The sequence below is a fragment of the Sarcophilus harrisii genome, chromosome 2, assembly GCF_902635505.1.
Source record: "Sarcophilus harrisii chromosome 2, mSarHar1.11, whole genome shotgun sequence".
Taxonomy (NCBI): Eukaryota; Metazoa; Chordata; class Mammalia; order Dasyuromorphia; family Dasyuridae; genus Sarcophilus; species Sarcophilus harrisii.
In genome coordinates this window covers 384,215,561-384,503,918 of record NC_045427.1, presented here as the reverse complement: position 1 = coordinate 384,503,918, position 288,358 = coordinate 384,215,561, and the positions used below count along the sequence as shown (strand labels likewise).

The window sequence follows — 288,358 nt, the reverse complement described above, 5'->3', positions numbered from 1 at the left end:
CCCAGGTTTTACCTTCATTGCACCACCAGTCACTTCCATGAGAGTCCATGATCTCCCAGTTGGATGCAGTTTACCTATAGAAGGGAAACTTAGTCCCTTTGGCTCAACCAATGAATATTGATTTGTGAAATCCCAGGAAGAAGCAAACAGGGTGTACCTGTAGGAAAAGACCTAGCTACAGTAGCCTCCCTCAACCTCCAAAGGCCCAGACAAAGGAGAGATGGGGTTGTGACCCATTTAGGAGTGGGTGGAAGACTAAGACTTGGGCAGAGCAACAAAAGAAATGTTGCCCTTCTATGTTTGTGTCATTTCACAGCAGTAATAATACCTTCCTCCTCTCTGTACCTCATTTTTCCTCCACATGCAAAAAAGGGGGTCTGGAATAAAGAGCTATTTTGATATAAAATTGACTCATCTCCTATGAAATTGTGCTGCAGAGGCCTTCTGAGCCCATGGATTAAGCTGTCTGAAACAGAGCAGGAAAATAGTAACGACGTTGACTCTGAGGCTCCATCCCAAGAATAACCACTTGTAGTCTTTCCCCTGGAGAGCTTCATGTTCTTGGCAAACAGCCTCTTTGTTTCCACAGCCCTTCTGCCCAAGGGACAAGTCACTGAGAATGTGAGCTGCAGCTGTGTCCAGGGTCCCATGGAATGAGGCAGCTGATCATGGTTTCCCTGCTCCAGGAGGGGGGGGTTGGGGAGAGACAGGCTGTCTCTAGACCTAACTCTGTCCTCCTCTTTGGATTATTTCAATATGGCCACCCCTGCTGAGAACTCAGGGTTTGGGAATACTGGAGAAATCTATACTCCCCTTGGGAAAACCTAGGCTAAGAGAAAATACAACTGATGGACAGAGAGCTTTTCAGACAATTTGGCTGGGACCTTGCTGATTCAAAAGACACAATGAACACAATTCTCTCTCCTGTAGGTCATGCCAAGCCTCTGGGGAGAAGCCCTCCTTGGGCTTACACATGGGCAGAGAAGTCTTGGGCCTCCTCTGTGGGAGGAGAGTGACCCGAGGCAGGCCCCGTGGTCCCAGGTAGCTCAGGGTTAGGCTGATTTCCAGGCATTGTCCCAGACATCCAGCAGGGAGTAACCTGTGTACCTCCCCAGGGTTGTAGATGGCTAGAGTGGAAAGGGAATCTAAAACTAGACTGTTAAAATATAGGATATCATTTAGTTTGCAATCCTTTATTTCTCCATCTCACTACCCCTCATAAGGCAGTCATTTATTTCTTTTACCACAAAAAGAATTGCTTAAAATACAAAAGATTCATAAGTGAATCTTAACAAAATTTTAAAACTATTATCACAATAATCCATCATCATCATCTCCCTGAAATGTAAAAACTTGGTGGGGTTTCTGAATAGATATTTTGCTTTCACTTTAGATCCATACTGTGGGAGCAACTCACTAGGCTTCCATCTCCTGCCAGCCTGAACATGGCTTTGGTTGTTTTACTCCATTAAATTGTGAGCTTTGGGTTCATATATAGTAGGTAGCATATTAACCCCTTCATTTTCCTGGGGAAAATTAAGACTCAGGTTATTCCTTTTGTCTAAGGTCACACATAGCCCTTTCCCTAGGGAATTGCCCTTTTAGTTGACTATATCAACTCACACACTGCACAATTGAACAATTAAAAATATATATATTAGAATATATGCAAATACATGGAAAGATAATTTCAGCCTTCACCTTTGCAAAACCTTATGTTCCAAATTTTTCTCCTCCCCCACCCAAGATAGCAAGCTATCCAATATTCAGTATCCATGTGCAATTCTAAACATATTTCTATATTTGTCATTTTGTGCAAGAAAAATCAAATAAAAGGGGGAAAAACACTTAAAAAACCCAAGCAAACAAACAACTAGAAGGGGGAAATGCCATGCTTTGATCCACATTTCATCACATCTATTGGAATTATGTTGAATCACTTCATTGTTGAAAAGAGCCATGTCTGTCACTGTTGATCATCAGTAATCTTGTTATTGCTTTGTACAATATTCTCTTGGTTCTGCTCACTTCACTTAGCGTGAGTTCATTTAAGTCCAGGCTTTCTTGAAATCAGCCTGTTTATTATTTCTTACAGAACAATAATATTCCATCACATTCATATACCATCACTTATTCAGCCACTCTCTAACTGATCAGCATCTACTCAATTTCCAGTTTCTGGCCACTACAAAGAGGGCTAATATAAACCTTTTTGTACATGTGGGTCCTTTCCCCTCTTTTAAGATGTCTTTGGGATATGGGCCCAGTAGAGACACTGGATCAAAGGATATGCACATTTTGATAGTCCTTTGGGCATAGTTCCAAATTGCTCTCCAGAATGGTGGGAGCATTTCACAACTCCATCAACAATGCCTTAATGTCCCAGGTTTCCCACATCCCCTCCAACATTTGTCATTATCTTTTCCTGTCATCTTAGACAATCTGAGAGAGGTGTAGTGGTGTCTCAGAGCTGTCTTCATTTGCATTTCCCTAATCAATAGTGAGTTAGAGTATTTTTTCATATGATTCTGAAGAACAATTTTAAAAATTATTTAATCAACCCTATATTGGGTGGCTCAGGTCTTTTGGACCATAAGAGTTCAGAAGAAGAAAGCTACAGTAATCAGAGTTGGCTTCCTCATAAAGCAGGAACTTCCTTCCCCCAGCAGAGATATAAAGAAAATAAAGCCTTTGTCCTGAGCCCTCCAGTAAGTGAGTCTGCATTTGGGCTATATCCTGTGCTAGTTGCTTTCAAATTAAAAAAAAAAAAAAAAAAAAAAAAAAAACACCTCTAGGAGATCATAGTACAAATGTTTTTGTTTTAAATTTTATGTATTTATTGGGAGGGAATGGGGTTAAATAACTTGCCCAGAGTCACACAGATTTGAACTCAGTCCCTCCTGACTCCAGAACCAGTGCTCTATCTACTGTGCCACCTGGCTGCCCCAAATATTTGGATAGATCAATTGATTGATCCATCAATATCTATATCTTTATAACTAACAGCAATATAGCTTGCAAGGTTTACCAAACACTTTATCTACCTTCTGTCATATGATCCTTATAAATAACTCAGTAAAGTAGATACTACAAGTATTATCTTATTTAACTTCACCACCACCACAGCAAAGCCTAAAGATGAACCTTGGTCTTTTTTCCCTTCCTTTCCTTCCTCTCTCTATCCTTCCTTGCTTTCTTCTTTCCCTCTCTCCCTTCCTCCTTCTGTCTCTCTTTCTCTTCCTGTCTCTCTCTCTCTCCCCCCCCCCCCCCCCCCCGCCACTGTCTGTCTCTGTTTCTCTCTCTTTCTCTCCCTCTCTCTCTCTTTTCTTTTTTCTTTCTTTCTCCTTCCTTCCACACTACCGCTCCCCTCACACCCACACACCCAAACCATCCTTTTTAACAAAGAACAAAAAAGAAAGAAAAAAGCAATTCAGAAAACTAACCAGCACATCAGAGTCTAGCAGTGTGCTTAATATGCCACACCCATCATTGAGCTAGATTTCCAAGGCCGCTTCCAACTGTAACATTGGAGGATTTTGTGATTGTACCTCTAACTCAGTTAGAGGCCTAAGGAGAGGGGCAGGTTGGGACTAGGCTGTTGCCTTGGGGAAAGGACAGGGTGTGTCTCACAGGGGAATGGGATGGGTCTTTGAGCAACTTTAGGCTTGTTTCTTTTCAAACTCTGCCCTCAGGATCCAAACTTTGGGTGCTTTTAAGCAGTTAACATCCCGGGTTGGTTAGCTACTGGGAGTTCTATTCAACCAGTCTCCATGTAGAATGATTCAGGAATCAGATTCTATATGGTCAGAGTCTGTGACCTGAAAAGAGGCATATGAACAGTGGATCTCAACCTGGGATTAAGTAAATGAAGCAAATCAGAAATATTCCTTCTGAAGCTTTGCAATGGGTAGCCAGAGGCAGAGGTCACAGACCATAGAGCAAACTTTTACCTAAAACAATAAAGCTGGAAAGAGGAACCTTAGAACACAAAATATTGCTTCTAAAGGGAACATTGGAACCTAAGACATAAAATGTTAAAGTTGGAAGGGTCTTACACAGACTGTTAGAACAGGAAGAGAATTTAGAATTGAGTAAACAACAATGTAGGGTTGCACTAGGCCTAGGTTCAAAACCACCTCTCCTCCTGATCTTGGACAAGTAATTTCCTCTCTCCAGGGCTCGGTTACCTCATCTGGAAAATGAAGGATTGCGGTTCCATCTCTAACATTCGGACCTGTGGTCTGCTGTGCCAGTACCAACAAAGAGCTGTTTAGGGGTTCATTTCCCTGGTCTTCTTTGCAGTCCCTCACCTCTCCCCCCATGATCCTTTTGAGCATCTTGGCTCTTGCTTTAAGGAACTGTGGAAGGCTGGTTCTATGGAGAGATCTCTTCTCCAAGATTGAGGAAGTCCAGGCTGACTATTTCATCTTGGTGATTTTAATTAGGTGAACAGGTGAAAAATCCTTCCCATCTCTTCCCTCCCCACCCCCTCATCCCCACTTGGGGTCACTCAAATGACAAGCAAGTGAAAAGACTTGGTCAGTACTGTGGGATGGGGGAAGAGTCCTAATAAGGAAGAAGAATTGGGGTGCTTAGCCAGAATTAGGCATCCTTCAAGGATCAATTCTCAACGTTCTCCAAGAAGCCTCCCTATTCCTCCACCTTCCACTCATTCCAGCCCACATAAATCCTTCCTCTGGAAGCCATCGGCACTCGTTTTGCTTTATATATATATATATATATATATATATATATATATTGTTTTATTTAATCTTTCAGTCTTGCCCAATTAATGAGAGTCTTAACTTCTTAAGAGTGGAAGCAACTGTCTTATTCCCAAGTGGTGAAGCAAAAAGGCCAGTAGACAAAGAGAAAAGACTCAGGTTTACATTCTAACTCCAGTACTTTTACTAACTTAATCTCTTTTTAAGCCTCAGTTTCTTCATCTGTAAAGTGGGGGTAATACTAATAATAATTACACTACCTACCACAGAGCTTCTTAATCTTTTTCCACTCGTTTCGCCTTTTCACCTGAGAAATTTTTATATGACTCTGGGTATATAAGTATGTAAAATAGATATACAAATCAAACATTTGTTGATCACAAATCATAATTTTGGAACTCCCACATTCAGTTACAAGATCCCATATGGGGTCAGAACCCGCGGTTTAAGAAACTTGGACCTACCACAGAGAGTTATTGTGAGGGACTAGCCTTGTAAAGCTTTTTGAAAATGCTATACGAATGTGAGTTAGTGTTTTCTACTTCAAAGGTACACTTATCTATGTATCTCCCACAAAGTCTTGCATAGAAAAAGAAAATGTTGAATTGATTGATTCTGTACTTTGATAAAGATAAACACTGGTCTCTTAAGGAAATAAATAATCCTTGAGGGAATTGGTTCCTTGGATGAATTAGGAAGAAGGTCCAAATCTATCCTCCTACCCAAGTCATGGGTCTCTTCTTGATCTTCTCCAGACCAGCTGAATCAAGACAGCTGTTGAAATGAAAACTATTTCCTAAGAACTTGTGAACATTATGCCTTTCCCTCTTAAAAAGCAAAACACAATACACAAGTGTCTTAGAGAGAAACATGTGATTTATTAGAGAGTGATCACTGGAAATTGGGAGACCAGGCTTTGTCCTTGACTGTGTCATCTTAAGAAAAATCACCCCTTCTCTCTCAGTCTTATTTTCATCCACCATTAAATGAAATTGTTGAACAATATGATCAATAAGGTCTATTCCACTTCTAATATTGTTCTTCTCCCATCTTCCTATTTGCATCTTTATTCGAAGATCATATTGTTCTGTGTGCTAAAGTTTTTTTTTTCCAGCTATAACTTGCTGTGTTCTGAGGTCCCTGCTACCTCTGAAGTGTTCTGAGGCAGCTAGGTGGTACAATGTTTAGAGCATTAGATTTAGAGTTGAGAAGTCATGCATTCAAATCTGCCCTCAGTTACATACTAGTTATGTGCAAGCTATAGGTGGGTCATTTAACCTCTCTGTGCCTCAGTTTTCTCATCTGTAAAATGGAGATAATACTTATTTCTCAAGTTTGTTGTTACAACAAAAGGAGATATTTGTAAAATTTGCAAATTATAAAGTGCTAGCTATAATGACCATTAGCTATATTTATTATACGTGTCAAATGCTGTTCCAAACAGCATAGTAACTTTAAACCCTGAGTGATTCTAAGAAATCCTTTATGGGGCTAGAACCCACAATTTAAGAAACTGGGTCCTACTATATAGGGTTGTTGTGAGAGAATAGCCTTGTAAACCTTTTTTGAAAGTGCTATATGAATGTGAGTTGATGTTTTCTACTTCAAAGTGCACTTATCTTTGATTGTGGGTCCTAGATTTAGCTAGAGCCAGAATCTGTTCAGTGCTTGGTGGAAAGAGGAGTAGTTTTTTTTAGCAAGGATTCTTAATTTTTTCTGTGCCATGGACCCCTTTGGCAACCTTTATGTCCATTTTTGGAATAATATTACATTTAAATGCGCAAAATGAAATACATAGGGCTACCAAGTAAAACAGTTATATTGAAATACAGTTATCAAAGATAAAAATGTTCACAGATTCCTGGCTAAAGACCTCTGCTTTTAGTACCTGTTGGTTCTTGGGAGGGTCAAGTGGACCTGATTCAAGGGATAAACTTTAGCTTCCCAGAAGTTCACTGCCCAAGAGGATGCCTGAATAGTGGGTCTCTCTAAGCCAGCAGGATCAGTCAAGTTGATGAACTCTAGGGAGAAGCCTGCCTCCCCCAGTGGAATGTGGACAGAGGGTTTAGAAATGCCAGGCATGGCTAAGAGGCCTTAGGAAGCTTCTCCCTCCCTTTTCTGGCGTCTTGACACCTTCCTGGCTTTTCCAGGTTGCCAGAATCCAATCAGACTCCCCCATCTTCCTGCACCCCCAACTTTTTTTTTATCCCATTACCTATACTCTCCTGTCTTACTGTGTTTACCATAATCTCTCTGTTTCTATCTCTCTGTCTATTCTCCTTACTTCCCTATGGCCTTGACTTTCCTCTCTAGATTATTCTTGAACATTTAAAAGGAAAAATCATAAAGACCTACAGTGCTTTGCTGAGATGAGCCAGAGGTATAGGAGACGTGGCAGAGGCAGGGAGGGACGGGGGAGGGCCTGATACAGCAAGATCCCAGCTTAAGCTGGTTTAGCCGGGGGTGATTTCATCCCACAAAAATGTCTGATTCAGGAAAATGAGACTGCTTCAGATGGAGCTGAGACGTGGCCAATTAGAATAGTTTGGATTCAGGGCTTAGGGAAGACAAAGGGAAAAGAGGGCAGAGGTAGGAGAGCCCCAGCTGTCTTGAACCATCCCAGGGAGAATGAAGGGTAGGGAGTCCAAACAAGAGGGGACCCCTACTCTGAGCTTTAAGACAAAAGTGATTCATCCAGTAGGCAGGGAAGAGAGGTCTCAGATTCTCAACAGCTGAAGAAAGGAATTCAGAGAGGTGGGAGTGGGATTGGGAAACAGCTCCAGTCTTCTCAGAATTATCAAGTCTCTTGGGGCTGACAAAATACCTGTGAAAAGAATAAAAGGAAGAAAGAGTCAGAAAATATTACTGAAAGGACTTTTAGAGATTATTTAGTCCCTCACCTCCCCACCCCCCACTTTAGACTTTGAGAGAGGAAGGAATATGCCTAAAATCATAAAGTGAATCAGTAACCCAGCTGGGAATATAACCTAGGTTCCCTGACGACTCCCAGGCCACAACTGTTTCTTCCACTCTGGGTACCTTTTTGATTCCGCCACAACTGCCACAGTCTGAAGATAACAAAGTTTCTTGCCCCAACCCGTTATGGACAAACCTTTCTTTATCCTCATCCTTCTGACCCCCAAAAAACCTCAGGTTCCTATGACCTCTACTTTTGCATGTGTCTCATATAGCCCAGGAGCACATTTGTCATCTAGATTACCTCTTCTACGGATTTGCTTCCTCTTACCCCTTTATAAGTTATAGGTTCAGCACTAGAAGGGACCTTTTCTTCTCTAACTCCCTCATTTTACAGATGAGAAACCTGAGGCCTAGGGAATCTGGGTGACTTGTTCAGAGTCTCCTAGTTTATAACTAAGAGGTGAGGTTAGAACCTTGCACCTCTGACCCCAGAACCATCTTTAATCCAGAGCCCTGCCTTTTCTCAAACTAGCTCCTTCTCAGTCTGTCTTCACTAACCAGCTCACACATCCATCCACAGCCTTTTCATGTCCCGCAACCTTGGTCCCTTCAGTTAGATTAGGACATACCTGTGTATTTATAGATCTCTTTAGCTCACTCTCACACAGAACTTCCCCTGACACAGCCGCCCTCCTCATTCTTGTCCTGCCAGGCCTTTAGAACTTTTCCTTGTTCCTCCTGGAAAGGGGAAGGGAAAAAGAGAAAATTCAATTCAGTCTGACTAATAATTAATAAGCACCTATTGTATGTGATGTCCTGTGCTAGATTCAGGGGATAGGACAAAATGAAATAGTTCCTGACTTTAAGTAGCTTAACATTTTATTTCAACAAGTACATAACAAGTTAACTTCAAGAGGAAAAGAGTCCTAACAGATGGGGAAGGTTTGCTGTACACATGAACATGAGAGCCTTGAGAAAAGGAGAATATGAGACAAATGTGAGGAGGTAATGAATTCCAGGGAGGGAGAGGGAGAAAGTCTGGGTGGGCTTGGAGATAGGAGAAGGAATGTGGAGTTCGGGAAACACCTAATTGTCCAGTTGGGCTAGAACATTGACTGCATGAAGGGGAGTGTTGGGAAATACATTTGGAGAGGTAGGTGAGAAACTGTGTCGGACTTTAAATGCCAGGCAAGGGAGTTAATATAGAGGCAATAAGGAGCCACCAAAGATTTTCAATGAGAGAATATGCTTTAGGTAGGTGATTTTGGCAGTGTGAGATGGATTGCAGAGAGGATCAATCAAGGGATTATTATTATAGTCCAAGTGAGAAGTGATGAGGGCCTGAATTTGGGTGGCAGGCATCTGAGTAGAGAAAAGAGAATGAATATAAGAGATGTCGTAAAGATCAAATTAACAAGATTGGCTACTAATTTGATGTCAGGGGTGAGAGAGATGAAAGAGTTAAGGATGGCTCCAAGGTTTGTATATCTGGGTATAACTGGAAGGATGATGCATTCCTCAATAGAAACAAGGACATTTGAAAGAAGGGTTGCTTGGGGAAGAAGATGATGAATGACTGGCACATAGTAGGCACTTGATAAATGCTTGTTGCTTGGCAGTCAGAAAGTTTGGTTCCTCATCTCAGTTCTTTTACTTACTACCTGTGTTATTCATGGTTTTTAAACCCCTCTGGATTGTGCTTTTCTTATCTGTGAAATGATAAGGTTGGACTAGATGACCTCCAAAGTCCCTTTCAACTCTTCCATCAGTGATCCTATGAATCTTCTCTTGTTCATGCTGAGTATTTTAGGGTCAATTGTACCTTTATGTGAAGAGGTCCAGTCAAATAGCTAGTGATGGAGCTGGGAACCAGAATTTGGGAGGTTCAAATTGGATATGTAAATTTGGGACTTATCAGCAAAAGGATGATGGAAACTATGGGAGTTAATGATATCACCAAGGAAGAGAGTTGAGAAAGGAGAATAAAGAGAACAAGACCCCTGACACAATCTCAAAGGACCCCTCCAGTTAGAAGGCAGGGCATCAATGCTATTCTAGCAAACATGTTCCAGAAGCAGTCAAATTGACATGAGATACAGGAGAAAGCATTATCATGGAAACTAAGGAAAATGTCCCAAAGGAAGGGGGAGTTAGTAATATCAAAAGCTATGCTGAGGTCAAGTAGGATGAAGACCAGGAAAGCCACTGGAATTATTAGTAACCTTGGAGAAAGCAGTTTCATTTGAGTAATAGAGTAGGAAGCCATATTCTAAGGGATTCACATTTGAACAGGAGGTGAAGAAATAGAATTGGCAAATGTAGCCAATATTTTTCTAGGAGTTTTGCTGTGAAAAAGAGAAGATTTTAGAATGACTCGGTAGTTTCTGACTGTGAAGTTTAAAGAAAGGATGAAGACCTGGGCATGTTTGTAGAGGAAATGCCATACAGAAAGACATGAGAGAGAGGGTGAGATAAGAGAAAGATAAATAAGAGAGAGAGATAAGAGAGAAAAGAGAGAGGGATGAAAAATAATAGAAAGAGCTGAAAGGTAAATAAGAGAGAGGGGTAAGAGATAAGAGAAAGTATGTATATGTGCATGCATATGTGTATATGCACATACATGCATGTATAAGTGTGCAAGAGAGAAGAGTGATCAAAGCATTAAAAATCCCTGAGAAATTGAAATCAAGGACACAAGTAAAGGAGTTGCCTTGACTAGGAGAAAGGCCAATTCTTTTTGGAAACTAGAGCAAAGGGAGAGGGAAGGGGGTGGAGGGAAGAGAGCATTAAAGAAGAGTTGTGAGGGGTAGAGTGAGAGAAAAGGGAGGTCACAGTCTAAATATTCCCAGCAAAGTAGGTGAGGCTCTGTGTTGAGAGGGAAGGAGAGGGGGTGGAGTAGGGTGCTTAAGAAGATTTGGAACAGCTGCTCCAAGAAATATGATAGACAGGGTGTGGTGGCCTAGGCTTGTGGTCCTTCTTACCATCGAGGCTGGGGCTGGTAGATCACTGAAAACTGGGGAGTTCTGCAGCAGAATGTCCACACTTGGTAACTCCCTCCCAGGATAAGGAGGTCACCAGACTGCCTAAGGAAGGGCCAACCAACTCAATCATAAGAGGTAACAGTTTAGCTCTCCCTGACCAGTTAATAAGGTTATAGGAGATGATTGAGCACTTTGCTTCCAGGTTGAGAAAGATGGGAGGCCCAATATCTATTAAAAATATAAGATTTGATCAAGGAAGAATAAAAAGAAAGGGAAAAGAGTGGGGGAAGAGGAGACTACAAGAGGAGAAGGAGAAATGGAGAGAAGAGAGATCGGAATAGAAGAAGGGAAAGGAGATCAGAGAAAAGAAGAAATGGAGGAGAGGAAAAAACAGAAGGGAAGGGGAAGCCTATGAGTTCCTGACTGGTCTGCTGCATGTTACAGAGTCCAGAAAAGAGTAATCACAGCAAGTCCCTCCTGCACCAGCTGGGTAGTTAGAAAAGGGAGATTTACTACCCTGTGGGTCAGGGCAACAGCGGGTCAGATAGGTTCCTAACGCAGATGAATTCCAGCTGCTGGGCTGCAATCTCCAAGGCTGTTTGTGAAAGCAGCAAAGCTCCTTTTTGGCATCCTTCTCCCTCACTTTCCCCTTTCAGGGCCCCAGTTCTGGTGCGTATCCTGTGTTTTATCCATTAGGCCTCCATTTCCACTAGCTGTCATAATCTGCAGTAAGGCTTTAGTTGCTGATAATCATAATAATAACTTCTCTATAGCAGTTAATATAGCATTTCCCTCACAACAACCTGCAGATGAGGAGTCTGGCTTATCAAGAGAGGTAACTTGTCTATGATCAGAGTCAGAGGAGGAGCCCACACCTAGGGCTTTGGCTGCAGGTCATCACCCATTGCTAATAGACAGAAGGATTAAGTTCATCGGTTGGCACATGTCAATAGCTGATGCCAACGGGATTCCCAGGATATAATTTGTCCAGCCTTCCTCCTTTCGCCATTTGATGGCTTCCCTATTAGTAACATCCCTCAACCCACTTCATGAACTGACCCCTTTTCTCATGGACCACTTCAAAGAAAACCCTTCTCTCTCCTCCTCCCCCTTCACCTGGATAATTATAATTTAACAGTGACCGACTATGGGCATTTCACTTCTCCCTGAGCCCAGATTTCCTCTTCTTTTAAACAAGGCAGATTCAATCATATCTAAAATCTTTTTCACTGGTGTTCTGTGTACTAAGACCTTCCAGGTCTAACCTTCTGTGTTCTGAGGTTTCTTTTGATTCTGACATTCTACATTTTGTGAACGGAAACCTGTAGCCTTCTGCCCTAAAGAAAAAGGGATGCCCAAAAAGGAGAGTCTGAGATAGGAGTTTGAAGGCAAAAAGAGAATCTTTCTTCCCTTCTCAGTCTTGCAAGGGGTCAGTCCTGATTCACAGAGCTGTTTTCTTTCCCCAGTGGGGGAAGGAAGGAGACAAAGAAGGTGATGGGGAAAAGGAAAAGCTGGTTTATTTCCCTCCTGAGGGCCACTCTGAGAGAGAGGTTCCAGCTCCAGCTCCAAGGAGAGCATCCCTCCAAATGCAGCCGATTCCCTTCCATGTGGTGCTTGCTGAGTCACCAGTGAGTCTGCCACGTTGGTGGAGATGGTGGCAGTAATGACCCGACTCCCAGCTGCTGTGCTTTGGAAAGATATTTGGCTTTCAGGCCACATCAGGGAACACGTAAGAGCTGCCACGTTGTCAGAAATAGGTTTTCAGTTTCTCTCCCTCCACAACTCCCTTTGGTTAAAAAAATTTTTCCAGATGTGTGGAGTTTGAGGGGAAAAAAATTGGTGTCTATTCACAGGATGAGTACCAACAGCTGCAATAATTCAGACTTAGGGGGCTCCGGCAGGAGGCAAAGCCAATCCACCCCAGAGTTTGTTCAATCCAGGCCGAGATGAGGGAGGTCTGGTGGAGGAGAGTATTCTAAGAGGCATCCAAGGCCCACCTGGAATCATAGACTTTCAGAGCTGGAAGGGGCTTTAGAGGAGTCTCTCTCTGTACAAGGGAGGAAAATAAGGTCCACAAACTAAGGAGAATGTCTTTGGGTCACAAAGCTCATCAGTAAAAGAGCAAAAACTAGGCCCTTGGTCTCCTGGTACTCAAGCCAGGGGCCTCTACCTTCATTCTACCATGATCTTTACAACAGCCCGAGTAGGGCAGGGATGATTTCATTCCCATTTTACAAATGGGGCAATTGAGGTCCACAGAAGGGAAGATCACACTGATAATATGTATCAGGGACTAGAAATCCATCTTTGACTAAAGACAAAATATATTGGGAAGGCCAGCTTTGATCAAGTGTACTTCATATAGTTGAATCTGGGGACTCATGAAAAATGTCTTGAATGAATGAATGATAAATCATTAAGTTCTTCCTATTTGCTAAACACTGGCAATACAAATAGAAAAAACCAAGACAGTCACTGCTTTCAAGGATTTCACACTTTCTTTGAGGGAAATAACATATTTTAAAGAAGTCACCTATAAGGTCCTCCAATTTCGTGTGCAACTCTGAATTCCTATTATGATAGTCATTCTAGAAAGCCCCTCTGGATGTACAAGTGTGTCACATAAAAGAATTATACACTGACCTTATTAATTGTTTAATGATGAACAAGAGAGGCTGGGGGAATGGAGCACAGGAGAGTGAATTCTTGATGAAAGCAGGACACAAGAAACTCATCCCCATGGGCTCATCTGGGTGGCAGAAAGTTCCTGAGCACTTGAAGGTGAAGTTGTTGAAAGTTGTATAAGAAGTGGTGCAGGGAGATATTCTCCTGTAGTTGTACAAAAAGCATCACACTTGGGATACTTGGATTCCACTTGTTCCTAGTTGTGTGACTTTAAACAAAGAACTTCGTGTCTCTGGCTTCAAGCTTTAATATAAGAACAATAATCCTTGCCCTGCCCATTTTCAAGGGTTCTTTTAAGGGATCAAAAAAAATAGTGGAGGTAAAGTGCTTTTTAATCATCAAGTACTGTAGAAATGTGAGCCACTATTATAAAGAAAGGCACCAAAGTCAAACTTCACCTGCTTCATAATTTGGTGCTGGCCCACCTGCTCCTTTAAGAGCAATGGATAAAGTGGCCTTTATGAACAATGAGGTCTTTGTGAGTTTTGGCAGGAATAAAGATGCTGCATCATGGGAAGGGCTGGGTAATTTGAGAATACTCAGACCCTCTCTGGTCCCATGTGTCCCTTCTCCTGTTCCCTCCCTATCCTGGAGCTCTGGTCTCAGTGAGTAGCTCTAAAAGCACAGTCCATTTGGCAGGCATTTAAATATAGCCATTCTAAGGAAGACCCTCTTAGGACCCATAGCAGAGGTTCAAGATCAGCCTAGGAGAGACCTTAGAGATTAATGAATTAGGTTCATTATAAAGACAAGGACACTGTGGACCTCATAAAGACAAGAAAACTAAAGCCCTCATAAAGGTTGAACGACCAGTCCAAGATCACACACCTTATTAGTGGCAGCTTTGGTACTTGTAGGGCCAAAAGTAGAATCCAAGTTGTTATACTTTCCTGAGAAAATGGAATGGCTTCATTCAAAAGGTAATGAACTCCCCCAGCCCTACAAGTGATCAAACAAGCTATATGAACATTGTAAGGAACGATATAGAAGTATTCCCATATTAGTCAGGAGGCTGAACTAGGTAACACCTGAGGTCCCTTCCAGGACTGACCAGCCTGGAATGTGTATTGGCCATCCTGAGATCCCTTCTAAGTCTGATAGGCTGTGTTCTAGAATGAAAGGCATTATGTACAAATATATTAAGTACTAATTTTACTGCAACATACCACTCAAATCAAATGTCCAAAAAATAGTTATCAAACACTTGCTATGTTCCAGACACTGTGATAAATGTTGGAGATGCAAAGATAAAAAGAAAACCAAATCTGCCCTCAAGGGACTTACATTCTCTGGGAGGATAAAACATATACATTAACAAGGTGTCTCAAAAGTCTGACTTTTAAGTCTGACCTTATTTAAGTATATACAAAATAATTACATAAATATAAGATAATTTTGGGAAGAAGGTACTTATAGTTTAGGGAATAAGAAAAGACCTTATGTAGAAGGTGATGCTTTACATGAGCTTTGCAGAAAAGTAGGGATCTAAAATGCAAAGGTAAAGAAGAACTGTATATCCTTGATAGGGAAGGAATATCCAATACAAAGGCATGGAGATGGTAATATATACTAAATTTATAATGGAACTGTTATGGGCCAGAACTCTGAAACAAGGATTCTTACAAGATGTTAATTAAGTCAGTGGAATTGATGAGACAATGGTTATCTAGTTTACCGTGGTGATTAATAATTCTCTAAGTTCAGTATGATTGATTTAATCTTATAACAAATAATGGTTTCCTAGTGATATAATGATTGGTTTATACTTAGTGTAGAGCATATAGACTGGGTGCCTCAGCCAGATTCATTGAGAGCTAGGGAAGACAAGCGGACTGGAGGCTGAAGCACAAGCTCTTGGACTCAGATTCATTCACTCCGTCTCACACCCTATGGTGGCAGGCCTGGCCTCCTGCATTTTCTCCACTGAAACCAAGACTCCAGAAGGCTTTTAAGAAAGCTAACCGGGTCCCAGGAAAGGAGACAAGACTTTGAAAGAGTTAATAAAGGATTTGGACTTTAACCCCTGGCTACTCTCGTGGTTATTACTGAAAAGAAGGCTGCCCCAAAGACCTCCAAGAAAACCAAACCACCGAGAACACCACAGGAACCAAGTTCTAAAGACTTTTAGGTGTCAAACAGAATTTTCATTTGGTGCTAGAAGTGAAAAGGAACCACTGGAGTTTATTGGGCAGGCAAGTGAGATGGTCACACTACTGCTTTAGGAAAATCACTTTGGCAGCTGTGTGAATGGATTTGAGAGAGGAGAGACTTGGGAGACCAGTGAGGTTATTATAATAGTCCAGTTGAGGTGACAAGGACCTTGGTGGCTGTGTGAGGAGAAGGGAAAAGACCTAAGAGGGATGTGGGTACAAATGATAAGACTTGTAACTGATTGGACAGGTTAGGTACGAAAGAGTAAAACTGATGTCTTCCCAGAGGGTCTCATAGCTTCAGGTAGGGAACCACTCTGTCACCCAGGACTATATCAAACCCTAATCCTAGCCATAGAAAGACATTAAACTCTGGTTCCAGATTGAACCCTGCCTCCAATCTCAGAATTCAAGTCACAAACAAAACTCTATCTCTGATCTCAGACAATAGCTGAATCACAGACCATCAGAGCTGTTCAGACCTTAGAAAGTACCCTTCATTGTGCAGATAAATAAACTGAGGTTCAGAAAAAGGAAGTGACTTGCCTAGTACCATATATCAAATTGCTATTAGACCTAGGGCGACAGTACAGATTTCCTGACTCCTACTTCTTCTGAGGAAATGAATTTAATAGGAGACTTCTGAAGACGAAGAATGAAGTTATAATTTATAGGGAGGGGCATTTCCTGTCTTAAAGTGATGCTCTGAGGCAAGAGATGCTACTGGGGTCCCCAAGTGATTTGACAATACTGCCATATATAGGCAGTTGTCTACTTAGCCTGTAGAAACTGCCCCCAAAAGCCATGTGCCCCCCACAATTCCCATTTGGCCTTCGTTTTGTCTAACTTTGCTTTGAGTCCAGCAGGCTCAGAATAGATCAGGGAGGAAGGGAGGGAGAAAGGGCGGAGTTGGGGGAGACTAGTTAGGACAGCCCACCACAGAGAGAAAGAATTGAGAGGCAGAGGCAGATTTGGGGAGGGGGGAGGGGGAGCGGGAGAGAGGAGGAGGGAGTAAGACAGACCCAGCCCAGCGCCGCAAGTGGTTTCCTGTTGCTTACTTCTAAACCCTCCAGATTCTTCCAGACCTTCAGACTGTCCGAAGCTCTCTGCTGACTGCACTGCTTGCTGCCCAGTCACTGAGGTATGCCCCCTGTTTCCCTATTCCTTTCTCTGTGGGAACATTATTGAATTTATGCTCCCTCCTCAGGATATGGGTGATACTTCCCAGCTCACCTCCTCCTGCCAGAGCCATGAGTCCTTTACTTTTGGGGGAGACGGGGATCACCATGGTCTTTCTTGCACCCCTTTCTTGCATAGGTCACTTTGGGGCGTGGGCAGTCTGGTGAATTTCAGTTCACCTAGATCCACACAGAATGTCCTCATCTCCCCTCCCACTAATCTGTACTAGTTTCCCTTTATGAAGTTGGGAACAGGAGGTATCTGAAGATCCCATTCTCCAGATTTGCAACTTGGGGCATTTTCCCATTAATTTATGAATTGCCTTCATTTCCCTCGCCCCTCCCCTGCAAATGCGGAATCATTGATCAGAGCTTGCAAGAATAGGCTTTTAAAGAATCTAGTGCGTTTTCCTCTTATTATAGGTTTGTAAACTGAGCTCACAGAGGAAGAGACTTATCCTGAATCAGAGGGAATGAGTGAGTGACAAACTAGGTACCATACATTCTACCTCTTGCTGTGAACTGAGAGCCATCTGGGCAAATGTTCAGAGGCCTCAGAGCTGATGATCTAAATGGATTCAGCTGCCTGTGCCAGAAGAGAGAAGCTGGGTAGGGGCAGGTTTCTGTTAATAGCTCAGTTTCAGAAAAAAAAAAAAAAAAAGGGCGGGGAGGGGAAAGGGAAGATTTTACTAAATGAAAAAAACTTGGTGAAATATAATTAGAAGGGCTCTGAAAGGACACCCCCCCCCAAAATAATTATGTATGTATAGATGTGTATATGTATGTATACACACACATACAAATACATGTATATTTGTATCTGTAGCTCCCTGTGCATGAACCTCTATTAGATCCATTCCTCTGAGTTAAATATTGGCTACCAGCCAGCTCCTTCCTTCTCTTCAAATGCAGTTGCTTCCCTTCTCCTCCACCCCCCATCCAGGTAACACATTAAATCACCAACCCCAAGGTCTGAAAGAGCTTTTTCCCTTTCAGAAGAGTGTGCAGACTGAGGAGGGGGAAGGGAGCACAGTGTCTTTGGGGGTCCTAAGGGGAAGGAAGCTGCCTAGGACAGACTTGGCTCCCTTGGCTTCAATGCCCACTTAGTTGTTCCAAAGACTGGCCCTGAACAGGGTTGTTTCTCAGGACTGTTCTCCCTAGTAAACCCCACATCATCACCCTGTGAATTCCCTTTAGATCCAATACCTGCCACTTTGCAGCTGCAGTTTCTTCCTGAAGGAGCTTGAGGACAAAATGGTGGGCTTGGGGCAGGGAGAGGAGAGGCACTGTGATGTACAAAGTTCTTTGGCTAGGGAGCCGGCAGACTTCTGAGTTTGGGGTTTGAGCCTTGGTTCAGATGCTCTGGGACCCTGGGTACAACAGTTCTCTCTGAGCCTCAGTGTCCGTATCTTCAAGATGAAGAGAAAGAGAGAGTTTTGTGGCCCCAGCCTTCCAGAATTGCAGTGAGGAAAGCCCTTTGGTAAACTGTAAAGAAATATGAAATGTTGCTGTTCTTATCTAAAACTGCATCTGTGATTTCACAGGCCAAAGGGAGCCGGTGAGGCCAAAACTACCATGTGTGAGGGAAAGAACTTGTTTACACAAACACTGCCCTGGGGCAATGACATGGCAGTGGAAGAGATTCTTTTTTCCCCCCACCTGGTGCTCTCTCGTGGAAGGGTGGCAGATTCTGGAGCTGGCTTTTCTCTCAGTCCTGGGAGTATCTGAGTAAAGGCCCTGCCAGTTCTTCCTTTTCCTCGAAGGGGAGGGAGGAAGGGACCGCTAGAGGGCCAAGGAGCTTGGGGTGGAAGTGAACGCTCACGGTGGAAAGAGTTAACCCCCGCCATTGTCTGCCACATCGACAGAGGCTGGGAGGTTGGAGGGGAGGGGGGGAGTTGCCTGTGGTTGGGGGGAGGCCACCAGGGGATGAGGGAATCTACTTTTGAAACTTTTTCCACCCACTGAAAAATCTCTCCTCTGCCATGACTCAGGCACAGAGGAATGTGTGTTGCCATGGTAACCTTTTTTTCAGGGTCTCTTGGGCTAGGGGAGGTGTAAGGCAGACCTCCCGGGGAAGCGGAGGTGGGGAACACTTTGTGAGGGCCTCCCCCTTCTTTTCCAGAACACCCCAAAGCTCCCCGGGGCTTGTTCCTCTGGCCAGCCTCCAGTCCTCAGCCCTTTCTGGTCCCTTCTCCTCCTCTGTCTCAATCCTCCCACCTCCATCCCTAAGTTCCACGGACCCACTTTGTTTGGGAGAGCTAGTCTAGATTAAACATGGGTGGGTCTGGAGATGAATAAGGAGCCTGGTAGTTAGAGGCTTTATTTGTGAGGGGGAGCAATTCTCCTAGTGGGGACTGTTTGTCCTGAAAAAAAACTCTGGATAAATGGGAGTTGGAGAACAGGAAAAAAGGTCTGGAGGTCTCTTTGGAAGAGTCTTAGATACATGCGTACATAAATATAAAGGCTACCCATAAAAATACAGAAGACACAGCTGCAACCATATACATGGAGATGCATATATATATATATATATATATATATATATATATATATATATGCATATGGAGACATCTGTACACACAGAAACAAATCATAAAAACAAAAACTTAAAGATCACCCTTACATATCATTAAATAGAAAACTGATCCCCAATAAAGAGGGTGAGTAGGTTCTTTTCCCCAATTGTAGAGACTCTTCTCTCCTGTGGCCAGGACTTGAGTCCCCTCCCTGTATAAAATCTATAGAAATCTCAGCAGGGCAGACTCAGAGTTTGCTTTTTGATTCAATTGCTGTTTCCTGAGAACTGAGGTTTCCTGCAGTCTTTGCTTTAATGGGGCTATAAAAGAAACCAGTTTGTGGAAATCCAAGCCCCAAGATTTAGCCTTTACCTCAAGAAGATGGGATTACCGCCCAAGGAAACATGGTTCTCCCTCAGCAAGCATGCCCCTTTGGGACAAGGGGACTGTGTGGATTCATGTTAGTGTATCTCGTAGTCATATATTCTTGAAAGAGTTCCTTGAAGCAAGATGGGCAGATTCTTACACCGACAAGCTCTATTCACTTAAATCACAGAAGTCATAAAATATTAGAATTGGCAAGCTTCTTAGGATATAGAATATCAGAGCCGAAAGGAGCTTTAGAAATCTAACATATTAGAGCTAGAAGAGACCTTGAAACACTGAACATAAAATATAAAATATAAGAGCTGGAATAGATAGAATGTCTGCGCAAGGGTAGATATGACCTTAGAGATTATATAGACTAAGCCCCTTATCTATCAACTATCCAACATCCATTTATTAAATCACCTACTACATGGAAGGCTTTATAAGACAACATTAGAAAGACTCATCTTCCTGAGTTCAACTATGTCCTCAGACACTTACTAGCTAGTATGACCCTGGATAAGTCACTTAATTGTGTTTTGCCTCAGTTTTCTCATCTGTAAAATGAACTGAAGGAGGAAATGGCAAATCACTTCAGTATCTTTGTCAAGAAAACCTCAAATAGGATCACGTAGAGTTGGACATGAATGAAATGACTGGACAACAACAAAATAAAACAAAATGAAAACAAGTGGGAAGACTCAGGCCCAGGGGATGTAAGAGACTTGTGCAGGGATACAAATTAATGTCAGAATGGAACCTAAGTAATCATACTCACTATGATTTCTGGCCTGCCACTTCTTTTACTCCTTTGCTCCCCAGAAAAAAATGTAGTTACCTATCCCCCAATTATTTGGGGATTTGCCTTCAGAGGGAACAGTATTCCTCCTGTACCTTGTCATCTTGGTCATCTGAAGTACCTTTCTGTAACTAGTAGGGATGATAATTGTAACAGCTATCATTTAACACTTTATTTAATTTGATCCTTGCAACCATATGCTCATGAGGAAGGCAGTGCTAAAATTAGACTCATTTTGCTTATAAGGAAATCGAGGCTTAGGAGGGGAGTGTGCTTTCTAAGTCATAGAGGAGCAGGATTCATTTTTGGACTGCATGACTTTGGGCAGTAGTTTGGGAGGACAGTGAATATCATAGATTCGGGGAAGATCACAGAGCTGGAAGGAACTTAATGCAGCCTCTTCATTTTATAGATAAAGAGACTGGGACTCAAAGAGAAAAAGGTAACTTGTCAGAAATCACATAGATAAGAACCAGGATTTGAACCACAACTCTCCATCTCTATATATAGCACTCTTTTCCACTATACCCTTTTGTCTCCCAATAACTCATCTTTTCTTTTGAAGCACAGAAGAAGTTGGAAGGAGAAAATGAAGAAACTTCACTGTCTAACAGCTGGCTTAGAAGGGCCACTGAACTCATGCCCCAGGTCAAGCTATGACCTAAATGAAATTAGTTAGAAAAACAGTGTTCTCAACTCCCTAAGGGAAGACAGGCTGGACAGGAAAATCTACTGTTCATTTACAGATGTCAACATCTGGACTGAGCTTGGTCCCCCTTCTATACAAACAACCTGGCAACCAGGAGAGCCTTGCTAGCGAGTTTGACTTGGTTCAGGAATGGAAATAAACAACCACATCAAGGCTTGTTTGCTTGTATTGTGGTCTTGCTGGGGCTGGGGCTGGAGCTGGCTTGCTTAGGGGCGTCTTATCCATAGTAGCCTCCCAATTGGCTCTGGCAAGCCCAAGCCATCTTTGGGACCTTTCTTCTCAGAATAACCTAGAGTTCCCGAGCTGAGCCCTTGGAGGTCCTCTCCTAGTCTCACTTGATGGGGAGGCTTCAGGATGGGGGTGAGGGGAGAGAGAGAATAGTGTTAAATGATTTTCTCAGAACCTTAGTTTTCTGGTGACTTTGATTGTTGACCCAAGGCTGCTGTTTTTTCCACTCCTCAGCCTTCCCCTCCCCATTTCTATTCAGCTCTAGCCTGGAACACACATAAAAGTCTTATTTGGAAAATAAACATTTGGTAGATTTTTCCAAGCAATAGTTTTTGAGTTAGAAAGGACTTTCCAGCTCATCTAATACAAACCCTCTCTTTACAAAAAGGACAAAGACCCACAGAGCAGAAGTGATTTGGTCCCGTCACAGTACATTAATGATAGAACTGGAACCAGGACTTGGGTTTCCTGATTCTTCATATAGGCTTTTGGGGCTGACCTTGTGTCTGGCTTCCTGGCATGGCGCAGGGAGCTCTGGGTCTGGAGTTCTCTGTGTTCCTGGTAAGCCATGACTTCTCCAAGCCTCATTTTCTGTCATTGTGGGGAAATCTCTGTAAACTTTTAGGAATCATTACTATTAAGCGATTCCTAGCCCATTACTGCCTGACAGCATCTTCCCCTCCCTGATTCCTTTAGGTAAGCTACACAAATTGGAAACCTTCTTTTGTGGAGGGGGAGAAGGACATGGGGGTGAGAGGACAGGAACAGGAAGGCAACAGAGAGGGAGTCCTAGAACAATCCTATAGTGCAGATGGGCCACTGGGAAAAGCATGAAATTGAAAGGCAGGAGACCTGCTTCAAATACTTCTGGTTTATTTGGGGAAGGTCATGTAAATTCTCTGGGGCTCAGTTTTCTCCTTTGTAAAATGATGGGGCTGAAGAAAATGATCTCAGTCCCTTCCAGCTCCAAACCCTGTGAAGCCTAGGATGGCTATCCCAAGCCTGGCCTCCAGAGGGAGGCAGAGAATAACGATGGGCCCCTCCCTTGTGCTCCCCCATTACTAACGTGGCATTTGGCGTGGGGGGACTTACGTAACCCTCCAGCTCTGCGGTTCGGTGCCCCTTTCATCTGGGGAGCTGACCCTCCTCTTCCCAAGAGCCGCTGTCCCTGCGCTTCAAGGTCACAGGCTTCTGCCTAGTCCCTGGTTCCCCCAAGAGTTCTGCCCCCATGGAGAATCTCGCTGAGACATGGCTCTGCCAAGATGCTGGCCCAGACCCAAGCCAAGTCAGAGAAAGGAAGGCTCAGCATCTTCGTAGTGCCAGCGAGAGACACCGAGCCTCGTTTTTCTAGGGGAGATGCAAAATCTACTTGCTTCTCAGAAATAGGGTACCCCCCAAGCCAAATTATGAGAAATTACCCCCCTGATGTAGCAGAACAGGCTAGAGGCCTTCCAAGAGTTCTGGGCTGATTTATACTTAATTGCAACTCCATACTGATCAAAGCTCTCTTATATCTGCTGTCTCATCAGTCTCTCCTAGCAACTATAAAAGGGCAAGTTTTATTCTTTTTGACACTGGGGAAATTGGGGCCCAGGGAGGGGTTAGCCTAAAGTCATATAGCCAAGTTGGGGTAAAACAGGCTCAGGTCCCCTGCTTTCCAATATGGAATTTTTTAAGGTATCCTGCTGCCTTAGATACCTATAAGGACACTACAGGGACAGCTTAGGACAGGATAGTCTCAATGGAGCCCCTATTTTATGAGACTAGAGATGGTCTCCTTCCAGGGCCTGATATTTTTGTTAGTGGTAGTGTTGACCCTTTGGGTTTATTTTCCCATTTCCGTGAGGTAAAATTTGTTTATTGGGTGGAATTATTTGAATTTTCGGTCTCCCTCCAAACCTCACAACTGAAGGCTATAGACTTGACCTTGAGTAAGGAGCCCAGACCTCATCCTTTGAGACTGCATTTATTGTGCTGAAGAGATAGGCGGTGGCGGCCTCCATCACCTCCTCCATAGCCAGAGGAACAGGGTATTCTTTCTGTCTTGGTGCTAAGGGCCAGCCAGATGACCAGTCCTCCCCTTCTTTTCTCCCAGGAGCTGATCCGTGTCCTGTCCAAGTGTCTGGGGAGAGCCCTTGCTTATGAAGAGGGGAAGGTGGAAAGAGTAGAAAGACCCAACTAATTTAGCTGTTCTTTTCCATCCCTGAGGCCAGTCCTGAGAAGATGGAGTGATCTCAGTTTCCAGTGTTGTTGGCAGAAAGGAAGGCCTTTCAGAAGCGTCTAGAATAAACAAAAGACAGAAGGAGGGACTTGGTGTTGGGAACAGGAAGGGAAGAGAGTGGGGGCTCTGGCTTTAAGGACTGTCTGCTTTCTGCAGCCACCAAGCCAAGGGAAATGCCTGGCAGTGGTGTGTCAGCACATGTCTCCCTTCTGTCAGCTTCTAACCTGCGTCAGGCTCCTCAGTTCAATTCAGTTTAAACTCGATTTAATCTAATCCAATTCACTGAGCCATTCTTAAACATCTGCTATATTAAAAGTGCTGTTTCAGCCAGGGGATGCTGTGACAAAATCCAAGTCCCTTCCCTTAAGGATCTTAGACCCATAGGTAGAAGAGACCCAGAAAGGAAGGGTCACACAAGGTGAATCAGTGACAGAGATGTGAAGGTGGTTCAGGGGAGAGCTATGGGATGTGTAACCTAGAAAAGACAGGCAGATAATTCTTATCTTCAGATATCTGAAGGGAGAAGGGATCAGACTTGTTTTTCTTGGCCTTGGAAGACAGAACTGGGTCCAGTGGAGTAATGGTTTCAGGGAAGCAATTTCAGCTCCATATTAGGAAAAGCTTTCTAACAATTAGGCTGTCCAAAAGTGGAATGGTATTACTTTCAAAGTAGTGGTTTTCCCATCACTGGAGCTATTTAAGTAAAATGTTGATCACTATCAAGGATGCTAACAAGAATTCATGTTCAGGTACAGGTTGAACTGAGTGGTTTCTGAGATCTCTTCTAGTTTGGAAGTTCTTTGATGGTTTTTTGTTAGCATAAAGACAACATCTAGTTCTACTGGGAAGCACAAGACCTAGGTTCTAGGTCTAACTTAACCATGTAATCCTACAAAGTGATAAGCCCTTTCTGACCTTCCATTTCCATATCTTTAAAATAGAAACAATAATCCCTTTTTTCACAGGATTTGAGGAACAAATAAGATGTTGAAGATATATGTTGAAAAGTATAAAGAGCTTTAAAAATATGAGAAGGATAATTTAATAAAGTTGGGCACAACTGGTAAGTCAGGTTTGACCCTTTGTCTTTTAAAAATTTTTCAATTAACAAGAATTTATTTTCTCACTTTCCCACTTCCCTACCTCATTCTTTTCCCTGTCCTATTGGGAAAAAAGAAAAGAAAAAAAACGGAACTCTTAAAGCAAATATACAAAATAAATTCCCACATTGGACACCTCCCAGAAATGAAGACCATCTATTTTAAGAGAAGCTAAAAGGCCTTGGGTGGGGAAAAGTGTGTGAGTCAGATCTCTGTGTCCAGATTCTAGAAGTGCCATCATTACCGTTCATCTCCCATTTTCTCTCTGAGATATTGCAGGAGTCTAAGGACACCGTGGCCTTTTTGGAGCTGTCTCAAGAGGGTTTCCTAAGCATCTGTAAGAGTTCTTCAGTGAGAAGGTGTGGGAAGAGGGAAGGAGGAGAAAGGGGTTATATATAGCTAGGCACCTAGGAGAATACTTTGTGAACCAGTGTTGGCTTTGCTTTCTGATGGCAGTTGTGAAAGCAATCCACTTGATGGAAAAGGCATGCCGTGGGTAACTTCTCAGAGTTTGCTTGTCTTACAAGGATAGCTTGTCTCATAAGTTTCCTTCTTACCATCCCTGGTTTTGTTTATTCTACTTGGCCAGCAACAGAAAGAAGTAAGTTAACATTTGCATTGGTGCAGACTACCCTTCCACGTGTATTGACACTTGGGTTGGTTTTGAAAGGTCCTTTCATAGTTTCTTACTTTTGGGCAAGGACCATTTGCAGAACTGTGTACTTTTCTATGAATGGGCAGAGATCAACATTTGGGCTATAACAAGACACAAAAATGCTTCACCCAACCCACTAACGAATTTAGGTGGCTACCTTGGATGACATCCCAAAGACATCTCTATTTTACATTTAGAGGGCTTATCTGGATGGAAGTTTCTGTCCAGAGAGAGGAAGGGATTTGTTCAAGGTCACGCAGTGTCCTTGCAGGCTTCAGACTGTGGTCGTTAAACTCCATGCTTTATACTACCCCGTATTGTTTCTCTTTCAACCATTTTTATTTCTTTCTTAGAGATAGGGCCAGCTATCTAATCCAGGACCCAAGATTCAAAAATTTATTTCCAAGGGAAATAAAGGCTACCTTCCAGATAGGATGGCAGGAAGATGTGGAGACAGAACCTCTTGGCTGACAGATAAATCCTTTCAGTGGCCTGAGAGGTACATAAGATCTCTGCCCAGAAAGAGACTCAGGAAATATTTACTCTGCCCAACTCCCAGACCTGTAACCTATTACTGGTACTTCCTCCCAACCTCACCTCCTACTTCTGGCTCCCACCTATAATCTGTTATTTTTCAGTGTATAGCCATCTATTTATTTATTTTACTTTTCAAAGAGATCTCATTTTAGACATGCAGCCTCTGTCTAATGGTGGCCCTTATTCAAACCAGTATGGTAAATTTCCAGTCAGGCTGGGATCCATCTTGATGACACAATTGACTCTCCTGGAGGCACAGGGGTGATTTTTTCCAGCTGCAAGTCTGGCTTCTGATTGATTGCCATCAAACAAACTTAGACAACTCTTTCATTGATAGAGTTTCACTGGTTCATTCACTTAAAGCCACATGCCAAATAGCAGGAGGAAGGGAAGTTTTCCATCTTGAGTCCTGATCAGACAAGCCCTGAACTGTATGAGAGGGAAAGAAGGCTCCAGAAATGCCAAGTTATCATCAGGGCCCAGACAATGGCAGGGTTAGGGTATCCCTTAGCTCCTAAATCCGTGTGCAAAAATAGGAAATGTGGCAGGTCATGAACACAGAGACTGGAAAACCAACACAAGTCAGTGGCAAGCTTGGGTTTGAGCCCCTGTTCTGATACCAATTGTGTGATGCTAGATCAGAAGTAGCACAGTGTGGTGCAGAGACCACCAGCCCTAGATTCAGCAGAATCAAAGAAGCAAATCTTACTTCTTTAACTTAATAAGGATTTTTCATCCTTAATAGCTTAGGGAAGTCACTTCATACCTCTCTGCTTCAAATTTCCTTATCAATAAAATTCATTCAACCAATGTTTATTAAATGCCTACTATATACAAAACACGGTGCTAGGGATAAGATAAGGCACAGTTCCTGCCCTCAAAGAGTTTGGACCAGGTGATTCCTAAGATGCTTTCCTATTCTAAATTCTCTAAGTTACTTCTCTGGGGCTCATTTTTTGCTTCTGTAATATGGGGATGATAATGCTCTAATTCTCTTGTATACCATAAGAAAATTACGTTGCAAACTGTGAATCATAAAGGACTGTAACAAAGCCCTGAGTTATGAAGGGCTAATGAATATCTCACTCTGTATTCTAAGTTGACTGTAATCTCCCTCATTCTGCTAGATTCTATGGTCAGAAAGTCCAGTAAGAGGTACATTTTTCAAGAATCCAGGATTGCAGAGAATAGTTTTTACACGGTCAGAAGGAACGGGCTTTGTAAAAACCTTCAAAAGACACATAATATGAGCTTTCACAATTATCATGGGGGCCAAGGACATTCTAGATCTCAAATGGCAACAGTTGCTTCATTTTTCTGGGGGGAATAAAAAGAAGATTAAATGCAGGCATGATATGTCACATGACAGTCTCTGTGGAAGTTCAAGAACATTTCCCTTTTGTAAGAAAGTTTAGGTCATTTTTCAGAAACGCAGTGTTCATTGTTTTGGGGTCTGGATTTCATTTTCTCTGATTAAAACAACCTCCTGGGAAGAGATGGGCCAACCCAGGATTTAATGCAGATCACCATCTTGTGATGGAAGTGAGCGAGTGATGAGGACTCTGTGTGTGGGAGGGTGTGTGTGGGAAAGTCACAGACCCTGAAGAGAGGAAAAGGGGGGAATGAACTGTGTATTGTCAAAGATGATGGGTGTATAAGAAAAGAGTTAAGGGGATTAAGGGAGGACTGTAGGGATTGATTGAAGAGAGAAAAGAGATGGGAACATTTTAGAGTTTGTGTGAAGGGGAAAGAATGAATCATAAATGTATGGAGATGTGTAGGATAAGCATGTGAGAATGGAGACGAAATCTTGTATGTGTGTGAGAAGGAGAGTGTAAGAAAACTAAAGTCCATGTGCATTTAAGAAATGGGCATAAGAGGGATACTGGTGCAGGAAAAGAAGACTTGATAGAAAGAGAAATTTGAATCGTATGTGGGGGAGGTAGTAAGAAGAGAAGTTTAGTTCTTGTTTTGTGACAAGGGAGTCAGAAAAAAGAAAAAGGAAAGATAAAAGGAAAAGAGGAGAGAAGGAAGACAGGGAGGAGAGAAAAGAATGATTTGTACAATCTAAGCTGAGGACAACTTCAGACGTCATAGAATCTGCTTCCCCTTCTGTGTTTCCCACACGGTATTATTGAGTTAAAGTGAATTTTCCAAAACTTCTGAAAGCTCCTAGATGATTCCTTCCACTGTGTGATGATTGGGAGGCAGGGGGTGGAGTGAGTGCTCCCTGGAGATTCATTAATGAGGAAGACTCCCACCCACCATCCAAGGCTTCCCAATGACTCAACTTTTGTTTCCTTTCTTCCACACAGGGTTGCTAGCATCATGAGGGCTTGGATCTTCTTCCTCCTTTGCCTGGCAGGCAGGGCACTAGCAGCACCTGTAAGTATTAGACCTCCTTAGACATAACTATTTTCTTTGTCACTGCCTTTAAGGGCTTGCAATCCCAATCCCCTTTACTCTCCTTCCATAAGATCCCTGGAAAAAAGGAACCCATCACCTTCTTGTACCAGATGCACAATCTCATTTTACAGATGAAGAAACTAAGGCACAAAAATTTTAGTTATTTTGACAAAGGTGACACAGGTAGAAAGTAGCAGAGGCAGAGTTTTACATCCAGATTAGATTCCAAATCCACTAGAAATAGAAGCAACTCTTCAGTAAACTGATTTCATCATTCTGAGTACTCCTTGTGCTGAGTGTAGCTCCTTGAAGACTTTGAAAGTTGTGGCCAAAACATTCATTACATTATTCCAATCTGTTGATGATCCTTTCTGAACTCAGAATGTGTGACAGACAGACAGCTCTTCACTTAGCCCACACTTTGAAGCCTTTCTATCTTGGTAAAATCTAACAGACTTTGTACTCCTTGAGTACAGCCTTGGAGAACCCTGGGTCACCTCCTTACAATGATGAGGCATCAAGGTATTATTTTACTGAAGGATAATGAGGTCAGAGGCCATAAATTCAACTTTCTCAATTTACAAATGAGGAAACTGATGCACAGAAAGGTTAAGTGACTTGGCCAGTATAATGTCTGTCTGTCTGTCTCTCTCTTTCTATCTCTTTCATTGAGATGTAATGGAAGAAGTCCTAGAGTAAGAGAACATAAGTTCTGGTCTCAGCTCTGTCACTAGTAGTCACTAGTAGTAGACCTTTTATATTTTGGGTTCTTTTTAAATATTATAAATTGCTTTTGCACACTGCTGAAGCCTATGGAAATCCTCTCAGAATAGTCTTTTTAAATGTATAAAAAATAGAATTTCAAAGAAAACCAATTATATTGTAAAACAGTTTTCAGATATTTAAACTAAAACAACTTCATGCTTAAGAACCAACCCCTGGCTCAGATCAGTCACTTGAACCTTTTGGGGCCCAAGTTTCCTCATCTGTTTAATGGCACAAATGCCCTTACCGGTGTGATTGAGCCCTCCCCAAGCAGGGGCTGCAGCTGGAGCTAAGGAGCAGCCTGATGACTGTTTATTTCCTCAAGCTTGGAGTCTTAAGTGGCCTCTGTGGAATTGATTTTTTTTCTGGCGTGCCTGTTTGAGAATGATTCTCCATCTGCACATGAGTCTCCAAGGCCTCTCTTTCCCACCCACCAGTCCTCTTCTGAGTAAGGCAGATAAACCAGATTTCCGCTCCATAACCCAGGCACAAGACTTCACATATCAGTAATGAGAAATGAGGGGAAGGGGAGTAGTGCTCACAAGCTAAATGGGGAATGGGCGGGGTAAGAGAGGCCATTTGGAAATATCACTAGATTTGGAGCAAACCAACTGAATCGAATCCTGGCTCTACTTTTCCCTAGCTATGTGCCCTTGGATACATCCATTCCCTTTGGACCTCAGTTTCCTTATCTATAAACTGAAAATAACAATACTTGTGCTATCTTACTAAGTTGTTGTAAGGAAAATTCTTTGTAAAACTTAAATTATATATTATAAAAATTATTACAAATATTATAGAAGAACTCATGAGGCTGGGGTCCTGGTCCCCTAGTGCTTGGCAATTCCAGTTGTGAATCTGAATGTTGATGGGCTCCGTTTCTCTGATTTTTGTTCCTTTGCAGCAGCAGCAGGAAGCGCTTCCTGATGAGGCTGAAGTGGTGGAGGAACCAGTTCCCGAAGTAACCGAGGTATGAATTCAGTTACCCAGTTGCACACAGGCTTTAGCCCTACTTTCTGTCTGGCTGCCTCCATGGAGGTATCCAGACTATGAGTTCTCTTCTTCAAAGAAGAGACGGTGCGATCCAAATGCCTGTCCTTTCCCCTGTTGTTGACACATGTGTTTAAAGCCCTTGTTCCCTTAAAGAAAAACATACGAGATCCAGGTACATGTCTGTACATATAGCACACAACACAAAGATACTCATCACAGACACCATTGAAACCTGCAGTTCCTAACTTCCCAGAGGAATCAAGTCTAGACTTCTTAACTGAGTATTCAAGTTACCCACCTGACTTTTCAGTCTTATCTCTGCCCACTCCCCTTCACTTTCTCTACTGCTTTTTCTAATGCTTCTCTCATTGTTCTTTGAATAAACCATATGTGGTTTTTTTGGTTATATATGGTGCCCTCTACCTTGAATGACATATTCTTTCTTTTCTCCACCTGTCTATTTGAACCTAACTCAGCTCTGGGAAGCTTCCCTAATTTTCCTTCCCTCTCCTATTATCTGTCCCTTCCCCACCTCCCTTCTTTGTGTACTGTTAGTACTTACTGGTTCCCCCAGTCACTGGGCACTTAGCTAATCCTGCTTTTCCTCATGTACACAGTTTCCCTGACTAGATTGCAAGATCCTTAGGGAGGAATGGGTTTTATTCATCCCTCTATGATCTAAATTAATTCCAGCAGATGCCTATCAACTCTTTTTTTAAAATACATTTTAGCTTAATTAGCCAAAAATATTATTTAGCATTTGTTTGTTTTTTTTAATTGCTAGTTCCAGTTCTCTATTCCCTCTTTTTTTCCTCTCTCTTCCTTGACACAGTAAGCATATATGTTTGATACAGTTTATACATGTCAATAACTGATGATGTTCACGCAGATTCATATGTATCTCTGCCAGTCTTGACAGGAAGAAAAGTATTGTTGGTTGCTTTGGGTGATCTCTATACTGTACTAACAAAAAGGGGATGGGAAGTTAAAAAGATTTGGGTTTCATAATGTGCTAACTCTAAATTTCCTTACTTATGGTCTCCCCTAGTCCCCTTCATGATATTATCTATACCTACTTAAAGGGTTCCCTCTCTCCTCTTTTCTCTTTCACTTTTCCATTATTTCCAGTTTTCTTTTTTCCAATCAATTCTTTTCCTCCATTCTCATCCCTCCTCCAACACATATTGTTGTTTTCTCCTGCTTCCTTCCTTTCCTTCCTATCCTCCTTTTTCCATTCCTCTCTTTCTCTTTTTTACTATCCCTTTCCTTTTTTCCTTCTCTAACCTCCTTCTTTCCCTCACCTTCCTCCCGTTCCCATTCCTTCTTTCCCTTTTGTCCTTCCTCCCCCCTTTTTCCATATATTTTCTCTTCTTCAATCTTCTTACAGTCTTATTTCCCTCCCTTCTCCTACTTCTTTTTCTCCCTCTATTTTTCTTTTCTTTCCCATCTCTCCTCTCCCTATTTTCTCTATTTTATTACTCTCTTCTCCCTCTATGCTTATCCCAAACCCTGCCCTGATTGATGGATGACAGAGCCTTTCTTTCTTCCTGCCAGGGGCCTGTGGGTGCCAACCCCGTCCAGGTTGAGGTTGGAGAGTTTGATGAAACTGTAGATGAAGCTGAGGAGGTTGTAGCTGAAAGTAAGTAATGGGAGACCCTGGCAGACTACTTAACTTTCCCTGACTGAGGGATGGGAATGGAGAGAGGTTAAGCACTTGTGAAATCCTTTCCCATTGGAAATTTTGACAAAAGTCCTTGGGGAGCTAGAGACCCCAGTGAACAGCTGGAGAAAGATAAAAAGAAAGGCCCTTGCCTTAGCATCTACAAAAAGGGGGCTGGGAATGAGCACTAACCCTCAGTGGCCTGGACATTCTGTAGGGCCTGGGAGGATCTATTTATAATCAGAGGCACTCATCATTTCTGTGAGTGAGCAGGAAGGAAAAGTTCACAGTAGGAAATGACATTGTCTCTGAAATCCCCTGGAGTTCTCGCTCTGTTCCACCTTTAGGCCTGGGCCACATAATATATTTATATTTAGTTTTCCCTTACTCTCTTCCTTCCTCTGTTTCCCTGCCACGAACTGAGCCCCAGTCTGGACTCTAAGACAGAGCCCTAACCCTGGTTACATTTGAGCCTTGCCCCAGCTCCAGACTTAGTCCTATCACCAAGCCATTTCACAGGGAGTTCTGGGTGAGGGAATGTATATGCTTAATGTAATGAAATCACAGCCTTTATTCAGTGGGTGGTGTGTCCAAAGGTCCTGATGTATGTACTTGCCCCTCTGCAGATCCCTGCCAAAACCACCACTGCAAACATGGCAAGGTCTGCGAGCTTGACGAGAACAACACTCCCATGTGCGTGTGCCAGGACCCTACCAGCTGCCCTGCCCCCGTAGGAGAGTTTGAGAAGGTAAGGGGCCCAGAGATCATGGGAAAGAGGGAAAACGATGGGACTGGGATATAAAGCATTCTAGATTTTCTGCTGGTATGGGTTGGGGCAGCTAGAGAGTGCAATGGAGAAAGTGTTGTTCCTGGAGTCAGGAAGACTCTTCATTTTCTTGAGTTCAACTCTGGCCTCAAATATTTATTATCCAGGCAAGTCACTTAACCCCATTTACCTTCATTTTTCTCAACTAAATGAGTTGAAGAAGGAAATGGCAAACCCCTCCAGTATCTTTACCAAGATAACCCCAAATAGAGTCACAAAGGGCGGGACACAACTGAAAGAACACAAAAATTTATGGCTTAGGTTTTGCCAAACCCTTCTCTGAGCCTGGGCACCAGACAGGACCCTGGCCCTAAAGGGTAGATCTGGGGACAGTGAGTGGAAATTTCAAGGAGGCACACTGGATTCAATAAAAGGAAGAACTCTGAAGGAGCTAGACTCTTATCAAATCATTCAGGATTCGTGTATCCATTTACTCCATCAGTCACAGGTCAACAACCATTTCTTAAATGCCTAATATGAGCCCTACTTTTAATTTGTATTAAGCACTGATTACAGATAAGGTTGAAAAAAGTCATTTGGAGTCTGTGGAGGATATTGAATACCAAGTGAGGAGTTTGGTCTCAAAGAATTATCAAGACTTTATCAAATAAATATTCCTTTTCTTACCTTGGGTGGATGAATGTGAATCTCTTCAAGGGACTAGGGGTGGGAAAGTTGAGAATAAGAACCTATGATTCTTTAAAGTAGGTGGAGGAGGGTATTAAAACATTGATGTCCATACCCTAGACCAGGGGTCCTCAAACTACGCCCGCCGGCCAGATGCGGCAGCTGAGGACGTTTATCCCCCTCACCCAGGGCTATGAAGTTTCTTTATTTAAAGGCCCACAAAACAAAGTTTTTGTTTTGAACTGACCCCCTATTTTAAAAGTTTGAGGACCCCTGCCCTAGATAATGGGAGTTGTCTAGCGAGGGCAATGAGAAAACCAACTTTGGACAGGAGCCAGCAAGAGGCTCTGGAGAACAGATCCCAGGGCTCCGTAACTGTAGCTAGCCTGTTCTCTGGGTAGTTCTTGGCTTTTTCCCTCTTCTTTCTTTGAATAAAATCGTTTGGAAACCCCACCCTTTGTACTGTTGACTAAGAGAAAGGAAGGGGACTTCCGTACAGATCTTTAGCATCAGGGGAGAGCCTGAATCGGCTTCCTTTTAACTCCTGGGCAAGAAGTAGTGTTCCAACAAAGCTGAGACGAGGAAGAATGCCCCAGGTGGAGTTGGGATACAGCTGAGACGAGGAAGAATGCCCCAGGTGGAGTTGGGATACAGCTGGAATAGTCATCTTGCTCCTAGACAAAGTCCATTTATATACAAAAGAACCATTTTCCTCCCTCACCTGCACGTCTGTGAGGACTTACACAGGAAATGGTCATAAAATAGAGGGTCCAGGGATAAAATCTAGGTACTGGCGTAGCAGAGCCTTCTATAAAGCTCCCTGGCCTTGGGATGGGGCGTCCTGCATTCAAGGCCTTGCCTTTTCGTGGGTAGAACCCTAGGTTTATCTGTCTAAGAATGGAATGGATTGCATCAGGAGGCAATAAATTCTCCAGCCTTGGAGGTATTAAAATATAGGTTGTTGAATGTTGTAGATAGAATTTCTTTTGCAAGTAGAGTTTGGTCCAAGTGCTTTCCCAGCTTCCTTCCAACCCTAAGAAGCTTTGATTAAATACAGCTTTGAGCCTTAGCTTTCTCATCTGTAAAATGGAGAGAATGTAATGCTTTTGTTCATTTGGTTCAGACCAATGATGAGGGCCAGATGAAAAAGGAGGAAAGGAAATGCTAAGAAATCCAATTGCTCAAGTTCTTATCTGCCCAATAGGTTTGTAGCAATGACAACAAGACTTTTGACTCCTCCTGCCACTTCTTTGCCACCAAATGCACCCTAGAGGGAACCAAGAAGGGGCACAAACTCCACCTGGACTACATTGGACCCTGCAAATGTAAGTATCTCTAGTTTTTAATAAAATAGGAAAGGGCATTGAGGGAGAGGATCTTGGTGAATTGGAAGCTCATTATAAGTCAACAGTGTCACCTGAAAGCTAAAAAAAAAAAAAAAAAAACTTTAAAACTAACTTAGACTAATTGATTAATCAAAGCTCTGCTGTTCTCTGCCTAGGGTCAGGCTATTGCTGGAGTACTAGGTTCACTTCTGGGCATCACATTTAAGGAAGACTATTGACTATTTAAAAAAATACCCTCAGGTAGTGAGGGTAAGGAAATTATGCTCCATGAGGATCATTTGAAGGAAGTGGGGAAATTTTGCCTGGAAAAAATCAGTTAGGGTGAACATCCTAGCATCTTCAAGTATTCAAAAGGCTGTTATATGGAATAAGATAGAGATGTGTTCTAGGCCCCAGAGGAATGGATGGATAGGAAAATAGGAGAAAAGGTTTAAAGTATAGTGAGGGAGTAGCTAGGTGATTCAGGGGATAGAAATTCAGCCCAGGAGTTAGGAGAACCTAAGTTCAAATCTGGCCTCGGCTACTTGTTAGCTAAGTCATTTAACCTCCATTGCTATTAAAAATTGCTTTAAAAAGTACAATTTGAGCTGCCTTGGCTAGTTGTGAGCTTTTTATTTCTGAGGGACCTCAAGGAGAGGTTGATGACCTCTTGTCAAAAACATGATCAAAGAGATTCATGCTTTAGGTTCAGCCTAAATTAACTGAACTCTAAGGTTCCTTCTGATTGTTAGGCAATGTCTGCTGCTCAGATAGTGGCAGGTTCCAGGGAGAAGAAACACCTGGATTTCATACTCAAAGGCCTCCTTAATGTTTAAGATAACATAAGTAATCTCAGCTTCATGAAATCCTGCTGGCTCAGCTCTTCAGGCCCAGGCAGGCTGCCCCTTCATCTTCTGAAACGCTCAAGTTCCAACCTGCTTCCCCTACACCCTCCCCTTCACCGCTTGTGATAATAGCCTCATTGTAGGCCTTAGGCATCTTGGTGCTAGGTGGCACCTGACCACCTCACCTGTTTCAGGTGTGTCTGGTGTTAGAGTTGTGTCACGAAAAACAAGACCATTCTTCTTCCCTGCATCTAGCTATAGGAGTGCAGAATGTGAAACTAAACCTGGGATGAGAGATAAGAGAAAGCATCTGCTATAAGTAAGAGCTGCAGTAAGGGAGCTTCCCCGAGGGCCAACTCCCTGGTCTAGGGCTTCTTAGCTAGGAGTCCATGAACTTCTTGGGATTTTTCCTTGATATTTTGATCATTGCATTTCACTATAATTTATGTAATCCTATATATTTAATTTTTAAAATTATTGTTACAAGGGGATCATGACTTCCTGATCATTAAAGGGGTCTCTGACCCAAAAAACATGAAGAATTGCTCTTCTCGTCCATGGCAAGGAATAAAAGAGAAAATTTAAATTCCACCCAACCTGGCACAAATGTGCAGGATAGGGAAGCTTGCCTAGGGTCTTGTGAAAAAGCCCAAGAAGTTTTAGTGACTGCAGGTTCCCTCTAAATCAGCAGCGTGACTTGGTAGCCAAAAAAAAAAAAAAAAAGTCAGGCTAACAAGTTGTTAGGAAATGCTCATAGCAATGGAGTGCTCAGGGCAGAGGAATTGGATTAGGTGACTTATAAAGTCCTTTCTAGCCCTGGGATGTGGGGGTCTGTGATTTTGTGGCCACCGGGCCAATACCTGCAGTCTGGAACTAAGCCCAAAGGCCAATTGCAGCAGGACATTGGGTTCTTTATGCCAGAAGTCAAGAGGGTGCCCGGTACTTCTGATCCCACTGATGAACGATGTTCCTACATCCCCCAGTTCTCTGTTTCACATATAGAGGTCCCTGGCTCTCCAGCTGGCGAACTGTAACCTCCTTTTTCAGGGCATACACAGCGTGCAGAAAAGCTAGGGCATAATGATTATACAGACGACATGTAGAGACCTACCATTCTCCCCAGGAGGTTCCTTTAAAAGAAGACAATTTGATGGGACTTTGGGGGCTTTTAAAAGTAATTTTACCTTGGGATCCTGTGAGTTAGAACAAATTGGATACAGGAGGAAACTAAGGAAACTGCTTGCTCAAGGCGTTTAGGGCCACTTAGTGGTGGAAGAGGGCAGTAGGGGCCATCAGGACCCCCGGCTTTAGGCTGACGACCCTGTTTCTGGACTGCAGACATTGCCCCCTGCCTGGACTCTGAGCTGAGCGAGTTTCCCCTGCGCATGCGTGACTGGCTGAAGAACGTGTTGGTCACCCTCTACGAGCGTGATGAGGACAACAACCTGCTGACCGAGAAGCAGAAGCTCAAAGTGAGTGAGCCTCCAGGGAGGGGGTGTGGGGAGGCCTCCCAGGGGCTCCCTGCCAGCAGTGACCACGTGTACCACTGCCCATCCCCACCCCCCAGCATGAACTCCCTCCTTTGGGGAGGAAACAGCATCAGGAAAAGAGCTGCCCCACGCTGAGCTCCACTCGCTTCCACAGGTCAAGAAGATCCACGAGAACGAGAAGCGCCTGGAAGCTGGGGACCACCCAGTGGAGCTGCTGGCCCGCGACTTCGAGAAGAACTACCAGATGTACATCTTCCCCGTGCACTGGCAGTTTGGCCAGCTGGACCAGCACCCCATTGATGGGTAGGTTGCCTCCAGGGATGGCCCCCTTGCCAGCAGATCTGAGACAGTCTATTTCAGTGGAAAGGACCCTGGATTTGGAATTAGAAATCATGATTTTCCTTGATCTCTGGGCTTCAGGTTCCTCCTTTGTAAAATCAAGGGATTCATTAAAAGGTCCTTCCAGTTCTGGGATCCTTTGTTTTCAGTTCTTAGGTCCCTTCCCCTTTGGGCTTCCTAGAATTCATTTCTTTGTTTGGCTGGTTCAGTGCCTTCTAGTTATCCCCAAATCCCATTGCCCAAAGCTGAGGAACTGTTGGCTAAAGTGAGATGGATGAACCCTCTGTGGAGTTCAGTTATCTGTATCTTCCAAGGGAGCAGAGCTGGGTAACTGGGGTCTACAGGCTGGGAGATTGGGAGTAAAACCTAGTGATGCGATTCAAGAGAAGGGAAATAAACGATTCACCTCCTCACTGAAACTACTACTCATCCCCTTTCAGGGGGTAAAGGACCTCACCAGCTGATTCTTCTCTCCTTTCCATCCCTCCTAGGTACCTGTCCCACACCGAACTGGCCCCTCTTCGGGCTCCCCTCATTCCCATGGAGCATTGTACCACTCGCTTCTTCGAAGCCTGTGACCTGGACAATGACAAGTACATTGCCCTGGATGAATGGGCTGGCTGTTTCGGCATCAAGGATCGTGAGTGTCTCTGGGCCACCAGCCCCTTCCCCCCACACCCATCCTAGAGGCTGCCTTGGGACCACACTAGATTTCACCTAGGTTTCCCCAGCTCACTTTACACTCCTTGGGAAACCTAGGATGAAAGAGTAGCTACATCTAATACTCCTTGAAAACCTGCCTCGAGGCAGAAATGCTTTAAGGGAAAAAACTGATTTGAAGGTCAGGAGACCTTTGTTTTATTCCTGTCTTTGCCCTTAACGCTGTATGATCTTGAGGAAGCTGCTTTCCTTACTGAACTTCAATTTCCTCATTTTTTAAAGGAAGGAGCTGAACTAGATGAACAGCCCTCTTTCTACATTAAAATTTCCTGCACTATAACAGCCTTTTAGGGTGGGTGGAAGGACATAGAAGCTTTCCCAAGTACCAAGTGGCCCAGTAATGAATATGGCTATTGTTGTGCTCAAGCACAAGAACCCCTTAAAGCCTTCAGAACTCTGTTCTATAGGATTTGCCATTATTTTTTGGCTCCAAAGAACCAGAAACTCATCATGGGAATGTTTATTAGGCATTGATGAAACTTTTTAAGAAATCATTCAAAACACTTCAAATTCTGAACCTTCCTCCTGAATCTCAACTGTGAGATAGCAGGCCAGGGGTTCCCATGGTGTTCCAAAGCTTTTGTGTCTGCACTCCTCCTTGTCTCCCATTGTAAATGTAGGCTGATCACTAAAACTCTCTTGGACTTTGTCTTCCAATTTGAAATACTGGGATGATAAATTGATTTAGTTCTGGAATGGACCTTAGGGATTGTCTAGTCCCTTCTGTGATGCAGATAAAGAAAGTGAGTCCCTAAAAAGACAGGCATTTCTCCTGAGATCCCACAGGTAGTGAAGAACAGAACTGAAATAGGAACCCAGATCCCTAACTTCAAATTCTGTGCATCTGAATGACTCTTTCAGGTTACCAAGCTCAGCTGCTTAACAGAGAACATGTTCTTGGGAAGAAGGCCACATTCATGCCAGGTTCTGTACATAACTCTGTCCCTCTTTTTTTCTCCCTTTGCAGAGGATATCGACAAGGATCTGGTGATCTAAGCCAGAAGCCTCCTTCCTGGTGGCCCAAGTTTCCTTTCCTTACCTCCTGACTTCCTATTTTCTTTTATAATTAATGTGTGTGGTTGGTTTGTTCTTTCTCCCTGGGGATGAGGTGCTAATATAGGTCTAAGATGTGTGTATTAACGGTGCTAAAAACCAAACGGAAAATGAAGCCGTGACTTTCTGGCTGTCTAACCTACCCTACCTGAGGGCCGCTCACTCACTCAATTACTTCTGCTACTCTTCTTCCTCTTTTTCTTCTTCTTTCTCCTGCAGCAATGCTTACTGATTCCATGGTATATGGGGAGCAACTCCAATCCACTTTCACGCATACTACACAGCGGCCCTCCTTTTTGGTTCAGATCCACACTCTCGTTTTTAAAATCGAATAACTCACAGTCAGGTTCTGCAGCTCTTTTAAGTCCAGGGCATCAGCTCCTGGCCCATGGGCGAGGGAGAGGAAGGGGATGAGCAAAGGATGTTGGGAATGATGGTGAACTTAAGAAAGTAGTGGAATGGTCCTGGGTGAAGATTTCCTGGGGTCTTCCCCAGAGAAGGGGAAGCCAGTGTAAAGGAAAAAAAACAAAACAAAAATCCAGAAGTACTTCAATTGAGAAATAATTTGTCAAAACAAAAGAAGAGAAAAAGACAAAGAAAAGCAGAGACTGTAAATTCAGAAACCATCACACACACCCAGGCCCTCCCTCCCCTTCACCCCACAAAAGTAAACTGAAGCAAATGCTCCCCACTGTTACTTCTGTCACATTACTCTAACATTGGGCTGTTTCTTCTGCTTCTGCTTGCTAGGACCCCCGCTAATTCCCTTAAGGCAAACTTACCCCCTTGCTCTAGAAGCTTATTTCTGCTCTCTTTTCTCTCATCTTTACTTTCTTGCCCCCTCGAGGAAGCCCCAAATTTATATTCTGTTTCGGATAAAGGACCAAAAAAACACCAGATGCCAAGTGGAGTTTGCTGTTCCACTGGTGTGGCTCATCCCTCGAGGGGCTTTTCTAGCTTCTGTCTGTTCTTAGTGTGGGTATGTGCGTGTGTGCGTGTGTGAGGGTGTGTGTGTGGTTTTTTTTTGTTTGTTTTTAATGAAGATAAGATCTTCACTGTGAAAGGGATGTCAACTCTCTTCGGAGATTGAGGACCCTTTCGCCTCCAGTGTTCCATGTGCTGCTGCTTCTTATTAATCGTATACAGTCTTGCCACGGTGTGAGCAATTTGACAAGTTTCAGAATAAAAAGTAATTACTTGGAAACCCTGCAGACTCAACTAGCCTGTGCCTCTTTTCTTCCAGTCTCCTTTATTGAACAGCATCTCATATCAGCTATTAGCTCTAGAATGGCGAAGCTGAAAGGGACCTGATTTCAGTCAATGCCTCTAGCCTTTATTAAATGCCTTTCAGTCATGTCTGATTTTTCATGACCCCTTTGGGGGTTTTCTTGGCAAGGATACCAAACTGCTTTGCTATTTTCTTCTTCAGCTCATTTTAAGCAATAAAGAAACCAAAATAAACAGAGTTAAGTGACTTGTCTAGGGTCACACAGTATCTAAGACCAAATTTGAACATATCTTCCTCACTCCAGGCCAAGTACTCTGTCCATTGAGCCATGTAGCTGCCTTATTAAAATGATTAAGTGCCTACCATAATAATAACCGTATCACATTGAGAATTTTTTTCATCAGTATGGTTTTTAAAATTACAAATATATTTTAAAACAATTTTCAACATTTGTTTTTTGGGAAATTTTTTTGAGTTCCAAATTTTCTCACTCTTTCCTTCCTTTCTGCTCTCTTCAAGATGGCAAGCAATCTAATATAGATTATATATATATCACATCAAGTTTTGCAAAGGATTGAGGATTAAGGGATAGCTATGTGGAAGAAGTAGATGGAATGAGGTCTTCAACAAGGGGAGACATGTCACAATGGATAAAGCACTAGGCCTGGACTCAGAAAGACCTGAGTTTGTATCCAGCTTCAGGCATTTACTAGCTATGTGACTGTGTATAAGTAATTTAACTGCTATTTGCCTCAGTTTCCTCATCTGTAAATTGGGAGTAATATTAACACCTATTCCCCAGGTTTGTTGTGAGGATCACATATGAAATAATAATTGTAAAGTGCTTAGCCCAGTGCCTAGCATATAATATGCATTTTAGCTTATTATTTTATCTATCACTAATTTTATCTGCCATTATTATTATTTATTGATGGGCAGGTAAGTAGCACAATGAATACAGTGCCAGGCCTGAAATCAGGAAGATTCATCTTCCCAAGTTTATATCCAACCTCAGATACTTACTAATTATATGAGCCTGAGCAAGTTACTTAACCCTGTTTGCCTCAGTTTCCTTATCTATAAAATAAACTGGAGAAGGAAATGGTAAACCACCTGGTAACTGCTAAGAAAACCCCAAATGGGATCATTAAGAAGAAATAAACGATTAATGGATTTTTATTTATTTATGAATGGGTAGTGAGAGAAAGAGAAGAATCAGACATGATCCTGAGGTTTTGAAACTTTGAACCTGAGAGAATGATGGTACCATCATTGGCAACAGGAAAGGAAGGAAGTCAGGTTTAGGGCAATGGTAATGAATACAGCTTTGGACCTGTTAAGTTTGAGTTGTCAACAGGACAATTCAGAGATATTCAAGGGGCAGTTGGAGTTGCAGAAATGGAGCTGAGAGGTGACATGGAGCTTGAGGATAGTACATAAGTCAGAGCTAGAAGGGAACAATATTAGAATTGGAGGAAGACCTAGCATTAAAAAAAAGGAGTGCTAGGACTAGCATGGAGCTTCACATATACAATTTTGGTGTCATCTACATGAAATGTCCTTTCTCCTCTTCCCCACTCCAAATCTGCCCATATTTCAAAGTAGAGCTCAAAAATCCCACTGCTTCCAGAAGGAATTCTAAAAACTACATTAGCCCACATTGGTCTTTCCCAAATTAAACATTTGATTCTATACTGACTAGTATTATTTAGCAAGTTTTCCATGAATGTGAGATTTCCTCCACAAAAGTTCTACAACAAGACTTTGTTGTGGCTCAGAGGTTTCTTGAAGGAAATGCCAGAAAAGCAAGCTCCAGCATGTTCTTCTACTAAACTGAAAAGGCTTTGAATGTGGGTCTGGTGAGAAGTTTTGTTTTCTCTAAGCCCCAAACTACTAAACTAAAGAAGCTGGTGACCAGAAATTTCGTCACTGTGTGGTGATTTACTAGAAAGTAGATGAAAGTATATAAGCCAGAATCACCTCACCTCTGGATCTGAAAGAATACTGAGATGAGGGTCAGAGATAATGGATGATGTGTGCCTCACTTGGTCAAACTTTCCTCTCAGCTTCACTGGGGGATTGCTAAGGTCCTCCAAACTCAGTTTTCATCAAGCTAGCCAATCAAGCAAATAACTTGCATTTCAAAAACAAAACATTTAATCTAATTAAAACAATTGACAAGGAAAAGGGAAAACAATCTTGATACATACTCTCCAAGGATTAGTGTCTTATCCCTAAATAATTTAGAGAAACAATGTGCTGTTGGTTTCAAGTTTCCTAAATGAAGACTATTTGTCTCTCTCCCTTTCTCCTTCCCTTTATCTCTTTGTGTCTGTTTGTTTCTTTCTGTATGTCTCTCCCCTGCCTTTCTCCTTTTCTCTCTATTTGTCTCTTTCTGTCAATGTCTCTCTGTCTGTCTCTGTCTCTGTCTTTTTGTCTCTTCTCCCTTTTGTCTCTCCCCTGCTACTTCTCCCTAGCTTTCTTTTTTCTTTGTCTTTCTCTCTCTCTATCTTTCTGTCTCTTCTCCCCTTTGTCTCTCCCCTGTCTCTTCTCCCTGTCTCTCGTCTCTTTCTGTCAATGTCTCTCTGTTTTTATCTTTCTGTCTCTGTATTTCTGTATGTCTCTTCTCCCTTGTTGTCTCTCCCCTGCCATTTCTCCGTTTTTCTTTTTGCCTTTGTCTCTATCTCTTTCTGTCATTGTTTCTCTGTCTCTGTCTCTCTGTCTCTGTATTTCTGAATGTCTCTTCTCCACTTTTGTCTCTCCTCTGTCTCTTCTCCCTATCTCTCGTCTCTTTCTGTCAATGTCTCTCTGTCTCTTTCTGTCTCTCTTTTTGAATGTCTCTTCTCCCTTGTTGTCTCTCCCCTGCCACTTCTCCGTTTTTCTTTTTGCCTTTGTCTCTATCTCTTTCTGTCATTGTTTCTCTGTTTCTATCTCTCTGTCTCTGTATTTCTGAATGTCTCTTCTCCCCTTTTGTCTCTCCTCTGTCTCTTCTCCCTATCTCTCGTCTCTTTCTGTCAATGTCTCTCTGTCTCTTTCTGTCTCTCTTTTTGAATGTCTCTTCTCCCTTGTTGTCTCTCCCCTGCCACTTCTCCATTTTTCTTTTTGCCTTTGTCTCTGTCTCTTTCTGTCATTGTTTCTCTGTCTCTGTATTTCTGAATGTCTCTTCTCCCCTTTTGTCTCTCCCCTGTCTCTTCTCCTTGTCTCTTTTTTTGCCTCTCTCTCCATCTCTGTGTCTCTCTTTCTGTTAATGTCTCTCTGTCTCTCTCTGTCTCTTTCAGTATGTCTCTCTCCACCCTTTCTATCTCTCCTCCCACTCTCTTCAGTCTATGTCCTCTCGGTATGTCTCTTCTCTTTTGTCTCTGCCCTGCCTCTTCTGTCTGTCTGTCTTTCAGCCTCTCTGTCTGTCTGTATCTCTCTCTGTCTTTATCTCCCTCCCTCCTTCTCTCCCTCTCCCTACATTTCCCTTTCTCCTCCTTTCCCTCCCCCGCACCCAAGACACACACACTAAAAAAGTCTGACACAGGTTTCAGTGCAGACATCCTTGCTTGAAATACATTGGAACACATCAGGCTTGCCCCTATGCCCTTGGCAACTGTCCCTCCTTATTGGGTGGTATCTCAGCAGTGAGCTCATGAGGGCTATCATTGCTGTCTCAGAAGGCTCTTTGACCCTAATCTGAGTCTGTGCCTGAAGGAGAAATTGCCTTTTGTCACAGGTTCACATAAAATGGATTCCTGAGAATCTTTTCCAATGAGCCGCTGCTTTCTGGGAAATGTAGTTCCTGATCAAATGGACTTGGGTTTGCTGAATGGCACACTGGGAAATGTAGGATTGCCCCGGTCAGACCCCTGTAAGAAGTATAAAATGTCCTCCTGCTCTAGATGGGCCCCTCTTGTCTCTGTCGAAGTCGGAGGAGAAAGCTCGCTGGGGATCACAGGAATAAGGATACCCACAAAAGTTAATTTAACAGTCTGTGCGGTTAATGAATAATCTTTGTCCAAAGACACACAAGGCTAGAGGAACTGAACTATAACCAAAAGAACAAATGCACTATAAAATAAAACTAGAAAACATCAGGAAATTACCATCAAATAGAAGAATGGCTCACAAATTCTCCATGGGGTGCCAGATAAAGGAATGAGCAGAGTTAGCTTGATCATGCACCCCCTTCATAGAGGGGTCATCCCTTTTGCCCTGTACTATCAGAAGTAAAAACACCATAAAGCGAATTGCTGTCTAATTAGCAATTGTTGCTCAGTTATTTTTTCAATTCATGATCACATTGGAGGTTTTCTTAGCAGTTATACCCAGTCGTTTGCCAGCCATTTCCTTCTCCAGCTCATTTTACAGATGAGGAAACTGAGGCAAATAGGGTTAAGTGACTTGTTCAGGCTCACTTATCTAGTAAAGTTTGAGAAGCTGGATTTGAGTCTTTTTCACTCCAGTCCTGGTACTCTACCCACCTCCCTAGCTGCCTCCTGATCAGCAATATCTATTGCAAATAGTGAAATGGAGAAATTCTATGAAGAACATGCCTGGATCCTCCAGATTAATTTCACATAAACTTGATAGCTGGTGTCTTGAACATAAAGGCAGAGGGAGCACAGAGAAGTGAAAACTATGTTGTTAGATATGGTTTGAGATCAAAGAATAAAAGTGGTAAGGGCTTATAGACTGTGTGAAAACACACACTTGTCCATCTTAAAGACTTTTAATCAAAGACTCAGAAGGTATTGAGTACCAAACAATATGACAAAAAAATAAAGCCTACCAGATCCTAATAGACGGGGAAATGACTGGTAAAATATTTTAGACTCAGCTGTCCCTGTGCAGTCAGATCACAATACTAGTTAAAAATCAATCCAAATTAAAAGAAAGAATAAATGAGTTTTCTATTAATCTCAATCCAACATGTCTAAATGAGCTTTCAGGAAAGATACATGGTAGATCTAAATAGACTTCAGTTTATTAGTCAATAAATGTTGATTAAGCATCTATTTTGTGCCAGGCACTAGGCTAAGTGTGGGGGATATAAATATGCAGTTTTGTTTTTTTTAAAGGAGAGACAGTTCTTGCCTCCAAGGAGTTTATAATCTAAAGAGGGAAAACTACACACTAAAAGAAGCTGAAAAAGTGGGAGGAAGGGAAAGTGTCCAAAGGGGTATGAGCAGCATAGGAAGTGGAAAATGAAGAGGTGACTGTCCTGGGTCCTCTCCTTCCACAGAAGTTCTGGAAAGATTTCTCCTGTTCATTCTTCATTCAGAGGGTTTCCAGGGGCAGAGAGTACTGATGTGGTATGAGTAACAAGGCTGATTTGATCTTGCAGGATAATGAGGTTTCTACGGGGCATGATGAGAAGTGACATTAAGGACACAATGACTGACAAAAGAGGGGGGCTATTTTTGAGGTGAGACAAAGGGTTAACAGACTGACCAAATGCTTCACTGAGATTTGAGGAACCAAATAAGGAGTTGGTTGGATTTTCCAAAGTGATGAAAAGATAGGGACAAGAGTCAAAACAAGATGAAAAAGCATGAATTTGAATCAGTACTGGTAGAAGGGACCACCCAGATAGCAAAATAAAGAATCTATTTAAGTGTCTAAATTTGAGTTTTATCTACCCAACTAGACAGGGAACTTTCCAAAGCAGACAATTGAGTAGAAACTAGACCACGGGAGGGGGAAAGTGAAGGAAAAGGCAGGAAGAATTCAGTACAATCCACATATTATATATATATTTTTATTCCATCATAAACATAATAATAGGATGAACATAGAGCAGCTGCTCAACCTGTGGGACTGATTAATTGAAGCTAAAACTAAGGTCCGAAGGGGTCTTGGTAGGAATCCAGAGTCGTACAGAGAGAGCTGGAAGTAGCCCAGGCTTGCAAGGGTTAACCATAACCTGGGGGTGCCCAGGTTGGAGATGCCCCCCATTTCCCTTAACTGAGCCCGAAGAGTGGAGTGGGGGAAGGGGATAAGGCATCATTGCAACCTGTTTCCCAGTTGTTCTCTGTCAGCCAGAAACTCTGGCCAGAGCCGGACATTCTTTCCAGCTGAGCTATTGCTCCAGGCTGTGCATTGGCACCTAAGCCAAAGAAACTAGGGCTTGTATCTGAAGTTGAGGGAGGCCCCTGCCTCCAGGCCCCAGAAACCTGAGGGAGAAATAGACAGAGGGCCTCGGAGCTCCTCCTGGTGGCCTTGTTGAGAATAGTGGATGAAAAGTACATCCCGGGAACTTGGAGGTGGGAGGTTGGGGCGAATGTGAGAGCTTAAAGAACAAAGATCCTCATCGTTGGGATAGCTAATATTTATCTAGGACCTACTATGTGCCAGGAGCCATGATTTTCAAATATGGCATCTCTATTCCTCACACACTGAATATCTCAGCCAGAGTGGGTTTGAGAATGGATAACATTTTAGACTTTCAGAGCCAGAAGGGACTTTAGAACACAGACTCTCAGAGCTGGAAGGGACTGTCAGGGCAGAAATATAGTCTTTACAATATAGAAGCCAGAAGGTATTTGTGAAGACCAGAATATTATTCCATATTTCTTGGAAAGGGCTTTGAGATACTCAATCAAGAGGTGAAGGAGAAACAAAATAAAAGGAGGACTTTGATGAGAGTGGAGGAAAAGAAATGTAAGAATTGGTTGGCCATCTTCATCAGCATCTCTAGCCTAATTGACAAGTATTTCCTCATAGCAAGGCACTGAGAGTGCACGGATGATTGTATCCCTGCCCTCAGGGAGCTTATAGTGTACGTGGGGAAACAGCTACATAAGGCAATCAGAAAATCCAGGAGGTACAGAGGATGGATTAGATAAAAGGAGAAAATAAGGGTAGGGTGAGGTCCCATACCACCTGTCCTGCTTTATAACCATTTTCCAGGGTACCAACTCCTGCAGAGAATCGGCTGCCAACAAAGGCCATTTACAAGACTGATGGGCCAGCATAGCCAATTTATTGAGATACCGACAGGACCCTGAACCCAAGAGCTTCTGGGGCAGCATTATTTCTAGCCCAGGTTCCATAGCCATTTTCCCGGGAAGCAAACCTATGGGGATATAGCTAGGCTACAACTGCAGCTGATCCTGAAAAGAAAGTTCTTGTCACCAAAGTTCTTGGCATTGTCAGATGATCCAACATCAGAAAAAGATTTTATTTTCTCAGTGGAAAATGTTGTTAAAGAAAAACCATTATTGTCTGCTTTGCCCCTATACCCTAAGAACCACAGGATCTTTTATCTTATTTGTGACAGAAACCTTCCATACATGTCTCCTCCATTAGAATGGCAGCTCTTGAAGAGCAGAAATGGTCTTAGTTTTCTATTGCATTCCTAGAATATAGCACAGGGCTTTGCACATAATAGATGCTTAATAAATATTCATTTTTCTATATAGATAAAACTATTTCTACCTTTGGGTAGAAATTTCTATTCTCCTGTAAATCCTTCACTGGCAATGGCAATTTTATATCTATCACAGGATATCCACCCAACATCCTGGTAGCTGTTCTCTAGATTTCTTGACATTACCTAAAAAATACATGACATATCCTTCAGTTATCCTTCATTCTTACTATATGACATCCATAATTTTTCAGTTATGTATCTCTTTAATGACATCCTTAACTTTGTTTCTCATATAATTTTTGCTGTTGCTATGTAATATATAACAAATTTAATAAAACAATAAATTTTATATATAATAAATTCAACATATAACTTTCAACATTATCTTGTTTTTCCATGTTTCTTTCTGATCTTCCTTATTAAAAATGCTTCAGTGATTCTCTTTTCTTTTTTTATAGCTTCATTGATAGCCCCATCCCCATCCGACCTTTCCCCCAGAAAAATTAAAAAGAAAGACAAAAACTTATACAGCACATCTAGCTAGCTATCTACCTATCTTTCTAGTCAGAACAAATTCACACATTAGCCATATTAGAAAATGTATGTCCCTTTCTGAACCTTGAATCCATCACCTTTTTCTCAAGAGGGAGATGCCATGTTACTGTTGAGGTTAGAAGAGACCCCAAAAGTTTGGAGTCACAGACTGGCGTCATAATGTGTCTCAGAAGAATTTGCAGGCTTGAACACATAGCCAAGTCAAGCGGCAAAGTTTACTGTAATTGTAACACCAATTGAAGCGGACTAAGTTCCAAAAAAGAACTTTTAGCAAAGAACCTGGACCAAGGAGACATATTTAGAGTTCTTCATGTTATTGATATGCTAATTTTATGGCTTAGAGGTAGAACTGAGGGGTGGTCTCAGGAATTTGGTTATCACTGATCAGCAGTCCTAGGTCTGCTAGTCTGACCTAGGACTATCCTAAAGTCTGCTTTGGAATCATTAACAGAAAAAATTGTCAGAACAATAGAATTCTAAGTATTCTCAGGATCACTAATATATATTCCCTAAAGTCTAAGGAAAGAAATATTATTATATTCCAAGATCAGAAAACTTTTACAATCATTGACAGACAGATTGCCTGAACAACAGTACTCCAAGGTTGGAAGAGGACTCTCCCTAGGGCTGTCTCCCCTAGAAGCTATATTCCATTTCCCCTCTCAAGCAGTTTGAACTCCCAAATTCATTTGGGACAAAGGGATGGAGATCTCATCTTCTGAACTGCTTCATGCTGATGAGGGATGTGGAGCTGTCCCTGTCTAGTGGGGTCCAGACTGAGGAGGGGAGGCACTTGAAGATGGTGGCAGCATTCAGAGGAGGTGTTGAGGGCTAGAATCAGTTATCCAGGGGTATGCAGGCTGAACAAATAGTTGGAAGTTCATAGCTTGGAGTCTGGAGGAAACAAATCTACCAATAGGATTGTAGTTCTCAGGAGGTTATGAAGAATCTTCAAGGAAAGTGGTGGAGAAGCATTATGAGTGAGCTTGTCAGAATAATTTTGGAATGGATGTCCCACAATTATTTCTAGGTATGGCCCATAGTTATAGGGCCCACTAGTCATAGGTACAGTGAGCCCTTGACCCACCTGTACGGCTAGCACCCCAGGTTACTGAGATGAAATTGCAGCAGCTACGAGAAGGTTTGCAACCTTCTCCAACAGTATTAGTGGTACAAATCAATGTCCCACCATCTAGGATGTAAACATGGCCATTATGGGTCAAAGTGACAGTTTCTCTACCTGTGATATAAGTGTTGAGATATGTGGTAAGAGATCTTTTCCAGCAAAAAAACAGGCGATAGTCAGGTTAAAGTTATTCGCTGAGGGGGAACTAGTACAAAAGGGGTGACCTCCAGGGTGGAGATGGTGACATTGGAAATGGGGCCTTTACAAAAAATGTGTCAGATAACATATGTGGGCTGCCTTGAGGATACTGATGGCCCACCCAAAAATCCTGAATGTCCCCACTGCCCACGGATTGCCCTAGCCTGACTAAGGAGTTGGTCAGGGGGCCCACAGAGCGATACCAGAGGAGCTGGAGAGAAAATACTAGGAGCAAAGCTCTCATCCTCAGAGTGTTGTTAAAGATACATCTGGAAAAAGTAGAAAATAACAAAAGAGAAGGAAAACTAAAGCAAGGGAGAAAAGGACACAGGCAATTTCACTCTTCTCTATCCAGTATGTTTCCAGTGTTTCCAGGAGTCCTGCAGAAGAGAAGTTTCAAGTCCTCTAGGGGTTCACAGGAATATTCAGGAATGTCTGAGGGAGAAGAAGTTAACAGAAGCAGCACTTTTAATTCTAGAAACAAGAGTCCAACTGGGGAAACCTTTGAGTTTGACTGAAGTTGGAGCAGTCAGAATGACTTTAATGGTCCTTCCTAGTGAGAGATTCTTCACCCAATTCCAAGCCTAGTTTAGTAAGGACTCATTTGAAAGTGTGATTCATTTTCCCCACCCTCCCAGAAGACTGAGGACGCCAGACAGAGTGGAGATAAGTAATCTTAAGTGGCTCAGCCACCTTTTGAGTTATTTGAGAAGTGAAGGCTGAGCCATTGTTGCTCTGTAAAGAGCTGGGCAGGCCAGAAAGAAGGGCCCACTGGCTTGCCTCTGGGAGCTGGCCTGAGAGTGTTTGAACCTCCCCAGAAGGAGAAATAAGGGCTTGTTTCTGTTTGCTACATGAAGGGGTATAAGAGTCAGGGAGCTGACTATTTGCTCTGATTATAGATATTTGCTATAAGAGGAAAAAGCAGGGACATGATTATAATAGCATCAAAACATGTCCTTCAGTCTGAGAACACATACATGACAAGATAAAGCATCCTTAGATCTGTTTGACAACCGATAATGCAGTAATAATTCCACCTCATAGCCAGACTCAGGAAAAAGCAGGTGTGAAACAAAGAAACAGAACTGGGAAACTGAGTCAGAAGGAACTGACTTTGAACAGAGGCCAAGGTTGTCCTCCCACCTCTTGCCCAGATAAGACATCCTTCTATAACAGTTCAGGAAGGCATCCTTCTGAGTAACTTATGACATTTCTCTTGAATGTTATGGCTTAATGATCAGGCAATCAAATTCAAAACTTAAAAGAATATTAATTACAGTCCCAAGAGATTTTATCTCTAATAGCAAATTCTACTAATCTCAGCTTAGGGCTACATACTTACACACATAGGAGATTTTATTTAACATGTTTTATATGTTTAAACTTATCCTGATGCAAAGGATCAGTCATTATACAAGCTTATAGATTCTTAGTAAACACATTTTTTTTTAAAACTATAAATCCTAAACAGGCTTATTTCTCAGGGCTGTTGACCTTGTTTACCCTAATGGTTTCAAGAAAACTGGCAAGCTTACAAATTAAGGGGAGTTGACAGAGACGGGAGAGAACAGGCTGAGCTTGCTGTTGCCCACCCCAACTATTCTTAATGTTTTATGGGTTGTACTGTTTGATACCTCTCCCTACTCATACTTGGAGGTGAACTGATAAAAGTCTTTCACCTTATCCCTCTTGTTCCACACACAGTAAGTACTAATTTTAGGTTTAACATGATGACAATAACTCCAAATAACTTAGTTAACAATTTTAGAATTTTCCTAATAGTCAAATAGTCTATTCCCTTAAGTAAGTTTTCCTTTTGCTTTAAACAGAAAATAAGTTTTCCTTTTGTTTTAGACAGAAAACAAGACAATTCTTAAAATTGAGATAGAACAGATTTTAAAATTTACTTAATTATATAGTTAATGAGATTTCTTAAATTCTGATTATATATTCTAGATAAACTGAATTGCTATTTGGTTATTTTCCAATTCACACAAATCATTTCTCTTTAATGAGCTAGAAAAAGGGTTAAGGTACCAGTTTTTACAGACAGAGCCCTCAGAAGGCTGATTCTAGATAATTCAAAAGCAGGCTGTTTGTTGCCAGAGTTTTAAAAATAGTACAAACTGTTTTTCTGTTTTCCTAAAGTTCCCAAATTCTTAAATATTCTGTTAACACTGTCAGTGCAAATAGATTACAATTTACATATCCCTTTAGTGAACTTTCATTAGAGCTCCTTTAAAACTACTTTTATTATCATCTCTCAAGTAACAATTTTCACTGAACTGAATGTATTTTCAGGGAAGGAGGGAAGAGGAAAGAAAGAGGAAAACTCTCTTTCCTCTATGCACTATCTTCCTAATCCTGGAAAAGTTTTAATTTAGTTGAATTTGCTTCCAAATCATTTATCTCAGTATTGTCATTGTATATTGGACACATCTAAAAACCCATGAAGTTATCAAATATGAAGCAATTATATCCAATAAGGCAGTTAACATTCATATAGCATGTTTTATGCTAAGCCCTTTTGCAATGATGTGGTCTTCACAACAAGAATTATTATTTCTCTTTACAAATAAGAAAACTGAGCAGAAATAAAATAATTTGCCATAAATTACATAGCTAATAAAGATCCACAATTGAAACAGAGAATGGTGGTTTTACTGAATATAGGGGCTGACTGGCTTTCTCACTTCACACTGCCATGCTGGGTGGTACCAGGAATACCCAGATTCTTCCCAGGCAGTTGCTGGACAGAATCTGCCGAAGGGTGGGGAGACTGGTGTCAGAATTTGACCCCTACTCCATCCCCATTCCCTTAAGCTGGTTGGGGAGGTTTGGGGGCAAGGTTGCGTATGGTCCCATAGCTACTTCTCCTATTTCTACAGTCAAGGAAAACTTGCTGAGTGTGGAGCTCACAATGACCCAGACAAGCCTTCTCCCAGTGACTTAGGTGTCCCAGCCAGAACAATGACATTCCAAGGTTGGGGGAGAGGGCCCTTGGGATCACAGATTTCAAAGCCAGAAGACTTTAAAATCATTGAAAGATTGCTAGAACAGAATTCCCCCCAAGATCATGGGGACCTCCCTAGTGCTGTCTCCCCTAGAAGCTATACACCTTCAAAAGCACCCTAAGTTCAGGGAACCTCCTCATTGCTATGTTTCCCTAGAAGCTTTACTCCATCAATATTATATTACATTCAAATGTTACAATTTTTAAAATTATACTCCCATTAATAAACACCCTCTTATTTCTAGTCATTGATATTCCATATTCTAGTTGTGACGCTTCAGGGAGTTTTCATTTGGGGGTTTCTATTAGGAGGTGACTGATGGATTCTTTCTCTTTTCACTTTGCCCTCTTGTTCCCAAAAAGTTGTGACTCAAAAATGGGCTGCCTGAGACCTACTTTGGGCACTAATCTGTCCCCATCTCCTGTTGTGAATTTAGTCAGCCTATATGTTTTACTTGCAATCAATCCTGACATCTTTATTCAGAGTTTCTTTATGTTTCTAGAAGTCTTCTGATGTAGCAGAGGCTGGACAGAGCAGCTCATAGACTTTTCTTATTGTTTTTCTCCATGATTATTGATTCCAGAGCATTTTTTAAATTTTGTAGGAGTGCTTGTGAGAGGTTCAAGATTTTCCTATATCCTAACATATTAGTCAGAAGTCTACTGATTCTCACAAATTTAATTCTTTAGAGACTATGGCTTTGGAGAATATTCTATGGTTTGTAATAATATGGTTTTTACAACAAAAACAAAACATTGATATTAAAAAGATGGATTCTTGTATTGAAAAGAAGCTTGAAGTTACCAGAAACTACTATGCAATAACTGAAAGGCAATTAAACCTGTTCTCCTCCTATTCAAATCTGGATCTAGTTCTTTGGTCACATAAAGGTATTTGTCTAAGATACGTGTATTGATCATTGAAGTCTATAGGTCGTCCATCACATTCAATCAGTCAGCTGAAATCTTGTATTCTCTATATTTGAGTCAATTATAAATCATAAAGATGTGATCTCCTGAGAAACATAATTTGTGAAAGCATATCTTCCCATACTTTCATTAAAAAGACCCTCAATTATGCCCATGTCAGATTTTACAATTATTAAATACCGACTATGTGCCACATAGCTACCTTTCCTCTCCCATACTTTGCTTCAGAGCTTCCCAAACACTAAAGCAGCTCTGGCAACGAGTGTTTCAACCTCATTTTCAATGCGGACATCCCTGGAAACTGCTGCGGTAAGTGAGCTTACCCAGAGCATTCAAAACTTCTCCATTGCCTGTAACCGATGATTCCATGTAAGAATGATGTATTGGCCAATGGATTATCTATGTTTTCTTGGCTGTCCACCTTGTCCAAATGTCAAATGTACACTTGCTTACATAGGGCAAGCACTTTTATGGGTAGTCAGAAAGAGTGATACAAAGACACTCTCTAAGTTTCGCTTTAGAACTTTAGAATTGTCCTTTTCCCTCCTCCACCTTTCAGTCTCCTCTCTCTATCCCCTTCTTCTCTTTCCCTCTCCCCTCTCTTTCCCCTTCCCTTCCCTTTCCTTCTTCTCTCCCATCCCCATCCTTCCCTCCATCCTCTCTTCTTTCTCCATCCCCGACCTAGTCAATGCATCGGAGGAGACTGTTGAGGATGCCAGGGACCCCCACCCCAGGCAGATGTCATGGGGCTGTGCCAGTATCTGTTCTCCAAGTTGACCATGTACCTGATCAATGAGTTGACAGCCACCTTGAAGACTATAAGCTTCTGGAAAATATGAACAAACTGACCAGCTTGAATATCTAGAAATAAAAGATATTTCATTAAATATAAATAGAAACCTAAGGGACCTAAACCAGAAATATGCTGTATTTCAGCCTTAACTTATCACTTTAACTGAGGAGCAAGTATCCGTTCTTGAGCTAGCAGCCTACAAGTGGGATACATATTCAAAGAATTAGCATCCAAGTATAAGAAGTTAGAGAGGCAATGAAAATTCTTTAGTCCAAAGACTTTAGCTCCATGAATGTTTCCTAAGAGCTGAAATGGGTGAGATAGAACTTACAAACTTCTTTCAGTTTCAGTTCCATCAAAGGCAGTGGTGCTGCAGGTCCAAGCAGGGCCGCAGCCCTACCTTTGGTTGAATGTGTAACTTTAGCCACCCCTTGATGTTTTCCTAAAACTGTACCCCATGGAACTCCATCTTATCATGTGCCCTGGATCAAGGTTTAGAAATCCGAATCAACCTCTGCCAGAGCAGTCACAAATGAGCCACTCTGGTCTTCTTGTCTTCTTCCCTTCCCCTCCATCTCTGACTATTCTGAATGTGCCCCCACTCTCTAATCTCCTGTTCTTGAACTTAAATAATAAAAGCTGGTTTATGGGGAAGAATTTTAGAACTGATTGAATGAGATGGGAGACACTCCCAGCCATGTCATGCCCTCATCACTGAAGGAGCTGTGCTCTAGGAGCAAAACAGAATTGCAGTAGCTAGGAAGAAACACGAGATGCAGAGCATCCACCCCAAATGTTCATATGGACTATTTGTGCCCGACCTCTCGCACAGCATTCTGAGATGGAATGGGTCTGATCAGCCACAGTAGAGCACACTGTAACTTGACTCTAACATAGTGATGTCATTTTGGGCACTTAACCTCTCTAAAAGAAGTCACAAACTCTAATCATCTCAATTTCCTCAGCTGTAAAATAGGGATAATAATAGCATTTACCTCCCAGGGTTGTTGTGAAGATCAAATGAGACTCTATTTGTGAAGTGAAATGGGGTTCTGAAGGATCAGACAAGACTGAAAAATAAATTATTATTATTTTCATCATCCACATTATCTTCACAGGGATCTTTTTGCAAATGCTTATTATGAACAATGTGATCCAAATTGACCACATCTCATGAAATGAGTTTCTTGTTGTGTTCAGAGGCTTGATAAAATTGACTTTGCTGTCTCCTTTAGAAGATAATTCTCTCTAAGGAAAATCTGTGAGTTGATTTACCATTTAGTCACAACTTCCTTTTGTCTTCTGGATAAATTTGTTTTAAGTACTATTGTTGAGTTGTTTCAGTCACATCCAATTCTTCATGATCCCATTTGGGATGTTTTTGGGCAGAAATAATGTAGTGATTTGCCATTTTCTTCTCCAGCTCATTTACAGATGAGGAAACTAAGGTAAACAAGATTAAGTGACTTGCTCACAGTCATACAATTTAGTAAATGTCTGAGGCCAGATTTTAAACTCAGGTCCTTTTAACTTCAGGACTGGTTCTCCATGTACCTCAACATCTAGTTGCACATTTCATTAAATGAAGTTAAATTTAGCCTAGGGTGCGCAGCAAATAAATATGGGTGGAGAAATTCAAACTTGGGTCTCTTCTGGCTTTCAGGTCAGTACTCTTTCCAATACACTATGCTATTTCTCTTTATTCACCACTTGGTATAGAGCCCTGTGAAATAGTAGTAAATCAGCTTAAGTCTGTTTATCCTCATTCATTGCTGCTCCAAGGACACTTTTTCCTCTCTCAGTTTGTCTTTTGTCTCATTCTTCAATAAGATCTGGTTTCCTCAGGGGTTTCTTGGGGTCAGAGTCCCTTGAAAAAATGCAGTTAGCCGATTAGTGTACATTATTTTATCTAAATGATGCTTAAGATTAAGCTTCATTGTAAACAAACAAGAGGAGGAATAATGCCTTATCTATTTTTCTGCTTAATTTATGTCCTTGAAAACTCCTCTGTGTGTACCCATTGACACCTGAGATTCCCCAGGCCTATTCCAACAATAAAATTCATATTAATCTTTGAGACTCCAGATCCTAATTCTTCTATCACAAAAAAACTTTGAGTGCTCTTATTGTGTTCCAACAGTTATATCCACTGTCCAGTAAACCATTTGAAATGTAGGCACGAGGTCATATGCAGAATCCCACAAAAAAAGATGACATCTCACATATTTTTTTGAGGACCAAGGGTCATCATAATTCTGTAGTATTCACTTTCTATTACTGTATTATTCTCTCTTCTCTTTATGTTGTTATAGTTATTATACATATAATATATTACGTGCTTATTATAATATCATGCATATTATTTTCCTGGGTTTGATTACTAAGCATCAGTTCATGTAAGTTCTCCCCATGCTTCTCTGAATTCCTCTTTATTCACTGTTTCTTATAATACAATAATATTCCATTGCATATATCAATCACAATTTGTTCAGCCATTTCCCAGTTGATGAGAATTGATCTATTGTTTCCATTTCTTTGTTATCAAAAAAAAAAAAAGTGCCCCTGTAAATAATTTGGAATTTATGAGACTTTTTCCTTTTATCACTGAAGTCTTACCCTTTTAATTATGTCTTCTTCTCTCAATATTCTCTGAGACAGCTTTATATGTAGTAAGTGCTTATTAAATGCTCATCCTGGGAAAAAGAATGACAATACAGATGTTAAGGTAGTTTATGGACTCTCATGACATTCCCCATAGGGATTAGACTGATGCACTAGAAACAGGCTAACGGAAGAACAGTGTGAAAATCAATTGTGTTATAATGAGGATTGTGGAAAATAAGCAGCATATGAATATATAAAAAGTATAAAGGAGAGATCCTCTTATACAGGGGTCCTCAAACTTGTTAAATAGGGGACAGTTCACTTGGAGGGCCGGACTATAGTAAAAAAAAAAAAATTTGTTTTGTGGGCCTTTAAATAAAGAAACTTCATAGCCCTGGGTGAGGAGGATAATTGTCCTCAGCTGCCGCATCTGGCCCGCAGGCCGTAGTTTGAGGACCCCTGGAGTAGATTAGACTACTTGAGAAGGCTTGAGGGACAGAGAGAATTTGGCTAGATAGGGAATGGAATGACCCAAAGTAGAGCCTAACTCACCATATGATTTGATCTTTGCTATTGTTCAGTTATGAGTTCACCAGCTTTGAATTCAGGAAGAGGAGTCTTAGTAACTTCAGGCACCACACACTGTCCACTCTGCCAATGAGCTGCCTTAAGATTTGGTCTTAGATGAGACAAATAGAGGCGTTTGTGTACTGGAGAGTTCACCTACCTACAAGGCTTGGGTAGGGCCTGTTGGGAAGCAAGAAAAGGGATTCCGTGTAGAGTGATGACTTTCAGTGTTGTCTTCCAGACAGGTGAGTGTGTTCATTCCTCCCAGGATTATTGGATGCTATCCCTAGTGCAGCCAGCAGAGGCCAATGTGAAGCAGGAATTGAGAACAAGGACTTTAGGTGCTCAGAGACTCAAGAAAACCTAAGTCTGTGATGTCAAGAGTTAAGGTCTCTTCCAGCACTGAGATTCTATGCCCTATATTCCAGGGTCCTTTCCAGCTCTGATGTACTACTGTGATAACATATGCTTTTATATAGCATGTGAAGGCTCAGCACTTTCTTTATAGCAACTATGATGGAAGAAGGTGCAAGTAATTTTCCTGCCCCATTTTATAGTTAAAGAAACTGAATTGTCTGTGGTTATAATGTATGTGTTTGTGTATGTTTGTGTGCATATATATATATATATGTATATATATATACACACACATATATAAAAATTATATATATATAATTTAATTCTGTGTAAATTATAGAATTTTTATATAATATAGAATTTTATATATACATATAAATATATAATTTTATGTAAAAATAGGAGCCAGAACTCAAATTCAAATATTCAGAATCAAGAATTTCTTAACATTTTCCGTTAGTCTAATGACATTCATTAAGTGCCTACTATATGCCAGGCACTGGGGTTTCAAAGAAAGACGGTTTGAGGGGATAGATAATATGCAAACTATGTTTAAAAAGCTAGATACAGGCTAAATTGGAAATAATCAACAGGGAAAAAGATACTACATTGAGAGAGATCAGAAATACCTCTGTTCTTTATCCTTAGATCCCCTTTGTTTCTGATATTCTATGATATTGTGACCCTAAACTCATTGATTTTTAAGAGGGAAGATAGAAATAAGAACCAATCCTCTAGTCCACAGAATGGGAAAGGGAGAGGGAAGATAGAAAGATAGAGGAAGACAATGACAGAGAAAAAGCAATGCAGATATAAGGAATAGAAAAAAACATAACAGAGAAATAAAGACAGAGGGAAAGAGAAAGTAAGACATAGGGAGAGAAAGAAAGGGGACATAGTAGGAGAGAAAGCCAGAGATATTGGGAGCAAAAGAGTTAGTCAGAGATTCATAATGAGAGTTATATAAGGAAGAAGAGGCAAACAAAAAAAGGCAGATTGATAGATACATACATACACATGGAGAGAAACGTAAGGAAAGAGAAACAGAGAGAATGAGGGAAAGAGACATAGTGAGAGACAAATATTGGGAGAGAGAGATAAAGAAAGTTAGGGGGAGAGATGTTGGGAGAAAGAGAAACAGAGGTAAAGAGAGAGAGAGAGAGAGAGAGAGAGAGAGAGAGAGAGAGAGAGAGAGAGAGACCTCAGGAATACAGGGAGAATCAGACCTTAATCCCTGGGGCAGAGGAAGAAAGGCTTGGGCTTCTCCTTGGGCATAGCATCTGTTAGCCAGGCTTCCCCCAGTGGCTGTGCAGATACCCGAATTTCATTCCACAGGCCCAGCCACATTCTTGTGGGAACAAGGAAAGAAAGCCTGCCTAATATTTCCCTGCCTGCCTCGTGCCCTGGCCTGTGCCTGCCTGTTCCCAGTTGAAGGATGGTTGTGTCATAGCCAAGGAAGTGGAGGAAAAAACTCTCTATAGCTGTCTCAGCCCGCCACCCAGGCCATAAAACTCCTGTTTGCTCATGGGCTTCTTGTAATTTGCTCTCATTAACTGGCCTGCTAAAGGTGAAGGGAAGGTGGTAAATGACAGGCCGGGTCATGTCCCGCTAGGTTCTCCTGGTCTGTGCTCGCTCCGGGGCTCAGGACTCGGTTTTTTGAAGTTCACGGAGATCCAGGCTTTCTGAAATGAGACCAATTTAGTGTCTTCAGACTCGGGCTAAAGGAGGAGGGACCATCATGAGAGAATGTCATTACCCTGGCAATGGAAGCAAAGTGGAACAGACGGTGATCTGAAGGTAAGTCATCTAGAGTCACAATAGCTCACAGTCACCTGGAAAGGGAAGCAGCGTCAGATTTGTGATGCTTGATTGTTAAAAAGGAAGAAACTGAGGCTTTCTGATAGGAAACTCTCATGTCTAGTGCCTCTTCTTTTGTGCTGGTTTTTGACGGCACAGATCTGTGGTTTCAACACTATAAGGAACACTTAGTGAGGATCATCTCTTTACCAAGGAATTAAGATATTAGTGACTTGCCAAGGGTCCTATCATGTGTCCGAGGCAGGATTCGAATCCAGTCCTCGTGCCTTCAAGGCAGTTTCTTTATCTGCATTTCCACGTGCTTTTCCCGAGGTTGTCACCCCATATTGATTCTCAATAGAAGGTCCCATTACTGTCCTTTTCCGAACAACTTAGAGTCACGTATAATATTTAGGGGGTACAAATATTATCTACATTTCACAGATAAGGAATCTGAGATTCTGGGGAATGAGGCATTTACCCAGAGGGACATGGCCAGCAAGTGGCACCTAGCTGGGACCCCAATTCAAATTAGTCCTAATCCATAAATTAGCTATGGGAAAGGAATGCTCTGTCCCCAGAGAGACTGAAACACACACTTGTTAATGCAAATGGTGGGTGATAATAGCATCAAGATAGCTTCAGTGATCCAATAATGAATAATCCAGTATTGTTAGTGCAGTTAGGTGGCACAGTGGGCAGACCACGGGGCTTGAAGGACTCCTCTTGGTCAGTTAAAATCCAGCCTCTCATACTTATTAACAGTGTGACTGGGTAGGTCATTTAATCTGTTTGCCTCAGTTTCTCATTTATAAAATGGGCTTGGAGAAAGGAAATGACAAACCACTCCAGAATTTTTGCCAAGAAAACTTCAAATAGGATTATGAAGAGTCGGGCATGACATTATGCGGAAAAAGCCAAAACCACTGCAGCCCCACAGAAACCTTTGGTAAAGAGACTATGAGGCTTACCTAATATTTAAATGCCCAAAGAAGACTCTTCCCTACTCCTATGGAGCACTGATTCTTTTTTGAATTAATTTTGAATCTTCTCTATTACTTTTAGTGTATTCTCTGTGTCTATAAAAGTGACAGATATTTCTTGAACTATTTATGATGAGCACATTTTTCTTATTTGATGAGCACATTTTTTTTTTTTTTTTTTTTTAGGAATAATGCCAAAAAAGTTTTTTTGCATGAGTTACTAGGAAGGAAAGAAACATGCATTTATTAAGTGACTATTATGTGCCCAGGCACTGTGCTAAGCACTTTACAAGTATCTCATTAGATTTTCACAACAACCCTGGCAGGTGCTATTGTAATTCCCATTTTACAGTGGAAGAAAGTGAGGTACACAGTTAAATGTCTTGCCCAGGGCTTATCACACAGCTAAGAAGTGTCTGAGGTCATATTTGTCCTAGGGTCTTCCTCAGGCCAGGTTTAGCACTCTAGCCACTTATCTATGTGCTTCCTACCTGCTAAGAGGTACTAAATAAAAGAACCTTGAAGTTAGATTCAAAAATCTGCATTTGAGTCTTCATTCTGGCTGCCACAGGATCCAGGGGCCAATCACAGAATCAATCAGTTGGTCAATAAATATTATTAAATGCCAGTGTTAAGAGCTGTGGATATACATATGAAAAAGGAAGACAGTCTCTACCCTCAAAGAGCTTATGATCTAATGAATCACAGAAACTCAGAGCTAAAAGGGCTGTCAGGAACCAACTTCCTCAATGCCAATTCCAACAAGTCATCATCCAACCTCTGCTTGGATAATTCTAAATATGGCTCACTCTCTACCTATTGATTCAGAATATTTCTCTTATATAGATTTTACAGTCTGATCATGGCTTCCACTGTAGCTGGAGTTTTGCAAGTTTTGCAACTGCTTTCAATCCAAAGCATTAATGTTCTGACCTGACTGAATAGTTTGTGTAGACTATTCAGCCTTCCTTTTTAGACTAAACCACCTCAAATCTTTCTTGTCCTCCAGCTCTGACATTCAGTGTTCTAAGGGCCCTTTTAACTCTGCTACTGCAAAGACACAGATTTAAGTTCACTCTAAGGGAAAATGTCTAAAGATTTGGGCTATTCAAAGCTTGCCTTGGGAGGTGGTCTGGTCACCTCATCACTGCATCTTTAAAAAATGTCATAAAAGAAATTCCTGTTCAGGTTGGGATCAAATTAGATAGCCTCTGGGGTACCTTTCATCTCTATGATGTCTGTAGCTCCATCGAGGTTGTATAATCTGTTTTAAATTTCCCTTTTCTATGTCTCCCCGAATCCAGCTCTTATATTTTATTTCCCAAGGTCCCTTCTAGTTTTAATATTCTATGATTCTATAGAAGGGACAGCCTTCTATCCCAACATTAAGCCTGATGTCCCCTTCCCCTGCCTCAAAGTTCCTCAAAATCTTCCTCCTCTTCTTCTTCTCCACTATTACCCTCCCCCCTTTTCATTCTCTTCCCCCTCCCCCACTCCAAACATGTGAGAGCAAAGCTGTGGTATAATTACTGGCTTTCTGATTGTTTACTCTTCATTAACCACTGTCTTTTCTCACTTAATTGAGCCCAAAGCTTGGGCATGAGTAACTGTGCAGTGATTTGGCAGAGGGTTAGTAGGCAGTAACTCCCCACAATTATTTTGTAAGTAAGATATCCCTGCTCCCTTGCCTTGATATTAAAATGTGTACTGTTGTTAGACAGATGAGGTAGACCTGATCAATATTTGCATGGTATGCCTTGATATTGTTCATGGTGTCCCAGCAAATACTCCACTTTGGTAAGTGTCAGTTCGGTATCAAGGATTCAAAACTTTCTTTGGAGGAGGTATTTAGAAACACCATAGTACACAGAGGACTCTTCCCTTTTTCTTCCTTCTCTACCATCCTGCAGATGCACAGGCATTTATGGAATGCATAGATTTGAAGTTACTCCTCTACTTAAGAAGTTTTACTCACAGAAAAGGACGCACATGTGCAAAAAGGTTTAAGGCAGTTCTTTTTAGAGTGGCAAAGAATAGGAAATTGAGTGTCTGCCTATCAAATGGGGAGTGGCTGAATAAGTTATAACACATGAATGTAATGGAATATTATTGTTCTGTAAGAAATGATAAGCAGGCTGATTTCAGAAAAGCCTAGAAAGACTTACATAAACTGATGTCCAGTAAAGTGAACAGAACCAGGAGAACATTGTACACAGTTACAGAAAGATTATGTGATGATCAACTTGATGGAAGTGGCTCTTCTCAGCAATATGGTGATCCAAGACAATTCCATAAACTTGGTTTGGAAAATGCCATCCCTATCCACAGAACTATGAAGACTAAATGTGGATTGAAAAAAATAGTATTTTCATTTTTTGGTTGTTGGTTTACTTGCTTTTTCTTTGTTTTTTTTTTTCTCCTTTGATCTGATTTTTCTTGTACAATAAGACAAATATGGGAAAATCTATTCAAAAAGATTGTACATGTTTTACCCATATCAGATTGCTTGTTATCTTGGGGAGGGGTGAGGTAATGGAGATGGGAGAAAAAATTTGTAACACAAATTCTCTCTCTCTCTCTCTCTCTCTCTCTCTCTCTCTCTCTCTCTCTTTTTTGGCTGAGGTTATTGGGGTTAAGTGACTTGCCCAGGGTCATACAGCCAGGAACTGTTAAGTGCCTGAGGTCAAATTTGAACTCAAGTCCTCCTGATTTTAGGGCTAGTGCTCTATCCACTGTGCCATCTAGTTGTTCTGGAACACAAATTCTTTATAAATGAATGTTAAAAAAAAAACTATCTTTACTCGTGTTTGGAAAAATAAAATGCTATTGAGAAAAAAGAAAGATTTCATCAAAATCTAATTGGTAGATATAGTATAAAACTAGAATATTGTATGGCACAGTACAAATGAATAAAAGGAATCAAGGAAATAAAATCAGAAAAAAAGAACTTTTACTCCCTGCTCATTATCTATAGAATGAAGTCCAAACCTTTCACTCTGGCCTTCATGCCGTCTATCCTCTGATAGAGCCTGAGTTTCCTATTGAATGCATATTCCTGCTTGTGTGTTGTCATAACTCATCTTCTCTTGGAATCCCCTTAACCCTGTAAGGGGCCTTAAAGCATAGAATGTTAGAATTAGAAACAACTTCAGATCACAGAATGTTAGGGCCAGAAAAGAAGGCTTGGAATATAGAACATGACACATTAGAACTGGAGGAAAGAATAGGGAGCATCTGTTCCCATCCTCTTAATTTAGAGATAAGGGAAATAGAACAAGAGAGTTAGAAGTAACTTGTCCAAAGCCATATAGGCTGTTAGTGGTGGTTGTTAGGACTAATGCACAGATAGCTCTTCAGTCTCTTAGACCAGTTCTTTTTCCACACTAGGAAGTATCCTAAAGGTCTCTAAGTGCCTGAGGTACTAAGGAGAGACTTGGAGGGGGGAGGGAGGAAGAAATTCTCTCTCTGGTCTCCCTGTGATCTTTGGTCCATGGGATCTTTGGCCTTCCTCTTACGAAAGCAGAGTGCAAAGGCATATGGTTTTGCTTGCCAAGTTTAACGGCAGGTTTGATCCCGCAATTTTGAAGGAATTAGCTGCACATTAAAGTAATGAATTTGTTAGCAGGCTGAGACAGAATGCAAGGGGTTTGGGTTGGAGGCTAGGATTTGGGGAACCCAGGCCCCAGCCTCTTGAAGGCAAGTTATTAGCTGTTGCAGAGCTAGGCTCCCCCTGGGATAAATAGATTTGGATGTGGGGTTGCTGAAGTTACATTTGAAAGATCAGGAATAAGGTTAGTGGTGTTTTTCCCAGAAGCCTTTGTTTCCAAGATGTCCAAACCCTTTCCTTAATGTCCTCCCCCATAAACATCTTCCACAGGATCTCCATTCTTTCCTAGCATGGATTCTGCTCTGTCTGTCTCTTTCTCTCTCTAACTCTGTCTCTGTGTCTCTGTCTGTCTCTTTCTCTGTTTCTCTGTCTCTGGATGTAGATTCCTAGACAAGCAAGAAAGAATTTCCCTTTCCCTATAACTATGTCAGCATTCTTTGACTACAGCCCCCACCCCTCAGTGGCTTCTCCTGTGTTTGGTTCCCAGGGCTGTTCACCGCCTGCTCAGGTTAGGTGAGCCTTTCCTTTCTTTGTGTGGAAAGAGCTAAACTGTAGCAACATGCCCCAGCTCTTCCCTAGGGCAAGAAACCTGAAGCTGCCACACTTGGGAAGGATGGGGGAATGGGGGGGAGAGGGAAAGGAGGGTGGGCCGGCATCCTCAAACCATAGAGTTTAGAACTGGGAAGCAGCTGAGAACAGCAGACTGTTAGAAAATGGAATGTCCGAACACAGAAATATGAATCCAAAGGTCTCTGCCCCTCCCTCTCTCCAGCAGATGAGAATCTGGGCTGGATCCACGTACAAGATCAACTCCTCTGGTCGACGGTCTAGGAGAGCTGTCTGTGATGAATAGGATTATGAGGGTAATTCCCCAGGAAAACCCATCCCCCCATTGCTCTCTGTGTTCTCCAAACCTGGGGTGGAGGTAGGGCCATGCCCAGGGAACCTCACTTTAACTTTTATTGGAGAGTCTGTGTTGGGGGAAAAGGAGGAAGCAGCAGTCCCTGAGCTGTGGTGTTGTGAGGATTAACCTCATGAATTCCAGCCTTCTGAAGCAGGGCTGCCTGGTGACCGGGCTAATCCTGCTCCACTCCTCCTCTTTCAAAAAGCTCCACTGTTTTTTCATCAGCACACACATACACACACATAGACACTGAGGTGTATTCTGTACATGTACATGTCAATATACACAAATAAGGTCACTAACATGCATAAATGAGGATACATGTGTCTATATACATACATGTGCACACATGAGTTCTACACATGCTACATCTACACAAACAGAAATGTGTTCTGTCAGAGGATCGAGTAGTGTTCTTTGTGGAGAAATCTTCCCTTCTTCCACGCAACTCCCACTACCCAATTCCTACCATACAGCGAATGACCCATTCTAATTAGATGCTAAAACATCATGCCCATTCTTAGGGGGCCAAGCCGGAGCCAGCTCCATTCTTATTTTGGGGACCCACCACCCCCCTTTCAAAAGCAGGTTGGAGACATGGCCTCTCACACAACTTGGATGAGCAGAAAGTCACCCCCTACAATCCTTCTGGTAAGACTGTGGACAATTATCTATCTTGTCTCTACACCCTAAGGACTAGCAGACCTTTTTAACTGCTCTGGGTCAGTTACAGCTACCCTGTTATATATGTTTTCTCTCCTAATTATCTCTCCTAATTAGAATATGAGCTCCTTTCCAGTAAGAATTATCTCAACTTGCTATTTATATTCCCAGTTCTTAGCACATAGTAAGTGCTTAATAAGTGCTTTTTTTTTTTTTACTAATTTATTCTCATGCACATGAATATGCATGCTTATGTCCAAAATTCATATTCAGGCCTGCAAATGAACTCATACTTTCTCCCTCCTTCCCTTCTTTCTTCCCTCCCTCTTTCCCTCACTCTCCTCTGTCTCTCTGTCTCTCTGAATCTCTCTGTCTCCCCCTTCTCTCTTGCTCCCCCTCTCCCTTTTCCTCTTCCTCTCCCTCTCTCTTTCTCTCCCTCTCCTTCCCTTCCTCTTTCCTCACTCTTCTCTGTCTCTCTTTCTCTCTGTCTCTCTGAATCTCTCTCTCTCTGTCTCCCCCTTCTCTCTTGCTCTCCCTCCCCCTCTCCCTCTCCCTTTCCCTCTCTCTCCCTCTCCTTCCCTTCCTCTTTCCCTCACTCTTCTCTGTCTCTCTTTCTCTTTGTCTCTCTGAATCCCTCTCTCTCTGTCTCCCCCTTCTCTCTTGCTCTCCTTCCCCCTCTCCCTCTCCCTTTCCCTCTCTCTCCCTCTCCTTCCCTTCCTTTCCCTCACTCTTCTCTGTCTCTCTTTCTCTTTGTCTCTCTGAATCCCTCTCTCTCTGTCTCCCCCTTCTCTCTTGCTCTCCTTCCCCCTCTCCCTCTCCCTCTCTCTCTCTCTCTCTCCTTCCCTTCCTTTCCCTCACTCTCCTCTGTCTCTCTTTCTCTCTGTCTCTCTGAATCTCTCTCTCTCTGTCTCCCCCTTCTCTCTTGCTCTCCCTCCCCCTCTCCCTCTCCCTTTCCCTCTTCTCTCTGCCTACCCCTTTCTCTCTTGCTCCCCCTCTCCCTTTCTCTTCCTCTTCCTTTCTCTCCCTCCATACACACAAACACACATATTACACACACACATACACACACACACTCATGTTTAGTTGTTGTCCTTCACTCTCAAAGAACAAAATGACACTGTTAGAGTCAAGGTACAGTGTGTCTGCCTGATTGATCAGGTCTGTTTGGGCTTGGATGTCTCTACCACAGGTCAGACACAAATAGTCCATATGAACTTTTGGATGGAGATGTCTCTAAATTTGCAATATCACATTTCTTTGAGCTACTAGGATTCTGCTTTGCTCATAGAGCACAGGACCTTCTTTCATGTGGGCATCGATGCTGGGCAGTCCTTTACCAGTGTCTCCCATGATACATAATTGATTACAAAGTTCTTCAGAGAGTCCTTAGGGATGTCTTCATATCACTTCTTCTGACCTCAATGTGATCTCTTGGCTAGTGTGAATTCTCTGTAAAAATAGTTGTTTAGGCAAACATACATTTGCCATTCCAACAACATGACCAGCCCATTGGAATTGGGCTCTTTGCAGTAGAGTTTGAATACTTGGCAATTTAACTCAAGAAAGAATTTCAGCTTCTGGTACCTTATCTTACCAGTGACCTTCAGCATCTTTCTAAGACAATTCAGATGGAAGGGATTCCGTTTCCATCATGGCGCTGGTAGATTGACCAGGTTTCACAGGTGTATAACAAGGAGGTCAGCACAATGGATATTTGAATCTTTGGTTTGGTAGGCAGCCTTTGTCTTTTCTCCCACACTTTCAGAGCCTCCCAAACACTGTGATAGCTCTGGCAATGCTCCCATCAACCTTATCAGTTATATGTTCATACCTGGAAAATATCCTGCCAAAGTAAGTGAACTTATCCATAGAGATGAGAATTTCTCCTTTTCCTGTGACCTGTTGTTCCATGTATGGATGGCATAGTTCTGGCTGGTGTAGAACCTATGACTTTCTTGGTGTTGTTAGACCAAAATTAGCATGAGCATCAGAGAATCTATCCATACTTTATTGCATCTCAGGTTCAGATACAGCTTTAAGTGCCTAATCATCTGTGAACAAAGCACCATGTACCTTCTTCCACTTTGGTCTTGGCTTGTAGCCTTTTCAAATTTATTGCATTTAGATTTGCAACAGATAGTGTTGGTGATGAGGAGGTCATGAGATGCCCATCTTCAGTAGTGACATTTGCTGTTTCTGTTTCCAGCTCCATTCCTCTTAAGAATTCCCTGGAATGTCTGGTAGTCTTCCTACTCTAGCATTAAAGTTACCCAGAATTATTAACTTGTCCTCTTTCAGCACATTGATAATAAGGGTCTCCAGGTTTTTCTTTGATTATCATGATGGGAGCATATGAACTGATGATGGTGGTATAGTGCTTTCCTGCAAGTGGCAATCCCATTGTCATGAGCCTGTCATTCACTCCTTTTGGTAGGCATACAAGCTTGTTGACTAGAATAGTCTTGATTGCAAAGCTTAGGCCAGCTTCACAATGCTCCCTTTTACTGCAGCTACCCTAGAAAAATGTGTCTCCAGCTCTGACTTCAGGAAGCTGGACTTCATTTGCCAGCTCTGTTTCACTCAAGGCTGCTATTTGGATGCTGTACATGCTGAGTTCTCTCATAACAAGAGCTGTTTGTCTTTCAAGTCCCCTGAATTTCATGTCATCCAGAAGCATGCACATGGGAAGTAGAATCATCTCTGCAAAAGTTTTTGTACATTTTTGTGTGTTTTGACCATAATGTGGGATCCCTGCCTGCTAGGTCAGCAGGTCCAAGTTGGGTGAAGCAGATAATTTTTAGGGCACCTTGTTTAGTTAGCAGTGTAGTCCTTTGAAAATGCTGCACAGCTTTTATGGAAATATTTTGCATAACTTCACATGTGCCTTTTTTGGGGGGATAGGAGTGGAGGAAGAGAGAGAATCTGGAACTCAACGGTTTAAAAAAAACAAATATGAAAAATTGTTTTATATGTCACTTTGGGGAAATAAAAATAAAAAATAAAGGAAAAAAAATGTTGCTTAGATATCTAGGGAGCTTCTGAATTCTACTGCTGCTTCAGTCCCGTGAGAAGATGACCCTATGATTTAGGATATCTGGATGCAGGGTTGTGGCTACAGTTCCCAGTGTATAAGCACCTGCTGCTTCATCTGTCACTGCAGGACTTTGAGGTAAGTAGAAATGATAAAATTGTATGGGTAATATCTTTTGACATTCATTTAAATTGTATTTAAGTGAGGCAGAGTTGTGTGAAGTCATCAGCCTCATTCTTTCTTCCAGTCATCAAAGAACAGTGGCGAGACAAAAGTCAAGTTGACTGGTGATGGTTCAAGGTGCAGTGGATGACCTTGGTATCTTTGATGTCTGACCAAGCTCTAAGTGCTCCACAGCACTTGTTTCAGCTGTCTTCATGGCCTTTGTAACAAACTGTTTTCATCTACTCATTATACTGGGGGAAATTTTCACATGTTTGGGGTAGATATCCCCCAACTTACCAATGTGTTTAAGACCCATTGGGCATCCTCAACCTGATCCAACCCTTCTGCCAAAATAGTTTGCCAATATGTGGTTTCTTGGCAGGCTACAGCTTTCTGGAGTCGCAGATGAGATTTGAATGAATTAGATGGACAACAACGGTGAATGAGAAGCTCTGAAAAGGGCTCAGCTGCCCTTATACCAAATGTGCTAGACTTCCCTAAACATATCCTACACCCCTACATATAATTTATACATAGATGCATCCATATACACCTATATATAGATATAAAGATATGTAGATGTATAAATACAAAGATTATATATAGATAGACAGACATAGATATATAATATAATACCATTAGCTAATATATACATGCTTCTGCATTCACAGTGCACACACATAGACATGTATCATTCTAAATGAAGGTGTCACTTACCATAAGCAAATGCTATTCTTGAGGAAATGAGAGATACGTTCTGTTGTTGTTTAGTCATTTCAGTCATGTCAGACCTTATAATTCCAGGTTTTCTTGGCAAGGATACTGGGATGGTTTGTTTGCCTTTTCCAAGGCAAACAGGGTGAAGTAATTTGCCCAATGTCCCACAGTTAGTGTCAGAAGCTGGATTTGATTAGATCTTCCTGACTCCAGGCCTAGCACTCTGTCTATTGTGCTACCTTAAACATGGCTATTTTCATTGGAATAGGAATTAGGCTGGAGATTTCTTAGTCTCCAGCATAGATAGGCCAACTGATAGATGGAAAAAGCTTTTCTGGACAGCTTCAGGTGGACCTCAGTCCCTCTCCAAGGTTCCAAACTCCTTTCTTGATTCTATAAAAAAGGGAATTGGATTGCAGCAGGAATTCTGAGGTCTGAATTTAGTCTATGGTGATCTGAAGCAGCACAGGGATGGACTCTCACAAACTGGAACATAAGAATTAGGAAAAATAACTAATTCAAGCTGAAAGTCCAGGGAAAAAAAGTGGGGGAATTAGGAGCTGATGGGAGTCTGGTAATTTGGGCCAATAGCTCAGGTAGAGTACCAAGCAGCTAGTAGAGAAAAGGTCAAAAGATGAAAAAGAAAGCAGTAACTTGAGTCTGAGCAAAAATGTAATACTCTCAATTTAGGAGCTTCTATCCCAAAGCTGAAGGACTCAGATTACAAAACTGTGTTTTCTGGGCTTGGATTAATAGAAAGAGGCCTGAATTTGGGATGAGAATATTTAAATTCAGGTTTTACTTTTCACTTACTAGTTGTGTGACCTTGAAAAAGTATCTTCCTACCTTCCTCAGTTTCTTCACCTATAAAATGCACTACTAACCTCACAGGGATGTCTGGAAATTCAAATGACTTAATGAAGTGTTATAACAACTGTGAGTGATTATTGTTGAAGTTCAAGATGTGAAATAGTGAACTGAAGTAGATAGGAAGGCAGCCTATTGTAGCAGAAAGAACACAGGGAAGTGCCAGCACACTTGCACTCTGTTCCCTTCTTCACTACCAGCCAGTCATTGTTGTTTATCCTTCATTCTACTAGAGGACCAATGACATCAGGGAGGTGATGGCATGACATATAAATGAATTGGATTTAAGTGAGGGAGAGCTGTGCAAAGTCACCTGCCTCACTTTCTCTTCTAGAGCCATCTGGATCCAGTGCCAGATAGAGATCAGGGTGACTGGAGATGTCCTTGGTTACAGTAGGAACCCTTGGCCTTTTAAAGCTAAGATCTTTCCCAGGTCTGTTTGACTGAGGCTGTTAAGTGATTAAGGGTAGGTAAGCACTAACCAGTTGTATGAATGTAGAGAAATCCTTGTCTTGGGACCAGAAATATAGTTTCCTTCTATAAAATTAGGAACTTGGAGTGTATGGTTTCTAAAGTCCCATCCAGCTTTGGAATTCTGGATTGAAATACTGGCTCTCCCACTTATAATTTGAAGGGATTTAGGCAAGTCACTGTTACCTCTCTGTGCCTCAGTTTCCTTATCTGTAGGAGGGGGATAATAATAGCTTCACTGGGGTTTTGAGGGCACTCCATTGAGATTGTACAAAAGTACTTTGTAAATATGAATATAATATTTAAAAGTGGAGTCTGGTTATCCTTCTCCAATATAGCTCTGAAATTCTTTGTTCAGGACTCATAGGTCCTTTCAAGGATCTCAGAACTGTCTGAGTCTTTAAAGTGATTAAGCAATGTAGTCCCCATGCCAGTGAAACTCTGATTGATATTCCAAACTCTGCCTCAAATGCAGATTGATATCTGCAGACATTACAGGCCTGAGCTCAGGATAGCCGGTGGGAAGAGACACAGGCCTCTATACCTTTCTTTTTACCCAGAATGATCTTCCTGTGGCAGCAGCTACAGAAACACACACCTCCAGTTTGACAGTATGAGAACCTACCTATTCCCAATTCTTCCCAGATTCTTTTGGTTCCCTTTAACCTGAACTAGCTCTCCATCCAGTTCAAGTTTCATATTCTCTAGGAAGCCTTCAGTAATGCAAAGGCCACTAAAATCCCTTCAATAATATTTTATACACACATACATATTTCCATAATATTATTCAATACAGGTTGGGCTATATAAAACCATCTCATCCCTAATCCTTTCTCTTAGTTTATTAGAGACTGATTGGAGAGGGGAGACCAGTGGTCACCCAGGAGGCAGAAAAAATCAAGGGGAGTATAAGGGAAAGGACATAGCCATTCTTCTACCATATTTCCCATCAAACCTTGGGGGGAAAAAGGAAAAGTGCTTCCCAAAACTCAAGCCGGCTGCCAGGTCAAGTCTCAGTTTGGGAGCATCTAGATGCCCCAGGCATCTCAGTCTGAGATCATCTGTCCTAATAAATACTTCTTAACCTCCACCTAAGTCTGTCTCCCTAACTGACCTAGAATTTCTTATCTGACAAGTCATGCAGGTGCGCAGAACCTACTTGTGGAAAAATGTGCTCCAATCACCTGGAATTCAAGCTTTGGGCTCAGGGGTGAGGTAGGAGCTGGGACTTGCCAAGTGTTCCTGGGAAGGTTGAATACAGAGCAAGAGCTTTAGAGAAGAGTCTGTACCAAAGAGCTGGGCCCAGGCTATACAGGCCTATGGAAGACTGAATTGGGGGTCTTTGCATCAGGGAGCCAAACTTTAAATGCAAATTAGAAAGTCATAAACTAAGTGAAATCCAAAGTGGGGAAGTCATTAATAACTAAGGGGATTTATCAAGGCTTCACAAAGGAGTGGCATTTGAGTTGGGTAGGAATTCAGCACATCAAGAGGAAGAAGAAAGGACATTCACAGTAAATAATATATACCAAGACTCAAAGGCAAGGGAGCAGAGTACTTTCTGAAGGCAGAGAAATGTTTAGTTTGGTTGGAGCTGAGAATATAGAAAGGAAAATAACAGGAGATAAGGCTAGAAAGTTGGATGGCATGAGATTACAGAAGGCCTCAAATGCCAATATAAAGAGTGAGGTTTAGGGATAGCTATAATAAAGTAAAAGTCAGGTGTTTGTTTCTATGGGTTTTTTTGTTTGTTTTTGTTTTTGTTTTTTTCTGAGCATTGGGGAAGAATATGGGTCAGGAGGCCAATGACCTTCCCTTTTTTGCTTAGCTTTTGCTTTAGCTCAAATTAATTTTTATGTCAATCAGAAAGGCTCACAGGAATGAGGAGAGCTCAGAGCCCTTAACCTCTCTACACAGCTCCGGGGGTTGACAAGAGGGTTGAATCCTCAAAATAGGTTTTACAGGAGCTCCATCAGGGCTTAAATGGGCCTTTCTAACTCTAAAACATAAAGTTGTCTAGGACCAGACACTTTAAATCAGTTCCAGGAATGAACACTTAAAAAAAAAAAAAAAAACACCAAACAAAAACAAAAGACAATCTTGATCTGGGGTATTGTAGTTGTCTTTTTTTGGTGGGGGTTCTTAGCCAGATGTGGTAATCCACAATCTGAGCTGTAAATTAAAAAAAAAAACTATTAGCTACCCTTTTTCAGAGAGGGGCTCTCTAATATTGCAGTTTAGCTGATGATAAAGAAAAGAAGTTTCATGATCACAGCATCTATGGAGATGGCCATTCACTTTTTTTAAGGAAAAGAATAAAGTTTTATTGATATTTTTATATTGTTGGCACTTCTCAATGACCTTTTTTATTGAATTGTATAGTTAAATAAACAGTAGGCAGAATATAGCACCCATAATTTGCCTTCTCCCTTCAGAAAGGGCTCAGATATTCATTGTCGGTCTTCTGAAGTCCATGTTGGCCAGAGTTCTGATGACTTTTACTCAAATATCTCCCTTTACTCTTTATTCAACCACGATGCCTATTTTCTTTTTTTTCTTTTTAAAGCTTTTTATTTTCAAAACATATGCACAGGTAATTTTTTCAACATTGACCTTGCATGGCCTTGTGTTTCAGATTTTCCCCTTCTTCTTCTTCCCATCCCCTCCCTAGATGGCCACAATCCACTATATGTTATATATATATATATATATATATGTTAAATCCAATATGTGTAACCATATTTATACAATTCTCTTGCTGCACAAGAAAAATCAGATCAAAAAAGAAAGTAAATGAGTAAGAAAACAAAATGCAATGAACATCAACAAAAAGAGTGAGAATGTTATGTTGTGATCCACACTCAGTTCCCACAGTCCTCTCTCTGGGTGCAGATGGCTCTTTTCATCACAAGATCATTGGAACTGGTATCAATCATCTCATTGTTGGAAAGAGTCACATTCATTAGAATTGATTGTCATATAATATTGATGTTGCCACATACAATGATCTCCTGGTTCTGCTCATTTCACTTAGCATCAATTCATGTAAGTCTCTCCAAGCCTCTCTGAAATCATTCTGCTGGTTGTTTCTTACAGAACAAGAGTATTCCATAACATTCATATATCATAATTTATTTAGCCATTCTCCAATTAATGGGCATCCACTCAGTTTCCAGTTTCTTGCCCCTACAAAAAAGTCTGTCACAAACATTTTTGCACATATGGGGTCCCTTTCCCTCCTTTAAGATCTCTTTGGGATATAGGCCCAGTAGAAACACTACTGAATCAAAGAGTGTGTACAGTTTGATAATTTTCTGAACATAGCTCCAAATTGATCTCCAGAATGGCTGGATCCATTTATAGTTCCACCAACAATGTATTCATGTCCCAGTTTTTCCACATCCTCTCCAATATTTGTCATTATCTTTTCCTGTAATTTTAGTCAATCTAAAAAGTGTGTAGTGGTATCTTAGACTTGTCTTAATTTGCATTTCTCTGATCAATACTGATTTAAAGCACCTTTTCATATAATTAGAAATAGTTTCAATTTCTTCATCTAAAAATTGTTCATATCCTTTGACAATTTATCGATTGGAGAATGGCTTGAATTCTTATAAATTTGAGTCAATTCTCTATATATTTTAGAAAGTAGGTCTTTGTCAGAACCCTTAAATGTAAAAATGTTTTCCCAATTTATTACTTCCCTTCTGATTTTGTCTGCATTAGTTTTGTTTGTACAAAAAACTTTTTAACTTAATATAATCAGAATTATCTATTTGATATATAATTGTGAGTTGCAGTTCTTCTTTGGCCACAAATTCCTTCCTTTTCCACAGACCTGAGAGATAAACTATCCTATGTTCTTCTAATTTGCTTATAATATCAATTTTTATATCTAAATCATGAACCCATTTTGACCTTATCTTGATATGTGGTGTTAGGTGTGGGAGAATGCCTAGTTTCTTACATACTAGTTTCCAATTTTCCCAGCAGTTTTTGTCAAATAGTGAGTTCTTATCCCCAAAGCTGGCATCTTTGGGTTTGTCAAATACTAGCTTGTTATAATTATGTACTATTTTGTTCTGTAATCCTAACCTATTCCACTAGTCAACTACTCTATTTCTTAGCCAGTACCAAATGGTTTTGATGAATACTGCTTTATAATATAGTTTTAGGTCTGGCACAGCTAGACCACTTTCATTGGCATTTTTTTCATCAATTCCCTTGAAATTCTTGACCTTTTGTTCTTCCAAATGAACTTTGTTATTATTTTTTCTAAGTCTGTAAATAATTTCTTGGGAGTCTTATTGGTATGGCACTAAATAGATTAATTTAGGCAGTAGTCACTTTTATTATATTCACTATGCCTACCCATGAGCACCTGATATTTTTCCAATTGATTAGGTCTGATTTTATTTGTGCGGAAAGTGTTTTGTTGCTGAGTTTATATAGTTATTGACTTTCCCTTGGCAGATAGATTCCCAAATATTTTATATTATCAACAGTTATTTTGAATGAAATTTCTTTTTGTATCTCTTCTGCTGGACTTTGTTGGTAATATACAAAATGCTGATGATTTATGTGGATTTATTTTGTATCCTGCAACTTTGCTAAAATTGTGAATTGTTTCTAATAGTTTTTTAATTGATTCTCTAGAGTTCTCTAAGCATATCATTATTTCATCAGCAAAGAGTGATAATTTGATTTCCTCATTACCTACTCTATTTCCTTTAATCTCTTTTTCTTCTCTTATTGACAAAGCTAACATTTCCAATACAATATTGAATAGTAATGATGATAGTGGGCAACCTTGTTTCAGTCTTAATCTTACTGAGAATGGTTCTAACTTGTCCACATTGCATATGATGTCCACATTACATATGATGTCCACATTAAATAGATGCTACTGATCATTTTAAGGAAAAAGTCCATTTATTCCTATACTCTCTAGTAGTTTTAATAGGAATAGATGTTGGATTTTGTCAAATGCTTTTTCTGCATCTATTGAGATAATCATATGATTTTTTGGTTAGTTTTTGGTAGTTTGATTATTGATATAGTCAATTAAGCTAATAGTTTTCCTAATATAGAACCTGCCCTGCATTCATGGTGTAAATCCTACTTGGTCATAGTGTATTATCCTGGAGATGATCTCATTGCTAATATTTTATTTAAGATTTTTTCATGATGCCTATGTCCAACCCATTCTGTTGTCACTCCTCTGCTCAGAAATCTTTATCAACTCCCCAGATCAAATTTAAAAACCCAAGAGATGCTCAAAAACACACTGAATGAACAAAACACAAATATCTGCCCAGTATGCTCTATAACAAGTATATACTTATAAAGTATCATTGATTTAAAAAACACTGCACATAAAGATTTACACACACACATATACAAACCAAATATTTATTATGAGAATTAATAATTAAGACATTAAATCATAAAATATTCCACAATAGTCTGCAGAAGCACTTCAAGAGTTGAATGTATTCTTTTCTTTCAATAATTTAAGTACTTTTGGAAATAGGTTAACATACCATAGACTTCTACCATCTTTTTTTTTCAAGATGGTAAAAAATCTTGAATCTGACTCCCTTTGAAACTTATGAGGGTCATCAATTATTGCCTTGGCCAAAGAAAATCATGTGTTACTCCAAAATGGCCTATAATATTAAAGGTGCTGACATTTCCTTTTCTCTCAGTGTTTGTTAGAGGCATTTACTTTGCCAGTAAAAAAGACAAAAACGAACAAACAAAAACTTTACAAGTTGGTCTTCCTTCAAGTTTTCCAAAGGAAAATCTTTAGTAGATGTTTAAAAAGTTGTCATAGATGTTGTCTGTTCCTTAGTTACAAACAGAAAACAACAAAAATTCATTCTTCATCCTTAATCTTAAAATTGACACTTATTTACATTCAGCTATAAGCTAAGTATTGGACAAGTAAGTTGCTCAATAGATAAACCTCCAGACCTGGTGACAAGAAGAATGACTTTAGACACTTATTAGCTGGATCATCCTGGACAATTCACTTTACTCTCTTTGCATCAGTTTCCACATCTGTAAAATAAGCTAGAGAAGGAAATGGATGCCCATTCACTTTCAAGAGCAGAAACTAACATTTAGGAGAGTAGCTGAGAGGATTAGCTCTGAAGCAATTGAGGTATGAATTGTCTTTCCTTTGTGAGTCCCACATATGTGTCCTCCAGGCCTAAGTCCTAGGTGAATATTTTCTTATATATGCCTCTTCTTCATGTTCCTTGATCATACATGTTACTAATATGTGTCTTGCATGTATGTTCCATGATCACAAGTATTTATTATTATTATCCTGAACTATTTAATGGATATAATCATAGGCACTCTAAAACAATAGGAGATTATAACTGGAATTATTACATGTAGGTTGCTTTTCTTTTTAAGCATATGATAAATTCAAAACACAAAAAACTACAAAGATGTATTACTTCATTCCTCATGGTCTCCCTTTTGTTCTTTTCTCTTTTTCTCACTATCCCCAGCTAAGCCATATTTCTGCTTTACTCCATCCCAGTGAAAAGACAAAAGAAAAAAATTGTAACAAATATTCATAGTTAAGCAAAACAAATTCCTTCCTTGGCCCTATCCAAAAAAAAAATATGACATCTTCTGCATCTTGTGTTTCCTTATCAAGCAGGCTTCCTCTGGAACCATGGCTGGTCACTGCATTGATGAGAGTTTTTCACTCTTTCATAGTATCACAATTGTTTTCTATGTGTCCTCCATTGCTGGTATGATAATTTTAAGAGAAAATCTTCTCCTAGTATGAGTATGCATATAGGGAAGAAGAAGAAATTAGGAACCTGTCACCTTATTTTCCATGTTGTTTGATTAAATGAAGATTATTTTGAAACATGTAATGAGATATTTTGTAAAAATAAACACACCATTAGGGATTTGGGGCAATGTTTTTTCATGACTGTCTTGAACCTGGCAGAGCTTCTCTGGAAGCTCACGAGAGGATTGCTTCAGGTGCTACTTTGGGTAGAGGAATCTGAGGTTTATTAGGTAGACAATATGTAGAAAAATAGGTCAGTCCCATCTCCTCTTCCTCAAGGACCCTGTTCCTGATAGCTGGGATCAAGGCTTGTGGGGTCTGCTACTGGGAATTGTTTTTCTTCAGTGCCTCAGGAGATCATACTGATGCCAGAACACCCAGCCTCTCGTTTCCCTCCCCCATATTTATCCCTATCAGACTTAGAGATAATCCTTTAATGAATTAAATGGAACAATTAGAGGCAAGTTATGGAGATTTTGTTATATTCTTTTTAAACAACTTGGCATAGATGTGTAGTCTTCATACTTAACTGACAATTGTATGCTTAGCCTGAAGCCCCCTTTCAAAATCCTCCCCATGCACTTCACTGTCACTGATATGATACTTTGTTAGTCTTTCTTGCTCTAAGTATGATAGTAGGTTGGGTCAGGAGGAAATCAGTCAGCCAGTGAGTATTTATTAAATACTTGTGTATGCCAGGAACTGGGGATAAATAGAAAGGCATCCCTTACCTGTAAGGAGCTTACATTCAAATGAGTGAAACATATAAATGATTAAATTCATACAAGATATATGCAGAGGAGAATTCAAAGGAAAGGCACTAGAAGTTGGGGATGGGGGGGGGGATGGACCTAGGAAAGGCAGAACAGTTTAGGAAGATGAGCAGAAGGGAAACCAGGAGACCAAGATGTCTTAATCTTAGCCCTGCCATCAACTTGTTCTACAATGCCCTCTGGCTTCAGTTTTTTCATGCCTCAAATAAAAAGAAGGGCAGGTAGGTGGTGTGGTGAATACAGTGCTGGAGCAGGGTGGCAGAAAGACTCCTCTTCCCAAGTTCAAATTTAGCCTCAGATACTCACTAGCTGTGTGACTCTAGATAAATCACTTAATTCTGTTTGCCACAGTTTCCTCCTCTATAAAATGAGTTGGAGAAGGAAATGCAAACCACTTTAGTATCTTTACCAAGAAAGATTCAAATGATACACAAGACATAGTAGTAAATGACCATAGCAACTTAATGTTTGATAAACCCCATCTCCCCAGTCTTTGGGATAAGACCTTATTCCTTGACAAAAACTGCGAGGAAAACTGGGATTGTGTAAAAAGTTTTTGGAGCAAAAAGGGATTGCAAGTGGAAAATTTTAAGAAGCACTGATATAAAACAAGATCTCACACTATATACTAAGTTAAGGTCAAAATGAGTACATGATTTAGACATAAAGTCTTACCATAAGCAAATTAGAAAAGCAAGGAATAGTATCTCTGCCAGATCTGTAGAGAAGGAAAGAATTCATTACATAATGAAAAATAGATAGTTTTGATTATATTAAATTAAAAAACTTTTACACAAACAAAACCAATGTAATCAAGATAGAAGGAAAACAATGCTGGGAAGAAATCTTTGCAGCAATTGTCTCTGATAAAGGCCTCATTTCTCATATATGTATAAAGAACTGAGTCAAATTTATAAGAATACAAGTCATTGCCCAATTGAGAAATAATAAAGGACATGAACAGGCAGTTTTGTTTTGTTTTGGGTTTTTTTGGTCATTAAAAAAATTTTTTTATTATAGCTTTTTATTTACAAGTTATATGCATGGGTAATTTTACAGCATTGACAATTGCCAAACCTTTTGTTCCAATTTTTCCCCTCCTTACCCCCATCTCCTCCCCTAGATGGCAGATTGACCAATATAGAACAGGCAGTTTTCAGATGAAATCAAAGCTATCCATAGGCATATGAAGAAGTGCTCTGAATTGGATTGGAGAAATGCAAATTAAACAACTCTGAGGTACTCCCTCACACTTATCAGTTTGGCTAACATGACAAAAAAGGAAAATGATAAATATTGGAGAGGATGTGGGGGAAATGCATTGTTGGTAGAGTTGTGAATTGATCCAATCCTTCTGGAGAGCAATTTGGAACTGTGCCCAAAGGGTAACAAAACTATACATATCTTTTGATGTAGCAGTGCCTCTACTAGATCTATATCCTACAGAGATCATAAAAAAAGGACCTAAATATGCAAAAAAATTTATAGCAGCCCTTTCATGGTGGTAAAATATTGGGAATTGAGGAGATGCTCATCAACTGGAGAATGGCTGATCAAACTAGTATGTAAGTGTAATGCAACACTATTGTGCAATAAGAAATGATGAATAGGTTCAGAAAAACTTGGAAAGATCTACACAAACTGATGTAAAGTGAAATGAACAGAATTAGGAAAACATACAAAGTGTCAGCAAGTTGTGTGATGATCAACTATGAATAATTCAGCTATTCTCAGAAGCACGATGATACAAATGCTGTCATATCCAGATAAAGAACTGATGAACTCAATGAAGACTGAAGTATGATTTTTAAAATTACTTTATTCTTTTTTCATTTTTTCCTTTTAATTCTTTTGGTTCCTTTTCTTCTTTCACAACTGGGATTAAGATGGAAATATCTTTTACATGATAGTACATATATAATCTATATCAAATTGCTTAGCATTTTAGGAAGAGAAAATTTTGGAAGTCAAAATTTTGTTTGAAAAAATGTAAAAATTGCCTTGACATATAATTGGGAAAAAATAAAAAGTATTTAAAAATAAAATAAAAATTATCACTTAAAAAGAAGAAAATCCTAAATGGGGATCACAAAGAGTCAGACATGACACAATAGCAGCAGCAACAGCAATAACAACAATAATGACCTACTTCAGAGGGTTTGGGGAAAAGTGCTTTGTAAACCTTAAAGTACTTCATAAATTTTTGCTATTCATGTAGTAAAATGAGGGAGAGTAGATTATAAAATCTCTAGATCTCTCCCAGCTTTAAGATGCTATGCCTAAGGTTCTTTTAAATAAGTGCTACAATAATATTAATATTTAATGTTCTTTGTCCCTTCCAACTCTAAGATTTTATGTTCTAAGGAATATATCTCATTTGATTCTAACAGCAACTTTAAATATATGTTTGTTTTTAACATTAATTTAGAAAATTTGGGGTTCCAAATTCCCACTCTCCGTCCCTCTAGCTCATCTCTTACTCATTGAGAAGACAACATAATATTCATTATGCATATGAAGTTTCATAAAACTCATTTCTATATTCATAACAGCAACTTTTGAGATAGATTGAGTAGAAGTTGCTATCACCATTTTACAGATGAAAAAACTGGGATGTAGAAAAATGAAATGACTTGTGGGAGATTATATAAGGTATTAGATAGTAGAGTGGGGGTGTGTGAGGTTTAAATCCTGATCACCTTACTCCAAAGCCAATGCTTTCCATTCTCAACTGATCAGTTAATCAATCAACACACATTTGATAAATGCTTCTTCAGCACTGTTATATGCTGGTGATACAAAGACAAAAATGAAACAGTTGCTAACCATAAAAGAGATTATATTCTGTTAGAGAAGATAATATGTATACATATAAGTATGTTGTATATAAAATGTATACTAGAAAAGGTAATTTTGAATGGATTTACTAGCAGCGCGTAGAATACTATTTTTTATAAGAAATGACAAGTGATCATTTCAGAAAAACCTGGGAAGACTTGTATAATCTTTTTTTTCACTTTTTTACTATTTTCTTTTTTAAATAGTCTTTTATTTTCAAAATACATGCAAAAATAACATTTTTTCCAACATTTGCTCTTGCAATACCTTGTGTTCTAAATTTTTCTCTCTCCCTTCTCCTCAACCTTCTCCTCTAGATAACAAATAATCCAATATATGTTAAACATGTGCAGTTCTCTGTATATTCCCATATTTATCATGCTGCACAAGAAAAATCAGATCAAACGGAAAAAATGAGAAAGAAAAGCAAGCAAACACCAAAAAAAAAAAAAGGTGAAAATACTATGTTATGATCCACATTCAGTCCCTACAATCCTCTTTCGGGATGCAGATGGCTCTCTTCATACAAGACTTGTGTAACATTGAGGGGGTGAGCAGAACAAGAAGAACGATTTATATGGTACAATATTGTAAAAAAAACAATTTTGAAAGACTGGGGAACTCTCATCAACACAGTAATAAATCATGATTTTGGAGGATGAATGCTGAAAAATGCTACTCATGAGAGAAATAATTGACTCAGAGGGCAGAAATATATATATTTGGACATAGCCAATCTGGAAATTTGTTTTGCTTGATTATATATTTTAAAATTTGGGACATTTACATTTCTTGCCTTTGGGGGGTGGAAATGGGAAAAGGCGGTAGGAAGGAAAGAAGATAGATTTTCCTTTGAAAATAAAACAGCATTTAACTTAAAAGAAAGCCATGGGTAGTTTTAAGACAAATAAAAGAAAGAGCCACACCTGATTGCTGTGGTGGAACTATGACTACAATCATGTAATGAAAACAACATTAAAAGCTATCAGAATGCAGATTATCTTGGTTTTAAAGATTTGATGATGAAACATACTTTTGTAAAGTAATGCAAGGGATTTTAAGTAATTATCAAAGTCTCTTTGGCTTTATCTTTCTAGCCCCAGTGTCTAGCATATAGTAGGTACCTAATAAATGCTTGCTAATTGAAAGGGTGGAAAATGTGAATATATATTTGACAAGACTTGGCAACTAATACTAGAGACAGGTAGGTGGTAGGGAGGATAGAGTGTTGAATCTGAAGTCAGAAAGACCTGAGTTCAAATATGACTTCATTGCTGTGTAATCCTGGGTAACTTTTTTTCCTCGAATTTCCTTAATTGTAAAATGTATCTACCTCCTAGCATGATTGTGAAAATCTTATTTTAAGATGCTTAGCACAATGCCCGGCACTCTTTTGTATTTGATCATTTTCAGTCATGTCTAATTCTTTGTGAACTCTTTCGGGATTATTTTGATAAAGATACTAGAATGATATGCTGAAGAAGAGCTTCAGCTCATTTTGTAGATGAGGAAACTGAGACAAACAGGATTAAGTGACTTGCCCATGGTCATACAGCTACTAAATGTATGAGGCCAGATTTGAACTTAAGTTTAAAACTTTAAAACAGGGATAGTTGTATTTCTTGCCTTCTGGGGGTGAGGGTGGGAATGGCAAAGGGAGGTAGAAAGGAAAGAAGGTAGACTTTCCTTTGAAAATAAAATAAAATTTAACTTGAAAGTCACAGATAGTTTTAAGATAAATAAAAAAAAAAAGAGCCACACCTAATTGCTGTGGTGAAACTATGACTACAATAAAGTCCAGCATATTATTTACTGAGACACCTGCTGCCCATCTGGAACATAGTAAGTGATTAGTAAATGCTTATTTCTTTCCTGATTATTCATTTTCCTAATTAGATACAAGGGAGAGTGAGGAATCAAGAATGACTCTGAGGCTGAGAATTTGGGTAATTGGGTATTGCCCTTCACATTGATAGGGAAGCTCAAAAAAGGGATTAAATTTGGTAGAAAAGGAAAGTTATGTTTTAGACACATAGAACACCCAATTTAAAATGTACAATAAGGAAGTGATGATACAGTAATGAAGCTCAGGAGAGAACCTAGACGGGTTAGATGTATAGATCTGGGAGTCATCTACAGATGTCTCTATTGGATCTCTATCCCAAAGAGATCATAAAAGAAGGAAAAGGACCCACATATGCAAAAATGTTATGACAAGGAACTGGAAACTTAGTGAATGCTCATCATTTGGGGAATGGCTGAATAAGTTATGATATATGAATGTTATGGAATATTATTTTTCTATAAGAAATGACAAGCAGGCTGATTTCAGAAAGACCTGGAAAGACTTGCATAAACTGATGCTAGGTGAAGTGAGCAGAACCAAGAGAATATTGTGCACAGTAACAAGAAGATAATGTGATGATTAACTAGAATGGACTTAGCTTTTTCAACAGTGAAGTGATTAAAAGCAATCCCAATAGTCTTGTGAAGGAAAGAACTATCTGAGAGAAAACTATGGAGACTGAAGGTGGATCAAAGCATAGTATTTTAAGCTTGTTCTTGTTGATCATTTCCTTGTGTTTTATTTTTTCTCATGTTTCCTCCCCCCATTTTCATTTGATTTTTCTTGCACAGTATGATGAATATGGAAATATGTTTAGAAGAATTGTATATGTTTAACCTATATCAAATTGCTATCTAAGGGAGGGGGGAAGGAGGGAGAGAGGAAGAAAAATTTGGAACATGAGGTTTTGCAAAGATGAATCATGAATCTTTTCATGTATTTGGAAAAATTAAATACTATTTAAAAATGAGGGAGTCATCTGCAGAAAGACTGATAATTAAATAACTGGTATTTATGAAGTATTCAAGAAAGAAAACAACGTCTAGGATAAAGCCTTAAGACATGCATTCAGTTAGGGAGGAGGATATGAATGATGATATAGCAAAAGAAACTGAGAAGGAATAGTCAGAGACACAGGAGGAAAACAGAGATGGAAACACAGGAAGAAGAAATGATATCTAGGAGAGGAGAGTGGTCAACAATGTCAAAAATTGTAGAAAGGTCAAGAAGAATGAAAGACCACTGTGGAAAAGCAGTGGGATAAGGCAACGAAAAGATCACTGTAGTTTTGGAGAGAATAGTTTCATTTGAGCAATGAGGATGGAAGTCAGATCAAAAGGATTTGAGAATCAAGGGGAGAAAAATGGAGGTAAGGATAATTGATAGCTTTTCTTAGAATTTTAACCATCTTAAAATGATGGTGGGATGTAGTGAGGTATGTTGTTTTTAAGGATGGAGGAGGATCCAGTATGCTTATAAGCAACAAAGAATGAATCAATAGATAGAGGAAGATTACATATTAGAGAGTGGAAGGATACTTGTGAAGGCAAACTGCTGATGGATTTGCTTTGTAAAAGAGAAGGGGCATGACTTCATAGAAACTAAAGAAGAGAATGTAGAAAGATACCAAAGCATTTTGAGGTACAGTAGGGAAGAAGAAGGATATCATGATAAATTCCATCCTTTTCAGAAAATATGAGATGATGTCCTCTTCTGAGAGTGTGGGGAAGACTTGAGGAGAGATGAGAAGGTTTGGAACAGGACCTGTGGCCAGTGTGATCTAGTCCAATCCATACACATAAGATGTCAGTTTGGACCCATACAGCCTAAGGTTTCAGATATCAGAAAATAATAATAAGGAGGAAATTAGGGACAATGATCCCCTAAGGCAGGCCTTAAAATGACCTTGTTCCTTTTTCTTCTCCTGAGAATACTCTCAACCTTAATTTTCTCACCACCCACCTTGGTTTGGCTCAGTTCCCAATTCCCTCAGTTTAGATCATTTGTAGGCTTATAATCAGCACCACAGCCCTAACTGATGGAGAAGCCACCCTCATTTCTGAGTAGACCCTGTGTGCGCCTATGTGACCCCTAATCTAAATTTTAACCAATCTTATTTTATAGGCTCTAGAGCTTGTTGGGACCTTAGAGATCACTTACTGGAAACTTCATTTTACAGATAAGGATAATGAAATCTAAAGAGGTCATGCCCAAGGCCACAGAAGGAAGAGCCATAATTTAAATCCAGATCCTCTGTCTCCACATCCAGTGTCTTTTCCATGAAAAGTGGTTAATAGGCAGTTGCTTCAAAACCAAAATTATGACAAACAATACCTGGCACCAATTTCACTTCTCAAGTTCATAAAGGAACTCCACTTCTTCATAGGGATTATCATTATCATCACTTTAATAATTAGGAAGATCTGTGTGGCTCATCTGTGTGAGGGCTCTGCTCATCACTGTAGATCTGGCTTTCCATTTCTTAGCAGACTATTTTGATGAGTTTCTGTGGTGGAAAACAATTCATCACACTGTCTGTGGTCAACTTTCTATAAATTTTTCCCAACTTAATTTGACTGACTCTCTAATGACAGATAGACAGTCATTTGAAGTGTTTTCATTTTAGCACAGGACTTCACTGATAAAGGCTTTGAGAACTCAGAGTTACCACACCATCATAGGGGGACAATCAGAAGTGACAATGGAGGCAGCTAAGTGTCATTGTACATAGAGTAATAGTCTTTACAGTCAGAAAGACTACTCATCAGGTACTTACTACCTATGTGACCCTGGGCAAGTCACTTAATCCCTGCTTGCCTCAGGATCTTCATCTATAAAATGGGGATAATAGCATTTACTTCGTAGGGTTACAATAAGGATCAAAAATAATTTGTATAGTTGCTTTGCAAACCTGAACATGTCATATCAATGTTAAGTATTATTATTATTGGAAGATAACTTTATGGAAAATCATTATCATCATCATGACTTTTATTCTATCCTATTTGCCCTGGGATGCAAAAATGGTCAGGATGGAAGTAGCATGGTAATTTCTTTCAACTCAGTATGAAGAAAAATTTCCCAATAATGCAAGTGTTCAAATTTGGAATGACTTCTTTGAATTTTCATATCATTAGAGGGCCTTTAGTGAAGGGAGGATGGTCACTTATTGGGGCATTCATGGAGGAGATTTTTGCTCAGGTAGGGCTTGTATCCTTGAAGTCTTTTCTTATTCCAATAATCTGATTTAAAGGGTTTCCTTGCTGGTCCAACTGCTCTGTATGGACTAGCCCCATAACTTCATGGGAAAGGCTTTATCCATCAGCACAAGGGAACCCAGGTTTAGAAACTTTTTGCAGCTGGTTTGAAAGAAATAAAATAGCTTCCAGGGAGGTGGGGAAAACAATCTCCCCAAAGCACCCCATTTTTTGTGTAGGAATTATAAGCCCTGGGAGCCCTCCAGGATTTGCTACCTCTGGCTAGATGTCAGTAACAGAGCTTCTATCATTTGGGTCCAGGGCCAACTCTATAGAAGAATGAAAATCTTATTAGACATAAATGATAGCCTAATTCTGAAAGAATCTCTTAACCAGCCTTATATAAGCCACATGGCTTAGCCTGAAATCCCCAGGCAATTTGGAATTCTTGCTTAGGAATTTTCCACCTAATTCAATTGAACACAGTAAGTACCTACTAAGTACCTACTGTGTGCAGGGAGGAGAAGAAAAAAAACAGAACTGAATTCTAGGACTAGAAATAGTCTCGTGGTGCATGAGGTAAATTCCAGCATTCTCCTGCATCTGGGCAGAGAGTTTGTAGTCAGGAGACCCGAGTTCTAGTTCCAGTTCTGCCACTAATATGCTATGTGAATTAGAATAACTCTACCTCTCTGGGCCTCAGTATCCTCTTCTGGAAAATAAGTTGTACTAGACAGTTTCTAACATCTCTTGTTGCCCTAACTTTCTGTGTTCTATTTTAAAACATTCTACATTTTAAGGGCTCTTCCAGCTCTGTATAATGTATGTTCAGTGGTCATGATACTCCAGCCCACCCTAAACTCTCTTCCCTAATTCCTACAGTACTTATCCTGAATTGTGTAATTTCAACTTCAGCTTCACTCTATCTGGTTCTCTAATTGTACCAGTTCCATGAGTTCTCTTTCCCTACCAGTCAGTGAGTTTCCTTTGGGTAGGGACCTCAATTTTTCTTTTGTTCCCACCAGCCAGTGAGCTTCTGGTATGGTGCTAGGTTTGTAGAATCATCAACTCATGCAGTGTCAGAGCAAGAGGGTCTCTTTAGAACATTTAATCTGATAACTTGATTTTACCAATGAGTTGTAGAAAGGGAGAAGGGACTGTTCAGTTACAAAAAGCAAGTTAACATTTTTTTCCCATAACCATATTCCTATTTTTTTATTATGACCCATACCCTCCCAAACCTCTGTAGATCATACTTATTCTCATTTTCCCTTCTCTATTCCTGTAGTTCCCTAATTTGTTCCTCCCTTTCCTTTCTTTCCCTTTCTTCTGGAATATCCTCCATGATTTTCTCTGCTTATCCAAATCTTACTTAACCTTTAAGGTTCACCTTCTATTTCACAGAACACAGTGTACTCCTAAGAGTACCTGTATAAGTGCATTAAGATCTTAAAATAGGAAGAGTTGCCTAAATTCAAGGACTCACCAGTTAGACCAACCAAGCTCCATTTTGAGCCTGGGGGAACTCACCTTCCCAGGAGCCAGGGAAGCTAGTTAGTGAGTCAGTCCTCTCCTGAATGACATCAGACTAACCAGTTAACTGCTGGGACTGAGGTAGGGAGTGGCCCCAGAGTTATTAATTGTGGGAGCAGTGAGGAGAAGAGGGCCATCCAATTCTCAGAGAGTACTTAGACCAGGAAAAACCACTTAGACCAGCACTCAGACTTCACCTAGTATGGTGAAGGCACAGGCCCGGCTGCCAAATACTGACCAGAACAGGAGTTAAATTCATAGAATCACAAAACCTCAAAGCTGGAAGTGATTTTAGTGGTTATACAAGCTAAACAATTCATGAACAGGAATATTCTCTACTATTCCCTGGATTGGTGGTCATCTCATTTCCTTTTCTAGTAATGGGGAATTCACTATGTCAGGAGTTAACTGGTCTAGGTTTTCCTATAGGAAATATATTTTATTGGATGCTCAGCCTAGACAAGGGTCCAAAACCCAGCAGAAAGAAAAAGTTGGAGAAATTTAAAGAAAAGTAAAATGGTAACAAAGTCCTTGAGAAAGCATATTGCCTCCAATTCCATCATTAGTTGTTTATTTTTTTGAATCAAAATGTTTTCCCTAGTTAAAGTACAAATAACCAGGGGTTAATTGTGCTCTCATTAATATGGGAAAGTAAAATGTAGAAATGTTAAAAGTGCAAGTGAGCTTAGAAGATAAAACATGTCAGATTTAGAGGGAATTCTAGAATGTCCCATTCATAGAATGATTGGGACAAAACAATGTCACAGCTGGGAAGGGACTTAGAGAATACAAATGATTAAAGCTGGAAAACTTTGGAGAATTTGTTTTTAATTTTTAAAAAAGAATTGTTATATTTAAAAACAAGCATTTTGAGCAGAACCAGGATATCATTATATACTTCAACAACAATACTATATGATGATCAATTCTGATGGACGTGACTCTCTTCAATAATGAGATGAACCAAATCAGTTCCAAAGTGCAGTAATGAATAGAACCAGCTACACCCAGTGAAAGAACTCTGGGAAATGAGTGTGAACCACTTCATAGAATTCCCAATCCCTCTGCATTTTTTATTTCCTTCAAAGGTTAGTTGTACATTATTTCAAAGTCCGATCCTTCTTGTGCAGCAAAATAACTGTATAGACAATATACATATATTGTATTTAACATATACTTTAGCATATTTAACATGTATTGATGTCTACCTGACATCTGGGGGAGGGGATGGGGGAAAGGAGAGGAAAAATTGGAATAAAAGGTTTTGCAATTGTCAATGCTGAAAAATTACCCATGCATATATCTTGTTAATAAAAAGCTATAATAAAAAAATAAATTTAAAAACAAGCATTTTATATTATGATACCACAAAACAAATACTATCAATTGTGAGAAAGGTTCCTAAAGTCTTGCCTTAGAGCATCACAAGATCCACTACCTTGGTTGGACCAACTGGGACTCTTCATGTATAATGTGTACTTATTACCACTGATCTGGATAGATTTGATATTGCACATGGCCATCACTATAGTATTGTGGTCTGTGAATATTTGGAGTTCCTCACCCTGAAGTAGAGGCCAGTAAGGAAGAGCCCTAAGTCATTTGATTGTGTCAGCAAAGGCCATGGTCACCACATACCACTCTCTTTGCTTTAGATCCTGTCCCATGCATTCAATATCTGCTTGGTGGTCACCATACTGCTGTTTCAGACTCAGTCCACTTTCTTTGGGGCACAGGAGACAAAGGTTGGAGAGCTGGAAAGAGTTGGTCCATAAGAGATAGGAAAATGGAGCTATTGGATTGGTCAAAAGTGAGCTCACTGGAGAATCAAGCCAGTGGATACTGGGTTCCTGGGCCCGGCCTTGCTCCTTCTGGCACATGACAGCCTGTCCTGTCAGATCTGCCAGTTGGGGGTCCGGATGAGATGGAAGGATGGGAGGTGCCCAGATGTCCACAGCCAGCAGGTCCGCTGAGTGGTTGATTGCATTCCTGGCCTCCCCCCGGGGCCTTGCCTTCCCCTCCCCTGCAGGCCTTCTGTCAACCTGAGTGCTGACATCCCCCTTCTCTGGCCCCTGCTGCCCACCTTCTGTTCACCCACATTTTGATTCAGCCAGATGGCCTCAAGCCTCAATTACTTCATCTCCCTTAAAGGCATACCATCTCTCTAGCAGCCATTCTAAGGTCTTCAAGGATTTGCTCTACCAGGAAATTTTATTCCTTGGGGCATTGCGGCTCAAACCAGGGATGCCCACTTCCAAAGTTACCTTGCAAACAGTCACTAGCCTATTCACTTAAGATGACCACTCAGAATTACATTTTCTTCCAGCCTGTGTTTGAAGTTCTGCTCTAGATTATACTATTTACATCAAAAGATTTCTCTTTATCCTAGATCACCCTTTCAGATGGAGAAAATCCCCTTTGATCCCAAATGTCTCTTTGTTCTCCCTCTGGATTCTTCCCTCTAGAGGTATTGAACTCTAAAGATATTGAACTTTACATAGTGGACTTAACAACAAACTCAAATTCATCAGAAACTGAATGTCTTTTTCTAATATGTGTGTAGCTCTGTGCCAGACATTGTGGAAGTGACAAGAGAAAAAGACGCAGTGCCTGCCCTCGAGAAGGTCACTGGCTAGTTGGGGTAACAGGACCCAAATATGAAAGAGTTAGTTAAGCAAAAATACTAAGCAGATCTTAATCAGTGTCAAAGAAGGAGACAGACGGTGATAGAAACACAGATTATGAAACCTAGAAGAGGACAGAGAAACCGGACACAGAATATTAGAGTTGGAAGGGAGCTCAGAACATGTTAGAATGTTAGAGCCAGTGAAGAATATTTTTAAAAAGATAATCTTTCTAATCATTCCCACAACAGAACAATATTTAACAGGAGGTAGTGGGCTCCTTGTCACTGAAAGTTTTCAAGTTCAGTTTGAATGACCCACTGTCAGGATTGTGCTTGCAACAGGTTTACTTGTTTTAGCTAGGACCCCCGAAGTTCTTCTAAATCCTTGATATTCTATGGCTTAAGCACTAGGGAATCTCTTAAATCCTTTCCAGTTGGAATATTTTGAAATTCTATAAAGTACTCCCTAACTCGATTAACCATCTCTAAACCACGTTCAGTGAACACCTCCAGGGGAGCAGACAGTCTTCAGGTACTATTATACTAGAATCAGACAAGGGCAAGCCCAGAAGGAAAATCACCTCAGGTCTGCACATGAATAGTCAAAGGCCCAGTGGGTTTGCTCCATGACACTCGGGGCATGCAGGTTAATCATTCATCAGACCATAACTCCGGGACTTCAGTAGGTGGACTCAATGGAGCAGGTAATTGGCTGTGTATAGCAACTTCATTAGCTGCTGCATACTAGCGGCTGCATCCCCATTGGCTCTTGGCCAGGTTATTCCTGGGTCTCAGCCTGGGACCACTATCTGACTCTCCTGCCCTTGTCCCTTTTGGCAAATTTGATCAGCTCTCTAGCTTTGGGAATACCCAGCTTCCCCTGGACACCAGCTTCTCTCCTTCCTCTCTAGATGGCAATGCTAGTCCAGCTCTCATAAATATGCTTTGGCATCTTGGGCAAGTCATTTGGCCTTATTGAGCCTCACTCTTCTATAAAAGAACGACAATAATATCTGCCCTATAAATTTCACAGGGTTGATGAATAATGCTTGGAATGCATCCCCTCCTCACCTCTCTGCTCCATAGAGTCTCTCTCTTCCTTTAAGATTTATTCAAGCACTAACTTCATGAAGTCTTTCTTGACCTCCCCAGTTACTAGTGCTCTCCTTTCCAAGCTACTCTGTATTAACTACTTGCATTTGTGTTTATCTGTTTGTATTTCTTCTGTGTGTGTAGGTATATATATAACTACTTGCATTCCTTTTGGGATTTTTTCTGTGCATGCATGTGTGTGTACATGCATGTGCACATATGTATATACTTACATGTATGTGTATATATTTGTATGTATCATCATCAGATGAATAAAAGTATGTGAAGTTAAATATAATCATTTAAGTCCTCCAATGACCCCTCTGAGCTCCAGTTCAACATTTCCAATTGTATGTTTTTATGTCTTCACAGTGATACCCCTAAAAACAACTCAAACTCAGCATACTCCACCAAATGCTGAATTCATCATTTTCCTCCCCAAACTGCTCTTTCTCCCAATTTCCCTACTTCTGTTTGTGGCATCACCATTCTTGGCACCACCAGTTGGCGAGGCTGGAAACCTCAGAATCATCTTTGGCTCTTCTCTCTCCCTCATCCTCTACATTTAATCAGTTGCCAAGTCGTACTGATCACACTTCCACAGAATCTCTCTTACCTGTCCCCTTTTCTCCACTCACTCTGTAATCTTAGTTCAGTTCTTCTTCATATCTAATCTGAACTGTTAAAGTAACCTGGTCTCCTGTCTATCCTTCTTTATACAATTAGCTCATGTTTATGAAGTATTTTAAGTTTGCAAAACATTTCACATACACAATCTCATTTATTCCTCACAACAATCCTGTGAGCCAGCTATCTTTCTTTTACAGATGAAAAAGTTGAAGTTTGGAGACATTAAGTGATTTGGTCACAGTTTCACAGCTAATAAGTAAATTATGTGAGCCTTGAACCTGAGGGTTAGAATTCTAAATCCAGCACTTTATTCTCTACACCAGGGTTTCCTAAACTTTTTTCTACTTACAACCTCTTTTCTTACAAGAAATTTTTACAAAAGCCCTGGGTCTATAGGTATATAAAATAGGTATGCAAGTCAAACATTTACTGATGATAAATCCTTAAGAAATTTATTTTTAAAACATTTCTTTGATATTTACTATTTATTAAAGATTAAATCAAATGTGCATATTAATGAAATGAATATATTTCTTCATTTTTAAAGAAAGAATTAAATCTTGGCAGAATATTTGATATCTTTTACTGTTGCCAATTTTTTTGCAATCCCCCACATACCAGTTGTCCCAACCCATAATTTAAGAAGCTCTGCTCTATACTCTTATCTCCATCTCTCTCTCCCTCTTCGTCTTCCCCCTCTCCCTCTCCCTCCATTTTTCTCCTTCTCCCTCTCCCTCCTTCTCTCCCTCTCTCCTCCCTCTCTGTGTCTCTCTCTGTGTCTCTCCTTCCCTTCTTCTCTTTCCCTCCCTTTCTCCTCTCTCCTTCATTCCCTACCCACCTCTTTCTTTTTTTCTTCTTCTCTCCCCTTCAAAACAATCTTCCAAATGCTCTGTTTTTATATTATTTATCTGCTCAAAACCTGTTACTGCCTTCCTATTGCTAACTGATAATATAACATCATTATAACATTGGAAGTCCTCCACAGTATGGCTTCAACCTATTTCAGTCTATCTGGGTTTTTGTTGTTGTTTTTGCTTTTTTGAGAAGCAATTGGGGTTAAGTGACTTGCTTAGGGTCATAGACCTAGTAAGTATTAAGTGTCTGAGGTAGATTTGAATTCAGGTCTTCTTGAGTCCAGGGCCAGTGCTCTATCCACTTTGCCCTCTAGCTGTCCCTCCTTATTTTAATCTATGTCCTTTTATTTCCTCTAGGATAAAATGTTATCTTTCTATTTGACATTTATAAGCACAATTCCTGGTACATAATAGGCACTTAATAAATGCTCATTGATTTATCTTTACAATTTGGTTCCAACTTATCCATATTTCCAGCCTCATTTTATTCTACTCTTCTTCCCCGCTCTGTGATTTGGCCAAACTGGCTTTCTTTCTGTTCTTCACTCGTGCACTCATCTTCCATCTCTTTGCCTTTGCATTGACTGTTTCCCATTAGTAGAATGTGCTCCTTCTTCATCCCTGCCTTATCAAATCTCTCTCTTCCTTTAAGATGAAGTTCAAGAACTGCCCTTTCATGATCTCCCCAGCTGCAAGTGCTCTCCTCTCCAAGCTACTTTGTATTTAATTGTGGTTTTTCTCTTTGTATTTGTTTTGTTTATGTATGTCTATATGTGTTTTTATGTGTACATAAAAGTGTATATGTACTTGCTTCCTTTTTAAAAAGGGAATTTTAACTGTGTAAGATCTCTTGCTCTTTCATGCTTTGTATTTGAAAGATACCTAGCTGGTATCACAATACTGGGTGTGGAATCAGGAATCTCTGAGTTCAAAGTTGATTTCAGACACTTACCAGTTATGTGACCTTGGGCCAAGATTTAATTCTTTATGTAAAAATAAAGAAGCACATTCATCTCATTAGTATACAAATTTGCTTTAATCTTTAATAAATGGTAAAATTATATATATATACCAAAAAACTTTTAAAATAAATTTCTTTAAGATAAAATAAATTTTAAAAAATTTCAGAAACTAAATACTGATTTATTATCAGTAAATGTTTGAACTGTATACCTATTTGCCTAAGTTTCTTCAACTACAAAATGAGGATTATAATAGTACCCAAGGGGCTGTTATGAGGACCAAATAAGATAATAATTATAAATAGCATTTAGCACAAAATCTAGCACATAGTAGGCACAATATAAAGGCTTATTCCCTTCCCCTTTGCATCCTTAGTGCCTAGCACATTCTAGGTGCTTAATAAATGCTTGTTGACTGATTTAAAAACTTTGGGTGAACTGGACTAATAGTTACCTTTAACTCCTTCCTAACTCAGTGGAGTTACACAGATCACTCCCCATGTCTGGAATGGTCTCCCAATTTTCCGCTTCCTTTGGTAATCTCTTTCTTTTCTTCCTTCAAAGTCTAAGGTCCCTCAATGATCCTAACCCCTCAGTGAGCTTTTACTGATTTCTCCCAGCTGAAAATGACCTCTAAATTCTCAAATTTTCTTCTGGTGGTTTGTCTGAACCACTTCTCAATAAGTATTCTTCTGTCTACATATGCTGGAGCAGTCAGTCCCTGCTATCTCTCCCACTATGTTTTTTGTGAAGTACCTCCACATTTTTACCCTCTCTTCAATAGACTTGTTTTGCTGTAGTTGGACGTTTCACTGCAAGTGAAACTTTTGAGTGTGGCATTGGGTAGTGCTAGACCTGGACTCAAAAGCAACTGTGTTCCAATTCAGCGTCAGACATATTGGCTGTGTGGCTCTGAGAAAGTCAGTTAACACCTATCTTAATTTCCTAATCTGTAAAAATGGGATAATAACAGCACCTCATAAATTTGTTGTGAGAATAAAATGAGGTAATTTATCAAATGAGGTAATTTAAAAACGTTAAAGTGCCATAGAAATGCTAGGTATTCTTTCCTCTCTGATGAGTACTGAACTCAAACCATTTTCTTCTCTCCAAATCTCCGTCAAAAATAACCCTGGGCAAATGCCCCTTGCAGTGTCTCTCAATTTCATATAGCTAAGTTCTTCCTAGTGTCTAACTTAACACCAGCACTTATCATCACAGCAAAATATCCTTCAAAAACGAAGGGTTCAAAAAGTAGAGGATGGGGCTTTGTCGGTAAGATTTTGTGGAGCAGTAGAAAGAATATTAGATTCGGAATTGGGACTCAGATCCTGATTGCTACTTGCTGTGTGCTCTTGGGGTCTTTTTCATTCTCGGGGCCTCATTTTCCTCATCTGTAAAATGAGAAGGCGAGGATTGCTATATGACGCTAAAGCTCTGTCCAGCTCTGACGGTCGGAGAATCTGTTTGGACATCTGTCCAGCCCTGGCAAGTGTAGGCCATCCAGGTTGGGGACCCATCCATTTGCGGGGCTTTCCACCAAGCTCACCACCCTCAGACCCAAGGGCACGCTTCCAGGACCCTTCTTCCCAGAGCAAGTTCCCTGCTCACTCTCAATTTTACACCCCCCCCCCCAGTCCCGGGCTGGGGCGTGGGGGTGGAAAACTCGGAGTAGCGGGGGAGGGAACGGCGTTGGGGACCCCAGCGGGCGACAAACCGGTTCGCCTCTCCCGAGAGTCGAGGCGGGGAGCCGGGAACAGCTCTGTCTCCTCCTCTTCACCCTCTCCCTTCCTCTCTTTCCTCCGCCTTCTCCCTGGCGGGGACACACCTCCTCCAACTTTCTCAGCCTGTACTTGCTTCTCCCCGCGCTGGCAGCCACTGTCTGCGCCTCCTCACCCTCAGAGCCCCCCACCCCTATTCCGCTTGCCCCTCTGCTCTCGTCTCCCTCTACCCCCATGGAGGCGACCCAGCCCGCCTTGCCACTCCGGGTCTGAAAGGTCCTTACAGAACTGCTTCGAAGAGACTCCTTCCTCACGTTGGGCACTCGCCGGTAGGTAAGTCCGGCATACCTGCGCCATCGAGATGTGTGCGCGTGCGGGGTCGGGGCTGGGGGTGGGAGGCGGCGAAGGTGGCAAACGGGGCTGGAGGGTGTAACAGAAGCAAGAGGAGTTAGGCACTCCTACAGGAATGGGGCAGTGCAGTGGAAAGAGCTAGTTTCAGGGGGGTGTCAGAAAAAGGAGTTCTGGTTCTGGTCCTGGTTCTGTTGCTAACTAGCTCTGTAAACCATCGCTCCCATTCCCCGCCTCAGTTTCCTCATCTTTAAAATGAAGGAACTGGACTGCATGGGCTCTAAGTTCTACTCTACTTCTGAGCTAAAGGCTCTTCCAAGGCTCGATATGCGGTTCTGTAGATCATTTAAGATTTGACATTCTAGGATTCTATCTTTGATATGAGGGTGGGATGTGATAGAAGTTTCAAAGATCTTTTTATCTTTTGGAAACTGAAAACTTCGCAGGGCAGTTGTTCTCTTTGTAGTATAGAGCCCTAGATTTTTTTTTTTTTTTTTTTTTTTTTTTTTTGTGGGGGAGGAGATACTATAGAATACTGGATTCAAAGTTAGGAAGACCTAGGTTCAAATCTTGCCTCAGATACTAATCATGTGACCCCGGAAAAGTAATTTCTCTCAGCCTCATCTGTGAAATGAAAATGCTGGCGTTGGCCCTTCCAGATGTAAATGTATGGTCCCTGTCAGATAAATTGGGGGGAGATTAGGAGAAAAGAGAAAATGTAGGCTCCGTTAGGAACATGAGGTTGTGGTTGGCATCAGAAAGGGTTCAACGTCCTGGGTGCTGTTTCTCTGGATTTTGGTGTTTTCTTTTTTCCTTTTCTTCCCACTGCTGAGGATTGCCTTCTTGGTAGAAAAGAAGCTGGAATCTTAGCAGATGTGAGCTCCTTAAGGGCTAGAGATTTTTGAGGAGGTTTTTGTGTGTATATATTCAAATGGATTTACAAAATATAATGCAAGTAATAGGTTCTTTATTTAGAATAGAGACTGAATCTTTGCTTTTATTGATACAGGAAATTCCCTTGAGGAAACTCCTACTAATGCAGGTCAGCAGCACCTTGTCAGCAATTTATATTCTTACAGAGTTGCCTAGAGCACCATGAAATTGGGTGTCTTCTCAGGAGCACATTTATATATACATATATATATATATACATAGACACATATATACACATACATGTACATACATACATATATTATACAATAATATGTATCTTTATCTTTATATATGTATATAGCTATGTATATATACATAGACACATATATACACATACATGTACATACATACATATATTATACAATAATATGTATCTTTATCTTTATATATGTATATAGCTATGTATATATATACATAGCTATATACATATACACGTATATATAGAAGTACACACATATTTATATATATATATATTAAACACACACACATGTATTTATGTATATTTCAGAGGTCAGACTTGGATCCAAGTCTTTCTAACTTTAAAGCCAGCTTTATCTACTACAACACACTGTTGATATTTTAAATAGGCACTCTTTTTGGATTAAAATTAGGCTTTGGATACCTGATGGGGAAAAGGGAAATTTTAATATCAGTATTGGAACAGAATTTGGAACACAGAGTATCAGAGCTTGAGGAATATTTGAACATAGAATGTTAAATTTAGAAGGGACTTTAGAACACAGAACATAGACTATTAGACCTGGAAAGAACCTGGAAACTTCTAATGCTAGATCTGGGTTTGAACATGCATGAATATACTTGTCTCAACTCAGTATTTCAGGGCTAGCAGTCAGGGTGGGGCTCTGGTGGTGGTGGTGGGGGGAGAACATTGCCAACTTGTGTCCTCAGAGGGTTATCCGCAATAAGTGTGACTAGGGGAAGTGTCCAGGGGATGTGAGTCAGTAGAGAAAGGTGCATCATGTCTAAGTGCTGATACATAGGTGGGGGTCATATTGGAAACTACTGAGACTTATGATGCCAATAAATCCAACCAATATGTGTTTAGTGCCTACTATGTGCAAGACACTATCTGCTTGGTTTGTGGGGGAGGGGAGAGAATGCAGAAAGTATACCTGCACTTGTGATTCTAGGTAGAGCTGCTTGCCTTGTCCAACTAGACCAAGGTTGATTTTGGCTATTGAGCAATGATGTGTATCTCCTATATATGTCTGATGGGGGGGGGGGGCGCGGGGCAGATCAGTTTCTTACCAAGGTGTGAGAATTCAGGGAATACTGAATTATTGGATAGGACTTAGTCAGTCCTGCTATATCTGGGCTAGTTGTCTGGGCTAGTTAGTGTCTTAGGCTGTCCAGAAGAGACACACCCACTGGATATACTCAGATGGTCTTTAATCTGTCCTGAGCTATTGGATTTAGCTTATGTTCAGTCCCTTGAAATATGAGTTGGGATAGGGGCTGATTGGATTATCAGGGTTAGAAAGACCTAAGAGGTCATCTAATTCACTCATTCAGCCTCTTTTACAGAAGAAGAAACTGAGGCCCAGAAAGGTCTCACAGTCATAAGGAATATAAAATATTACTACTGTTGTTACTGTGGGATCACATCTCCCATATTTTCTGATGTGTTCATGGCTATCCTTCTCAAGCTTTCCTCTCAGATGTTCTCAGAGTAAGTTTAAGACCTAGTATGCATTAAGAAGCTTGGGCTTCCTTCAGTTACTTCCTGTCTTGCTTACCTTCCTCAAGACTTTCCCGTATTTTATGGCTTGGATCAGCCTGGAAGCAGGGACAAATCAGTTTCTCCTCTCTCTCTTCCCAATAGAGCCCCTTAGAGCTCCTTGAGATAATTTGGGCATAGTAGGTACCCATTCTACAGCTTTGATTGCAACTAATCATTAGCCTGGGACTTAGAGAAAGAAGCCTGTTTTTAGCCTCAGGCAACTGTAGCCATAGCTATGTTGGTCTCTGGTTCGGTTCTCTGACTCTTCTCATTAAGGATTAATTGTGTCACAATTGACTCTCAAGGCTGAGTTTGGGGTAAGAGCAAGGAAAATTGTTGGAAGGGGAAGCACAAGACTTTCAGAAATGAACCAGAGAAGAAATGTCAAGATTCTAACTGGGATGCTCCCACTTTAATAAAAGTGGGAGACGGGAGACCTCAGTCTGGATCCAGGTCCAGCTAATGACTTATTTTATAATCATTTGGAAACTGGTTCCCCTCTCTGAGCCTTGATTTATTTCTTCCTTGGTAAAATGAGATTAATAATACTTGCCATTACCTTCCTGAGATAATTGTATAGCTTAAAAGATAGTGGGTGTGAAATCAAGGTGGAAAGAATTGTCTTATGTCTTACAGCTATTGTCATTGCAGTCTTGCTTTTCCCATGCTTCTTGCTGAACTCATGGCCACTCTTACTGAATACTCCCCTAAGATGTTCTCAAAGTGAGCTTAAGATTTGGTGTGCACCAAGATACTGGGGTTGTCTTTAACCACCTTCTTTTTAACCCAGCTCCCTCAACACTTGCCCATTTCTTAAATGGGCTTGGTTCATCCTGGAGGTGAGTCACTCCACTGTCACCCCACTGTAGCTGGAGAACAGCTTCATCTCTGATGCCTCTGACTATTGTTTGCTGAGGTCAGGAACTATGTGGAATTACTTCCTTTTGCAACAAATACTCATCATTATTATTTCACAAAGTTTTGAACTAGACATCTTTCCCAGTCCAAGATGATTTGATTCCATTATTTGGTACTGAAATTCCTCACTAAGTCTCTACAGATTTCTTTAGAAATGCATGTTCTTCTTTTACCTTTCCTATTTTTGTCAGGGGCATTCCTGTTCCCATTGTTCAGGTTCAAAACTTTGGAGACATCCTTAACTTTCCTCTCTCCATGCTCCACCCTGCCCCCCTACTCCATTTCTAATTGATCTCCAATTATATCAATTCTAACTCGTCTTGAATCCATCTACTGGATTCATGCTGACAGTGAGTTAATCCATTTGTATTTAGTTTGGTCAGGATTTATGATCTGACTCCTAAGTGCAAGGTGTGATGCTAGGTGCTAGACACACACAGAAAAAAAGAAAATCACTCTTTGCCCTCAAAGTACTTACATTTTATTGGGGATGGAGGTACAGTCTGTACAACATAAAAATAAGTAAATACAAGATATTTTGAGAGAGGAGAGTACCCTAATAATAAGTTAATCATTGTTTCAATAATTCAGTGTCACCAAATACATTGTTCTCCTGGTTCTCCTTTCTTCACTTTGCAGCAATTCATGAGTCTTTCCAAGTTTTTCCAAAAGTATCCTGCTCATTGTTTCTTATAACACAATAGTATCCTATCACAACCACATACCACAACTTCTGCAACTATTCCCCAATGGGCATCCCCTCAATTTCCCATTCTTTACAAACACATGAAGAGCTGCTATGCATATTTTTGTAGGCATAGGTCCTTTTTTCTTTTCCTTTGATTTTTTTTTTGGAGGTACAGACTTAGTAGGGATATTGTTGAATCAAACGGCATGCGCAGTTTTATATATCTTGGACATTCACTGTAGATCTCCTAACTAGTCTCCATGCATTCATACTGCCCACTTCGAATTCATTCTGTATATATTATTAAAATAATTCTCCTAACGAAAATTTCTTGTTCAGACACCATCACTTCTACATAGTACATTCAGGGCTCTACATAGTTTGGCTTGAAACTACCTTTCTAGGTTTATTTCATATTATTTTCCTTTGCATACTCTACATAGTTAAACTGGACTGTTTACCATTTCTTGGGTTCATTCTGTTTTCTCCTACATCCACGAATTTGTGTATTTCATTCTCTAACCCTAGCCAGGGGTCCTCAAACTTTTTTAATAAGGGGCCAGTTCACTGTCCCTCAGACTTCTGGAAGGCTGGACTATAGTAAAAACAAAAACTTTGTTTTGTGGGCCTTTAAATAAAGAAACTTCATAGCCCTGGGTGAGGGGGTTAAACATTCTCAGCTGCCACATCTGGCCCGTGGGCCATAGTTTGAGGACCCCTGCCCTAGACCATACCCACCCTACATCTCTATTTGTTGATTTCCTTCTCTTCCTTTGTAGCCCAATCAGATGCTAGTTCCTTCATGGGACTATGCTTGATCCCAGTTCCTATCCCTCAGTTCAAAGTGATCCTTACTCAATCTTTCCACCCTCTCTGCCCCCTCCTATTCATTTATCCCATTCTATCATGTGTTGTTTATCTACATGTCTTTTCTCCAATTATTATTATTATTAATAGTAGTAATGACAATAATTGTAGCTGACATTTACATAATGTTTTAAAGTTTACAACATCCTCATTATAACCTTGTGAGGAAGGTAATACAAACATCATTATCTCCATTTTATAAATGAGATTATTGAGGCTTGGAGAAGTTAAGTGACTTGTCTAGGGTCACATAACTAGTAAATGGTGAAACTAGGATTCTGAACCAGGTCTTTGGACTTCATTTCTGGGGCCTGCCGGTAGCATAGTGCCTAACACATAGCTGGCATTTAATAAATTATTGTTGACTTGCCTGGGTACTGGGTGATTTTTCATCTTTGTCTGCTTAGTCCTGTTCACTAGGGAATTCCAAAAATCATTCTAACCCCCTCATTTTACATATGAAGAAACTGAGGCCCAGAGCGTGAGGTGTAGGAGCTTACAGAATTAGAGAGGCCATATGGCTAATTCCTTAGCTAAAGGTCCAGGAACAGCTGTGTGTGTGTGTGTGTGTGTGTGTGTGTGTGTGTGGTGGGGGAAAGAACTCCCAGCAAAGGGTTCATTGGAATTCCCATTAGGCTTCGAGGTCCACGCTGTTGGCTTCCATGCCTGTAGAACTGGACTGTTCCTGCCACTTGTGTGATGATGTTAACTTGTGCACATGGGCTTGTATGTCCATTGGGTATCCAAGCAGTTGGATTCCCCTCTAGTCCCTCCTAATCATCTGATGAACCAACAAGTCATCCAGGTCTTTTAGAAAGCCAGTTCACTCTAATTCAGCCTTGGGATCCTAGAGTGAAAGAGGTAACTGCCAAGGTAGTAGTTAGGAGTCCTAGAATCACAGTATCTCAGAGGTATAAGGTTCATAAGGTTCATAAACTCAAGGTTAAACTTGAGTTTAACATATACCTGAGAAGGGATCTATTTTTCATCATTCCCTAGTGACTATTTAGCTTCTTGGATACTTCACTTTTAAGACATCCCATTCCACTTTGAAACAGGTTGAATTATTCAGATATTTCCCCCTTTTTTGTTATCATTCAGTAGTTTTAGTCTCTTTGCGACTCCATTTGGGTTTCCTCGGCAAAGATACTGGAGTGGTTTTGCCATTTCCTCTGCCAACTCATTTTACAAATGAGGAAACTGAGGCAAACAGGGTTAAGTTACTTGCCAGGGTCACATAGCTATAAATGACTGAATTATCATTTGATCTCAGGTCTTGCTGTTCGTACTCAGCACTCTATCCACTGCCCCATCCAGCAGCTTTACTTTTCCCTTTGCTAAACTCAAATCTTCCTCCTTACAATTTTCATTCACTGAATTTAGTTTTCCCTTCTGGGGCCACCAGAACAGCTCTAATCTTTCTTCCATGGGCCAGATCTTTAAAGCTTGGATCATCTTCCCTTTTCTGGTATTTTGTTCTGGTTTGGTATGGGTCTGAAATTTTTTGATTCCTGAAACTAAAACGTTTGTTCTTCCTGGTCTTGGGAGCAATAGAGTTGTGATCAGAACTATGTTGTTATAACTCTGGGATGTTGATTTCTTGATAGGTGGAAAATTTAAATTTTAAGGACTGTGAGTGGGATGGATATGGTCATGACATCCAAGCCATGGAAAAAGATAGGGATCTGCTGGTTGGGATGGAGATGCTGAAGAATAGAAAGAACACATATATAAGTGAAATACCTCGTGAATATTAAAAGAGGAAAGATCCCCAATGATGTATGGTAGTTTGGAAAGAACCCTGTGGGTTAGGGTTGTGACCCTGGCTCAACCATTCACTTGCTGTGTAACATCAAGCCACTGCTTTAGTATTCCATGATATGTTGGGTTTGTGGTTTTATCTCTCCCACTGGGTTACAAGTTTTCTGAAGTCATGGGACTTCAAGTATATTTTTAAACATTTCCTTTTTCTACTCCTCCTCCACTTCTCCCCAGTTCTGTCTCTGCATGACTAGTGTTGGGATCCCGAACAGAAGGACCTATTGATTATTGTTGCAAACAGGGCATCTCCTCCCAGACTGTAAACTCCATGAGGGCAAGAACTGCATTTTATCCAAAAATTTTCTTTCCCCATTATCTACTGATGGCTTTCTCATGCTATAATATACACTTACTAAATGTCTGAGGAATAGTTGAATGAATGAATGAATGAATGGGGCTATAAACAATGGCACCTGTTTCTATAATGTTCCACAGTGTATGTACAGAATATTTTGCCACAGAATCCTCATCACGTAGATAGATAGTACAAGTATTGTTATCTTCATTTCAGAGATGAGAAAATATTAGCTAAAGTGGTTTAAGATTATGATACTTAAAGCTGGAAGGTATTATAGAGATCATAAAAAGTCCAACCCTCTCATTTTGCAGATAAGGAAATCTAGGCCCAGACAAGGAAAATTAATTTGTCTAGACAGGCTAACTTCATATGTTTTGAAGCCAAGATTTGAACTCATGTCTTTTGTTAGCTGGCTGGGGCAGTGTGTAGAGCATTGAGTCTGGAGTCAGGAATATCTGAATTCAAATCCAACATCAAACATAAATTAGCTGTGTGAGTCAGTTAATACTGCTTGCCTCACTTTCCTCATTTGTAAAATGACTGGAGAAGGAAATGGCAACTCATTCCAGTATTTGCCAAGAAAACCCCAAATGGGATCATAAAGAGTCAGACATGATTGAAAAATGATTGAACAACAATTTCTGACTATAGTTGTATGTTCATTCTATAATGTCTGACTTTTGAAGGAAGGAACTTTTTTGAAGTTTTGGAATTACTAGGATGAGGGGGAGCATGAGGTTTCTGGTTTTGATAAGTTTTTGAGAATATTAAGTCAACAAGAATAAACATTTATTATTCATAACAGCAATAGTAATAGTTAGCATTTATATAGCCCCCAATGTGCCAAACACTATACAAATTCTGTCTCACTTGATCCTTGTAACAACCTTAGGTACTATTAGCATCCCCATTCTACAGTTGGGGAAACTGAGGCAGGCAAAAGTGAGGTGACTTGTTCAAGTTCACATAGCTAGTAACTACCTGAGGTGAGATTTGACTTCAAGACTTCCTCACTTCCAGCCCAATACTCTATCTACTGGGCCACTCAGATTCCCCACTTACTAGGTACTGTGCTAAGGACTAGGAATACAAAGAAAGGCAAAAACATGGACTATGCCCTCAAGGAGCTCAGATTCTACTAGGGGAGACGATGAGTAACAACTAGATAAATTTAAGATTTATACAGTGGAAGTGGGAATTACTCTAGGAAGGGAATGGTCTATTTGAACTGAGTCTTAAAGGAAGCCAGGGGAAAGAAAAAATGGAAATGGAAAGCTAGAATATTCCAGGCATGGGGGGCAGCTTTCACAAGGTATGGAGACAGGAGATGGTGTGGCAGTTAGAAGTAGGTTAGCATTGCTGGAATATAGAGTTTGTGGAAGAGAAGAAAAGTTAAGGAACCTGGAAAGATAGGAAGGGGGGGCATTAAAAGCTTTAAATGCCAAAGAGAGGAGTTTATGTTTGATTCTGCAGGTAATAGGGAATCACTAAGTTCATGGAATAGAGAGAGAGGGAGATAGGTCATTTTTATAGAAAAATCACTGTGGTAGTTGAGCAAAAGTTAGTAAGTGTCAAGTGTCTGAAATCAGATTTGAATTCTGGTCCTCCTGACTCGATCCACCTAGCTGCCTGAACAAAGGGATTGATTAGGGAGTAAATTTAAGAGAAGAGGCAAGGAGAACCAGTTGGGAGCCTCTTGTTACAGCCCAAGCAAGAGGGGTTAAAGGCCTGAAGTAAGGCTGTGACTGAGTTGAGGGAAAGGAACATATCAGAGAGATATGAAAATACAAATGATCTGCTTAATTTCTGGTTGTGCTTAATTCCTAGATACAAATCCTAGAAAATGTTTCAAAGAAGAGCAATCACTGTGAACTCTCTGGTTAAAAAAGGGCTGTCACGAGAAAGTGGGATGTGAGATAGCTCTTGTGTAGGATTTGTATAGGCAGTAAGAGGGATTGGGGAAGGGCATTCCTAAGGCCAGTATTGAGAGGGGTTTTACTACTCCTCCCTCTTCACATGGATGGAGCTGGGAATCTAACCTAGGACTGCTTGATTGGAAAGCTGTTCCAGCATGCCTCAACCTGTTGTTTGCCTCAGGTTTGCCCTAAGCTGTCCCAACTCTGCTACATCCTGGCAAAGGGGAGCCTACAGGCAGAACTGGAGAAAGCCAAAGGGGGAAGGTGGGAAAGGAAGGAAAACTGGTTGAGGGGCCAAGGGATTCCACTTATACCTTCCTCCTCCTCTTCCCTTCTTTCATATCTCCCTTTCTGAGAACTGAGGTACAGTGTGGGGGAGGGAGAGGTAGCAGGAAGCCCAAAGCTATAGAACTATCTAGTGAAACTAGGCTTATGCTGGGAGTCAGGAACTGAAAAAGCTGAGACCATGAATCAAGAGATCTGAGTTACAGTCCCTAACTTTCACTTACCCTTCTGTTCCTCAGTTTCTTCCATTGAAAAGAGAGAAGTGATTAGTTTAAGGTCAGTCAGACACTGTCAGTGTCAGAACATGGACTAGGACTTCGTTCTTGACTCACGATCTAGATTGTTTTCTGTTATACCAGGCTGCCTTCTCCCCAGGAACTTTCATGGTCACTGAGAGAACATTTTAAAAATGACTCATGAATGTTCATACCGAGCTCTGGATCTGCTTCTTCCCTTCTCTGTCACTGCCACATGCTTCCTACTGCTGCCAGAATAATCTTCATATATTTGGCCATGTCACTTCTCCTTAAAAAGCTTCAGCAATTCCCTGATGAAATTCGATCTCATTTGCCTGATATTCAAGGATCTCCATAATCTGACACAAACCTCATTTTCTAATCTTATTTCATTTATTCCCCTTAGTGTAAGGTAGAGACATAAGGTAGAGACACTAGGTGCCCCAGTGGATGGAGCACTGAACTTGGAGTCAGCAAATTCTGGGTTCAAACCCAGCCTCAGATGCAAGCTACCTGGGTGACTCTGGACTTAACTTCTGTCTATCTCTGTTTCTTCTTTTGTAAAATGGAGTAATAATAACAGCTACCTCCCAGGATGGCTGTGAGAATCAAATGAGATAATATTTGTGAAGTGCTCTGCAAACCTTAAAATTTTTCTATAAATGCTAGTGTTTTATAAATGAAAATTTCAAACTGGAAAACTTTGACTGCTCTTGAATGCTTTTGTCCCTCTTTTTCAGATTGTTCTTTATGCTTGAAATTTCCACCTACCTGATCTTTATTTGTTAAACTCTTATCCATCCCTTAAAATTCAATTCCAGTGTCACCTCCTGCAAGATTCTCCATTTGATTCCCCCAAGTAGAAACAAACTTGCCCCATACACCTCAGCACATTGTTTTGTGACTATCTTATGCTAATTCTGAGTTTACTAATAAAAATTATCAATCACTCTGTACCATCCAATATCTCTGCTTGATGAAACTTTGATTCCCTTTTGAGAATCTGCTACTATATTATCTCCTGTGGGAAACTGTTTCATCTCTATCAAGTACAGTAGTATACACAAAAGATAATGATTTCTAGGCTATCCTTAGCTCTTAATATCCTATTTTCATTTTCTAAGGACTTTAGTTATTCAGTATCCTAAAGGTAATTGGCACAGGCAACCAGGTGGTACAATGGAAAAAGCTCTGGCCCTGGAGTCAGGAAGACTCATCTTCCTGAGTTCAAATCTGGCCAGCTGTATGACTCTGAGCAAGTCACTTAACCCTGTTTGCCTTATATTCATCCATAAAATGAATTGGAGAAAGAAATGGACAACCACTCTATTATCTTTGCCAAGAAACCCCCAAAATGGAGTCATGAAGAATTGGACGTGACTGAAATGACTGGATAACACAAAACTGATTGACAGCTCTGACATTCTATTGTTCTATACTACTGAAGAATGTGTGTGGGGATAAGATCCTGCTAGATTAGCTTTATCTCTAGGGAAGGCAGGTGCAGTGGATCCCTAACTATTCAAGTAGCAGTGAGTAGCAAACCTAGAATAATGTTCTTACCTTCCTACCTTTCGGCCGCGTTTAGTTGTCTTCTAGACTCTTTTGGGTCAGGTGGAACTCCACCCCCTCCTCCCACCCTCATAACATCAGCCTGCTAGTGTGCTATTGTTATGATGCTCAGCTATGATTTTGGCTTGGGATGATGCATGAGATGGTAGCAGCCTATAGAACCAGCTGAGAGGCAGCTTACCCCTCTCAATCCCTGCTGGAGCTGATTAGTTCATATTTGACTCAGAGAATAGACTTCCTTGATCCACTTATTAAAGTGGTGCTGGTGGCCAGGGAAGTTCATGGATAATAGATAGAGCTCAAAGGAAACTTGGAAGCTAATAGTCCAACTACTTCATTTTAGAGTTATCAGGAGGAAAACCTAGAAAGTTGAGTGAGTTATCTAAGTTCACACAGATAAGAAAGGGAAGAGTCAGGATTCCTTGTCTAAAAATTTGTTGTAATTTCCACTGAAGTTGCTGTGGAGATAGCCTGGGATAGTGGTTAGAGCTTTATATTGGAAGTCAAGACACTTGGATTCTAGTCCATGCTTTGCCAATAATAAGGTGAGTGACCTAGTATAATGTAAACTTTGGAGTCAGAGGACCCAGGTAAAATTTGACCTTAGGAGGATCAAGCAATCTCTCAGGTCCTCAGTTTTCTCATCTGTGAAATGGTTAGTTGTTGTCTTTAATTCTTGAAAAGAACCAGAATGACATCACTATGTTAAAGTTGAGTTACAGTGTGTCTGACTGTGGCTAATCAGACCCATAGGAGCACAAATGCTCTGCCACAGATCGGACACAAATAGTCCCTATGAACACTGAGGGTGGCTATTCTAATTTTGCACATCTTAAGTTTCTTGTGAGCTAATTAAAATCTGCTTTGCTCATAGAGCCCAACACCTTCTCCAGTAAGGGCATGCCATGCTTGGGTGGTCCTGTGCCAGTGTTTCCTATGTGATACAATTTATTCTAAAATTCTTGAGATACCTTAAAAGAATACTTTTAAAAGAATGTCCTAATATCACTTTTCTGACCACCAACGTTTATTAAACATATTCTGTTCCAGGCATTGTGTTAAGCACTGTAAGATCCCTCAAGGATCTTACAATCTAATGGAGAAGACACCATGTAAACAAATATTTAAAAAGCAAGATAATAGAGGATAAGTAATAAATAATTAACAGAGGGAAGTCACCAGAATTAAGGCGGGAAAAGCTCCCTGTAGGAGGTGGGAATTTTAGTTGGGATTTAAAAGAAATTAGGGAGGTCTGTAGTCATTGATGAAAAGGGAGAGTATTAAAGATATGGAGGAGAGCTGGAGTTCAGAGACAGAATGTCTAGTTCATGCAACAGCCAGGAGATCAATGTCACTTGATCAAAAAGTATGTGTCAGGGAATAAGATAGAAGAAGATTGTAAAGGCAGCAGGCGGCATAGTTATGAAGGGCTTTGAATACAAAACAGAGAATTTTGTATTTGTTCTTAGAGACAATAGGAAACCACTGGAATTTATAGTGTGTGTGTGTGTGTGTGTGTGTGAGAGAGAGAGAGAGAGAGAGAGAGAGAGAGAGAGAGAGAGAGAGGGAGAGGGAGAGGGAGAGGGAGAGAGAGAGGGAGAGGGGGAGGGAGAGGGAGAAGGGGAAGGGGAGGGGGAGAGGGAGAGGGAGAAGGAAGGAAGCAGGGAGGGAGAGAGATGATTAGAATTTTAAGAAAATTTACTTTATTCAAGGTAATTCCAATAGACTTGTGATGAAAGCTTTGTTCACATCCAGAGAGAACTATGGATACTGAATGTGGATCAAAGCATACCATTTTCACCTTTGTTATTGTTTGTTTAGCATTTTTCCCTTTTTTCCTTTTGATCTGATTTTCCTTGGGCAGCATGATGAACACGGAAATATGTTTAAAAGAATTGCACATGAGTAACTTATATCAGATTGCTTGCTGTTTTAGGGAAGGAGGAGGGAGAGAGAGAAAAAATTGTAATAAGATTTTGCAAAAGTGAATATTGAAAACTCTTTGCATAAATTTAGATAAGTAAAGTATTATTAAAAAATAAAAAGAAAATATTTTTAATGCCTCAATAGAGGATTTATTGAAGTGGGGAGAGACTTGAGGCAGGCAGACCCACCAGCAGCTACTGCAATAGTCAGGAGTTAGATGAGGGTCTATAGCAGAGTAGTGGCAGTGTCAGAGGCAATATTCAAAAGTTATTGCAAAGGTGATATCAACGACTTGTACAAAACTTATAGAGTAACCTGAGGTATTGAGAAGTTAAATGATGTTTATGGCCATTCTGTTCTTATATGTCAAAAGTAAGACTGAACCCAGGCCTTCCCAGTTCTGGTGCTTGCTTTTTATCAGATATACTGCCTTTCATGTAAATATTATTCTTTTTTTTTTCCTGAGGCAATTGGGGTTAAGTGACTTGCCTAGGGTCACACAGTCAGGAAGTATTAAGTGTCTGAGGTCAAATTTGAACCCAGCTCCTCCTGACTTCAGGGCTGGTGCTCTATTTACTACACTAAATACTATTCTACCAGTTTTATTGAAAAGAAAACTGAGCCTGAGGAGGTGAAAAAAGGTGAAGAATTAAAGGTAAGAACTAGTAATGTGAGCTTATTGCTGGCTCAAGAAGAAGGAATTTTTTTTTTTCTTTTCAGTGACATTTCCCATTATTACCAGGCCAATATTTGAACTGATTAGGGGGGCAGAGTTCTATCCCATTGACTTAGGTGCCATTCCATTCTCTGAGTGTTTTTCACCCCTTCCTTGAGGTGTGAATGAGATCATGTCTGTTACCTTTCTGAACCCATTTGAAAGGAAAGAGTGAGATGAATAGAAATTATTCTCATAATTTTAATATCGTCTCAAGTCACAGCATGAGTTTTGCCTTTGATAATTGTGTGGAAGCAAGAGCAGAAAAGGAAATGTTGCCTGGACTTCTAGGTGTTTGGGGCTCGGGAAGCGGAGTAAGCCTGGGGAGAGTCTAGGAAGAGGAACATTTTATGTTGTGTGTTCTAAGGACAATTCCTACTCTGACACTGTGTTGGAAGGTACCTTTCTGCTGCGTTCTAAGATCCTTTCCAACTCTTTAATATCCTATGATCTGAAAGAGCATAATATAATTCTCATTGAGAATGTGGTTTGGTTAGTGATCATTAATCCCCATTTTTCTTGAGTTTTGCTATACAGTTTCCCTCCTCTATGCTCAACTCAAATTTCCCTTTTGTGACTAATTTTGCTCTTCAAGACTGTCATTCTGGCCGAATAAATTGTGGTATGTGATTGTAATGGAATATTAATGAGCTATAAGAAATGATGAAAAGGATGCTCTCAGAAAACCTGGAAAGACTGTCATGATCTGATGCAAAGTTACATGTACTATGTACAAAATCACAGTAATAAAAACAGATGATCAGCTGTGAATGATTTGTTATTTTCAGCAATATGGTGATTCAAGAAAACTAAGAAAAAAAAGACTGTCATTTTAATATTATTTCATCAGGGTAAAAGTTATTTGTGTGTGTGTGTGTGTGTGTGTGTGTGTGTGTGTGTGTGTGTTTGTAGGGAAGTATTATAAAGAAGAAAGGACAGCACATGTGTTTATCTCTAGTATGAGCCTTCCCTCATGATATCTGGATGGCTCTTAGCAATCTGATTGTTTCATGCTCAGGATCATCTAGCACACCTGGGATATCACTGTCACTGCCAGAGTGAATCCTCCATTTCCCTGAGAGCCTCTGGCTCAAAACATATTCCACCTTCATCTGAAAGACTAGAGAGGACTTCTCTTTTTGCTATACCCCCTCTGCTTTCAGACCCTTGCCATAGGTAACCCTAATAAAAACAGACCTTATCTTTGGCAACTTGAGAAAAGAAGTTTTCTAGCTTTCCTCTTCTGCCTCTGAAAACCTAAAACAATCAACTAGGGCAGGATTATGAGTCTGAGATGGGAGAAGAGCTTCCTAGAGTTCAAAAGATAAAAGAATATGTGGGTAGAACTGAATCACAATATTCTTGAATACAAAATGGAGAAATGTAAGCTAGACACATATTTAGTGAGTATAGAACTAACTAAAAAGTCAAATTGGAACATTATTAATTAATGGATGGATGTCAACCTGGGAGAGAGAATAACAACCACAGGACTCTCTGTACTTGGCTCAGTGTTGGTCAACATTTTCATCAATGCCTTAGATGAAGGCATAGATAGGTACTTCTCAGATCTCCAGTGACAAGAAGCTCAGTGAGTTAGCTAAAGCCTTGAATGATGGGATTAGGATCCTCAAAGGCCTCAAAGGATTTGTAACAATGAGCCAATTATAAGAACATGAAATTTAATTAAGGATAAATTCTAAGTACTTGGGTCCCTAAAATTAATTGTACAAGATAGAAGAGGCATACTTACAAAGAAGTTCACATAAAAGAGACATGGGAGTTTTATTGGCTGCAATCTTAAAATGAGTCAGTAGTGAGAAATGGCAGCCAAAAAGGGTGGTAAGGATCTTAGGCTGCATTAGTAAAAATTTCATATCTGGTGTGAGACAAATTGATAGCCCCACTGACCTCTGCCCTTGATTCAATCTCAGTACAGTGTTTAGTTTTGGATATCATATTTTCATTGACAAGCCGCAGTAAAAGAGTGTGATGTTCAGAATGATGAGAGGACTAAAACTTCTCAAGAGAATACAAGTATTTTTCATTATTAGTTCTATTGGAATTGCTTTGAATCACTATATTATTAAGAGAAGCCAAGACCATCACAGTTGTTCATCACATAATCTTGTTAGTATAAACATTGTTCTCTTGGTTCTGCTTGCTTCTTCACTCAGCATCAGTTCTGAAATCAACCTGCTCATCATTTCTTTTAGAACAATACTATTCCATTGCATCCATATACCATAACTTATTCAGCCATCCTCCCACTGGTGGGCATCTATTCAGTTTTCAGTTCCTTGCCATTACAAAAAGAACTGCTACAAATATTTTTATACATGGTTCCTTTTTCTTCTTTTGTGATCTCTTTGGGATATAGACCTAATACTGACACTGGTAAATCAAAGGTTATGCAGATTTTTGTAGTCCTTTGGGCATAGTTCCAAATTGCTCTCCAGAATAGTTGGATCATTTCACAACTCCACCAACAATGCATGTGTCCCAGTTTTCTCACATCGCTCTAACATTTAGCATTATCTTTTCCTGTCATCTTAGCCAATCTGAGAGGTGTGAAGTGGTACCTCAGAGTTGCTTTGGAATGATTTTCTTTCTAATATCATTTATATTCATTTTGTTTATGCAAAAACTTGTTTATTTAATTTATTCAGAATCATTTTCATCTATTTTATTTTCTATGAGTCTCTCTAATTCTTGTCTGAACATGAATTCTACCTCTATCCATAAATCTGAATGTAATTTCTTCCTTGTTCCTCTAATATGCTTATGATTATATAATGCTTTACATATGGAATGGTGTTTGAGTTTCACAATACATTGCCCCTGTTACTATCCCAATTTTGCAAATGAGGAAATTGAGTGAAGCTTAGAGAAGTCCAAGGTTACTTAGTTTGTAAATATCTGAGACAAGAGTAAAATCCTGACTTTAGGTCCAATACTACTTGTGATCACATAATCATTCAATCTAACTTATGGGTTTGAGAATTCTCTCTACATTTGATGCTATAATTCCAATAAACTTGTGATGGAGAGAACCATCTGCATTCAGAGAGAGGTCTATGGGGACTGAATGTGGATCACAACATAGTATTTTCATTTTTTGTTGTTGTCGTTTGCTTGCTTTTTTTTATCCTTTTGATCTGATATTTCTTATGCAACATAACGAATATGGAAATATGTTTAGAAGAATTGAACACGTTTAACCTATATTGGAAGGAAGAGGTGGGGAGGAAAAGAGGAAAATTTGAAACATGGTTTTGCAGGGGTGAATGTTGAAAACTCTTTGCATGTATTTTGAAAAAATAAAAAGCTATTATTACATTTGATGCTATACTGCACTTTGTGAACTTTGTCTTACTGTTTATTTGCTGGAAACAAACAAACCCCAAAACAAATGTATTAATTAGATGATGATGGTATTATATAGTTCTAAGTCAGAAAAAGTCAAAAAAATTTGGTTTCAGTTTGGGCTCAGACACTTATCAGCTGCAAAATCTCGGGCAAATCCTTAACTTTTTTGAAGTTCAGTTTCTTATTTAAAATGGCACATAGTAAACACTATATAAATTTTAGTTATTATTATTATTATACTGAATGACATATGCATTCTTGAAACTTCCCACAGTCATTTCTGATTCTCTTGTCTGGCAGAATAAGTCAAATCCCTTTTCACATGTGATCATAGTAGTATTGTACTTGAAGCCAGGAATATTTTAATTTGTCTTATCTCAGATATTTACAAATTAGGTAACCTTGGACTTCTCTGAGTTTACGCAATCTCCTCATTTTAATATTTGTACTCCTCACCTCATGGGAGTTGTGCGACTCTAGGAGGAGAGAGAAGCTGATGACTTTGTGTTGTTCTCTCTTACTTAAATCCAATTTACTTGAAAGTCAGAAGGTCACCCTTATGAGATCATTGGTCCTCTAAAAGAGTGAAGGACAGTCACAACAATTCCCTTATCCTGTGAGAAAGCTCTAAAATATTCTATAAATGTAAGGTATTATTGTGATTCAGTCTTTCATTCTAGTTAAAATGCATACTCATTTCTCCTACTTCTGTTAGAAACTATTCCTAGTTATCCACACCTCAATGTGATTGACTTTAGGATCTTTTTTTTTTTTTTTTTTTTTGGAAAATAGTGTTTGTTGGATAAAAGAGAGGGCATAGCAGACTATAACATTTTTACTATTGAGGCAACTGAGTGGAGGCAACTTCCACCAAAGAGGGGAAGGACTTCTTTGGGGCAACTTCTAAATTTCATATAAAGGGGAAAGAGCTACAGAAAGGATGCTAAGAACATCAAAGAAGAGCCTTACTTCTCTTAAGACTTTGTTAGATATAGTCTAATATTAAGAATATCTTCCAATCTTTTGGTCAGAATAGAAGACCTGTCTAATATAAGCAAAGAACTCAAGAGCTGTCAATAGTTCCATTCTTTTTTTTTAATTTATTTTTTATTTTTAAAATTATTATTATAGCTTTTTATTTACAAGATATATGCATGGGTAATTTTTCAGCATTGACAGTTGCAAATCCTTTTGTTCCAACTTTTTCCCTTCTTCCCTCCATCCCTTCCCCCAGATGTCAGGTTGACCAATACATGTTAAATATGTTAAAGTATAAGTTAAATACAATATATGTATACATGTCCAAACAGTTATTTTGCTGTATAAAAAGAGTCAGACTTTGAAATAGTGTACAATTAGCCTGTGAAGGAAATAAAAAATGCAGGTGGACAAAAATAGAGGGATTGGTAATTCTATGTAGTGGTTCATAGTCATCTCCTAGAGTTCTGTCCCTGGGTGTAGCTGGTTTAGTTCATTACTGCTCTATTGGAACTGATTTGGTTCATTTCTTTGTTGAAGAAGTAATTCCATTCTTAAGAATCATAGTTGATTTCCCTCCTTAGGTGTTTCCCCAGAATCATTGTACTCCCTTTCTCCAACATTCTGTCTTAGGAAAATGTGGCCTTCAGTTTCAATGGTCTTGTGATGGAGAGAACCACCTGTACCTAGAGAGAGGTTTGTGGAGACTGAGTGTAGATCACAACATGGTATTCTCACTTTTTTGTTGTTGTTTGCTTGTATTTTGTTTTCTTTCTCATTTTTTCCCTTTTTGATCTGATTTTTCTTGTGTAGAATGATAATTGTGGAAACGTGTATAGAAAAATTGCAGATGTTTAACATACATTGGATTGCTTTTGTCTAGGGAAGGGGGTGGAGGGAAGGGAGGGAGAAAAAATTGGAACAGGGTTTTGCAAGCATGAGTGTTGAAAATCATCCATACATATGTTTTGAAAATAAAAGACTTTAAAAAAAAAATAAAAAAAAAATAAAGGAAATCCAAGTACGACATGAAGGAAGGGATTTCATCCAGTGGAGGAACAATGTATATCCTCAGTCTAACTATAAAAAATAGCTATTGATCCTGAGTGTCTGAGGCAATGTATCGATTCTCTTCTCCATATTTAGAAGGCCTCTGTAGTGGACCCACATAACCAGGTTCAATTTTGGAGCCTGACATATTAAACCCCTACTCCATTGTCTTAGGGATTTAAAGCTTAGGTTTCAGCTCATGTCTACATTGGGGGTGGTATATGTAAGATAGAATAAAATGATACTTAATGTACAATTTGAATCAGATATGGGACAGATATTTATTTCCTACATACCAAGACATGCTAAAAGATACAAAAGACATCACACGTTGACAGAATGACTTAAAATTGGATTTAGTAACTTGACATAACTACTTTTATAATCTACTTAAAGGCTATTTAATCTCATTTAAACATAAAGCAGTTTGAAGTACTGCTGACTAGGCAGTTTACATTTCACATCGCCATTCTGTGTTCTTTCTCCTTCAAAGTCCATGTCTTTGGCTAAGGTAGACCAAAGGATTGGCCTCTTCCTCTTGTTGGCAATTGTTTTTTCTGATGCAGAAACTTACCTTGTTACTAGTGAGCTCAACTCATTGGACCCACAATCTCTGGACATCTGGAACTCATAAGGTCACCAGCGTCATGCATGGGACAAGGGAAGATGAGGTGACCTCTCAGATTTTCAGCACTATGCCAAAATGACAAGTCTGTTTAGTGCTAGACCACCAGATGGCCAGAAGCAGCCAAGAAGTTTGTCCTCAGGCAGTTGAACCCCAAAGAACTCAAGGGCCAAGTCACACATGTGTTCAGCAGAAAATAGTTGGAATATGCTCCATACAGCCCACATTATATGACTTTGTGGATTACGTGAGCAATGGCTAAGAGATGGAAGAGGAAGAATGGGATGATGAGCAACCCAATTTTATTAGAGCATAAAGTTTCTATGTTGTTAATTCATATTTCCATAACTTTCAAGTTAACAACATTCTTTTCAATAATCTTGTGAGGCTTTGAGTAGTGTAAACATGATTTTTTTTCCCCTGGAGCAATGTCCTTTGACTTTACAGATAAAGAAACTGAAGCTCAGAGAGAAAAACTGATTTACTCCTGGTGATACAAATAACAACAGATTTGGAGTTTACATTCAAGTCTTTGCACTCCAAGTCCAGTAGTATTTCTAATATACCATATTTGGATCTTTTTTAAGGGAAAAGGAGATGATAGGAACAGGAGATTGGAGACACATTATAGAGTTTTGAATGTCAGGAAGAGGTCACTTATTAAGCCATTATCTGTCAGTGATATTTCAGTGTGAATGAATTTATCAACTTTTTTCCTAAAGCAAGATTCATTAGTGGCTGGGTGGGAGAGAGTGTAGGAAACATCTGGACCTTTGGGTTAGCACGAATGAGAGAAGAGGCCACAGAAATGGAAATCTAAGGTTGTCGAAGGCTCCTTCACCCTGACTGAAGGAGGGGAAGTATACCTTTTCCTGGCCTATCCAGTTGGGGAGCAAGGCCAGTATTGCATTTTTTTGTACTTCAGCTACTTTCATGACAGTGTCACCGAGCCTCAAATATCTTATCTCGTTGATACTATAGCCTGGGAAACTTGGAGGAACCCAGGTTTCAGGAACCCCTAAGTGTCTGATCTTAGTGACTGTATGGGTGGCCTTGGGCAAGCCATCAGAATCATAGTTTCCTTATCTGTGAAATGGGCAAAGAAGGTCAGATGTTTCCCAGAGGTATTGTGTGGGTTAGTAATTAATGCCTGAGAATTAGGAATCTCTGAGTAGAGAGGAAAGGCTGTTATTACTGATGAATCTGAGAATGACCTAGCTGTTCCTTGGCATTTATGTGAGTGATGGATAAAAATGTCTTTGTTCAGACCAATATTCATTTTCTAAAACATTTGATCAGAACATTGTATTTGGAGTCTTCTGACTGGTTTCAAATCCTGGCTCCACCTTTTACTGCTTGTGACCTTAAAAAGTTATTCAATTAATTTGGGCCTCCATTTCTTTCTCTGTAGAGTAAGAGACTGGATCAGATATTTTTAAGGTCCCTTCTAGTGCTAGCTCACTTCTATCATCCTATATCCCTTCTAACAGACTTAACAGGCCTAGTGTTCTGACAGGGACTGAAGGATGTGCAGTGGAGAATATTGTAGGACAGTTTATGTATATATCTGTCTATGTTTACTGCCTGAGAATTACCATGAGAAACAAACACATTCAACTAAATTTTTTTTAATTGATTGAGATGCTATATTCAATCAAACATTTATTTGCTAAACAAATAGAGGCCAAAAAGGATCTTTTGAAGACAAAGAGAAGCTGCAGTAGAAAGCATCAGAAATTGGGACATTGGGACTTGAGTACTGACTCTGTCACTTAAGGTCACTCTGGTCACTAAAGTCCATCTATAAAATAGGGGGGTTAGATTAGTGTTTTTCAATCTCCAAATCTAGAATTCTTTGAATATACTTCCACATACTTACATGTGAATATTTTTAAAGCCTACAGCTACACGTTTTTATATAGATGTACATTGACATATATGCATATGGTCATATAAAACACCTCCACACATGTGCATACACAAATACTTACAAACCTACATAAAGGTAAACGTGTTAATCTACGCTCATCTTTCTTTTGGGGTCTAAAAAGCAAACTGAGCCTTAGGCACAACCTTGACAAGCTTTTTCGTGTTGCTATGCCAGGCAGGCTTTGCCTCCCTGTGTTGTTAGTGGCTGTGGTGGCCATTTGCCAACTTCATTTCTGGCCATAGGGCACTAGTCTGGCTCCATCCCTTGCCCAAGGGTCAGATAAGCCTAGAGCTCCCTTAGGCTTCCTGCTCTGATACCTTCTAATCATGGAGGACTAGTGGGCCCATGTGTTATAGAGTCAGAGGTATACCCCTTTGCCTACTAACAATGGCCCTAGACATAGTTATTAAAGGGGAGTACATAAATATTCACAGATGCAGGCTTATATGTACACTAAGCTCTGCAGTCCCAAGCACTGGGTCTTGCCCCCTCCCATCTTCTACTGAGCCCTTCACATTGTCCCCGCCTTTCTACATCCCCATCCTGGTAAGAACTGCTCAGAAAAGCGGTTTGCTGCAGCAGCAACTGGAAGGCTGAGCCTGTTGGAGCCTGCCCCATACGGCTGCTGACCTGGGTGAGTGGGAAGATTTCCTGCATACCAAGGAGGTAAAGAACTCTAGAAGCAGCTGAACGTGGCTCAAGTTCCATCCTGAGCTGGGGACCGTGTGCCTAAGACTTTGAGGAGCAGAGGGATGGTGCCCAAAGGCTGAGGACCTCATTCCCCCAAACCTGATGAATGGAAAAGCATCTCCTGCCATCATTCCATGAGATGTAGTGGTAACTCCAATTGGGAGGCTTCTCCTGCCCTGGTACCTAGAGATTAGCCACTGCTGCTGTGAGTTGAGTTTGGGCCATGCAGGAGGTGTAATGATATAGACTTTGTCCCTTTGTGGGTTTTCAGAGGAGTTAATATGGGGTGGCAGTGGTGGTACGTAGTTGAGGGGCAGGGGAAGATTCATATAAGACATACAGCTATGCCACAGGCTCTAGAGCTTCTTTGAAGGCCTCTCTCTATCCTGACGCCCACCCCTATTCTCTATGTATGTTCTTGGGGAGATGGTCACTGTCAGCAGCCTCCTGGAACTGAGGCTCCCTAGTGTCTCTGCCCTGAAAGTTTAACTCTTCCTGATCTCTGAAGACAAGAGGCACCTGGAGAAACAAGTCCTTCCTGTTTTACCCAGGAATGCATTTAACACCTGGAAGGCCACTCTGTGCCAACCTGGATAAATGTCAGACCGTACTCAGAAGCAGCACCCACTCTGGGATTCCCATTGAAAATGCCCCGGGAGAAGCTGCCCCAGGCATATTTAGCCCTATTCTCACACTCATTGCCAAGGACTGGAGACCTAGATCCTAATCTTGGTTCTGTCACTTACTGGTTGTGTGACCTTGGCCAGATAATAACAATGGCACCTTATACTGGGATACTTTGTCAAAATAATTTTGTTATCACATTTGATTCTCACAGCAACTCTGCAAGGTTGGTGGGGCAGATATTTTTATTTCCTTTTTACAGATGAGGCCTTAGGTACTCAGACTGTGATTTATCACAGATTTCAGAGAGGAATCAACAGATCCAGGACTAGAATTCCTGGTCGGATGCTCCTTACAATTATAATGAAGGAAAGAATCTCAGAGATTTAGATGTGGGGGACATATAAGTAAGATAGAGTCTCTGTCCCTGAATGCTTTTCAACCCAGGATTAGATGTAGTGTTGCCTGGGGACAGGAGCAGGATAGCTTCCAAATTTCCCAGCCCCAGAATTATGCCTTGTTCATGTGTGCCAGGTTTCCCTTAAGACTTTGATTTTATTTGGGGAATAGATTTAAGTGGCATTGTTCAGGAATTTAGTTCCACAGATATTAATTAAATGCTCACCATATGCCAAGCCTCTTCTAGACAGCAGGAGATCCAAAGGGTTTGTTTTATTTTGTTTTTAAAGCTCAACTACTACCTAGTTGCTTCCTGTATTTTTTTTCCTTTTAAAATTAAATTTAATTTTTTAGGTTATACATGTACATTCATTTTTTACATGTTTCCATATGAATCAGGTCAAGAAAAAAAATCAGAACAAAAGGGGAAAAGAAATTAAAAATGAGAAAAAAGCGAAGGAAAAAAAAAAAGGTGAAAATAGTATGCATTGATCCACATCTCAACCTGGCCTCTCTTTGGATACAGATGGCATTTTTCCAGTTGATTGGGATTGTCTTGGAACATTAAATTGAGAAGAATCTATCATAGTTGATCATCATAAAATCTTGTTGTTGCTGTGTACAATGTTTCTCTGATTCTGTTTTTTTCCCTGAGGCAATTGAGGTTAAATGATTTGCCCAGGATCACACAGTTAGGAAGGGTTAAGTGTCTAAAACAAGATTTGAACTCAGGTCCTCCTGATTTCAAAGCTGGTGCCACCTAGCTAATCCTGGTTCTGTTTATTTTACTCAACAGTTCATGTAAATCTTTGCAGGCTTTTCTAAAATCAGCCTATTCCTAGTTTTTGTTTTTTTTAATAGAACACCAATATTCCATTACTTTCATATACCATAACTTAATCAGAGGTTTCTCAGTTGATGGACATCTCCTCATTTTCCAATTCTTTGCCACAGTTGCTTATTAGATTATACAGGAGAAATGTTATCTTCACAAATAAATATAATACCAAGTAGAAAGTGACGGGAGGGAAAAAAGAAGGATTCAGATAAAGGGTGTTTAGATGATCTGAGGAAGAGGAGAACACTTTTAATTGGGGTGATCAGGGAAAGTTTCCTGGAGGAAGTGGCACTTTGAGTTGAACCTTGGAGGAAAAGATTAATTTCAGCAGTTGAAGATGAAGGCAGGCAATTTAAGCATCTTCATGCTTTAAGTATATCCACACAGAAGCATATGAGAGTATATGCACAGGATTGTAGCCTCAGGTTGAAAGGAGTTCGGAAGACTTTAATTCAACTCCTTCATTTTACAAAGATGGGGAAACACACTCAGAGAAGCAGGGACACTTGCCCAAAATCATATAATGATTAAGTGACAGAATCCTTACTCAAATTCAGGTCTCTTCAATCCTGTTTCTTTCCTGTGTTTTTTCCCTTTCATGCATCCTTACTAGCCTCTGATAATGTAGCATCCAGCTTCTTAAACCATAGTCTAGACCCCAGATGAGGTCTTATAACCGAATATAGGGATAAGAAAATTGTGAATTGTTGTCAGTAAATGTTTGATTTGTATGCTTGTTTTATATACCATTTCTTAGGTATGTAAATTTCTTGGGCAAAAAGGGATCCAGTGGAAAAACTTTAAGAAGCCCCTAGTTAGCAAATAAATGTTTGCTTGAATGTAACATCTCAACTCATTAAAAACTGAGATGTTGTTGTTGTTGAATACAGTTGTTTCTCATGGTTATTCTTCTCTACAAAGTCAAAGAAGCAGGATATTGCAGGACAAGACTAAGAAACACCTGGTAGTGCACTTGAGCAGAGAATAAGTTCATGAAGAGTACTTGGGAGATAAATTTGAACAGGTGGATGAAAAGTAGATTGTGGAGGGTTTTGAATGGTAAACCGTAGATTTTATATTTTATTCGGTAGACAGCAGAGCCAAATTGTTCACAAGGAATTTGTAGTGACAGATATTGTCTATAACATTTTTCTTTCTCTTGATTGCCCTTAATTTCATGCTAATTCTTTTTCCCATTGGGGCTCTTTCCCATTGACTTATATCTATTTCTGTTTCCACTCAGGTGATATCTCACAATGGCCATCATAGTGTTGGCTTTTGTACTTCTCCTACTTCACTGCTTGTCCTGTGAGAGGCTCCAGGAAAGTCCCAGTCTATCATCCATTCATTTCACCCAGCCCATATACAATGGCACCATCTATGAGAATTCAGCTCCCAAGACCTATGTGGAGACTCTTGGCAAGATGGGTATCTACTTGGCAGAACCCCAGATGGTGGTGAGATACCGCATTGTCTCAGGAGATCTGGCTAATGTATTTAAAACAGAGGAGCATGTAGTGGGCAGTTTCTGCTTTCTGAGGATAAGGACCAAAAGTGGCAACACAGCAATTCTGAACCGGGAGGTATGTGACAGCTACACACTTGTTATCCAAGCCACAGAACAGACTTTGGGGTATGAAGCTTCAACTCAAGTGCTGGTCCACATCTTAGATCAAAATGACTTAAAGCCATTGTTCTCTCCCCCATCTTATAAAGTTGCCATCCCTGAAGACACTCCTCTCAAAAGTGCCATCTGCATGGTAAGCGCCACTGATGCTGACCTTGGCCAGAATGCTGACTTCTATTATGCCTTCAATGCCCGGTCAGAGCTGTTCACAGTCCATCCCACCAGTGGTGTAGTGACTGTGACTCGAAAACTCAATGCTACCTGGAAGGGGAGACATGAGCTTCAGGTACTGGCTGTGGACCGCATGCGGAAAATCTCTGAGGGCAATGGCTTTGGCAACCTGGCCTCTCTGGTCATCCAGGTGGATCCCTCTCCCAAGAAGCCCCCAGCTATTTCTTCAGTCGTGGTGACAACACAGGATGAGACTGGGGACAATGCTTATGCTACACTCACGGTGGATGCGAATGGCTCAGAGGCTGGAGTTGAGGTGGTGAACATTGTAGATGGAGATCCAGGGAAACATTTCAAAGTAATCAAATCATATGGTGGGAGCAACAAGTTTACATTAGTAGCCATCAAAGATATTGATTGGTTGGAATATCGCCATGGATTCAATCTTAGTCTTCAGGCCAAAGGTGGAGGGAAACCACCTTTGTATTCCCAAATCAGAGGCATCCACTTACCTCCTTCCAAAATAGCCTCAGCCAGGTTTGAGAAGGCCACTTACAGAGTCCAGCTCAGTGAAATTTCTCCTCCAGGAACTTATGTTGTGGTAGTTAAAGTCACTCCAACCTTCCCAAGTTTGCAATACATTCTGAAGTCTACCTCAGAGAGCTCAGGGTTTAAGATTAATTCTCGAACTGGGTTGATAACCACTACAAGGTTGATGGATTACCATGATCGAGCCAGATACCAGCTTCATGTTGGAACTACTTTGGGCCAGACTTCCACTATTGTGGTCATTGACATCATTGACTGTAACAATCATGCTCCTGTCTTTTCTCAATCTTCTTACCATGGTACATTTGATGAAAATCTTCCCCCTGGGACCAGTGTCCTAACTGTTACTGCCACAGATCAAGACCATGGGGAGAATGGCTTTGTCACTTATTCTATCACTAGCCCAAGAATTGTCCCTTTCACCATAGATCCTTATTTGGGGGTCATCTCCACTTCCAAGCTGATGGACTATGAGCTCATGCAGAGACTTTATACTTTCCGGGTCTGGGCAACAGACTGGGGATCTCCATTCCGCCGGGAGAGTGAAGTATCCATTTCACTCATGCTCAACAATCTAAATGACAACCAACCAATGTTTGAGAATGCCAACTGTAATGGTACTGTCCCTTGGGACTTACGGGTGGGGGAGACAGTTGTGACCCTCTCAGCAATAGACATGGATGAACTTATGAATTTGAGGTATGAGATTGTATCTGGCAATGAGTTGGAGTATTTTGACCTGAACCATTTTTCTGGAGTGGTTTCTATCAAACGTTCCTTTAAAAACCTTCCTCCCGGTCAGCATTATTCTTTGGAAATCACTGCCTCAGATGGGGATAACTACGCCTTACCTACATCTTTGAATGTTACTGTCGTGGCCTCCGGCTCTTCAGTCCATGTGCAATGTGAAGAAACAGGTGTGCTGAAGCATCTCACGGAGACCATCATCCACTCTGTTGGGTCTCAGATCCAGGAACCTAGTTCTGAGGAGTTTACTTCCTTAAGCACATATCACATCAACCACTACACTCCTCAGTTTGAGGACCACTTCCCTCAGTCCATTGACATCTTGGAGGGAGTTCCCATCAATACTACTGTTGCACATCTGGCTGCTTTTGACCTTGACGCTGGCTTCAATGGAAAACTGGTTTATGTCCTTGCAGGGGGCAACGAAGAGAGTCGTTTTGATGTTGAATTGGAGACAGGACTGCTCAAGGTGGCTGCTCCCTTGGATCACGAGGCCACCAGTTTCTATATCCTCAATGTGACTGTTTATGACCTTGGCACTCCACAGAAATCATCCTGGAAACAGCTGGCAGTGAATGTTGGGGATGAGAATGATAACACTCCAAAATTCCCCGCTGGTGGATATCAGGTAGAAATCCGAGAGGATACTGAAATGGGGACCACAATTGCACAGCTAAAAGCAGAAGATGCTGACAAGGATGACAATGGGAGAGTCTGCTACACCCTGTTGAACCCCACAGATCAGTTTTCCCTTCATGCTCTCACTGGTGAGGTGGTGGTCACAGGACCTTTGGATAGGGAGTCACAGCCTCAATATGTGCTCAAGATAGAGGCACGAGACCAGGCAAACGTGGGTCCTCAGCTCTTTTCTGTCACAAACTTAGTGGTGACGCTAAGTGATGTCAATGACAATACTCCCCAATGTATCCCAGAACTGAGTCAAGTGAAGATCCCTGAGGATTTGCCCCTGGGGACTGTCCTAACCTTTCTGGAGGCCTTTGACCCAGACCTGGGCCCTGGGGGAGAAGTGAAGTATACATTGATGGATGATGCTCAGGGAACTTTTGGGCTGGATCCACTAACAGGAGCATTGAGCCTGGAACGGGAGCTGGACTTTGAAAAGAGAACCTGGTATAATTTGAGTCTGTGGGCTAGTGATGGTGGAAAACCCATAGCCCGTGGGGCATCTTGCCATGTACAAGTAACAGTTCTGGATGTGAATGAAAACTTGCATCCTCCTCACTTCGCCTCCTTTGTATACCAGGGCCAGGTGGAGGAGAACAGCCTCCCGGGGACACTAGTGCTGTCAGTAACTGCCCAGGATGTTGACCTTGGTCAGGATGGAGTCATCCAGTACTTCTTGCGTGATGGTACTGACCTTGCCACTTTCAGCATTGATCGGGACACAGGTAGGCATCACAATATAGTAGAAAAAACTCTGAATTGGAAGTTCTGGCATTGTCAGGTTACTTCCCCACGATTGTTGTGTGATCAAAAGTCCCTCCCACACTCTAATATTTTATGTTCTATATTTTAAGTTCCCTTTCAGCTCTGACATTGTCACATAAAGACTCTCCCAGATTCTTTGTTCCAATTCAAAGGTGCCTTTTAATCCTGACATTTTTTAAGTCTAAGGTTCCTTCCTAGCTTTGTGATTCCATGACAGCTAATGCAAGTCTAGGTCTCTAGTTGAAGGCTTTCACTTATTTCCTAGGAATGATCCAGACCATAATGCCTCTGGACCGAGAGTTCATTCCACACTACTGGCTGACGGTATTGGCTGTGGATCAGGGGTCTGTGCCCCTCTCCTCTGTAACTGAAGTTTATATTGAAGTCATGGATACTAATGACAATCCACCCCAGATGTCAAGGCCTGTCTACTACCCTTCAGTCAAAGAAGATGCTCCTATGAATACTTCTGTCCTTCAACTGGATGCCTGGGATCCAGACACTGTCTCCAAAGGGAAGCTGACATTCCATATCATCAGTGGAAATAATTTAGGATTCTTTGTCATTAACTCTTTGACAGGTAAGAATTCTAGGAATTTAGCCTTACATCTGCCAGCCTAGCTAAAATCTTTGGGATCCTCAGGATGGGCGTCCTCCCTGGAGCGGGTGAGATGATACGTTGCCTTGTTCTCCTTGGGAATTAAGAAAAATTAAATAACTTGCCTAAATTTAAATGGAAGTAAGGGACCAAACCCAGTGAATCAGACCGACCCTTCAGACTGACCCTTGCTTCAGACTGACCATGACCTTTTTCCTAGCCTGAGCTTAGGCCTTAGACCCAGACTAAGTCATAAAGTGTCCTTATACTGAATTGAAGATTGAGCCCTATCTCTTATCTCAGAATAAATCCTAATCCTTGATTCAGACTGAGCTCTAAACGCAGCCAAAGACTACCTCTCAGGCCTGGCCATTGGTAGTGCTCACATATGTTCTTAGTATGTTTTTATTATTCAGATTTGTCCAGTTCTTTGTGACCTCATGAACCATATTATACCAGGCCCTTCTATCCTCCACTATCTCTTGAAGCCTGTTCAAATTCATGTTTGTTGTTTTCATCACATTCTCTCCATTTCATTTTCTGCTATCCCCTTTTCATTTTGCCTTCCATCTTTCTCAGCATCAAAGTTCTTTACAGTGAGTACTGTCTTCTCATTACATGACCAAAGTATTTAAGTTTCCATTTCAGTCTTTGACATTCCATTGAAGAGCCTAAATTAGTTTCTTTAAGTATTGACTAATTTGATCTCTTTACTGTCTAAGGGGCTCAAAAGTCTTCTCCAGCACCAAAATTCAAAAACATTGATTGTGTTAAATTCTCACAGCCATAAATTACTACTGGAAATACCATGTTATCTCTGCTTGTTAGTATGCTGCCCAGATTTGCCATCACTTTCCTTCCAAGAAGCAAGCATCTTTTAATTTCATGGCAGCAATCACCATTTGCTATGTTCTTTGAGCCCAAAAATATAAAATCTGACATTGCTTCTATTTTTTTCCCTTTATTTGTCAGGGACTGATGTGACCAGTTGCCAAGATCTTATTTTTTTGATGTTAAGCTTCATGCCAGCTTTTACATGATCCCTTTTATCCTCAACAAGAGGCTTCTTAATTCTTAAGTTTCTGCCATCATAATGGTATCATCTGCATATGTGGGGCTATTAATATTTTTCCTGGCAAACTTAATTCCAGCTTTTGCTTCATTCAGCATGGTTTTTCATATGATATGTTCTGCATAGAAAGTGATATTGTTAGTACAGAATTAGATGAAAGAGTACAGATGGCTTAGTGTAACCTATCCTTGGTGTTAGAGACAACTCAGAACTTTGTGAGGTTGGTCATCATAGCAAGGATAGCAATGTGTATGGTTTTCTTCATTATCATGATCACCATCATCACTCATAAGTAATTCTTCAGCACTTTACAAAGTCCCCTTTCCCCAAAAAGTTCTATACAGGAAGGGTCAAAAATTTTATCCTTCATTTACAGATGAAGAAACTGAGGCTTATTGAAATGTGACCTGTCCAATTTTACTTGGTCAATAAGGGGCAAATCAGAAGATTATACCATAAGAGCATAAATTTACAGAAGGCAGGGAAGAGGTCACTCTATTCAATCTTCTCATTTCAAAGATGAGGAAACCAAAGCACATTGAGATTATTTTCCCTACCCATGAGTACACAGATAGTAAGTGACAGAGTCAAGATTTTTCTCTTATGTCATGCTACCTCTTAAAGGGAAGCACAACTTAGAAGTACTCCCTTCATTTTTTTCTAGTCACTCAGCTATTTCAGGGATCAAATTAATTTCCTTCTTTATGTCTTCCTCTAGAGCAAAGATGGGAAATCTTTTTTCTTCCAAGCACCATTTGAATATCTGTAACTAAATTTATATTAAGGACCATGCAAAATTATCAATTTAAAAATTCAAGCAGTGGAAGGCTGTTATGCCTAACTTTCAACTCAACATCTCCAGAGGCTGATTATACAAATAATATTGTTCCTTACCCCTGCTCTAGAGGAATCTGAGTAATATGAAAAGACTGATAGAAAGTGAGTAACCAATCTTTTTATCCTGGCAAAAAATATTTTAATTTTACTCAACTGGCAAAAGGAAGCCACTGGCAATTTGTAAGCAGAATAGTCATGTGAGTATGTGTGAGACAGATTACTCTAGCAGTCGTTTAAAAGATGAATTGAAAAGAGGTTGGTGGGAGAAAACCTTGAGAAAACAAGATCTATAAATGAGTTATTGCAATAGTTAAGGCAGATGTCAAAAAGGTCCCATGCCAGAATGATCGCTGGATCAATACAGGGGAGATCAGTGTTGAAGGTAACTTTAAAAATAGAAATACTATGATTAGTGACTACCTGTATATTAGATCTTTAAAAGAAGAAAGGATAACAAAAAACAGGTTTTGAACATGGGAGACCTGGTAAATAGTGCCACCATGAATAGAAATGAGAAAATTTGATAGGTGAGTTTTGGAAAGAAAAAATAATCAACTTATTTTGAGTCAAGCCCTTTGGGGTCTGCCAGGTATCTTGCCAATCTTGGACTATACCTCTTCTTGCTCTTGGGGGGAAGATTTCTCTTACCTGTGGAAATGGAGACAGTTCATCATTCTGCTTAGCTCCCTCCAGGGCCAGGTTCTATTTATTGTCAACAGTTCCTTGACAGGGATATTTGGCACAGCTCCCTGCAGGATAAAGGTGTTCCTGGTCTTCCTCTTTCTACCCAACTAAAGTGAGAAGAGGTATGTGTTTAAAAATGCAATAGAATCAGCCAGGTACAAAAAAACCCAACATACCACCAAAGAATAGAATTGTAAGATTCGTTGCCTACCCCTAGGGATAACATAAAGGAAAGTGTTCCCATCCATCTTTCCTATCATAGTAATGATTCAAAATCCTTTATTGACTATCCATCAAGCTTATGTCAAATACATACCATGTATAAGCTCTGTCCTCAGTTGTAAGGGGAATGTGAAGATCAGTTGGATATGGTTTCTTCCCTTGAGAAGCTCATGATCTAGGACAGGAGATCTTTACTTTTTTTTTTTTTACATTATGGATGTTTTTGTCAGTATGATGAAACCTATTCAGACCCTTCCTATAATGTTTTGTGTAAAATAAAATACGTATTACAAAGCATACTAATTATAATGTAGTGTATATATATATATATATATATATATATATATATATATATATATAAATTCACGGATCCCATGTTAAAAGAAACTTTGGTCTAGAAGGGAAGATACACTGTATAGAAAATAACCAAAATATAAGACAGTGAGCTAGAACATTTAGGCAGAGGAGATGAAGGGATAGAGAGTAGGAAAAAGGGAAAGAGAAAGGTGGGAAATGAAGGAGAGAAGAAAGGAGGACAGAGACATAGGTGACCACCCTGTGAAGCTGGGCTATAATTGTGGAGTTTCCATGATGCCTCTATCAGCTTCCCTGGCTTCCTCTTGTCTCTTCTCCCTGTGCTCAGAGATGGGCTGGGCTGGTTAGGATAGTGAGAACAATGGGTCTGATCTGTTTCAACTTGATAATTTTTTTTCCCCTTTTCCTTACTCCTTCCTCCTCCTCTAACAGTGACCCCAAGGCCATGGGCTGGCAGGGAACCAGGACTTTTCCTCTCCCACTGCTTCCTTTATTTAGGACCCAAATATGGAGAGAACAAGCTCCTCAAAACTGGAAAACTGGTGGGCTCTATCAGCCTTAAGGACAGAAAGAATGAGAGGATTCTCATATTAAAATATAAAGTTCAGCCTCAACACTTAGCCTCCAAGATCTGGCACTGAGCTTCTTCTCTTTTATTGAACTTAATATTGCTTAATATTGCTACATAGATTAGAGCTATTATTATTTTTCACTGAGTCTCCTTTCTTTCGCTGAGTACATATACCCCTGTTATCATCATTGTCCATCCAGGAGAATTCTCCTCTGTTTTTAGCTTGTAATCCTTTCATCCTTGATACTTCCCTGCCCACTCTCAGTACTCTGGACTCTGCAAAAAAAAATTGTGTAGTTGAACAATTGGCATCAGAGGAGCAAGGGCAGCCTCCTGCTCTTCTTAGCTTCCTGCTCTCTTCTCCCTCCTTAGCCATAGGGTCATTGATTATCCTCACCATTCTTAGGTGCATGGACCACTTTTGTTCAGCAGGGAAGTTAAGGTCAGTTGTAAAACATAAAAAAAAATTGGGTATGAGTGGATGGTTTTCCTCCCATGATTTCTATTATATCTGTGTTGGGAAATAATATCAACTCTGGTTGGGATGAAAGGAACTGCTTATGTCCCAGAATTTTTCAAATATAGACTCTCAGAATTGGAACAGAAATCAGGAATAACTAGTTCCAAGCCCTATACAAAACAGACATTTTTTAGTTATGTCAAAGGCCTCTCTGAGGATAGACAGCCTCTATTGCCCAGAAATATCTTAAAATTTCCCCTTTTCTTCACTGACCAAGATAACATTTCCCAAGTTCAACACTTTTATAGGTTTACCTTGCTGCTCTGAGGGCATTTGAATGGGGTTGCAAATTGCCTGGGCTGGTTGTATTGAAAACAGGCCAAGATTGGAAGCGCTGAGCCAACCTCCCTGGGGCCTTTACCCTGGGTGCCTGATGCTGCCTGAGCGAGTACATGCATGCACTAACATTCACACTCACAGTTATATACACCCAGGCACACAAAGCACGCTTGGAGACAGGGGTGAAGAAGCGGGACAGTCTGTGCCACTGTTCTGTTGGAGAAATAAGGAAATAAGCTCATTTATTCAGAGTCAGCACTTTCAAGCTGGAGGTAACAGAGGGCATCCCACCCCATCTTTTTTCCCTCAATACAAAAAAGATTAGACATACTTAATGAACTCTATTTGTCCATGTGTACACGAAATCTATACATAGAACTCATCCAAACTCTATGATGTTAAGATCATTAGAAGCTAAATGACAGTGAATAGAGTGGAAGATAATGGAGTTACGAACACCTCAAGTTGAAATCTCCTCTCAGATAGATGTCTAGCTATGGGACTTTGGGACATCACCCCTCTCAGCCTCAGTTTCCTTATTTATAAAATAAAAAGGTTTGACAAGATGGTCTCTTGGGTCCCTTCTAGTTTTAAATCTATGATCTGAAGTTATATATATACACATATATACTATCTCCCTATATACATGCATATTTACTAAAATTAAATAGGATTTTTAGGTATTAAGATAAAACACTTTATATATATTATTTTACAATTCTCACAACAATTTTATGAAAGGTATATGCTATTTTTAAAAAATTTACAAATAAGGAAACTGAGTTAGACAGCAATTAAATTATTTGCCTAGGGTCACACAACTAGTTTCTAAGGCTGGATTTGAACTCAGGCTTTCCTGACTCTCTGTTCAGTACTCAATCCATTATGTCACCTAGTTGCTTTGTTCATGTACAATATACACATGTACATATATGTGAAACTAACATTGAACTTACTACTTTATAGTCACATCTTGTAAAGACATACATCCACAGAAATACCCATGTATGTATGTAAAAAGATAGATTCATGTGATATGCTTATGCATCCTCCTATATACACAATGTATGAGTACATAGACACGTACTAGTACACAGTACATTTATGCACTGATAAAGGAGTATTATGCAAACGTACTAGGACACATTTAAGGAGATTAAGTTAGGAGGAAATGTCTGGACCTGCTTACAGAAGAAATCTGTGTTGGAGACAATAAACTTTAAAGATACTTAGATATTTGAAAACTCTCAAAGAAGGAAGATTCTCAACTAATGGAAAAATCATAACTGGTGCTTTTAATAAATTACAAAACAATATTCCACCAAGATTACAAAGACCAAACAACTTAAATATAGTCAGTATTAAAAGGCAACAATATTCTAATTGAATAGCATGGTTAATATAGTAGCATATTATTGAAGTCAAAGGACATATCTCTTCTTTATCATTTGGGGAATAGATTGGGGAGGGGCAGAGATTTGTTTGAATGCTTGTTGGGGATTTTCTGCTATATCAAAGCAAAATATATCAATAAATTTGTAAAAGAAGGAAGGCATAGAAACAGCTCCCTATTCACAGGCCTGTTTCTCATCAATATAAAATGTTTAAGAGTAGAATGACCTCCAAGTACTTGTAGGCCTTCACAAGTGATTTTCTATGACCACATCCTTTAGGCCATAGAACAAACTGAGAGGTTGTAAGAATGGGACTATCTTTCTTTTGTGAACTTTGGGAAGTTAACTGGGTTAGATTGCACTATTTTGATTTTGAGGTCATGGGAAATAGCTTTGAAAATGATTTTATCATTTGCATTTCCTCCTTTGTCCCTTGGTATGGCAGCTGCAGTCAGATTTCTAGTTAGATAAGGGTTTGCTTAGAAATCTGGGGTGGATCTACACACCCTTCTTGAGTGGCTAAGCATCAGCCTTCTTTGAAAGAATTAGTCATTGGACTAATGACTTGAGGTTCTGAGAGCCTAGGTGAATAAATCTTAATTTTATTTTAAAAGAGAAAATATATCTGTCACCGTGGCTTAATCCTGGCCTAGAGGAAATCAAGATTTCTTGGCTAAGCCTAGGAAAACTTTAACAGAAGATCATTAGAAAGTTTGGGGTTGCATGATCTGAAATTAAGGAGAATTTTTAATATATGTATTTCTAATGACCTCCTAGTGTGTTCATTCTGAACTTATGCATTCTCTTTCTTCATGTGACTAAAACCTAGAGAATTCACTCCTCTGGCTTTGAGTGAATGGAAATTAAGAATTCTTGAGTATTAGGAAAGGAAACTTAGAGTGAGGACAATGGAAGAAGAAGAATGCCATTATGGTTAGATGTAACAGGTCCCTTAATCAGAGAACCAAGTTGACTTTGGGAATCAAGAAAGGCCTTCTGAGAGCCTTAGAATCTCTAGTTGGATTGCAAAGAGCAGTGGAATGCAAAGAGAGGGAGCCATGACTATGAAGGCAGGCCCTTTGGATGGGCTTTGAGAAGAACTGGTACCACTGAGTCACTCCAGGAGAAACTAGAGTTCTTAGGAAATGGGAGGAAGAAATAATACCCTAGGAGACACCAATGCCATCTCTGACTGGAAATGGAGCAAGAATGCAGAGATGAACAGTTCATGTTGTGAGAGACAGCACATTGACAACCAAGTGCTGAACTAGTAATCCTGGGTCATTAAAACACCAAGATGAAGAAATACTTCCATCTTCTTAGAAGGAGCCTCTGTGGAGCATATTCAGGAAAACAACAAAAATAGTGAGGTAGAATGAGATAGTATGAAGAGATTGCAATCTGTATCAGTGGGAGAGATGTCTCGAACTAAGGAAATTTGGTATCTTTTTTTAAACATATAGTTTTTAAAAATTATTTTTGGTTCAGAATTCTTTCCTTCTTCCCTCTCCCGCTCCCACCCATTGCAAAGTCAGGAAAAACAAAACACAATACAAATATTTATATTTATCAGAACAAATTTTGGGGAGCTTTCAAAGCATATGCATCTGTGCATATAGATACACACACATACTGAAATATATACATGAAATATATATAGGTTCACACCCATATCCATAATTTCAGGTCTCTTCATTCTTTCTCTGCTGATGAAAGTCCCCTCACCAGAGGGGTATGGCCAAAGAGGTATAGTATCTCTTTCTTCTGCACCCTATAGTTCATGAGGTATTTTCGCCTCTCACTATCTGGTTCAGAATCCACAATCTCTACAATTTGCCTTCCTTTTAGTGTATTGTTTAGGGAAGGAAAGTAGAGATTTTTTAATGTATGCTCCTGGGCATTATCAGGACTCCTTGGTGAGTTTCCTCTTTCCCCCTTTTCCTTCTTTTTTTTTCTCCACCCCTGCCAACACTGGCATACCAGTAGATTTGCACATTAGAGCTTGGTCTGGTCCCTCAGCAGTACCTCTATAAAGATCCCTGGGGAGCCCCAGTACTCACAAGATTATTCTCTTTTCCCATCTTTTCCCCAGGTCTCCTCTCCACAGCTCGGCAGCTGGATCGTGAGAACAAGGCTGAACATATCCTTGAGGTGGGTAATAGCAGGAGAGTAATTATGTAGGATTGATTTGTAGGATTCTCCAGGGGATGTGAAAAAAGGGGCCAAGCTAGGACTTGTTGGAACCCAGAGTGGGGTCATACAGGTCCTGAATCATCACAATGAGGCTAGATCCTCAGCAGCCCCTAGAGGGGAGTGGGAAAGGACTGACTGCCCTGGAGGATAAGGAAGCTCACAAAAGTGGGGCTCTTGGGAGTGAACCCCATCCTAGACAGAGGAAAATCTGATAGGGAAGCATGTCCCCATCTGCATTCAATCTCTACTGATTTTCTTTTCCCTCTCTATCCATGATGACCTTTTTCTTTGACCTTAAATATTCTATGATCCCTTTAACAAGTTGAATTTTTTTTTCAAAATATCTATCTCCTAGAATCATAAAATCATGCAGTTGGAAGGGACCTCAAAGGTCATCTATTTCAACTCTTATATGAGCAAACCTGCTACCAAAGTAAAATAAATAATCTATCTGCTTAAATATGTACAGTGATGGGGAGCTAACCAGTTCAAAAGACATCAGATAAGCAAATTAACATAAGTAACATGTCATTTTTATTATACTGGCTTGCCCTATCCACGAGCAATTAACATTAACTATATATACTTGTTACAAGAAATTTGCTTTTATTTTTTTTTCAATGGGGTAGAGGATAGGAAGGAGAGAAGATAGCTCTTTGATAATTAAATAAAATAGAGAGGTGGGGATGACATGTTGCATGCATTTTTAGATTAGAGCACTGTTTCTACTGTTTTACTTTGTTACAAGAAATCTCTCACAAAGTGGGAAGTAATATGTAAATATTTGTAATATAAAACCAAAGCACTTTAATAAAATTAAACTGTAAAAATGGAAAAAGATTAGAAGCTGATGACTGAAGAGATGACAAAAAATAAAAAGATAAGCTACTCCACCTTTGGTCTGCCCTTTTAGAAAATTCTTCCTTACTGTTGAAGTATAGGATATCACTTTGGAGATGACTTTGAAAGTCATCTTGTCCTAGCTGGATATTTCATAGAAGAGGACATTGACTCCCATGTTGGAAAAATGAGGGTGGTAATGTTAGAACTGATACATTTCTTCATTTATAGAAAACAGGTTATTTTTAGGCATCATTAGTATACAAGAAATAGTAAGTTGGCTATAAGGACACTGAGTCAGTTGTATGATATGGCTGCCAAAAAAGTTAATGGGTTTTTTTAGCCTGCTTGAATTAAAACATAGTATTCAAAATAAATGACATATAGTATCATATATATATAATATAATATAATAATAATATATATATAATATAATATAATATAATATATATTCCTCTCCCCTAGTCAGAACACATTGGGAGGGTTGTATGCTTAGTTCTTGGGTGGGTGCTACATTGTAGAAAAGACATCAACAAAGTGTAAGGTATTCAGAGTAGAGTCAGGAGGTCCAATTCAAAAAGTATTTGATATTAATAAGCACCTAGTATGTACCACACACCATGCTAAGTGATGGATGGTGAAGAGATTGAAAATCATTCCTGTTAAAAGAACTAGTAATGATTTGACTGGAGAAGATTTGGGATAGGGGAGGAACATAATTTGTCTTCAAGTTATAAAAAATTTAGTTTAGAAGAGAGATTATATTTAGTATGATAAATCTAGCATTAGTAAATCTTAGGGGTCATTCAGTCCAACTCTCTCATTTTATAGATAAGAAAATTAAGGGTTAGATGTAAAGGGACTTCCCTGAAGTCACACAGGTAAGATCTAACCAATACTTGAACCCAAATTTTCTGGAGAGTAGAATTAGGGGCAAAGTATAGAGGGACATATTGGTACCCAACAGAAGAAAAGCCTGTTTAATAACCAGTTATCAAAAGGAAAAAGGAACTGTGTTAGAAAGTAGCATGTTTTCTGTCACTGGAGTTCTTCTAGTGAAGCAGAGAGGCTCAATAAAGGGATGGACTTCCTAAAAATGAAGCCATCTATCAATGCAATGGTTTGCCCTATGAAACAGTGAGATCCATCCCCACACACACCTTTTTGTTTTGCTGAGGCAATTGGGGTTAAGTGCCTTTCCCAGGGTCACACAGCCAGGAAGTATTAAGTGTCACCAGATTTGAACTTAGGTCCTCCTGACTTCAGGGCTGGTGCTCTATCCACTGTGCTTACCTAGCTGCTCCCAGAGATCCCCATTTTTCAAGGGGAAGTGGGAATCCATTCGCTAGCTGGAAGGTTTTATTGGATGACCTCAAAGACGCTTTGCATGTCTAAGAGTCTTTGATTCTGTGCCTCCTAGTTGCAAGTTATTAAAAATAGTAATTGTAGAAATAGTAATTGTAGATTTGAGTAAGATTAAGCTTACTGTTTTTGAATCACAAGTACTCAGTAATAATATGACTCTCTCCTTCCAGGTAGCTGTACAAGACAATGGCAAACCAAGCCTGCAGTCCACTTCCAGAGTAGTAGTGCGCATTTTAGATGTCAATGACAACTCACCCACTTTCTCCCACAAACGCTTCAAAATCCGTCTCCCAGAGCGGCACAGCTCCACTGCACCAGGGCCTGTGTACAGACTAGTGGCTTCAGACCGTGATGAAGGCTCTAATGGCCAGGTGACCTATAGCATTGAGGAGAATGATGAGGAGGCCTTCACCATCGACCCTGAGACAGGAGTGGTGTCTACCAATGTCAACTTTCCTGCTGGCGTGTACAACATCCTCACGGTGAGAGATCAAGAGAGCTGGTCACAGAAAGGATGACTAGAAGATAAGAGGGATGACTGCAGGAAGATGGGGGTTGGTTACAGGGGAGATGCTGGGCTAGAGGAAGGTGGGGAGAGGGTTGGTTATAGGAGAGATGATTACAGGCTCTAATCTTAGTCTAACTACAAGAAATCCCCAAGGGGGGATGGTGGGGGAAGCCTAGCCAATTAGATATGAAAGAGGTTTAAAAATGGGAGAAAAAGAACCTTGTGTACAGACTAAATCCAAAGCCCACAAATATTTTTCTTTGAATGTATCTCAAGGTCTGAAATTACATTTTTAGAGTTTCTTTCTTTGGGTTAAGGCGGGATTAGCATATATATTTTTATGGGGTGAAAATTGTTTTGTGAAATATTCTTAAAATATACTTGTTTTAAAATAATATTTTAATTCTCCCCAATTACATGTAAAAATAATTTTTACTTTTTTAAGTTTTGAGTTCCAAATTCTATCTCTCCTTCCCTCCCCTCCCTCTTCCTGAGATGGTAAGCAAACTTTTTCTTATGAGTTTTTTTGGTGGAAAAAGACTTGAAAGAAAGAAGGAAGGGAAAATAGTACACATCAGTCTGTATTCAGACAACATTTCTTTTTCTGGAAGGTGGATAACATTTTTCATTATGAGTCCTTTGGAATTGTCTTAGATCACAATGTTGCTGAGAAAAGCTAAATCATTTATAGATCTTTATCATTCAGTATTGCTGCTATTGTGTACAATGTTCTGATTCTGCTCACTTTACTTTGTATCAGTTCATGTAAATTTTTCCATGTTTTTCTGAAATCATTCTGCTTCTCATTTCTTTTCTTTTCTTCTTCTTTTTTTGCTGAGGCAATTGGAGTTAAGTGACTTGCCAGAGTCCCACAGCTAGGAAATATTAAGTATCGGACGTTAGACTTGAACTTAATTCCTCCTGACTTCAGAGCTGATGCTCTATCCACTGTGCCAAATAACTATCCCATACTTCTGATTTCTTATATCACTGTAATATTCTATCACTATCAAATAACTTAATTTGTTCATGCATTTCCCAATTGATGGGTATCCTTTCAATTTCCAATTCTTAGTCACCCACAGAAAGAAGTTATAAATATTTTTGTATAAGTAGGTCCTTTTCCTTTAAAACAAAATTAGAATATAGTCTTAAAGGAGCCACATTCTACTTTATATTTAGTAGTTTTTTAATGACTATCCAAGAGATTTTACACAAATTCTGTTCATACTAGTTCATCTTAGTCATTTTATTTCCTTTATACAAGTTGGCACTTAATTTATTATTTTGGAGATTGTAGTGATATAGTAGAAGGAACAAATAATAATTATTGACACTTAAAAGAAAGGAAATGATTTGTCCAAGTTCCCATAGTTAGTAAATGTTGGAGGTCAGACCTTTCTAGTCCAATACAATTGAAGCTCCTTTTTGATCTAGAAAGTGACAAAGGGGGCAATGAGGCACTCCTGCTGTCTTTCTGGTTGGCATGTTTGTACAGTAAGTGAAACAGATTAGCTGTTTATTATCTAGAAAGGCTATGAGAACATGGCCCTGGGGAGATGAGGTATGGGGGTAAAAGAGGGAGGAGGGAAGCACTCAGCCATAAACCCTCGGGAAATGGTTGCTGAATGTTGAGAGATGACTGTAGAGAGGAAGCCCAAATTAGAATTTGTGTTTTGGGCAGTGCTTGTTGGCAAAGGGATTTAGCTCTCTGGGCCTAGGCTAGCAACTTATAGCATATTTGTGAAATTAAAGAAATGAATCAACAGGTTGGTATTTTGGCTAAAGGCAGTATATATGTCAATTAATTAGCATTTATTAAGCACCTACGACATGCCAGACACTGTGTTCAGCACTAGAGGTACAAAGAAAGGCAAAAACAATTCTTGCTTTCAAGATTTTGCTTTTTCACATTCTACTAGGGGAGACAATAAGCAAACAACTATTTACAAATAAAATAAATACCAGACAAATTGGGTTAGTTCAAGTGTATTTAAAGAACCACGTGTGATTCGCAAGTTAGTCTTGGTTGACTATTGGGTTAAGATCTTATTCCTTGTTAAAAATCCTGGCTCAGTCACCTATTAGTTGTATAACATTTGGCAAATAACTTAAATCTGAGCCTCAATTTCTTCATCTGTAAAATGGGAATGATAATAATAATACTTACCTTGCCTACATTATAAGGTGCTATATAAATAATGTGATCTTTTATTATTAAGATTAGAGATAGGAACTGAACCTGTGATTTCACTGGTCCAGGGCAGAAGTGTCAAACACTCAGCCCAGCCAGCAAGGGCCCATGAAGCTTCAAAATTGGCCCTGAATCAGAAGTGTCAAATGCAGTGACAATACTCCTGAATATGGCATGAAAAAAAGGCAATATAATTGGGAAATATTTACCAAAATAAATAAAGTTACAATAGAAAATATATAATGTTAATGTATGTGATAGATAATGTTAATATATTTTAAATTAATATACTGTTCCCAGGTATCCTTAACTACAATTTAGTGACCTTTGTTTTCTATTTGAATTTTATGCCAATACTCTAGGGAACATCCTAGGAGTAAAATCCTGTTTCCAAGACAGGTAAACACCTTCCATCTGACTTTCAGTCTTAGAGAGCTGCCAAGAGTACAAAAGAGCTGAATGACCTTTCCAAGGTAACACAGTATGTGTCAGAAGCAAGACTCAAATATCAATCTTTTGGGATTCATGACCAGCTCTCCATACCCTGCTCTCAGTGAATTGCTGTTAAAATGCATATGTCTTTGTAAAAGCTACCTTTGAGGAGCATAGCCTGGGGTTCCCTGATAAGTGAAGAAGTCTGCTATCTCCAGCTCTCACTTTAACACTGAATGTGCCTTTCATTCCAGCCTCCCACTAAGAATCCTAAGAGTAGGATACCAGTGCTCATTTTGTGATTAATTTGCTTTGTGGTCATGGTCAAATCTCATCCCATATTTGGGTTTTGATTTTCTTTCCTAAAAATTAGCAATAGTTAGAATAGCTGGTTTTCAGTTGTAAAGGTCTTTGATGATCTTTGAGTAGATTAGCACTCCTGGAGGTCTAAGCCCCTTCCATGCCAGATAAGAGAGGTAGGAAGAGTTACATTCATGATTATTAGAAGGGTCTCTTCACCCTCACTGTCTAGTGTCACCCGTGGCTATCCAGGGTAGGATGTCTCTCTGTGTCTACAGATTCTACTGGGGAGAATTGGACTTATCCACTAGTTTGCCAGTAAGATGAGATGAGAGCATCTTTGTCCCTATTTTTTTTTATATTGAAAAGCTGAAGCCCAGAAAGGTTGGATAAATAGGTGAAGGGAGCCTGAACTGGATCCTTTTAATTTCCACAGTGTTTTTCCTACTGAATTTTAGATGTGAAAGAATTTTGGTTGTTGAACTTGATCTCCCAGATTTAATTGAACAAGCCTTTCTGAAAAAGCAAGGCCTTGAGCTAGGTTTATCAAGACAGATATGCCACAGATCTTGCCCTCAAGGAACTTACAGTGTAATAAGTGTGGGAAGGACATGTTCAGAAATAAATAAGACATGAGAAACCATGAAATAAACACAAAGGATAAGACTAAGCAAAGTGAGGCGGAAAAACAAAGGTAGAGAGCCTTTTTTCCTTAAGAAGTATCTAGGAAGCTTTCACAGAGTTTGTTTAGTTGTTTTAATCATATCTGACTCTTTTTAACCCCAATTGGAGTTTTCTTGGCAAAGATATTAGAGTGATTTTGCATTTCCTTCTCCAGCTCATTTTTTTTTTTTTATTTAATAGCCTTTTATTTACAGGATATATACATGGGTAACTTTACAGCATTAACAATTGCCAAATCTCTTGTTCCAATTTTTCACCTCTTACCCCCCCCCACCCCCTCCCCTAAATGGCAGGATGACCAGTAGATGTTAGATATATTAAAATATAACTTAGATACACAATAAGTACACATGACCAAAACATTATTTTGCTGTACAAAAAGAATCAGACTCTGAATTATTGTACAATTAGCTTGTGAAGGAAATCAAAAATTCCAGCTCATTTTTTATTAAAATTTTTTTGGTTTTATATATATACATTAACTTTTAATATACATATATATAATATACATACATACATATTTATTTATTTATTTATGAATCATGTTGGGAGAGAAAAATCAGAACAAAAGGGAAAAACCATGAGGGGAAAAAAAAATCCAGAAAAGTAAACTTTCTCCAGCTCATTTCACAGATAAGAAAATAGCAGCAAACGGGGTTAAGCGATTTGCGCAGGATCACACAGCTAGTAAATATTTGAGGTTGTTCGGGTATTCCTGATTCTAATCAGGAATTCTATCCCACAGCACCACTTAGAGGCCCACATTATGGAACATGTGGTACCTAATTTGGGCCTTGAAGGAAGGGATATCAACAGATACAGAGAGATACGGGAAAGTCCATTCTAAAGAAAAGGGGTGGGGACTGAATGAATAAAGGTACCAAATGGAACAGGTCTAGAGGGGAATGAGGGAGAAAAGTTCGGTTGGAATGTCAAATCAGGCAACAAGCATTTAAGCATTTATTATGTGGCAGGCAATGTAAAGTACAGATAGGGAAATAAGAGGTGAGACTGGAAGGCAGCTTGGAACTTAAGTGTAGAAGGCATTAAGAGCTAGATAATGAAGTGGTTTCTTAATTTTGAGTGGGGATAAGGGAGACAACCTAGAACATAAAAAATTTTAAAAACAAATGTAAAAAAATTGTTTTGAATATAACTGAAGAAAAATATTAAATAAATAATATTTTTGAAAAGATCAAAAAGTTACATGTGAATAAATTACACCTTTAAAAAGAAAAAAAAAGAACTAGGTAGTGCATGAATAGTTGGTCAGTAAACATTTATTATGTGCCTACTCAAGTACTATACTAATTTGGGGATACAGAAAGAGGCAAAAGACATACCCTACTCTCAAGGAGCTTACAATCTAATGGAGGAGACAATATGCAAAATATACAAAATATACAAGATAAAGAGGAAATAACAGCACTGGAATTAAGAGGGTTGGGAAGGGCTTCTTGTAGAAGATGGGATTTTAATTGGGGTTTAAAGGAAGCCAAAAATGTTAGCAGGTAGGAATAAAGAGAGAGAGCATTCCAGGTATGGGGAATGAAAATCTTTGAGACAAGAAATGTAGTGTCTTGTTCATGAAATAGGGGACCAACGTCACTGAATTAGAGAGTATGGTATGAGAGGAGTAAGATATAAAAAGACTGAAAAGGTGATGAGGGGTAGATTATGAAAGATTCTGAATGCCAATCATGGGATTTTTTGTTTGATCTTAGAGAGGTGATAGGGGACCATTGGAGTTTGTGGAGTAGGAGGTGATACAGTCAGACCTGCACTTTAGGAAAATCACTTTAGTGACTGAATGGAAATGGATTGCAGTGGGGAGAGATGAGGCAGGCAAGCCACCAACAGGCTACTGCAATCATCCTGGTGTAAGGCAATGAGAGTGGTGTTGGAGGTGAGAAGTGAGTATGCGGGATATTCAAGAGATGGCAAAGGTGAAACTGACAGACCTTGGCAAAAGCTTGGATGGGGACAGGGTAAAGGATTAAGAATGGCATTTAGGTTGCCAGCCTGAAGAACTGAGAGGGTGTTGTTGCCTTCTGTAGTAATAGGGGAGGTAGAAATTGAGATGGTTTGGGGGAAATAATGAGTTCCATTTTGTATATGTTTTGTTTAAAATGTCTACTGGAAATCTACTAGATAGTGCATAGAGAGCTGGACTTGAAGTTAGGAAAACTTGAATCTAACTTCAGACTAGCTAACTGTTTGACCATGGGAAAATCAATTAAACTTCTTAGCCTTGGTTTCTTTCAACTGTAAAAGGGGAATATTGATATCAACAACTTCCCAGAGTTTTTATGAGGATCAAAAAAGATACACATGTAAGTTATTTTATCTAAGTTCTAACTATCATTGTTGTTGATTATTAATTAAAAGGCTATACTTTTTTCTGTAGGAAGTTGAGAGCCATTGGAAACTTTTGAATGAATAACATTCTCAGAGCTGTGTATTAGAAAGATTATTCTGACAGCGATTATTCTGACAGCAGAGTGAAGTTAATAAGCGAGGGAGAGGATAAAGTAGAATCAGAAAGTCAGATTAGGAGATAGATTGTAATGGAAGTAGAAAGGAAGGTATGAATATGGGAGATGGTATGGATTTAGTTAGACCATTTAGTTAGAATATCAGTTATATGATAGCTGATTGGCTGTTTGGGTGAGTTTGACAAGAACCAAAGACAGCTCCAAGGTTTTGGGCTTAGGTGATTCCATGGATAGTGATGCATAAACAGAAATAAAGAGCAAGGGAGAAAGCAAGTTTTTAGTGGGATGTTAAGTTTAATTTGCAATGATAGCTTAAGGTATCAGTGGAAAATCCAGGTGGAGATTTTTTAGCAGGCCAGTAGAATTATGGAAACTGAACTCAGGGGAATGTTCTGGGCTAGAGTTATGTATTTGAGAATCATTTACATTGAGGTGATAATTGAATCTATGGGAGTGGATGAGATCACCGAAGAAAGGATTATACAGAGAGAAGAGCCAAGAAGTAAACCTTGGAGGAATTTAGAGCCAGGTGTAGAAGTAATACGAGGAGCCAGCAAAAAAGAAGGTGAGCAGTCAGAGAAGGAGAACCATGAGGATGTGCTGTTTCTGAAGCCAAGAAAAGAGAGGGTATCAAGAAGGAAGAGTGATTCTAAGTGCGGAATGCTGAAGAGAAGAAAAAGAAAACCGGGGCAGAAGAATGCCTTCAGGAATGTCATTGATGATTGAAGAAAAACAGCCTCCATAGGACAGTTGGGACATTTGCCAGACTGCAGATGTTGAGAAATGAATGGGTGGTGTGGAAAGAAAACAGCAACAAGTATAGACTATTCTTTTTAAAAGTCTGACAATGAAGGTGAAGAGAGAAATAGGATAATAGCTTAAAGCAGTGGAGTAAAATTAAAATAGAAATGGGAGCTGCTAAACTGCACATAAAGTTTCCTGTGTCCTGAATACTAACTTAGAAAATATATTTCGTATTTATTTTTATATAAATATACCTGGACATAACAATAACTTAGGACCTAAGTTATTTTAACCTGGTTCAGACTGTATCATGAGTGTTGTGGGTTATGTGTTTAATATCTTTGCTTAAAAGACCTATCAGAAGAAGATAATTTTAGGATGGGGAGACCCAAAGATGTTTGATACTTGAGGAAAAAGAACTAGAAAAGAGGGAGAGATTGAAGATACAGAGGAGAAAAGATGCTTGATTAAGGAAGGTCACAGAACAGGCAAGAGGGAGGGTGCTTCAGGGGATACTGTTGTGATACAATGGAAAAAATTTCTAATGCCATCTCAAAACTGAGTTCAAATTCCACTTCTTCCATTCCGTACTTGTGTAATCTTCAACAAGTGGCTTTCACCCTTCTGGGCCTGCAAAATGAGAGGATTGGACTAGATGGTGTCTAAGGTACCTTTTAGCCTATGATTCTTGACCATAGCCTCTGAAACAGATAGGAGAGGAAGAATTAAGAACTCAGAGTTATGAGATAGAAAGAAAGCAAGTTGAAGATAATTTCAGATGTCTTATCATTAGTAGAGTATTTGTTGAAGTATTCTGCTGAGTATTTTAAGGAGAAAGGAGTGAAATGGGGAGCTTTAGGAGACTTGGGGAGGAAGAGAATGTTTGGAACTTCTGGGGTAGAAGTGTGATAGAACCAATACGAGATGAAAGAAAAATATAATTATACAGCAATGGAAGATTAGTTGAGGTTAGACAGCATCCATTTGTATTGGGCTAGGCAAGTACCATTTATGAGTGACTCCATCAGTATTCCCCACTTTGAGAGAAATCGTGTAGGAATCTGGGGACTATACTTTCTCAGATTTAAAGATTAGAAGTGAATAAGGCAGGAAGCTTAAGGACAAAAGATTCAAGTATGGAAAAGAAGGCCTTATTGAAATAGCTGACAATGGGGTAAAGATTGGTTATAAAGGACAGTGAGATCAAATCAGACTTGATAGATTGGGAAAAGAGAAAGGAATTAAAGGACCAAAGATCCCAATAAAAGTGAATATGATATCGAAGATTTAGGGGTATTACAAATCTCTGGTTCTTTCAGCTGTTTTGCTATTCTCCTGAAGAATAATGATCCTTTTAATTTAAATTGATTACATGTTACTAAAAAGAAAACCGTGATACAGAAAAACCAGGGGTCTTTTGATGCCAGGATTAGACAGAGCCATAAGGGTTCTTGCCCTCCCTGAGAAGTTCAGGAGTCCCCCTTCCTTCCCCCTCCCCCCCATCTCCATTATTAGTTACAAAGTCTTTCCAGTAGCTTCCTTTGTTTTTTCTCTCTCATACACAACCATTTCTAACAGCTTCCCCTTGCCGATAGGGAAAACAAAACAAAGCAAAGCAAAAGAAAACCTTAAACTCCTTTATTTAGTTGTTAAACCTTAAACCACCTAACTTTCTAGCCTCAGTGAACATTACTCCCCTTCTTGTACTCTACACCAAACTGACTACTGACACTCTATCTCTGTGTCTTTGCCTGGGTTGTGCCACATTCTTGGAACACACTCTTTCCTTCCCTCTGCTTCACAGAGAACCCCTTTTTCTTTAAGATACATCTATTGCACCATCTTCTGCAAGAAGTCAGACTTTGTGATCCCCACTCCTTCCAAGTGTTAGTGTCCTTTCTCCTCAACGAACTTTTACATATTTTCTGTATTTGTTATTTATGTTTTTACATGGCTTTGTTTTCTCCCCTATTAAAATGTGAAATCCCTTTCAATTAGGGATTTTTCTATTTTTTGGACTTCACACCTGGTATATAATAGGGGGCTTTTAGTAAACATTTGTTGATTAATGAATGATTTGATTTGCAGATCCAGGCAGTAGACAATGGGCAGCCCCCACGCTTCTCCAGTGTCAGGCTTCATATAGAGTGGATCCCTCGACCCAGCCCTTCAGGAAAGCTCTGGGCTTTCGATGAACCCCACTACAACTTTGCTGCCATGGAGACTGACCCTGTGAACCACATGGTGGGCATGGTCAGTGTTGAGGATCCCCCAGGCCTGCTGTGGTTCAACATTTCTGGTAAGGTGGGATCTGGGCCTCTTTTATATAGGCTAATCCCATACTTCTTGGAGCTACTTTTCTCTACCTCATTCTAGGTTCAGCTAAGATATTGTATAAGTTTGAGGATTGAGAGGAAGGGATTTATCTCTCTCATTCCCAAGGGATTTCAGTAGGGTTGACTTTTTCCTGTACCATTTTTTCAGCTTCAGTTAGACAGGGTTGTACAAAGTAGCAATTTTATAACTTGTGGCTTTCTGGACTCTTGGGAAGGGTACTTAAGTGTTACAATGCCTCCTTGGGAACACCAAGAATCCTATCAAAGATTGTTCCCTAAAGGTTATCTGTCCTCCTTTTCTTTACCACTTCCACCTCTTTACAACAAAACACACACACATTCACACACATACCCAAACACAAATAGACACATTCCTGGGGGCTTGTTGGCACGAGTCTTGTGGTAGTGAAGAACCTTACTTTTCCTTGACTAGAAGCCCATAGATCTTATTTCTGTCTCACTCCCCACTCTATCCTTACACCTAGGTGGTGATGAAGACATGGATTTTGACATTGAGATGACCACAGGCAGCATGGTCATTGCCAGACATTTGGACTCCAGGAGAAAGGCAAGCTATAATCTGACAGTAGAGGTGACGGATGGCTCCCGCACCATCACCACTCAGGTAAGAACTGGCCAGGTCACTTGACAGGCAGAACTGGGTAATCCTTTCTATCACTCTTTACTCCTTATCCCATCTTTCTTCTCATCCTATCTCCTTCTCTCAATCATCTCCTCTTCTCCCCCTTTTCTCCTCTTTTTCCCCCCCTCTCCCTTTGATGCCTTTTGCTCCTCCTCCTCCCTTCCCTCCATCACTCTTCTTCCTCCCATATTGCAGTGGATAAAGTACTGGACTTGGAGTTCCAATCCTGCTTAGGTCTTTACTAATTTACTAAAATTTGAACTGTGGGTATTACTGTGGGTTTTGATAAGTTAAGACTATGCAAATCAAATGCAAATGACACCCAAATCAGCAAGCAACTTAGCACTTTTCCAGTTGAAAACAGTAAAGAGGGGTCTAGGGCATACTCTATGATTTCTCTTGAAAGAAATAAATCTTTTTTAGCAAAAAAAAAAGCCTTCTTAATAAGAAGGTGCTAAATTAATACTGATTAAATGAAGATGGAACAGAAGGAAAAAGACCAGAACTATGAAGAAGAAAAGTGAGGATCAGTCAATAAATACTTAAGTGCTTTCCAGGCACTGAACTAAGTTCCAGGGATACAGAGAAAGGTAAAAGTCTTGGCTCTCAAGAAGCTCACAGTCTATGGGGGAGCCAACATAAACATGACTGTGCAAAAATAAAATATGCACAAGATATTGGAAATAGTCAATATTATTGAGGGAGAGAGGCTTTAGAATTAAGAATGACTGGGAAAAGCTTTTTGTAGAAGGGGAGATTTTATCTAGGACTTGAAGGAAGCTAGGAGATGGAGATGAGAAAAAGAATTGAAGGCATAAGGGACAGTCAGAGAAAATTCCCAGAATTGGGAAATGGAGACCTCAATGAACCAAAGAGCATATGGAAAAAGAGAGGTCTAAAGAAAGGACTTCTTAAACTTTTTCCATCTGTGATCCCTTTTTGTCTGAGAAATTTTTACATGACCCCAAGTATATAGGTATATAAAATAGGTATAAAAATCAAATATTTACTGATAATAAAAATAATAAAGAAATTTATTTTAAAACAATACATTGGTTTACATATAACTGACCCATTTATTAAAGATGAAAGCAAATTTATACACTGAGATGGAATTACTTGTTTATTTTTTACAAAGATTAAATCTCGGCAGAATATTTGATACCTTTTATAGCTGCCAAAATTTTCACAGTCCCCATATTTAGTTATCACAATTTAAAAAGCTCTGGCTCAAGAATAAGAAGAGTGGATACATTGGAGGAGGCTATTGCAATAGTCCAGCTATTAGGTGATAAAAGCCTGCATCAAAGTGGTGGCAAGTGTCAGAGTAGAAATGAGAAAATGTTTGAGAGATATTGCAAAGGTAAAATTGATAGGGCTTGACAACAGTTTGGATATAGAGAGTGAGAGAGCATGAAGGTTAGGGTGACACCAGATTATGAACTTAGAAGACTGGGAAGATGATGATACTACCCTCTAAAGTAATAGGGAAGTTTGGAAAGGGAGAGATATTTGGGGAGAAAAATAATGAGCTTAATTCTGGGCATGTTAAGTTTAAGATGCTATAGGATATTCAGTTTTAAATATCCAATTAACAGAGAAAAGAAAAAGAATGAAGAAGAAAAGCAATAGGAATAAAATGAGAAGAAATTAAAGGAGACAAGAGGGAAAGGAGGAAGAAAAAAGTGAGAAAGGAAGTAGTAAAAGAAAATACTAATAGAATCTCAGGTTAGAGATTTAGATCTGGAAGGAGCCCAAGAAGTCTATTATAAAGTCCGGTCCCCTAATTCTACCGATGAGGAAACTGAGATCCAATGGGATTGACTTGCCCAGGATCATACTAGTAGTGTATCTATTAAGTGTCTGAAGTCAAACCCAGGAAACTGAGTCTTCCCAACTCTACACCCATCACTCTATGCACAATAGAGTGCCCAATTTCTACTCTGCAGGCCCCAAACTTTGTTTTCTTGATTTTTATTTTTTTCTTGGGCCATTTGGGAGAATCCTGCTGTGATTCCATGTTCTCTTGAAATTTTATAGCATCTTCTGCCTGCTCAAGTGTTGAATCATTATCTTTTGTCTAGCAGTATTTATTCTTGGATGTTTAGATCTGGATGTCTTAGATGATCTGGAGGCCATATTCCTTTTATTAATATTCTACTTGATGCTTATGTAAATCTTTCCATAAGTCTCTATCCACATCATATTTATTGTTTCTTATAGAATAGTAATTTTCCAATACATTCAAGTGTAGCTATTTCTAATCAATAGATAATTGCTTTGTTTCTAATTCTTTGGTCTTTCCAAAAATGCTACTATAAATATTTTGGTGTATATAGAGAATTTCTTATCAAAAGCCTTCATGGGGTATAAACCTAATAAGGGGAATATCTAAGTTCAAAGTTATGGTCATATTAGTTACTTTATTTGTATAATTCCAAATTGGTTTCCAAAAAAGTTACATTAATTAGCAGCTTCACCAACAATGCACTAGTGTATCCATCTTCCCATAATCCCTCCAACATTGACTATTCCCATTTCTTGTCATCCTTGATAATATTGAACATTTTTGCCATCTTTTCATCGTTACCAATTTGCTGGATGTGAAGATGTTTTGATTTGCTTTTCTTTTATTAGTAGTGATTTAGAGTATTCTTTCTTATGTTGTTAATAGTTTGTAGATCTTTTAAGAAATATTTGTTCTAATCCCTTGACCATTTATATATTAGAAAATGACTTGGTTTTAAACATCCACATCCACGTCCACACACACACACACACACACACACACACATGGAAATTGAGGCAGGTAGAAGTTAGATCACTTGCACAGGATCAGTCTTACCATGCATTTTAATCAATGCATTTAAAAAATTAATAATAACTTCCCCCAAAAAATACATGCAAAATACTTTTCAGCATTTACTCTTGCACAATCTTGTGTTTAAACATATTTATACAATTATCATGCTGCACAAGATTTCCAGGCTTATCCTGAATGGCTGTAGTGGGCAAAACTATTACCAATGCATGTACATTGCTTGGAGACAGTTTTCAATTCAATTTAAGGAAGCACTTTATAACAGAGGCACTGAACAGCAAAATAGGTTCCTGTGATAGGTAGAGATGGCCACCTTTCAACGTCTTCAGGCAGAGCTGAGATGGCCAACCTGCCAGGGATGCTGCAGGGAGATTCCTCTATCAGCTAGAAAGTTGGGATAGAATGGAAACATTCATATTGTAGAGTAAATTTCTGCTTGAGCAAGAATTGAATTTGTTGATCTCTGACAGCTTTTCCTTCTCTGAGATTCTAGGATTTCACAAGAAGTTTTCTTGAGAATAGGGTTTGATCTGAAGAAATTGAAACTATCTCTAGATGAAAATCACTCTAAATCACTATTGATCTGAGAAATGCAAATTAAAACAACTTTGAGATACCACTACACACCTCTCGGATTGGCTAAGATGATAGGAAAAGATAATGATGAATTTTGGAGGAGATATGGGAAAACTGGGACACTGATACATTCTTGGTGGAATTGTGAATGGATCCAGCCATTCTGAAAAGCAATTTGGAACTATGCTCAAAAAGTTATCAAACTGTGCATGCCCTTTGACCCAGCAGTGTTTCTACTGGGCTTATATCCCAAAGAGATCTTAAAGGAGGGAAAGGAAGCCACATGTGCAAAAATGTTTGGGGCAGCCCTTTTTGTAGTGGCAAGAAACTGGAAAATGAGTGGATGACCATCAGTTGGAGAATGGCTGAATAAGTTATGGTATATGAATGTTATGGAATATTATTGTTCTATAAGAAATAATCAGCAGGATGATTTCAAAGAGGCTTGGAGAGACTTATATGAACTGATGCTAAATGAAATGAGGGGAATCAGTAGATCATTATACACAGCAACAAGAAGACTATAGGATGATCAATTCTGATGAATGTGACTCTCTTCAACATTGAGATGATTCAAACCAGTTCCAATTGTTCAATGATGAAGAGAGCCATCTACACCAGAGAGAGGATTGTGAGAACTGAGTGTGGTTCACAACATAGCATTTTTACTCTTTTTTGTTGTTGTTTGTTTGCATTTTCTTCTGTTTCACTTTTTCTGTTGTGTAGCACAATAATTGTATAAATATGTATGCATATATTGGATTTAACATATATTTTTACTATGTTTAACATATATTGGACTATTTGCCATCTAGGGGAAGGGGGTGGAAATTAGAACACAGGGTTTTGCAAGGGCTAATGTTGAAGAATTGTCCCCGCATATGTTTCGATCAGGGTTTGATCAGGAGAACAGGAGAAAATATGAGGATCTTGAGCTCCCAAAGGGGAGGTGGCACTAATGGGAAGGCAAACAGAAACAGAATCAGCGTATGGCACTGGGTTGGCCCTGCCCCTCCTCCAGCCTGTAGCTCAGGCCCCACTTTTTCACCTGTCTGTGGGCATAGATTCTGTGCCACTGCAGTATGGGGATTGTGGGAGTGACTCACTAGGATAGAATCCACAGCTATAACAACTTTGTGGCCACAGATGGAAATTCCCAGAATAAGACTTGGCGGGAGCATGGGGAGTGTCAGCATAGGGAAGAATGTGCCTAATGATGGAGTCCCCCAATTGAACAGGTATTGCTCAAGAGGTTATCTAGTTCAACTGCTTGCTTCTAGATGAATAAAATATAATATTATTTACACAGGTGGTAGCTGTTGGAGATATTACCATTATGAGAGTACCAAGTTGGTGCTAATATTGGGGCCAGGGCTAATCCTTGTCTTTAAATGTTGTAGATCTCTAACTCATGAGGAACTTGGCTTATCCTGGATGGCTCTAGTGGACAAATTTATGACCAATGCATGTACATTGCTTGGAGGCAGTTTTCGATTCAATTTAAGTAAGCACTTTATAACAGAGGCACTGAAGAGCAAAATAGGTTCCTGTGATAGTAGAGATGGCCACCTTTCAACGTCTTCAAGCAGAGCTGAGAGGGCCAACCTGCCAGGGATGCTGCAAGGAGATTCCTCCATCAGCTGGAAGGTTGGGATAGAAATTGTTTAAAGTTTCTTTTGGCTCCCAATATTCTTTAATGGGTATTTGTTTCTATTTTTGCCCCTCCTTGAATTTCCTAGGTCTTTATCCACCTCATCAGTATCAACCAGCACCGACCTCAGTTCCTGGAAGCTCAGTATGAGGTGAAGGTACCCCAGGACACTCCTCCAGGGTTAGAGCTCCTCCGAGTCCAAGCCACAGACCAGGATAAGGGCAAGAGTCTTGTCTACACGATCCAGGGAAGTGTGGATGCCCGCAGTTCCAAGCTTTTCCAGCTTGATCCCAGCAGTGGCTCTCTAGTGACTGTGGGAAAACTGGACCTGGACTCAGGGCTTAGCCGCCACGTCCTGACTGTCATGGTAAGTCCTCTGGGAAAGTGGTCATACATTCATTTAAGGATATCTTTATTTCAAAGTGCAACTAGAGGGAGCCTCGAAGTACGTGTTTCCCTGATAATAGTAATAACTGTAATAACAATATAATGATCCATAATTTTGCTGAACCTCTTTATTCCTTACAAAGTATTTTCACATCTCTTTTCTCCTTATATTAATCCTATTGCTATCTCAATAGGAAGAATAAATACAATTATCCTTAAGATTAGAAATGAGAACTTGAGGTAAATAAAGGTGAAAGGTTTTTATTATTTATTTTTGAGGCAATCAGGGTTAAGTGACTTGCCCAGACTTATACAGCTGAGTAGATATCTGAGGCCAGATTTGAGTTCAGGTTCTCCTGACTCCAGGGCCAGTGTGCTATTTCTTATGCTAGCTATTATTATCGTCTACTATTTCCCACCTAAAGAGGAGAGAAAAAGACTTTGGGGATTCTAGAATATTTTAATGTTTGCTGTCATTGTATAGATTAATGTATATAAAGGCAAATTTTCCACTTTTTTTTTAAGTCATCATAATTGTAATTTGGACAAGTCACCACAAGATGGGCAATGACCAAATATTGAAGCACATTTCAACTTTTTAAAATAAAAAAATCTTATTTTTATTTAAATATTTAAAATTAAATTTTATTCTTAAATATTAATATTTTTATAAATAAGCAAGCAAAGAATGAGGTAAATATTAAAATTATAAAAACTAAAGTTTTTCATTTTAGTAGGAAAAATAGTAATATAATAAGTCTTCTTAAAATAATGTTAGCAACAATTTGTTTGCATTTCTTATCCTTTTCTTATTTGGTCCTTTTCCTATCTGTGTATTTAGAAAGTCTCTCTTCTCTCTCTCTCTTCCCTTTTGTCTTCCCCCTCTCTTCCTCCTCTTTCTCTTCCCCCCTCTCTTTCCCTCTTCTCTCTCTTCATCTCATTTTTTTTTACAGCATTATACTGTGTTGACAGCTTTTTACAAAAAAACAGAACTAGTAAAGCAGCTGAGCATAGGGAGAGATGAAGGAGGGTGACTAGACATATGGCTTCACTGGTATAAGAAATTCTTGAGTGAGGAATCATCTTCTATCAAAGGAGGTCAGCACCTCCTAAGAAACCTTCTTTGAGAATAGCCCAAGAGGTTCACCTTTGCCCAAGTTCACATGGCCAGGATATGTCAGAGGTGACACATGTTCTCCTGGATTGAGGCTGATTCTCTTGTCTACTATACCCTATTGCCTCTGTAATAATCATTAATTAACATATTTATAAAAATAGCATTTAGGCAACATTGATGAAGAGTACATGGCACTGTTTTAAATAAAGACTAGATCCTGCCTTCAGGAAGTTTACAGTCTAATAAAGGGCTGAGGCATGTGCACAAATCAGATGCAGTTTTAGGAGTACAGTGGGGAGGGTCCAGAACAATGCTCTGAAAAGTCTGAGATGTCACTTCTAGCTGGGAGAAACAGGGAATGATTGACACCTGAATTGAGTCTTGAATGAGGAGAGACTTTTTTTCATAGGTCTCATAGGATTTAAAGCTAAATTGTTCAGTTATGCCCAACTCTTCATGACCCTGTGGACCATGTCACACCAATATTGTCCATGGGATTTTCTTGACAAAGACACTGAAGTAGTTTGCATTTTCTTCTACAGTGGAGTAAGGCAAACAGAGGTGAAGTGTCTTGTCCAGGGTAACACAGCTACCAAGTGTCTCAGGCTAGATTTAAAGTCAAGTCTTTCTTGCAACACAAAGTCTTAAAAAATGGATGTTGAAAACTATCTTTACATGTATTTGGAAAAAATAAAATACCATTTTTAAAAAAGGAATTCAGGTTTTCCTGACTCCAGGCCCAATGTTCTATCCACTTAGCCATCCAACTGCCTAGAAGGGACCTTGGAAGTCATCTAGAAGTCATTTCATTTTACAAATAAAAACACTGAGACCCAGAGAATGCTAGTATTTTGCCCACGTTCAAATAAATAATTCATAGCAGAGCTTGATTTCAAACCCAAATCCAGTATTTTTTTCCATACATCAATGATTCTTAAACTTTTTTATTTCAGAACCCATTTATACTCTAAAATTATTGAGGACACTCCAACTAGGTTTAGTTTATGTAAGCTATGTCTATCAATATTTATTGTATTAGAAACTAAAATACCTCAGCATTATGAAAATAGTTTTGATCTTATAGACATCTGAAAGGATCCTGAGGACCCCTAAGAGGTCTTCAGTCCATACGTTGAGAATTGCTGTATTATTCCATATTGCCTGTCTATTCCTTTCTCCCAGGGGACAGATTGGGGAAGATGTGATATAAATATAAATGAGATGAGGGATCTAGGAAAGAGGAGAAAAAAAATTATCCAGATTAAAATATGCCCTTATTTCTCCTTGCTGGGGTTCTTTCTGCATCAAGGGCCTTCCCAGTATTACAAATGGAATCTGACTTTGAGGTACCCCTACCCTAGAGGCTAGCCCATGTCATTGTTCCTTTTCTGGAAGTAACCCCCCCCCATCTAGTCTCAGCATTGTAGTACTATGCTTCTGCATATAGGCTATGATGACTAAAAATAGTTGCCTAACAATCTAGTAGGTCAAAAGATGATCACCTTCTGAGCATTTTCTTTCTGATATGTCTAAGTTTCTTATGAAACTTTCAATAGTTTTAACATTTTTATCCCTAGGCTCCAGATTGCTTAGAGTGGTAAGCAACAGTGTCTTATACCTTAAACTTCCAGTAACATTCTTGAGCTTCAAGAATCTCCTATGGCTGATGATTTATTTGGTTGGGTCTCCTCTGATATTAAGCAGCTAGGAGTGCTAGTGGATAACATGCTGGATCTAGAGTCAGGAATTTCCTGAGTTCAAATCTGACCTTAGCTACTTATTGTATAGTCCTAGGCAAGTCATTTAACTTTTGTTTGCCTCAGTTTCCTCATCTTTATAATGAGCAGGAGAAGGAAATGGAGAAGGAAGGAATATTTTTGTCAAAGTAATCTTAAAGGAGTCACAAAGAACCTGACATGACTGAAATGATTAAACAACAGCAACAGAGGTGGTGAATATTAAAGTTTGATTGGATTGTAGAATATAGAATATGTCAAAGTGAGCAAAATATGGAAGACCAAAAAAAAAGAGGCTGAAGGCAAATTATGAAGGGCCTTGAACATTAGGAAAAAGCACTTAGTCAACGGTGAGCCACTGAAGATTTCTAAGCAGAAAAATTATATGAGCAGAGAAGTATAGTACAATGATTAGAGTAAGTTTCAATAGAATTAAAAAAAATAAAACTCTAGGTACAAATAAGGGCTTTTGTCACCAACCTTTCATGTTATCAATCACTGCTTAATTTAATTCAAGGTTTTATCAAGTTGTAATAGCTCTAATTCACTATTTACTTTCTGACTTAGTCTCTTTAAGATTTGTTTACTGCTGCCTGAATAACCCCTTAAAACAATTTGCATCATAAGCTCTTGCAAGTAGATTGTATCCAGACTTTGATCTCTCTCTCACTCTCTCTCTCTCTCTCTCTCTCTCTCTCTCTCTCTCTCCCTCTCTCTCTCTCTCTCTCGTAATATATATTTTCAGTTGTCTATTTATGCCTTTCCAGAGAGAAAGCCTTTTTAATTTCCCTGCTTCCTTTTCTTGTGGCCCAGCAGAAAGAAATTTTCTTCATGCTGCTTGCTATTAATCTGATCCTCTTACTTTGGACTCATAGGTTCGGGATCAAGAAATACCTATCAAGAGGAATTTTGTATGGGTGATTATCCAAATAGAAGATCGTAACCTTCACCCACCTAGCTTCACCCAACTCCACTATGAGACAACTACTTCCAACACAGCGTCCCTGGGCACAGAGCTGTTGCAGGTCAGAGCTTTGGATGTCGACCGAGGATTTAATGGCCAAGTTCAGTACTCTCTCCAGGCAGGTGAGCAGCTTAGTAGAAGGTTTATAAGTAGATGGATCACTGGTTAACCAGCTAAATGCTTGCTTCAGAATCTTAGACTTGGGAGCAAATCTAGAATTACCTTAAGCAAAAGGGAGCCATAGGTATTAAAGCCAGAATTGAGCAACACAGTAAATGTCTGAGCCAATAGTAAATTACAACACTAAGGCAGTCTTTGGTACCCATAGGGACTTAAATTAATACTCTTACACCAATAAAATCGCAAATTCTTAAAATATTAAGAGAGGCACAGGTTTTCATAAATATTGAAATCTTCTTCCACCACCATCTTGTGGCATTGCAACCACCTTGAGCTCTTGAAAGTTATTTCAGGGGAACACAAGGTCTGGAAGATGCCAAAAGACCTGGAAGGTCTGCTGGCAGCATTGTATCCGTTATTTTGAGGGATAATTCAATATTAGTTCGGAAAAATTATGGGCTACCTTGATAAAGAGAGAATACCACACTGTCTGTCACAGAAGCACAGATTCTTGAAGTATTTGAAATGTAAGTATAGAATGAAGACATAAAACATGCATATACACATATATGCATTGGAGTTCTTCCAATGGTAGGTATCATTGAGGCAGCAGAATGATGCCATGGATAGAGCACTTGGTTTGGAATCAGGAATAATTAAGTTCAAATCTGGCTTCAGATACTTCTCAGCTGTGTGATTCTGGGCAAAATGACTTAACTTCTGTTTGCCTCAGTTTCTTCAATAGTAAGGTGAGAATAACATCAGCACTTCTCTCTCAGGATTGTTATGAGAATTAAATGAAATAATATTTATAAAGTATTTAGCACATTGCCTAGCACATAGTAGGCACTATATAAACTCTTAATCCCTTCCTTTAAAATGCTTATGTTATCATGATTTTCACACTAATAATCCTGTAAAGATTCATGACAGACTTGGTTTTTCAATACTAATTAGTTAATTCAGGAACTATTATTAATTCCATGCAGGAAATTACACCAGGCATGGGAGGTTCAAATTCCTTATGTGGCATTCAAGGTCTTCTATAGTTCAGTGGCACTTGACATTTCCAGTATGGCTTCATATATCTTTTCTCCATTCATCCTATTATCTAGGCAAAGTCAGTGGCTGTATCTCAGATATACTCTGGCCTTTCCCATTTTCTACCCTTGCTTATGCTACTACTCTGCTTAGTATATCAATCTTATTCTTCTTCTCCTCATTGTTTAGCAACCTTTTCTCCTTGAGCTTCACATAATATTTTGCCTTTTTTACCTCCTCAAAGCCCTTATCACATCCTATTCTACATGATAGACACTATCAAATGTGTGTATGATGGTTATATTAGGTTTGTGTCCTGCCTTTCTACTAAACTTTGTATTTCTCCTACCATCCAGTACAGGAAAGGGTAGCAGGAAAGAAATAAGCACATATATAGCACCTCCTTTACAGCAATCTTGGGAAGTAAGTGCTATTAGTATCTCCATTTTTATAGTTGAAGAAACTGAGGTAAATAGAGATTAAGTGACTTGCTCAGAATCACACAGTAAATATCTAAGGCTAGATTTGAACTCTTGTCATAAAATGCTGTATCCATTATACTCTCTAACAGTCTCATTGAGCTACAATATTCTGCACATAATAGGTACTTAGCAAATATATATAAAATTAAGTTACACTATGTTGATTTGAATGGATAAAATACTTAGATATCCTAGGGTTTCAGTCCTATAGGTAGAAAGAAGAGTGTTTACAGATAAATGTAATATAAATCAGAATATGAATAATACATATAAGAAATATGAAAGGCATCCTGAAGCAGGATCTCCCTTGAGCTGGGCCATGATAGAAATACTCATCTTATCCAGCCAGAGATAATAGGAAGAGGGAGGAAGGCATTCTAGGAATAGGAAACAGTTATCATCAAAGGCATGAAAGCAGCCAAGTAAGGACATTTCTTTTTGGGGAGAGGGGGTGGAGTCTTGTGATACAGACCTATGAAACTGGAAAGACTCAGAATATTAACTGGACCTGGGAATGCTTTAGTGGCCCACTTTACTTATGGCATCCTCTGAAAGAGAAGTACCTTTTGGAGGTACAATAAATTTCATGTGGTCTTATCTTTTTTTTTCAGGGAACAGTGAGAGTTTCTTCAATATTGACCCTCACCTGGGAATCATCACAGTGGCTCAAAAACTTGACCTGATGCCACAGGACCAATACATGCTAACAGTGAGGGCTGAAGACCAAGGGTCCCCCCCACTGCATGACATGGCCACAGTGACAATTCACATCCACCCTTCTGACTACAGTGCCCCAGTCTTCTCCATGGCTGAGTATTTTGCAGAGATCCCTGAATCAGTTGCCATTGGCTCTCCTCTCCTCCTAGTCTCAGCTGTTAGTACCTCTGAAGTTACCTATGAGATGAGAGAGGGAAACAAAGATGGTGTTTTTTCCATAAACTCCTATTCTGGCCTCATTTCTACACAGAAGAGTCTGGACCATGAAAAGGTCTCCTCTTACCAGCTAAAAATCCGTGGGAGCAACATGGCAGGGGCCTTTGCTGATGTCATGGTGCTTGTATACATAATTGATGAAAATGACAATACTCCCGTTTTCATAAATTCTTCTTTCGTAGGCTATATCAGTGAAGCTGCTCCAATCCACAGCATGATTCTGGATGAATACAACCATCCTCTTGTAGTTCGTGCAACTGATGCTGATACAGACACCAATGCCTTGTTGGTCTATGAGATTCTAGAGCGGGAAGCCTTGAAGTTTTTCAAAATTGATCCCAGCATGGGGACTCTCACCACTGTGATGGAGATGGATTATGAACATATCTCCTCTTTCAGCCTCACCATTCATGTTCATGATCAAGGAAACCCCATCTTATTTGCCTCCAAGCCTGCCAGGGTCACAATCCATGTGAAAGATGTGAACGATTCTCCTCCAGTATTTTCAAAAGCTATATATGAGGTGACGGTCTTGTTGCCGGTTCATCCAGGGATGGAGCTCCTCCAAGTTCAAGCCGTTGATGCTGACTCAAAGGTGACTTATAACATTATTGCTGGAAATGCCAATGATGCGGTTTTCCTTCACCCAGTCACTGGTATCATCTCTGTGGTGAATGTGGCCCTTCTGGGTCATTCTTGTGACCTCTCTGTGAAGGCTTTTGATGGCTTATATCATGATATCTCCGTGGTGAAAATTAACTTGACTGAAGCTCCTGTTACTGCACTAAAATTTGCCAGGGATGTCTACATGGTAACTGTCAAAGAGAATTCCTGGGACACACAGGCTTTGATCATTCTGGGGGTTAATGGCAGTCAGTTCAATGATACCCTCTCTTTCTCTGTCTTGAATGGAACAGACGTGTTCCAAATGATTCACTCAGTGGGTGTGCTTCAAACGAAGGGCGTGGCATTTGACCGTGAGCAGCAGGACACTTATGAAGTGGCTGTGGAAGTGAGGGATGATCGACATCCCCCAAGGGTGGCTCAAGCTACAGTTAAGGTCTCCATTGAAGATGTCAATGACAATCCCCCTGAATTCAACCATTTGCCATATTATACAGCTATTCAAGATGGTACAGAACCAGGAGATGTCCTTTTCCAAGTGTCTGCCACAGACCTGGACTTGGGAGACAATGGGACCATCACTTATGCATTTGCAGAGGATTATGTATATTTCTGGATTGATCCCTATCTTGGAGACATTTCACTCAAGAAACCTTTTGATTATCAAGCCTTAAATAAATATACCCTGAGAGTCATTGCTCGGGATGGAGGTAATCCTTCCCTCCAGGCTGAGGAAAATGTGCTTGTCATAGTGAGGAATAAATCCAACCCACTGTTCCAGAGTCTTCATTATAAAGTCCAGATACCTGAGAACATTGCACTCTATACTCCCATCCTTCACACCCAGGCTCGAAGTCCAGAGGGACTACGGCTAATTTATAACATCATGGAAGAAGAGTCATTGACACTGTTTACTGCTGACTTCAAGACTGGTGTGCTGACTGTGACAGGTCCATTGGACTACGAATCCCAGACCAAGCACATATTTACTGTCAGAGCCACTGATACAGCTTTGGGTTCCTTCTCTGAAGCTACAGTGGAAGTCCAGGTAGAAGATATCAATGATAACCCTCCTATTTTCACCCAGTTGGTCTACACTGCTTTGGTCTCAGAGGGTTTGCCTGCTCAGACCCCTGTGATCAAACTCTTGGCTTCTGATAAGGACTCTGGTAGAAACAAGGATGTCTCTTACTCGATGGTGGAGGATGAATCTGAGGATTCTTCATTCTTCCAGATTGATAAAAGCACAGGGGAGATGTCCACAGCTCAGGAGCTGGATTATGAAACCCAGCAACAATTCCATGTGAAGGTAAGAGCTGTGGACAATGGGATACCTCCACTCAGTGCAGAAGCTCTCGTCATTGTTAACGTATCAGATGTCAATGACAATCCACCTGCCTTCAGACAACCTCAGTATGAAGCCAATGTAAGTGAGCTGGCGAGCTGTGGACACCTGGTGATTAAAGTTCAGGCTCTGGATCCTGACAGCGGGGACACCACCCGATTGGAGTATCTGATTCTCTCAGGCAACGAGGACCGGCACTTTATTATCAATCGCACATCTGGAATTATTTCCATGTTTAATTTCTGCAGGAAGCACCTAGATCCTGCTTACCGCCTGAGGGTGGCTGCTTCAGATGGGGTCTTTAGGACTGCTGTCCCAGTGTACATCAACACCACGAACGCCAACAAGTACAGCCCAGAGTTTCGTCAGCACATCTATGAGGTTGAATTAGCAGAAAATGCTGAAATAGGAACTAAGGTGATCGAGCTATTGGCTGTTGACCCAGATGATGGGCCCTATGGCACCATAGATTACACCATCATCAACAAACTGGCTAGCGAAAAGTTCTCTATCAACTCCAGGGGCCAGATAACTACTCTTCAGAAACTGGATCGAGAAAATGCAACAGAAAAATTCATGCCCATCAAGGTCATGGCCCGGGATGGTGGGGGCAAAGTGGCTTTCTGCTCTGTGAAGACCATCCTCACAGATGAAAATGATAACCCTCCACAGTTCAAGGCCTCTGATTACACTGTGTCTGTCCAGTCCAATGTCAGCAAGGGCTCCCCAGTCATTCAAGTGCTGGCATATGATGCAGATGAGGGTGCTAATGCAGATGTCACTTACTCAGTGGACTCAATGGAAGACTTAGGTGAGGAAGTCATTGAGGTCAATTCAGTTACTGGTGTAGTCAAGGTCAAAGAGAGCCTGGTTGGGTTGGAAAATCAGGCATTTAACTTTAAAATCAAAGCCCAAGATGGTGGACCTCCTCACTGGGACTCCTTTATTCCAGTAAGGCTTCAAGTGGTCCCTAATGAAGTAACTTTGCCCAAATTTTCTGAGCCTTCATATACTTTCTCAGTATCTGAAGATCTTCCTGAGGGTTCTGAGGTTGGGCTAGTTAAAGCAGTTGCTGAAGATCCTATCATCTATAGTCTGGTGAAAGGCACAACTCCTGAAAGTAATAAAGATGGTGTCTTCTCCTTGGACCAGGAAACAGGAGCTCTGAAGGTGAGGAAGCCTATTGATTATGAGACCACAAAATGGTACCAGATTGATGTGATGGCTAATTGTTCCCATAAGGAGACTGGCTTAATCACCTTGGCTTCTGTCAACATCCAAGTGAAAGATGTCAATGATAATAAGCCTGTCTTTGAAGCCGATCCATACAAAGCCTTCCTCACAGAGAACATGCCAGTGGGAACCACAGTCATACAGGTTACTGCCAATGACCAGGACACAGGTGTTAATGGGGAGGTCACATATAGCCTGGCTTTTGAACAGGGAAATGCTGCTGCTGAGCTCTTTGCCATCAACAGTGAGAATGGCTGGATAACCACACGTCAGGAACTGGACTGTGAAATACAAGAGACCTATAGATTTTATGTGGTGGCCTCAGATCATGGCCGGACCATTCAGCTGTCTTCCCAAGCTTTGGTGGAAGTCACCATCACAGATGAGAATGACAATGCCCCTCAGTTTGCTTCAGATGTCTACAAAGGATCCGTGATTGAGAATGGTGATCCCGGAGAACATGTTGTCACCTTAAGGACTCTGGATGCAGATATTTCAGAGCAGAACAGGCAGGTCACCTGTTACATCACAGGTAAGGTCATCAGGCTTAGCTCCATTATAGAGCAATGTGGTGGAGCGAGCCTTGGGTTAGGAACTTGTGACAGGTCTTGGGTTAGGAACTTGTGACAGGTCTAGTCTTGCTATTGCTACTACTTCATAATGGGACCTTGGTGGGCAAGTCTCTGAGCCTCACTTTATTCTGCTGTAAAATAGGAAAATGATCTCTACCCTGGAGATTTTTTTTTTACAGGAGTACAACTGAGGAACTAATCAGTTAATGGAAGTGACAACACTTTGCTTCATTCTGGTTAGGACAGATCCTATATACACAGCACATCCCCACTTCTGACCTTCATAGTCATTACTGTTTTTACTTATGATGTTTCTCCTACTTGATATCCTGTTTCTCTTCTACCTTCCACTTTTCTCCACTCTCTAATTTGTTCCTTTTCTCTTCCCCCTGCCCTTTTTAGGTCCTTCTTATTTCTGAATTCCTAGAGATCTTTTTGTCTCATAATAAGTCCTCAAGAGCCATATCTTTTTCAGTATTCTTTATTCTAGCAAAAGACTAGTCAAACTAGTCAAAGACTTAATCAGCATCACAGGAAAGCTTTAAGATTTAAACAATCTCTTACAGTAGAATTTTCTGTTGCATGATATGTATAGCTTTTTCAAAATTCATAGTCTCATTTATCCTTATAATACCCACACAAGTCAAAAGGGACATTATTATCCCCACTCTTTTTTATTAAAGCTTTTTTATTTTCAAAACATATACATGGATAATATTCAACATTCACCCTTGCAAAACCTTGTGTTCCAATTTTTTTTTCCTCCCTTCCCTCCACCTTCTCTCCTACATGGCATGTAATCCATTATATGGTAAATATTATCATGCTGCACAAGAAAAACCAGATCAAAAAGGAAAAAAATACAAAAAAACAAAATGCAAGCATACAACAACAAAAAGAGTGAAAATACTAGGTTGTGATCCACACTCAGTTCCCACAGTCCTTTCTCTCTGTACCCTCACTCTTGATATAAAGAAACTGAGTCCCAATAAGGGGATAGATTTACCCTAAGGTCACATGGTGAATTAGTGATTCTGACTCACACTGAGTTTTCCTGAATTCCAGATCATGACATTTTCTATACCACTGCACCCGTTGCCTCAGTTAAAATACCTTTCCATTCCCCTCCCATTTCCACATCCTACAGTTACACTTGAGGACATGCTTCTCCCACTTCTCCCAATTCTAGTCTCCTGAGCAGTGGGAGATATCCTACTAGCCCTGGTCAATCACCAAACATGACCTGAAGATACTCTCCTTAGTCTCCTCCTATCTCTTCCCACCATCATATAGGTTTTGAAGAAAGAGAGGGTATTCAATGCTTAGGAAATCTCAGACCAACTTGGCTCTATCTAGATCTATGAGTTAAGGCTACTTCATTCCTGCCTCCATTAATCTGATATGATACAGCCTTCTATCTGATTTGGAATTCTCACCCTTCAAATCCATCTCCAAGATTAGACAAAGAACAGGGCTGAGATGTCTGTATTTAGGAGGGAAGGTCCCTGGTCGGAAACTTGGCCTTCTCTTGAGCCCTCCAATTAACAGGAATCTGTTTGTCATAGTAGCCAGCCATAGTATAGAAAGTGATGAAAATTAACCTGACTGAATGTTTCTATTACCATGTTATAATTTAGCTACATGGTAATTGAGGGAAAAGTCCCAGAACACATAGATCTAAAGCTGGAAGAAACCTCAGAAGCCATCTCAACCAACTCATTTTAAAAATGAGGATTTGTTTGTGTCACAAGTTGATTTGTCTGAAGTCACATAGTAAGCTTTGTAGGTGATATTTGAACTCAATCAATTTGGATTCTTTCCATTATTCCACTTTGATTATTCTGGGTATTAAGGGTATTTAGATGAATGATTTCCTTTCCCCCACTTAGTCTTTTTTTTTTTTCTTATTCCTTTAATCTCTTTCTCAGCTCTTATTGCTATAGCTAGCGTTTCTAATACAATATTAAATAGTAACGGTGATAGTGGGCAACCTTGTTTCACTCCAGATCTTATTGGGAATGGTTGCAGTTTGTCTCCATTACATATGATGCTTACTGATGGTTTTAAATAGATGCTGCTGATTATTTTAAGGAAAAGTCCATTTATTCCTATACTCTCAAGTGTTTTTAATAGGAATGGATGTTGGATTTTATCAAATGCTTTTTCTGCATCTATTGAGATGATCATATGGTTTTTGTTAATTTGGTTATTGACATGGCCAATTATATTGATAGTTTTCCTAATATTGAACCAGCCCTGCATTCCTGGTATAAATCCTACTTGATCATAGTGTATTATCTTGGAGATGATTTTCTGTAGTCTTTTTGCTAATATCTTATTTAAGATTTTAGCATCAATATTCATTAGGGAGATTGGTCTATAATTTTCTTTCTCTGTTTTCAGCCTACCTGGTTTAGGTATCAGTACCATGTCTGTGTCATAGAAGGAATTTGGTAGGACTCCTTCATTCCCTATTTTATCAAATAATTTATATAGCATTGGGGCCAATTGTTCTTTAAATGTTTGGTAAAATTCACATGTAAATCCATCTGGTCCTGGGGATTTTTTCTTAGGGAGTTGTTTAATTGCCTGTTCTATTTCTTTTTCTGAAATGGGACTATTCAAGCAATTTACTTCTTCCTCTGTTAGTCTGGGAAGTCTGTATTTTTGGAGGTAGTCATCCATTTCACTTAGGTTATCAAATTTATTGGCATAAAGTTGAGCAAAATAACTCCTTATTATTTCTCTAATTTCCTCTTCATTGGTGGAAAGTTCTCCCTTTTCATTTTTAAGACTACTAATTTCATTTTCCTCCCTCCTTTTTCTAATCAGATTTACCAAAGGCTTATCTATTTTATTGGCTTTTTCATAGAACCAACTCTTAGTTTTATTAATTAGTTCAATAGTTTTTTTACTTTCAATATTTTTAATTTCTCCTTTTAATTTTAGAATTTCCAATTTAGTATTTGATTGGGGGTTTTTAATTTGGTCTTTTTTTAGTTTTTTTAGTTGCAAGCCCAATTCATTAATCTTTTCTTTCTCTGTTTTATTCAAGTAAGCCTCTAAGGATATAAAATTCCCTCTTATTACCGCTTTGGCTGCATCCCACAAATTTTGGTATGATGTCTCATCATTGTCATTATCTTGAGCCCCACTTAGTCTTGAATAAAAATTCTTGAAGCTGAAAAAGACTTTTAGACCCAAATGAATAAAAATCTAATTGTAGAAGTTTAAGCCTAGTGACACAACCCTCAATAGCACTGGACAATTGGCCACCTTCATAAAGTGAGGGTAGCTTTCCTTTCCTCCCCCACTAAACACTGCTGCCTAGCTCATGAGGTCCTGTCTTGTCTCTCCAGAGGGAGATCCCCTGGGCCAGTTTGACATTAGCCAAACTGCAGATGAGTGGAAGATCTCCACCAAGAAGATCCTGGATCGAGAACACATTGCTAAGTATTTACTCAAAGTGACAGCATCTGATGGCAAGTTCCAAGCCTCCATCCCCGTGGAGGTGTTTGTCCTAGACATCAATGACAACAGCCCACAGTGCACACAGGTGAGAATCTCCAGATGGAAGAGGAAATGGGCAGAGGGAGTCTAAGGAGATGTGAGAACAGATGGAAAAATAAAGAAAATAGGAGAAGAAGGAATAGGAGTAGGGAAGAAATTGTACTCTAGTAAGAGTGCCAAGCTCTGTTCTATTTTTCAGTTTTATCAATGAGTTGGATGGAAACTGAGATGTCATGGTTATTAATTTGTAGGTAGCATGTAGCTGGGAGAGTTGACATTACATGCTGGATGACACCTCTGGTTCAAAAATATCTCAGCAGCCTATAATGATGGATCAAATCTAAAAAGATGAAAAAAATTTTTTTCATTGTTTTATTTTTTCTGATTATACATGTATATTAATTTTTAATATACATATCTTTATGAATCATGTTGGAAGAGAAAAATCAGAACAAAAGGGAAAAACTATGGGAGAGGAAAAAGCTGTGTTGATTTACATTCAGTCTTCATGTTAAAAGATGAAATTTAATAGAGGGACATTTTAGATCCTCACTTTGGTTTAAAAAATCAGTTGTACAGATCACTGCAAGATGAGGAAGGTGTGGGTAGACAGTAATTCATGTGGAAAAGTTGTGGGCATGTTACCAAACAGCAAGCCCAAACAAAATGATATTGTAACCAAAATGTTAACACATTAAAAAGAAAGATTTGTCCAGAGCAAGTGATTTGTCCTGAACAAATCATCCTTTCCCCCCACCCCTGGCCATACCACACCTAAAGTCTGGTGTTTAGCTCTGTTACCACATGTTAGGAAGGAAATTGGCCAATTGGAATGGATGTAGAGAAAGATGACCAGGATGACTACAGACCTGGACAGGAAAATGGTGAGAGATTTGGACACTAAAACATACAAAAGTAGATTGAGGAAACTAAGAATACCCTGGAGAAGAGAAGACTTGGCATTAGGGGTAAAGGAAGATGTGACAGTTGTCTTCAAGTTTTTTGAGAACTATCAGGAATAAGAGGAATCAGAATCATTCTGCTTGATGCCAAAGAGCAGAACTAGCACTAACAGGTGGGACTTACCTAGAGACATTTTGATTGAGTATAAGGGAAAAGTTGCATCATATGGTTTTGTCTAGAGAAGTGGGTCTAATTTTGGTGTCAGGACCCCATTACACTCTTTGCTGGGGAGGAAGTTGGGGAGGGAGAAATTAGGGTTAAGTGACTTGCCCAAGATCCCACAGTACTTGAGGCTACTTTGAACTGTGGTCCTCCTGACTCCAGGGCCAATGTTCTATCCACTGCCCCTTATTATACTCTTAAAAATTATAGTGAATCCCAAAGAGCTTTTGTTTATGTGAATTACATTTTGATATTTACTATATTAGAAAACAAAGTTGATAATTTAAAATATGTATTAACACTTAAAATAGCTAATAAACTCATGACATATTAACATAAGTATGTTTTTAATGAAAAATAATTATTTTTTTTCATGAACCAAAAAAGTTAATGGGGGCAAGTGGCATTGTTTTACATATTTTTGCATATCTTTAATATTTGGCTTTATAGAAGACAGATTTTCATAGCTGCTTCTGCATTCATTGTTGTGATATGTTAGGGGTGATGTGTATAAAGAACATCTGGCCTTACACAGAAATGCAGTTGGAAAAAGGAGTATTTTAAAGAGCAAATAATGTCTTAGTATTATTATGAAAGCAGTTTTGACTTCTTGAAAGAGTCTTGGAGGACCTTAATGGGTTAAAGCCCACACTTTTGAGAACTGCTGGTGCAAATGAAGTGAATTTTCTTCTGGATGCAAATTCTATAAAGAGGATTTTTGTTCAGACACATATTAGATTAGATGCCTTCGGGGTCCTTTCCAACTTAGAGGTTTTGTGATTGTAATGGATATAGGTTTTGTGATTATGTAATAGATAGAGAGGAAGGAGGACAGGAACAGAGAGTGCAGAAGAGAGAATAGGGTGAGAGAGAAAGGAAGATCTAGAGCAAGAGAGAAAAGAAAGAAAGGCAAAAGGATAGAATGGGAAGAAAGGAAAAGGGTACAAAAGAGAGGGGAAAACAGAGGAGAAGAGAAAGGAGAAAGGGAAAGTAGGAAAGGGAGGAAGAAGAGTGTGACAGGAAAGAAAGAAGGCAAAATAGAGGGGGGAGGGATATAAAAAGGAAGAACAAAACAACTATCTAGGCCTTCTCTTCCTTAGAGCCTAGTAATCACTCAATCTCTTTCCTATTATTCCTTGATCTCATCGGACCTAATGGGCCATCTTGGCATTTGGGGCTCTTTAGAAAATTATTGTGGCCTTTTATACTATTGGAGTCTCTCCTCAATCACCCATCTGCTCATTAGTTGTTGTCAAGAGGCCTTATTTGTTGACTTCTTTGCCCATGAACAAAAACTATCTAAAGCTACTTCCCTGTTCCTCAACCAGACTCAGTCTGGGACACACCTGGGGACTGGTTAGGATACTTGGATGATGGGAGCAGGAGGACCTCCTTTGTATTACTAGCCCAGATCCTGTCCAGCTTTCTACAGGTCAAACCATTTATCTATGTTGCACCTCTCAGAATCCTGACTCCTGTGCCTGAACCTTCAAACCTGAAAGATATTATATGTTAAACAAGTCCTCCATCCTTGCCTTGTCTTGAGTGCCTCACCTGCTCCCTTCTCAACCTTCTTCCCTAAACCTGGGGCATTTTCTGATTGGAGGGTAGGGAGATCCCAAGGCCACCTATTCATCCATCCCCAGGAAAAACAAACACAATATTTTTGGGGTAGAAGGGAATGGAACTTAATCTTTCCTTTGGGAAAGGAGGCCCCATGGACTTGTTGATTTATTTATTGAGTTATTGTTGACAAACAGCCTCTACCTCTAGCCTACTGGGCGTGGAGTTGCCAACCGCAGGGCATGTAGAGGCAGTGGTGGTGTCCATCTTGTGCCCACCCAATGCCAACCAGATGGGAGAGGAGCCTGGCTGGCAGGCTGTGTGTGCCAGGGGGCTGATGTCCAAGAGAAAATTGGGTTCTGTCCAAGTCTGGCCCTCATCCCATACTGATGTCACCTGCATCTCCCTGGGCTTGCCAATTCCTAGTGTTCACTGAGAACGAACCAGCCAGCCAAGTGTTTGGCTTTGCCATATTGGCACTGTTGAGGACCAGACCCAGAGAAAGCTGTAGACCTGAGCAAGTGAGTTTCTCAAGTCGTGAGGATGGGGTGGGAGGAGAGATTAACTTCAGGGTGGAAAGACCAGGGGAAGGGTATTGCTTGGTTTGGAATTTCTTTACTCCTACTCCCACAAAGTATAGTTCAATACCATCTCCATCTCTACCTTATAGGTACTGCCTATATTCCCCTCCCTCTCCCCAGCTCTCAAAGGACCTTTTGTGTGTTAGATTGGAGGGTGTTTCTCCCACGCTTGGACAGAGCATTCTGTCATGTGTTCATCATGACATGTTGGCTGGGCCAGTAATGAATGCCTTTCTATCTCCCTCTCTCCTTCCTTCTTTCCTTCCCTCTCTCTTTATTTCTCTTTCTCTGAATTGGTTCTTCTTCTCTATTTCTCCTCTTCTTTATCCTCTGCATCTCTCATCTTCTCTGTCTTTCTGTCTCCTCTTTCTCCATTTCTACCTTTGTCATTCTCTCCTCTCTTTTCTTTGTTCTTTCCTCTGTTCTTCTATTTTTCCTCTTTTTTCTCTCCTTTTTTAATCTCTCATCCCTTTCTTTTCCTTCTCTCTCATCTTCCTTTTTCTCTCCTTTCTTTCTTCTCTTTTTTTCTCTTTCTTTACTCCCCTTCTTTCTCTTATCTCCCATTAAAATTTTTTTCTTTCTTTCCCTCTCCTTTTTCTTCTTTGCTTTCTCTCCTCTTGTATTTTCTCTCCTTTATTTTTCCCTTTTTTCTCTATCCTCCTCTTCCTCCCTTTTCTCTGTCTCTATTCCAGATTCTCTACTCTAGCAAAGTTCCAGAAGATATGCTCCCAGGACACTTTATTTTGCAAGTTACTGCGACAGACCTGGATGCTGGTGTTAATGCCCAGGTCACATACTCTCTTCATGGTCCTGGTGCTGATGAGTTCAAGTTGGATCCTTATACAGGTAGGATCCCTGTCTTAGAGGGAAGTGATCTGAACCAAAACTTTTGAACACATTGAGGCTTTCATGGAAAATAAGATTCACTGCTTTTAAGTATGCATCCTAGATATGTGCCCAGATTGATTTTATTACTCCTCTGATCATCGGTTTCCTGTTGTCTAACAAGTAAAGTTCAGAGTCTTTTGTTTGGCACTCGAGGCCTTCTATATCTGCTACCATCCTACCATATTGGACTTATTTCATTAACTTCATCCATCTATATTCCCAGAAAATCAAACTACTTTTTTTTCTTTTTCTTTAATGCTTTACATTTTGCAAACTTTATTTTCCCCACTTATTAATATTTTTTACTCCAATTACATGTAAAAATAGTTTTCAACATTTCCTTCCCCTCCTCTTCTTCAAGACAGAAAGTAATCTAATATAAATTATACATGTACAATCACATTAAAATATATTTCCACATTAGTCATATTGTGAAAGGAAAATTAGAACAAAAGGGAAAAACCCCAGGAAAGGAAAAACAAAAAGAGTGAAAATAATATGCTTTGATCTACATTCAGATGTCAGTTCTTTTTCTGGATGTGGATAGCATTTTCCATCATGACTCTTTTGGAATTTGTTTTGGATCATTGTATGCTGAAAGGGCTAAATCTTTCAAAGTTGATTACCACACAATGTTGCTGTTACTATTTATAGTTTTCTCCTGGTTCTGCTCTCTACTCAGAATCACACTACTCATTTCCGCCCCCCCCCCAATAAATTCCTTTACTTTTGTCATCTTTGAACCTTTATTCATATTAGACCTTACTTTTAAAATGCCTGTCTTGACACTTCCTCTTTTCCCCAACCTCATGATATCCTCTCCATCCTTCTAGAGCTCATCTCAAATATTAGCTCTTCTTTCTGAGTATCCTTTATCTTCCCTGCTTACTGCCATCCCAGGCAGTTACAATCTTTCTTTGCTTCTACTTTTTATATATTTGTAATTGTAGAGAGAAGAGCTAACATTTACATGGCATTTTCAAGTTTTCAAAGAATTTTCCACATATTATTTCGATTTCCACAACATCTCTGTCAGACTATTTAACAGATGAGGATAAATGAAGCTGAGTGGTTAAGTGACTTCCCTAGGATCAAACAGCTAATCAGTATTTGAGCACAGATTCAAACTTAGGTCTTCTTGACTTCAATTCCAGCACTGTATTCTTTGCGTTAACTTGCTACCTTATACAGTTGCCACATAATATTTTTTCATTATAATTATTTTTAACAAAAATTTTACCTAGAACTATGGTTTTATTATTGCAGGGAACTACTATTATAGAGATTCTGTCCCTTAATGTAAATATAGTGATGATAATAAGCATAATTAGAGTTTTAATTTCTATAGCACTTTTAGATATGCACATTGCACATTTACATGCATTACCTTATATTCCTATTTAGACCTTGAAGTCCTTGCAGAAACTATGTCTTATCTAAACTTTGGTTCTCTACTTTCACTCTAACCTTAGAAGCTAAAATAATGCAGAATCATGTAATAGGTCTTTAATAAATATTGATTGAATTGGGCAGATGAGAAATGCATATGAACAAAGAATGTGTTAATGATAAATTATAATGATAAATACTAGTATTTATATAACATTTACTATGTTTTGGGCACTGTGCTAAAAACATCTTACAAATATTATCTCATTTGATTCTCACAACAATTCTTTGAGGTAGGCATTCTTTATTATCCTCATTTTTACAAATGAGAAAACTAAGGCAAAATTTGTGACTTGCCTAGTATCGTGGAGCTTGTCCGAGGTCAGATTTTAATTCAGGTCTTCTTGTTTATCAATATACACTGCACCCACCAATCTGCCTAATAGTACAAGACAGTACAAAGATAACATTATTAAGAGCAAGTTGGTATAGATTTTATGTTCAGTAAGAGAAAGTGGTTTTGTTGTTTTTTTTATTGTTTCAGTCTTGTCTGACACTCGGTGACCCCATTTAGGGTTTTCTTGGCAAAGACATTTCTTTCTTCAGTTATTTTACAGGTGAGGAAATAGAGGGAGACAGCGGAGGCAGAAGTAAATGCAGCCTGGAATAGTAAGGAAAATCTCCATGGAAAAATGGTATTTGAAATGATCCTGAAGGCCAGGAAGGGCATGGATAGGTGTTATCAATAAATAACTTACTATCTGCTTTGTGATGATTCATTTATCCCCTTTATCCCAGTTTCCTACCAGGTAAAACTAAAAAAATTGGACCAGATCATTTTTAAATTCTCTTTTGACTCAGATAACCCAGAATTGTTTGATTTTATGATAATCCAGAAGGCAACAAGGATTGATTTCAGATTCTTATGATGTAGATAGTAGAAAGAACACTATTCTTAAACTTTGCCAATTACTAGCTTTATCACCTCAGGCAGGCTAGATCATCTTTCTGTGCCTCGATTTTCTCATCTATAAAATGAGAGGAATGTAATGAGTAGAGTGCTGAATCTGGTGCCAGGAAGACTTGGGTTCAAATTACTAACTTGTGTCTCCACAAATTACACAAGTTCACTTGGTTTCAATTTCCTTATCTATCAGATGAAGTGATTTACTTCAGTGACAGCTATGGTTCTTCCCAGCTTCAAATTTCTGATTCTGTGCACTAGGTGGCCTTCATGGCCTTCACTAGCTCTGATGTTCTATTATCAGAACAGGACGCTATCTCTTCCCCTCCTCCCTTCTTCCCCAACAAATGTGTGGGCTTGCTAGCTAGACTAAATAACTTAACCTTTTTTTGCTGCTATTTTCTCAGTTGAAGCTTAGTAACTTTTTTTTAAATTTTTTAAAATTTTATTTAGTTTTTTCAGTAACAAAATTTTATTTCCTTCTCATCCCTTTTCCAAAAAAACCCTTCACAATAGAGAGAGAGAGATATGTATATAAAGTCAAGTAAAATTAATTTTTGAATTGGCCATGTCCAAAATTTTTTTGCTCTATGACTTGAATCCATATTTTCTCATCTTCTCTATGCATAAGAAAACTGAACCAACAGTTCATGCTTGCATGTATCATAGACTTATCTATTATTAGTTTTATTATAGTTATATATAATTATCATCCCATATAATGGGATGATAATTGACCTTTACATATTGCTTTAAGGTGGGCCAGCAGAGTCTTGAGAGTGCAAGGAGAATGTTCTCCTTAAAATGATGCAGGCTAAGATACTTGAGCTTTCAGCTAGCCCTATCTATTCTGTATAAGGACTAACAGGGATGATTATCATTTCCTCTCTTTTCCTAACCAAGTGCTCTTGACTGCTGGGAAAGCTCACCAGTTCTAATTTTGCCTGCTAGGGGAGCTGACTACTCTTATGCCTCTGAACCGTGAGGAGAAGGATGTGTACCATCTGGTGGCCAAGGCCACAGATGGAGGAGGCCGGTCGTGTCAAGCAGATGCCATTATCCGGGTAGAGGATGTGAATGATAATGCACCCAGGTTCTTCCCCAACCATTGCTCAGTGGCTGTCTTTGACAATACCACTGTGAAGACTCCTGTCGCTGTTGTTTTTGCTCGAGATCCAGATGAAGGTAAGTGTAAATGTGACTGTGGATTCGCTCCTTTGGAGCAGACCGTTGGTCCCAATCTCTAAAAACAACCAAAGACCTACATTTAGATAACTTATATACAACATGAACAAGTAGCAGGTTTATCCTTTATTCAAAGGAATAACCGTATCAATTAATTGTGTTATTAAGGCTCTGGACAAGTAGAAAGAAGAGGCTGAAGTTGTACTACTTGGCACTGTACTAAGCAGACACCAACAAAATGAGACCCTGATTTCAAGAAGCTCACAATGATATTTGAGAAGAGAAAGATACAGGTGCACACACACATTACCTTCACAGCTTACCTACAAGTGGAAAAAGTGTTCTACAACCTGAGGGCATATTGCAAATGGGCTGTAGAGTAAAGGAATGATAGAGGAAATAAGCAGGATTAGTCCAGAAAGGCTTCCCAGAGGAGATAAGTGCTAGGTTTTGCAAGAGAGGTGTGGATTATCACCTACAAAAGTAGAAGGGTGAAAGCATTATAATAGGGGACCTGGCTAGTGCAAAGGCAAAGGGACAGGAGCTAGTAAGCCTAGTATGGGAGATAACAAGCAGATTGGCTTGGAATAGAGGGACCTTAGTGGGGAGTAGTGAAAAAGGAGGAAATGGCAGTCATCTGGTGGGGGACAGGGTAGAGGGTAGAAGAGCTTTTTGATTGTATGAAGAAATGATACAGAAGGAGGAGGGATAGTATAGTTGAATTCCCAGTCTATCTCTGAGTTTTTCCTTGTTCTTCAGTATGTCATACCAGGATAACTAAGTGGCACCATAATGCACAGAGTGTTGGGTTTGGAATCCTAAGTTCAAACCTGACCTCAGACACTTGCTAGATGTATGACCCTGGGCAGGTCACATAATCCTGTTTACCTTAGTTTCCTCATCTGTCCAATGAGTTGGAGATGGAAGTGGCTAAAAAAAAAAACCCACAAACAAACAAACAAACAAACAAAAACCTCCAGTATCTTTGCCAAGAAAACCCCAAATGGAGTCATGAAGAGCTGGACACAACTAAAACAACTGAACAATTAAAAAAAAAAATGCCTACACCAGAGAGGCAGTGTAGAATAGTGAATAGAGAAGCCAGCTTTGGAATCAGTACAATCTGGGTTCGAATTCTGCCTCTGAGACTCACCTATAGTGTGACTTTTGGGGATATTTAAAAGGCTTTCATTCCAGAAAGAGATTAAATCTGCTCTGCTCAAATACCTATGAGCAGAAATAAGACTACTGGGTGAAAGTTAGGAAAAGAATGATTTTTAGTTCAATATAAGCAAAAACTTCTTGACAATTTTCACTGTTCAGAGAATTTATTTATTTATTTTATTTTGATGAGGCAACTAAGTTAAGTGACTTACCCAAGGTCACACAGCTAATAAATGTTAAATGGCTGATGTTGGATTTGAACTCAGGTTCTCCTGAGTCTGTGGCTGGTCTTCTATCTATTACACATCCTAGCTGCCCCTATTGGAAGACTTCAGATTCAAAAATCATTTAGTGGGTATCTTTTAGAGGGGATTTATGATTCAAACAGGAGTTGATCCAGATGACCTTTGAGGTCACTTTCAACTCTAAGATTCTATTATTCATATGGTCACTTTGTAAATAAGAATCTCCTCCATTCTCTAAATCTGGAAAAATATATCTTTCACAGAGAGCCTGGAAGGCCAAACTTAGGCATCTGATGTAAATATCATTTCCCTCCCCACAGGTGTTAATGCCCAGGTATCCTATTCCCTGGTGGGCTCAGCTGATGGTTACTTTTCCATAGAAGCCACTACAGGGGTGATCCGTCTGGAGAAACCACTGCGGGCAAGGCAACAAGAGGTCCTGGAATTGACAGTCAGGGCTTCGGATCAGGGGACCCCAACCCCACTGTCCACCCTGGGAACAGTCACAGTCTCTGTGGTGGACCTGGCTGACTACCTGCCTGTGTTCTTGAGCACTGAGCACAGTGTGCAGGTTTCTGAAGATGCCCGTCCCGGCACTGAGGTCCTCCATTTAGGACCGCTCACCCGTGAAGGTGCTGAGAAGACGGGTTACCAGATTGTCAGTGGGAATGAGCAGGAGAAATTCCGACTGGATTACCACACAGGTGAGACACTGGGATGGGAGCACTTTATAGAAATTTGGAGATTTCATCCCATTGAGGGCTCAATTTTCTATGGCAGGGATATGAGAGAAACAGTGAGAATCAAGAGGCTTTCTTTTCAGCCTGAACTCTGCTTCTAACTCAATGTGAGATTTTGGTCAATCTGCTTCCTCATTTTCTTCCCCTGCAAATCAGCAGATTTGTATTAGATGATCTATAAGTCTTCTCTGGATCTGATGATCTCTTGTCACCCACAGACCTAGAGAGAAGAGAAAAAGAAGAAGAGAAATAAAAGGAGAAGAAAAAGAGGAAAAGGGGGGGGGATGAAGGAAAGGCAAAAAAGAGGGAGTTAGAGGTGGATGAGGGAAAGGAAGACCAGAGGCAGTGGAACAAGAAGAGGAAAAATAGAAGGGGAAAAAGGTCAAGGGAGAGGTGAGGGAAAGGAAAGAAGTTCCAGCTACATATAGGTGTGGTGGAAGGGGATCAGATTTCTTCTCCATTCCAAGCTCAATGCTTCTCAACCATTCCATTTTACTGATCATCTTCTCTGCAGATGAGAGAATATCTTACTTGGTTGTTATTTTCTTTTATGATGGTCTGGGATTTTCCTTTATGGCAGTCTTACTTCATAAGCTGGGCACTCCCTCTTCCTAACCCCTTCAGTGCTATTTTACTCAGCACTGATAAGACGTTGTAGTCAGAACAACAAGGAAATGAGCATAAGGAAGTAAAGACAAATGTGCTTGGGGAAAGGTGAAAATAAGAGATAGATTCTGGAAAAGGAGATGGGAGATAGAAATTGGCAGGTAACTTTGAAGAGAATTTTCAAGAAGTACAGAGCATTTCACAATAAATGTAGGTATCTGCAGGTCTCATTCAAGTAAGGATTGGACACAGCATAGATTTCCTTAATTATAGGAACACAGATTTAGAGCAGCAAGAGACTTTAGAGATGAGTTATCCCATTGCCCTTTTTTATTGATGAAAAAAAAAAATGAGTCCCTGAGAGGTAAATGCCCTCCCCAGTCTCACATAGGTAGTAAGTGACAATCAGAATTCGAATACACATCCTCTTATCTCCAAATATAGTATTCATTCTCCCCTAGTGCCACAGCCACTGTTCATCCCTAGCCTTGGGAGGAAGGTGTGAAGCTATTTTGTGGGCAAAATGAGGCTGGGCTCCAGGCCACAGAGGCTTAGCTGGCTCCCTAAGAAAATAGATGGTCCCTCGGCTTCATGTTATGTTTCTTTTTCTGAAAAGGGTGAGGAAAAGGGACTTGGAATGAAGGGAGAAAGGGAAGAGATTCCAGGGATCTTGAGAGAAAAGGAGGTATATCTTTTGTAGACTTGGGACATCTTGGCAGCCCTGGATGCTTTCTTAGTTATAGAATCTTCTGGGAACAGAGAGAGCCCTGAGGCTGAGTGTGGGAGGAGCAAGTTAGAACAAGAAAGTAACTGAGAAGTCTTCTGCCCACATTTGGGGATGGGAGGGAACGGGTACAGTGATCTATTAACTCTTTCCTGTTAGTCTCCCTCAGAGGAACAGGGTTCAAGCGCTGAGGATGAGGGGCTGGGGGAAATGAACACTAGCATCCAGCAGTACATCACTGAAGTCTGACTCTTGGCTTCTTCCTGTGCCCCTTTTTAGGGGCTCTAAGACTCTTGTTCCCCTTCTGCAGCGGGGCTTCTCCTCACTCCTCCACATTGATGTTGAATGTTATAACCCCTTTTCTGTGCTCTACCCCACCCAACCCTCTTCCACATTGAATATTGTCAGTGACTCAACAAAGATTTAAGAATCTACGGCTGTGTAAAAGCCGTGCTAAATATCACCGGAGACAAAACAAAGAAATAGTTCCTGAAGAAGCGCACAATCTGCTCCGTCTCAAGGTCTTTTTTGCTAAGCTACTGAAAACATCACTGGTACCGCTAGACATGTTCTTTCCACGTGAACACTGCCCAGATACCCTCCACATCCACTGTACCTTTCACCTTTTTACTCCTGCTAGGGATGACAGTCTGCAAAAGACTGGAAAGAACAAAGGATCGGGAAATGCAGAAACCTGAGTTCTAATGCCAACTTTCCTGCTGCTCAATGTGAAAATTCAGACAATTAATTGAATTTCCTTGGACCCTAATTTCATCCACTGTCAAGAGAGAAAGTTGAATAGACGGTTCTTTGTAGAGCTTACCATTCTATTATTCTGTGATTCTAAGGATATGAATTAACATTCTAGACTTCTAGACCAGATTTGGCAGCAAATGTCCTCTCTATACAAAGCAGGGTGGTCACTCTGAGAACCCCCAAACAGAAGGTTCTCATGTTCACCAATATGCATCCAATGGGATAATATATGTAAAGCATTTCAAAAAAAAGTTTTATACATGTTGAATAGTTAAGAAATAAGTATAATAAATAGTGATCCCATCTGCAGCCTGCAGCTGCTCTTCAGCCTGTCTGCACTGCGCAGGCTGAAATTCTGTGTATATGGGAGGCCAAGGCAGAAAAAGCAGGAGTGAGGGGGTGATTAACTCCTCTAGCATCCCAGTTCCTCCTGCAATAGAAGATAAATAGTCAATGTGAAACTTTACCTTGACAAAGGCTCAAAGTTAGCTTGTGGATGTGAGCCTTGGAAGGATCATAGACTATGAGTTATTTTGTAAAGTGGTGCAATTTTCTGCATTCTTACTGTTTCTGGGGAAGGATACTCAAAATTCACATTATGCTTAAAATGTTCCTGAATATATCAATTCCTTTGGACCAAATTCATGTCTTCACAATACCCATTATAGCAGAAGTGATTGTAAAGTCTTTCTCCATCTGTAACATGAAAAGGTTAGAATGGCTTTGACTCTTTTGGTCTAACATGTTTTCTAGCTCTGACATTCTATAAAGCACAGTCATTCACATAGTCACAGAGCCCAGCTTTGTTTACCTAGACATTTGTCTAATTCTCAACTCCAACCCTTCCCTTTTTATATTTCTCTTAATCTCTGATATTGGGTAAGATGGCTTTCTTTTTTGCCTGGGCTTTTGATACAAACTCATTTCTAGTAATTGCTTCACTGCCCTGAATCTTTCATCTGGAAATCTTTCCACAATTTCTCTTCCCTAGTCCCTCCTTACCCAAAGTAAGATTCTACAATATAGTCATCTTTCATGACATTTTTGTGTCAAGTTCTTTTCCTGTTTGTTTTTAAAATTTTATTAATATTACTTTCTGCAACATGTTGGGCTCTGAGTTCTCTTTCCTTTCTCCCTACTCCATATTAAAGAAAGTCAACATTTGATATGTTTTGATATTTGATATATGTGGAACCATACAACAATTTTCAAATTTCAATTCTTTCTCTGAAGATAGAAAGCATTTTCCTTCATTAGTCCTTTGTTGTTGATTTGAATGCTCTAATTACTGAGAATAGCTCAACCATTCATATTTATCTTTTGAACTGTTCCTTGAATTATTTTTCCTGTTTCCAAGAACATCTTTTGTTTTCTCATCCATTCTCCCACCATTTCATACTTTATAACCTTCATCTTGTAAAGAATTCTGGAATTTCAGAATTTTAGAGACCTTAGTGGTTCTAGTCCGGCACATACTGAGGCAGGAATCTCCTTTATAACATCCTGACATCTTGCTGCTGTTTAATGACTTCCAAATATGGGGAAGTCATAATTTTTTAAAATAGTATTTTATTTTTCAAAATACATGCAAAAATAGATTTCAACATTCCCTTTGCAGAACCTTGTATAACCCCCCAAAAAAGTACAAGCAATCTACTATAGGCTAAACATGTGCAATTTTTCTAAACATATTTCCAATATTCATCATGCTGTACAAGAAAAATCAGATCAAAAGGGAAAAAAGACACACACAAAAAAATAAGCAAACAACAACAAAAAAGTAAAAATACTATGCTTTGATCTACATTCTGTCTTCATAGTTCTCTCTCTGGATGTGGATCGCTCTTTCCATCATAAGTCTATTAGAATTGCCTTGAATCACTTCGTTTTGAAAAGAGCAAAGTATATCACAGTTGATCATCATACAATTTTGTTGTTCTTGGTTCTTGCTCTTGTTCACCTCATTGAGCATCAGTTCATGTAAGTCTTTCCAGACTTTTCTGAAATTAGCCTGCTTATCATTTCTTATAGAACAATAATATTCCATACTTCATATACTATAACTTGTTGAGCCATACTCCAACTTATGAGTATGTACTCAATTTTCAGTTCCTTAACACTACAAAAAGGAGAATAGGCTACACACATATCATACATACACACATACACATATAATATATGTGTACATATATGTTTTAAGCCTTTTTCTCTCAATAAGCCTGTGAGATAGGTAGTATTACTGACTGAAGTGATCTAGCCAATATTCATACAACTACTTAAATAGTAGAATTCCAAGTTACCAAGTCCAGTACTTGTTTCACTATGCCACAACTAGGGATGTTTTCCCTTTTATTAAGCTCAAAATCTGTATCTCTGAAACTTTCCTTATTTCTCTCAGTTTTGCTTTCTAAAGTGAAGGAAAACAAGTTGAATTCCTCTTTTCTATGACAGTCTGACAGATAGAGATTCCTGTTATGTTTCTCCTAAAACTTTCCTTCTCTAAGCTAAACAGCTCCAGTTCTTTCTTTAAATTTTTTTTACTGTGATTTTTTATATCACCTAGAATTTCTCTATATCCCTCTCCCCTTCTAAAGAACCATCCCTTATATTAAAATTTTGTTTTCAAAAACGAAGGGAAAAACATTAAACAAAATTGATCAATATATTGAAAAAATCTGAATTAGTATACAGAGTTCTACTTGGGGGACCCTTGGAACCCCACCAATGCGAAAAAATTGAGGGGAGAGACCTCATATTTTCTCTATGAGCCCTTGTTCTTCCTTCACATTCCCATATGATATTATCCTGAAACCCTTCACCATATTCCTCTGGATGAACTCCCATTTATCAATGTCCTTCCTAAAATGTGGTGTAATCATCCAGATGGTGAGCAGACTAGGGGCAAGAGGACCATCACCTCTTCTGCTCTGGATACTAGTCTTCCATCTGTGTAACTTAAGGTCCTCTTAACCTGTGAGTATACACTGAACTTAACCAAAATTGAACTAGGAACAATTGACTACTGTCTACAAGGAAATTAGTTATTAAAATTTGTAGTAATTACCTCAGCTTCCCATTGCCTTAGAGAGAGGGTTATTAAAAATAATGATAATAACTAACATTTATATAGCTTTCACTATGTTCCAGACCCTATGCTAAGCACATGACAATTATTATTTCATTTCATCCTCACAACAATCCTGGGGGGTAGATGTTTTTAAATCTCCATTTTATTGTTGAGGAAATTGAATAAACAATGACTTAGCCAGGGTCATTCAGCTAATAAATGCCTGAATTATACAAATATGGAAATATATTTAGAAGAGTTGCACTGTTTAATTTACATTACATTGCTTGCTGTCTTGGGGAGGGAGAAGGGAAGAAGAAAGGGAGAAAAATTTGGAAAACAAAGTTTTACAAAGATGAATATTGAAAACTACCTTTGCATGTATTTGGAAAAATAAAATGCTATTTTTTAAAAGAGTTATAATCATAAAAATACATTCATAGAGATTGGGAGACTGGTCTTGAGATTTCAGGGGTTTAGCGATCTTCTGTTGAGGAGACTTCCTCTCCCAATGCAGGTCACCTTTTCTGCCATGTCTAGTCTTAGGAAGTTTCTTAATCATTCACACAGCCAGTGTGTAAGAGAGGTGACATGGTAGACAAAGAACACATAAGAAAGTCTCTTTTAATATTTACAAAAAATTGTCTTTCAATATAGCCTAAGATGAAAATAGTGCAAACATTATTTTCTATATTACAGATGAAGAAACTGAGGTTCCTCAAGGACTTGGTCAAGATCTCATAGCTAATCAGTGACAGAACTGGGACTCAAACCCATCCAGGTCTTCCAATTCCATGTCTGGGTTCTCCCTTTATTATAATATGCTGCCTGTTTTCCATTCCTCGTAAGGTTTTAGTTGAAGCTGGGGAGATTTGATATAGATATGTTGAATATTTTCTGTGCCCTAGAGTAAGACAATGGAGAAATACATGGAGAACACAAATAGGCTGTTATCACCAAAATGACAATGGGCATATAGAAGGGGGCATTAAGAATATTATCCAATTATGTAATGATCAACTATAAAGGACTTGACTCTTTTCAACCATGCAGTGATTCAAGGCAGTTCTAATAAACTTGTGATGGAAAGAGCGATCCACATCTAGAGAGAAAACTATGGAGACCAAATGTGGATCCAAACATAGTATTTTCACTTTTTTCTTGTTTGCTTGCTTTTTCTCTTTCTCATTTTTTTCTCTTTGGATCTGATTTTTTCTTGTACAACATGATAAAGACAGAAATATGTTTAGAAGAATTGCACATATTTAACCTATATTAGATTACTTGCTGTCCAGGGGTGAAGGGATGGAGGGAAGGAAGGGAGAAAAGTTTGGAACACAGGCTTTTGCAAGGGTTAATGTTGAAAACTATCTTTGCATGTATTTTGAAAAACAAAAAGCTGCTATTGTTTAAAAAAATAAATTAAGTACCTTTTGAGGTGAATCCTGTGAAAATGGGAAAAAAATATTATCCAAGAGATGCATGGCTGGAAAAAGATATGGTTTATCATGTAGCAAGACAGAGCAGATGGAAGAATTCTGCCCACAACATGTTAAAAGACTGAGGGAATCCTTACCTTTGGAGGATTTAAGAGAGGATGTAGATAAGAGCCTCACAGCCATCTTATCTGTAAAATGGAGAAACACTCTCTGAAGGTCTTCTAAGTTGGGACTGGTACATCTATATTTAGATTAGCTTAATTGAAGCCAGCTAAGAAATGGTTAGAATGACCTATTAAAACCCTTTGCATCTCGAGGTTGCTGGTCTGATACTCAGAGGTGAATCACTCCCCTGCTTCTGCATGATTCCATTTGTCTCATCATCCTTATCTCCCCCTACCCCCAAACAGGGATCTTGTATGTCAATGGGAGTCTGGATTTTGAAACTGGCCAAGAGTACTACCTGTCCATTGAATGCATCCGAAAGAGTTCTCCTTCCCTCAATGATGGAACCATAGTTGTAGTCAACATTACTGATGTCAATGATCATCCACCCAAGTTTCTCCAGGATCTGTATAGTGTGGAGGTTAAGGAAGATGCTGCTGTGGGAGAGTCCATCCTCACGGTAAGCCCCCCCACCCCTCTCATCCTCTCCTCCTGACCTTTATCTAGGGCCCATAGGTGTGGAGCCAGATTCCCTCCTTGTGTCAGTCATTAACATCTCCATGTGGATTAGCATAGCAGAGGATGAGAAGAGCCTGAGGAAAAAGCCAAAGGACCCTAACCTTTGATTAGGAGAAAGTAGACAGGTGCTGGGATAGGTGGCAAGTCTCATGTTTGGTCAGGGTCTAGCACCACATGGTAGTGTAAGGTTTGGTGCCCTCTTTGACCTGGCCCAGCCAATACCAACTTGACTCTGTAATCCAAAGCACCAAGGAGTGAGCTAAGAGACTAAGAGTGGTGATGCTCTGTGGGGGAAGGGGAAAGAGGGAGACATAGACAAAGAAGGGTGATGGTACTTTCTCTTACTCGGGGCAAAAACATATGACCCTAGGCAAGTCACATCCTCTCTCAAACTCAGTGTCCTCATCTATTAAAAACATGTCAACCACATGGCATTGTTTTGTCAAATGAGACACATTAAAGCAGTGGTTCTCAAAGTGTGGTGCAGTGAATCCTGGAGGGTCTCTGAAATCCTTTCAGAGGGTCTACAAATTCAAAATTAGTTTTTTTCTATTTATGATAAATATTTATTATGTAACCCATATAAACAAAAACTCTTTGGACATATTCTCAATAGTTGTTAATACCGTAAAGATACTGAGAAAAAGAGTTTGAGAACCATTGCATTAAAGCATTTTGTAAATCATAAGGTGCTATACAAATGCTTCTGTTAGGGCAGTTAATACCCCTGCTTCACAGATGAAGAAACTAAAGCTGCAGGAGATTGTGTTACTTGCCCATAGCCAAAGGTTCAGCAATGAATGGATCTAGGACTTGAACCCAGGCCTTCTGTCTTAATTGTCCCCTGGTTTCTTTCCACTGTACCAGCGCTATGTTATCTAGTAGTCTCAGGGCTTAGAGACCACAAAACATTTTTCATTTGAGCTTTTTACAAAGCTAATTGTATTATATAAACATCAGATCTTTTCTTAAATGTGTATGTATTTGAACACATGTAACCAGGCTAAGAACAGTATATACAGAAAGAGCTAGTTATGTCATCATTTTCATTTTCATAAAGGAAAAGAAATTGATATTATATTAACTTTTCTTCCTTTAAAATATTTTATTAATGCTTTTTAAACATTGATGATATATTCCTTTAGCTGTTTCTCCTTCCAGTAAAACTCTCTTTTCTAATAAAAGAATACAGCTTAGTTCAGTGCAGCACCATGCAAGGAAGCCCAGGTTTGTGGAATGGGCCTGAGTCAGGCCTATTTAGTACTTCATGTTCAGGACTGAAAAGAGCCACTTGTAGACCTTGTGGCCAATAACAAAAGGGTGTTTATTTAGCCATAGAGTGGTAGGGATCCCTATCAAAGATACAGCACTGATTTAAGTAGAATCTGTCCTTTTCTTCTCTACATGGAAACTAGTTTGGTTAGAAAGTTGTTTTCACTCACACAATCATGGAACCTCCATCAAATCTGAAGGACACCAGCTCCCACGGGAGTGCCTTTTTATGTCCTATGTGACTAGGAAGCCATGCCAAAGGATTGAAGCATAGAACACTCAACCAATCACGTTTCAGGAACAACTTTCCTTCCTTTTAAGGAAAAACTAGCCCAATTTTTATGGCAACCTTGAGAAGGGAAAAAGGAAAGGAATAAGCAGCATATGGTGCCTATTAATCTGCCAGGAACTCTTAAGTGCTTTACAAATATTCTTTCATTCTATACTCACAAAAACTCTATGAAGTAAGTGCTGTTATAAGTCCCATCTTACAGTTGAGGAAACTGAGGCAGTGACAAGTGGCCAGCCTCTTCCATTGCAGAAAATCATTTCCTTTTTACAGGTATCAGCAACTGATGGGGATGGACCTCTAAACAGTGCCATTACCTACAGCCTGGTGGCAGGGGACCGATTGGGCCATTTTACCATCCATCCTAAGAAGGGAGAGCTCCAAATTGCCAAGCATTTGGACTGGGAGGAGGTAAGTTACACAGTTGGAATAAACCCCTTGGGGAAATTGAAAAAGAGGAATTAACATCACACATCTGGAGCTGAGCTATAAAAGTATCTAGACCAAAGAAAATGTCCTTACTCTTTGAACAGTGGTAAATCAAAGCCACACTCAATTCATCATCATGCCTCTTAGGAAGGGTAATGGGGACACAAGAGGACAAACTACATGATATCTAAGGAGCTCTCTACTTTGATACGATCACCATATAAACCCCATTTCCCAAATTTCAGTTCCAGGAATCTACCCAACATTAAACTCCCAGAAGTTGACCCCCAATCTCTCAGATTTATCTGAGAAAGAGATAGATAGACACAGAAAGAAAGAGACAGAGACAAAAAGAGAGAGAAAGGAAAAGGAAAGAAAGATATACAGAGACAGAGAGAAAGTAATAGAGAGACAAAGATAGAAAGAGAAAAGAAAAGAAAAAGAGAGACAGAGAAAAGAAGAGAAAAACGGACCCAGAAAGGGAAGAAAAGAGAAAGAGAGACAGACAGGCAGAGAGAGAGAGAAAGAAACAGACAGAGAGATAGAGAGGGGGGGTGAATGAGCATTTGGCAGGGCATCTTATCCCCCTGCTAATAGCCCTTATCTTATACCTCCATTGGGCCAGACTTCTAGCTACTTCCTGACACTTCGAGCCACAGACAGTGGACAGCCGGCACTATACCAGGATGTGGAAGTGGATGTACAAGTGGCTGATGTCAATGATAACCCCCCGCGCTTCTTCCAACTCAATTACAGCATTGTGGTCCAGGTAAGGATGAACCTCTGAGTTACCCTGATTCCAGGACCCCAACACCTCATCTCCTGATAGAATCACAGGATCACAGACCTGGGACGTTTCTCTGAAGTCATCTCTTCTCATCCTTTCTTACCTAAAGCAGGAATCAACCTCTTATAGTATCTCCAATATGCCCAGGCCCTCTTATAAATATTGGCAAAAGTGGGAGTTTACTATTGGTTCCTAATATCCTAGTAAAGCCCCTATATCTTTTGGACACATACATGGAGTATATGAAGCTGATTTCTGCCTTCCTGCATTTCTCCTACTTTTTGCCTTCTAGAGTCAAAATAAATAGAGTCCTTTCTTCATGTGACAGGTCTTCAGAGAACAGAATACAGGGATAATGTTCTCCTTAAGCTTTCTCCTCTTAAGCATATCCAGTTCCTTTGTCTTATTGATGTCATACCCCTTCATCAGCCTAGCTAATCTCCTCTTGACATATCCCGGTTTGCCAGTAAAAAGTGGCCTTCAGGGGCAGCTAGATGGCACAGTGGCTAAAGCACTAGTGTTGGAGTCAGGAGGATCTGAGTTCAAATCCAGTCTCAGACACTTAGTATTTCCTAGCTCTGATAAGTCATTTAATCCCAGATACCTCATCCACAAACAAGAAGTTTGGTCCTCAGCACTGGATACAATCATCCAGATATGGCCTGCCCAGATGTTTTTGTTGTTCAGTACTTTCAGTTGGATCTGATTCTTTGTGACCCCATTTGGGGTTTTATTGGCAGAGATAGTGGAGTGGTTTGTCATTCCCTTCTCCAGTTCATTTTATGGATGAGAAAATGAAGCAAATAGGATTAAGTGATTAGTACAAGATCACACAGCTAGTAATCATCTGAGGCCAAATTTGAACTCAAGAAACTGAGTCTTCCTGACTTCAGTCCCAGTGCTCTGTGCAATAGGACTACCTTGATGGCCAGGTTTAAAAGGGTAGGATTTAGCTTTGGAAGAGACCTTAGGTATCAATTCAGCCAACTTCATCATTTTATAAATGAATAAGAAAGACATAGAGGGAATGTAGTGTGTTAGTAGCAGACTTTTAAACAGCTAGTAAATAGCATAGCTGGAATTTGAAGCCAGGTCTTCTGATCATAAATCCATTGCTTTTGACTGACTATATAGTTTAAAAACTGATTTACTCACAGTCACCCAAGGGATGGGAGATAACAATAACAACCATAATAATGATATTCAATAGTTATATAGCACTTTTAGGTTTACAAAAATATTTTGCAAATAATATCTCATTTGATCCTTGCAAAAATCTTGTGCTATTATTATTTCCATTTTATAGACAAGGAAACTAAGAAAGAGAGAAGCTAAGTACCTTGACCAGGATCACATAGCTAGTATTTGAGACAGAATTTGAATGCAGTTTTTCTCAATTCAAAGTCCTACACTTTGTGAGCTAGTTGTCATTACCTTCTTCTTTCAGATGAAAAAGTAAACTCAGAAAGTTGAAAAGAACTGACAGGAACACATAGCTAGAAAGGATCAAAGTGAGAACTCTAACCCAGATCTTCTGATTTGACTGAAGTCAGTTACATTTTTTACTATACCATGTGGGGTTTAGGTAGAGTTTGCTCCTCGCACTGGAGGTTCCAGCTCCAACAGTTTAAGAGAATTATGATTTTTGTTTTGTGAATACCTAAGGAAGCACAAATCATTGTGATATGGATTGGTCTAATGCCCTTTGGTTAAGTAGACTTCTCAATGTGACAATCAGTTCCTGTATCAGCTTTATGCCTGTAAGGGAAACTGTTGTATGTGGTTTTTTTTTTTATTTCTCCAACCACCTAAACCCTTACTTACTTATCTTATGCAGTTTCTATGTAATAACGCACACATTATAATTATTAGCTATAAGACCCTCTCTGGATCTCAGTTCACTTTATCTGTAAAATGGGGATAAAAATACCTGCGGTGTCTACTTCAAAGACCTAAGAACTAATATGATGATCAAATGAAATAATAAATATGAAAGTATTCTATAAAGACATAGGATGGGACAATAGGAAGAGCCCTCAGTAGGGAGATAAAACACTTGGATTGAAGTATCAACCTCCCCCTCTCCCCCCAATCCCCAATTATTCATTATACAACCTCTGCTGAGTCATTACCCTTTCTGGGCCTTACTTGTAAAATGAGGGAGCAGACATTTTGACTTCTAAAGTACCCTCAAGTTTTATATTAATTGTTATTATTAATTATTATATCATTATGATTAATTATTAATTCTATTAATTGTTCTTTAAGAATATAATGTTTAAGACTTCAAGTCTTCCTTATGCCTTACATTTCCAAGTCTCTCTAACAACATATAGTACAATAGACATGCACAAGGTTATTACAAGCATTAAATAAGTTAACATTTGTAAAAGAGTTTTGTGAACCTTTAAATGCAATATGAATATTACTGTCATCATCATTATTATTTTTAACCCCCATTCCTTGGGCAACTGGGAGTAAATCATTTTTTAAACTATAAAGATAATAGAAAGCACTTATTACACTATGTAATAAGGTAAGATATATTACATGGTGAGTTATCATGTAAAAGTTATTAGAGTTATTAATGTAATGTCATAAGGTTATTTATTACATAGTGTATTACATGTGTGTTATTACATAGTAACTGCATATTTATAAATATTGGTTGATAATATTTTATATTATTTAATTTAAAAATACTCTGAGCTTCTACTATTCATAAACTCACTGTCCCTTTCAGGATTCTTATGATGGGGGTCAGTCAAGAGGTAGGGATACTAAGGTATCCCAAAGTGGAAACTTCATTCTCTTAATTGCACATTTCCTACTATCTCAGGAGAATGCTCCACTTGGTAGCAGAGTTCTGGAGTTGATCTTGAGTGACCGAGACTCCCCAAAGAATGGGCCACCATATTCATTCCGTATCACTGAGGGCAATGATGGTTCTGCCTTCCGGGTCACAGAGGATGGTTGGCTAGTGACAGCAGCAGCTTTGAATCGAAGATTCAAAGAGCAGTATTTGCTTCAGATTCAGGTAAGAGACTCCTGAGAGGGTGTGCGTGTGTGTGTGTGTGTGTGTGTGTGTGTGTGTGTTGTGTGTACAATCTTTACTGTTTCCTAATGTCCAGTGGAGTTTATTCCTTTTTTGAATAGATTTAATTGTCAGTGATATGAAGTAAAAATCTGCTTCCTTGCATTCTCCCTATTGCTCTTACTTTTTGCCTTCTTAATTATCTCTTCTACAAGCTGAGCAAACTCAGTTCCCTCAGCTCATCCTCATGTATAGTGTCATATCTCTTCTCCTTGATACATCCCCATTTGTTAGTGAAATGTAAACATGGTCCTCAGAAATGGATACAGTCATCCACATGTAATCTGCTCAGATATAGTAGGTTAACTTGGAAGATTTGGAAGAGACATTAGGTATCATCTAGGTCAACCCTATCATCTTGGAGTTTCCAATCCAGTAACAAGACAAGACATAAGTAAAAACTATTTTTTAATGTCAATATTTAAAGGATCTGTGAGTTTATAATGTAGGCTTACTGAGACATATCACAACCCCTCTGCAATTTAATGATTGGTCTTCAAGAGTTGCTGAAGCTGAAAATTTTCCTATTCTGTAGTCATTCTGATGATGAGATTCCAAACTTAGATCAACTAAGAAAACAAACATGCAGTCAGTCAATAGACCCATATTCAAAGCTTTTCCAGCTTAACTTTCATATCTTACATTGAGAGCATAACCTTTGAAAAACCAAGGTTATCTCCATGGGATAAGATATAAGAAGAGAATTTTTATTTTTAGCTATTAATAAGGATATTTATTAAGAAGATACAGCAATGAAAAAAGTACAAACACTTTCTCCCTATAACATATCAGTTCCTGTGAAGAATAAGCAATTACTTTAAAATAGCTGCTCTCAAACACTCAAACACTCTCTCCCTCCTCTCCTCCAAGATCATTTCTGGATGCTGCATTTTATCAATGCTAAGGAAGATTTGCTACTTTTTGTAAATCCTGACATTTTGACTGTGGGGTCCATCAAATGCTAAGCTGGGTCTTTGCTGTTGTGTTGGCAGGAACTATTTTGTCATGGACTCCAGTTTGCAGACCTCTAGACCATTTACTTTTCAGATCTTACAAGGTCATTCTATTTCCAGTCTTCCATCTAAGGGTAGCAAAGTATGGACATCATAGGAAGAGAAGCAAAAGTAATCTTTGTGTTCAAGGACCCAAGGTCCCTCACTCACTTGGAGGTCCACAATAGCTCCTTCTCTCTTGATACAGAGGAGAAAGGCAGAGAAGGACTTGAGTGAAGATACAAGAAAACCTAATATATGTTAATACATGATAAGTTTATTTAAGAGGAAAAAATAAAGTGCTATCAGAGAGTCAAATATGAAGGCCATCATGGATCATGGAAATAGCAGGGAATGCTTTCTAAGAGAAGGTGGCTTTTGATTTGGACTTTAAAGAATGGTTATTCTCAGCACTGTAATGATCCAAGACAAATATGTAGGACTTATGATGAAAGGTGCTGTCCATCTCCAGTGAAATAACTGGTAGAGCCTGAATACAGATCAAAGATACTTTTTCTTTACTTTATTTTTCTTGGGATTTTTTGTCTGCATTTTCTTTCACAGAATGACTTATTTGAAAATGTGTTTTGCATGACTACACATGTATAACCTATGTCTAATTGCTTGCTTTTCAATGAAGGGTGTGAGGCAGGAAGAACAGTTGGAACTCAAAATTTGAAAAAATAAAAAGTTAAAATCGTTTTTACATGTAATTGGGAGAAACAAAATATTAAAGCTAAAAGGAAATTTTAAAAATATAGATACAAATTCAACAAGAGAAGGGCAGGGAGGAAACTTCAGGCTTGGGGTGCATGAACAAAATGTGCAGAAGTTGGCAAGTACCAGATGTTTAGAGAATAGAGGAACAGTTTGACTTGAATGTTTGGAGGGGAATAATATGAGATAAGGCTAAAAAAAAAAAAGAGTAACCCTTGATTGTGAAGGTTTTCCAATGCAAGGCAAAGCAACTTAAGAGCTTTTATTTGGTAGAAATAGAAAGTCACTGAATTTTTTTGAGCCAAAAAGTGACACAAGATAGATTAGTCTGATTGTGCTGTAAAATAAATTGAATTTAATTAGAATAAATTGAATAAATTAGAAGCACTAGGCAACAGCAATGCAAGGAAAAACAACTTTGAAAGACATAAGAACTTGGATCAATACAATGTCCAACCCCAACTGTAAAAGAGTAATGATGAAGCATGTTCTCCACTTCCAAACACAGGATTGCTGGATTCAAGGTCCACAATGAGATATAAATTTTAGACTATGGCAAATATGTGGATTTGTCTTGCCTGATTATGTTTGTTTTCTTGTTTTGTTTCATTTTTTTCTTACAAGAATTGTTTTTTATTATTATTATTGGGGAGTGGGAAGAGATTTGAGAGGGAGAAGGAAAGGTAGAGATAGTGATAATTCCTCCCCCCCCCAAAAAAAAAGAAAAAAAAGGGTTTGTTGAAGCATTTCTTTAAAAAAAAACCACAGAGAGAATAGAATATAGATAAGTAGGAAGCTTTGAAAGTAGCGTGTTAAATATATTATATAATAAAAAATAAGTTGTACATAACAGATAATCCTCTTTTTCTATTTGTCTTTGCAAAAGAAAACATTCCCTTTTATTATTCATTAAATTCAGAATAAAAAAAATAAGGATTTAGAAAATGCAAGGAGTTTAATGCAATTGCTTAAGAGGAGATAGATTCCAGAGAAGTTGTATGTCTAGAAATGACTGGCTGTAAATATAAATGTAAAGTGTAAATGTGAAAAAAAAAATGAAATGATTGACAGCATATGATAAAAGAGAAGAAGGAAGAGAAAAAAAACAACTTAAGATTATAAACCGGGGAACTGGGGAATGGAAATTATATTTATAGAAGCAACAGCAGTTTTCAATGGGGAGGGAGTAAGAATGCTGCTAGATATATTAAAGAGGTACTGGTGAAAGATACAAATGGGGATGACCAGTAGGGGCTGGAGGTATAGATCCTGAACTGAGAAAGAGAGGTCAGAGCTGGGGAATATAGATTTTATGAATTACCTTCACAGTAATCATAGTTGAACCTGAAGGCTGAGGTGGGTGAAGGAAGGTCAGGGAAGCAAAGAATTCTAGGGTAGTAGCTAGAGAGGCCCCAAAGTGAGATGCATAGAGGCAAATTATGGGGTCAATCAAGACTGCAAATAGAAGAAAGAATGTAGAGAAAAAAAGGGCCAGAACCTTGAAAAGCATTCACATTAAGAAAGTAAGGATATAAAGAGCCAAGAAAAGAAAATTAAAAGAACATTTAGAAGTAGGTGGATAACCAAGTGAGTGTGTTATGGTACATTTGAACTTAAGAGAAAAGTTAACAGGAGACGTGATCAACGAATATGATGCTACAGAGGGGCATTTGATTAAAGGAAGCCAGTTATAAGAATTGAGGTGGGAGTGGGTAATGTGGAAGTAGAGGCATAGATAACATTTTAAGAAGTATATCAGTAAAAGTAAAGTGGGAGATAGTATAGAAAGATCAAGAAAAGGCCTTTTTCATTGGTGGATCATCAATGCTTAATAGCATGTGGACAGGGGATAAAATGGATGATGATGATGTGTGAAGAAGGGGATATTCAAAAATGTAGTAACTAGTGAGGTTAGGTGGACATGTGGCCAATAATGAATAGGAAGACAAGTGAAATCAGAGTTGTTAAGATGGACTGAAAAAATAGGACTGAAAGTGATATGGGTGAGGTGTGAGAAAATGGGTGAGGTAGATGGATAGCGAAGTTGTGGCCAGCAAATGGAATTTCAGATATCTGTATCTGGGAAGAAGCATGTGCAGCTCTAAAATGATGAAGTCAAAGCAGAGAACAAAAGTATATTCAGAAAGTATTGTTTGTTTTCTCGAAATGGTCAATAAAATTTTATTCATATATTTTCTATTTATATCACTTATATTTCTAAATGTGGCCCTTCCCCTCTAAGAGAACCATTCCTTATAATAAAGAATAATAAAGAGGGGTAAAAGAAACTCTTACAATTCAGCAAAATGAATCAACCCTTCGAAAAAGTCTGATATTCTGCACTGTTGCATATCATAGATGAGAAACTAGTTTCTCACCTCTCCAAAGAAAGGAGAAAGCTGCATTTTTATGTCTCTTCTTTTTGGACAAACTTGGCCATTTAATAGCATTTAATTTTAGTTGTTTTGCTGTTCTCTCCCTTTACATCATTGTAAGCATTGTGCATATTGTTTACTTAGCTCTGGTTATATCACTGTATCATTTCCATATACATCTTCCCATGTTTCTCTGAAGCCATTGCATCCATCAGATTCATTGCTAATGAGTGTGGTTGTGGTCTTCCTTGACAGGTATCAGACAGCGGAGTTCCTCCTCTCTCTTCTTCAGCTTTTGTCAATGCCCAAGTCACAGAGCAGAGTCAGTACCCACCTTCTGCCCTCCCTCTAGAGATCTTCATCACCACGGGGGAGCAAACGTTTCAGGGAGGCGTGGTAGGGAAGATCCATGCTACCGACCGGGATCCTCGTGACACTCTAACATATAGACTAATGGACAAAAAGCCCACCCATAGCTACTTTTCAGTGGGTGTTGCTGATGGCAAGATCATTGCCAATGAGGGGCTGCCCCATGGCCACTATAGCCTCAAAATCAATGTCAGTGATGGGACCTTTGTGACGTCTGCTGGAGTCCAGGTTCATGTGTGGCATGCAGCCCCAGAAGCCCAGGCACACACGGTCCTACTGCAGTTCCGCCATCTCTCCCCAGAGGAATTTGTGGGTGACCATTGGCGCAACCTGCAGAGGTTTTTGGGCAGTGCCCTGGGTTTTGAGCGTCAGCACATCTACCCTGTGAGCCTGCAACCTGCAGAGGAGGCGGTGGGAATAGACCTCCTCCTTGCCTTTGAGGAAGCTCTGGGCTCTTTCCATGAACCCCGAAGCCTTGCAGACTCCATTGCTCGCCGGGCCAGGGAAATGGAACACTCTGTGGGAATCCATCTGACCAAAGTAGTTCCTGTGGTACTATGCCAGGGCCCAGGCTGCCAGGAACACACCTGCACAGAGACTCTTCAACTGGACTCAGGAGCCGTGTCCACCTACAGCACAGCCAGAATTAGCATCCTGACCCCTAAGTACAGCCTGAGACTGAACTGCTCTTGCAATGGTGAGGGAACCTCCTTGTCCTTGGGGCAAGACTGACACTGCCCTAATTTCCCAGGATTAAATCCTTAATCTCTTTAGGTCCCAGGTTAATGTATCTGCATTTTAGTTGTTAAGACTATTGAATTGAATCCATTTTAACTGGATGGATGTTGATTTAATTGCTATCACATATAAAGTCCCCAGTTGGATGCTGGATACTTAGAGATACAAAGTTTAGAGTCCCTGCCCTGATGCATGCTTAAGTTTTAGCTGATGGATATGATACATAATACAAAGATAACAATAAAACAAGTATATCAGAAAAGTATAGAAAACAGTACTGAGTGAGATCTAGGTTAGGAAAAGTTGTTACTTTTGGGGAGAAGCAGAAAAGGCCATTTTGGTAAAGGATTATTTGAGTGAAGGTATCTAACTGGCAATGGTACTCCTGTACCATTCTAGGGAAAGGGCTTAAGGTTGGAGATATAGCTTTAGGAGTTATTTCCATATATATGAAATTGAATCTATGGGAGTGAGATCACCAGGGAACAAATGTAGAGAAAGAGAAAAAGATCAAGGATAGAACATTGGAAAAGACCCCTCTCTGCGAGATTGGGAAAGAGATGAGGAACCAGCAAAGTGAGATCTAGGTTAGGAAAAGTTGTTACTTTTGGGGAGAATCAGAAAAGGCCACTTTTAAGGATGGACAGAAATAGAAAAGGCAAGGAATGGGAGGCATTCCAAATAGAAGGAACAGTGTGTGCAAAGGCAAGAATAGATGTGTGTAGAATATGACAATCTGGTACTCTGCTGAAAGTGCTCTCACCAAGGCTGCCAATAGTTACCTAACTGCTTAAGCCCATTTCAGCCCCTATCTCTCTTGACCGCTCTGCAACTTCTGACATGTCACCCACTCATTCCTATATATTCTTTCTCTCTGTCTTTGCTTCCACTCTCTCTCCTAGTTTCTTCTTCCCCTAATTCTTTGACTATCCCTCCTCAGTTTCCTTTGTTGAATCATCATTTATTTCTTTGTATGTGTCTTAGACCTACTATTTCTCACTCGTTTCCATGGTGATCTTATTTGTTCCCATGGATTCAATAATTGTGTAGTCAAACTTCCAAATCAATATATTTCTTCCTAATTTCTCTTCTGAACTCTAGTCTCCCATTACTATCTAAACATCTTGCTGAGTTTGGCATTTCAACGTTAACATGTCTAAAACTGCATCTTTGTATCTCCTATTTCTAGCATAAAGAGAATATTGTAAGGGAGTGAAACTGGGAGGGGTGTGAGAAATAAAAGAGGTCAATGACTTCAAGATTATAAACTGGGTGGCTAGGAAGATGGTGGTAACATAAGCGGAAATAGAAAAGTTGCTTAGGAAGGGGGGAAGATGAATAGTTCTATTTGGGCCATGTTGAGTTTCAAGTGACAATGAATTATTTGCATGAAGGTTTCTAACTGGCAATGGTACAAGAGTTCTAGGGAAAGGGCTTAAGGTTGGAGATGTAGCTTTAGGAATTATCTCCATATATATGGAATTGAATCCATGGGAATGAAGATCACCAGGGAACAAATGTAGAGAAAGAGAAAAAGATCAAGGATAGAACATTGGAGAAGATCCTCTCTCTGTGAGGTTGGGAAGGAAATGAGGAAACAGCAAAGGAAACAAAGTGGTTAATGAAGCAAGAGGATAACCAGGAGAGTGTACTGTTTCTAGAATAGGAAGGAAATCATGTCCAATGCTGTAGAGAGTTTAAGAAGGATGAGTACAGAAGCCAACTTGCAGAGGACTGAAAAGAGATAGAAATAGAAGTGGTGGCATTGACTGTAGACAAATTATCCCCTGTGGAAAAGGCCACAATTTAATGTTGTTATGGAATGGTTACTTCTCTCTAACCATGGCCCCTGCCTGACCCCCATCCCCAATCCTGAGGACTTGCTAAGAAATCTCCTATTAAAAGCCCCTCATTGAGCCTTGATTCTTGCCTTTGATTAACCCCAATTCTAATATAAGCCCTAACTCCAGCTCCCAAGAAAGCCTTGAACTGCCAGGGGTCCCTATTTCCCAGAGAACAGAGAGAAAAGTCCTGATTCACCTGACTGAGATTAAGGTAACAAAGCTTGTTGTTGCAGACACAGCTGCCAGGTTTGGCAGTCAGAGCTCGGTGCAGTACAAACACCCTTTTGCCCAGAACTGGCATATCCGTCTCCAGATGAAAACCCAACAGCCTCATGCTTCATTGCTCTTCCTCAACTGGTCCACGGTGGCCTTCCTGGAGGTAGGAGTCAATCTTTGGGGGAGGGGGGAAGGCGATACAATGGATGAGGGGTCTGTCCTGTCTAGCCTTCTGCTTCCTGGCAAAGAGAATCTTACAAAGACTGTTAGAGTTGGATAGGGTGTGAGAGTTAGAGGGGACTTTAAAATAGAAAATTCCGTGCCATAAGTGGAAGGGAGTCTTCGAATAGAGTGTAAAAGCTAGAAGGTGGCTCCAATATTATCTTGTTCAACCATCTTATAATGCAGAGAAACAAAATGAAGCCCAGAGAAATAAAGTGACATGTTCAAGAATAAACAGCTAAGTCTTAAGCAGAGATTTTTTTATCTCCTAGCCAGGGTTCTTTGTGCTGTACCATAACACTTACTCAAGAGAAATAAGTTGAGATCATTATTTTGTTATTGTTCAATTATCTGAACCCTTGATGATCAATCCCATTTGGAGATATAACTGACTGAGAATAACAAAGTTCCCTACTTCGTGATGTCTTTGTTCACTGTGTTTCTTATGTTTTTTTTTTTTTTTTTTGGATGTATTCTTGATCCTTCTTCCTGCCAATCAAAATTCTATCCATCTTTTGAGACTCGGTTCCAGAGTCACTTCCTCCCTCTCCCCTTTCATCTCCTTGAGCCGTTATCATCTCTTCCTCTATTCTGTGCCATTTTATCCAGTTCTTTCATGGTCTCAGGTGTGACATTCTTGCCTGAAAAGCAAAGATAAAAGCTCCTGAAGACACATTTTTCTTCCATTGATATACATGTTAACCAACCTACCTTGCCACCTTCTTTACCTTGCATGATTTGTGTCCATGTTCCTCTCATAAATCCTTCACAAAGACTAACAGTGCTTCAAGAATTCAAAAGAGAATAAGAGTTCACATTTACATAGATAGAGCTTTACCATTTACTATTGGTCGTCTTCAAGCACAAAGGAAATTTACCACTTGTAGTCTTGGAGGATTGCATTATATTAGGAAGAAGTATAGTGCAGTGGAAGATTAGGAATCAAGACACATGAATTCTATCTTTTTCTTTGCTGATCATTTACTGTGTGACTCTGGACTTGTCACTTCTCTCTGAGTCTCAGCTTCCCCATCTGCAAAATTGTTGTAATAATCCCTGCCATGCCTCTCTCTCAGGACTGTTATATGGATCAAAGCAGATGATGTGTGTGAGTATTTTGAAAATTATGAAGTGTTATACAAATACTTTACTTTGAAGAAATCTGTGACTTCCAAAGTGTTGGTATTTCTTATACCAGTACAGAATGCAAATTGCTGCCCTCTTCTCATTCTGCTTGGTTCTGATCCATATCTTTCCATAAAATCCTCCCCCAACAATCCACTTACTGTACTAGAGGCCTTCTCTGATTCCTCTGTGAACCTAGTAACATGAACTGTCCAAGTCTTCTTGCCTCTCATTGTTATAACCTATCTACCTTTTTTTTCTGATTACATATGTACTGGATAATTATGTCTTTTTTTTGACTGTTCTTTATGCCTAATATGCTGAAACCTGTGCAACCCAGCACATATCATTCTATCACCCATTGGTTTACTTTTAATTTTGATTATTCAGAAATTGTGGTGTTTTGTGATTCAAAGCCATATGAGTTGGGCTTTTGTAGAATAAGGGTGCTTGGGACCATTACTGTGTAATTTATTAAATGTCAGTCAAGCCTATCTCCTTTTATTCAGTACTAGGCCTTCTTCATTTTCTATCCATATTGTTTTCCTAAGATAATTATACTGGTTAACCAACTTTAAATGGATACATTCAAATATATATAAAAAAATGCTGGGTTTTTTCAGCATAAATGGCTAAAAGTTTTTCTAGTAATTAATACTTTTACTACAGAGATCTTATAATCTTCTGGAGCTCAATAAAATGAACATAATGTCACCAGTGAATGAAACAGACAAAATCATAGAAACAAGCCCTCATACCTCTTATATACAAAATTCAGAATATAAATTAATTCTTAAAACCATTAAAAGATGATTTAAAAGTCATCTATGTGTGCTTAACCTGTAGCCTCAATCAAAAAGCATTAAGCACTTACTATGTGCCATCTCCCTTCCAGCTCCCACTCTCAATATAAAGGAAGTACAGAAAGGCAATTATACAGTCTCCTCTCTTCTAACTTAATAGCTATTTGCAAAACTGGACAGTGGAACCAGCTGTTATGATCTCCCATTAATGGCTTTTTGGGTTTACTTTGCAGCTGGCTGATGGGATGCCACGCCTGGAGTACCACTGTCAAGGTGGTTTCCAAGGGAACCTCTCTTCCACTTTCTATGTGAGTGACCAAGAGTGGCATTTAGTCCTGTTGGAGGTGACAGGGATGTCCATCCGTCTGCAGATTGATAACAAGGGCAATACTTCCACTGTACTCCCAGAGCATTGTAGAAGCCCTCAGATTGGGGGAGACCTTTTTCTGGGTGGCCATATCCGCCCTCACCTGCTTCAGCAGACTTCCAAAGCCTTTCAAGGATGTGTGAAAGACATCGTGGTCAACAGAGAAGAACTGGAACTGTTGTCTAATAACCACAAGAAGAGAGCAAGCTTTCTGAAGGGGGTAGCTCTTACCCAGTGTTGTCCCCAGGGCAATGTCTGCAGCCTGAACCCCTGCCTTAATGGTGGCCAATGCTCCGAGACCTCCAGAGGAGGTAAGGGCTTGCCCTCTTTGCAAGCTTCACTTACATATAGTATCCTAAGTGTCTCAAGTTTCCCCTAAGTTGAGAGTTCTTCATGTGGGGTCTGTGAATTTGTTTTAAAAAAATTTTGGTAACTGGATCCAAATATAAAAGTCTTGTTTTGTAATCCTATGCATTTTATTTTGTGCATTTAAAAACATGATCCTAAGAAGGGATCAATAGCCTTTATCATATTGGTAAAGGGGTCCATGAAAGACTCCTAAAAGATTACAGAATATAGAATGTTAAAGCTGGAAAAGGCTCTGAAGGAACCAAAGTTATAAGACCTGGTGCAGTAGAGAGAGTATTTGCTGGACTAGAGCTAAGAAAGAAATGGATTTGAATATCATTTAATCCCTCTCAGCCTTAATTCCCTCATTTGTAAAAAGAGGGTGTTGGACTCAATGACCTTTCAGTTCCCTTCTACTTCTAAAAATATATGGTCCTGTAGTCTAGTCAGACCCTTTTATTGTACAAATAGGAAACTAAGACCTGGAGAGGGGAAGTGATCCATTCAGTGTCAGATAGCTAACAAGTACTGGATTAGAAACAAGAACCCAACGGCCCTAACTCCTAGTGTTATTGTTCAGTCATTTTTTAGTCATGTTTGACTCTTGGTGACCCCACTTGGGGTTTCTTGGCAAAGAAGCTGGGGTGGTGTGCCATTTCCTTCTCCACCTTACTTTACAAATGAGGAAACTGAGATAAACAAGGCAAAGTAACTTACCCGGGGTCAGTAAGAATCTGTGGATGGATCTGAAGGAAGGGAGGGGAATCTTCCTGATTCTCAGGAGAGATATAGGAGAAAATATCATTTTGTGTGAGTTTAGATAGAAGTAAAATTCCGCTTACAAGTAAGAGAGGCCAGGGACAGGGCAGGAATGAGACAAAATGTGCATCTGGACATGGATCCATGAATTAAATGCAGAGGGGGATCTACCTGGGATGGACAATATATAAGCCTCCTTGGAAGGGTCCTCCTTGGAAGGGTCTACAGTCTTGGGTTTCTTGACCACTGAACTGTTTTTCTTTTCCTCCAAGGCTACAAGTGCATGTGTCCAGCATCTTTCTCTGGGGATCATTGTGAGTTGAGTGGAGGGAGCTGTGAATCTAGATCATGTCTGAATGGGGGAAACTGTGTCCCCAAGGCTGGAGGACCCTCTTGCAGTTGTCTCTATCCATATACAGGAGACAGGTGAGTCCAATGGGGTCAGATACCTTCCTTCTCTCTCTCTCTTAACTAACTCCCCAGGAGGTGGGGTAGGGGGACAGGAATCCCTTGGCTTGCACCAGGGGCAGCTTGGAGGGCTGAAAGAATCTGCTATGAGGTCAGATGCATGAGGGAAATCCGTTTTATTGGCCAATCCCTGAGGAGTGGTTTACTGAGCACTTGCAACTGTTTCCTGGGCTGGTCTTCTGAGGAGAAATGGTTCTACTCTCTCTCGCTCTTTTTTAAAAAGTTATTTATTTTAATACATTGCTTTATGAATCATATTGGGAGAGAAAGCCCAGAGCAAAAGGGAAAAACGATGGGAGAGATTTAAAAAAAAAAAACAGAAAAAAAAAGTGAACATAGCATGTGTGAGGTTCTACTCTTAATATTGGCATTCTTATAAATCTAGAGGGGGGAGTAGGACAAGGAGTCACTGGGCAGTTACTGTGTGTCTGGCATTGTGCTAAGATTTAGAAAACATGAAAGCAAAAACAGAATATTAAAGCTGTAAAGGACAGCTATTTGGACAGAACACTAGGGTTGGAATCAGGGAGACTTGGTGAATTCAAATCCAATCTTAGTCATTTACTAGTTGTGTGACTCTGGGCAAATTACTTTACCCTGTTTGCTTCTGCTTTCACATTTGTAAAATGAACTGGAGAAGAAAATGGCAAACCACTCCAGTATATCTGCCAAGAAAATCCCAACCAGAGTCATGAAGAGTTTGACACAATTGAAATGACTGCTCCACAACAACAAGGGTCCAATCCTTTCTGACACATAATGGCTGTGTGACCCTGGACAGGTCACTTAATCTTACTCAATATTTTAGGCCAGCCTCCTTAAACTTTTTCCTCTTGCAACCTCTTTTTGCTCAAGAAATTTTTATGATCTCAGGTATATAGGTATATAAAATAGGTATACAAATCAAACATTTACTGATAATAAATCATGATTTTGTGGCCCCTACATTTGGTTATGAGACACCATATGTGGTCTTGACCCACAATTTAAGAAGCTGGACTTTAGGCAATACTCTAAGACCACAGAATGCAGAAAAGGTGACACCTTCCTTACAATGGCAGAAAAACTTCCTCTTTGCCATGAAATCACCGATACCAATGAAATTAGTTTCTATATTCTACACTAATGAAATCACAGTTTCTACATAAATCACAGTTCTAACCATAAAAAGTGCAATGAGATCAGATGAAGGAAAGATCACTTCACTCTGGGAATGATCAGAGGAGGCTCCATGGAGCAGGTAACCTTCCTTTTGAGAGCCCAGTGCATAGCAGATGAGGGTATGGGGTCTCACCAAAGTCAGCAGAAAATTTGTCACCTGACCTCATTTTCCCTTCTCCCAAGGTGTGAGGAGATGGCTGAGTGTTCAAATGGGCCCTGTGAGACCACGACACAGACCACGGCCCACCAAGAGTGGGGCTATGGACAGCAGGAGATTAAGATAATAGCAGTTGGAGTAGCGTGCATTGTGGTCATCCTAATCGCCTTCATGGTCCTTTGCTACTACTGCCACCCAGATAAGACTCACAGACCTGTGGCCAAGGATGACCCTGACCTCTTTGCCAAAAGTGTCGGGGTGGACACTCAGACCATGCCTATTGAGCTCAATCCTCTGGATAGTGGCTCCCACAACAACCTGGACTGCGCGGGGCCTGAGGCACACAAGACTTCGGTGACGCCCGAGTTCCTCACCTTCGGGCCTGGGCCGGGCCAGCGGCAGCGCAGCATGATTGTCTGCAGCGTGGCCCCCAACCTTCCACCTGCAGCACCCCCTTCCAACTCAGACAACGAGTCTGTCGTTAAGAGCACCTGGGCTGGAGAAGAGATGGGTTCGTAGCTTGACCCACTTTTTAACTGTCTGGGTCAGGGACTTTGGGAAATGGGAGGGAGCGTCCAGGCTGTTGGTTGGGAGGGGGTGGTGAGGAACATGGGAAAGGGAGGGGACATTTATGCCTCAGAAGCAGGTGGCAGAAGTTATCCGTTGGCTTGGAGAGTTCCTTTTCCGGTTGGCCCCTTACTATTTCCTACACAAAATGAGATGGTGATAACTTGTGGGTTGGAGAAGAGGGAGCAGGGTTTTTTCCTACTAGAAGCCTGATGGAAAATTGCTGACTTTCCTTGCTAGGGTTTGTTGAATTTGCTCACTGTGGTGGTGGTTTTGATTACCACCTCTCCTTCTAGAACACTGTTACCCTGCCCTGCCAGGGGGAAGGACAGCAGTTTTCTCACTCTTCTTTCCTTTGCTCCAAAGTTAGCTCAGATACTTCTAATAAGGCTTTACTTCACTAGAGAAGAGAAATGAAACTACACCAGGAGACTGGCCTGGCCTTGGCCCTTCAGGGAATGCTTGTCCTGGCTGCTCTGGCTTGACCTCTGTGGCATGGAGTCGGAACCAGCTCTAGGTCTTTGGCCAAGGTGACTCTGTTTTGACCAGGAAGCCAATGTCTCAGACACCACTAAGGGGGATGGGCTGTGACAAGATCCATCCCCCATCCCTCTGTTCCCTGGCCTTTGGTATAAGAGCCTTGAGGGACACAAGGGGAGATGTAGAAGCAGTATCTCTTATAGTTGAAAGGGAACTGCATTTGGAGTCAGAAAACCTTAGTTTGAATCCTGTCATAGTTCCTTGGTATCTTTGTGATTTAGGGAAATCTTTGGGCCTCAGGTTCCTCATCTATTAAATGGGAGTTTTTTCTAGTTCTGTGGTCCTTTCTTATTCTAAAGCCTGATTTCCTAAAGTAGATTCATTAACATCAAGCTGTCTGATCCCCCTGCTTTCTCCCCCAAACCCTTCACTCCCCAGCACACACTCTCACAGCATCTTCTATCTCTTCTCTACTGTGCTCTCTTCACCTTTATCCTCCACCCCATCCTTCATGGTCATTTAGTGGCCAAAGTGAGTGAGGAAATCTGGGTTATCTTAGTCACACAAAAGCATGAGGGGGCTTTGAACTGACCGTCTCATCTTTTCCTTCCAGTGTACCCAGCAGAAGCCACCTTCTGGGCCCCTGCGTATGCACCAGCTGAGCTTCAGGATTATCCCCGTTATGAGGTGATCCAGGCCCCATTGCCAGCTTCACCCCACCGTGCTCCACCTCCATCTGTGGAACCTGAGCCATCTACCCTGTATGGAGGCTTCCCGTTCCCACTGGAGTCAACCAATAAGCGGGCCCCCATCCCACCAAGATACAGCAACCAAAACCTGGAGGACTTCCTGCCTCTGCCGGCCCCCAACCCAGATCCAAGGGAACGTCCACATAGTCCATGCCCCAATGAGTACACAGCCATTAGCTACTACCCCTCTCATCTGTTGCAGCCCGGGGGTCCCCTCTATCCCGTTGAGGGGGCCTACAAACGGGTGAGCGTACGGCTCAGCGTGGCGCAGCCCTCCTATGCAGACTGTGAGGTGGTACCCTGCCCACCGGGTCGTCCACTGCATTATGAGGGATCTGACATGATAGAGAGTGATTATGGCAGCTGCGAGGAGGTCATGTTTTAGTTGCAGGGCCACAGAGGAGGACAAGAGCAGGACAGGAAGGGAGAAAGGGACTTGGCCCTTTGGACACATTCCTTCCTTTCTCGTGGGAGAGCATGGGCGAGAAGTCACCATGGCCCTCCTCTTGTTGATACCCAAACAGCTCTTCAGGAGCCAGGGCATTTCCCCTGGAAATAGGGGGTGACCCTGTGGGTACTATGTCTGACAGCTCCAGAGACGGCCCCCAGCCCCTGGATAACCAGGAGAGCACGGACCAGTTGCCCAGGAAGACCGCCTGGGTTGGAGAAACTGGTCTTGAATTCAAGCTAAGTAGGCAAGGCTTGTGTGTCTACTTTTTATTTTTTCTCCTCAGTGATTAAGGCAGACAGGACTGGCCCTGGGTCTCCAGTTTAGCTCAACAAGGGCTACACTTTTAGACAATCCATGACCCTAACAAGATCATTCCTGCAGGGCCGTGGTGAAGGGCATTGAGAACCCAAGGTCCATAGAGGCCTCTCTCCAAGGATGGGGTTGGCTCTGGGGGGGTCTGAAAGGCCTGCCACTCCCAGGGATCCCAAATCTGATTGGTATGAAAACTTTGCCTTTCTGACATGGGGATGAATAGATGGCTGGGGATTGCTCCCACCAATATCCCTGCTTCCTAACTATTCCTGAAGAGTCCAGGAAGCCAGAACGATAGTCTTTCATATTGAATCATCTCTCTCTGCCCTTAGTTTCTGGGGTCTGCCCCATTCATGAAGACAACAGGGCCTGGGATACCCGTTTGGGACAGGAATGGCCACACTGGCCACTACCAGCAGTTTTCACATCCTCTCACTGCTCTGAGGCCTGGGTGGCCCCAGACTTCCCAGTGATTCCCCCAGCCCCACTGCAGGCCTGCCAGCCCCAGTATTCTGTGAGATAATGCCACACCCATGCATGGAGGTGTCAGTGTGGGTGTGTATGCATACATGTGTTCATATATATCTAATAAATAAATATATATGTATATATATAGCTGGGAGAGGGAGTGGGGATGGGGACTCAGGCCCCTGGCTGCCCCCCATTTCCCCCATCCCCCGCTAGGGTCCACTGCCTTTTCGTGTCACGTCTCTGGAGTTGAAGAAAATTGGGGACTTTCACAGAGCATCTTGCACTGACTGCTGTGTGTCTGTGGAGTCTGCCTCGGGATGGAATGGATGTGGCGTGTGGGAGTGTGTATGCTGACCGGTGTGAATGGATTTTTTTTTTTTTACAATAAAAGAGAACTTTTATTTTACTTTCTGGGACTCCTTGGCTTTTCCTGCCTGGTGTGAGTGAGGTTGGTGGGAGGGTATATGAGGAGGCATCTGGCAAGCAGGATGTAGCTTCCTTGGTTGGCTACAGGGCTATGATGTAGATTCCACTGGACTATACGGTCTTACCTGAAACCTGACAAACATTGCCTTTCTGGGGGCCCAAACTTGTGCCAAGTTCCGTGGGGGAATATGTTGTTGTTCAGTCACTTCAGTCATATCTGACTCTTTGTAACCCCATCTGGAGTTTTCCTGGCAAAGATACTCAGGAGTTTGCCATTTCCTTGTCCAGCTCATTTTACGGATGAGGAAACTGAGGCAAACAGGACTAAGTGATTTTTCCCAGAGTCCCACAACTTGTAGGTGTCTGAGATCGGATTTGATCTCGGAAAGATGTTTTCCAGATTACAGACCCTGGCACTCTATCCACTGTGCTACCTAACTGCCTCAATGGGGGAAGGCAATAGGAAAAGACAGTTTATAGTCTCAGAGAGCCTACAGTCTCACTAGGGACACAAGCATATGAATCCATGAGAAGGAAACAATTTCTGGTAGTGCCCAATGAGCAAAGCAGAGAGGCACAGTGAAAGGGATGCTGGCTTTGGAGTTGGAGTCTCGGCTCTGCTCACTGTGCATCAGTGTGCATCTAACTTCCCTGAGCTCAGTTTCCTTACCTGTGAAATGGAGTTGTACTAGATGGCCTCTAGATTCCTTTAAGCTTTAAATCTAAAATCCTATAGAGAGACAGCTAGATGGCACAGTGAAGAGCGCATCAGCCCCGGAGTCAGGAGAACCCGAGTTTAAATCTGGCCTCAGACACTTAATACTTCATAGCTGTGTGACTCTGGGCAAGTTGACTTAATCTCAATTGCCTCCCCACTCCCCACCAAAAAAAAAGCGTATGGATCAGAGGAAATATGTATGTGGGCTATAACATGAAAGGTTAAAGAAGATCCTATGGTCACATTGTGTGGCTCAGATGAGTCCCTTTTCCTTACATTAGTAAGTATACCTATGTCACAGGGTTGTGAGGAAAATGTTTCATAAACCTTAAAGGGCTACAGAAACGTGAACTTTTTCCTTAATCTATTCTTTGAATTATAAGCAGGATTTAGTGAGAGGGAAGACTTTGGCAGAGGAAACAAAATAACACTACAGAGGCCTATACTTTCCTGGACTAGGCCTGGAAATATGAATGAGCCCCATGGTATGGACAAGAGGAAGGAGACAGATCTTGCTGGAGTGCAGGGTTCATAGGAGACAGCATTAGGAATATTGAGGAAAAAATGTTAATACTATTACTATATTCTGCAATTTAAGGCTATTCTGCCAGAAATAATTTAACTTAATTTATTATTAATCTATACCCAAGTCATTTCCAGCTTGCAGTAAAAAATGTTCACACTGGCTTAGTCTCTCCCTTTCTCCCTTTGCCCCACTTTATATGACTAACCCAACACAATTTTAGGTATAGGAATCTTGAACAAGGAAAAGAAAACTCAAAAAGCATTTACTGCATTTACTATGTACCTACTATGTGCCAGGCACTGTATTCAGTGCTAGAAATACCAAAAACAAAAAAGGCAAAAACAGTCTTTGCCCTTAGAGAACTTACAATTTAATGGAGGGAACAACATGCAAACAACCACATACAGAGAAGATACAGACAAGATAAATTGGAGGTAAATTTCAAAGAAACAACACTCAAATTAAGGGGGACTTGGAAAGGCTTCTGGTAGAAAAGATCTCCATCCTTATCTAGGGAGCCTTTGTGGCAGTCATAATTACCAAATTTTTTACAGCAGGCTCCAAGGAGAGTTTTCTGTGCTAAGCCCTGGGAAGAAAGATGGAAGTATTAGCCTTTTGGAGTCAGAATAGATACATGTAGCCTTAAGTACACAGGGCACTAGATACCCCTTCTTTGGGAGCCACTGAGGCAAAAGGCAGTCTTTAAGACCTATGAATCCGTGATACTGGTTGCTATACTGCCCTGAAAGGGCACAAATGGAATTTCTGCCTTTTATTACTATTCTAATCCCTACTACCTTCTCCTGTCCTTACAATTATCATCTACTTCCTGTATGCCCCCATCCCTCCCACCTTCCAGCCTTTCCTAGTAACACATCCCACTCCCCAACTTTGCCAAGTATTGTTTCAGGAATTATGCTTCTGCTTGGCTTCAGAAAATAGAACAATAACCAATGAATAGGACATACAAAAAAACTATTTCAACTCAATAAGGAAGAATTTTCTAATGCTTAATGCAATCTAGTAATGACATGAGCTCCTGGAGCTCAATTCCACTGGAGATGGGGGAGCAGAGACTGGATGGCTCCCTCCCTGACCTTGTCAGGGGTGTTATAAGAGAATAATGAATGGATTAAAAACTTGGTGGAATTAATTTAAGTTCTGAGGATCTTAATGGCTTGTTGATGGTTACAATTGCCTCTCAGCTACCCTTTCAAGAGGTCAGTGATACTCTAGACCTTGTACTTCTATTCCACTCTGCCTTGCTCCTTTTTTAGTTATTAAGAACCTGGACACCAGAGGGCATTCTTTAGTAAAACTAGAGAGGAAAAGTCACGATTCCTTCTCAGAGAAGCATTCTTTATTTGCATATCACCAACAATTTGATGCTATCATTTATTTCAAGAAGAGAATGGTCTTTAAACTATTGGAAATTCTCAGTGCAACTGTGGGGTTTTGGCATCTGCTCCTAGGTTTTTCCTATTTTTGAAGGGGCTTTGTAAGTCTGAAAGAAGCAATCCATTCAACAGTCCCTGACTCAGAGTCCTGATGAGAGACATAGATGTCTCTGATAAAAGTAGCTTGTTACCTAACAGGCCATGGACATGCAGGAATAAGGCCCAAACAACCATTAGCAGCAATAGAAACAGCAGTGTTACAGAGCAGTCAAGAAAGCAAATGCTGTCTCAGGCACCAGGTCACACCTCAAACTGTGTTCAGTTCTGGGCTTCACATATAAAGGAGGACAATGATAAATAGAATTATGCGTCTAGAGGGCAGCAACTATGGTGGAAGCCTTGGTGACCAGGCCATACTATTGTTGAACTGAGAATATTTAGCTTGAAGTTCAGGAAAAGACTTAGAAGAAACATGATCTGCTGTTTTCAAGTAATTGAAGGACAGTTATACATAGGAAGCATTAGTGATTTTGCTTGACTCAAAGGACAAAACCAAGAACAATAGGTGCAAGTTACTGGGAGACATATGGATCCATAGAATGGCAAAACTTTCTAAAATTTGGAGCTCTCCAATAATGTAATGGATTACCTCAGGAGGCACAGGAGTTATTTATTTGCCACTGGAGGTATTTAAGTGGAGACTAGATAACCACTTAGAGAAGCTATAAATGGAATTCTTCTTCAGGGAAAAGGTTGACCTAGCTGGATTCTGAGCTCCCCTCCATCTTTGGGACTCTCTGGGAGCCTAAGGACCACCAATTGTGGGCAGAGAGAAGTAGTCTATAGCCAAGGTGGACAAGAAGGAAAAGGGCTGAGGAAATGAATGGAAGAGTCTAACCTAAGTATATGCTATCTTTCTGATCTAGGTCTAGCTATATATGTCATGTTTCTAGAATGCTGCAATTAGAGAGCATTTTCACATTTATTATCTTATTAAATTGATTTTCTTATCCCAAGTCTTTCCCCTCTCTAATCATCTTTCAAAAAAGCTGCTTCAATAATCTTTCTAAAAATATATGTCTTACTATAGCAATTAAGAATTTTCAGTGGTTGCCTATTGCTTTTTGTATAAATACAAACTTCTCAGCTTGTCATTTAAGTCTTTTCAAAATTTAGTTCTAATTTATTTTTATAAATTTTTTCACATCGTTCCTCATCACATATACTAGATTCTACTCAAAGTAGGATCACTGGCTACTCTCCAAACTTAGTCTACTTATTTCATCTCCTGGGTCCCTGCTTTGGCCTTGTCCATTTCCCGATGGAATACATTCTTTCCCTCACTGTCACCTCTTGGAATCTTTAGCTCGCCTCCTAAAGAAAGCCTCTCTTGAGTTGGTAGTGTTGTCTCCCTCTTCAAATGATTTTGCATTTATTTATCTGTGTCAACACTGCATCCTTTCCAGAAAACCATAAGTTCCCTGAGGTCAGGGACTGGTTTTCCTTCTGGTTTTATTCCCAGAATCTAGTACATGCTATAGGTGCTTATGGTGTTAAAAAAAAAAAAGGAATGGGTTTCTCTGATTCCCAAAACTACTGTTTTACCCAATGTACCACATTCCGCTGTGTCTAGATATCCAGCACATCATAATCTGTGTTTCCTCCAGAGACAAGAAAGAGAAGCATTTAAATTTAAGCTCATTAAGGGTTTTGCCCAAGGAAAAAAACAAAAACAAAAAGCAACCATGAACACAAAGCCAATGGCAAAAATATTGCAAAATTAAAAAAAAACTCATTTATTGAAAGGAAAAACACATGATCTATATGCAGATCAAACACAAGATCTCCTACAAACTCCTGCATGAACCACATCTCACTTAAAATAAACATACAAGGCACCAAACATTTACAGTACTATCAGCTCTTAGTGGTTACTAGGATCTGCCATGTGGCAATCTTACACTGGATTTAAGACTTTCTACCCTCTCATTCATTTGGACAATGGTAAACATGATTGGTTGATTTTTCAGTTCAGTAATTGTCAGACATCAGCTTTAACCCTTTGATAATTCATTAACCTCTTTTTGATTTCTGACTGTGTACTTTCTGCCCCTGACCTTGCCCAAACCAATAAGAGACTTTGATGGTACAAAGATTCAGAAGACACTTGATACCATCTGACCAAATCAACTTGGAGTTAGAGGGATAAATTACTTAAACCATTCTACCCAAGGTTTCAAAGACAAAATATACGTTTCCATTCCCTTATCTCCTTGTGTCTGAAATGCAGAAATGTTTATTCACTTTGTGACTGAGGAAATTCTGCAAATTTCAAACACAGGGCAATTCTGCAGTCACCCAATCAAATCATATTCATTTTATGGCTCTATTGGGAGAAAGTGGAAAATTTATGGCTGTTCTGAGAATGTGTAACATAATATTCTGCCCAGGGAGCAACACTAAGCCCTGATCCTCTATTACTTTATTACACAGATTAAATACTGAGACCAATTCATTTACAGTAGTGAATAAGGAATAAATGTGTAAACAATGAATTTGGGATTTTATACTTGAAGACAGGAGGAAGTGAATATGTAGTGTTAAATAAAGAAGGCATTTTTCTACCTAATTGGTATCTAGACAAGTTGAGAGAAGGAGGAAAGAGCTCTTTCCTAATTTATCACTGTCAGTTTCACTACCTTAAGGGTTTCACAAAACTTAAAAGGTTTTCTCTAAGGGAAGATTATAGATTTTTAAAGGATGAGGATTTAGTACTACACATATCCAATACTAACTAGAAAAGTTGAATCCCAGAATAGGGAGACTTTAAGCTATAGGGTCTAGGCTAAAACTATTCACTTCTGCTCAGAGTTTGTGCGTATAAAGCAGTGCTCATTGGTCCAACAGTTGGACGGCACTAAATAAAAATAATGCCCTTGTAAAGAGAGATGTTACCAGGGACGGGGAATCTGCACTCAAAATGCCAGAATACAGAGTTCCCAGTTGATTTACAAATTTCCTTTTGCCCTCTCCCTAGATGAGTACTTTGTCAAGTAAGATTAGGAAACCTCCACTCCCATGTCCAGTGCTCAGTGAGGAGAAAGAACCCTGCATTCTTTGTAAAGTTCCCTCATTGTACCCTTGGCTGAAATCAGAACAATTCAGCCAGTCTAGGGAATAGATAGAAAATCCAAACAGAAAAAGCCTAGAGTATTTACAAGCAAGGAGATGTCAAAGGGAGGAAGAAACAAAGAAAGGATAGAAACATTTTGGAGGTGGGTGGAAACCCTCCCTAATGGGCAGAATCTGTAGGGCTCTCTCTACTGAGAGGATAAAGAAAAAAACCAAATTATTCTTGTGGATCTTCTGTCATTAAGTCTTTTATAAGAAATGCAGCTTCAGAGTATTTCTGTAGCTTAAGCAGAGAGAAGACCCAATGTGAACAGGAAGAAGAGAGCTTCTAGATTAGTTTCTACAAAGTGCAAAGCGAAGACACTGGTCCCTTAAGATCTGAGCAGAAAGCTGATATCATGACCTGGCTTCTACTTCATAGCTGAGAGGTCCTGGGCCTCTATCTCAAGTGTTCTAGGTCCTGAGGTCACAACCTAAACTAGAGCATTGATGCAGGAGGGGTTCCAAAGAAGTAGGAGGAAGGAGGAAGGATTGAGGACCATCCTATATAAACTGCTAGGATTAGCAACATAGATTCCAGAAACTTTCCAAATAAGGAGAATAATGCCTATTAAATTTCTTCCTAGAATTTAAGAATCAAAGAACCACAGCATTCTGTACATTCCAGTTTGCATTTGTTTTTGAAACCCCTTTACTTTCCCCTAATAGCAGATAGGTTGGGGTAGAAAACACAATTCCCATTGGCAGGAAGTAAGTTAAAAATTATGATCTGGTTCTAATAGGAAGGGAACCAGAATAAATACTCAGCTTGATTGTTTGATGTAAATCCTTATTACTTAAGTTTTTAAGTGTCTTTTATCCATTAAGAGACATTGTACATTTAAAAAGAAATTCTTCTTCAGCCTCTTCACCTGGCAGCCAGCTGAATTTGGCTTTGGAGCAGCAAAGAAGGAAGGAGGGACGTCTGACAAGCTACTTATTCCAGAGACATGGGGTGGCCACAACTGAAGCTTTTGCCTTTAGCCCTTGCACTGACATAGAAGCCTGAGTCCTACTTGAGGCAAAAAGGCAAAGCAAAGATGGAAAGATGAACTTCCTTTCCCTAACATAATCCCTAAGGCACCTGTCTTTCTAGAACAACAGAGCAGAGGGATAAGGTGAGAGCACAGGGAGGGGTATGAGATGCACCCAGTGGACCTTTACTAAAACTTTGTCACCACACACAGCCAAAGAATTCAATAATGCTCTTTTGAATTATTTCCCAATCCCTGAACAGGAAGGGTGAGGAAAGAATAAAAAGTTAGATGAGTGAGACTCATCTTCAAGAGTATAGTTTCTTCCCTTCTCAAACTCAGGACTAAGAGGCTTCCAAACCTTAATTTAAATAAATAGAAAGATTCTGAATTCAGTATTCAATGTGTTCAAAGTGCTAAGTGATGAGGAATATGCTCATATTCATCCTTAACATGTGGTAGACTCTGAGGGAATTCTGCTGCCTAAGGTGCTCCAGAAAACTTGAATCAAGCCAGGATCAAGACTGTAACTTAAAGTATTCTGCTGAAAGTAGTTTAAGGTGCAAACCCCTGAAAGAGTCTGGAAGGCAAGAAAAATCAGAGGTAAAAGAACAGGGATAGCAGTCAAACAGATGATCCTTGTTTTGTGAAGGTATGACCCAGAGGAGAGGAAACTATCCAGGTGAATCACTGAAAAGTGGAGAGTTGTGCTGCACTAAGATAGAAACCACAAAAGGTAAGAGGAGAGAGAATGAACGGGTTAAAAAAAAGTACAAAGAGATCACCATCACTACTGGAATTGTCCACAGCCTAACCTGTCCTGCTGGCCTGCCTATTTACAAGTCTCTGATTGACAAGTAAGAGCAGCCCTCTACCTTGCCCGTTTTGGTTATCGCCAGCCTTATTCAAGGCTTTGGTGACATACTCTTGGTGGGTGGGGTTGGTGGTATGGTGCAGAGAATGTACCAAAAAGGTCACTGTACAAAGGCACTAGCAATGTTTGCAAGGGTGGGAGACACACTTGGCTGGATCAGCTCATAGATTGCTTGGTAGGTGCCCACCACAAATCCAACAAAGCCGAAGACGCTGATCAAGATGTCCTTAGCAATGGTGATAGGACTCATGCCCTCCGAGTAATATGTAGCGATCTCCAGGAGTGGAGGGATGATCAGAGCCAGGGCGCTGCTGCTCACGGAGCCCACCAACGAGATGACAAGGTCTAGCCGGGGAATTAAGATGGCCAAGACACCTGCAGAAAGAGAACAAACTTCTGTTTATGATCAGCCTAGGAAAGAATAAGAAGACATGTGCCCTTGATTACATCTTCCTTAAGTACACTCTTCCTGCTATTATCCTTTTCTCTCTCTAAGCTTCTATCACTACCTATCTACTGGTTCCTTCCCTATACCTACAATATGATGTTTCCTCTACCACTATCTTTAAAAATCCTCACTAGACCCTACCCTCCCTGCAAGCAACTGTCATCTTTCTCTTACCTTCCTTAGTTAAACTACTTGAAACAATTGTCTCCACTTACACTATTCATTCCCTTTCCTTTCCCTCTCTTCTAACTTCTCCTTCCTTCCTTCAAACCTCCCTTTCCAATCTTATTACTCAACTGAAACTATACTTTCCAAAGTTACCTGTGATTTCTTAATTTCTAAATCAGATTCCCTTTTCTCAATCTTCATCCTCTTGCCTTCTTCACGGCATTTGGCAATGGCCATCTTCTCCTCATGAATACTCTTTCCTTTGGATTTTTGTGTCCCTGTCTTTTCTTGATTCTCTTCATATCTGTCTGGCTTTTCTTTCTCAGTCTTTTTTGGTGGATTTTCATCCACATTCTAAATTAGAGATATGACCAAAGGTTCTGGACTTGATCCTCTTAACTATCTACACTCACTCTCAGGGAGGTCATCAGCTCACATCACAGATGTGCAACACATCTATGTGCTGGTGAGTTCAAGAACTAAGTTCTTAGCCTTAGTCTCTCTGCTGAACTCTAGACTCACAGCACCAATTACTTTCTGGACATTTCAATAGGAAATCGTCTAGACATATGAAACTCAATTATGTTCAAAAGACAACTCAACCTTTTCCCCTGAAACCCATCAAGCCCTTTCCCCACTCCCAAACATGCTTATTTCTGTTAAAGGCACCAACATCCTTCTAATATTCAGGCACACAATGTTACTTTTAACTCTTCTCCACATATTCAATCAACTGTCAAATCTCATGCTTTCTATCTCATTGGTATCTTTTGCATACATTCTCTTTTCATAACTTACACAGTCACCATCTTATCTCTGGCCCTCAATTCTTCTTGCTTGGACGATTTCAGCAGCTTCCAAACTCTCCCTGCCTCATCTTCAACTCTCGAATCCTTTTTTTCACAGAGCTACCAAACTGATTTTCTTAAAGTACAAACTTGACTACATTCTTTATATTCACTAAAAAAAACTCTATTGCCTCCAGGATCAAATATAAATTCCTCTGCTTGGAAGTTAAAGTTCTTCACAACTTGCCTCCAGTCTACCTTTATAGTTTTCTTGCACTTTATTGCTTTTCGTACAAACTGTGGACCAGCCAAGCTGTTCTCATGTAAAGTCTGCTATCTCCTGCCTCTGTACTTTTGAATTGGCTGTGTCCCTTGCCAGATGTGCATTCCCTCCTCACTTCCAGCTCTCAGAATCTTCACTTTCCTTCAAGGATGCCAGCTTGTACATGAGGTTTTTCTTAGGTCTTCCAGCTGTTAGTCACTATCCCATGAGCTCAAATCTATTTTGCATATTCTTCTGTATGTACAAATTGCCTCCACTGACCAGACTGTCCAGCTCCTTGAGGGCAGGGAACTGTTCTAACTTTTGTTTTTGTCCCCAGTGCCTAATGAGGGCTTGGCACATAGCAAGGGCTTAATAACCATTTGTAGACTGACTTGTTTCTTAATGAGAAAGGAATAGCATATAAGAATATGACATATCACATTAACATATACATTTATGGCTTATGAAAAAGTTTTTTCATGTATTATTTCAAATCAAACCTGAGAGGGAGGTAGGGAAGGGTCTGACTTCAACTAATAGAAGGAGCTAAGGTTTGGTGAGGGTTAGGGTTCTGCCTGAATTCACACAGCTAATATGTGATAGGATTTGACTCAAAAAACCCCTCAATCTCCTAAAATAAGTCCAAGGTTTCTTTCATATTCATCACTGAAAGGCAGACTCACTTCTAATACACTCCCTTCTCTGTTTTCATTGCCAGAGGTAGCATTCTGGTATACAGAAAGCACTTAAGGGATACACTTCCCACTTACTGTGGTACAGTGAGAAGGATGCTGCAGTCAGGACTGTGTTGTAGTCCCATTAATTCTTTCTGTAATCTTTCTGAATCTTATTTTCTCTTTTATAAAATGGTAGGCAGATGAGATCTCCTGGATTCCTTCTAGCACTAATATATTGTATTCAATTAAGTTCAACAAATATTTATTGAGCATTTATTATGTTCTGAGGGCAGCTAAAGGTTGTTGTCTGTTGCTGTTTGTGCTTCCTTCTCAAAGAGGACTGTGGCATAGGAGAGGTGATGCCATTACAGGTAAGTGAATTAGATTTAAGTGAGGAAGGGCTGTGCAAGATCACTTGCCACACTTTCCCCTCCAAAGACCTCTGGAGCCAGTAGCCAGATGCAGATCAGGTCGACTGGAGATGAGCCAACTGGGCAGAGCAGTGCATGGAGTACTAGGGCTACTTTCAGGAGGTCATCTCCCCAAGTGCAAATCTGGCCTCAGTGGCTATGTGACTTAATACTGTTTGCCTCGGCATCCTCATTTGTAAAATGAGCTAAATCACCCCATATCTTTGCCAAGATGGGATCATGAAAAGTTGCAAATGACTAAACAACAATAGGCACAATACTAGACATTGGAGATAACAATACAAAAATAAAAGTCTTTACCCTCGAGGAACTTACATTCCAATGGAGGGAAATAACATGTACACAGATAAGTTAATACAAGATATATACAAAGTAATTTGGAGATAAAGGCACTAACTACTAGCAACACTAGGAGAAGCATCAACTAGAAGGAGATGAGCCTGGAAAGAAGCAATATGCTCTCAGATCTAGATCTGAACCTTAAGTGTCTAACATCTTTTTCAGCTCTGAAATTCTCTTATCCCCAAAACACAAGGAAGAAGATAAAAGAAAAAGCACTTTGATGATTTTTCCCCTAATTTTTCATTTTCATGCCATTGGAAACAATTTCCATAGCATTACTACTTGCCTTAACAAAGAGAGAGAAAACACAATCTTCTTCCAGGAGGAAGAGGCTACAAGCTTCATTTCACAAAAAATTTCTATGCACCCCAATGGGCAAGTAATCTGCAGGGAAAGAAGGCACTTCTAATGGAAGATCAGAGATAATTGCATTCCCAGACCATAATAACCTCACTGTTTATTGCCGAATTGCATCTGAGAATTAGCTGAGCTCATCTGAGGAAGCTAAAACTGATTTCTCCTTGAGCAATCTTGTATTTAGATTTTTTTCCATATCAAGCCTAACACTAAACAAAATATGAAAGTAATTGCTATTAATGATAAAAAGGGAATAGTGACAATGTCTGTGTTGTGGATATATAAGGAAGACCTCCTATCTCTGATCATCTCAGGCCCATGTAGATTCTTTTTAGCAAAAAATAAATTTTATTTTATTTTCACGAACCTTCTCTAACTTCTTTTTTCCCCACCCCACTATCCTTCTTGCCCGTGTACTGAGAAAGCAAGAAAAACAAAACTACAGTTAAAACATATATGGTCAAAAAAAGCTTGGTGGCAGCTAGATCGTGCAGTGGTGGTCAGGGAATCAGGAAGACCTGAAGACCAAACTCATACACTAATTAGATGTGAGACGTTAGATAAGTCACTTTACCTCTATTTACCTTAACTATTTATCTAAGTTTCTTCAACTTTGAAAATGTGAATAATAATAGCATCTAGCTGCCAGGGTTGTGATGAGGATCAAACCATATAAATCTGCAAGGTGTTTAGCACAATGCCTGGCCTATAATATATGACATATACACATGCACACACACATATATACTATTATTATTATTAAAACAAATTCATGCACTGGCCATGTCTTAAATTTTTTTTCAAGTACATTTTTGCATCTGGAATTGCTAGCATGTTTAATCATGAGTCCTCTAGAATTGGGGATGGTCACTATCATTGAATAGGGTTCCTAAGTCTCTTAAAGTTGTTTGTCTCTTCCAATATTGTTGTTATTATATTAATTTTTCTCTTTGTTCTGCTTGGTTCACTCTGCACTATTTCAGATAAATCTGAAACCATCCCTTTATATCATGTATGACAGCACAATCATATTCCATCACATTCATATACCATAAATCATTCAACTAGTGCACAATGACTGGGTACTGCTCAGTTTCAAATCCTTTGCCAGCACAAAAAGAGCTACCAAAACTATTTCTCTTTTTTTGATCTCTTTGATCTTTTCCTATTTCTCTTTCTCTGATGTCTTTGAGGGCATAGCCCTATTCGTTTTTTTTCCAGTCCAATTTCCTGACTCCAAATTAAGCTAACATGCTGGATAAATCCTAACCTTTTCCTTTCTAACTGATAAATACTATGTACAGGAAAGGAATAATTTCTTACATAGCAGCTCAGTACAGAAGAAAGAACACTGGATTTCATGTTATAAGAAATCAGTTTGAATCCCAGCTCCAAAATGACAAGTTGTGTGAAACTAAGGAAGTCACTCTCCTAAATTCCCCTTTTGTAAAATGTGGATAAGAGTATTTGCACTTCCATGTCACTGGGCTGTTGGGAAAATCAACTGTGATGACATTTGTAAAATATTATGCAGATGTAATATGGGATATAAATGCAATGGATCATTAAAATAATGAAAATGCACTGATTTGACTTGCTTTCTCCCCTCTTTCACCATCCTCAGAGGGATACCTCTGACATAGAATGTCAGAGTCAAAAGGGATTTTGGAACACAGAATAGGTGGGCTGGAAGGAGTCTCTAAATACTATTTCCAGCAGATCATCCCTAGATTGTCTGGCTCCTATACCCTATTCAGAACATGGAAAATGTTGGAGATGGAGCAAAACAAATAAACTTCCAGAGAGTCAAGGAATTGAGCAAATGGCTTTTTTTTTTTTTACCATGAATGCTTTCAGAAAAGATTTACAGTAAACTTCAAGGTTGTGAATTTTAAAATTAAATTTAAATTAAAGAATTAAAAAGGAATGAAGAAATTTATATGAAGCCTAAGATCTGCTATGGACACATCTGTACCATTGGGCAAATTCCTTTATCTATTAAATAGACAAAGAGATATCAGTCTCCTTTTCAGGAACTAAATGGAAATGTGTTAATATATTTAAAAGGTTTTGAGAAACCAGGGGAAAGCTTTAGAAAGAACAAAGTGGTTAACAGTAGAGCTGAGACTAGAGTCTTACGTTTCCAATGCATTTTCCATCTCATATAACACCCAGGCTCCAAAGTTGGATCCAGAGAAGAATGAAAAGAAGAAATAACTCAAGATCCACAAAACCAGTTTTATCAGCTGATGGTATGACATTATCTCTCAAAAAGGTGCTGGCCAGGAAATCAGATTTTAGTTTCAAACCTATTACCCATTCTGGCCTTGGGAAAGTCCTTTGCTCAGTATAGTGCCTAAGCTTCTCCAAGTTATCCAATTCCTACCTAACAGTGAGGTTGTGAGTTTACTACTTTTTTTTTTTTTTTTTTTGCTTTTTGCTTTTCTTTTTTTTAATAGCTTTTTATTTTTCCAAATAAATACAGCAAATATATTTTTCAATATTCACTTTTGCAAGACCTTATGTTCCAAATTATTCTCCCTCCCTTTCCTCTCCCTTCTTTCCTAAACAGGAAGCAATCTAAAATAGGTTAAACATGTACAATTCTTTTAAATATATTTTCACATTTGTTGTGCTACACAAGAAAAATCATATCAAAAGGGAAAAAAATGAAAAAGAAAAAAAAGTAGATAAGCAACAACAACAAAAATGGTAAAAATACTATGCTTTGATCCACATTCAATCTCTATAATTCTCTCTCTGAATGCAGATGGCTCTTTCCATCACTTCTATTAGAATTGCCTTGAATCATCTCACTGTTGAAAGAGCCAACTCCATCACAGACAACTACTTTTTTGTAATGAGAAACATCATATGATGCAGGGGAAAGAGCATTAGATTTGGAGGCAGAGATCCCAAGTCCAGTTTCTCCTTCTGCTACTATGACACCTTGGGCAGTTCAATCAGGGTCTTTGGATCTTAGTTTCTTTGCCATAAAATGAAGGTGTCAGAATCATGTCTGGTTCTAAATCTTATACTTTTATCTGTTAAAGACAATTCCAGATAGAATCAGTGACAGACACTTTCTGGTGAGTTTCCTAACTCATTTCCAAAATGGTCTGCTCTCTGAAATAATCTGAAAAGAGTATACTCCAATCTATTTTGCTTTATAGAACTAAAGGGATCCTAGGTAGAATTTCCTTTTACTTTTTTCACAACTAAAGTTAATTATTAGAGAAGACAAAAATAGAGTGAATTTATGGATGAACTGAATACTTTCATTTCTACTACAACAGCAGTACTTCTCATTTCCTCTCTATTGTTACTTTCTCTTCCATTAACTTAATGGATAGTCACTTCATTGTGAGCGTTATTTTAAGGCTTTGTCGAGTCTTTAGTTTAAGAGTTGGAAGAAACCTTAGAAGTCAACTAGTCCAGGTCCTTTATTTTACAGCTGAGCAAACTTTGGCCCATAAAATTTTTGTGTCTCACATTATATGGATATTAAGTAGCAGAACTATAATTTAAATCTAGGTCTTGTGACTCCAAATTTAAAACTATCTTTACTGCATTGTGGTAAGCCACTTTTGTGTTCCCTAATAGAAATGGACTTGTTTATGAAAATAACCCTAGAAAGTGGGGATACTATTCATTTAATCTCAACAAACATTTATTAATATAAGACATGACCTAGCAAGGCATGCTGAGAATACAAAGACATAAATAACAAAATGCCTGCCTTCACAGAGCTTATGTGGAATTACATGGCACTTTGATCACAGAGTAGATAACGAGCTGCGTTTAGAGTCAATAAGATCCGAGTTCAAATCCAACCTCAGATACTAGCTGTGTGACCTTGGGAAAGTCACCAACCTGTTTGACTCAGTTTTCTCATATGTAAAATGGGGATAATAATTGTACCTGCTCCCAGAGTTGTTGTATTTCGTTCAAATGAAATAATAATTATAAAGCACTTAGCACAGTATCTGGCACTGAGTAAGCATTATATAAATTTTTGCTATTATTATTATTGTTGTTGTTGTTAGGTCTGCCACAATTGTCTGTATGATCTTGGGACTGACAGTTTAAGCAGGCCTGTAACATGAAAAGACTGGGCTAAACTGTCACTAAGATCCTTTTCAGGTTTAACATTTTATGCTCGAAGGTCCTTTATAACTTTACAACTTTGACACTATGATTCCATGATAGTTTAGAACACTTACTAAAACTAATTTTTCTTAGAGATTCAAACTTTAAAAGGAAATTAAGAAGCATGCTTTCTCCTCTATGGTTTTGAGGTTCATATATAAAATCAGCATAAATTCTAACTAATTTACAAATGCTTTTTTCATCCCAAATTTAAATAGTTCACAAAGTGATTTAAAAGGAAAAAAAAAACACAGTTAGAAATCTAAATCTTGCTGGGCTGGTATTAGTCTTTTTTTCCTCTTCTCCTTTTATAAGAGATGGGTAACACTACAGATCTTGTACAACATGACTCCTGCCAAAGATGAAAGATAAAAAAGGAAAGGATGACTCAAGAAAAAAATGAACTGGGAAAATTCAAAACACAAGGAAGGAGAGAAAAGCAACAATTTACTACTTTATTTTAACCAAAAAAATTTGTAGCAGTTAGTTTTGTAACTAAATGCAGAGTATTTAACAACTTTAATTAGCCCAAAGAATTAACCAAGGGACTTCACAATGTTACAAAATGCTTTTCCTTTGGGTTAAGTCACTAAAATTAGACCTTTTGATTTCTAAAGTAAAATAGGGTAAACTGTAACTCCTCCAAAGGGGAACTAATTAAGAAGCCAGGAATAAGAAAGAGATGTTATGTATTCATGAAGAGAAAGCTATATGTAAGAACAGACAATTATCAAGAAAGGAAAGAACATTAGACATTTAAATAATTTGATTTTCTTAACGTATATTGTTATTTGGAGCCATTGGTATAGAAAGACCTTTTTTGTTTGTTCAGTCATTTTTTCAGTCATGGGACTCTCTGTCACCCATGTGGTTTTTTTCTTGGCAGAGATACTGGAGTGGTTTGCTATTTCCTTCTTCAGCTCATTTTACAGTTGGAGAACTCAGATTACAGACAAGGAACAGGGTTAAGTCATTTGTCCAGGATTATAGTAAGTGTTGGCGACTAGATTTGAACTCACAAAGGTTAGTCTTCCTAACTCCAGATCTGGTGCTATCCCCTGAACTACCTAACTGTCCTTCTTCTTTTTTTCTTTTGACTATGTCTAAAACTAGAAAAATTTGTGCTTTATCATTTATGTTGTTCTGTTTCTCAACAGAGCAGTGAGGGCATTGACAGACTCATAGACAAGGCATATAAAATTCTGGACCTTCTTAATACTGAAAAAAAAATGTCTCAGAGAACATCAATAGCTGTCAACCTATACCTAATCCAATTTATACGAAACCATTATGAGTCACTTATACGTGAGGATAGTTTTAATAAAAATATTATCAGGGACAGGCAGATTTTTGTAAATGATATTCCGCAACAGGTCACTTATTTATGACTTCATAATTGTAAGAAAAGGATATAGAAAGATGTAGGGAATATAAGATTCCATTATAGCCCTTACTTCTTGATTAATAAAGTATTTGATTCAGCAGGACAAAATATTTTCTAATAGATTCTTTTACAAGGTGTCATCCACTCATAAATAAAAATAATTTTGTTGGTGAAAGAAACAAAGAAAGAAATCACTTTCTAAATCAATGGATAGGGGAAGAGTTCATCACCAAACAAGAAAAAAAAATAGTTGGTGAAAAAAACAATAAAAATGGCCTGATTGAACAACCCTCTGACAATAAATATCAGATGACGAATAAAATAGGGAGATGTATAGGAACCAAATATATATACTACTGTGAAGGAAGAGACACAAGCAAGAGTTCAGATTGAAGAGAGATTCCTTTTTATATAAGACATTACACTAATTGCCTCAAGCCCCAGTACTTACTGGGCCTCTTTGAATATAAATGTAAACATCAAAAAAGTTTTATTTCTTCATCCTCCAAAGAAAGACCACGTAGATGGTGAATGTTTATCATTCAGATTTTAACATTAATTTGGATAGATTCTCTATAGAACTTTCCTTCAGAATATATATCTGAGAGAGACAGCACAGATGGACAATGAGGTGAACAGGAAAGAAAGCAGGCTACAATACCTTTCCTATGAAATCAGAGGCTCATCTTTTTAACTGAAACATCCTACCAGTGAGATATGCAACATTACTGTGTCTAAAGAATAAAAATTAGTATCAAACAGGAAATGATGGAGTGGTGCATTGTGAGTGTGAGCAAGCTGCAGCATATAACCAATGAGGAATTCCAAATAAGAACAGGAATAAAAATGCCAACAAGAAATTGAATGACAGGAAGAAATAATAGGATGGTCACATGGCAAGAATAAAAAATAACAGCAGATGGACAGCTAGAGTGTCCACTAGTAATCTGAAATGTTAGGAGAAAGCAAGGGAGGCATCCAACACATTGGGTAGGCTCTGTGTATCGAACTTATGGGAATACATGGATGAGGACTGCATAGGATGGACAGGAATGGATAGATTTTCATTTGCATTGCTGACAGAACTCTTGAATCAATGAGATCACATCTATTTGAGTGTGAATACTGAATTATTCTGTCTTCTGGAATATAACACTCTTCAGATGGTGGTGTGAAAGTACCTCTGGACTTTAAAAAAGTGACAAAAATGAACTACAAGCTTTGATAAACCCTTCCAAAGCTAGGAAGGCCAGAAATATGATACAAAGATAACAGACTAAGTCTAGAGAAGCTCATAATGACAGTGTTCTACCAGATGAGGAATTTTTTCAGTCAGCGTAAGTTAAAAGCAAAAGCTTCTTAACATAAGGTGTAGAAGGGTTGCAATTTTTGTCAGTGAAAGGAAAACACACTGATAAATATACACATCTCCTAGAGTAGGGGTCAATCTGGGATCTTTGAAATAAGTGTGAGTATGTATGTGTGTATATACTATCTGCTTAAGTCAGCTTAATTCTTTTAGATGTAAACAGAAACTAGGGAAAGGTCTCCCAAACAGTTACTTTATCCCACCTCAAACTGGTCCCAGCCAAATGCTAGCCCTGACCATCATCCATAGCCATGCTTGAACATAACAGAATAGAATCCTAAATGAAAAAATCAGTTGTAATCATGTTAATTTTTGATTAGGAGGCAAATTCTCCCAGAAATGACAAGTAACAATTTTTATTAAAAATTCTAGCCTTTAAAATGTCAATGTAAAACTTAAGTACATTTTATTCTCTCAAATATGTATGATGATTGTTCTTGGGTTCATAAACTCTACTTTAAAGTAGATATATGGCCTAGATAGAAAAGGTCATATTATAGACAAATTAGAGAAGAAAGAAAGAAAGAAAGAAAGAAAGAAATCACTTTCTAAATCAATGGATAGGGGAAGAGTTCATGACCAAACAAGAAACAGAGAATCACCAAAGACAGGATAGACAATTCAGTTATATACAATTAAAAAATTATTTTACAAACACAATACAGCTAAGATTAGAAAAGAAGTGTTAGAAGTTAACTGGGGGAAAAAATCTTTGCAAGAAATTTTTTCTGATAAAAAAATCTTATTTCTAAAATAAAGAAAGAATTAATTTACATTTACAAGACTGGAACAGCTTGTTGGTGCAGTGGATAGAGCACTTAAAAACTTCCTAGCTGTGTGCCTCTAGGCAAGTCACTTAACCCCAATCGTCCCAGCAAAACAAATAGATAGATAGATAAATTTACAAGACCATTGATAAATGGTCTAATAGAATATTGTTGTTCTCTAAGAAATGATCAGCAGGATGATTTCAGAAAAGCCTGGAAAGACTTACATGAACTGTTATTGAGTGAAGAGAGCAGAACCAGGAGAACACAGTAACACAAAAATTATATGATGATCAACCGTGATAGACTTTGCCCCTTTTCAACAATGTGGTGATTCAAGGCAATTTCAATAGACTTGGGATGGAAAATACCATTCACATTCAGTGAGAGAACTATGATAACTGAATGTGGATTGAAGCATAACATTTTCACTTTTTTTTTTGTTTGTTTGCATTGAGACAAATATAGACTAAGTCATTTACCCAGGGTCGCACAATTAGTAAGTGTCTGAGGCCAGATTTGAACTTAGGGTCTTACTAACTGCAGACCCAGTGCCCTATCCATGATACCACTGAGCTGCTCCTAGGACTGATAAAGAAGAATGCTGCCCACCTCATGATAGAGATAGCTAGATTAGAGAAAAAAATGTACTTTTGGATGTGGCCAACATAGGAATTTATTTTGCTTGACTATGCTTATATGGCATAAGGATTCTTTCTTTCTCTTTTTCCCCCCTTTTTTCCTTTCTTCCAGTTGGTAGGGGAGATAGAAGGAAAAAGAAAATGAATATCTGAAATGTGAATTTTTAAAAAAGAGATAAAGAATTAAAAAAAAGAACAAAATAAAACAAAAGTATAAAAATAAACCAGGAATGAGACTAGGAATCAAGAAAACTAGGTTCTAATTTGAGGCTTTGGTACCAGCTGTGTGACCTCCTCAGTTTCTCCTCTCTAAAAATGGGAGTTAAGATGTGCTAGATCAATGATGTCAAGCTAGATATAGAAGAGCCACTAAACTATACAGAAGAATCACTATGGGGCATATTGACTTAAAAACCTAGAAATTAATTCAACTTATATTTTTGTTGCATTTTTATTTATTTATTTTGTTAAGTCATTAACAAAAGCCATTACATTTTCATCTGGCTCAAATCACACTTGGGTATGTTGTGGCTGCATCTGACACCTTAAGACAAGATGATTAGTTCTAAAATCTCTTCTAGTTCTAAACCACATGTGCTATTTTTCTACAGTTCTTTCTATTGCAGACATTCTATGTTTCAGGTTCTAAGATGACCTCTAACTCTGACTTTGCTCTAATGATTCTTTCTTCTCTGATATTCTGTATTATATGGACCCCTCTAGCTTTATTATTCTATGAACTATTAGAAGTTACTGTATGCAAAGCACTTTGTTCAGCACTGGTGTGGAAAACAATCTTGAAACAAGATAAACACATTTGCTCTAGCTTCATCTTGCAGTTTTAGCTACTCTTTCAAGTCCCGGATAAAAGTACTCAAATAAAAGGCAGAACACTCAAAGAGAAGCAGACAAATATTTTGTAGGGAAAAAAATGTGTTTTCCTGTTGTTCTTTGTAGAAAAGTGGACTTTGTATAGTATAATCACAAAGATCACAGGAAAAGAAAGTAATGGATTTGATGATCAAAGACAGCCAATAGTTCTGAATATCATGCTATGGAAGAGAATATGAAAGAGAAACCAAAAAATTTTAGGCTTGTACAAGCAGTCACAAATGTAGGCAACAGACTTTGTGGGAGGGGGTATAAAAAAGCAAAGTAACCTAGTAGGAGACAGGATACATGGCAGACTGAAGAATCAGTGAAGCCTAAAGACTCCAGGGACAAGTCTAGTTCTATATGTATATTCTACCAAAGGCTGGGGAAGCGAGGGGAAGTGGTATTTCTTTTACTCAAAATCTTCCAGCCGGTCAGTCTTTTTTCATCAAGTAGAAGAATCCCTAGAAAAAAACCTAAAATTTTCTAAGAATTCTCGTTTTTTTTCCTAAGTTGCCCTTGTGGCTGGCTCTTCCAGGCCAAAATTCCAGTCATTTAAATATTTGGATTTGATATACAAAATGCCACTATGAAGCAATCTACACATAGAAGAAACATATGCACCCATATTGCAATTAAGACACAAAACAGTTTCTGTGCTACACTACACAGAAATTAAAAGTGAATAGGTCACTGGCAGAGTCACAGTAAAGATTCAGAGTACCTAAAACTACTATTACAAGGTTTCCCAAAATAATTAAGTGATGGAAAACTTTGGGGCCTGAAATGTATTGAGAGAGTTCATAAAGGCTAATCTATGGGTCCTGAGGAAATATGATAGCCAAAGGGGAAAAAAAAAAAAAAGAAAGTGAGACTATTTTTATACTCTAACTTCCACATGTAAAGGATTTTTTTATACATACATAATTTATTTTGGTATTTTAGGAGAAAATTTTTGCTAACACCGGCATTTTTCAATTCTAGACATGGCTATCCGATAAAATGACTGAAGACAATTCCAAAAGCCTCGTGATGGAAAATGCTATCCACATTCAGGGGAAAAACAAAAACAAAACAAAACAAAACTATGGAGTCTGAATGCAGATTGAAACATTATTTTTCCTTTTTTTTTTCCTTGTTTCTTTCTTTTGGTTTTTCTCTTTTTGCTCTGATTCTTCTTTTACATGACTAATGTGGAAATATATTTAATGACTATACATGTATATAAAAAGAAATAAAAATGGACAAGGCTATCCATTTCTCTCCCAAATTTCCTATATACCATTACTAAAATAATATACCTAAAAGCACAAATTATATACCTAATATATATATATATGATATGATATATATATATAATATAATTTATTTCTCGAATATGTTCAAGAAGCTCTGGTGACTTCCTACTGCCTCTAGAACACAACATGCCCCTCTCCATTTGGCACTTAAAGCCACTTACAATCTTATGGACTGATTTCACATTATTTCCTCTGACTCTGCCTTCTAGCCAAACTGGTCCACTTGCACTACCCACACAAGACAGTCTTTCATTAGACCTGTCTTTTCAGGAGACTGCCACACATTCCCTCTGTAGATCCATTTCAAAGGATCCTTAACCTCCTTGAAGCTCAGCTCAAAGGCCACTTCCTAATAAATGACCTTTCCTGATCTTTCCTCTACCCAAACTATTGGTGTTCTTCCCCTGAGAATTACTTTTTGTATCTATCTATATTAACTTATTTAGGTTCTCATGTTTCCTGTGGTAGACTAAAAGCTCCTTGAGATCAGGAACTATTTCATATTTATCTCTGTACACTTAACATAAGACCTTGCACAGAAAAGGCTGTTGAATAGATGGCTAGTTTTCTGGGTTGCCATGGTGAAATAATTCATTACCTGACAGTCAATCTCTTGGAAATGTCAAGTGATATAGAGGAATCCCTGCCTGTTCTGTAGCATACTAGATGGACCAATGGAGAATTTAACAGAGATCATTTAAGTGTTATGCTTTACTTAAATTCATAGATAGGTTACACTCTTTATTACTGGATGGAATACCCATAGGAATGAAATCCTGGATCCTATATATTATCCAAAGTATCAAAGAAAGTATATTGGGACAGCAGTTTACGTGAAAAAAAAATAGTGGACATTTTAGTGGGAATAAAAGATCCAATTGAGTCAACAATGTAAAATAGTGGTCAAAAAAGTTAATGATGTCTCAGGCTATAGTAATAGAATCAATGTTCATAAGAAGGCCTCCTGCCCTGTGCCCTAGCCACACCCTGTTTGGAAGGTTGTGTCACATTTTAGAAGAGCACTGACAAGCTAGACTATGTCTAGAAAAGGATGAGCATGTTGGAGAGGGGACTAGAAAAAAATCCCATAAGAGGCTTAATTTGAAAGAAATGGAGATTATTAGACTGGAAAGAAAAAATGTAACTGTCTTAGATTGGAAGGAAGAATTGCTCTATGAAAGAGGGCTTAACTTTGTTTTACCTTGCCTTAGAGGGCACAAGGAGTGCAAAAGGCACTACAGAAAGGCAGATTTCAGCTTAATAGAAGGAAAAAATACCTTCATTAGAAAAAGGAACAGATACAAGGTATATGTAGGGAATTATAGTTACAAATGGCCCTCCAGGGCTGTCCAGGTAGCAGCCTTCCCTAATGAAATCATTAGAACATCCCCTGGGAATATACTCACTTTAATAGCATAAGTATCTATGATTTTATCCCTGGGGTACTCCTTATGCCAATGTAGATCATAGTTTACATTTCCATACCAGTTACATTTCCTGTTTCTTCACTTGGTCCTCATAAGACATGATGCTGAGTTCTCTCCTTATCTTAGTCCTTTCCTTGTATCTACTTTATCAATGTCTTTCCTATAACATACTGTCTAGCTATAAACCAAGTTGGTCCAAGACCCAAATACTCATAGTCGCACTTTTGTTGTAACAAAAGAATGGAACCAAAGTGGGTGCCCACTGATTGGGTTGAATGAATTAAGACATATGATTGTAATGGGACACTATCGTATCAGAAGACCTGATGAATATGAGGAAAACAGAGAAACTTAGAAAACTTGCTTCAAACAATAGAGTAAAACCAGCAGAATCAGGTGGATGTACAAAATAGCTACAATCATGTGATTAAAAACAATACTAAAAGATACCTAACCCTGAATTGTCACTAACTGATTTTGGTCCTGAAAACAGATAGTAAAACACATTTCCCTTCTCTTGGGAAAGCCCAAGATGATAGGAATTGGATGTTGCATGTGCTGTCAAATGATTCTGTTACAAAACTGCTTTTTTTGCTGCAACAAAAAGTTTGAGAGTAAGGAGGTGAGAGAGGGGCAGGGAGGACGGAGAAGTGGGTGAGACATAGTGCTACAGGGCCAGACTTAAGAATCAAGAATTATATGTATTCATGCAGTGCTCTCAGTGACTCCAAACAGTTCTCTAAGACTATGAGTTACAGTAGAATTGCTAATCTGAATTGAATTCCCCATAATCATAAGTCAGACTCCCTAAAATAGAAGATATATATATATATATATATATATATTTAATGTCCAGAACTGAATACTGCAGAGTGAAGGGAGCAGAACCAGAAGAATGATGTGTGCTGTATAAATGAAAAACTTTGAAAGCTTTTAGAAATATGATTAGCATCCTCAGTGTTCATTCTGGAGGAAACACATTGTCCCTTCTCTTGGTAGAGGGAAGGGGACTAATTCCCCCAAGGAGAAAGACCTTTTTGAATGTGGCCAATGAGGAATTTGACTATATGTGTTTGTTAAAAGGGGATTTTTTTTTGGTGGTTGTTGTGAGAAGAGAAAATAAAAGCTTATAGAAAAACAAAACAAAACAGTGGGATTGTGATTAAGAAAGAGATACACAGTACTAGAACCACCTTTTCTGGGCAGCAGACTTCTATTCATATAGCATGTGATCACATAAGTTTTAGGACTATGTCTGATATTAGAAATGAAAGGTCCAGAGCTCCTTCCTTAAGCAGATTCTGGGATGCAATTCCAGACACTAAATTTTAAAACATTTTATTTATTTTAGTGTTTTCGATACTGATCTGTAATTTCCTTTGTGTAGGGAACTCTTGATATGGAAACTCACTTCTCACTTTATCTCCCAATCTACTTAGTAGCTGATAGCCTTTGGGGACCAAAAAAGGAAAACAAAAGTTACTGCGCCATCTACTCACATGTTAGACAGACCATGGCTATGCGGACAGATAATTCTACCATCAACGCCCAACGCTCTGTCACCCGAGAGACGAAAAAAGGAATGATGATTTCTGCAGGGACGTAGAACTGCAGGGCATAGGTGAAAAAAATCCCAATGGAATAAAGCAGCTTGACAGACTGATACAACCTACAGAAAAAAAGCAAATTTATTCTGTTATTTTGGGAAGTTTCTTCAATGTAGTTTTGCCAATTATTAAGTTTGTGACCTTGGAGAAATTATTTAACCTCTTTTAGACATAAATGCCTTCATTTATAGAATGAGGGAGTTGGACTAAATGATTTCTAATGTTCCTTACAGTTTTTAATCTATGATATTAAGAACCTAACTGTGAATTCCTTAGAAATATCTGCTGAGCAGGGCTTAGTGCTGCCATTTATGATACCTGCTACCTGAGGCACTGAGTTGGAGGATCTCTTGAACTTAGGAGTTTTGAGCTACAAAGTGGATTAAGTTGATCTGGTATCTGCATTAAGTTCAGAATTAATATGATGAACCATTGAGAATAGAGGGAGAGATTTGGTATTGGCTAAGAAATAGATTAGTTGATCAGTGGAACAGGTTAGGTTCACAAGACAGAATAGTCAACTATAGCAATATAGTGTTTGACAAACTCAAAGATCCTAACTTTTGGGATAAGAATTCATTATTTGACAAAAACTGCTGGGATAACTGGAAATTAGTATGGCAGAAATTAGGCATAGACCCACACTTAACACCGTATACCAAGATAAGATCAAAATGGGTCCATGATTTAGACATAAAGAACGAGATTATAAACAAATTGGAGGAACATAGTATAGTTTATCTCTCAGACTTGTGGAAGAGGAAGAAATTTGTGACTAAAGACGAACTAGAGACCATTATTGATCACAAAATAGAAAATTTTGATTACATCAAATTAAAAAGCTTCTGTACAAACAAAACTAATGTAAACAAGATTAGAAGGGAAGCAACAAACTGGGAAAACATCTTCACAGTTAAAGGTTCTGATAAAGGCCTCATTTCCAAAATATATAGAGAACTGACTCTAATTTATAAGAAACCAAGCCATTCTCCAATTGATAAATGGTCAAAGGATATGAACAGACAATTTTCAGATGATGAAATTGAAATCATTACCACTCATATGAAAGAGTGTTCCAAATCATTATTAATCAGAGATATGCAAATTAAGACAACTCTGAGATACCACTACACACCTGTCAGACTGGCTAAGATGACAGGAAAAAATAATGACGATTGTTGGAGGGGATGCGGGAAAACTGGGACACTGATACATTGTTGGTGTGAATGAATCCAACCATTCTGGAGAGCAATCTGGAATTATGCCCCAAAAATTATCAAACTGTGCATACCCTTTGATCCAGCAGTGTTTCTACTGGGCTTATACCCCAAGGAGATACTAAAGAAGGGAAAGGGACCAGTATGTGCCAAAATGTTTGTGGCAGCCCTATTTGTAGTGGTTAGAAGCTGGAAACTGAGTGGATGCCCATCAATTGGAGAATGGTTGGGTAAATTGTGGTATATGAATGTTATGGAATATTATTGTTCTGTAAAAAATGACCAGCAAGATGAATACAGAGAAACTTGGAGAGAATTACATGAACTGATGCTAAGTGAAATGAGCAGAACCAAGAGATCATTATATACGTCAACGATACTGTATGAAGATGTAATCTGATGGAAGTGGATTTCTTTGACAAAGAGACCTAATTCAGTTTCAATTGATCAATGATGGACAGAAGCAGCTACACCCAAAGAAAAAACACTGGGAAATGAATGTAAACTGTTTGCATTTTGTTTTTCTTCCACGTTATTTCTACCTTCTGAATCCAATTCTCCCTGTGCAACAAGAAAACTGTTTGGATCTGCACACATACATTGTATCTAGGATATACTAGGATATATTCAACATATATAGGACTGCTTGCCACATAGGGGAGGAGGTGGAGGGTGGGAGGGAAAAATCGGAACAGAAGTGAGTGCAAGGGATAATGTTGTAAAAAAATTACCCTGGCATGGATTCTGTCAATAAAAAGTTACTATAATAATAATAAAAATTTAAAAAATTAAAAAAGAGAGAATAGAGGGAGAGAAACCAGATTGTCTAAGAAGGAGTGATTCAACCCAGGATGGAAAAGAGAGAAAGATGAAGCTCCTGTGCCAATCAGAATGGGACTGGACTCCTAGGTACTTCCAGTTTAGGCAAGCCAGAAGGAGAAAGAGAAAGGGGTTTGTTGGGAGAAGTAGGAAATGAGGAAGAGAGGAAGGGAAGTAGGCTAATCACACAGAATCAAGAAGTAAAGGCAGCTCATGGTATTAGAAGATACTGGAGCTGGAAGGAACCCAATATCATTTCGGCCAACCCATTCATATTACAGAGGGTACAAGCATCAGGAAATTACAAAGGGAATTGGGGAATGGAAGAAAAGATTTTTTTCTCAAGTTTAATAGTAAAAGTCAATTGCTTTAGTTATTCAACTCTGACCATCAGAAACAATAAGCTAATCAAACCAATATAGATACTGGCTATCATGTGTTATATGGCAATAGCATCTGTGTTGTGTGAGACATTTTTTTTCCTTAAATTTCCCCAACCTTTCCATTCCTACTCCTAAACTCAGAATAAAGCTCTTAAATGTACAAACAGTGCTGAACAGCCAAAAAAAAAGAACTAAATGTTACTTTACCCCTTGAGGCACTCAGCATGTGTAACCTCATTTCCTACTAAAAGTTTTTCCCAACAAAATAATTATATGTTCTTAAAACAAAACAGTTATGAGGTTGAACTTTAAGCCTAGTTACATTTTTAAAAAGCTTTTCAGTGTTTCCTAAAACTAATGGAGATTTCAAAAAAAATGACCAAAATGAGACAGAAAAGTATGATGTACCTCCACCTTATGGATGAGGATATTAACAGTCAGTAAAGATGAATTCTCCATAGCCACATAGCCAATGACAGAACAGATTTCTTATTTCAAGCCTAATACTCTTTTTTACTCCACCAGAAGCTTAGCAATTGACAGTCCCTCTCAAACGACCAACATACAAAGAACTTCCTGAGAATTACTACATATAAGCAAAGAACAAAGTCCAGCATACTATCTCATTGTCAGAAAGATATCTACCTATTTGTGACTTAGCATTCACTTATATCCACCTTGTGCCCAAATTTCTCCTGAAAATAAAGCCAGGGCCAGTGGGTTTCCAATTTCCTTTATTTTTTACGTACCAACAATTGGGCAGATTGAGAGTTATACTGGCATGTATGGCTGGTCCATATTGAAGGTAGCCCAGGCACCCCAGACTGATGTAGAGAATGGTAATGATGGTCATCCCCACATATAGGATGACTGGAAAATGTTTGGGGTCCTTCATTTTATTTTCCAGTGGAAGTACCTAAAGACAAGATAAAAATAAATGTTCATACCAACAAAAAAGAGACAATGTCTTAATCTTTAATATTCTTGTTCCCCAAAAGCATCCTTGGTCTTAAATATAGGTTAACTCCCAATCTGCTTTCTGTTCTCTATGGAAAATAGTGAAAGCAATCATCTTCATTTCTATAATCTATACCCCATCCCCCATGAAAAATGAGAAAAGAAACTCTCTTTATTTCTGTAGCATAGAAATTATTCCTCTTTCTAATATCCTTTGCTCCAGTCATTAACTCATTAAGCTTAAATTAGATTTTTATCCCCTGGAACCATATAGTACTAGTTGAAGATAAGAGATTTTTAAACTAGTTCTTGGTTTTTAATAATAGCTTTTTCTTTTCTTTTTTTATTGAAGTTTTTTATTTTCAAAACATATGTAAGGATAAATTTTTTCAACACTGACCTTTGAAAAATTTTGAATTCCAATTTTTCCTCCCCTTCCTCCTACCTCTTCCCCTAGATGGCATGTAATCCAATATATATTAAACATGGTTTAATATATATATATATATATATATGTTAAATCCAAAATAGGCATACATATTTATATAATTATCTTGCTGCACAAGAAAAATCAGATCAAAAAGTTTAAAAAAATGAGAAAGAAAATAAAATCCAAGCAAACCACAACAAAAAGAGTGAAATGCTGTGTTGTAATCTGCCCTTAATTCCCACAATCCTCTCTCTGAGTGTAGATGGCTCTCATCACAAAATCATTGGAATAGGCCTAAATCATCTCATTGTTGACAACAGCCATGACTATCAGAATTAATCTTATAATCTTGTTCTTGCTGTATACAATGATCTCCTGGTTCTGCTCACTTCACTTAGCCATCAGTTCGTGTAAGGCTCTCCAGGCCTGCTGATCATTCTTTATAGAACAATAATATTCCATACCATTCATATACCTTAACTTGTTTAGCCATTCTCCAATTGATGGGCATCCATTCAGTTTCCAATTTTATAGAATAATTATATTATATTATATTCCATATACTATAACTTATTTAGCCATTCCTCAACTGATGGACATCCACTCAGTTTAACTAGTTCTTGATCCAAAGTCACTGTTCAATATGCACTAATATCCACAAAATAAGATAGACAGCTCAATGAGACTACAACTCTCAACCTTAGGGCCAATTTTCCATTATATTTATATTATACAGTTGGAGGGGGAAAGAAGCCACAAAGGAAACCTTCAAGTTGATGAAACTAGGAAGCACTGGAGACCTAACAAAGCTTTTTAATATATAAATCAACTTTCCAGATTCCTACTTGGATAAAGTGGACCAGGCTCCTTCCTTCATCACAATAGACTCTACAATACTAGGAGTTGTGAATGATCCAAACATTCTGGAGAGTAATTTGGAACTATGCCCAAAGGCTAAAAAACTGTGCATACCCTTTGATCTAGCTGTGTCTCTCTTGAGTCTGCATTTCAAAGAGATCATAAAAAATGGGGAAAGGACCCACATGTGCAAAAATGTTTGTGGCAGCCCTTTTTGTAGTGGCAAGAAACTGGAAACTGAGTGGATGCCCATCAGTTGGAGAATGGCTGAATAAGTTATAGTATATGAATGAAATAGAATATTATTATTCTATAAGAAATGATCAGTAGGATGATTTCAGAAAGACCTGAAGAGACTTGCATGAAATGATACTAAGTGAAGTGAGTAGAATCAAGAGAACATTGTATCCAGCAACAAGATATGTAAAGATCAACTGTGAAGGACTTGGATCTTTTCAACAATGAGGTGATTCAGGCCAATTCCAATAGACTTGTTATGGAGAGAACCAAAAACATCCAGAGAAAGGACTATGGAAACTGAATGTGGATCACAATATATTATTTTCACCTTTTTGTTATTGTTGTTTGCTTACTTGTCTTTTTTTCTTTCTTTTTTTCCCCTTTTTGATCTAGTTTTTCTTGTGCAGCATGATAAATGTGGAAATGTTTAGAAGAATTTAGAAGAATTCTGTTTAACTTATATTGGAATGCTTGCGGTCTAGAAGGGTGTGGAAGGGAGGGAGAAAAATTTGGGATAATAAAAATCGTAGGGGTGAATACTGAAAACTATCTTTGCATGCATTTTGAAAAATTAAAAACTATTATTATTATTTAAAAAAACAAAAATTAAAATTAAAAAACAAAAAATAATAAACAATACTTGAGAATCCTGGACTGAAAAGTCAGAAGACCTTCCACTACTGAGCTATATTATCTGCTTTGAGGGAGGTCACTAGCTCTCTGGGTCTCAGTTCCCTCATTTGCCAAAAAGGGATAAAAATACATATCCTACTTTCCTTCACTAAAGCCTACTCTGATGTTTCATCACAGTGCACAAAATGATGCTCAATGACTGTCAATGACACTTAAATTCAGTACAAGTTCTAGATGAGAGAAATATTGAATGTCTGGTGCCTGAACATTAAAGATAGAAAAGATAAGAAGGTTGGCCACCACTGGATAGCTTCTTTGTGGATGCAGCTATCTCACTGATAAAATCAGAGATCTCTTAAAACACCATTTCTCCTACAGTTATTATAAAGAAAATATTTTGAATAACTCAAAATTGTATAAAAATGTGAGTTCTTCATAAGAAAAGGACAGAATATCAGTTGATTGCCATAAATGAATGTATTCAGGAAAGGCAAGCAACAAAGGGCAAGACTTTGCCAATTTTCACAAGTTGTCATCTGTTAGATCTGGCTAGACAATGAAATTCAACTCAAAGCAATTAGTCTTATTTCCAAGAGACTGTTTGATCTTATCAAAATACTCATTTTCCTTGAGTACCTGAAAACATAAAAGTGAGCAGGGCTGTGCCCTGACCTTGAATTCCTTCTTCAGGATCTTCTCTTGGGTCTTAACCCTATCCTTATTTTTTACCCTACCCTACAAGCAAGGCTGATAAATGAAGGGTTCTTAACCTTTTCTGGGTTATAGAACTCTGGCAGTTTAGTGAAGCTTTCTCAGAATAATGTTTTTATAAAATTGGAGAAAATACTGCATTTCATTTAGAGGTTAGTGAAAATGTAGATGTGATTCTGTTCTTCTCTCATTCTGAGTTCATTAGATTCCCTGAAATCCAGGACCAACCTAAACTATCACTCCATTTTCTTTCATATACTTTTGTTAATACACCATCTGAAGGCAATGATCCTACTTCCTACATTTTCTTATACCACAGAATCAGTGAACACTCAGCAAGCAGATCACTACTGATCAGGAAAAATTCTCTGTTCTAATCAGCAGAACACCCTGCAGTTTGCTAACTGAAAAACCAAATGGATTTATATGGAAATATTCTAGGCCATTCCATGTAATGATCAGTTGAAAGAATTAAGCATGCTGAGAGCTTAGAAATGGAAATACTAAAGTGGGAACATAATGATTTCATTCAAATATTTGAGGATATAGAAGAAGAATTACATTTGTTTCACTTATTCCCAAAATGGAAAAACAATGAGCAATGTTAAGAAATTACTATGAGGCCAATTTTGGCTTAAAATAAGTTCCCCATCAATTATTTAATCAAGCATTTATCAGGGACTTCAAGCAAGAACTGGATAACTTTTTATCAGATACTCTAATGGAGGTGACTCTTAGTGGCAGTGCAGTCAATCAAGCCTAGGGTCAGGAAGAACAGAATTCAAATTCAACCACAAGATACTTACTTATCTGTGTGACCATGGGTAAATCACTTAACTTCTGTTTGTCTACATTTCCTCAACTACAAAATGGGGATAATAATTACACCTACCTCACAGGTTTGATGTGAGGTTCTAAAGTGATAATATTTATAAAAATTGCTTAGCCCAGTACCTGGCATATAGTAAGTGCTATATAAAAACTTACTTCCTTCCCTTCTCTCTTCAGTATGAGTTATACTAGAAACATTCTGAGGTTCAATTCTGTGATTTTTATAAGACTGATAATAACTAACATTTATGTAGTGCTTTATTGTTATTATCATTATCCCCACTTTTTGTGGTTTAGTTGTTTTAGTCATGTCCAACCTTTCATGACCCCATTTGGGGTTTTCCTGACAAAGATACTGGAGTGGCTTGCCATATCCTTCTCTAGTTCATTTTACAAATAAGGAAACTGAGGCAAGCAGAGGTTAAGTGACTTGTCCAGGTCACACAACTAGTAATTATCTGAGGCTGAATATGACCTCAGATTTCAGGTGCTGTATCCATTGTGAAACCCAGCTATCCCTAATATTAGCTATTATTATTTTTATCTGTGTTTTAGATGGGATTCCTACTCAGGTATGTACCGATCCAACTGACCTGAGCTCTGAAGATCCTTCTTCTAGCTTTGATATTCTATGATGCTATACCCATTGGAATGTGGTACTGATAGAATGAGTACAGACTAAAGGGAATTTAGCTTCAACAATAGAAATTTGGATTAATGAGAGAAAACATGAATAACTGCTATATTCTTCCTGGGGAAGGCAAGGCCACATCTCTTCTGTTTCTTACGATCACATCCTGAAATCATACAGCAGCTTCCAACCAGATTAGATTTCCTTCCAGTAGTCTTTCAGGTGCTGGGCATTTAAATCATTTCACACATGCTGGAAAAAACTTTTGTAATGACATAGTTCCTTAGTTCTTCTGTTGGTCAATCTATTTTTAATACTAGATTGAGTTGTATGGTAAGAATGACTAGGTCTTAATTAAATTTTATCAACTCTCCAAGGCCTGGACATTCAGTGGGTACTTAATGAATGTATCTTGAATTGAACTGATTAGAAGTTTAGTAACTGACTTATGTGCCAATGCTTTAACATTTACAATGCATGTTCAGATGATTAATTTTAATTGATCCCTGTAACAGGCCTATGAGATAGGAAGAACAAAAATCACAATGCCCATTTTAGAGTTAAGAAATAAGTAAATATCTTAAATAGCCTAGTTTGTAAATGGTAAAATCGAGACAAACTCAAGTCTTCTGATTCCAAGTCTAGGTTCCGCACTATACTTCTTAGTCCCTTACCACTTTATTCCCCAATACTATTCACAGTGGATAGAGGCTCTACAGTCAAAATGACCTCTCAGACACTTAATAACTGTGTGACCCTAACCAAGTCACTTAACCTTGATTACCTCCAAAAAAACAAACCAAAACAAATAAAAAAATAATACTATCCACTGGCTATCTAGTTTGAAATACAACTGGAAATTGAGTGGATGCCCATCAGTTGAGGAATACTTGAATAAGTTGTGGTATATGAAGGTAATGGAATATTGTTCTATAAGAAATGATTAGCAAGCTGATTTCAGAAAAACCTGGAAAGACTTATACAAATTGATACTGGGTGAAGTGAGCAGAATCAAGAGAACATTATATTTGGCAAGAGCAACATTGTTCAATGATCACCTATGACAAACTTAACTCTTCTCAGCAATACAAGACTATTCCAATAGATCTGGGATGGAAAATGCCATGCACATCCAGAGAAAGAATAATGGAAATTGAATAGACATAGAAACATACTATTTTCTTTTTTTAAAAAAATTATTATACATATAATTACTATTATAAATAAATATATACATAAATTATAAAAAGACATCTGCTAAAAAAGGATGAAACATTACACAAAGCCTTTTGCATTTCACAGTATAGAACCAAGTGAATTAATAACAAATATTTTGAAATGTTCTTGTCCTATATCTTTTTTTAAGTCTATCTGAAGTTCTGCTATTTTTGGTTCATCTTTCCTTCCAACTGGAATAATTAACTAACTAAAATATCCAAATCATTTTTGATTCTGGTCAAATTAAAGTTTATAACATCAAGCTCATCACCAAACAGTTAGTAGGTGATGAAATTTTTATTCATGGTAACAATAAAATAATGCATCTACGCTAATGGTATCAAAATCAAATTTACAGGCAGTATATTGAATCAGAAAAAAATACAAATTTATAATATCTAGATTGTTGTATTTTTATGTATTTTGTTAAACATTTCCCAAGTACTTTTTAATTCAGTTTAGATCAGGGTCAGAAGTGTTGTGGCTGAAGTTTGAAACTTCTTGATCTACACTAATGGAAATACAGGATATTGATTTTTTTAGTCATTGGAGCGGGGGTGAGGCTAATTAGGACTAAAAAAAAAAGGATATTTATCTGCTCAGAAATGGAAGGCAATTTTATACAATTGCTTTTTAAAAAAAAAATCTTCATCTTCTCTTTACCTTCTTTTTAAAAAATCACTTTATTGGTTCCCCCCACCCCGAGGCAATTTGGGTTAAGTGACTTGCCCAGGGTCACACATACTTTATTGGTTTTAAGAAAAATTTTAGGACATTTTCATTTCCCTATATATCCCTTCCTCCTTCCCACGATGGAATCAGCCATTAAAAAGAGAAAGAAAAAAAAAAAAAAACAAGCTAGTGTAGTTTTGCAACTTCTTGTCCTACACCTCTGCAAAGAAGGGAGGGAGGTACATTTTCTCAGTTCTTTTTGAGATCAAACTTAGGAAGCATGTTAGTTTCACCTTGTTTTTCCTTTCTCATGCATTTTCTCTTTTACTCTGAGCTTTCTTTCACCACATGAGTAAAATGGAAAAATGTTTAAAATGATTGTACATGAGTAATCTATATCAAATTGCTTGCTGTCTTGAGGCAGGAAGAGAGGTAGGGGAAATAGGAAAAAATTTTTGGAACTCAAAAATCTTACAAAAATGAATGCTGAAAATTATCTTTACATGTAATTGGAGAAATAAAATGCTTTTAAGTAAAAATATACAATTCCTTTAATTTCCAGTTTATTTTAATAAAATAATGATAATAAGACAACTATCAAAGGCTTTCAAAATCCATAAAAACTGAAAGCTTTTTGTATTTCTTATTCCCTTTACATAAGAAGTATTTTTTCCACTGGAGAATTCTTTATCTTCTTAAAAGGCACTGCTTATGTAAAGCCAAAGAGCAGCAGCTCTCTTCTCCTAGGGGAAGACTATGGAAACAGTAGTACTATAAGCCAAAAGGGAAGAGGCTTCCTTAAGAAGCCTATGATTTTAGTTTTGTCCTCAGTGTTGACAGAGGAAATACTGATATACATATTAGACATCAAGTAGATGGTAAAGAAGGTAAAACAAATATTATTAAATTAATAAACATTTTGTCTTCAAAGATAGGAGACTTACTGGATTTAATACTGGAGAAATGGTGACATGGGAACAAATCTACCACAGAAGACCCTTTCCAACAGGGACAGTATTATCCCATGCAGGATCTGGCCTCCAGAACATTGCACTCTTTACTACAAAATTATCAACAGTACTAGGGAACATTCAAATTTAATTGCAATTCAATCCTTACCACTCCAATGCCTTCAAATGCAAATATGGCTGTACCAAAAAACAGGGGATAGGTCTTCCAATTTGCTACCAATGGCAGGTTTCTGGGGTCTGGAATTCCCTAAAAGAAAGACAGATAAAGAGATATCTTGTAATTATAAAATCAGTCCAAAAAGTCAGAATTTTGAGTAAACCCAGGATTTTTGAAGGAGAAAATAGAACATCAAAAGATATTTAAATTAGGTCAAAATTCAGATAAGACAATCCCTGCTCTTATAGAGAACATAGCTCCTGGGACTGCTGCGAGGATCAAATGAGATATTTGTTAAGCTCTTAGCACTGTCCATGGCACAAAGTAAGTGCCATATAAGTCTTAGTTATAATAATATTTAATATATAATAATAGCTATAATAATTATTATTACTATCAAGATTTGCATGAACTAATGCAAAATGAAGTGATAAGAACCAAGAGAAAAATTTATAGAATGACTAAAAAATGTAAGGGAAAACAATTGTGAAAAACTGTAAGAACTCTAATCAATGCAATGATCAATCTAGATGCTGGGAGACTAATGATAAAGCATTCCTCTCATCTCTGGCAGGGGTGATGACTAGGGTGACTAGAGAGCAGAATGAAATGTACATTTTCAGGCATAGCCAATGTGTTGATTTGTTTTGACTGAAAATAATAATTTGTTACTGTGTAATGGTGATGGAAGCATGAGTGACAGTCAGTGGGGAGTTAAAACGATGTTAAAAAAAAGTTAATGAAATATTTTAAAAATACATAGAAAAGTATAGAAGGAGAAGCAAACAAGCAAGCAACTTTGTTATTATCATATTAAAATTAGTATACATATTTAAAACAAAATTAAAAGTGAAAAAAAAGTGGACTATTACAACAATCTGAGTGGAAAGAACAACAACAAAAAATGAGTATTGTGTAACTATAATTGAGCTCCAGCCTGAAGAAAGAAAGAGTTTGTAGAGCTGGGAAATAAGAGTGTCAACTACTGCATGCCTCATCAAATTTGATCAATGTGTTCATGAGTTTTGTTGAACTGCTTTTATTTCTCTATTCTATGCTTTGTTAAAAAGCAATTTTACCTGAACAGATGAGAAAGGAATATATTTGAAAATAAAGGTGCCATAAAAACAAAATATCAGAAAGATATTATGGAAAAAGATGAACTGACTAGCCTAAGAGCTAGGAGGCCCAGACATTTAGGTCACACTTTTGTATGCTGTGTCTAGGAGGGGACCAGTCATAAAAAAAAAAAAAAGCAGAACAGAATAGGTAAATTGTCAGATTAATGCTTTATTATCCATTAAGTTTTAAAAGAACCTGAAGATGGTCTCTCATATGTTATATAAATTCTCTATATAGGATTTATGGAAGTCAGAGACAAGAACCTCATAGGATGTGAAGTCATAGTTAAGTTGCTTTCACCAGTGAGATCATGGATCCACTGAAGTATTAAGCTGGGAAAACCTATCATTTTGAAAAGCTGGAGTTCTTAAACTGGAGTTTATTAACAAGATTTTAATATTTTGATTTTACAAGATAACTTCCCTTTGTAATCCTATATTTTGGGGGTGGTGTTTTTTAAAAGACTCCATGGCCCTTTTTATTTTGTCCAGGCTATAAGTAGAGGAGCTACCCACAAGCCTGATTCCACTACTGATGGGCATGGGATCTGATATCTTTTATAACTTGGGTCAGTTTGCCCTTCCTTAGGCAAAGGTTAGAGATGCTATGGCATTCCAAATCTCCATACTCACCCCAGCCCATTCCAAAAGGCTTACCATATTAGCCTTTTGAAGCTCAGAATTCCCAAGTTTAAGAGATCTTTCGACCTCTACCCACCAGCTGGGATTAGAGGCATGCATCATTAAGTCCAGCAATATATTTTACTGAATGCATTTAAAAATATGATTCTGAAAAAAAAGTCCATAGGCTTCACCAGGGAGCCAAAGCAATCTCTTTATCATATCATTAATACCAATATACCAGTGATCAAACCCTGACCTAACATCCCTAAACTGTAATGTTGTTCAGCTAACCGCATATTTGTAATATTCCTTTGTGTGTTTCTGTGAAATCCATGTGTCCATAAGATCTTTCTGACATTTTGTTTTTATGGAACCTTTATTTTCAAATATATTCCTTTCATGTCCAGCACATGAAAAAAGTTAAGAACTCCTGAGGTCAGGGAGAAGCATCAAGAGTGTCTAAAAAAAAGGTAGAACATTTCTAAATCACCAAAAGAAAACTGCAAATAAAAACATACCAATATACCAATAATCAAACCCTGCCCTAACATCCCTAAACCCTACAGTAATGTTGTTTAGCTAATTGCATATCTGTAATATTCTTTTGTGTGTTTTTGTGAAATCAGTTAATATTGTTAAATGGAGTATTCCTGCTATAATTTAAAACAGAATTATAGATTCTTCTGAGGATATAATTAATTCATCCCCTAAGCAAGGATTCCTTTTTTTTATTATTTAATAGCCTTTTATTTACAGGATATATGCATGGGTAACTTTACAGCATTAACAATTGCCAAACCTCTTGTTCCAATTTTTCACCTCTTACCCCCCCACCCCCTCCCCTAGATGGCAGGATGACCAGTAGATGTTAAATATATTAAAATATAAATTAGATACACAATAAGTATACATGACCAAAACGTTATTTTGCTGTACAAAAAGAATCAGACTCTGAAATATTGTACAATTAGCTTGGGAAGGAAATCAAAAATGCAGGTGTAAGCAAGGATTCCTTCTGCAACATACCTGCCCAATGGTTTTCCTGCTTAAGATCCCCAGAGATTCATTACTCCCTGAGAAAACCATTCTATTCTGGAGCAGCACTAATTGACAGAGTTAAATAACTGCTCTGAAGACTCATAACATTTCTTAGTCTACACCATGAGACTATTTCAAAAAGTAAGCATTTTAGTGCTTTAGGAGTCCAAGATAATTAAAATATCTTCCTTATGTAAAATTAATTTAGAGGGGGAAATGTTAATGAGTTAGACAAGAATTTGATTCTTCTCAAAGAATAACAGCTTATATTTTGATAGTACTATATGATTTATAAAGCACTATCCTCAAAACAAGACTGTTAGGGAGGGAAAAGAGAATTATTCTTATACAGATTCAAAAGACAAAGCTTAGAGAGACTGGACATGTGACTTCCAAGTGACAGAGCAAGGTCCTGAAACCATGTTTCTCTAATCTAAATGCTCTTTCTACCATATCATGATGTCGCTCTGATTCTTTTTTTTTTTTCAGATTTTTATTTAGTCTGTTAGAATTGTGCATGTTTGACCTATATCAGATTGATTACTGTCTTAAGGAGGGGAGAGGAAGAAAGAGAAGGGGAAAAATAAGGAACACAAGGTTTTACAGGAGTAAATGTTTAAAGCTATCATTACATGTATTTAGAAAAATAAAAGTTTTAGAAATTGCATTTTAAAGAAGTATTTAAAGTTTTGTGTTATATGTATGCAATTATGTGAAACATTTCTATATTAGTCATTTTGTATAAGACTTAAAAAAAAAGAAAAAAAATGAAAGAAAGTGAAAAATAGCATACTTCAGTCTATAATCAAATAATATCAATTCTTCCTAAAGGGGCAGAAAGTATGTTGCTGAAAGGAGGTAAGCCATTCACAGTTCTTTATCAAACGATATTGCTCTCATTATATATATAAAATGTTCTCCTGGTTCTTTTCACTTCATTATGCATTAGTTCATGTAAGTCTTTCCAGATTTTTCAAAAATAATCTTGCTTGTCATTTCTTATAGCAATTCTTGCTTGTCAGTTCTTTTTGTGGGGGTAAAGAACTGGAAATTGAGGGGATGCCCATCAATTGGGAAATTACTAAACAAGTCGTGGTATATGAATGAAAATATATTGGAATACTAGCATTCTATAAGAAATGATGAACTGGCTGATTTCAGAAAAATCAGGAAAGACCTTATATGAACTGATGCTGAATAAAGTAAGAACCACCAAGAGAAACCTATACACAGTGACAGTAACATTATAAGATGATAAACTATGATAGACTTAACTCTTCTCAGTATATATAACTATCCAAGACAATTTCAAAAGTCTTGGGATGGAAAATACTATCCACATCCAGAGAAAGAACTGTTGAGTTTGAATGCAGATTGAAGCATACTATTTTCACTTTTTTGTTGTTTTTTTTTCCTTTCCTCCTTTTATGTTCTGATTCTTCTTTCACAACATCAACTAATATGGAAATATGTTTAACACGATTGTACATGTATAATTTATATCAGATTGCTTTCTGTCTTGAGAAGTGGGGAGAGAAGGGAGAGAGGAGAAAAAAATTTGGAAATCAAAATCTTACAAAAATGAATGTTAAAAATCATCTTTTGATTCAGACCAGTTCCAATGTTCTTGTGATCAAAAGAACCATTTACACACACAGAGAGGACTGTGGGAGCTAAGTGTGGTTCACAACATAGCATTCTCACTCTTTTTGTTGTTTGCTTGCACTTTGTTTTCTTCATCATTTTCTTTTCTGGTTTGATTTGATTTTTCTTGTATAGCAGTATAATTGTATAAATATGTATGCATATACTGGATTTAACATATATTTCTACCATGTTTAACATATATTGGACAGCTTGCCATCTAGGGGAGAGAGGTGGAAGAAGGGGGGGAGGAAGAACAGGAACACAAGGTTTTGCAAGGACTAATGCTGCAGAATTATTCATGCATATGTTTCGAAAAATAAAAAGTTTTAATAAAAAATATTTTTAAAATCATATTTACATGTAATTGGAAAAAAATACTATTAAGTGTAAAGAAGAAAAAAGAGAACATACTCATTCTTAGGCAGCTGGAGCTGAGTGACGTTTCAGCGATAAAGATTGAAAAAGAGTTGTCAAATAGGTGTGAGGAAGACCAAGACACAGAGCAGTCTCACCAGATCCTAACCAGAAGAATACAATTACCCCTTCCACATCATGACTTAATCCAATGCATTTCAATATATCATGGGTTGGCATAAGAAATTAAATGGTAATTTGGGGAGAGTTTTGCAAAAGATGCAGATAACATGAGAAGGCCAGCAGATGACACAGAACTTTAAAAACTCAGAAATACATAAAATATATGTGTGGTACTGTACAATATCAAAACATTTTATCTTTTAGTACCATAATAATTCAGACTTCTTCTCTAGTATGAAAGGTGGGCCAAAAATTTTTATGCAGATTTTCCAGATTGCAAGTATCATGCTCCTGTGATGTGGAAAGGATAACTATATCTCCAAAAGAAAGGATAATTACCATAACACTTCTATAGCATGTACAATACAACAGCTCTGTAAACTCAGGCAATGCAAATATCCCTGGTCCCATTTTACAGATAAGGAAACTTAGATCAAAAATATCAAGTTGGCTCTTTTAAAGTTACAAAGCTAGTAAGTATCTGAGGTATTTTTCAAATCCAGCTTCTGGTGCTCTTCTATTATATCATATGGCCTCATTGTCTACTACGAATACTTGGCTCATTTTAGGTCTGAACTACTTGCAAGAATTTTGTACTAATATAGATATAGAACATGTAAAAGTGTAGAAGGAGAAGACAATTCCCTCTTCCTTTTCCTACCAATGATCAGCATGGGATCAGTCAGCACAGTACACTACCCAATTAAAAGTGGTATGATAATCAATTAAGCTGAATAACTGATCTGATACTGACAGCTCAATCAGCCATAGGCAGGGAATGCAGGCAGTCAACCCCTTCCTCACATTTCTCACCTTTTGCTTTAATACAGAAAACTCCCAAGGAATCATCTAAGGAAGTTAAGTGTGTATGCTGATGCCTCTAATTCATCAGACAGCAATCTCTTTTACCACAGAGTAAAAGACAAATGAGAAGCTAAGAGGAACAAATGGAAAGAACTTCCACCTAGTTCTAGATGTCAAACTCTAGGGGAGTGACCACAGACCTGATCTGGACACATACCTGGACAATGTGCTGATAGATCATAACAAGGCTGACCAACATGCTGATGTTGGCCAGCATCGAGAAGATAGACAGGGCTCTGAGGTTTCGGACAAACACCAGCAGCACCAGGAAAGGCAGGAAAGTGAGCATATACAATCGTGAGTCCATGGTGGGTGTCAGCAACACTGTCTCATTACTATTGCAGTTGTTGGTCGTCATGTTGGCTGCTTCCACCACCTTAAATACAGGAGGAAAAAAATAGGAAAATTCTTTTAAAATTCATCAAGTAAAATTCATCTAGAAGAACTTTTCAAAAAAAGGGCTGTGAGCCTACAAAACAAAGCACTGAAAGAATATATGGAATCTCTAGAAAAAAGTAACCTCCTTGAAGGAGGGATCATGTTTTCTCTATCGCTGTATCTTTTCCACTCTAGCAAGGGCTTTGCACACAACTGGCAATTAATAAATGCCCACTGAACTAAACTGGAAACTTTGAAGAGCTTTGGGAATAACAAAGGCATCCTCTACCTGGCAGGGGTCTAGGAGTGACTAGATCTGGGGCAGATCCTTCTGGCACTAACATTTTAGAATGCACATTTTCTCTTTATAGATGTCCAAAGGACATTGGCCCCAAAGAGATGACAGCTATGTAAAACGCTTAGTATTCAGTCTTTTTCCCAGGAATCCAAGTACAAAAGGTCTCTTGAGTTCTCTTTTACTCTACCTGTTTAAAGTTGTCAGCTAGAAATACAAAATATACACAGCAAAAGCCCAGCTGGGTGACAATCAGGAAGAAGTCTACAATATGCCTACAGATGGGAGAGAATAAGAAATTAATTCAATTTTTAAAATGAAGCATTTCAAAGAGAGGAAAAAAATATCAATTTAAACCTTTTACTTATAAAACAATGTCAAATCAAGGCAACAAGCATTTATTAAGTTCTTCCTATGCTCTAAACACTATGGATACAAAGCAAAGCAAAAACAATCCCTGCCCTCACATTTTCATGGAGGAGACAACACACAAACAACTATTTATATACAAGATATATACAAGGTAAATTGGAAGTAATCTTCTAAGGAAGGCATCAGCATGGAGAGAAACTGGGAAAAACTTCTTGTAGAGGTGAGATTTTAGCTGTGATTTTAAGGAATTCCAGTACAAACAGTAATAAAATACATAGAGTTGAGAGATACCACTATCTTGGGAAAGAAACAGTAAGAGGCCAATTTGACTGGAGTGCAGAGTACATGGAGGGGAAGAGAATAAAAAAAGGCTAGAAGGGTAAGGAGTCAGGTTATAGAGGATTTTAGAAGCCAGAGGATTTCATATTTAATCCTGAGGTAATAGTAAGTCACTGGAATTATTCAGTAGAAAATATATGACATGAAAGACCTGTTCTAAAGGAAGATTCTAAACATCAAAGTCATTATTCTTTCACAGATTATACAATGTTTCTAAACTCTTACCTTATTCATTTTTAACTCCTATTTTTTTCTAGTTAAAAATTCTTTTTAAAAACTAAAGGAGAGTTATATTCAGGGGGGAATCTATATCTATATAGATATATATCCATATCTATAATTAAAACTGAGTAAGAGAAAGATAGTGGCAGTGAGAAATTATTTGGGAGGGAGGAGAGGAAGAAGGAAGTGAAGAGAATTTTCTGTAGTCTAGATTATATACACTCTCCCCCTTCAAGATAAATCCCAAGCATAACACAAAACCTTTCCCAAACCTCTAAATGCTAAAATCCTCCCTTCTAACTACCTTGCATTTGACTAATTTGTCTTTATTTATCTTTATTCCTTTTATTCTGTATATACTTACATGAACGATTTTTATGAGTAAGATGTGTCTCATGCTTTTTTACTTGTATAGCACAAATAAGGAGTGTAATAATGCATCTGGCACACAGTAGGCAATTAATAAGAGCACTAGGATAGAAAGTATTACAGAATATACACACATATACATATACTTAAAAGACACATTTCATACTTCATCAAGCAAACAATAAAACTATCAACAAATATTTATTAATTACCTTCCCCATAAAGAATGAGTCCGAAGCCAAGAGCTGGGACTAGCTTCCAGCCCATACATCACTGTATCTCCATAGTCCACAAAGGGTTTATGTAGCCTGTGGAGGAGAAAAAAAAACAAACTAAGAACTCACTTACCCCAATTACAGGGACCTGTATGGCACAAGAAGAATGGCACCGGCAAAGCAGACAGTGCCTTACATATATCAGGGTATCACTCTTAAAACCTGGACCAACTGAAATGTGAAAATAAAGTGATCCAAATATCTCTTGAAAAGCATCTTATCTTGGGGGATGGAGAAGCTAGGATTCTAAGTACCATTATGGCTAGTCAAACTTCATCCTTCCTGTCCTCTCCCCTAAACAAATAGGAAACTTTCTTAGAAAAGAAACCCATTTACTTCAAGTCAAGAAGAATCAAGGTGGCTGAATGCTAAAGAAGAATACATAAAAGGAACAATATAATTACTATTTTCTATTACTAATTATTTGTAATAGAGAAATATCACACTGGTCCCCTAGCTAAATTGCTATCCTATTCTCTATTAGATAGTCATTAATCAGCTTCAATGTATACAGAACACAGAATTAGAATATGGTCTTTACACAATGCCTTAACTAAAAGGTCCCAGAATAAAGACTTTGAAACACTCAAAGAAAGCTATAAATTAGAACAAATATATAGAATAGTTATATTCAAAGAGGTAAAGGTTATACATTGATATAACCTACATAAGGAGTGAGTATGAGTTAGAGAAGAAACAACTTTAATAAAATTAAATGGAACTAAGACTGTTATTAAACTCCAAAGGATAGATGTTCATCTAAGAACAGAGACAAATGTGTCTTACCTCTGGCAGAAGTGATGAGCACACTTCACCAGGATGCCCATACAATGCACAGCCACAATGCCCATAAGCAACAGACTGAGAGGACCCATCTAGAAAAAGAAAGTGTAGGTGAAAAGAGAGTAAAAATAACATTAAAAGATTAGTCATGCTGCTTGCATTTTTGTTTTTTTTCCCAGGTTGTTTTTTACCTTTCTAAATCTGATTTTTCTTGTACAACAAGAGAACCGTATAAATATGTACACATATATTGTATTTAAGATATACTTTAACATGTTTAACATGTATGAGACTGCTTGCCACCTAGGGAAAGGGGTGGAGGGAAGAAAGGGAAAAGTTGGAACAGAAGTGATTACAAGGGTCAATGAAATTGAAAATTACCCATATATATGTTGTCAATAAAAAGCTATTTTAAAAAAAAGATTAGTCATGTAACTAATTAAAATGTCACTGAGGTATGTACTATTTTGTAGAGGTTGAAGTTCATATACATGGAACATTGCATGTAATTTCTGGGTATTTGGCTTTTTTTTTTTTACTGGTACTTGGTTTTGTTGAATTTTTTCTTTATCTTTTTTTCTTGTTTTAAAAAATTTGTTACAAGAGATGGCTCTCTGGGAAAAAGGAAGGATAAAGGGGAAAATCTAGGTCATTTAAAAGCAAAAGTTATCAATAAAGTCTATTTTAAGAAAAAATGTAATTAATTCCAATTCCAAGGAAAGTTTTTAGATAGTCCTAAAGAAGAACATGATAAAGAGTCATTCTACAATATGGAAAATAGCCTGAACTTTAGCACTCTTTTGAGAATATCTAATCTTTTAATGAAAAATAAAATCTAAGATAACAGTATTGAGCAATGACAGGGAAAGACAGGTAAGGATCCCTAATGACTTTAGAGACTAAATGGAAAGTGAAATTTTTAAGGATCATCTTAAGAGCAATTACCACACAAACTGAGTTTCTGGATTAAAGGAAATTAACACAAAGATCTACTCAAAAAATATTTCAAAAAACAATAGGAGTCAATAATTTAAGAAATGAGCAGAATAGGGGAGATGAAAAGTTAGCCAAGAGCCTTCCTAGAAATATACAAAATACTGATATTAAAAAGTCAGTATTCTCAGTATAAATTGGGCCTCCTGCCCAGCAGCCATATGTACAATTTGCTTTTTAGCAAGAAGGTCATTTGAATCAGTCAAAAAATAAAAGCAAAAAACCCTTCAAATTAAAAATACTATGAAAACATAAGAGAAGTAATGTGGTACAGCAAACAGAAGCTTACCCTTGCAATCACAAAGACCTGGTTTAAGTATTGAATTTGATATATGTTGTGTAACTATGAGAGTAAATCACTCAACTGCTCAGTACTTTAGGTAACTAGTCTCTTAAGACTTAAGATAAGTTACCATATGCATCTGTGAATGAGTTTCTATATTTATTATTTAATCATGTCTGATTCTTTGTGACTCCATTTGGGGTTTTCTTGGCAAAGATATTGATATAATTTGCCATTTTCTTATCCAGCTCATTTTACAAATGAAGAAACTAAGGCAAACAGGGTCAAGTGTCTTGCCCAGGGTCACACAGCTAGTACATTTATAAGGCCAGATTTGAATTCAAGAAAATTAGTCTTCTTGACTCCAGGTCATCATTCTCCCTACTGTGCCACTAGCTAAGCTACATTTCCATACTAGAGTTCTTATTTCTCAAATTCCTTATTCTAATGAAATAACAGCTTCGGACCTCCCTACATCTCCCAAAAGGCACAAAAGCAATCAACATCTTTTCTCCCAGTAGGCAGCCATAATCTGCTCCTGAAATCCTCTTTAGGTGTTGAAGGGCCAGTTCAGGTCGTCCTGAAAACTAACTGTAGAGTACAGATATGTACTCTGTAGTTTGGGGTATTTTTGTGATTCCCCCCCCCCAATTCCTGACAGATTTTTTTTCTTTTTTTCTAGTAGCCAAGTAAGGGTTAGTGTGAGGTGGGCAGGCTCTCTGTACTGAGTTTTGGATTCCACAAATGGCAGCAAGCAGGAGCAATCTTGTAAGTTTCTGACATGATTTACAGGTGTGCTGCAACATTTGGGAAGCTTCCCCCCCCAATTCCTGACAGATTTTTTTTCTTTTTTTCTAGTAGCCAAGTAAGGGTTAGTGTGAGGTGGGCAGGCTCTCTGTACTGTGAGTTTTGGATTCCACAAATGGCAGCAAGCAGGAGCAATCTTGTAAGTTTCTGACATGATTTACAGGTGTGCTGCAACATTTGGGAAGCAGTACTTTGGCTCTTCCGATTCGTGAGAGAGTGGGAAGCTGGGCCCAGAGCTACTGTGATTAGGAACTACTCTGGAAATTGTTCCCTAGGCCTAAGATGTTTCTTAATTAAAAATAAACCTAAGCGGTTTTTAAAAATCTTATTTCAATTGTACATTACCTTTTTTTCTTTACTTTTGCCACAATAACCTTTTTGCTGAAATGATTTGTTTTCATCTTGTTTATAAAAGTATCCAGAACTACCAGATTTTGTGATACCTGTGAAGATTTCTTTCAGATGTGCATTCCTTTTTGCTTGCTCTAGTAAATATTTTATTACTGGGGGAAAAAACTCCAACATCTATTCTCCCAGAGAGCTATGGCATTTCTCCTTCCTTTTTGCAGTACAAATCCCTCTTACCAAGATCCCTGCATTCTTCACTGCCAGGGGCAGCCCCAGGAGACCTGTGCCAATATTCCCTTTCAATAAGTGGATCAAGGTTTGGAACCATCTGTAGTGAAGAAGAGAGATAATGGAGGGTTAGAGTGGAGAGATGGATACCCCATGTTCAAGTGCCTGGCTGCAGCTTCAGCACCTGGTGAACAAAAACAAAGCAGCAGGTTAAAGTATCCCTCAAGCTGTCTCTCTCAGCTCCACATTCCTCTCTGAGCATATGCAAAGCTTGTGTGTTGCAGAGGCCTATGAATATAGTACCAAGCATCCAGTACAAGCACCTGAAACCTAACTGGAAGAACATTCCTAAGAATAAAAGATGAACAGAAGATCTGCAAATAAAAAAGAAAATACTCAAAAAGCTAATCAGGAATGCTTCTTGAATAATAAAGAATAACAGCAGGATCTACAGTAGTAGAAAAAACTGCCTACAGGTTCATTATCTGTAAAATGGGAATAACACATGCACTATCTAACATCAGAAGACTGATATGAACAAAGGACTTTATAAGTTCTCTTACCTCTCTTACTTGGACCTCCAAACTCTTCAGTATCATCATCCACCCCCTCCTCCTTTATTCCAGTATCTGAGGAAGAGGTCATTCTTTTCCTTGTCATCCTCCAGCACAGCTCCCTCTCCTTATGTTCCTTTCTCTCATTTATGTTTATGTTTACCTTCTCTATGCCTCCTTCCCAGTTGTCTGAACAAACATGCAAAAATCAGTCTCATTCCTTTGACCCTACTACCTCCTCAGTTATCTCTCTTTTGGTCTCTACTGCCCTACTCCTAAAACTGTGTATACTCACTCTGTCTACTAGCTCACTCCCTGAACAGTTTTTAACCCACATCTTGAATTGGAACCTTTCTTCATGGCTACCACATGATACTTGATTCTCAAGATTTTCTGATCCATGGCTGCTTCCAATGCTACCAAGACTCAATCTTCCTTGACATTCTCTTTTACCTTAAGTTTCCACCCTCTTTATGGCTTTCCTTATACCTCTTTGTTTGCTAGCTCTTCATTCCTCTCCCACCACCTAAGCATTAGTAACAAATGGCCAGAAATCTTTCCTGAATTCTTTTTTCCTATTTCCCATGGGTTAAAGTAAATTTTCTACATCTGTAGAGATTATCTACAGATACATTATATATTCAGATCTAACCTCACTTTCTGAACTCCAGTCCTACATTAATTACTTGCTAAACCTCTCCATCTACATATCTTGCAAGCAGGGCCCTTTCATGTCCAAAGCAGAAATCATGTTGTTCTCTAACTTAATCCTTCTTCTAACATTCCTATTTCTGTTTAGTGCACTACCACACTCCTTGCTGACTAGGAGTTTGAAGAGTTTGGCTGGATTACAGTATGCATTGGCAGGGTAAGGAGGGTATAATTCCCTAAGACTAAAAAGGTAGGTTGAGGCTCAGTTGCAAGTACAAAATAGAACAGTTTTTATTTAATTGTTAAAATTAAACAAGGACCCCCTGGAGCTAGAGTAGGGGATAGGAAGATCCATTAGAATACCATTTAGCACTGTTCACACTCAGCCCCTAAGTCTTTCTACTTGAAAGAACAGCAAGAAAAGAATAGTTTTCACTGATACTACTGTTGCTCTAAGCAAAACTGCCTCCAATTTTTAATTTGTAAATGTATTGTGGACAGATTTATAAAGAGGGATAACAAATAGACAGTCCAAATGCTTCCCCACTAAGAAAACAAAAGAATCATACATTCATATATGATTTTTTTTTTGCCCTTCAGGTTTGACCATGTCATTATCCTACTCAATTAAATCCAGAGGTTCCCTATTGCTTTTGGATAAGATACAAGCTCCTTTGGCTAGAAAAGCCGTTCAACAACATGCTCTTCACTTTTTAGTCTTAATGAATACTGCCATTCCTCCAGCACCATACTGAGTAATAAGGCAAATTGGCCTCCTCTCCGGTCCTCATCCAAGTCAACATCTCCTGTTCCTGTGCCTTTTGCAATGGCTATCTCCCCTACTGAAAATGCCTTCCCATTTCCCCAATGCCTCCTTGCTTCTCTGGCTATCTTCAAGACTGAATTCAAATCTCATCTCCAACAGACCTTTCCTAGTCCCCCCACTCCTAGTTCATTATATAAGGAGTTTCCTCATTCTATGTTCCCCATGTTAATGAAATCAGTGCTAGTTCAATATTTTTTAAAATGACTCATAGCTTCATAGGACCAGCAAACCTGGAAAGAACAAAATCTAAGAAGCAAACTATATTCTCAAGGGCAAAGATTTTCAAACCTGACTTAGTCACAATCTCCCCATACCTCAACTATACTAATTACACAAATATACTATACTGATTAAGAGCTACCGATAAAGAGAAGAAAAATAGTCGAAAGCAGGGTTTGCAAATCCAAAACCAGGAACAAAAGCCTCTGCAAAATAAGAATGCCACTTACGTTGTCCCATTGGTTTCTCCAAACCGCTGGTAGGAGCTTGAACCAGAGAAGTCATCTAGTCCATTGGAAGGGGACTCAGTGGGGCTCACTTCTGTAGAACTGTAGCCACTATAGTTTTCATTCCGAAGTCGCTGAGTAGACATAGTGGCTGGGGGAACAGGAGCAGGGTTAAGGTCTTCACTAGCCTTGGCTTTTAACTCTAGCCCCTTAGTAATCTCTTGGGTAGGAGAAGCCATGGCTGCTGTTCCTAATAGTGCCAACTACTTATATATTAAGTACAGCATTGTGACCTGGAAATATATGAAACTTCTCAGGTACAAAGTACACATAGTTGGGCAAAGCTCACTGCTTTTATGCTGTGCTTCTTCTGAGAATATTCATAAATTTCTAAATTTACAACACATTTAGAGATAAGAAAGTAGTCAAAAGTGAGAATTGAAAAGGTGTTAAATAGGAAAGAAACAACTTTCCATTGGGATCCACAGAGAGGTATCAAATTGTTTCCCCCTCGTGTTTCAGTTTTAAATAAGGGCAACTTGTAATGGGCTGAAACTGAGTTGATGCACTGAGGTCCAAGCACTTAAGGCTAATTACCAATTAAACAATACTCTATTAGCATATGCTTGGAGAAAGAATGGCCATGCCCACTACTCTGTGCAGATTTGATCTGTTTGGCATATAGAGAGGTTGAGGAGGATTTAGAGGATGAAGTAGGACAAGAGCTTGAAGTGAGAGAAGAAAGAGGAGATTCCTGTGTCCACAAGCTCTCCTCTCCCTTCGATAAAGAATAAAAATCAAGGACTTTCGCTTATCCTGACTCCGGCTGATTTTAAAGTATCCAGGGTGCTAACGCAGTCATCACAGCAACTAGAGACCCTAACTCCTTGAGCCTATAGTTTTCTGCTTCCATTAACTCCAGTGATTCTTAGATGTAAATGGCACATGGCTAATATGGAAATGTTTTGCATAATTTCACATATATAATCAATAACAAATTGCTTGCCTTCTGGTGGAGGGAGAGAGAAACTGAAAATTTTAAATTTTAAAGAATGATTGATTGTTAATTATTTTTACTAGTAATTGGAAAATATTTAATGAAATAAAAAAATTTTAAGGAAGAGATGGCAGAAATAACAGAGTTCTGAAAGTACTAATGTCCCAAAGACTGGAATGGAGAGGCATTACTGCTATTCTCTCTCATGCTTCTCTCTCTCTCTCTCTCTCTCTCTCTCTCTCTCTCTCTCTCTCTTTCTTTCTCTCCCTCCCTCCCTCCCTCCTTCCCTCCCTTTCACAATCTCTCTCTCTCTCAATATCTCTCTCGCAGAGATGTTTGTAGAGATAAAGGAGAAGCTCTATTTTGTCAGGATGAGGAAAAAGGGAAAATAATGGTGTATCTGAATTGTAGAAGGGAAGAAGATGTACATGGTCTGCCTTCATGACACTACAGAGGGGAAAGAAAAGCAATTATTTCTCTGATGAATATAGCAAGACCACATCTTGGTAGCTATTGCTCTCCATTTTTGCCAAAGAATGACTTGGAGAACACTGGGAAGGTCCTTGAGCATTTGAATGGGAATAACTGCCTTACTAGACCCTCCCCAAAGTAGGCAGTAAGGTTCTGCTTGCCTATAAGAGTGATATTCTGTCTGCCTGGTAACATCCTATGGAAGGGCTTTACGGTCTCAAAGATCTAATGAAGAGACAGAAATCACTGACTTCCAGGTTCTTGCCCATGTACCTTTCACCCTCTCAACTGCATCAAATACCAACTGCTAAAAGGAAAAGTCTATCATTCATTCAGGAAACCATACTTGCAGTATTATGTTTAATTACATGGGCCACATATTAGGAGAAAAAAAAGTTGAAGTATGTTTGAAGTAAGAAGATTATGACAATGTGAGGAAATAAAAATCCACACCACATGAAGATTTGTTAAAAGGACAGGATGGTTAGGAAAATGGAAATGAAAAATTTAGAAAGAGATGAACTCTTTCTTCAAGTATATGGATGGCTATTCTATGTTTTTATGCTACTGAAAGTTTATAAAGTTTATGAAACCTGAAGATAAGATTTTGTGAGAAGCTCCAGGAGAGATAACATGAAGTCATACTAACTCACTGATGCTCTCTGTAATATATGAAAATTCAAAAAGATAAATAGAGATGTATGTAGAGGGTTACAGATAGTGGGGAAGCTCTGGGTGAGATATAAAACCCTTCATCCCAGAGGGAACCTACTAACAATGTCTGGTTCAGTTCCCCATTTCCCCTAAGGGCTCTCAGCCTTTCAGAGAAATCAAGGGGCAGTAACAACCTGTGTTGTGATTGAAGCAGAGTGATATCAAGTGGCAAAGAGTGATACCAGGTGGCAAACCATCCATAGTATATACTTGGCACATGCCCAGTGTTTTGGTTACATAAGGATATGAGGGTATAAAAAGGGAAAATCCTTGAAATAAACAGACTCCATTTTTCTACCATCCTCAGGAGTCCCACCTCAGCATGGGATGGTATATTTTAATCACCCCAGCATGGGGGCTCTTAAAAGCACGGTACATTTTGTCATCCCAACTCGAGGACTCTAGAAAGCAGGACACAATATTTTAATCATCCTGGCATGGGGGCTCTAAAAAGCCCAGTAAGTTTTGTCACCCCAATTTGGAGGCTCTAGAAAGCAGGACACAACAGAGATAGATAGAAATAAGATAGAGATACATAAAGTATAAAAGATAAGAGATATATAAAAGATAGCTATGAGGTAAGAGCTGAATTTTTTTGGCTGCACAGGTGGATTTTAACAGCAACATTTCACCGATAAGGCTCCTAGGCTTCTTGAATTTGACAATTACTGATATGGCTTCAAAGTTATGGAGGAGCTCATTCTCTATTATATTTTGTTTCAAAATGAGTTTACTGAACAAAGTCAACTGTATTTATAAGTATAGAGAAGAGAAACCTATCTGTAAGTCATTCAAGATACATAGAAAAAAGAGATCTGAATACATTCCTTTTCTTCAAAAATCATAATGGCCAATTTGAGGTTAGTACTTGCAACACTAAGAATACAATCTACTAGTTAACTACATTTCAATAAATTAAGATTTGGGAGACTTGGAGGCCTTAGCTTCATTAAGCTCATTAGGAACGTTTTTTCTTCAAAGCTGTAGATATCCTATCACAAGGATATGGACCGCTACAAGAAGGAACTTATAACTAAGGTAGCTGCCCGAGAAGCTACATTGCCCAGTTCCCAAATAACTTAATCTAAAAAAGGCCAAAATTGGTGGTAGACCAAATAATTATTGACAAATCCACAATAAGTGCCTTCTGTCACCCCAAAACTGAACAAAAAAGTCAGCCAGAAACCCATGGGCAAATAGGAAAGGAAACCTCCAACAAATGTAAACAAGCAATCAAAACCAGACCAGGAACATGAGTAATGAGTCGACAAGAGTAATGGGTCATCCTCCTCAGAAGAAAATGTGGCAAACTTTAAGTAACAGATTCCCTGAACTAGAATAAATCAAACATATCAATGACCCCAAATTAAACACTAAGCCTTTTATATAACTGCCATCCCTTACCCCAAAAAATGTGGATTCTAAAATGTTAGTGCCAAAAGGAATTGCTCCAGTCTGGTCAATTCTCTATCTCCAGAAAAGACTGTTTCAGGCCCATGCCAGGCAGAGGGTGATTCTTTGTTATTCATAAAGCTCTTCAAACATTCCAGTTCAGTTCAGTTCATTTATTAATTGCCTGTTATGTGCAAAGCCCTTTTTTAAGTTGGAAAAATGCAAAGATTGTATAAAATATCACCTCTTTCTTTTTAGAAGGTTACTATCTCCTAGAGATTTCACAAATCCCCTCAATGCTTTGTTTTTCAGGCTCATAATCTAGGGTAGATGAGTGACATGGCTTAGGAAATGACTTAGGAAAAAAGAGGTTGTGTATGGAAAAAGTTTACAAAGCTCAGATATGAGTATAAGAAATCAATGTGGTATGGTAGCACCCAGACGAGGACAGAACAAATGCCCCCAGATTCTAAGATTATTACTATTTTGACCTGAGACACCATGAAGGGCCCTGAAGATAGAGCATTCTGATCTACCATTATACAAGGGGATACAACCATCTTGCCCATGAATCCAGATAACCCAGAATGAAAATCTAAGTAGAGCTGACCAAAAGCATAGCAGGTTGCAGAGCCTGACCCTGGCACAAAGTCCTAGTTTAGGAACTAAGGATGAAATCAACCAAAGAAGATGCCAATCAATATAAAAAATTATTGTAGATTTACAGATCTCCTAAAACAATGAGAGTTAAATAACTGCAACAACTATAACAACTCAAAACGAAAAGAAAAAAAAAGAATTTTCCACAAGAACTATATGAAAATACAGAAGAAATGAAACAAGATTTAAAAAAATAAATAAAAGTTCTTGAGAAAAGAGTCAGAAAAATAAACAGCTGGAAAAAATATAGTGAACACCCAATCAGAAGTTGTCTGAAAACTAAAATAGATCAAACAGAAATCAATGACTTCATGAAACAGTAAGAAATATTAGAACAAAATCAAAAGAAAAAAATAGAAGAAAATGTAAGACAAAGCTACTTAAACTATAGATCAGGATCACAGAGGGGTTACAATGTGGGGGTTACAAAATCATTATTTAATATTAGTAAATATTTGCTTTGTCTTTTATTTTATATACATATATACCCAGGATGACATAAAAATTTCTTGGGTAAAAAGAGGTTTTTAAAAAGCTCAGATATGATATATCAGTTATTTAAAAAAAAATTCAGAGAATCCTTGACACTATAAACTAAAACAGAGTAAAATGAGCAAAACTACAACAATTTGTATAAGGACAATACTCTGCAAAGAAAAACAACTTTAAAAGACTTAAGAACTCAGATCAATATAATGACTTATCATATCTACACTCTCTAGAGTGTACCTATGAGGACATATGTTATTCACTTCCTGACAGGGAATGGATTCAAGACACAGAAAAAAATCGTGCAAAGAGACATACATGAACACTATGCAAGCTCATTTTGCTAGTGTGCCTACTTATCATAAAGTTTTCCCCCTTTATTTCTCTCATTTTCTTTTTAAGAGTGGGGAATGGTGGGAAGGAGACAATAATGATGCTCCAAAAGAAGGTCACTGAAATGGTTTTTGGTTTGTTTTATTTTTTAAAGTTCATGAGAACAGAAGAAAGTTCAAAATGAGCTCCTAACAAGTGGGACAGTTTTGAAAGTAATGTGGACAATATATTATATGGCTAAAAAAACCACAACCTGTCATTCTCTTTTCCTTACCCTTTCTCTTTAGCCATATCTAATTTGTTGCCAAATCTTATCTACTATCTATATATTTTTTTCCCAAGTCTTGTGATATTACCACAAACCTGGTGTAAAACTTGATTTCTATGATCATGCCTGGACTATTACAATAGCCTTCTCGTTAGTTTATCTGCATCAATCTCTCCCTATTCTAATCCATCCTCTAAAAAGACTCCACAGTGATTTTGCTAAAGATACATTCACCCTCCTAGTCAACAAACTCCAATGCTCTATTAGCTCAATTTTTCTGTTTCCCTTTTAAAACCTGCTATAACTATTCCAGTATTTTTACCAAGAAAATCCCAAATGGGGCCATGAAGAGATGGGCACGACTAAAACAAGTGCACAACTAACTCAGCTTCTTTCTTCAATGCTAATCTTTTTACACTTTACTTCTCTCCTTCCAGGATCTAATGACCCCAGTCTTCTTGCAGTTCTTGTGTAAGACTCCATTTCTTGAATCCATCCATTTTCAGCAAGCGTCCCCTATGCTTTCACGGCTCTTCTTCCTCACCTCCATCTCCTGATTTCCTGAATTCCTTAAAGTCCTAGCTAAAATCTCTTCTTCTGAAAGAATCCTTTCCCAATTCCCCTTAATATGAGTGCCTTTCCTCATAGAGTACCTCCAGTTTGCCCAGTACATAATTTGTATGTATACAGTTGATTATTGGTTTTCTCTATTAGAATAGTAGCTAGTCAAATTAATAATCTTTTCTCAATCCTCATGTAATACTCTTCAAAATTGAATCAGGATCTAAATTTAAGGAGTTAATGAGAATCTGTTGTAGCCTACAGTCCACTAAAACATAAGCAGTGCTAAAACTGTTTTTCCTTCCCAGAAAGCATAAGAAATTTTTCTAAAAGAAGGAGGAAATGACTAGGCTTCTTCCCAACACCAAATATTATGGAAAAGAATTCCCTCACTATTATATATTGTATTAGGTGGTTTCTAATTTGACCTATGTATAAGGCTCCATGTTTCATTGGTTATATTAGACAGAGAGCAGCTTCAAATATCTAGATGCTAACTCTCAAATATCTGATCTCATGGTACTTTGTACTCTTGCCTCCAGGAATAATACCTTTTGCAAAACAAGTGATAAAGATACACAAAAGTATTTATTAAGTTACACATGCTGTATTTTTTGGCTACCAAAGCTTATGTTTGGCAAACATTTGTGGTCTCAAGGTCATTCAAAAAGCATTATCATTTTGTTCCAAATTTAGTATACTGGATAAAGTCAAATGCAACCCAAGTAAAGAAAGAGTAACCTGTAAGTCTTCTCAGGCACTGAAAAGGGGCTATTTCAAGAGTCATTATAACCAGTTTTATATAGTATTTACAACATGATGGGTAGAATCTATTATTTAAGTAGATATTCATAAGTTAAGATTACTTGTTTGGATATTTCAAACCTATTAGAGGAAGGGAAAGGAAAAGGGAAAGGAGAAAAGGAAAAATGAAAGATATCAAAACCAGAAAGAGTCCTAGGACATAAAACATTGATAAAAAGTAACCTTAGAGCACATGAAGCCCAACCTCTTTATTCAGCAAATGACCAAGAAAGTCCTTTTTTTGGGGGGGGAGGGGGAGTTGAGGCAATGGGGTTAAGTGACTTGCTCACGGTCACACATCTAGGAAGTGTTAAGCATCTGAAGCCAGATCTGAACTAAGGTCCTCCTGACTTCAGGGTGAGTGCTGTACCCACTGCAGCACCTAGCTGCCTCATGCCTCTTTGACATGATATAATCACACAGTTGATAGACCTGGAATTAAAGAACCCAGGCCTCCTAATTCTTAGATTAGTATGCTCAATTTAGAATCAGTCTAGACACAGGGGTCCTCAAACTACGGCCCTTGGGCCAGATGTGGCAGCTGAGGACGTTTCTCCCCCTCACCCAGGGCTATGAAGTTTCTTTATTTAAAGGCCCACAAAACAAAATTTTTGTTTTTACTATAGTCCGGCCCTCCAACAGTCTGAGGGACAGTGAACTGGCCCCCTATTTAAAAAGTTTGAGGACCCCTGTGGACCTTCTGCTTTTGGGGGAAGTTTCTCTTACCTTTAATTTTGTGGAATCTTTTTCTCTTTTCTTTTTAAAAGCTATTTTAAGGGATGACCCTCTGGGACAAGATAGGACTTTGTGGGAAATGTAAGTGATATAAAAACAAAAAATTATAAATTACTCCCCTCTGCCTCCCTCAAAAAAAGGAAAATGAAGTTTTAAGACAAGGCCAAATAATGAGGAAAACTAGAAACATCAAATTAAACTAGGGTGGGGCTATTATTAATAACAGCTTGATATTTCCAGTGGGTGGTCTGATGAACCATTTTTGAAGGCAAATGGGCTTTTACTGGTCATATTCCTTTTTTTTTTTTTCTGAAGGCGATGATAGTAATAAGTTTTGGAGCTTCATAGATCAGCTTATTTGTATGACAATATAGCTTTAGAATTGAAGTGTGTTCATTAAATAAAGTCTACTGAGTTACTAATTACTTGTATGACTAAACTCTCAGGACCTTAATTTCTTTCTCTTCAAAATAAAGGGGTTTGGGTTAGAACAGACTTTCTTAACTTGGAGTTCAAGAATCCATCTTCCAAACTTCTGGGTAGATTTGAGAGGGCATCCATAAACTTATAAAAGACCAAGAAAAACTAAGAAATAATTTTACTTTTCAGGGAAATTCAGGAAATCATAATCTAAAGCTTCTGGATGTACAATGCCTTCTGGATAATCACATGAAATTGTGATTCAAAATGGTGTAATATAGCAATGATTTTGAGGTCCCTTGATTTTAGGGGAGTTTCTTGTACTAACAAAAAATAAATCAGTAATCCTAAATCTTCTGGCTTTGGAATTTGCCTCAGAGATTCCCCAGGCTCCCAATCTAAGAACAACAATCTGATTCTGAATAGACCACCCCTCAATTCACTGCTGACTGATAATCTGGCAGTGAGAACCAAAATTCAGAGATCACTTTCTGGCCCTGGCCAGAATTATCTGGGCCATAGAATTAGCATGTTAATGATAAAAAGCTGGGTAAAGCTGTCTCCTCTCTCTTAGGACTTTGCTAAATTCTCTTGTAATTTAGTCCACTTGTAATGGTGTTATAATTACAACAAAACTTTGCTCTTTGACCAGGAAGCCTGCAAATTCTTTTGAGATACCTCAACACTGGTCTATGACCCCAAACTTTTGGGGTCCCTTTCCCAACCTCAACATTTGGTGGCCCATATGGGAAGAATCTGGCCTCCCCTGGCTTTATTTCCTCCTAGTCAAGGTAAACCCCCATTATTTTTTTCTTCCACAATCCTATAGCGGGACATTCCAAGTCACTGAAAGAAGGCTTGTCTGGGTCATCATAAGCTCCATGCTCAGCAACTTTTCCTTGACTAGGGATGGCCAGACTGGGAAATTCTTGCAATTTTTAACAAAGTTGTCACTCTTTATCCTTTTCTGGCAGATCAGAGAAGATGGAAGTGCTATAGGATAACTTTTGGCAAAATTTTATGACTTTTGGCAAAGATGGGATAGTTTCCTTTCATGTCATTTTGTCTGTGTCTGAATCTCTTATCATGTTTGTTATGAGCTAGATTTTGTTACCTGGAAAGATTTAAAATGCAACCAGCAAAACAAAACAAAACCAAACAAAAACTTCTATGGTATAGTTAGAATATTGGGAAAATTTCTTTAAAAGCCTAACTCTTTTCTGTAGACTTCAGCACTGGCCAAGCTGGAGGCTACATAAAAAGTTAGCAAATTAAAATTAAAATAACATCTTATCAGATTCCTAAAATTTTGAAAGTAAGGATTAGGAGGTTTGTAATTAGTCATTTTAAAATTGCAAGAAAAATTCCTGAAACATTGGGGATAATTCCAGGAATTTATGCTATTCTGGAAGAAAAGAAAAAGGAAAAACAAACTAGGTAATTAGCAACTTTTTTGCTAACCCTTCCTTGACTCTTATCTTCTTTTACTCCTTTGGGAAAACATCCCAGAAGATATTAAATTCACTCTGTGGAGTGTATCTCAGTTGTGGGGATTGCTAACAAGATCAATATAGCCCAAGTCCATCTGTTTGCTAACCTCTCTCATCTCAGATCAGATTAAAACTCAAATTCTGCCTCACCTGTAGAAATAGGGGAAGCAAAACCAAGAGCACCCCACATAACCTTGCCCAAACATCTCCCCAACCCAGCTTGGGGAAATGGGGTGGAATGGGGGTCAGGTTTCATGGTCAGCATTTCCTGAGCCCTGGCACCTGAAACTACCATCAAGGGATATCCTGGCACCAGTTACCCCAGCTTTCAGCAAGTTCTGTCCGGGAAGTGCCTGGAAAGAATTCGAGTACCTGGCACTACCTAGCATGGCAATGTAAGGTGAGAAAACCACTCAGCCTCTGCATTTGGTAAGATCACCATTCACTATTTCAATTATGTATATGTATTAGCTATGTATTTTATGCAACCAAATTGCAATTCAGTTTGTCTCTAAGCAGGGGTTCTCAAACTACGGCCCTGCGAGCCAGATGTGGCCACTGAGGATGATTATCCCCCTCACCCAGGGCTATGAAGTTTCTTTATTTAAAGGCCCACAAAACAAAGTTTTTGTTTTTACTATAGTCCGGCCCTCCAACAGTCTGAGGGACATTGAACTGGCTCCCTATTATAAAAGTTTGAGGACCCCTGCCTAGAGTATCCTTGTGTTCAATTCCATAAACTGAAGAAGCAAAAGATCTCAGTGGCATTTGATAGAGAAGAAATCCAACATACAAATTTATCTCTTCTTAACTTTCCCTATTTAATACTTTTTAGATTTTAGATCTAAGTCAGGCATTAAACCTAGACTTGGTTATCTAATAAGAATCTGTCATAGCTTGTAGTCCACTAAATTATAAGCAATGCTAACACTGTTTTTATTGGATAGAAACATCTATCTTAAGAAAAACAAAAACCACAGGTCACCTCTCCTAACCAAACTAATATAGTCAAGTCAAGAAATATTTATTAAAGACCTGATATATATATATATATATATATTTTCAAGATATAGATATCTTTGATAAAATGAAGATTATCTCAAAGGGAAGGTACCAGCATCATGAGGTATTAGAAAAGGATTCTTAAAGAAGGTGAGATTTGAGCTTGATTTGAAAGAATCGAGGAAAGCTAGGACACAATAGTATGGGGGAAAGAATGAAAGAATGGGATATGACTAGTTAAGTTAAGTTTGAAAAATGGAGGGTTTTGTGAGGAACAGCAAGGAGGTCAGTATCACTAGCTCATACATAGAAAGGAATAAAATATAAGACTAGAGAAATAGGAAGAAACCAGACTGTGAGGAACTTTAAATGCCAAATAGAGAATAGGATCCTAGAGATAACCAATGGAATTTATTGAATAGGGGTGACAAAGACCTGTTCTTAAGGTAATAAGGGAGAAGGAATTTAAGATAGGAGACTAGACAGCAAGCTATTGCAATAGTCTAGGCAAGAGGTGGTGAAGGCCTGCATCTACACAGTAGCAATGCCAAAAGAGAAATCCTTCCAGTGTCAAACATTGTGTAAAAGAAGAAAAACACTATGACATGAAGTTTCTAATATAATATTTGTATAGAGCTCCATAATTTTGTGTCACTCCATTAGACAAAAATCAGTTGTGGACATCTAGAAGTGAACTCTCTAATATTTGATCTCACAGCATTCTGTACTCCTCCTATCTATGATTAAGGCCATATTCAGAAGGACAAGGTTCTAAAAGAGACAGATACATAAAAAGTATTTATGAAGAATCACAATATGTATTTTTGATAAGAATAGATTATATCAGCAACCTTTCACCAATTATAGCTACTGAAGCTTGTGAAATTTGGTAAACATTGATATGGTCTCAAGGTCATCTAGGGAGCAATTACTACATTAACTTTGTTCTAAATTTAGCACACTGAACAAAGTCAAATTCAGTCACAGCTAATCAGAAAAATTCCAACTACAGCTTAATAGACAGTAGTACAAATTGCTACAAGATCACATATTGGAGACATCACTTCTAGCTGTTCATAGTTGCCTTCTGCCTTATGAAATGGTATAACAATCCTCTAAACATGTCAGATTAGAAACCAGGTGCCATACTGATGGCATTGCTCTTTTTTCCCCATCATTTAATTTTGGAAGGCATTTCAAAATATAATCTCCTTATTACTTTTGCTAAATTGTAGCTCCTTGAAAGTGGGGACTGTGTCTTTCTTATTTTTATATCACTACCAGAATCTAGCACATTCAGTGCCTTGTGAATGAAAGATATTTAATTATCAAATGATTAAATGCTAGTTTATTTATCAAACCTGTGGATGACATGAAGCTGGGAGTAATCACTAATATGATGAACAACAGAACAGAACAAAAAGATCAAGAAAGACTGTGCCAAACCTATTAAAACTCATAAAATGAACATTAATGATAGGAAAAATTTAAAGTCACAGTGTCACTTAAACTTTGGATTCAAAGAATCAAGTACAAAAAGATATGATGAAGGAAAAATATAATTCATTTTAAAAAGACAAAGTTTCTAACTGACTGAAAGATCATTATAAAGTAATAGCATGCCATGGAAGTAAAACAAATCTAATATAAACTAAAGTTATAAGAAAACTACAGTGTTAGAAACTCTGCTTGATTTTGACCATAAAACTGTGTCTAGTCTAGGTCCTTCCATTACACAAAGGGAAGTGACAAACAAATTTAGAAGTACAGAAGAGAGTAAGAGAATTCTATGCCACGCACAAAGCAACTGAAGCAACTGGGGATGGTTGGCATAAATAAAAGAAAATTTTGGGTGGAAGAGTAGATGGAGTAAGAGGGAAGAGCCACAATAAACATATACATATGGATATTGTGGAACATACTATTAGAATTTGTTCAAAAATAAAATGGATTTATAGAAAAGGTCATGGGTTCCTGAACCCTGGATAATTGCTTGTTGAGGATGCTATAGAAGCTACTCAGTGTTCATTTAGTCAGATATTCTTCTGGGTCTCTTGTAGCTCTGAGATTCATGAATGAATAAAGAAAACAGACAACTAGGCTACTAAATTTTTTTTCTTTAGTAAAATCAGGAATAATGGACTAGGGATTAAATAGTCAGCCATATATCTCTTGAAATTGCATTTGAACATGGTTACATGATGAAAATGAAAATACCAAATACCCCTTGACTCAACTTGGTCTTGAATCTTCAAGTTAGTGTGAAGAAAAGAAAAGAAGCATTTTCAGCAATAACACCTTTGTGTCTAACGCAAAGGAAGTGCCACACATGCCTTCTTTTATTTAACAACTGTCTTGTAAATGCATACTCTATGCTTGGCTTGAGGGAGGTATAAATATGCAATACCATACAATATTCAGCAGTGTAATATCAAATAGAATAAGAGCTCAAGAGAAAGACAGTAGTTACATAAGACTGAAGAAATGAAAATCATTTCTATCTGTGTATGTGTATGGTAGGGAGGTGGGGGGGGGGTGGAATAGCGGAAATGGAGAAGAATTCTCAGAGAATCATTACAATGCATTTTAAGACGGGGTTGGGATCCTAGGGAATAAGTAGCACATATGCTGGAAAATTCTGGTTTTGCATTTTGGGAAAGGAGTACTCTAATGGAACTGGAAGAAAATACAGGTAGAAGCAAATACCCTTTAATATATGACTGAAAAGGTAGGTTGCAATTCATTCCTCAAAGATTAACAAACTCTCCCATGGATATAACCTGCCTAATGTCAGCAATTCCGAATACCTTGAAGTCATCATTCAAATTCCATTCTCTCTTCATAGCTGCCAGATCCCTTATTCCCTAATATTCAACTCTACTTCCATGCCACAATGTTTCATTCTAAAACAACCTCACTCTTCCACTGTGCTCTCTGGAATGCCAACTCCATGGTCAACAAATTTGTTTTTATCTTAAATCATTTGCTTTTCTACTCCTGCTATCTTCTAGTTGGCTCCCCATCCTTCACCCCTCTGATGACACAATCTACCCCACCACTCTTTTCTGTACTTTCACTTCCCCTTGACTTATTAGTGAAGTGGAAGAACTGGATTACTCCTTGCTCCCCATTGACACTTTCAAGCTCTCCCTCTATCACTACCATTATGTACTGTCTCCTTTAACATTTAATTCTCTTTCCCTATTTTGATTATTTAGTGAATCAGTGCAACACTACACTGTTCCCTTAAAGCTCTAGCTCCTTTGTTGCAATCCTGACTTTGTCCTGCCAAGCCTCAGCATTGGATCACTCCTCTCATCCTCTGCCTTCAATACCACAACATGCTACTACTGAATGAAGCTGTAGAAAAACCATGAAATCATGCTGAATGGGTCTACTACAAATTTATAATGAGAATTTCAACTGGGTCTTCACTGTTTCAGGGCATTCCTTTAGCACCCCCTAATTAGTTCACTATAGTAGCTCTTTCAAACCTTTTAATCCCTCCTCAAACTTTCCATAATTGTCTTTTTCCCTCCCTCTCAGTTGAAAATATAGCTTCATATTTCACTGAAAAAATTTGAGAACATTTGTCCAGAGCTTCCTCTTCTCCACTTCTCCTCATCTCACAATTTAGATGACTCCTGCCACTATTATCACACAGAAAAGGAGCCCTTTTCCTTGCCAAGGCATTCTCATGCCCAAGTGATTCCATCCCATTCCATCCATTCTCCAGCAGATTTCTAACATTTCTACCCACTCATTTATCTTCAAACTTTCCCTATTGGTTGCTTCCCTAGTACCTACAAAACATGCCCATGTCTCCTCCATTCTGAAAAGACCTCACTTGATCTATCCATTCCCACTAGCGACTGTCCCATGTCTCTTCTATTCTTTGTGGCTAAACAGCTTGAGAAGGCTGGTTATAATGGGTGTCTTCACCTTCTTTCCTCTCACTTTCATCTTATTGTCTATATATTTTGGATCACAACATCATCATTTAATCAAAACTGTTCTCTCTAAAGTTAACATTAATCTCTTAATTGTCAATTATAATAGCCTTTTCCCAAAACTCACCCTTCTTGATTTTTCTATATCCTTTGACACTGTTCATCACTTTCTTCTCCCTGATACTTTCTTCTTTTTGTGACACTACTCTCTCTCCTGCTTTTCCTCCTATTTTTCTGACTACTCCTTCTCAAATTTATCCAAGTCATACCTGTTAACCTTGGAAGTCTTAAAGAGCTCTACTCTGAGCCATCTTCTCTCTATAGTATTTAATTTGATGATCTTATTTGATCCTGTAGATTTAATTATTGCCTCTTTCCTCATGATTCTCAAATCTACTTATGTGACCCTAATCCCTCTGCTAATCTCCAGCCTTACATCTCCAATTGCTATTATACATTTCAAGATAGATATTCTATAGATATCTTAAGCTCAACATATATAAAACTAAACTCATTATTTTTCTCCACCCGCTTCCAAACTTTCCTAGTACTGTCAAAAGGCCTACCATCCTCCCAGTAACCCAGGCTCAGAAACTAGGTGTTACCCTCAATTTCTTGCTCTCCTCCTCCCTCAATATCTAATCTATGGCCAAGTTTTGTCACTTTTGCCTTTGAAACATTTCTTCCTTCTTTCCACTATTCTGCCACCACCCTAGCAGAGTCCCTTATTATCTCATAACTGAATTTTTACAATTGTCTGTTAGTTGGTCTCCATGCCATAAATCTCTCTCTACTCTGAGCTATACTCATCTAAGTTGTCAAGGGTCATCTTCCTAAAGGACAGGTCTAACCATATCATTTTCTTACTTCATTCCAATGGCTCCTTATCACCTCCAAGATCAAATATAAAATCTTCTGCCATTCATAGACTTTTATAACCTATATAAATTCCTACCTTTCCAGTTTTCTTATGTTATTCACCCCTGCTACCTCCACATACTTTGCACTCAAGTGATACTCCTTGCTATTCCCAAAACAAGACACTCCTGACTCTAGATGTTCTTACTGGCTATATCCCATGAATAGAATAGAATCTCACCTTCCCTAGCTTCCTTTAAGTTGTAGCTAAAATTCTACCTTCTACAGGAGGCCTTTCCTGATCCCCTTTACTCTAAAACCTACCCTTATCTCTTGATAATTTCAAATTTATTTTGTACATAGCTTATTTGTATATAGTTGCTTAGATTTTTGTCTCTTCATTATACCAAGAGCTCTTTTATAGTAGGAATTGTCTTTTCCTTTTCTTTGTTCTTCCCCATGCTTAGCATAGTGCCTGGACCATAATAAATAATTCCTGACCTATATGGTCAGATTGTTAAGGGTCTTTAATACCAAGATAAGAAGTATGGATTTATTTGGTAGGCAAAAGAGGGCTATTGAAGGATTTTGAACAGAGAAGTGACATATTTCGAGTTGTATCTAAGGATGATTAATTCAATGGCATATGTAGGACAGACTGGAAGGGAAAAGGACTATTTCAGAAGTACAACCTTATACTAGTGATATGGTTGCAAAAGAAAGAGGAGGACAATATCAAGGTAGAATTACCAGGATGTGCTAAGTGAATACAAATAACTGCTTCCTTAATAATAGTGGGACTATTATACAAGATAATGAGAAAGAAAAAAGGAGGAAGAAGGAAGGGAAGGATAAGGTTAACTAGCAATAAATTATCTAAAGATGAGGCAAAAAATAATAAAACCTCACAAAGCTGAAGTTTGACCTTAAATATCCCATCTTCTAACTATACCTGCTTCAAGAGATGAGCTCAAAGAAAAGTTGTATAACAAAAGGAGCTGGAAAATAAATTTGACTGAAAAATGATAAGTAAAGGGAGGAATATTTGATATTGTTGTTAGGGCAGCGTCTGTTATACTCATTACAAATCACAGAGATCCATTTTACTACTATGAACCTTTCCCTCATAAGCACAAGCTTCTCCTCTAAGCTATAGTTTTAGGCCAAATCAAAGTAGCTTTTAAGTGCAAAGAATTTTATTAATCATTGCTAACTGGATCTTATAAAATTCTCTAAATAGAATCCTGATTATATTTAATAGCCATACAAAATAATATCTAGCTTCAGTTTAAGTGATGACTAAAAATAAAATAGAGAAAAGTGTTTATAAAAAGTATTATATTCAATGTCTGAAGATCCCAAGTGTACTTTAGTTTCCACTACTAATTTGGTATAAAATTTTCGATATTTCACATCTTTGAATCTCAATTTCCTCAACTATAAAAGGAGATAGTTGATCATCCCTAAAGTCCATTTCTCTCTAATGACTTTATTGCTCCCTACCTCCAGGTAAAAGAACTGTTTCTAAGACAACTGGCTCTAAAAGTCTACTGTATGGTCCTGATTTAGAATGACTAATGCCTAGTTAGTTCCTTGTTTGGACAAATGAAACACACCTGGCTGGAAGATAAACCCAGGTTTCCTGGATGACTCTGTATTCTTTTTATACCAAGCTATCTATCATGATCATCACTACATTTCAAGGCAAGCCTATCAACTTAAAAGGAGGGGGAGGACAACTAAAGATAGTTCCAGCTTTTACAACCTTTGCCCAAAACTGGATTACTGAAGATAATGAGAAAGTTAGTCCTGGAATTATACAACTTCCATATCCTTAAAATTATTTGAATATCTTCCAGACTTATTTGACATTATTCCCTTTCATATTATATACTTTATGTTGCTAATAAGTTGGGAAAAACGGGCTCAGGAACATCCCACCTCCAGATTCTTTGCATTTCTTTAAGGTGTATTTCTGTTGTGATTACACACATCTTGCAACTCTAATGTAGTGAATCCTTATCTTCAAGGCTCAAATCAAATGCTACCTTCTTTAGAATTTTTTTATTTCCCCCAACTAATAATTTATTTCAGTTCAATAAGAGTTAATATTGTAAAAAGCTACCATAGGGGAAAAAAACTCTAAAAAAAGGAAAAAGTCACTGCCTTTAAGGAGTGTACTCTCTACATCCTACAAAGGGCTACAATTTGCAAACAAATAAGTAAAAAAAGATAATTTGAAGAGAGAGCAAACACTAACAACTTGGGAGATGATTAAACACTTCTAAGTAACAACTGAGAAGTGTCAGCTTTTTGAGAGCAGCAATCACTGCATCTTTTTGTTTGTATCCTCTGAGCTTCAAATATGGTAGTCAATGAATAAATGTAAAACATTCTGTCAACATTGTAGCTATTCTCATAGGAAATTTCTTCTCTACCCTTTCTGATATTCAATCTTCTATTTAAAAACATAAGATTCTCATTACTATATGGTTTAACAGAAGAAATATCAAGAGAGATCCCCCCTTTGCTATGTTTTTTTTTTTGCACAGCATGAAGAATATGGAAACATGTTTAGAAGAATTGCATATGTTTAATTTCTATCGATTTGCTTGCTATCTAGGGGAGAAGGGAGGAGAAAATTTGGAATAAGATTTTGCAAGGGTAAATGTTGAAAACTATCTTTACATGTATTTGGAAAAATAAAATACTATAGAGAAAAAGAAAAGAAAAGAAATATAGGAGAGGATGAAATCTTCCAAGTCTAGAGGAAATCACGAGTAATTGCTTCTCTGATGGTGATCACAAGGAAACCACAAACCCAAATGGTTACAGTTCAAAATTGCAAGAACACTGGGGAAGTGTTTGCATTTTTGTTTTTCTTCCCGGGTTATTTTTACCTTCTGAATCCAATTCTTCCTGTGCAACAAGAAAACTGTTTGGATCTGCACATATACATTGTATCTAGGATATACTACGACATATTCAACATATATAGGACTGCTTGCCATCTAGGGGAAGGGGTGAAGGGTGGGAGGGAAAAATCGGAACAGAAGTGAGTGCAAGGGATAATGTTGTAAAAAAAATTACCCTGGCATGGGTTCTGTCAATAAAAAGTTATTATAAAAAAAAAAAAAAAGAACACTGGGGAAGGTCTGGAAAGAAGAGGTGGGGAAAGAAAGCAATGTTTCCTTCAGGTCATATCCAATGACAAGTTCTTGGGCAGAACACAATAGACTCTGGTTACTTAAGTGGGTAGTGTCAATTCTACTACTGATTCACTGTTATTCCCCCTCAATTTTCTCTTTAAAATGAACAGGCTAACCTGAAACTGTCCTAAGGTCCCAAGGGCTCTCGTGTTTTTAAGACTTATGCCAACAGCTTCGTTACGGGTGTGGCAGTGATGGAGAAACAGTCTAAGAAGCCAGCATGAAGGCATCTTTAGCAATGGGACTGAGCTAATTAGATTTTTCCCCCTTCCTCCTCTGCCCTGTTCTATAACAGGGCTGACTCCTTTCTAGTTTCCCAGCATCTCAGTAGAGTCACTCCTCTCCAGAGACGATGCCTCGTCCCTCACACATGTACACACAAAACATCACTCTATAAACCCAGGATACAGACAGGTATAGGTCATACTGAGAGACCCATCAACACAAGCAGTAAAAAATAAACACACAAGGCGATCTCCCTGTGACCGCGCCTATACACCCTGAGACAAAGACAGTGACACAACCACGGACATAATGTCACACAAAAAGCCTCACAAAGAAACGGACATGGAAACACACAAAACCACACTGATATACCCACACCCAGTTCCGTCCCACTCGTCTTTCTCCTGCCCCGCCCTGGAAACGCCCCTTGCCACCGCCCCACGGACTGACACCCAGGTGGGGGACCTTGGTCTGGACCCCATCACCTTCTGGAAGGATGCCAGTCCAGCGCACCCCAGTTCCATAGCATCCTGACTCACCTGTTCCCGCCTCCAGCCTCGGCCTCCAGCCTCAGTGCCCTCCCCAGAGCCATTCCCGGGCCTCTTCCGGCTCCGTCATGTGACCGCAAGAGACCGGCCGGCTGCGATCATGTGCTGCAGCGTTCAGCTGACAGGACCTCGCCTCCAACTCCCTCCCCCTGTCAGATCGCTTTCTTTCTCCTCAAACACTCATGTCTCCTGGCGGCGGAGTTCTGCACTACAGGAGGTGTCCCGGAGGAAGAGAGAGGGAGGAAAAGGAAAGGGAGAAAGGAAAATGAAGGAAGAAGGAAGGTGAAGGAGGAGAAAGGAAAATGGAGGAGAAGAGAAGAAAATGAGGAGAGAATAAAGAAAATGGAGGAAGAAGGAGCAAGAGAAAAAAGAATGGAAAAGAAGAAAAGGAAGGGAAGAGGGAAAGAATAAAGGAGAAAAGAGGGGGAAGAGAAGAAAAGGAAAGAGCAGGAAAAAAGAGAAAGAAGAGATAAATAAGAGGAAAAATGGAAAAGAGAAAGGAAAGAGAGTAGAAGAACTGAAGAGGAAAAAGGAAAGAAGAGAAGAGGATGGAGAAGAGAGGAGGGAAGGGGAAGAAGGGGGGAAAAATGGGAGAGGAGAAAAAAGACAGAGGAAGGGATGAGAGGTGAAGAGGAAGCAAGGAAGGAGGAGAAGGAGGAGGAGAAAGAAGAAGGAGAGAAAAAGTTGTAAAAAGGAGGGATGGGAGAAGAGAAGAAATAGGTAAAAGGGGGAAGAGAAAGGGAAGGAGGAAGAGAGAAAGGGAATCAGGGAAGGAGGAGAGTTAGGGGGCAGTGAAAGGTGAAACGTTATTCTATTTTTATCAGAAATTTCCAAAGAAACTGGGGGTATTCAGTCTGGAGAAGAGTCTGAAGGGCTTGTCACATAGGGAGTTAGGCTTCTTGAGCTTTTCTCTAGAGCAGTCTCAGGAACATCGAGAAGTTACTAATGATCACATTTGGGCTCAATATCAAGGAAATCATCTTTAACAATTAGAGCTGTCCAGAACTGGAAAGAGCTGTCTCAGGAGCTATGGGCTTGGCAAAGAAGGCTGGATGACCATATGTTGAGAATGTTGTCTTAAGAACTTTCTTATGGGTGTTTGGGTTGGAGTAATTGAATTTGTAAACCTTTCCAGTAACTGAAATTCTGTGGGATGGAGTGGGATTGTGGAGGGAGAGGCAAGAAGAGGTGACCTTGCAAGGAAGGCTTTAGCAACCTAACTCAGGCCCTATACTGGCCCCTTGAACCGTACCTTATTTGCAACAAACAACAGCTACATTTTTCTTCATTTTGTCATGTTCCATTCTTAGGTAAATTTATATTCCAGGGAATCTGGTCTCCAGGGCCCAGAATATAAGTCTCTCTAAGTTTAGTCAAGGTCAGTAGGATATTTTGTATTCATCAATAAGTCAATATGTATCTATTAAGTGCTTACTATGGACCAGGCTCATTTGATATTAAGGGAGAAAGTTTGTGCACATATAGTCCAATTTTATTGAGACTAGAGTACATGGAAAAGGAGTACTGTGTAAAATGAAACCCATAGGTCAGTAGTTTCCACCCAGAGATATACTAGAGCTTGTAAACAGATTGATTAATTTTCATTGTCAATATTTATACTTTGAAAATTGAACAGCTGCAAATCAAGTTATGATTTATTGTGTTGTTGATTGTCTAGACTTAAAAGGATGATGGAGAAAATGTTAATAATGCAAATTAAATTTAAAACTATGTCTGAGTACATTTTTACCCCCAGAAAATTAGCTGTTAAATATTTACTAACACACTACTCTTCCCACCTGATAAGAAGGACCTCTAAAAACCCTTCATTCCTCTTGTCTATTGCCACTGCTTAGGTAGGAATGGAAATGTCAGTATCTGGCATTTCCCTAATGCTAGTTAAAAGCTTCCCTTTAAAAGCATTTAGGCTCACAAGAGTTCAAACTGTAAGAAAGTTTTATTTTTATAGTAAAGGAGGTGGAGAAAACATGTGCCTGGGTTCACACAGAGTCACAAAACCCCTCCAATCCCCATAAATCTATAAAATCTCTATGACTTATCATATTGCCCTCCTCCTTAGAAATGGTGGGGTGGTAAATGTTTAACAATCCAGCAAAATACCCATGTATCTGGGATGCAATTTAAATTTAACCTGCATTATTAACATTCCTCTATCTTTCTCTTCAGTCTAGACAAGCAACAAAATAATAAATAAGTTCTGATTATAGTCTTTGTTTACCAATTCCCAAAATGTAAATACACTGGAAAATAAGATAGTTCCAAGATTCCCCTGGCACTAAGCCTAGCAAAGCAAGTTAAAGGTCATTTCTCTTTGACAATACTCCTTTTAGGTTCCTTTGTCTGAGTCACATTTTGTTCTTTTGCTGAAAGCTCTAGCTTTTCTTTTCTTTTCTTTTCTTCCTTTTCTCCACAGTGTTGTGACTCCTGGCCCTCAGATCTATTGCTGTCCTAAGATGTGCTCCCAAATGAGTTTGTTCATTTTACTGGTGCTTTTGTTCAGTTCTATCTCATCATTTCTCAAAGGTAAACTTTATTCCAACAAGAGTTTCCATTATTTTTTGGAAGTTTATGGAAAAATTCCTATAATGCCTCAACTAATTTCAGTTCTTTCATATGAATAAGCTAGAGTGCTTCAAGTGTTTTGAAACTTCATCTTCTTTTATACCTACCTTCTCCACAAAGATCTCTTCTGAACAGTAGTGGGAATGCCTTCTTTGACTGTTCAGAGGTTTTTTTCCCCCCTTGGAATTATTAAGATATGGTGAGTCAGTCCTATTTGCATTTTTTTCCCACTGTGTCTAACCAGATTGCCTCACACATATATATGTCTTACTATATTCTAGGGTTCAAAGTGGGCCCTTGTACTTCACTTACCTTTTAGCCTCTTGTCTTCCTTTGTGGCAGCTGGGCTGGATTATACAAATTACCCCAGGCTTTTCCCAAAAATCAAGGAGAGAGGAGCAGAGCTAACAGTTCCTAAGAATCTATGGAGAGATTTTTGAGGATTTGTGCCTCAAAGACAGAAGGGGTAGCCTTGCTCTGGGGACAAAGATGTGTGCCTTTTCTATAGAAACTACAGGAAAGAGTAAAATACTAGATATTTGTTTTTGTTTTGTTTTTTTACTGTAGGCAAGAGGAAGACACCATGCTTTTTTTCCTCTAAGGCAATTGGGGTTAAGTGACTTGCCCAGGGTCACACAGCTTGGAAGCGTTAAGTGTCTGAGACAGATTTGAACTCAGGTCCTTCTGGCTTCAGGGCTGGTATTCTATCCACTGCACCATCTAACTGCCCTGACACTTAATGTTGTTAACTAGAACAGTATCATAGACTTATGTCTTAGGAGAATTGTTTTGGCAAATGTGTCAAGCACTGACACACTGCCAAAGGAAGACTTTCTCTCACCCCAGCTATCATCCTTCCTGAATTTTATGCAACATTAGCTATTGTTAACCATCTTCTTCTTTTTGGATGCTGTCTCTTTCCAGGAATTCTGTACACTACTTCACTAATTTTTTCCATCTGATTTTTCCTCTTACTGGATTACTGCCATAGCTTCTTATTGGTTACTGGGGTGAGAGTTGAGGCCTTGAGAAAAAAAAAATATTTGGAATAATCACTGGGGGGAATATAATAGTCAATCAGTTGAATAAAACCCTGATAGATAGAAGTTTTCTCACTGTATCTCAGAGTCATTTTCTGTTCTCTAGGATTATTGCTATTTTTTTTTTAATTTGCTTAGAATTTAGCTTTCTTTTAGTTAAATTTTCATTTACTCTAAAGTCATCATATAAATATATATGATTTCACTTATTTCACTTTGTAATAAAAAATCTGTAATATAAAACATATAATTAAAATATTCCATTTTTTAAGATTCCTTTTTTAGCATATATATAATATATATATATATATATATTCTGTAAGCATAATTCTATTCAATTGCATAGGTTTTCCAGATATTCATCTTTGTATGTGAACCTATTTTATTTCCCAAAGAATGGTACTATGACTATTTTTACTATATGTTGGAATTTTATTTCAATCTTTGACTTCCTTGAGGAATATTCCTGACACTGGGATTGTTAGGTTATAGATATTGAAAGGAAATGATATGATTAGATTTGTGCATAAGGAAAATCCTATGAGTCATTATGTGGCAGGTTAAAAAAATGTCATTTTAACCTACTTTAATAGAAGCCTGGTTATCTCAAAAAAGTGAGTCAATAATAATATTGTTTTCTGTCCTGGTCACATTATGTCCACAATATTGCATTTGGTTTGGGGCAACACATTTTACAAAGAACATTGAGATACTTCAGTGGCTCCAGAGAATCAACTAATTAACAAAGATATATTAATCATTTACTACATGCCAAACAGTCTTCTAAGTGCTAAGAATACAATGGCAAAATATAAAATAGTCTCTGAAATATGTAAACCCCACAGTCCCTTGAGAATATAAACTCTCAAAGAATTTATATTCATTGGGAAGAGTTCAGGAATAAAACATGTACAATAACAGATATATATAAACATATGTAATTATAGACATATATATACGCACACATTTCATACTCATACACATATGATACAAGGTAATTGGGAGAATAGGTACAAGCAGCTGGGAGTGGAGTAGAATCAAGAAATTCCAGTTTTGAAGGTGACACTTAAGCTGATGAGAAGGTAGTAATTGGGCTGAGTAATAATGTACCATTGAACTTTTAGGTTTTCCAAATGCTTTGCATACATTATTTCATTTGATCCTAACCACAACCTGTGAAGTAGGTGTTATTATCCTCATTTAACAGATGAGAAACTGAAGATCAGAAAAGAGGGAGTTAGGATCAAAGGGGAGGATTCAAATACAAGTGTGACTTGATTTGTAAGTACAGTATTCTTTCCATTTTTATCACACTTCCTCTCAGGGTGAATGAGATGGGGAGAGTAGGCCATGACTAGATCATTTTAAACAAGTTTATTATTGATAGGTTTGAAGGCAGTGAATAGCACTGTGCAAGTCACTTCAGTTTCCTCATCTATAAAATGGACATAATAATAACACCTATATTCCCAAGGTTGTTGTAAAGATCAAATGAAATAATACAAGTAGAATGTTTTGTAAACCTTAAAACATTATATCTGTTGTTGTTATTCAGCTGTTTCAGTAAGATCCTACTCTTTGGGACCTCATTTGGAAATTTTTTGGCAAAGAAACTGGTTTGTCATTTCCTTCTCCAACTCACTTTACAGATTAGGAAACTGAGGCAAACAGGAATAAATGTAAGTGTCTGGAGGTCAGATCTGAACTCAGGAAATTGAATCTTCCTGACTCTAAACCCAGCACTCTATCCATTGTCCCACCTACCTGCCTTGAAGAATTATACAAATGCTGGCTATTGATATTGTTATTATTACTTATAGATTTGTAACTGGGAAAGACCTTAGAGATTATTTAGTCCTAGTCCCTCATTTTACAGGAATGTTCTACAAAGAGAACAAGGTAGGGACATTAAGTGACTTGTCCAAGAACGTATAAGTCATTAGGGGCAGAGCCAGGATTCAAACCCACCCCTCATGTACCATGCTGCCTCCACAAAGTGTATATTCCTTCTGTCTAGATCATCATAAGGAATCATTAGAAACTGAAGCTGTTTAAGTTGAAGAGATGTGGTAGGATGAGAATAAGGAAAAGACTATGAAAGCTGTCTGTTTGAAGAACTGTGATAAAGAGGAGAAATTAGATTGAATTTTTATACTCCAACAGAGAAAACTAGGACTGCTGGCTAGAAGTCATAGGGAAGCAGATTTCAGCTTAATAGGGGGAAAACTTTTCTAATAATCAGAACTGTCACAGAATGGAATGGGTTGTCATACAGGTAGTGAATTCTTATCACTAAAAGTCTTCAAGCAGAACCTAGATTACCTTTTATTGGGAGTGCTCCAGAGGGAACTTGTGTTTTAGGTGGAATGAGATAATTTTCCAACTCTAAGATTCTATGAATAATAAAGAAGAAATGGTAACAAGACTAGGAGTGAGCACTCCCTTATAATCTAAGCATTTTCAAATCAGTAGTTGCTTTACTTCCCAATGTAGGAAAGAAAAGTTTTTCACATAATTTGCCTAGTTCATGACCACGGTCCTTACCAGTTTTGAGAGTCTATGATTTGGTGATCAATAGACAAGCTCCAGAAAGTCACTGCTAGCCTGCAAATATTTCTGATGTTCCCTAACTGTGATCTAATTAGAACACTGAAGCATAGAGCTCCTCCATAAAAGCACAAAGACACTCTAACTCATTTTCTTTATTTTCTAAAATTTTATTTGTTTTTAGATCTACATTCTTTCCCTCCTATCTCCCCATACCTTCCCCTTCCCTTTGAGAAAGCAAGAAAAACAAAACTCTTGGAACAAAAATGTATATTTAAACAAAACAAATTCACAGCATTGCCCATCTCACCCACTTTCAAAGCCTAACATACCTATTCTTTTAAATATAAACGCTGCTGCCTCACAGAACTGGAGAACTATTAGGTTGTTCAAGGTGCTCCAGAGTCCAATTAGGTCATATCCTGGAAGTGAAAACCAGAAATCTACAATCAATGTAAATTTAATTTAGGAGACCAACTGTTATCTCAGTTTTGTTGCCTCCTGACAAAAAGGCTTTGATGCTAAACCAAGGCAATAGGGTAAAATAAAAAGAAAACTAGATTTGGATTCTGAAATCATGTCACTTCCCTGCTTCTCAAATTCCTCATCTTTAAAATGGGATAGAGGAATTGGACTAGTAAGAATAGCTAGCATTTATATACTGCTTTAAAATTTACAAAAACTTTACAAATATTCCTTCATTTGATCCTTATAACAATTGTAAGAGGTAGATGCTATTATTATCCTTGTTTTACAAATGAAGAAACAGAGATAGGGATTAAGTGACTTGTCCAGGGTCATATAGCCAGCCAGTCTAAAGCTGGATTTAATCTGAGCTCTTCCTGAATCTAAATCCTAAATCTAGGTTCTAAACACCATGTCATCTAACAGCCTCTCCAGATGTCTTCACTGGTCCCTTCTATTTCTGTGATTTAGGATCTAGTACAACCCATTCATTTAACATATAATGGAGCAAACAGAAGCTCTCCAAATAAGGAAGGGTTTGTTCAAGATCACAAAGGCAACAAATAGCATAGTCATAATCCAAATCCAGGTCCTCTGACTCCAAATCCAGTCCCCTTTCTATTATACCACATTGTCTTCTTATTTAATTCTGCACTTTCCGTGGCAAAAAAAAAAACAAAAAAAAAAAAAAAACAAAAACAGACAACTATGGAGGAAAGAGCAGAGTGCAGATCTTATCTCTAATAAAATTAACTCAGGTTCTGGCAATGTTTTAAATTTGACACAGAACTTTTCTCACAGAAAGTGTTTTTAAGGTAGGAGGTGTAAATATTATGACCTTGTTTCGCAGATGACAAAGCAGGCCCAGAGAGTAGTGGCTGGCAGAGCTGTGATGCCATTAAGTGGGGAAGAAGTAAGGCAGGGGAAAATTAAAGATTCCAGCCTAGGTTTCTGACTCTCAGCACTGGGCTCATTGCAGTACCCAAGATTCTCTCTATAATGCTGTTTTCAACATTGACTTTAATATTGTTCTCCAATTGAAGTTGACAAGTGAATTAACTCAAGAAAAAAATGTATGGTAGGAAAAAACAGGGATCATTAATCCCCCAAGGGCACATCTGGTTCCAAATCTGTTTTCAGGTCCTGCAAAAAGTACATACAGAACCCAGGGCTTTTTTCTGCTTCCAGAAGTGCCTGATACTGAGAAACTTGCTCATTGTTCATCAGGGCATAAAATTTCAGGGAAAGCAAGTGAGGTGAGGAGAAGCAGTTCTGGAGTGTTTATTTGCTGAAAGATAATAGAACCAGGACAGGTATAGACTTTTCCTATCTTATCTTCAAAAAAAATTCTCTGTGCATGTCATTAGGGTAAAGGGGGAAATCTGCCCAGGGAATAGTTCTGTTGATGGAGGTGGTGATGGGACGTAATCATTCAACATATCTGAGAATTGAATGCATCTTGTCTGTTCTCACACCCTGATGCAGGCATCTCCCCCTACATACACATACACACACACGTACACACACACTAGATCTAAGGTTTCAACTTCAGAAAGGTGGCTTAGCACGAGATTTTTGAATTTGAAGCAATAAAACTAAATTTTAAAAAGAAAAAGTCACCACCTTTAAGAAATATACATTCTACATTCTATCAAAGGCTATGTCTTGTAAGCAAGACTTGTTGGTAGTATGTGATTTTGATTTAATCATTATACTACTAAGTCTTAGTTTCTTATGTAAAATGGGAATAATAATACTTGACAGGCTAAAGGTACAGGTGTGGGGAATGAAGAGGTTAATGAATATAAAACACTTTGTAATCTTAAAGTTGTTATTGTTTTTGTCCTTCATTTTCAGAGGACCAAAGGCATCATGAGTGATATCTTGACTTGTGGGTGAATTAGATTTAAGTAAGGCTGGACTTTGCAAAGTCAGCAGCCCCACTGAAGTCCAGTGGCAAAACAAAAGTCAAGATGGCTAGTAATGGCACGGGATACAGTGGATGACCTTGTCACCTTCTATGTATGACCAAACTCTAAGCACTTCACAACCATTAGAATAAATTGTTCTCATCCATTTATTTATTCTGCCAGGGAAGTCTTCACAGCTTGGGCAGACATCTCCTTAACTCACCAGTGGTTTGAGACTTATTGATCATCCTCAACCTGATGTAGCCATCTGCCAAAATAGTTCACCAGATGTGGCTGCTGCACATGCTACAAGCTTTTTCGAGGCCTAGGTGAGAGTTGAGTACCAGGTGGATGCCAAAGGTGGATAAACAGCCCTGAAAAGGCCCCAACAAGCCCTCACATCACAAGTGTTGGTCCTCCTTGAACATTTCATACACCCCTAATCAAGGGACTATTTTAATTATGTCAGGGAGGCAGATTTCAGCTCAATATAAAGAAGAAATCAGATCTTGTAATCCTACTCTGGGAGATAACAAGGCCACAGTGAATAGAGAGAGCCATTACAGTCAAAAGACCAGCATTCAATTCCCAAGACTTGACATGTTGGCTCTACAACTCTGAGAAAGTCATATAACTTCTCTCAGTGTCCTAGACAACTCTCTAAAGAGATATAAGTTGCAGAGAAAGTTCTATCCTGTATTGGTAGAGGGCGTTCTGTACATCAATGAAATCAGGGATCCAGGCCCTATCCTTAAAAACAACTTTCTAGCAACTGAAACTGTCCAGAAATGGAACAGCTTTCTCATGAACTTGTGAGCTGCCTTTTCTTGAAAGGGTTCAAACAAAAATTAGACAACATCTTTGCTGCATTGGATACCCTGTGAAACTCTTCCTGCTTCTCCCTCTCCTTTTTAGGCCCTCTAAGCTCTTTAGAATGCTAAACCATCCTAACTCACTTCTTACTAATTGATCCTGTTTCATTCTCTTCCCTATTTCCTCTTCTTCCTTACAAGTTTTTGCACTAAGTATAGGGTTAAATCCTGGCCTATGGATTCTCAACCTAGAGGTACTTGCCCTGTTTCAGGAGGTGAAAACTGTGAATTCAGCCTTGCCAAAATCATTGTAGGATGCAGAAGGATCAGCAGAGCTAGAATGTTGTTGAAGAGATGGGTAAGGGGCTGGGGATAGGGACATGGGCCTAAAGATACAGGAGCTTGAGGAATTTGTGGTTGCCTTTCTTTAGAACTCTTGGAGAGCCTGAAACTAAAAGGCACTTCTACTGGCTATCTTCAGGAAGACAGAATAAGAATCAGGGCAAGCAAGTTGAATGAGACTTTATTTAAGTTTATAAAGAGAGTTTGTGGCGGCATAAGCAAATGAGCTAGGATTGTCCATCTGTGACTGAATATTTGCCTCCATGCTGGGCATTTATATTGTACTTAATTGATACATTAAAACTCATTACTAGAACCTGCAGCCATGGCTATTCCAGATAAAGATCTCACTGGGGACTTGGAGCTAAAAAGGCCAAGGCTGCTATGACTTTCCATCCTAATCTTGTCACCTTACTTACCTTATAAAGCTAGAAATTTTTAGAAGGGTATTCCTCTGATAGACTTTGCAACTCCTTCTAGCAAGTCTCCTACCAGGATAAGATAAGTGCCTTCTTCAGTCCTTCTTTCCAAAATTTTGTACATGCAAAGCTCCTATTTAGCAACTCTTACTTCTCCTTTTTCTAATCCTGGGAAGACATGTCTTTTCTCTTCATTTTTTAGATGAAAAAATTTTAAAATGACTATAACTCCTTACTATTGAATAGCTATTCTGTTTCTTAGATTTTTCTTTGTGGTAAGATTTGGAGTGTTGTACAGAAGTTTTTACTTCACTCAAAAAAAAAACATTAAGGTGGGTGCAGATAATGTGATAATAATTTTGACAGTAACAGTAATAATGACTGGCATTTATCATTTTTACATTTTGCAAAATACTTTATGTACATTATTTCATTTGAGCCTCAAACAGCACATGACAGTAGTCATGATCATCTCCAAATGGCATTCATGTAGCACTTTATGCTTTTAAATAGGGTAAACAGAATTCATCTCATGATTCTTACAAATTCCCTATAAGCTAATATCTCAATGTAGTAGCAGACTTCATCTGCCTCAGACATTTATTAGCTGTGCAACCCTGGGACACCTAGATAAAGCCTCAGTTTCCTCATCTTTACAATGCGGATAATTTTAGCACCTTGGAATTTTTGTGAGAATTAATAATACCATACATAAAAAAGCAATTTACAAACTTTAAACTACTATATAAATGTCATATATTGTAGCATTCAGAAGGGATCATGGAGATCATTTAATTATAGTATAAGTAGATCATCAATGTATATCTAAAAGGAACCTCAGAGACTGCCTAGTCCAATTTCACCATTTTATAGATGTGAAGACTACGTTATAGGGAGGTTAGGCATTTTCCTAGTATTAAATTGCAGAGACTGTCTCTCTTTCCCTCTCTGACCTCTCTTGTTCTCTTTTACCTTTTAGTCAGTTAACAAGCATTTATTAAGCACTGGGCAGCAAGCCATTGTGCTAAACTCTTGAGAAAGCAAAGAACTGCAAAAACATTTATGTTCAAATGGAGGAAACATCATATAAATTAATATGGGCTTATAAAATATATACTGAGAAAAGGAAAGAAAGTTATCTTGTTGTTGTCATTTAATCATTTAATTGTATCCGATTCTTCATGACCCTGTGGATCATTTAGTCCGTGGGGTTTTCTTGACGAAGATATTGGAGTGATTTATCATTTCCTTCTCCAGTGGATTAAAACAAAAAGAGATTAAATTACTTGTCTAGGGTCACACAGGTAGGAACTATTTAAGGCCACATTTGAATTCAGTCTTTCTGACTCCAGGACCAGTATTCTATCCAAGTCAACCAGCCACAGCAGAAAGTTACTGTATTCCTATAAGGTCTGGCTCTTTGTCTGGGCCAACTCCATGCATCTTGGTCCTTGCTATTTCTAATTGCTAGTTCTCTGTCACAGACATCCAGCTGGCAACTCCTTAACCATCTTCTGCTGCCCTCAAATGGTCATACAGCGTATGAGTAGGTTGAGGAATTGAATGGTTAGGGAGTTTTAGGAAGAGTTAATTTATATTGTTGAAGTCCGTTGATATGAGGGTAAGTGGTGGAGAGAAAAAATGTGAGTCATGTAACAAACTCATTGAGGAAGCAAGGGGAGTGACCTAGTGTTCTATAGACAATAGCTAAAAGATTTCGATTGGGTGGTAAATACAAGCAGCATGACCCTCACAGGAAGAAAATTTACGGAATGGTAGAAGAAATGAGAGGACCTGGAACTGGCAATAGAGAGCAAGGAATAATTCAACTTTTTCCCAGTGAGCTGAGAGGATTGAATAATGGGGCAGCCAATACTTGAATAAATGGTCAGGGAGGCTGTGTAATCAAGGAAATCCAGGTTTCAGTGATAGCTAGTACATGGAAGGAATGTGAAAAAAAAAGATTTAAGATAAGGGAAATGTGTTGCCTGTGAAACAGACCTTTCAGAGGACACAGTAGAAGGGGTGCATGGGTTTAGTTGAAACTGTGAGATAAAAGGGATGTGAGATAAAAATGAGATTCTAAACTCCAGTAAGATTTAGAATTCTATGTAAAGTATGATCAGATATGAGAATGTTCATCACAGATTAGAAGTCAAAGGATATGAACAGATAATTTTCAAATGAAGAAATTGAAACCATTTCTAGTCATATGAAAAAATGCCCTAGATCACTATTGATCAGAGAAACGCAAAGTAACACAGCTCTGAGATATCACTTTAGATCTTTCAGATTGTCTAGGGTGACAGGAAAAGATAATGATGAATGTTGGAGAGGGTGTGAGAGGACTGGGACACTAATGCACTGTTGGTGTTGTGAAATGCTCCAATCATTCTGGAGAGCAATTTGGAACTATGCCCAAAGGCTATTAAACTGTGTTCACTCTGTGATACAGCAGGATTTCTACTGAGTCTGAATCCCAAAGGATTCATAAAAGAGGGGAAAGAACTTATATGTGCAAAAATATTTGTAGCAGTTCTTTTAGTAGTGGCAAGGAACTGGAAATTGAGTGGATGCTCCTAAGTAGAGGAATGGCTGAATGAGTTGTGGTGTATAAATGTAATGGAACATTATTGTTCTATAAGAAAAGATGAGCAGGCTGATTTTTAGAAAAGCCTGAAAAGATTTACATGACTGATACTAAATGAAGTAAGCAGAATCAAGAGAATGTTGTATATAGTAACAAGAAGATTATGTGATGATGGATGAACTTGGTTCTTTTCAATACTGAGGAGATTTAAGGCAATTTCAATACACTTGAAATGGAAAATGTCATCCACATCCAGAGAGATGACTATGAAGACTGAATGTGGATCAAAGCATAGTCTTTTCACTTTTTGTTGTGGAGGTTTGTTTTGTTGTTGTTTTTTCTTTCTCATGTTTTTTTCCCTTTTGGTTTGATTTTTTTGTGTGTGTACAACATGATGAATATGGAAATATCTTTATAACTGCACATATTTTACCTATATCAGATTGCAGTCTTGGGGAGGAGGAATGGGGGAAAAGAGGGAGAAATTTTTGAAACACAAGGTTTTGCAAAGGTGAATGTAGAAAACTATCTTTGCATCTATTTCGAGAAATAAACTGCAAATAAAAGAAAAATAAATATGTATTATCTTGGGGAGAGGGGGAGAAAGAAGGTATCATTTCTTTTTCCCAAAAGGCATTGGAGAGCAGGTTGGAGACAAGTAATATGAGATGGGAGGCTAAATGGTCAGATGCAAATTACTGCTTCAGTACTCCTCTTCCCTCCAAAGGATGGAGGTTAGGTAGGAAATGGCACATCAGAAGACTGAAGACAGCCTGAATAGCAGAAGAAGGAGATCATGTTCTCTACCAAATTTCTTCTTCCTCTTCTCTCAAGAGACAAATGCAAAAGGAATTGGAAGGCCTGGGATCAAAGGAAAGAGAGCTCTTTTTTTTTTTTTTCCTCTACTTTTAGTTGAGAGATGATTCTCCCAGCAAAAGGTGAACATATTCTTATGCAAGCACAGATGGAAGTCATCGATTCTGGGCAGATGAAAGATATTCCAGAGGCCTTTTGCCATATTCCTTTAGGGGATATACTGTGCAGGACAGCCCCTGATCAAAGGAAAGTCTCCCTGCTCTTCTCACCCGAGAATAGTTTGTTCTTGTATCCCTATCACTTAGTACAGTATCTTGGTACACAGCCAGTACTTAATAAAAGCTTGCTGATTGAATATTGTTGTAGAAAGATGAGTTCTGTTGTTATCCTTCAGGTTTTCAAAGCACTTTTCACTTTCCTCACAACAAACATAGGCTAAGGGAAGTAAGAGGACTTATTCAAGATTGCATAGCAGATAAGTGACTGAGTCAGGATTGGAATCCTGGTACATTAACAACAGGCTCAATGTTTTTTCTACTATAGAATTCCTTCCATGACTTCCTTTATGAAGATAACACATAGACGAGGCGAATACCAGGTAATGCCTTTCTAACTATAAGGGATACAATATTAAATCCCCTCTACTGTTAAAGTGAATTCTCATTTACTCTTTCTTTCTTTTTTTTTTTCTGTAGGTGTAAGTAGTATGTTATAAAAGCATGGACACTGAATCTGGAGTCAGGGGCCTTCCTTTGGTCTTCTGTGATGGAAATGTCACTAGCGTTATCCTACTTCATTGGTAAAAAAAAAATTGTACTCAGGCAATCTACTTACAGGACTGTTTTGGGAATCAAATAAAATAATTCACAAAGTAGTTTATTATTGTAAACCAATATGCAAATATGAAATATTGTTATTAATGGGCAAAGTCAGTTAATATCCAGTATTTGTATTTCTTCTCCCCCAGGTTAAATATGTCTTTTGCAAACTGTGGACATACAGTGATGTATGGAATAGAAACAAGCTCCAGCTCTTGGATCTTGGGGATGATAAACTATTCTTTCATTGACCCATGTGGGGCTTCCTGGATTTCATAGGGAATTTATCAACCTGAGTTAAGAGAGAAAAGGCATCAGTGGATGTTATTTGGATGATGTTTGATACTTGAGAAATTTGACAAATTTGGGTTTGACTTTTCCCACTTAAACCTGTACAAATGAAAGTCTATTCTTTGCCTATCTTGGTCTTGCTTCTGGAAAAACAATTTAGGTCACTTAAATGTATATGCTTCAACTTCTCTCACACAGAACCACAACTGCTATATTTCCCTTTGGAATTCTAAGATTCATTAAGAAATTTATAAATTTTTATTTTCCCCGTCATTCTTTTGAGGCCCCACTTATTAGCCCAAATTTCTGGGGTCCATTACTAGCACCACAGTAACATTTAACCATTAATGATGTCTTGCTTTTACAAAGGGATTTTTTTCTTTTAAGTTATAGCACAGATGTATAAATATTTTCTCCAATACCTCCAGGACTTACTTCCCCCTAAACCTCTTCCATCTCTGAGGGTGACTTCATGAAAACTTGGTTTCTACATAGCATTGGTCCCAATAAGAACTGGCATTCTTTCACTGGACTAGGATGAGATAATTAGCAAACGTCATTTAGGCAATAGTGCTTGACTGGCCACAGTACCTGGTCTGGATTCTGACTTCTGGATTCTTGTGATAGAAAAGTCTAAATGAAAAAATGAAGGGGGTTGTATTTCTCTTAGGGTCTCAGAGAGAGAGAGAGAGAGAGACAGAGAGACAGAGAGAGACAGAGAGACAGACAGAGAAAGAGAGACAGAGACAGACAGAGAGACAGAGAAAGAGACAGAGACACACAGAGAGAGAGACAGAGATACAGAGAAAGAGAAAGACACAG

The 288,358-nt window shown here is 39.0% G+C and overlaps 3 protein-coding genes, 2 long non-coding RNA genes and 1 pseudogene across 8 annotated transcripts; 4 read left to right on the top strand and 2 right to left on the bottom strand.

The window, feature by feature from the left end:
* Positions 1 to 6,574: 6,574 nt before the first annotated feature.
* On the bottom strand, positions 6,575 to 18,111 carry LOC116421659. Of its 2 annotated transcripts, none has more exons than XR_004232136.1 (3): positions 17,844 to 18,111; positions 8,273 to 8,381; positions 6,575 to 7,548 (listed from the first exon to the last, which is right to left on the bottom strand). It is a non-coding gene; the product is annotated as an uncharacterized LOC116421659 (long non-coding RNA). The 2 variants fall into 2 exon arrangements; XR_004232135.1 differs by lacking the exon at positions 17,844 to 18,111 and adding an exon at positions 10,625 to 10,899.
* Positions 16,386 to 40,038, top strand: SPARC (secreted protein acidic and cysteine rich). Its single transcript, XM_012551886.2, has 10 exons — positions 16,386 to 16,600; positions 28,087 to 28,156; positions 29,847 to 29,912; positions 31,490 to 31,574; positions 32,222 to 32,343; positions 34,253 to 34,373; positions 36,557 to 36,690; positions 36,863 to 37,011; positions 37,539 to 37,687; positions 38,735 to 40,038. Exons 2-10 carry the CDS (start codon positions 28,100 to 28,102, stop codon positions 38,761 to 38,763), a joined length of 912 nt encoding a protein of 303 aa, XP_012407340.1. The 5' UTR covers positions 16,386 to 16,600; positions 28,087 to 28,099; the 3' UTR covers positions 38,764 to 40,038.
* A 13,920-nt stretch (positions 40,039 to 53,958) lies between these two features.
* Positions 53,959 to 54,276, top strand: LOC105750834 (annotated as a pseudogene).
* Positions 54,277 to 95,372: 41,096 nt separating this feature from the next.
* FAT2 (FAT atypical cadherin 2) lies at positions 95,373 to 204,611 on the top strand. Of its 2 annotated transcripts, none has more exons than XM_031953557.1 (24): positions 95,373 to 95,971; positions 121,653 to 124,912; positions 125,218 to 125,532; positions 133,537 to 133,595; positions 136,013 to 136,324; positions 145,288 to 145,498; positions 146,021 to 146,160; positions 151,315 to 151,593; positions 155,342 to 155,552; positions 157,685 to 161,740; positions 165,140 to 165,336; positions 169,252 to 169,405; positions 172,752 to 172,985; positions 174,715 to 175,098; positions 182,137 to 182,351; positions 184,245 to 184,382; positions 185,026 to 185,169; positions 188,027 to 188,224; positions 192,621 to 193,431; positions 195,550 to 195,695; positions 197,916 to 198,360; positions 199,429 to 199,582; positions 200,969 to 201,453; positions 202,603 to 204,611. In XM_031953557.1, the coding sequence occupies exons 2-24, from the start codon at positions 121,666 to 121,668 to the stop codon at positions 203,121 to 203,123; spliced, it is 13,056 nt and encodes a 4,351-aa protein (XP_031809417.1). In that variant the 5' UTR covers positions 95,373 to 95,971; positions 121,653 to 121,665; the 3' UTR covers positions 203,124 to 204,611. The 2 variants fall into 2 exon arrangements, with proteins under 2 accessions (XP_031809417.1, XP_031809416.1); XM_031953556.1 differs by having other exon boundaries at positions 95,373 to 95,975.
* SLC36A1 (solute carrier family 36 member 1) lies at positions 193,439 to 272,967 on the bottom strand. 2 transcript variants are annotated; one of them, XM_031953558.1, is made up of 11 exons: positions 272,895 to 272,967; positions 253,781 to 253,928; positions 251,310 to 251,400; positions 248,645 to 248,733; positions 247,796 to 247,891; positions 246,472 to 246,556; positions 245,766 to 245,984; positions 239,769 to 239,867; positions 232,218 to 232,384; positions 228,942 to 229,111; positions 193,439 to 196,395 (listed from the first exon to the last, which is right to left on the bottom strand). In XM_031953558.1, the coding sequence occupies exons 2-11, from the start codon at positions 253,921 to 253,923 to the stop codon at positions 196,310 to 196,312; spliced, it is 1,245 nt and encodes a 414-aa protein (XP_031809418.1). In that variant the 5' UTR covers positions 253,924 to 253,928; positions 272,895 to 272,967; the 3' UTR covers positions 193,439 to 196,309. The 2 variants fall into 2 exon arrangements, with proteins under 2 accessions (XP_031809418.1, XP_003756789.1); XM_003756741.4 differs by lacking the exon at positions 193,439 to 196,395 and adding an exon at positions 208,810 to 212,433.
* Positions 272,968 to 273,581: 614 nt separating this feature from the next.
* Positions 273,582 to 287,292, top strand: LOC116421658. Its single transcript, XR_004232134.1, has 4 exons — positions 273,582 to 273,623; positions 275,338 to 275,447; positions 286,971 to 287,025; positions 287,123 to 287,292. It is a non-coding gene; the product is annotated as an uncharacterized LOC116421658 (long non-coding RNA).
* The last annotated feature ends 1,066 nt before the right edge of the window (positions 287,293 to 288,358 follow it).

Excerpts from the sequence above, each read along its gene's own strand:
- FAT2 (XM_031953557.1), top strand. The coding sequence starts at position 121,666 with ATGGCCATCATAGTGTTGGCTTTTGTACTTCTCCTACTTCACTGCTTG. Across the intron at positions 145,499-146,020 it reads GCTGTGGTTCAACATTTCTG|GTGGTGATGAAGACATGGAT; the intron begins GTAAGGTGGGAT and ends CCTTACACCTAG. Across the intron at positions 182,352-184,244 it reads TGGGAGAGTCCATCCTCACG|GTATCAGCAACTGATGGGGA; the intron begins GTAAGCCCCCCC and ends TCCTTTTTACAG.
- SLC36A1 (XM_003756741.4), bottom strand. The coding sequence starts at position 253,923 with ATGTCTACTCAGCGACTTCGGAATGAAAACTATAGTGGCTACAGTTCT. Across the intron at positions 245,985-246,471 it reads TAGCTGACAACTTTAAACAG|GTGGTGGAAGCAGCCAACAT; the intron begins GTAGAGTAAAAG and ends CCTGTATTTAAG. Across the intron at positions 232,385-239,768 it reads CATTTGAAGGCATTGGAGTG|GTACTTCCACTGGAAAATAA; the intron begins GTAAGGATTGAA and ends TCTTGTCTTTAG.
- SPARC (XM_012551886.2), top strand. The coding sequence starts at position 28,100 with ATGAGGGCTTGGATCTTCTTCCTCCTTTGCCTGGCAGGCAGGGCACTA. Across the intron at positions 29,913-31,489 it reads CAGTTCCCGAAGTAACCGAG|GGGCCTGTGGGTGCCAACCC; the intron begins GTATGAATTCAG and ends TCTTCCTGCCAG. Across the intron at positions 31,575-32,221 it reads TGAGGAGGTTGTAGCTGAAA|ATCCCTGCCAAAACCACCAC; the intron begins GTAAGTAATGGG and ends GCCCCTCTGCAG.